The sequence below is a fragment of the Bubalus bubalis genome, chromosome 3 (assembly GCF_019923935.1).
Source record: "Bubalus bubalis isolate 160015118507 breed Murrah chromosome 3, NDDB_SH_1, whole genome shotgun sequence".
NCBI lineage: Eukaryota > Metazoa > Chordata > Mammalia > Artiodactyla > Bovidae > Bubalus > Bubalus bubalis.
Genome location: NC_059159.1, coordinates 144,817,205 through 145,048,584, shown reverse-complemented (window position 1 = coordinate 145,048,584; position 231,380 = coordinate 144,817,205). Strand labels below are relative to the sequence as shown.

At 39.7% G+C, this 231,380-nt stretch overlaps 2 protein-coding genes and 3 long non-coding RNA genes across 24 annotated transcripts; 2 read left to right on the top strand and 3 right to left on the bottom strand.

Annotated features, from left to right (window-relative positions):
- Positions 1-29,700: 29,700 nt before the first annotated feature.
- Positions 29,701-30,748, bottom strand: LOC123332920. Its single transcript, XR_006550089.1, has 2 exons — positions 30,610-30,748; positions 29,701-29,960 (listed from the first exon to the last, which is right to left on the bottom strand). It is a non-coding gene; the product is annotated as an uncharacterized LOC123332920 (long non-coding RNA).
- A 48-nt stretch (positions 30,749-30,796) lies between these two features.
- Positions 30,797-53,010, top strand: PRXL2C (peroxiredoxin like 2C). Of its 2 annotated transcripts, none has more exons than XM_044940274.2 (6): positions 30,797-31,079; positions 31,510-31,578; positions 32,455-32,508; positions 32,822-32,927; positions 38,131-38,262; positions 51,327-53,010. In XM_044940274.2, the coding sequence occupies exons 1-6, from the start codon at positions 30,882-30,884 to the stop codon at positions 51,497-51,499; spliced, it is 732 nt and encodes a 243-aa protein (XP_044796209.2). In that variant the 5' UTR covers positions 30,797-30,881; the 3' UTR covers positions 51,500-53,010. The 2 variants fall into 2 exon arrangements, with proteins under 2 accessions (XP_044796209.2, XP_006063151.3); XM_006063089.4 differs by lacking the exon at positions 51,327-53,010 and adding an exon at positions 46,491-48,570 and having other exon boundaries at positions 30,805-31,079.
- A 41,915-nt stretch (positions 53,011-94,925) lies between these two features.
- On the bottom strand, positions 94,926-98,361 carry LOC123332919. The gene is made up of 2 exons (XR_006550088.2): positions 98,019-98,361; positions 94,926-95,010 (listed from the first exon to the last, which is right to left on the bottom strand). It is a non-coding gene; the product is annotated as an uncharacterized LOC123332919 (long non-coding RNA).
- On the top strand, positions 97,428-230,904 carry CDC14B (cell division cycle 14B). 19 transcript variants are annotated; one of them, XM_025282032.3, is made up of 16 exons: positions 105,255-105,435; positions 106,460-106,486; positions 169,427-169,517; positions 170,063-170,138; positions 172,219-172,311; positions 186,724-186,800; positions 192,095-192,161; positions 194,727-194,789; positions 198,415-198,502; positions 198,788-199,018; positions 205,871-206,009; positions 206,470-206,629; positions 207,341-207,438; positions 216,928-217,044; positions 228,627-228,690; positions 229,759-230,903. In XM_025282032.3, exons 1-15 carry the CDS (start codon positions 105,270-105,272, stop codon positions 228,643-228,645), a joined length of 1,512 nt encoding a protein of 503 aa, XP_025137817.1. In that variant the 5' UTR covers positions 105,255-105,269; the 3' UTR covers positions 228,646-228,690; positions 229,759-230,903. The 19 variants fall into 19 exon arrangements, 18 of the variants coding, with proteins under 18 accessions (XP_044796203.1, XP_044796204.1, XP_025137828.1 ...); XR_006550086.2 differs by lacking the exons at positions 228,627-228,690; positions 229,759-230,903 and adding exons at positions 212,024-212,168; positions 221,804-221,918; XM_044940268.2 differs by lacking the exons at positions 105,255-105,435; positions 228,627-228,690; positions 229,759-230,903 and adding exons at positions 97,428-97,732; positions 221,444-221,887.
- On the bottom strand, positions 150,351-167,388 carry LOC123332918. The gene is made up of 3 exons (XR_006550087.2): positions 167,252-167,388; positions 158,160-158,309; positions 150,351-150,592 (listed from the first exon to the last, which is right to left on the bottom strand). It is a non-coding gene; the product is annotated as an uncharacterized LOC123332918 (long non-coding RNA).
- Positions 230,905-231,380: the final 476 nt, after the last annotated feature.

Sequence of the window (231,380 nt, the reverse complement as noted above, 5' to 3'; positions counted from 1 at the left end):
GAAGCTCCAATACTTTGGCCTCCTAATATAAAGAGCTGACTCACTGGAAAAGACCCTAATGCTGGGAAAGATTAAGGGCAGGAGGAGAAGAGGGTGACAGAGGATGAGATGGTTGGATGGCATCATCAACTCAGTGGACATGAGCTTGAGTGAACTCTGGGGGACAGTGAAGGACAGGGAAGTCTGGTGTGCTGCAGTTTATGGGATAGCAAAGAGTCGGACTTGACTTAGCAACTGAACAACAGCAAACCATTACCTATTTTACTACTACTATTAAAAACAGAGCTTAAAGCAAGATTGTAGCTGATAATAATAAAAAATACATTAGGCCTAAAGGAGATTCAGCCTTAATATAGGTGGGAGTTCCTCATATTCTTGAGGCATTACTTTTTATCTGATGATACAATTCCTGAAATTTTGGAAGCTTCAGACCTGTGCACTGGCCTGTGTACCTCAGCCAAAAATGTTTTCTAAGTGTCCAATTCCCAGGAAATTTCTTTTCCACAAAAGCAGGGAAATCACCACCTGTGACTATCTCTCCCCTTCCCCCCAGAGCTGCTCTCTGATAGAAGTCTGAACTAAACTGGAATATTGTCACTTGGGTTCTCTGTTACAAGTTCTTGCATCCAGGGTAGGAGTTACACAGCAGATGTATAACTATTCTAGACAGAAGTCACGCTTTAAGATAGTACCAGCAACACACACACACATATCCTCTAATGGTCACTATTGCCCTGAGTCCTGTTTCCTTGCTATACTGAAGGTGATTCCATTAATGCCTTTTAACACAGGAACTGCATCTTGAGTTCTCTTGTGTACAGGAGTCACTTCATGGTGACCTCTCTGACAAAAGATTTAGAGATCAGCAGGTGATTTGGCCCTAATCATGGGCAAAAGGCATGAAATTTTTCCTTCTTTACCAGAGCTTATGTCAGAACCTTAAAAAGACACCATTTCAAGTAGTAGATAGCCTCCTGCCAGGTTATAGAGTCTGGGGGGGCATGACTTGGGCCAGAGTTTGAGAACTCATCTTCAAGGTCAGTGGAGAATTTTGAGAAGGACCTTGAGATAAGATTGAGCTCGATGAGACAAATTTGGAGAGCAGAGTGACATATATACATGAACATGTATAAAACAGTTGGCTAGTGGGAACCTGCTGTATAGCACAGGAAACTCTTCTTGGTGCTCTGTGATGACGTCTCGAGAGGGATGGGATGGGGAGACGGGAGGGAGGTTCCCAAGGGAGGGAATGTATGTCACATGGGTTGACATACAAAGTTGATTCACTTTGTTGTACATTAGAAATTAACAACATTGTAAAGCAACATACTCCAATAAAAAAGAAATTTTAATAGGAAAAAAATATTTAACTCAACTCTCAGAGGCCCCTCCATATTCCTAAGGGAAACTTAGAGTCATCAGTGGTGAAGGCATGACTATACCTGTAAATTCTTCAGCAGTAGGTGAGATGAAATCAAATGGAGTGATGAGACAGAGTGGTTTTTTACTTGATAGTATAACATTTTCATGTCAGAATTATTGGAACAGTGCAGAAACAAACTGTACTCACAAGATAAAGGAAAATAAGTATAGAAAGTTGTAGTGAAAAGATGCAATCATGATTAAGCATGCAACAGAAGCCACTAAGTTGCCATCAATTGTGCAACTTTATTCCCTGAACTAATGCTTTATATCCACATATTTTAAATGCAAGTGAGGGTTTTGGGCCTTTATTTTTCAATTTACAGCATATGTTTTGGTGACTTATCCATGGAAAAAGCAAACCCAGTGTCTAATCTCTGCAGGAGGCTGAGCAATATCTTATCCTGAGTCTACAAGCCAAGTGTTTGTCCCATGGAAGCCCCTTTGTAGCTGGCAGCTCCTGGACATGAAGGTGACCTTTCTGGCACAGACAGCACAGATGCTGATGTCTCCAAACAGGCAAACCAGGTAGACTTCAGGGGCCTCCTGTAAAGCCCTACTAGTACCACACTGGAAACAAGCCAGGCTACAAGGTTTGAGCAACTTCCCAGATCAAAATCTGTAATGCCTGTTGAGGATCAGAAGCCTCTGGGATTTCTAATTCTGCCTGATTTCACAGAGAACAATCCAGGGTAGGTAACAATACGATGCTGAGGCAGGGGTGGTGGCACTGTCTTGCCACTGGTGCCAGGGGTTTTCAGGATGCTGGGGATCATGACAGGTGTTTTTGCTGGTCTGCTTGCTGTACACTTCAGGCTGTCAAGCAATGTTTCCTATACATGTGCCTTTTCTGTGTAATCTTTAAGAGCAAAGAGTAGCCTCTGTGCATGAAAGAGTGCACAACAGCCGCTGACACGTACAATACTTAGCTCTGAACAACATCTGGGGAAGGCAGTGGCAACCCACTCCAGTACTCTTGCCTGTGAAATTCCATGGGCAGAAGAGCCTGGTAGGGTCTTTTTGGGATACAATGAAAACACTGCATAAGGGGGAGTTTATAGCTCAATAATATGAAAAGATTGGAAAACTTCACTAAAGAGGCTAAGTCATGGGGTCTCAAAGAGTCTGACATGACTGAGCGACTTCACTTTCACTTTTCACTTTCATGCACTGGAGAAGGAAATGGCAACCCACTCCAGTATTCTTGCTTGGAGAATCCCAGGGATGGCGGAGCCTGGTGGGCTGCTGTCTATGGGGTCGCACAGAGTCGGACACGACTGATGCAACTTAGCAGCAGCAGCAGCTGAACAACATCTAAGTGTGGACTTCTTTAAGCTTGGGCACATTACACCTACTTATCAATAATAAAGGTTTATCAAAGGAAGGAGTACATGAATGATGTTTATAACCAACAATACACTGGTAATTTGTTTTTATATTATTAATATATTTTTCTTGGGAAAAGAATACAGTTTTTAAAATAAGTCTGGTTAGCCTCTTTAGTGAAGTTTTCCAATCTTTTTGTATTATTTAGCTATAAACTCCCCCTTAGCAGTGTTTTCATGTATCCCATGATTTTGGTATAACTATCCTATTGTGATTGTAGAAGAGATTTGGTATGATATCTATCTTTTTAAATCTGCTGAGGCTTAATTTGTGGCCTAATATATAATCTCTTCTGGAAAATATCCCATTGGGCTTTGGATACAATATTCTGTATATGTCAGATCTAGGTGGTTAATTGCATTGTTCAAGTTCTCTATTTCCTTATGTATCTTCTGCCTGGTTGTACTGTTCATTAGTGAGGTACTAAAGTCTCCCTGGGAGAAATATCAATAACCTCAGATATGCAGATGACACCACCCTTATGGCAGAAAGTGAAGAAGAACTAAAGAGCCTCTTGATGAAAGTGAAAGAGGAGAGTAAAAGTGTTGGCTTAAAGCTCAACATTTGGAAAACTAAGATCATGGTATCTGGTCCCATCACTTCATGGCAAATAGATGGGGAAACAGTAAACAGTGGCTGACTTTATTTTGGGGGGCTCCAAAATCACTGCAGATGGTGATTGCAGCCATGAAATTAAAAGACGCTTACCCCTTGGAAGGAAAGTTATGACCAACCTAGATAGCATATTAAAAAGCAGAGACATTACTTTGTCAACAAAGGTCCATTTAGTCAAGGCTATGGTTTTTCCGGTAGTCATGTATGGATGTGAGAGTTGGACTATAAAGAAAGCTGAGTGCAGAAGAATTGATGCTTTTGAACTGTGGTGTTGGAGAAGACTTTTGAGAGTCCCTTGGACTGCAAGGAGATCCAACCAGTCCATCCTAAAGGAGATCAGTCCTGAGTGTTCATTGGAAGGACTGATGTTGAAGCTGAAACTCCAGTACTTTGGCCACCTGATGTGAAGAGCTGACTCATTTGAAAAGACCCTGATGCTGGGAAAGATTGAAGGCAGGAGGAGAAGGGGATGACAAAGGATGAGATGGTTGGATGGCATCACCGACTCAATGGACATGAGTTTGGGTAAACTCCAGGAGTTGGTGATGGACAGGGAGGCCTAGCGTGCTGCAGTTCATGGGGTTGCAAAGAGTTGGACATGATTGAGCAACGGAACTGAACTGAACGTCTCCCTATTATTACAGAAATGTTTGTTTCCCCCTTCAGTTGTGTTTTTAAAGGCTACTTACCTCCCAGGATATTTATGACTTTCTTAATTCCCTTAACATATGGGATTGCTTTAGAATGCCCTACTTCTTAAATGTCTGGCTCCCAAAAATGAAAGAAAAATTAAGAGAGGAAAAGAAGTGCTGGACTTATACATCCTCTCGAAGTTGCTTCAGCCAGATAAAGAGGGGCTTGCAAGAATGGCAGCCTGCCTCTGTGTCCACACTTCTGTCATCAGAAGCAGTAGTCAGCAGTAAAAGAAGATTTCCAATATTTGGGGGTCATTCTCCTTATTGCTCACCCTGTTTCCACAAGCTACATAAAAACTGCTTCAGGAACATGTTCATGGTTGTCTGCACAAGGTTCAAAGTGTGTGAGATGAGTAACTGCTATGGTGCTAAAAGCTGAAATTGACTAAATTCAACTTCAATGTATAGGACCAGCCCTTCTCCAGGAATAGCAAATCTTCAATAGACTCCAAAATAGTTACATCAGACAGATTCTGCCAGCATAATTCTTGTCTGGGTAGGGAGACAGATTCCTGGTCCTTCCTAACCCCACCATCTTCCCTCTAGCTCTACCTCCTTTTCATATTATTTAAATGTACAATGGTTAATTATGTATTTAAGGGACAATGTTATGTTTTGTTTCTATAACAGCATTTTTCACCATATAAATTCTGTTGCTTATTTCTGAATGCTCTCCAGTTTGTGGCTTGGAAGTTCTCAGAGCTTAAGTCAATATCCTCAGTCACTGGAAAGCCAAGTATATTGTTTCTAGGAAGCTAAATGTTTTAGTCAGATTTGATGTATGATTTATGTTTTATTTTATCTACAAGATGATTCTTTAAATCCATGGGAAAGATTTTTAGTTTGGAGGGGGTAGTTTTCTGAGAGATAAATCTTCCCTATCCAATTATCTGGCAATCCTACTTTAATTAATTTCACTCTATCTGGTGAATCCTGTTAAGATTATTTGTAAAATTTAATTATGGGAGACCTAGCATCTTTTATTTCCCTAATCAGCCATGGCTTTCAAGTGGCTGCTGTGGAAGGACTGTTTAATACAAGTAAACCAAAGGCCCCCTGAATGCCTGTGGACCATTGAGCAGACAAGCTCTTCATGAAAAGTTAGTATCTTTTATTTTTTCACAAATCACCACAGCTAATTAGCATTGCCTCCTTTAAGTTTCTTATTGGCATGTGTTAATCAAAATTAACCCACCATATGAAATAAGCATGTTGTATTTTAAACTAAGAAAACAGAGAAATGTGAAGAGCAATATTACTAAGTAAAGTCACTCAAATTTGATATGCTTATTACAATGACATTGATCTTTGTGTCTTAGCTTCTGAATGTGTTTGGTGTAGTGGATAAATCTGGCAATTTGATGGTCCTTCTTGATGATGTTTTTACATGCATAAAGCATAATAGGATTACAATGAAAACCAAATGTACTGAAAGAAAGGAATGAGATATTTTTAAAAATAATTTGTGGTATAGAAGTAAATGTGATACTTTACTAATACATAAGATACCCAGATCTCTTGTGAGATATATAAACTGTCATAATTTCAAAGCAGAGATGAGCCAAGCAATATTTCTAAATACTTATAACTACTTGTATGTGATACATGAGAATATTTATGATTTCTATTTGTGACGGAGTGATAGGTACTCTGACACTTCGAATTTTTGTTGCCCATGTTCATAATTGAAGGAATAGATAAGTTTTAATAAGGGCTGGTTACATTTAAGATGTAATTTGGGGAGTTTCCTGGTGGCCTAGTGGATGGGTTCACTCCCATGGCCTGGATTCAATCCCTGGTTGGGGAACTGAGATCCCACAGGCCACACAATATGGCCAAAAAAAAAAAAGTTATTTTGAGTGACCTCAGCAAGATGGAAGAGTAGGTTGTCCCTGACCTCAGTTCTCCTTAGAGGAAGACTGACTAGCAACTATCCAGAGACAAGATACCTTTGTGAAAATTCCAGAACCCAGAGGTAACACTGAAGCACTCTCCTTGGACCGATGACAAAAAAAAAAAAAGGACCACATTAGAAAGGCAAGAGCAGCAGTTTCAGTTTGATCATATCACCTCTTCCCAAGGCTGATACAGCACTGCATCAAGAGAGATCTCTGGGCCTATAGTTTCTCTAGTGGGAATTAGCCCAAGGTGGGCATACAACTTCCTCAGCATTGCAGATGCTTCTCAGAAGGCCCACTTGGATCTCACCTCACAGGAATTTGTGGAGCTGGACCACCTGATATTAGACAGAGATAAAGAAGGCAGCAGAGTTTATAGTAGCCAGCACAAATGTCTTTGCAAATCACATTCCTGCTGCTGGTTGTGCCTGAGCAGAGATTGTAGCCAGTGGTCTCTGCTCATTTGCAGACCCAGACCACTGGCTTCATGTGCCCAGGGAGCTCAACTGGCAGTTATGTCAGGTTTGGGTCCCCAGCCAACCATCACTACTGGCTATAACATCCATTCTAGGGGCCACTCAGGGAAGTAAGACAGCAGCCCTTCCAACTGCTGAACATAATCTCTAGTCTCGCCCAACTGGAAAGCCTAGACAAAAAACATGGGCAGTTATGGAGTTCATCCTATAGCTGCATTGGGGTAGGAAGGTAAACCAGCTGCCCCTCTCAACTCAAGAGTATAGCCTCCAGCCCTTCATGAACACAGAACTAAATAGGGACTCCCAGGAAGCCTTAAAGCCCAACGTATAGAACTGCCTGGCTGCAGAGCACAGCCTGTGCCTTCATCTAGCCAGTGACCCAATCAAAGAGAATAGCCTGAGCATAATCCGTGGCCCTCTCCTGACAAGTAAGCCCAGACAGCAACCCTGTCCAACTGTGGAGCACAGTTTCCACCCCACCCAACCGTATAGTATAGTTGACAGCCCCACCAAATGAAGGAACCCAACGGAGCAACTTTTATCAACAGTGGCACACAGCCTGCAGCATCCAATCACAAAACCAGCCTGTGACCCTGACCAATTTAAGGGCACAGCCTGCAGCCCTACCTGGCAACAGACCACAGCCTGAAGTCCCATCCTATCATAAAGCCCTACCTGCAGCCCTGCCTGAACACAGACTTGAGCCAGTAGCACTATCCAGAGGGGAGCACAGTCTGAGGCCCCACCTGACTAGGTGGTATTGCAACGTGTGCCTGTAGCCCTACCCAGTCACAGAGTCCAATAAGCAGCAATGCTTTACAAAGGAACACAAACTGACCTGTCCAACCTGAGAGGAACATAGAACCCAACAAGTGGCACTACCTGACCATAGAGCACAGCCAACAGCCCCATCTAATCAGGGTGTCCAGTCAGTGCCTTCCCTCCCCATACTTCAGAGTAAGAGCAGTCAGAGCCTTCCCTCCCCCCACTTCAGAGTATGAGCAGTATAAGTATTAACTAGAGAACAAGCCTTACTTCCCCACAGGTGTTACCAGATAACCTGCCCAGGACACAAAGCTGAGATAACTGGTGAAGTTCTTCCCCTGACAAAGCAAACCTGTAAATCCTGGAAAAGAAAACTACTTCTTCAGTTGCACAGAAACCAAAACAAGGTACAAGGATCACAAAGAATCAGGTAAACATGACATCACCAAAGGAAACTAATAAAGTTCTAAGAATGGACCCTAAAGATCTATTAACTTTCTGAAAAAGAATTCGGAATAATCCTCTTAAAGAAGTTCATCAAACTATTAAGAACACACAGATAAATAACTAAGTGGAATTAGGAAAAAAATACATGAACAAAATGAGAAGTTAAAGAAATAGAAACCAACACACACTAAAATCCCATTGTATTCAGGATACAATGACTGAAGAACTCAACAGAGAGTTTCAATAGCTGACTTGACCAAACAGAAAAAAGAATCAGTGAACAAAGGTGCAGATAATTAGAAATTATCCAATCATAGAAGAAAGAGGAAAAGGAATTTAAAAGGATGAAGAAAACCTAAAGAACTTGTAGGACACCATCAAAGGAAATAATATATTCATAATAGGAATTCAAGAAAGAGAAAGAAACAGTCTATTTAAAGAAATAATGGCTGAAAACTTCCCAAACCTGGGGAGAGAACTGACTTTGGGTCATATTCAAGACCCAAAAGACACAAACTTGGGGAGAGAACATGACTTTGGGTCATATTCAAGACCCAAAAGTCTCCAGATATGTTGAACCCAAAAAGAGCTACACCAAGAGACATTGTAATTATTAGAAAAAGTCAAAGACAAAGAATTTTAAAAGTAACGTTTAAGAGAGCCTCCCTTCTAAAACTATCAGTGGGTTTCAAAGCAAAAATCACTCAGGCCAAGAGAGAGTGGGATGTTGTATTCAAAATACTGGGGAGAAAGAAAGACTGTCAACCAAGATTGTTATGCCTAGCAAAGCTGTCCTTCAGAAATGAGATAAAATCTTTTCCAAACAAACAAAAGCTAAACTACACCAGATCTGCCTTACAAAATTTGCTAAAGAGAGTTCTTCAAGCGAAAATGAAACAATGTTAGCAGTGTAAAAGCATATGAATATGTAAAATTCAGAAGTAAAAGTAAATACAGGGTCCCCAGTCTCCAGCCTCTGGATCAATACTTTTTGTCGGATTGCAGCAGCATTAGCACACAATAAATGTAATGTACTTGAATTATCCCAAAACCATCCCCCACCCCCTGGTCCATGGTGCCAAAAAGGTTGGGGACCTTTGGGTAAATATATAGTAAAAAATCAGGTTCTCTAATATTGTTATAATGGTGGTGCCTAAATAACTTTCAACCCAAGATTTAAAATGAAAAAACAAACATAATAAATATAACCATGACTATAGTGACTTTTTATTGGATTCACAATATTTTAAAAGCTGTAAACTGTAAAACATCAATAACCTAAAATATGAGGGAGAGGACTTCCCTGGTGATCCAGTGGTTAATTCTCCATGATTCCAATGCAGTGGGCACAGGTTTGATCCCTGATTAAGGAACTAAAGTCCCAAATGCTGCAGGGCATGGCCAATAAAAAAATAAAATGTGAAAGAGGAGGGAGAAGTATAGTTTCCATATTTTGCCAAAATTATCAATTTAAGATAGTATTTTAAAATAAGATATCTTATAACTGTAAACTTCATGGTAACCACAATGGAAAAATGTACAGTAATACACAAAAGATTAAGATGAAGGGAATCAAAGCACACCACCATATAAAAGTAACCAAACCACAAAGGCAGACAGCAAGAGAGGGAGAAAAGAAGAAAGGCACAACAAAACAGTCATAAAACAATTAACAAAATGGCAATAGTAAGTCTTTACCTATTAATAATTACTTTAAACATGAATAGGTTAAATTCTTCCATGAAAAGGCAGAATGGTTGAGTGAATAAGGGAGAAAAAAAAGATCCCACAATATTCTGCCTACAATAGGCTCATTTAAACTTTAAAAACATGGGCTGAAAATGAAGAAATAGGGAAAAGATATTCCAAGCAAAGTTATCAAAAGAGAGGAGGGATAGTTATACTTAAGTCAGACAAAATAAACATTAAACTAAAACTGGTCACAAGAGACAAAGAAGGTCATTATATAATGATAAAGTGGTCAATTCAACAAGATATAACATGTTTAATATTTACGTACCCTACATTGGAACAACTAAATATGTAAAGCTCATACTAATAGAACTAAAAGAAGAAACAAACAGCACTACAATAACAGCAGGAGCCTTAATATCCTGACTTGTAACAATGGATATAACGTTCTGCTACACTTGTGAGTTCAGTTCAGTTCAGGCACTGAGTCATGTCCTACTCTCTGTGACCCCATGGACTGCAGCACACCAGGCCTCCCTGTCCATCACCAACTCCAGGAGTTTACTCAAACTCATGTCCATTGAGTCAGTGATGCCATCCAACCATCTCATCCTCTGTCGTCCTCTTCTCCTCCCACCTTCAATCTTTCCCAGCATCAGGGTCTTTTCCAATGAATTGTTCTTTGCATCAGGTGGCCAGAGTATTAGAGTTTCAGCTTCAACATCAGTCCTTCCAATGAACACTCAGGACTGATCTCCTTTAGGATGGACTGGTTGGATCTCCTTGCAGTCCAAGGGACTCTCAAGAGACTTCTCCAACATCACAATTCAAAAGCATCAATTCTTTGGCACTCAGCTTTCCTTATAGTCCAACTCTCACATCCATACATGACTACTGGAAAAACCACATCTTTGACTAGATGGACCTTTGTTGACAAAGTAATGTCTCTGCTCTTTAATATGCTGTCTAGGTCGGTCAGAAGAGGAAATGGCAACCCACGCCAGTATTCTTGCCTGGAGTGTCCCATGGACAGAAGAGCCTGGTGGGCTCCAGTCCATGGGGTTGCACAGAGTTGGATACGACTGAAGCAACTTAACAGGCAGCAGGCAGGGTAGGCTGGTCATAATTTTCCTTCCAAAGAGTAAGCATCTTTTAATTTCATGACTGCAGTCACCATCTGCAGTGATTTTGGAGCCCAAAAAATAAAGTCTGCCACTGTTTCCACTGTTTCCCCATCTATTTGCCATGAAATTATGGGACCGGATGCCATGATCTTATTTTCTGAATGGTGAGCTTTAAGTCAACGTTTTCACTCTCCTCTTTCACTTTCATCAAGAGGCTCTTTAGTTCTTCTTCATTAGTGTTCATTGAGCAACACTATAGACCTAATAGAACATTACATCCTACAACTGAAGGAGATCAGTCCTGGGATTTCTTTGGAAGGAATGATGCTAAAGCTGAAACTCCAGTACTTTGGCCACCTCATGCGAAGAGTTGACTCATTGGAAAAGACTCTGATGCTGGGAGGGACTGGGGGCAAGAGGAGAAGGGGACGACAGAGGATGAGATGGCTGGATGGCATCACTGACTCGATGGACGTGAGTCTCAGTGAACTCAGGGAGTTGGTGATGGACAGGGAGGCCTGGCGTGCTGTGATTCATGGGGTCGCAAAGAGTTGGACATGACTGAGCAACTGACCTGATCTGATCTGAAAGGGCATGTAGAACATTCTCCAGGATAGATCATATGTTAAGGCAACAAAACAAGTCTCAAAAATTAAAGAAGATAGAAATCATATCAAGTATCTCTTCTGATCACAGTGGTATTAAACCATACCATACTGATGATTTCTGTGCTCTTCTTATTCATAACATTCACCCTACAAAGATGTATTAATTTGCCAGATATATAAACCTAATAAATAATCCATTGGTGTGTTCAGTGTAAATGGAAATGCAAGACTTATCCTTTATTTAGGCACTCTCTCTCCCCTGCCCTCATCAGGCAGAAGAGAGAGCTAAGTATCACCACATCAATCAAGCACACCTTTGCCTTGGTAAACTTTTCACAAACAAATATTAATGATGCTTTCTTTATTTTCCCAAAGCCTTTTTTTTGTTTATTCATTTTGGTAATACAGAGTGTATAATTTTTAATAATCTTTCAATATTATTTGTCAAGAAATTGTTGAAAAAACAAAGCTATTTAGGTAACAAATGGAAACTTCTTTATGCTGATTTTATTCTATTAATTCATTTTATGGCGATCTGCTGTGGATCCAGTTTTGTAGCATTCCATTTATGTCAGACATTTATAAACATGCTGAGCCATGATCTCCCTTCAAACTGTGTATGTGTGGATGACACTAGAATTATGCTCAACCATTAGGTTTGGTCAGGTTTACCCAGGTGTATGGATATTTCAGTTCAGTTCAGTTCAGTTCAGTAGCTCAGTCATGTCCGACTCTTTGCAACCCCATGAACCACAGCACACCAGGCCTCCCTGTCCATCACCAACTCCCGGAGTCCACCCAAACCCATGTCCGTTGAGTCGGTGATGCCATCCAACCATCTCATCCTCTGTCGTCCCCTTCTCCTCCTGCCCTCAATCTTTCCTAGCATCAGGGTCTTTTCAAATGAGTCAGCTCTTCGCATCAGGTAGCCAAGGTATTGGACTTTCAGCTTCAACATCAGTCCTACCAATGAACACCCAGGACTGATATCCTTTAAGATGGACTGGTTGGTTCTCCTTGCAGTCCAAGGGACTCTCAAGAGACTTCTCCAACACCACAGTTCAAAAGCATCAATTCTTTGGCACTCAGCTTTCTTCACAGTCCAACTCTCGCATCCATACATGACCACTGGAAAAACCATAGCCTTGACTAGATGGATCTTTGTTGACAAAATAATGTCTCTGCTTTTTAATATGCTGTCTAGGTTGGTCATAACTTTGACTATGCCAAACCCTTTGACTGTGTGGATCACAATAAACTGTGGAAAATTTTGAAAGAGATGGGAATACCAGACCACCTGACCTGTGTCTTAAGAAACCTGTATGCAGGTCAGGAAGCAACAGTTAGAACTGGACATGGAACAACAGGCTGGTTCCAAATAGGAAAAGGAGTACATCAAGGCTGTTTATTGTCACCCTGCTTATTTAACTTATATGCAGAGTACATCATGAGAAATGCTGGGCTAGAGGAAGCACAGGCTGGAATCAAGATTGCCAGAAGAAATATCAATAACCTCAGATATGCAGATGACACCACCCTTATGGCAGAAAGTGAAGAAGAACTAAAGAGCCTCTTAATGAAGGTGAAAGAGGAGAGTGAAAAAGTTGGCTTACAGCTCAATATTCAGAAAACTAAGATCATGGCATCTGGTCCTATCACTTCATGGCAAATAGATAGAGAAACAGTGGAAACAGTGGCTGACTATTTTTCTGGGCTCCAAAATCACTGCAGATGGGGACTGCAACCATGAAATTAAAAGATGCTTACTCCTTGGAAGGAAAGTTATGACCAACCTAGACAGCATATGGAAAAGCAGAGACATTACTTTATCAACAAGGTCTGTCTAGTCAAGGCTATGGTTTTTCTAGTGGTCATGTATGGATGTGAGAGTTGGACTATAAAGAAAGCTGAGTGCCAAAGAATTGATGATTTTGGACTGTGGTGTTGGAGAAGACTCTTGAGAGTCCCTTGGACTGCCAGGAGATCCAACCAGTCCATCCTAAAGGAGATCAGTCCTGAATATTCATTGGAAGGACTGATGTTGAAGCTGAAACTCCAATACTTTGGCCACCTGATGCAAAAAGCTGACTCATTTGAAAAGACCCTGATGCTGGGAAAGATTGAGGGCAGGAGGAGAAGGGGATGACAGAGGATGAGATGGTTGGATGGCATCACCGACTCAATGGACATGGGTTTGGGTAGACTCCGGCAGTTGGTGATGGACAGGGAGGCCTGGCGTGCTGCGGTTCATGGGGTCACAGAGTCGGAAATGACTGAGCGACTAAATTGAACTGACTGACTGATACCTACTATCACTATACTATTAGTATGGAATATTTAACATAATTCTAATTAAGTAATTGAATGCCCTGTGGTATCTTGCTGGATTCCTGTTAAATTTGTCTGAAACTATCTACTTACTAAAGTATCAAGCGGCTTTAGAAAAGGAAGTGTTAAATGATTTCTATCTAGAGCGTGATAAAGTTGAAATATTGCCATCTGTACAGTTAAACTCACATACAAAGAGAAACCACTGTTCACTCAGTTAATATTTCCATAACATGTGACATTTTAATTTACACTTGTACCTTACCACTTGAGGACAAAGGTGACAACTAAAATAGCAACACTGAAATATAAAATCAGAATAAAATCATGCCCTATCACAATAGTCTATCAAGGCAAAATTGTAGACTGTGGTTCTCTAAGAATAACTCAGATGCAAAATTCCTCCTCCTAATATTCTCCACCCACACTCCTCAACCCCCACCAAAACACACACTCACACATTCTCTTCAGGTTCTAACAAAATAAATTTAATTGTGAGCTTATCAATTATAAGGTAGAAGTTTAATATATCTTACCATTACAGAAACAGCAAAGATTTTTCATTAAAAGCTAGATTTAAAAACTTAATATAAAGTACCAGATTTATAATTTTAATTTGTTTTGTAATACTGGCACAATAAGATTGTTCTGTAAAATATATGGGAAAATGTTCCAAAGTAACCTATTTTTCTCCTTAATTATTTTCCCAATTCAATAAGTTAATAAAATATCAAAGGAGGTATGGTTTAATATAACTACATTTATTTTTGAAAATTCAAAAGGAATTTTATGATCTTTCTTCTGTATAATTAAATTATGATGCTAAAGATTTTAGCCCTAGGGAAGGTAAATACACTTTTTCCTGATTCTTCCATTACTCTGAAAATATAAATACCAGGTTCCAATGTTTAAACAAATGGGAGTCTGATTTGTTTCTGATATGGATTTAAACATATTATAACATATGCATTTAAAAATATTTTAATTACCTATTTAACTTTATTTTTTCACTACTTGGGAGTGGATAGTAATGTCATCACCTGTTCCAAAGAATGACTCTCATAGTCTTCTCTTTTTGTCCTCTGCACTTTTATCTTCTCAAGACCTGTTTACACAAGAAACAAACTGTCTTCTGTTGTACTGCAATCCAAATACACTGAGTTTTAGCATTAATTGATCTCTCCTTGACATAGAGAAAATTTGAAAAAGTTTTCTTTAAAGTCTGAATTAACTTTGATTTGATTTTGCAAAAACTGCATTAAATAAATGTCATATAAATTAAGAACTTTACCATCTCTGAGCAATTCCAGGATAAGAAGCTGTAGCTTTTCAACTGCAGACTGAAAAATCCCTATCATTTAACCTGTAAGTTTCTTTGTGTTCAGTTCAAAGCATCAGTGGCTCTTACAGCTATTTGATGGTCATCTGATACTCCATCCACTACCTTTATCCAATTAAGTCCCTGTTTCTGCTTAAGTTTTTCCTCCTGTAGTGGACATAAAAGAGCTTTAAAAGAAGAATCAAAAAGACAGAAAGAAGACAAGACCTATGAAGAAATAAGTCGACAAAACTGCCTTCTTAAGCAATTTGGACAGTTCTTCTGAAGAGGGAAAGCTGAGCAGTGCATACCTGGTGGTAAATTCCCACCCTTGTATCTTTGAGATGGAGGTAAATGGGGAAGATGAAAAAAAATGAAGTTTTCGTTAGAGCACTCATTAACATAATGAGATTAGTAAAAAGGTTAGTAATTGCCAAAGGTTAGAGAGGCAGGAGGGAAGGATGAATGGGGGAGCACAGAGAAATTTAGGGTAGTATATGATAATTTAGTATATGATACTATAATAGAGGATACATGTCATTATACATTTGTCAAAACCCATAGAATATACAACATCAAAAGTAGAATGGTAAAATAAACTGTGAACTTTGGGTGACAGTGATGTGTTAATGCAGGGTCATCACTTTAACAAATATACATTCTGGTGCACGATGTCAACATGGGAACTCACATACCTTCTGCTCAATTTTGCTGTGAACCTAAAATTTCTCTTTAAAAAAAGCCTATTTTTAAGTTGATATTTATTTCCCATTCGTAGAAAAGATAATAGAATTTTGTTGAGCTTATTTTACTATATAATTATATCCCTTTCACTTGACATACAGCTATGTTCACTTTATTTTTTTTCAATTTTTAGAATTATTTTTCCTTTGTGTTTTAATTATGAAAATATCTGCATGGTTACAAGTCAAAATTATTCTAAAAAAAGAACATTAATAGAAAATTTGCTTTCCTCCTCATCTCTGCAATTCTTTTCCTCTCTCTTTAGGCAGTTTTCTTAGTTTTGGTTTATCCTTTCATTGTTTCTTTTAAAAATACAAGCAAATGCATTTAAATATGGTCACACCCCCTTCTCTTTCTTACACAAAATTCAAATACTATAAAAGTGTTTTGCATCTTTCACTTTTTTTTGCTTAATAATATATGATGATGATCACTCCATATCTGTGGACAGAGATCTTCCTGCTCATTTTTACAGCTGCATAGTACTCCACCAGATGAATGCAACAGGTTTGGGGTTTTTTTTAAGTTTCCTGTAATAGAGTTTGGGGTTGTCATAACCTCTCTGTTATTAAAAACAATGCAGTGCTGCAATGAAAAACTTTGAAACATTTGACAATAAAAAAAATCAAAGTTAGTTGTATTAAATGCAATAATAAGCTTAGAGGAGAGTTCCAGCACCATGGTAATCATTCCTTGTTAGTAATTAGTAATAACTGACCCCCCACATTGGCTTCTTATTGAATATTGCTTTATTTGCCTAGATGTGAACCTCCCACTTTCACTCAGATACATGCTAGCTATCCAAGTGTTTACTATGGAGTTGTAATTCTCTTATAAGCCCCACATTCCTTGCCACAATGATAGGCCTATGCTTAGACACCTAATCCAAATTGGGTCCATCAAAGAACCTCAACTGGATGGCCGGGGTGTAGTAATTTGACTGAAACTGTGCCATTCAGAGCTCTACTCTGGCTTCTAAATTAGAGCTCTAGGAGGGGTATTTTCTGATCACCAATTCCAATGTGTGTGTTGTGGTGGAGGAGGGTGAGGGTTCTCTTCACACCTCCAAGCAATGCTCCAGATATCAGAATTCAACTCAATTCTGATATTATCTACTGAGAGATGGTATCAGATTCCACAGGCTATGGGTTCAGTTCTACAAGACTATCCCCACCTTACTGTGATGTCAGTCACGACTAGTAGGTTCCCAAGTTTTCCCCAACTTCTGTCCAACTTAGCTAAAAATCAAAGGTTCCCATGAGGACCCTCAGGTTTTTATTAACTTGCTAGTGTGTGCACAGTCACTCAATCATGTCTGACTCTTTGTGACCCTTTGGACTGTAGCCCGCCAGGCTCCTCTGTCCATGGGATTTTTCAGGCAAGAATACCAGAGTGGGTTGTCATTTCCTCCTCCCAGGGATCTTCTCAACCCAGGGATCAAAGCCCTGATTAACTTGATAGAGCAGTTCACAGAACTCAGAGAAACATTTTACTTAGTAGATCACTGGTTTATAACAAAAGAATATAACTCAGGAACAACCAAATGGGTGATAGGGCAACATAGGGGGAAAAGGCATGTACCTCTATGCTCTCTCTCTGCGTGTACCACCTGCCCCCAAACCTCTGCACATTCACCAGCCTGGAAGCTCTTGGAACTTCCTATTATTGGGATTTTTATGGAGGCTTCATCATGAAGGCACAATCAATCATTAACTCTGTTTTTAGGCTTTCTCTCTTCTCAAGAACATGGTAAGTGGGGCTGAAAATTCCAAGCTTCTAATCATATGGTTCAGCTTTTCTGGTGACCACCCACCATCCGGGAGCTATCCAGAGCTACTACATTAAACTAAAAGATGCCCCTGCTGCTGCTGCTAAGTCACTTCAGTCGTGTCCGACTCTGTGCGACCCCAGAGATGGCAGCCCACCAGGCTCCCCCATCCCTGGGATTCTCCAGGCAAGAACACTGGAGTGGGTTGTCATTTCCTTCTCCAATGCATGAAAGTGAAAAGTGAAAGTGAAGTCGCTCAGTTGTGTCCAACTCCTAGCGACCCCATGGACTGCAGCCTACCAGGCTCCTCCATCCATGGGATTTTCCAGGCAAGAGTACTGGAGTGGGGTGCCATTGCCTTCTCCAAAAGATGCTCCTATCACCCAGAAAATGACAAAGGTTTAGAAGCACCATCAGGAACCAGAGTCAAAGAACAAATATTAGAACAGAAATGCCTCAAGAGCTCTTATCACTTAGGAAATTACAAGGGTTTCAGGAGCTCTGTGCCAGGAACTGGGGGCAGAACCAAAATATATTTTCCATTACCTCACAAGGGGGAATATGTGAGGGGAATGTGTGAGACATGGTTCCAGGAGTAGCCATGTTCTCAGGCACTGTATAACGGGAGAAGCTGAGAAAAGCAACCCGACCATATAGAGATGCAGAACTAGAGAAGAAGGAAGAAGTTCCTGGTGGTGTTATCTTCTGAGACAAGCCATATCTCTGCCTTTCCTGCTATTTTGTTACATGGAACAGGAAATTTCTCTTTTATTCCAAAAAATAAAAAGGAAATTAGGCATTAAGATGTTACATTGACAAAAAGAATTGCCAACCAAAAAGCTCATACTAGAGTCAGAACCTATTTTAATTCTTAACTCTATCGTTTTCTCTTAGTCCATCTAGTTTTTCAAACAGAAGAGTTCACTGCTCCTGGGACACAGTTGGTGCTTGATAAGTGAATGTTGATTGAACAGATGAAAGAGTAAACAAAGGATGTGCTATTACTTCTTTTCAGTGATTATTTTCTCAACAATCTAAACATGTATTAATAGATTATAATTCAATCTGAAATTACGTTTCTTAAATCTTAGAGTTACTGAATTTCAAGTTGGTTCTCACACAACTGATAAAAGCACTATTTCATCATCTGTTTACTAAAGAAAGATTCAGTGTCCTGGATTGGCAAGTTTTAAAGAAAGACGGGAAATACTCTCTCTGATTGGTGTTTTTGTGTAGCTATAGAACATTTAAAATCTACCCACTGCAAATCAACATGAATTTTATCTTCATGTTACTAAACAATGGTTCGGTTCAGTTCAGTTCAGTTCAGTTGCTCAGTCGTGTCCGACTCTTTGCGACCCCATGATTCGCAGCACGCCAGGCCTCCCTGTCCATCACCAACTCCCGGAGTTCACTCAGACTCACGTCCATCGAGTCAGTGATGCCATCCAGCCATCTCATCCTCTGTCATCCCCTTCTCCTCCTGCCCCCAATCCCTCCCAGCATCAGAGTCTTTTCCAATGAGTCGACTCTTCGCATCAGGTGGCCAAAGTATTGGAGTTTCAGCTTCAGCATCATTCCCTCCAAAGAAATCCCAGGGCTGATCTCCTTCAGAGTGGACTGGTTGGATATCCTTGCAGTCCAAGGGACTCTCAAGAGTCTTCTCCAACACCACAGTTCAAAAGCATCAATTCTTTGGCGCTCAGCCTTCTTCACAGTCCAACTCTCACATCCATACATGACCACTGGAAAACCATAGCCTTGACTAGATGGACCTTTGTTGGCAAAGTAATGTCTCTGCTTTTGAATATGCTGTCTAGGTTGGTCATAACTTTCCTTCCAAGGAGTAAGTGTCTTTTAATTTCATGGCTGCAGTCACCATCTGCAGTGATTTTTGAGCCCAAAAAAATAAAGTCTGACACTGTTTCCACTGTTTCCCCATCTATTTCCCATGAAGTGATGGGACCAGGTGCCATGATCTTCGTTTTCTGAATGTTGAGCTTTAAGCCAACTTTTTCACTCTCCTCTTTCACTTTCATCAAGAGGCTTTTTAGTTCCTCTTCACTTTCTGCCATAAGGGTGGTGTCATCTGCATATCTGAGGTTATTGATATTTCTTCCCACAATCTTGATTCCAGCCTGTGCTTCCTCCAGCCCAGCGTTTCTCATGATGTACCCTGCATAAAAGTTAAATAAGCAGGGTGACAATATACAGCCTTGACATACTCCTTTTCCTATTTGGAACCAGTCTGTTGTTCCATGTCCAGTTCTGTTGCTTCCTGACCTGCATATAGGTTTCTCAATGGTAGATACCACAAATTTATTTTATGAAACTGCATTGCTTGTACAGCAAACTTGTTCCATTCATCAAGGGATGCTTGCTCTTACTCTTATTTACTAAAACTCAAAAAGAGGCATTCTGTTTGCATAGCCTAGATAAGTGACATATCTTGAGATCTTTCATCTCAAATACAAACTTACTGAATTACGGTCCAATGAAGAGCAATATATTAATTAAATGGAAAAAATAATATAAAGAACTATTAACTATATACAAGCAGTAACCAAAGATGAAAAGGTGACTCTAAAGAGTATCCTAGGTCTGAGAAAGAGTGCTCAAGGAAGGAGTAACTTGTGAGAGGCTCCCTCCCCGTGGCTGAGATTCACTTTCTTTCAAGATGTGGGTTTAGCCTATTGGATGATAGAGAAATTTTCTCAGTTGCCTAAGCCAAAGCTGGTATACCGTCCAGGCAAGCAGAAGATACTCCTTTAGGCTGCAGGTGGGTAGAGACTACCAAATAGGCATGCCGAGGGAGCTAGGCATCAGGAGCCCACTGTGTGATACTAAGCCTGGCATGTGTGGTGTCCACATTGGGAGAACAGTAGGAAAACCCTCCAGGGTGCAAGTGGACTGAGGCTGGCAGGTAGTGAGCAGAGGGAAAGCACCAGGGCATCAGGAACCCATCTCAGAGAAGTGTAGTGTGAGGCTCATAGTGTTCACATTGTGAGGACTGTGAAAAAGTGGGGGTGGGCCGGGGCTGAAAGCTCACCATGGGATCTCATACTCCTGTGGGCCCAGTGGAACAGAGCGTCACTAAAGTTCCACACATGCACTCCTAGTAATCGTGAATTTGGAGCAAGATAAGGCAAAATCAAAGCACATCAAAAAATACAAGAGAAGCCTTTGCTCCTGCAATATCCCTCTGGCACCCCATTTTTAAATCACAGGTTTATTATTCAGGTATGGTAAGGCCAAGTCATAGCAAACACCCTCTTCCAACAACACAAGAGAAGACTCTACACAGGGACATCAACAGATGGCCAACACTGAAATCAGATTGATTATATTCTTTGCTGCCAAAGATGGAGACGCTCTATACAGTCAGCAAAAACAAGACCAGGAGCTGACTGTGGCTCAGATCATGAACTCCTTATTGCCAAATTCAGAGTGAAATTGAAGAAAGTAGGGAAAACCACTAGACCATTCAGGTATGACCTAAATCAAATCCCTTACGATTATCCAGTGGAAGTGAGAAATAGATTGAAGGGACTAGATCTGATAGACAGAGTGCCTGATGAACTATGGACAGAGGTTCATGACATTTACAGGAGACAGGGATCAAGACCATCCCCAAGAAAAAGAAATGCAACAAAGCAAAATGGCTGTCTGAGGAGGCCTTACAAATAGCTGTGAAAAGAAGAAAAGCAAAAAGCAAAGGAGAAAAGGAAAAGATGTACTCATTTGAATGCAGAGTGCCAAAGAATAGCAAGGAGAGAAGAAAGCCTTCCTCAGCGATCAATGCAAAGAAATAGAGGAAAACAACAGAATGGGAAAGACTAGAGATCTCTTCAAGAAAATTAGAGATACCAAGGGAACATTTCATGCAAAGATGGGCTCGATAAAGGACAGAAATGGTATGGACCCAACAGAAGAAAATATTAAGAAGAGGTGGCAAGAATACACAGAAGAACTGTACAAAAAAGATCTTCATGACCCAGATAATCACAATGGTGTGATCACTCACCTAGAGCCAGACATCCTGGAATGTGAAGTCAAAGTGGGCCTTAAGAAACATCACTATGAACAAAGCTAGTGGAGGTGATGGAATTCCAGTTGAGCTATTTCAAATCCTGAAAGATGATGCTGTGAAAGTGCTGCACTCAATATGCCAGCAAATTTGGAAAACTCAGCAGTGGCCACAGGACTGGAAAAGGTCAGTTTTCATTCCAATCCCAAAGAAAGGCAATGCCAAGGAATGCTCAAACTACCACACAATCACACTCATCTCACACGCTAGTTAAGTAATGCTCAAAATTCTCCAAGCCAGGCTTCAGCAATACATGAACCGTGAAGTTCCAGATGTTCAAGCTGGTTTTAGAAAAGGCAGAGGAACCAGAGATCAAATTGCCAACATCCACTGGATCATGGAAAAAGCAAGAGAGTTCCATAAAAACATCTATTTCTGCTTTATTGACTATGCCAAAGCCTTTGACTGTGTGGATCACGATAAACTGTGGAAAATTCTGAACGAGATGGGAATAACAGACCACCTGACCTGCCTCTTGAGAAACCTATATGCAGGTCAGGAAGCAACAGTTAGAACTGGACATGGAACCACAGACTGGTTCCAAATAGGAAAAGGAATACATCAAGACTGTATATTGTCACCTTGCTTTATTTAACTTATATACAGAGTACATCATGAGAAATGCTGGGCTGGAAGAAGCACAGGCTGGAATCAAGATTGCTGGGAGAAATATCAATAACCTCAGATATGCAGATGATACCACCCTATGGCAGAAAGTGAAGAGGAACTAAAAAGCCTCTTGATGAAAGTGAAAGAGGAGAGTGAAAAAGTTGGCTTAAAGTTCAACATTCAGAAAACGAAGATCATGGCATCTGGTCCCATCACTTCATGGAAACAGATGGGGAAACAGTGGAAACAGTGTCAGACTTTATTTTGGGGGGCCCCAAACTCACTGCAGATGGTGATTGCAGCCATGAAATTAAAAGACACTTACTCCTTGGAAGGAAAGTTATGACCAACCTAGATAGCATATTAAAAAGCAGAGATATTACTTTGCCAACAAAGGTCCATCTAGTCAAGGCTATGGTTTTTCCAGTGGTCATGTATGGATGTGAGAGTTGGACTGTGAAGAAAGCTGAGCACCGAAGAACTGATGCTTTTGAACTGTGGTGTTGGAGAAGACTCTTGAGAGTCCCTTGGACTGCAAGGAGATCCAACCAGTCCATTCTGAAGGAGATTGGTCCTGTGTGTTCTTTGGGAGGAATGATGCTAAAGCTGAAACTCCAGTACTTTGGCCACCTCATGTGAAGAGTTGACTCATTGGAAAAGACTCTGATGCTGGGAGGGATTGGGGGCAGGAGGAGAAGGGGACGACAGAGGATGAGATGGCTGGATGGCATCACTGACTCGATGGACGAGCTTGGGTGAACTCAGGGAGTTGGTGATGGACAGGGAGGCCTGGCGTGCTGCAATTCATGGGGTTGTAAAGAGTCGGACAGGACTGAGCGGTTGAACTGAACTGAACTGAAGGCCAAGTCAGGAGACAATTGCCATTGAAAAGATAGTTTGTTACTCACAGTTCCCAAGAGGAGAAAGGAGGCCGTGCCACATAGGGCCATACAGGGATGCATCAGTCAGTCAGGAGGCAGAGGGAGTGAGAGGAAAACATGGGCAAGGGTCTTTATTGTGGTCTTCATGGGAAAGAATGAGAGAGGCAGGGTAAATAGGCCTAGGATTAAGCAGTTTAGATAATTTTAGTGAGCTCCAGGGGGTAGGGGCTGCCCCTGGTTGTCTTATAACTGGCCCTGGAATGATTAGTGAAAAGGAACAGTGGCCTAGTATGAGAGCCCAATAAAAGACTGGTTGAGGGGTATGGGCTCTGAATTCTTTAGTGTGCATCTTAAAGCTGTGCCTGCAAGCAAGCCCTTTGCTGTCTCTAGAAACTGGCTACCTGGCAGTCCCTCCAGGGCCAGCAAGGCCCCAGATGGAAAACTATCAGAAATACATGGTTAATACCACCCCCTACTGACAAGATGTGTTTACTGCAGAGGAGAAATGCTTTACTACCATAGATCAAGCAATGAAGGGGGGATTTGTAGGTGACATGCATTCATTACTAACCAGCACAACTACTCAGATTATTGATCATCCTGTTTAAAGATTTTCAACCAGTTGAGTTCAGCTCTGAGTGTTTATTTTTTTTATTTCATTTTTTTGATCAGTGATAACATCATCTTTGGAAAATTGATCACTCTGTGTTTTGTATTCTGTAATGGTCATTTTAGACTTCCCTGGTGGCTCAGATGGTAAAGCATCTGCCTACAATGTGGGAGACCCAGGTTCGATCCCTAGGTTGGGAAGATCCTCTGGAGAAGGAAATGGCAACCCACTCCAGTACTCTTGCCTGGAAAATCCCATGGACCGAGGAGTGTGGTAGGCTATAGTCCATGGGGTCGCAAAGAGTCAGACACGACTGAGCGACTTCACTTCACTTCAGTGATCATTTTGGCTTATTTTCCAGTGTCCATTTTATTCAAATCATCAATTTAAACCAATCATAGTCTTTTGCCAGAGATTGGTCCAGAGCAGCATACGTCTAAACTGTGTTGACCTGAAACAAATAGGCTGCCAGGCTTTTCTCCAGAAAAGATGGGTTTATATTCTGAAGCAACAGGGAATTGCAGCTGTAGGTCTGCAACCATGGTGAGCCACATGCAAGTTCACCCACCGCAAGGAAAGATGCACATTTTCATAGAGGGAAAAGGAAGTTGGGAGGCTGCAGTAAGCAGAGTCCATAGCTCCTCATTGGCCGAGTCCTTGCCAGGAAAGGAATCTTTCTTAAAACCTGTTGAGCTCGGCTATCACCGCAGGGTGAGAGAGCTCCCCCTTCTGGTTTCCCAACTCTATTTAACTCAGGTTTCTGTTCAATAAATTTTTTTATAGCAAATTTAGGTAAGCTAAACTAAAAGGTATGTAGCTGCCCCCTCTTCTGTCTAGAAAAGCTCTCACTCCCTACTTGTCAGAGGGCGAGTGAGTTGGCCTTTGGATAGACATTTACCACCCTCCCCGCCTCCTCAGTTGCTGGCATCTGAAATAAAGCAAACTTTCTTTTCCACCAACCCGGCCTGCTTATTGGCTTTTGACTGGTGAGCAGCCGGATCCACTACACACCATTTGGTAACAGTCCGACAAACTGAAGGTCTTTCTAGGAAGCTGGAACAGTGTGTACAGAGGTAAAGAGGTAGAAAACGCAAGATACGCTTGGGGAAGTACAAATAGTTTAGTTTGTATGAACAATTGTTTCAAAGGCATAACAAAAGGTGTAACTAAATAAGGAGCTATTAATAGATTTTTGTGACCTGGTAAGGAGTTTCAGGGAGAAGGCAATTGCTGGGAGCCAGCATATTGCATACTGAGTGCATATTTCAAATTGCATATTGAGTGCAGCACTTTCCACAGCATCATCTTTCAGGATTTGGAATAGCTCAACTGGAATTCTATCACTGCCGGGAGCCAGCGTGAGGAGCTCCACCCATGACAAAGGTCATGAGGAAGGAGGCTCGGCATACGCAAAGGCCGGATCGAGCCTCAGGAGTCCCCCTGGAAATTCTGGAGCATCTACCCCCAAAACCAGAGTCTGCCTACTTTCTGCTTTGTGCTTTCACCTACACCTCCGACTTTACAGAGTGTCCCCCACTACCTCTCTCTGAAAAAAAGAGTTAACTTACAGCTCCAGTTAATAAAGTTCCTGGGTGTGACAGCGTTTCAACCTACAAACTCCTTTGGAAGTCCTCTAGCCTGCCTGAATAGGTTTTTCCGGCCACATGTGATTGTTCAGAGCCTCCCAACTGTGAGAGGCAGGAGATGTTCTAAACTGTCTAAACACAGATTCCTTTGAGTAGTTAAAAGATTGATTAGAAATTGTACTGGTGAAGGGTTTTTCACTTATTGGGCCAATGTTTGCTGCTAAGTTTCCATATCCCTTACCTGCTGTGTCCCTGGCAGTGTATTGATTAATATAATTGGTGTAAGTAGTAGCTTTAATGTTTGTAACCTGGGACCCTTGAGTTAATTCTTTTTCTCATTGTAGCCCACCACACCTTTGTCCTATAGGAATGCAACTTTAATGCTTTTGGAGGGTGGCACCTGACTAATCACCTTTAGAGAAAAATAAGTTTTCTGAAGAAAGGGTCTTAAAATGTTAACAGGCCTCCGGGCCAGAAGATGATGCAAATCACCTAAACTTTTGCATATGATAAGTTTGCAGGAAGAAAGCCTGGCTTACTGCATGACTCTACCCCTTCCCCCATGCGTAACTTAAGGTATAAAAACTACTTTGGAAAATAAAGTGCGGGCCTTGTTCACCAAAACTTGGTCTCCCCATGTCGTTCTTTCTCTCACCTTCTGGCTGAATTATTCAGCCTCTTTTCTCCACTGAATTTCCTCACTGAGCTATCCTCATTCTATTACTCTTTATATCCTTAATTAACGTTTAATTAAGCAGTTGTTTCCGGATCCTCTCCTACGCCGTCCCCGCTTCGAACTCCCTGAATCAGCCGGGGCTGGACCCCGGCAGGCAATGGCAACCCACTCCAGTACTCTTGCCTGGAGAATCCCATGGATGGAGGAGCCTGGTGGGCTGCAGTCCATGGGGTCGTGAAGAGTTGGACACGACTGAGCGACTTCACTTTCCCTTTTCACTTTCATGCATTGGAGAAGGAAATGGCAACCCACTCCAGTGTTCTTGCCTGGAGAATCCCAGGGATGGGGGAGCCTGGTGGGCTGCCTTCTATGGGGTCGCACAGAGTCGGACACGACTGAGGCAACTTAGCAGCAGCAGCAGCAGCAAACTAAAAGGAAAAGTTTGCTAGAGCTTCTGGGGATGAAAATATTCTGTGTCTCTTCATCACATCTGAACTAGAAAATGCAGCTCTACTGCTACTGGGATCAGCTTTTCACTACATAGGAGGCTAGCTCGAGGGCAATGCCAGAACAAAGGAGGGTAGAACTAAGAGAAGAGCTGAGGAAGGAATACCACTCCTAGAGCCTACCTGGGGCTTCCCTGATCAGCTGGTAAAGAATCCACCTGCAATGCAGGAGACCCCATTTGATTCCTGGGTCGGGAAGATCCCCTGGAGGAGGGCATGGCAACCAACTCCAGTATTCTTGCTTGGAGAATTCCATGGACAGAGGAGGCTGGCAGGCTGCAGTCCATCAGGTCACAAAGAGTCAGACATGACTGAGCGACTAAGCACAGCACACAATCTGACTTATCTCTGGATTTCCTGTTATGGTAGATAATAAATATCCTTATGATGCAAAACCATTTGAGCCAAGGTTTTCTGTCACTTGAAACCAAGAGTACAATAACTGATTCAAGTTCTCACTATATTTTATTCATACTTCTGCTATATTATTTATTGCTCTTCATTACAACTATTTATTCTGAATTTATCTTCCTGACTATTGTCTCCTTGCCTTGAGCTTGTCTTAGTTAACTTAATCTTTCTAGATAGCAGATAAAAGCTATTATATATAAAATAAACAATAAAATCCTACTGTATAGCACAGGAAACTGTATTCAATATCCTATAATAAAACATAATAAAAAATAATGTGAAAAAGAATATATATACATGGGTGTATGTATATATAACTGCATAACTGAATCACTTTGCTGTACATCAGGAACTAGCACCACACTATAAATCAACTATACTTCAATAAAAAAAGAAATGGACAAAAAACCAGATAATCATAACTGTAACACATGCTTTAAAAAAAAAAAAAAAAAAAAGCACGCAGTGTACCAAATAACCAGAAATTAGGAGGTCAGGAAAACCTGATAAGTTGGAATATTTGATGAGCTAGAATATATGATGAACCAAGTGACATAGCCCCAAGTTCAACCAGGAAGTTTGGGGGAGTTTTGACCATCTATTGGGACACCAGTGTGAAGACTGTGGTTGGAGTTAGTTGTTACAGCATCTAGACCCAGGAAATCTGGGCATTCACTACCAGGTAAGGCTCATCTCTAAATAATCTGAATAAAATAGAGCTGGTTGGGAGTTAGGTTGGTGGGTTTCTGTGGACTGGCACACTTGCAGTTGGATATGGCCTCTGAGCTCTGCCTTGCTTGTTTCAAACAGTGGAAAATACCCGTTCTATAAAGCACTCTGCCTACTTTTCTCCCATTCATACTGGATCCATGCTAGCTGCTGAAAACTCTCTAGTGCCACCATTTCTTGCACATTCCGTGTATTGACCAATCGGACAATATTCATAGAGGCCTACAGTGTGCCAGACTTTGTGCCAGTCTGTGAAGATACTACAGTGCTGCAAGAGGCAAGGAGCCTACTGTCTGATTCAAAGATTTCCAGACTTGCTTGGTTCACACTAGTTTATTTGTTGGTGTCAGTAGTTTATTCACAGCACCCTTAGGCTGAAAGAAATTCCTATCAGTTCCTTTTACTTAGAAGTTAGATCCAAACAACTTCTGTCTGAACAACTTAGTAGCTATTTTAAGATACAACTATAAATTAAGGGGGCTTCCCAGGTGGCTCAGTGGTAAAGAATCTGCCTGCAATGCAAGAGATGCAGAAGACATGGATTCCATCCCTGGTCTGGAAGATCCCCTGGAGGAGGAAATGGCAACCTACTCCAGCATTCTTGCCTGGAAAAACCCACGGACAGAGGAGAGTGGCGGGCTACAGTCCAAAGGGTTGCAAAGAGTCAGATATGACTAACACATACACACTATAAGAAAAAGTAACATCTGTATTTCACCCAGGGCATGCCTACCTGTCGGACATTGCACCAACTTCTCCAATCTTGAATCAGATTGGACATATCCAACCTCATTCCCTAAACACAGTGATTTTTGTGAGGTTCTAGCTTTTTATCACAGTTGTTAGAAACCCAGCTTGGCAAAGATATGACATTATTCAAAATATAGTGAAAAGAAATGCAGTCTAATGGAAATCATGAACTACCTCCCCTCACAAGAAGGATGTCAAACAGATAACCTCTACTTCCCTCAAGTATTTAAAATATGCTGCAGTGCCCCTGAGAGTGCATCTGTGGTACCCCAGCACTGGCAGATCATGACTTAGAAATAGGTCTATGATCAGAACTGTCCAAATCCACAGCAGAGTTTCTCAAACTGTTGCTGCTGCTGCTAAGTCGCCTCAGTCGTGTCCGACTCTGTGCGACCCCATAGACAGCAGCCCACCAGGCTTCCCCGTCCCTGGGATTCTCCAGGCAAGAACACTGGAGTGGGTTGCCATTTCCCTCTCCAATACCTGAAAGTGAAAAGTGAAAGTGAAGTTGCTCAGTCGTGTCTGACTCTTAGCGACCCCATGGACTGCAGCCTACCAGGCTCCTCCGTCCATGGGATTCTCCAGGCAAGAGTACTGGAGTGGGGTGCCACTGAATGAGCATTTAAATGTGTGTTCAATAATGGATGTCTTTACACAACTGAAAGCCAGAGGATTCTGGATCAGTCTCTCCTGTACTTTGTGGCAGAGTGAATCCTCTGTGCTAGATAAGGGTGATCCTGAAGGTCTTCCACTAAACAAATACCATAAATTTTGTTGTTGTTTAGTCGCCAAGTTGTGTCCATCTCTTTGTGACCCCATAAACTGCAGCACACCAGGCTTCCCTGTCCCTCAGCACCTCCTGGAGTTTGCCCAAATTCATGTCCATTGAATCAGTGATGCCGTCCAACCATCTCATCCTCTGTCACCCTCTACTTCTTCTACCTTCAATTTTTCCCACCATCAGGGTCTTTTCCAATGATTTGGCTCTTTTCATCAGGTGGCCAAAGTATTGGAGCTTCAGCATCAGTCCTTCCAATGATTATTCAGGGTTGATTTCCTTCAAGATTGACTGGTTTAATCTCCTTTCAGTCCAAAGGACTCTACAGGATCATATTTTCTGAACCACAAATCCAAAAACAAAGGTGGGTGAACTTTTAAAGACAAAGAACCTGAATGTTGTCTTGTTCTGCCCTGGAAGGCTTGGACACATTGTCACCATCTATGAGAAACCCCAGTACAAGACCAACCTCCAAGTCCAGGACCAGCTGAGTCTCAAAGAGGCTGCAGAAATTCCTAAATTCCCATATGCATGCTTGCCTGCAGCCTGCACCAGAAGAAAGCAAGGTGGGATAGAAACATGCTTAAAAGACTACCTGGTATGCATGTACTGTAGGACATCTACAAAACTGATGCAAAGCCATTTAAATCCATTTTTCTCATCCTTCTCAATCCATCATTTACATACATACATACATACACACACAGAGTCATCTCACTTAAGGACCCTAGTAAATAGCTTTAGCAAAACAAAAGTTTGAAGAAAGAAAATTGACTCCTGAAACAACCTAGCACATTTATAAATAGGTTTATTATACTAGCTCTTAAAAAATATAATTGAGGGAATTTCCTCAATAGCAATGGTCCATATTTTTATGGAGTTGTGGCTCAGTGGTAAAGAATCTGCCTGTGATGCAGCAGGAGACACAGGAGACTTGGGTTGGATCCTGGGTCAGGAAGATCCCATGGAGGAGGGAATGGCTACCCATTCCAATATTCTTGCCTGAAAAATCCCATGGATAGAGGAGCCTGGCGAGTTACCATCCAGGGGGCTGCAAAAGAGGGACTGAGCATGAAACAGTAAGTGGATAACAGGGGTGAATAATCAGGCAAAACTCACCTAACTGTGGACAGATGCACTAATTTTAATAGAGTAAAATGTTAACCAACAGTAGAATCTAGGTGGTGGATATAGGAGTGTTCACTGTAAAATTCAACTTTCTGGGCAGGTTTTTAAATTTCCATGATAAAATTTTGACAAATGTTTAAATTTTAACTAAAAATAAAATTTAAATCCACACTTAAGATTTATATATTACAGTGTATGTTAACGATAGCTCAAAAAAAAAAAAAAAAAAGCACGAGAACTGAGGAGGGAGTGGATTTAAACCAGACTAAATCTAGCAGGGGGGGATGTGCTTGGTAGGCAACTGATTCTCTTGAAAAGGTAACTAAGAGCTAACTGCAGCCCAGATGGCTACGGAGGGCAGGGGCTTTCTTCATATTTAACTCCTTTCTCGCCTTTGTATCTCGCTCTCCTCTTTTCTCTCTTCTCTCTCTTCCCCCAGTCTCCCCGCTCCACGCCGTCTCTCTGTCTCCGTCTTTCTCTCTTCCCCGCACCCCGTCTCCTGTCTCTGTCTCTCCTTCTCTCTCCGCCCCCGCCCTCCCTGTCTCTCTCTGCGTCTCTGTCTCTCTTCCTACCATGAGCGGCTGGGTCAGAAAACTCGAGAGTGGTTCTGTACCCTTCTGCAGCTTCGGAACCATCAGAGCCACGTCAAAAGGAGACTCGAGGTCTTGCCTGAGAACCGCCGGGTGCACCGGGTTAGGCCCCGGAGCTCCGCAGCGAGCCTGGGCCCCGGGCAGCTCCGCCCCATGGAGAGCCCCGCCCCTTGCGCTCCGCTTGGCCGCCCTCCAACCCACCCAGCCTCGATCCCGCTCGGTCGTTCTCCGAGGGCCGTCGGACGTAGGGCGCGATGGCAGCCCCCTCCGAGGCCCCGGTCACGCGGCAGGTCAGCGCTCACGCCGCCCCAGCCCCAGTCCCAAGCGGCCCCGCGAGCTGGCAGTCCCTGGCCGCCGCCGTGGCCGAGCTGCCGGTGCTGGACGCCTCCGGGAGGCCTGTGCCGTTTGGTGAGCTGTTCCGAGAGCGCCGGGCTATCGTGGTCTTCGTGCGGGTGAGCACGGGCGACGGGACGATCCGGCGCAGGGACCTCACCTGCAGGCAGGGATGGAGGTTGTTTCCACGGCCTCCCCTGGGGGGAGTTACATCGGGCCTCTGGAAGGGTCCAGGACCAGAGAACGGAGCCCGCCGGGCCTGACCCTTCCTCTAGTGGTCGTCCACTAAAGGTTTCTGGAAGGCGTACTCCGCTCTCGCTTCCTTGAACGGAAAAGGAAAAGCAGCCCGCCAAGCCAAGGCCATTTTCTCAGCGAGCGAAGAGGCCTAACAGAGACTGCGTGGGGCCCAATTTCAGTGCACATTTGGGCACCCTTGACATCTCTAACCGTCTTGGCTGTTGCATTACGTCACGCATAAGTACTTGGTTATTTCTGACTTCCAGAGTGTTAGTTGCTAACTTGTCCTTTTTGCCTGTGTTGGGATTTCAGCATTTCCTGTGTTACATCTGCAAGGAATATGTAGAAGATCTGGCCAAAATCCCCAAGAGTTTCTTACAAGTAAGTTTCCCTAGAGTGAGCAGCAGCGTGCCCCGCTTCCGGGCGGCCTGGTGAAACTCACCTGCCGCTTATGAGGAGTGTGATGGCATGAGGGGCGGAACGCACCGCCTCTCCAGCGCAGACGCTCACAAATCCAGATTATCACCATCCCACACATCTCCCCAACACCTCCAAAAAGGGAAGAGACTCATTGGAAGTGTATTTCTGTCCTATTCATTACTGCCTGACTATAAAAGTACTAACCATAATAATAATTTTGATGTTACCTAATAACCTGCCTATTCTCAAATGTTGATTCATAATTACCAAAAACAGAAATGCTAGAAATATTTTCTTTTCTTTAGTTTTATAATACAGACACTCCAAATAGTTGTTCATTACAGGAAGTTACTAGTATAACTTTAAGGTGAAAAAGTTGTATCCTTAATGGAATTACAGCTCCACATTCTTGTGACAGCCACGTACAGGTGTATTTCTTCAAGCATATAGAGGTTTGTCCCCAGGTTAGCTTTTTAGTGAAAGCATTGGTAGCTTCTGTAAAATTAAGATCTGTTTTCAGCAGACCTTGTCAATTGAGATGTGAAAGAATAAAATTGTCTGATTAAATAACCCTACTTTAATAGTTTTTATTCTAGTTCAATGTATGCCTTTTGGGAAAATGTAGAGAATTACTGACTATTATTTTTAAATTCTTACTTAGCAAAAGAATCATCTGAATTAATTGAATATTTTAGCATAATTGCTTTGACTCATTCCATTCTTCTGGAAGCCTATAGGTGGCATTAAAATGGAAGAAAAGAATTGGATTAGGGGAAGTTATAATTAGGGGAAACATAATTTCTAATAATATGTATATGTCCTTTTTCTCTCCTAAAGGAAGCAAATGTCACTCTCATAGTGATTGGACAGTCATCCTACCATCATATTGAGGTAAATATATAGCCAGTTGGGACCCTAACAGGCTAAATATGTTTTAGACATAAAAATTATATAATTACTTAAATCACTGAAGTGTTAGTCACTCAGTCATGTCCAACTCTTTGCAACCCCATGGACTTATAGCCTGCCATACTCCCCTGTCCATGGAATTCTCCAGGCCAAGAGTGGTAGCCATTCCCTTCTTCAGGGGATCTTCTGACCCAGGGATTGAACCTGGGTCTAAATTTGCTAAAATTTAGTCAGATTATCACTATTTTTCTCTCATTTGTCTTGATAAAAATTCCAACTATACTTTTTTTTTCAGCCTTTCTGTAAACTAACTGGGTATTCTCATGAAATCTATGTTGATCCTGAGAGAGAAATTTATAAAAGATTGGGAATGAAAAGAGGTGAAGAAATTGCCTCCTCAGGTAAGACATGTCTCAAGTAGGAAATGCTAATAGTGTATTTCACATTTCACATAAGTATATATATGCATAGGGGAACAAATGGTAAATTCATAAATCAGCCTGCTCTTTATGATTCTAGTAAGTGGTCCAGATTCATGATACTCTAAAATTCATTTCCTGGATGTAATGACATGGAAGGCTGTTGGTGAAGTTCTAAATGAATGAAAAAATGCAAGTTCAAAGCAGTGTTTTCAGTGTGATTTCATTTTTGTGAAAATAAAAACCATTTTCATAAACATAAATATCTATACTATTATATATGTGTATGTGGTGAAAATTGTTTTAAAAGACATTGCAATGTTTACCCCAAGACATAGGAGTGAGAAAAGTGGCTTTTATATATATATATATATATATATATATTTTTTTTTTTTTTATGAGTATATTTTATTTTTGTATTTAAAAGAAAAATAATATTGCTTAAGTTAATACATTTTCATACCTCAACACCATGGCTTTGAACACTCTTATGTTCTTTAACTGATGAAATCTTAGTTTTCATCTAAAGCCCAACTCAAAGGGGCTCTAAATAGCTCTACCAGCAGAAACAATTGCTTCCCTCATTGTTTTTTAATAGCACCTTGTACTTTATTATATACTCTATGATTGAACTTAAGGTGATTAGTAGTATAGTTAGTTGAAAGGTTTGATGTTTTATTCATCTCTGTATGGTCTACATTCCCTACTCTTGCACAGTTCTTTATAATTAAAAGTGCAATAAGCTTTAGGTGAGCTATTGATATGGGTTTTAGAAAAAAGGAACTTGGCTTCTGAAATACCAAGCAAGAGAACTCAACTAGAACCCAGATCACTTATTCTCAACAAATGTTGAGAATGACACCCATGGCACCCACTGTGTTGGCTGTTCCCAGGACAACTGTGACAAAAGACGCAGCCCCTGCCCTCCCAGTGCTCATAATCTACCCTGGGAGAAAGAAGCAAACAGTTAATTACATTACAGCTTAAGGCTTGTAAAAGAGGAGAGCATGTACTGGCAATACCTATAATACAAAAATGCCTGTAATACCAGAAATGCACAGAGAGAGAAGAATCTGGGAGGGCTTCTTAGAAAGCTAACTCTTAAGCTCACTCTTTAAGGAGTTAGCTGGATGAAGTGAGGCTGGGAATGCTGCAGCTGACAAAAAGTAGCACATCAGTATGAAAAATTTTGACTCTTGGAGAACTGCAGTTCTCTCTGTCTGGCCAGAGCCTAGGAGCCAGTTGGGAATTGTGTGAGCCAAGGGACTGTGTCTGGGAACAAGCCAAGGAGTTTGGATTTGTTCTCAAGGCAGTGGGGGTGTCATAAAAGTGTTTGAGTGGAGAAGTCTTGTTGCCAGGTAGAGAAGCAATTGGAACGTGCCAAACAGGAGGTATCAATTGTCATTGGTATTCTTGACAAGTTTGTAGTAATAGGCTAGAAAGAAATGACAGGGCCTGAAGTAGAGACACAGAGGGACAGATCACAGAGCTGCTACTTATGAAGCGGAGTTGACATGATCCCTTCCTTTACTAATGTTTTTAAAGAAAGCGACCTGAACTTTATTAAAACTAATGATGAGGTACCATAGATAGAGAATTTTGTTCTTTGTTTTCTCCTCTCTTTTTAGTATAGGAAATTGCAACAGTACAGATTGTGAACCTTAATCTTTGGTAGACTATTTTCCTGTGCTGTATCAGAGCCTCAGCATATGTAAGGTCTGTTTATCATTTAGCTGCTTTTGATATAGACTGTGAGTTTTACTTTAGTAACACCTCATCATTCATTGCCTCAATAAAGAGAGAGAATTGCAAAGAAAACAGATGAATTTAAAGCAAAATACATGCTTATAATTATTAAGAAACTATATTCAAATCATTTAAACTCCTTTGATCTGTGTCAAACAACTCTTTTTCCAAACAGAAAACATTAGATTCTCATGAAATGATTTTTTAAAGTTCCCACCTGAAAAAGCACAAGTCTTAGAATCAGTCTAAGAATAATCCTACTTGAAAACCACATTGAAAATAAAATATAATAATTTAAAATTAATGGGACAGGTTATAAAGACAATGAATAAGAAAATAAAGCCACTAAATTCAAGGAAGTAATGGGTTTACCTGATATTTCATTTTGCCTTACTTGATAATAAGCCAGTTTATGGTATTAAATCTATAGTGATTGTTATAGACAGCAGATAAGTGCATGCAGGAAACATGCTTCTTACAATACTTAATCTAATATTTCAAATTCAAATTCTGGTCTTGAGTCCAAGAATCAAAGTAAAGAGGAAAAAATTTAAAAAAAAAACCCAGGAGTTTTACACATAACTAAATTCATAGTGGCAAAATTAGATTGTGCTTTACAGCCAAGATTGTGAAATACTAGGTTGTGGAATCTTCTTCTATTGAATTTTTAAAATTTCAGAAATATTAAATGACCCTTCTTTGGACATAAGGGGATAGTTTGGATTTATGAACATTTATTTTAGGTATAAAATCCTTAAAAACATAAACTTTAGTCTCTTTACCCATGTCTCTAAGTTAATGAGAATGTATTTGTTTCTTGGTAAGATGAATGAATGTCCATCCTCCTCTAAACATGAAAGAAACAGAAAAGTTGGAGAGATGAAGAAAATAATAGTTATCTGGATATATTAAGAAATCAGTTAGGTCAAAGGCAGCATAATCATTAAAGTAAAAAGCCCAAAGCACTAGTTGAAGCTGGACCCCAGGGCTGAGGGGTTAGCTCTGTGCTGTGACTCCCACAGGAGAAGATAAATGGGACTGGTAACTGGTGTACACTGGTTGACATGCACCTGGAGAGGCAGACTGCGGCAGGCAGGAAGACCTGAGCTGCAATGTCTCACTGCTCTGTCACTCTCTGGCCTTAGAATTGGTGGAGTCCAGATTTTTTTTTTTAATAAAAGGCAGGGGTAGGAAAAGGATAAGTTATAAGACAGGTAGTTTCTTTACTCAAAGGTAGTGAAAGTATCAGTCACTGTGAGAAAGGAAATAGAAAAACTGACAAGCAAAGATGGAGAGGTAGCTATAGTTAACTGTTGTTACAGCTAAACCTCAAAGTCTCAGTGGCATATAAAGAATGAGGTTAGTTCCTATTCATTCACATTTCAAGAAGGATATTTCTATTGGGTGCTTCTCCAAGCAGCAACTGAGGGACACAGTAGGAAAGACTCAGGCCTCTTCCATCATATGGCTCTGCCATTGTCAATCCAAACTTCAAAGGATGTATTTAGGTTGGTGCAAAAGTAATTGATGTTTTAGACCATGAATTTTAAATCATAACTAGACTCAAACACATCTTTATTAATCAAAGTAGGAATCGTTACAATCAACACATTTTTGCCAACAAGAAATAAGTGGGTTTATTCCTGTAGTGTAAAAATCCATTCTTTGGGATTCAACGAAGTCTTGGAAAGCATTTTCTGCCTCCTGCTGGTTGTGGAAGCATTTTCCCCACTGAAGAAGTGGTAGTCAGTCGGCAAGAGGTCAGGTGAATATGGCGAATGAGGCAAACCTATGTAGCCCAATTCATTCAACTTCTGAAACATTGGTTGTGCTATGTGCAGGTATTATCATGGAGAATAGCTGGGCCCTTTCTATTGACCAATGCCAGGAGTAGGCATTTCAGTTTTTGGTGCATCTCATCAATTTGCTGAGCATACTTCTCAGAGGTAATGGTTTCACCAGGATTCAGAAAGCTGTAGTGAATACAGTGACCACGACCTTTTTGTGGTGCAAGTTTGGCTTTGGGAAATGCTTTGGAGCCTCTTCTCTGTCCAGCTACTGAGCTGGTCATCACCAGTTGTCATATAAAATCCACTTTTCATTGCACATCACAATCCAATTGAGAAATGCTTCCTTGTTGTTGCATAGAATAAGAGAAGACAACACTTCAGAATGACATTTTTAAAAATTCCCGGTCAGCTCATGCGGCACCCACTCATTAAACTTTATCACCTTTCCAATTTGCTTCAAATGCCAAATGACTGTAGAATGGCCTATGTTGAGTACTTTGGCAACTTCTCATGTAGTTGTAAGAGGATCAGCTTTGATGATCTCACTTGGTCGTTGTCAGCTTCCGATGGCTGGTCACTACGTTCCTCATCTTCAAGGCTCTTGTCTCCTTTGCAGAACTTCTTGAACCACCGCTGCACTGTACATTCATCAACAGTTCCTGGACCAAATGCATTACTGAGTTGTTTCTACTGCTTTATGATTCATTCTAAACTCAAGTGAGAAAATTGCTCAGATTTGGTTGTCTAACATCATTTCCATAGTCCAAAATAAATATGAAATAAATAGCAATAAGTCATTAGCAAAAAAACATAAAATGAGAAATGTGCGTTAAAATGATATATAACATAACCACATTTATTAAGAATGTATTCCAAAATCAAATGGCAAATTTCAACAATGCAAAAACTGCAGCTATATTTGCACCAACCTAATAGAAAAAACATGGATAATCACCTCTGGAGAGGTTTTTAGGAGATGCTGTGGAAGTGGCACACGTTATTTTACTCATTGGTTTGATTGTAGTCATACAGCCCTACCAAACCCCAGGAAGACTGGGAAATGTTTAGTTGTGATCCCAGAAAGAGTAAACAAGTTTCGACCAGCATATAACAGTAGTCTGTGCCACAATGTCTTCTGAAGAGGAATGTAGTTATCTATTACTAGGTAAGAGACGAAAACAAATATAAATGGGGGATTAAAAAGGAAAGTGCTGCCAGTTTGAGAATTCTATAGCTGACATTTTTCGGTGGCAGAAAATTGTCTGGGTCTGTCATCACTTCTTCTTTTAAAGCAGTAGTTCTCAACTGGGGACAATTTTGACCCCTCCCCCCTGCCAGGGGATATTTGCCACTGTCTAGAGACATATTCAGTTCTCACAGCTTGGTGAATGGTGGTGGCTATGGCATGTAGTAAGTTCAGAGAGCACAGATGATGGTATTCACCCTACGTTACTCAGGACAAAGACTTATCTGGTCTAAAACATCGGTAGTGAAAGGCTGAGAAACTGTTCTTCGAAGGAAGAGAAAAAGGCAAGTCAAAAGTAAGATAACACATAAGAGAGAGACTGTTTTCTAAAAATACTAACATTATCTTAATATCAAGTCAAATATAAAATGATAACATCTAAAGACAATTCCTAATATTTCAGGACAGAGCCCCCATGTAAAATCAAATATACTCTCAGGAAGCATTCGGAGCCTGTGGAGAGCAGTAACTGGCCCTCTTTTTGATTTTCAAGGAGATCCAGCTCAGCAAGGTGGAACACTCATTTTAGGTCCAGGTAAGCATCAAAGCTCAGCTTCAGCAGTGTGCTTTTTATGCTTTCTGGAAGTCAAGAGGCCATCCACTTTCTTTATTAAGTAGCCACCATGTAAAAGTGGACATGGCGGCAGTCAGGATGCTGTGCTTTCACAGGGGACATCGTTTGTTTTCAAACACACCTGTATATTTTTGATGTCTGTTTACTGGATGTACTGTGGCCATCATTCCATGCCTGAGTGATTCCAGGTATTTGGGATAGGGAAAATCAGTGGTGCTTCAGTAATTTGTATGTGGTTATCATACTCTTTAAAAATTTCAGTGGAGGTGAGCAGACGACCCACAAAATGCAAAACAATTATACCAAAGAAATTCTGGCACTGTTAAGAAACTTCTAGGACCCACAACAGATTTCCTAACCTGGGGATCTGGCAAAGGGACTGAGAACCCCCAGAGAATTTAACTTTGGAGGCCGCTGAGATTTGATTACAGAAGTTACACAGGACTAGGGAAACAGACTCTTGGAGGGGACAAACAAGACCTTGTGTACACCAGGACCCAGGAGAAAAGAGCAGTGACCCCACAAGAGACTGACCCAGACTTGCCCGGGAGTGTCCAGAAGTCTCTGGTGGAGACGTGGGTTGGTGGTGGCCTGATGCAGGGTCGGGGGCACTGAGTGCGGCAGTGCATCCAGAGGACCTTTTGAAGGAGGTCGCCTTTATCTTCATTACCTCCACCATAGTTTGGTCTCAGGTCAAACAACAGGGAGGGAACACAGCCCTGCCCATCAACAGAAAATTGGATTAAAGATTTACTGAGCATGGCCCTGCCCCTCAGAACAAGATCCAGTTTCCCCCACAGTCAGCCTCTCCCATCAAGAAGATTCCATAAGCTTCTTATCCTTGTCCTTCATAGGGCAGACAGAATGAAAACCACAATCACAGAAAACCAATCAAACTGATCACACAGACCACAGCCTTGTCTAACTCAATGAAACTATAAGCCATGCTTTGTAGAGCCACCCAAGATGGATGGGTCATGGTGGAGAGTTCTGACAAAATGTGGTCCACTGGCAAAGAGAATGGCAAACCACTTCAGTATTCTTGCCTTGAGAACCCCATGACGGTATGAAAAGGCAAAAAGATATGACACTGAAAGATGAACTCCCCAGGTCAGTAGGTGCCCAATATGCTACTGGAAAAGAGTAGAGAAATAACTCCAGAAAGAATGGAGAGACAGAGTCAAAGTTGTGGATGAGCCCAGTTAGTGGATGTGACTGGTGATGGAAGTAAAGTCCGATGCTGTAAAGAGCAATATTGCTTAGGAACCTGGAATGTTAGGTCCATGAATCAAGGTAAATTAGAAGTGGTCAAGCAGAAGATGGCAAGAGTGAACATCTATATTTTAGGTGAACTAAAATGGACTGGAATGGGCGAATTTAATTCAGATGACCATTATATCTACTACTGTGGGCAAGAATCCCTTAGAGGAAATGGATTTTTTCAGCATTATGTTTCCCATGTAGCTATTACAAAATATTGAGTAGAGTTCCCTGTTTAATACAGTAGGTCCTTGTTGATTACCTATTATGTATATAGTAGTGTATATATGTTAATTTCAGACTCCTAATTTATTCCTCCCCCCATTTCTCCCCTTTGGCAACCATAAGTTGAAGTCTGTTTCTGTTTTGTGAATAAGTTCATTTGTATCATTTTTTTTTAGATTCCACATGTAAATGATGTCATATGATACTTATCTTTCTTTGATTAGTTCACTTAGTATGATAATCCCTAGGTTCATCCATGTGGCTGCAGATGGCATTATTTCATTCTTTTTTATGGCTAATATTCCACTGTGTATATGTGCCACATCTTCTGTATCCATTTCTCTGTTGATGGGCATTGGGTTGCTTCCATGTCCTGGCTATTGTAAATAGCACTGCAGTGAACATTGGAGTGCATGTATCTTTTTAAATTATGGTTTTCTCCAGATTCATACCCAGGAGTGGGATTGCTGGATCATATGGTAGTTCTTAGGGTTTTTTTAAATTTTTTATTTATTTACTTTTGGCTGTGCTAGGTCTTTGTTGCTATGCAGGCTTTTCTCTAGCTGTGGCAAGTGGCAGCTCCTCGCTAGTTGTGGTGCACGGGCTTCTCGTTCCAGGGGCTTTTCTTGTTGCCTGCGGAGCGCTGTAGCACTGAAGCCCTACTGTAGGGCTTCAGTAGTTGTGGCCTGTGGGCTCAGGAGTTGTGGCTTTGGGGCTCTAGAGCAGAGGCTCAATAGTTGTGGCATGTGGGCTTAGTTGCTGCTCAGCATGTGGAATCTTCCTGGATCAGGGGTTGAACCCATGTCTCCTGCATTGGCTGGCAGATTCTTTACCACTGAGCCACCAGCGAAGCCCTATATTTAGTTTTTTAAGGAACCTCCATACTGTTCTCCATAGTGGTTGTACCAGTTTACATTCCTACTGACCCTGTAAGACGGTTCCCTTTTCTCTACACCCTCTCCAACATTTATTGTTGGTAGACTTGTTGATAATGGCCATTCAAACCAGTGTGAGGAGATACCTTATTGTAGTTTTGATTTGCATTTCTCTAATAAGTAACAGTGTTAAATATCTTTTCGTGTACTTTTTGGCCATCTGTATGACATCTTTGGAGAAATGTCTCTTTAAATATTCTGCCTATTTTTGATTGGTTGTTTGTTTTTTGATTTGAGCTGCATGAGCTGTTTGTATATTTTGGAGATTAATCCCTTTTGGTTGCTTCATTTGTACATATTTTCTCCCATTCTGTGGGTTTTCTTTCCATTTTGTTTGTGGTTTCCTTTGCTGTGCAAAAGCTTTTAAGTTTAACTAGACCCCATTTGCTTATTTTTGTTTTGTTTTCATTACTCTAGTGGAGAAGGCAATGGCACCCCACTCCAGTACTCTTGCCTGGAAAATCCCATGAATGGAGGAGCCTAGTAGGCTGCAGTCCATGGGGTCGCTAAGAGTCGGACACGGCTGAGCGACTTCACTTTCTCTTTTCACTTTCATGCATTGGAGAAGGAAATGGCAACCCACTCCAGTGTTCTTGTCTGGAGAATCCCAGGGACGGGGGAGCCTGGTGGGCTGCCGTCTGTGGCGTCACACAGAGTCAGACACCACTGAAGTGACTTAGCAGTAGCAGCATTACTCTAGGAGGTAGATCCAAAAGATATTGCTATAATATATGTCAAAGTGTTCTGCCTCTGTTTTCCCCTAGGAGTTTTATAGTATGCAATCTTATCTTTAGGTCTTTCTTTAATCCATTTTGAGTTTACTTTTATATATTGTATCAGAGAATGTTTTAATTTCTTTTACATGTAGTTGTCCAGTTTTCCCAGCACCACTTATTGAAGAGACTGTCTTTTCTTCATTGTGTATTCTTGCCTTCTTTGTCATAGATTAATTGACCATAGGTGCTTAGGTTTATTTCTGGACTTTCTATCCTGTTCCATTGATCTATAAGTAGCTTCACTGATCAATTTGGACCACCTAAAATTCCTTTGGCTTCCCTCTGCTAAATGGCTGGGCATTGGAGCTCAACCATGTTCAAGTATTGAACACTCAAAAAGCCTAACTCACTGTCTCATAAACTAATTTTTCTTGGTTCTTCTTTGTCTTTAAAACTGTCCATATTAGTGGGTGTAGCTGCTCCAAGTTATAAAATTAACATTTACTTTAATAAATTCCAGATGTCTAAAAGGAAGTCTTTAGAAGGAAGATTTTGACCAAGTATTGTAACTTTTTGCTGCTGAAGCATTATAGCTAGCTAAAATCTTTCATTTTATTTAATCTCCCTTTTCTTCTCACAAATTTACACTGGTTAGACTAGCCAAAAAACAAGCCTTGTTTTATGAGAATGAATCCTATAAATTCTCCTAGAATGACATTGAGTCATATTTCTGAATGAATTATTTCCATCCTCAGACTTGTAAGGCATCATTTTTTGAGTCCCTCATCTTTAAGTTTTGACATCATTTGAGCATGCATTCTGTTGTTTAAGAATGAAGAGCACACAGAAAGCATCATTTGTGTGCCAAGATGGGAACAGACTTAATAAAGAGAAAATTTTGATACTACGCTTTGGAAAAATTATAGCTTCTTTAAGGAAAGAGCTGGGTTTACTTATTTATACAAATATCTTATCATGGTTAACCAAGTATTTTATTTTGGAATCCCTTAGAAGAAATGGAGTAGCCATCATAATTATCAAAAGAGTCTGAAATGCAGTACTAGGATGCCGTCTCAAAAATGACAGAATGATCTCTGTTTCCAAGGCAAACCATTCAGTATCACAGTAATCCAGGTCTATGACCCGACCAGTAACACCAGAAGAAGCTGAAGTTGAATGGTTCTATGAACACCTACAAGACCTTTTAGACTAATACCCCAAAAAGATGTCCTTTTCATTATAGGGGACTGGAATGCAAAAGTAGGAAGTCAAGAAACACCTGGAGTAACAGGCAAATTTGGGCTTGGAGTACAGAATGGAGCAGGGCAAAGGCTAATAGAGTTTTGCCAAGAGAATGCACTGGTCATAGCAAACACCCTCTTCCAGCAACACAAGAGAAGACTCTACACATGGACATCACCAGATGGTCAACACCAAAACCATATTGATTATATTCTTTGCAGCCAAAGATGGAGAAGGTCTATACAGTCGGGAAAAACAAGACTGGGAGCTGACTGTGGCTCAGATCATGAACTCCTTATTGCCAAATTCAGACTGAAATTGAAGAAAGTAGGGAAAACCACTAGACCATTCAGGTATGACCTAAATCAAATCCCTTATGATTATCCAGTGGAAGTGAGAAATAGATTGAAGGGACTAGATCTGATAGACAGAGTGCCTGATGAACTATGGACAGAGGTTCGGGACATTGTACAGGAGACAGGGATCAAGACCATCCCCATGGAAAAGAAATGCAACAAAGCAAAATGGCTGTCTGAGGTATTTACAAATAGCTGTGAAAAGAAGAGAAGCGAAAAGCAAAGGAGAAAAGGAAAGATATACCCATTTGAATGCAGAGTTCCAAAGAATAGCAAGGAGAGATAAGAATCAGCAATCAATGCAAAGAAATAGAGGAAAACAATAGAATGAGAAAGACTAGAGATCTCTTCAAGAAAATTAGAGATACCAAGGGAACATTTCATGCAAAGATGGGCTCGATAAAGGACAGAAATGGTATGGCCCTAACAGAAGCAGAAGATATTAAAAAGAGGTGGCAAGAATACACAGAAGAACTGTACAAAAACGATCTTCATGACCAAGATAATCATGATGGTATGATCACTCACCTAGAGCCAGACATCCTGGAATGTTAAGTCAAGTGGGCTTTAGGAAGCATCACTACGAACAAAGCTAGTGGAGGTGATGGAATTCCAGTTGAGCTCTTTCAAATCCTGAAAGATGATGCTGTGAAAGTGCTGCACTCAATACGCCAGCAAATTTGGAAAACTCAGCAGTGGCCGCAGGACTGGAAAAGGTCAGTTTTCATTCCAATCCCAAAGAAAGGCAATGCCAAAGAATGCTCAGACTACCACACTATTGCACTCATCTGACACGCTAGTAAAGTAATGCTCAAAATTCTCCAAACTAGGCTTCAGCACTACATGAACCATGAACTTCCAGATGGTCAAGCTGGTTTTAGAAGAGGCAGAGGAACCAGAGATCAAACATCTGCTGGATCATCGAGAAAGCAAGAGAGTTCCAGAAAAATATCTATTTCTGCTTTATTGACTATGCCAAAACCTTTGACTCTGTGGATTACAATAAACTGTGGAAAATTCTAAAAGAGATGGGAATACCAGACCACCTGACCTGCCTCTTGAGAAACCTGTATGCAGGTCAGGAAGCAACAGTTAGAACTGGACACAGAACAAAAGACTGGTTCCAAATAGGAAAAGGAGTACATCAAGGCTATATATATTGTCATCCTACTTATTTAACTCATATGCAGAGTACATCATGAGAAATGTTGGACTGGACAAAGCACAAGCTGAAATCAAGATTGGTGGGAGAGATATCAATAACCTCAGATATGCAGATGACAGCACCCTTATGGCAGAAAATGAAGAAGAACTAAAGAGCCTCTTGATGAAGGTGAAAGAGAAGAGTGAAAAAGTTGGCTTAAAGCTCAACTATCAGAAAACTAAGTCATGGCATCCAGTCCCATCACTTCATGGCAAATAGATGGGGAAACAGTGGCTGACTTATTGTTTTGGGCTTCAAAATCACTGCAGATGGTGACTGCAGACATGAAATTAAAAGACACTTACTCCTTGGAAGGAAAGCTATGACCAATCTAGACAGCATATTAAAAAACAGTGACGTTACTTTGCCAACAAAGGTCCATCTAGTCAAGGTTATGGTTTTTCCAGTAGTCATGTATGGATGTGAGAGTTGGACTATAAAGAAAGCTGAGTGCCAAATAATTGATGCTTTTGAACTGTGGTGTTGGAGAAGACTCTTGAGAGTCCCTTGGACTGCAAGGAGATCCAACCAGTCCATCCTAAAGGAGATCAGTCATGGGTGTTCATTGGAAGAACTGATGTTGATGCTGAAACTCCAATACTTTGGCTACCTGATACGAGGAGCTGAGTTATTTGAAAAGACCCTGATGCTGGGAAAGATTGAAGGCTGGAGGAGAAGGGCATGGCAGAGGATGAGATGGTTAGATGGCATCACCAACTTAATGGACATGAGTTTGAGTAAAGTCCAGGAGTTGGAGATGGACAGGGAGGCCTGGCATGCTGCAGTTCATAGGGTCGCAAAGAGTTGGACACGACTAAGCAACTGAACTGAACTTATTTGATAAAAAGCCTATAACTCAAGGTCTGCTTGTAAAGGTCACATGCTGAACTCCTACAAGTGGTAAAACAGAGTTGATGGGTTTATGATCCAATTTTCCAGTTTATTGTGATCCATACAGTCAAAGACTTTGGCATAGTCAATAAAGCAGAAATAGATGTTTTTCTGTCCATGTGTGACATTACAGATTCTCTCAATTTCAAATGAACCTTGGGACATGACCTGAAATATGGGAATGTCATATCCTCGTGCAATGCCTATCTTGTTGACCCTCCCCAGCCTTTGAGGAGTTATGGAACCATAAAGAGGCTTTGTACCACTGGTTGAATAGCATGCTGAGAGACATCAGTTATCAAAAATGTGATATCTGTAGGTTTATGATATTTAATCTACAATGGTTAGTGTGACTAGCATATAGGTACAATGCAGAAAACAGGCCTCTTATAATATTTAGTAATCTAATGTTTTATGTTAAAATTCTGGTCTTGATTCCAAGAATTAAAGTAAACAGGATCTAGACTATACTACTGTTTCATTTGAGCATGTAGAAGAAATGTATTATAACTGATTGTCTTAATGCTCTTATTTTTCAGCCTCTTTTAGTCTATGGTTATAATATATGTAGGCTATTAAATTGGTAATTAGGAGTAAATTTTTTAAGGAAGTGATTTATTCTGTTATCACATTTAAGAAACAGATGATTTTCTGGTTTGATATGTACACTAGTTCCATATTCTTCCTGTCTGTTTGACAAGCTGTTTTATTTAATTACATTTAATGAACTGTGGTGTTGGAGAAGACTCCTGAGAGTCCCTTGGACTGCAAGGAGATCCAACCAGTCCACTCTGAAGGAGATGAGCCCTGGGATTTCTTTGGAAGGACTGATGCTGAGGTTGTAACTCTGATACTTTGGCCACCTCATGCGAAGAGTTGACTCATTGGAAAAGACTCTGATGCTGGGAGGGATTGGGGGCAGGAGGAGAAGGGGACGACAGAGGATGAGATGGCTGGATGGCATCACTGACTTGATGGACGTGAGTCTGAGTGAACTCCGGGAGTTGGTGATGGACAGGGAGGCCTGGCGTGCTGCGATTCATGGGGTTGCAAAGAGTTGGACATGACTGAGGACTGAACTGAACTGAACTGAACAGAAGGTTATAATTTAAGAGTCTTTCCCTTTGGAGCTCATAAAGCATTAAGTACCAACCTTATTTAACCATAATTTTTGTCATGCTTTACTACCTTAATTAAAATTTATTGTCTCATTATATGGAGAATGCTATGTACTCCAGGTAAATAACTTTTTCATTTGGAGTAATTAGAAGTTAAAATACTGCTCTGATTCTAGAAAGCAGTACATCTAATGAATAACCCTATATGTTAACCTTTACCTTTTATTCTTATTCTCTTCTAGGTAACAACATCCATTTTATACACCATGATAGGAATAGGTTGGATCATAAACCCATCAACTCTGTTTTACAGCTTGTAGGAGTTCAGCATGTGGACTTTACAAGCAGACCTTCAGTTATCCATGTGTGACATTACAGATTCAATTTCAAATGGACCTTGGGACATGACCTGAAATATGGGAACGTCATATCCTTGTGCAATGCCTATCTTGTTGACCCTCCCCAGCCTTTGAGGAGTTATGGAACCATAAAGAGGCTTTGTACCACCGGTTGAATAGCATGCTGAGAGACATCAGTTGTCAAAAATGTGATATCTGTAATTTTATAGCTTTTAAGGTTTTATTTTATATAACAATTTTGGTAAAAAAAAACAAAACTAAATTTTACTTACACAAAGTAAGTACACTTACACAAACTTTAAAAGCTATAAAATTATAAATGCCATTCTTTATTTTGCCTTATGCTATCCATTCAATGAAGATATTTTTGGCCATTAATCATACATTTTTATAAAGAACATATAAGGAGAAAGGGAAGTAACCAAGAACATTTGATCCATTGAGAAAAACAGGAACTCAAACTCTGTAAACAGCATAATTGTATTTTTGTAGGTATACTTTTATATTTTTGTTTGCGTAAAAAGAAGGACAGGAAGTAAACACACCAGAGTATCACCAGTAGGTATCACTAGGTGGTAGGATTACAGGGGGGTTTTTTTCCTGTACTTTTTTATATTTTCCAACTATTCTGTTATGAACATGATTCATTTTTTGGCAAAGAAAAGGTCTTTAAAAATTATATGAAGAATATGGTCCTACATAGCAAGCTCCACAAAGGTGCAGTTATACAGGCTGCAGGCCATACGTTTCTAATTCTTTACTCAGAGGAAACACAGCAGACCAAACCTCCGTACAGCCTACGCGCACAGGCTTTGAGCACACACCCAGTATCTGTTCACTAGGATTTTGTTTAGGGGGACAGGGGTTACTAGTAAAAGGAGAAAAATATGTTTGCAATATTTGATACGTGTTTAAAATATAATCAATATGCTTTTTGAAAGGAAATTTTAAGAATTGTTTAAACTGAAAAAAATAAGAAATTTTGTAATTTAAATGTACACTATGATTTGGTTGTATACTCTCAAACAGCTTCTACTTCCCACCCCCAAGTTGCTTTTACTTAATGAACAATTGTCATCTTTTATTTTCTAGAGTCTTAATATCTTTAGTGGGAAGTGTCCTAGGAATTCTGATGAAAAGTACAGCAAGATTAAAATATTGCTAATTATTAGCAAGTATAATACTGCTTTGAACTTAAAATACTTTTATAACAAGCATATAAAGGTCATACACAAAATATACTTTAAAGTGTCCAAAAATCTGAATCTATTTTCATGTGTATATAGACAGAAATCATGTTTTTAATAATGGAAATGGGATAGCTCATAAAAATTAAAATTAAGGTGTTTTGTGCTATTTTATTAAGTAAGGAAACATTGGTGGCCCGCATCCCTTTATTGACTTTAGACTTAAAACTGCTGAATCATAGCTGACACAAAATTTATATGTTTACATTTATATTGTATTATAAAAATGTACATATAAAAATGCTATATTTTTTAAAGATACATAAATGCTTCAGCGAGGAACAGTTACATAAATACAGTGCAAGAGTAAATTGCCTACCCAAACAAACTGTGAGAGAAGCTGATGTTGAAAACAGTTTTTTAAAAAGCAAGCATGGCAGTTTATACTTTATTGTTATTGTCCACCATTAAGCAGACATTAGAAATGTTTGAAGTCTTGAATAACTGGTCTGTAAGTCAATCTCTGCTGTCCTCACAACAGTGATTTTTTTTTTAATGGGTCCTGTATGTTTTGATTTCTTCTATTTAGAAAGTTGGAAATCTTTAATGAATTTATTCAACAAATGATGTGGCAAAAAAAAAAAGACTATCACTTTTGAAGCTTTTAGCAAATTTATGATTGAAAACTAACCTTACATTGAAATTGTAAGACATTAAAGACATTGAAATTGTCCCCTAAGAAGAAAACTAAACAAAATAAATAATGAAAGCTCAAATGGGATAGAGATATAATTTTAAATTCTATAACTTTGCTTTATAGTTTCCAAACATGCTATGCTATGCTATGCTATGCTATGCTATGCTAAGTCACTTCAGTCGTGTCCGACTCTGTGTGACCCTGTAGACGGCAGCACACCAGACTCCCCCGTCCCTGGGATTCTCCAGGCAAGAACACTGGAGTGGGTTGCCATTTCCTTCTCCAGTGCATGCAAGTGAAAAGTGAAAGTGAACTTGCTCAGTCCTGTCTGACTCTTAGCGACCCCATGGACTGCAGCTTACCAGGCTCCTCCGTCCATGGGATTTTCCAGGCAAGAGTACTGGAGTGGGGTGCCATTGCCTTCTCCGTATGATATAGCTCCTACTTCTAATTGGGTAAAAGTGAATTCTGCATCAGAAAGAAATGAATTTTTGTTGTTGTTGTTTAGTCACTAATCTGTGTCCAACTCTTTTGCAACTCCATGGACTGTAGCCCACCAGACTGCACTATCTACGGGATTTCCCAGGCAAGAATACTGATTGTTGTTGTTCAGTGGCTAAGTTGTGTCTAACTCTCCATGGACTGCAACATGCCAGGCTTCCCTGTCCTTCATTATCTCCCAGAGTTTGCTCAAACTCATGTCCATTAAGTAAATAATGCCATCCAACCATCTTATTCTCTGTTGGCCCCTTCTCCTCCTGCCCTCAATCTTTCCCAGCATTGAGGTCTTTTCCAGTGAGTTAGCTCTTCCCATCAGGTGGCCAATGTATTGGAGCTTCAGCATCAATCCTTCCAATGAGTATTCAGGGTTGATTTCCTTTAGAGGGCTTCCCTGGTGGCTCAGATGGTAAAACATCTGCCTGCAATGTGGAAGACCTGAGTTCTATCCCTGGGTCGGAAAGATCCCCTGGAGAAGGAAATGGAAACCCACTCCAGTACTCTTGCCTGGAAAATTCCATGGACAGAGGACCCTGGTAGGCTACAGTCCATGGGGTCACAAAGAGCTTCAGACATGACTGAGAGACTTCACATTCTTTCTTTTCTTACCTTTAAGATTGACTGGTTTGATCTCCTTGCTATCCAAGGGACTCTCAAGAGTCTTCTCCAGCACCACGGTTCAAAAGCATCAATTCTTCAGCACTCAGCCTTTATGGTCCAACTCTCACATCTGTACATGACTACTGAAAAAAACATAGCTTTGACTAGACAGACTTTTGCTGCCAAAGTAATGTCTCTGCTTTTTAATATGCTGTCTAGGTTTGTCATAGCTTTTCTTCCAAGAAGCAAGCATCTTTTAATTTATGGCAGCTGTCACTGCAAGGATTTAGAGCCCATGAAAATAAAATCTGCCACTGTTTCCATTATTTCCTCTTGTATTTCTCATGAAGTAATGGGACCAGATGCCACAATTTTCATTTTTTGAATGTTGAGATTTAAGCCAGCTTTTTCATTCTCCTTTTCTCACCTTCATCAAGAAGCTCTTTAGTGCCTCTTATCTTTCTACCTTAAGAGTGGCATCATCTGCATATTTAAGGTTGTTGATATTTCTCCAGGCAATTTTTTTTTTTTTGCTTTTGTGTAGCAAAATTTTATTAAAATATGAAAAGGGACAGAGAAAACCTCTGACACACACATCAGAAGGTGGACAGAGAGTGCCCCCCCTCACTAGTGTTAGCAAGGGAGTTATATACTTTTTAATTAGTAATTACAATAAATCAAAAGATGTCTTGAGGTTGTAAAGATCTTACTAGACCCACTCCCATAATTTACATTTTAAGATAACAGAATTAGCCAGAAGGTTTTCAGGAAAGAGAAACTGTCCTCAAGCAGGATACATCGTTGTTATATAATCCTTCAGTTCAGTTTAATCGCTCAGTCCTGTCCAACTCTTTCCGACCCCATGAATCACAGCACACCAGGCCTCCCTGTCCATCACCAACTCCCGGAGTTCACTCAAACTCATGTCCATCGAGTTGGTGATGCCATCCAGCCATCTCATCCTCTGTCATCCCCTTCTCCTCCTGCCCCCAATCCCTCCCAGCATCAGGGTCTTTTCCATTGAGTCAACTCTTCGCATGAGGTGGCCAAAGTATCAGAGTTACAACCTCAGCATCAGTCCTTCCAATGAACACCCAGGACTGACCTCCTTTAGGATGGACTGGTTGGATCTCCTTGCAGTCCAAGGGACTCTCAAGAGTCCTCCCTAACACCACAGTTGAAAAGCATCAATTCTTCAGTGCTCAGCTTTCTTCACAGTCCAACTCTCACATCCATACATGACCACTGGAAAAACCATAGCCTTGACTAGACGGACCTTTGTTGGCAAAGTAATATATCTGCTTTTCAATATGCTATCTAGGTTGGTCATAACTTTCCTTTCAAGAAGTAAGTGTCTTTTAATTTCATGGCTGCAGTCACCATGTGCAGTGATTTTGGAGCCCAAAAAAATAAAGTCTGACACTGTTTCCACTGTTTCCCCTGTTTCCCCATCTATTTCCCATGAAGTGATGGGACCAGATGCCATGATCTAGTACAGAGTTTAAACTGAGTTGTTTGTTGTGTAATCATGAGTTTTGGGCTTAAAGAAAAAAAGGTCTATGTGACTAAGACTAAGGAATATAGAAGGGGGAAAAAGATGTTTGTCCTTTCCTCCTCCTTGAGAATTCCAGACCCCTATCTCCACTTCGAGAGCCCCAGACCCCTTCTCTTCAGGAACCCTGGACTTCTTATCAACCTGCCTAGGAACTAATTCTCTCATTCCCTCTTTTCTTTTAGGAGAATTATGTTGCCAAGGGAAAGGAGCGTCATTTTCATTCCATAACTACTTCCTGCTGTTGAGGGGCCTGGTCCCTAAACTGTTGAGGCAACATACTCTCCTAACCCTCATATTGAGGCTTTCTGATCCAGGGGTCCCAAGTAATTGTTGGAGGAGGTTGTGGCACTGGTAGGAGCCTGGACAACCATTTGTAACTTAAAAGCTTTCAAACGGTTAGATACAAACCCAGTTACACTTACAGATGCAGGGAGCAAACAGTAAAAATAGAACAATTAGAATTATTATGGTTATAAGACAGTTTTCCACCATGGGGAGCTAGTTACTGTTTCCCAAGGGAGGTGACTGAGGCTTTAGGAGAATCCATAGCCTGAATCATCTTGTTCACGTGTTTAGTAAAGAGAGTAACATTAGTACTCATATCCGGTATATATGTACAACATTGGGTATAAATAATGACACAAGTTCCTTCTGGTGCAGCCATTAGAATATCTTAAGGCCAATCTGTTTTGTAAAATCACCTTTCTAATTTAGTGTTTGTTCAGTATTAAGGGCTGAAAGTTAGAGCATCAACTGGTAGCATAACATATCATCTGTAGTTTCCAGAGAGGGAACAAATATTGTAGCCAGATAATTATACCAGTGAAATACAGATCTTACCCAACAAGTTTTAAGGTGTGGCAGATTAGGAGGCTTCTCTGGAGGTTCTGAAAATATGAAGCTATGAGGAAAAGTTAGACCTAGGGTGCATCTTCCTATCCATCCAGGGGGAAGCCACACCCATAGGTAAGAACCACATATCCAGTAGGTCCCATTTGGAGCAAACCAGCGTGACTGAGGGATCCAGTCCCAATCAGTTCCTGGCCAGGCAAAAGGAGGACCTAAACTGGGATTGGAAAACACAGGAATGTATTGTATATGTCATGAGGCAAAAATCCCACTTTTTTCCAATCATAATTAAGTTGTCAGCTAACTACTGGGGATGGCTCTATTTTTTCCCAGCATATAGGAGCATTAAATAGTAGGCACTCCTTTTTAGGAGTTAGCCGTATCACCTCATCCCATATTTGATAAACATCAGGTAGAAAAACACCAGATCTAGACCCATTTACCTTCTTATATGCAGCAAAATAGTAAACTAAGTTAAAACATAATCAAAAGTTACATTATGTCCATAGTTGCATCAGTCCATCTTAGGATTGTAAGATGTCATCAAGAAGAGGCATCACATATGATTGTTGTTGGTGAAAGTATTCTCAGAGTTGAAGAAAGTCCTTTCCTTGAAGTGGAGAAATCCACCATGAGAAGTCTTCAATTGATGAGGAGGGGAGTGCTCTGCAGACCCAGCAATTAGACCAATTGTGGAATGGGCAGGAAGGTGCTGTCCTGAGGGTCAAACGGCAGGCTCAGGACTTTTAGAGTCAGCAGAAGCAAGCCCACCCAGATTCTCAGGCCCATCTCAGTTCCTGGCTCAAACAGCAGCTTGTTTGACTCAAAGGCTGGATCAGGGGTTAATCTCCCAGTAATGTCTGTTGAAAAGCTAAAAGCTGAGTCACATAGTTAATTTTAAGGCTTCAGGATCTATGACAATTTCTATGCACAAAAACAGTCTGTCATAGAGACAGTCCCTTCTACTTAGGAGCAGTTTGAGCCCTCATTAAAGCTATGGATAAAACTTTAAACCAACTGCCTTGTGTTTCCTGAGTTAACTTATGCAGATGTCTCTTAATAATGTCATTACCTTTTTTCTACCTTTCCCGAAAGTTGGGGTCTCCAGGAAGAGTGGAAGTGATATTCTATTCCTAGAGCTTTCGACACCCCTTGAGTTACAGCAGCTTTAAAGGTGCAGCATTGTTGCTCTACCCCAAAGAAAGGCAATGCCAAAGAATGCTCAAACTACCGCACAATTGCACTCATCTCACACACTAGTAAAGTAATGCTCAAAATTCTCCAAGCCAGGCTTCAGCAATGCATGAACCGTGAACTTCCAGATGTTCAAACTGGATTTAGGAAAGACAGAGGAACCAGAGATCAAATTGCCAACATCTGCTGGATCATCGAAAAAGCAAGAGAGCTCCAAAAAAAAAAAAAACCCATCTATTTCTGCTTTACTGACTATACCAAAGCCTTTGACTGTGTGGATCACAACAAACTGTGGGAAATTCTGAAAGAGACAGGAATACCAGACCACCTGACCTGCCTCTTGAGAAATCTGTATGTAGGTCAGGAAGCAACAGTTAGAACTGGACATGGACTGGTTCCAAATAGGAAAAGGAGGACATTAAGGCTGTATATTGTCACCCTGCTTATTTAACTTATATGCAGCGTACATCATGAGAAACGCTGGGCTGGAGGAAGCACAAGCTGGAATCAAGATTGGTGGGAGAAATATCAATAATCTCAGATATGCAAATGAAACCACCCTTATGGCAGAAAGTAAAGAAACAAAGAGCCTCTTGATGAAAGTTCAGTTCAGTTCAGTTCAGTCCAGTCGCTCAGTTGTGTCCAACTCTTTGCAACCCCATGAACCACAGCACGCCAGGCCTCCCTTTCCATCACCAACTCCTGGAGTCCACCCAAACCCATGTCCATTGAGTCGGTGATGCCATCCAACCATCTCATCCTCTGTCGTCCCCTTCTCCTCCTGCCCTCAATCTTTCCTAGCATCAGGGTCTTTTCAAATGAGTCAGCTTTTCACATCAGGTGGCCAGAGTATTGGAGCTTCAGCTTCAACATCAGTCCTACCAATGAACACCCAGGACTGATCTCCTTTAGGATGGACTGGTTGGATCTCCTTGCAGTCCAAGGGACTCTCAAGAGCCTTCTCCAACACCACAGTTCAAAACCATCAATTTTTCGGCGCTTGGCTTTCTTTATAGTCCAACTCTCACATCCATACATGACCACTGGAAAAACCATAGCCTTGACCAGATGGACCTTTGTTGACAAAGTACTGTCTCTGCTTTTTAATATGCAGTCTAGGTTGGTCATAACTTTCCTTCTAAGGAGTAAGCATCTTTTAATTTCATAGCTGCAAAGTGAAAGAGGAGAGTGAAAAAGTTGCCTTAGAGCCCTCAGAAAACTAAGATCATGGCATCCGGTCCCATCACTTCATGGCAAACAGATGAGGAAACAGTGACAGACTTTATTTTGGGAGGCTCCAAAATCACTGCAGATGGTGACTGCAGACATGAAATTAAAAGATGTTTAACTCCTTGGAGTTGTGACCAAAAGTTATGACCAACCTAGACAGCATTTTAAAAAGCAGAGACATTCTTTTGCCAACAAAGCTCTGTCTAGTCAAGGCTATGGCTTTTCCAGTAATCATGTATGGATGTGAGAGTTGGACTATAAAGAAAGCTGAGCGCCAAAGAATGGATGCTTTTGAACTGTGGTGTTGGAGAAGACTCTTGAGAGTCCCTTGGATAGCAAGGAGATCCAACTAGTCCATCCTAAAGGAAATCAGTCCTGAATATTCATTGGAAGGACTGATGTTGATGCTGAAACTCCAGTACTTTGGCCACCTGATGCAAAGAACTGACTCATTTGAAAAGATCCTGATGCTGGGAAAGATTGAGGGCAGAAGGAGAAGGGGCCGACAGAGGATGAGATGGTTGGATGGCATCACCAACTCAATGGACATGAGTTTGAGTAAACTCTGGGAGTTGATGATGGACAGGGAGGCCTGGTGTGCTGCAGTCCATGAGATCGCAGAGAGTCGGACACATCTGAGCGACTGAACTGACTGTTGCTCTGAACTTTAGAGTTTAAGATCCCACTTACATCATGAGAAGTCAGTACAGTAAGATTTTGCCTGTTCATTAACCTCCAGCTTTAGTGGATACTGCTTTCGATGTGACAATAGGTGAGGGTCATTGAGCTTGATAAAGATAGAAACAGCATTTTGTGTTCAAACCACAGTTTTTCCATCAGTCCACACTAGTATTTAAAGTTGTTCCATTAAAAAGAGCTGGTTCCATATTCATGAAAACAGAGGCCTGGACCTTGTTCAGTTTATCCATCCCCAGAAGGGGTGAGGGAGACTCTGGCATGATTAGAAACTCGTGAGTAAACAGCACAAGAGTCCCAGTTGCCACTTAAAGGATGATTGACATAATGTTTGGCTCATCAGATAGTCCCATTACAGTAGTGGATCAGGAGGAAAGCAGGCCAGGGGCTTCAGTGAGCACAGAGAATGTTGCCCCAGTGTCCAAAAGAAATCAACTGATTGACCTCCCCCACAGTTATTAATACCCAGGGTTCCTCAGGTGTAATTAGGATGGGAGCTTGTGTGGGGAACCCCCGGCACCTTCAGTCCAGACTGTCTTGAGAGTCCGGCCCCTGGGGCCTACACCTTGGAGGGCAGTCTCTTTTCCAGTATGGTCCTTTGCAGACCGGACCTGGAGCTGGGGACAGCTTAGATGCCTGAGGGCAATCCCGCTTGAGATGCCCCTCCTTTCCACAGTAATAACAAGTCCATCCCTTTTCACCTGGGTTCCTCTGGGCATTTTTTTCCTCAGGCTGTTTCATAGCAGATCTAACCACCACGGTTGGAGCTTCAGTCTGTTGCCTGGTTCTTTTTTGCCTCTTATTTTCCTCCTTATATTCTCTACCATAATATATCATCTGAGCCAGCTGTAACAGTTTTTCTAAAGACTGATTTGGTCCAAATGCCTGTGTGTTTTTTTTTTTTTTTAATTAATAGCAGATATCTGGAGCTGAGTGAGTGAGAAATCTATCTTTTAAGATCATTCCTCCTTCTGCACTTTCAAGATTGATGTCAGTAAACTTGTGGAGAGCCTCCCATAGTCTATACTAGGAGTTTATCAGGAGTTTCCTTCTCTCCCTGTTCTATGTCAGCAAACTTAGCATAGTTTAAAGTCTTAGCACGTGCTTGCTTGAGTCCTTCAAAAATACATCTGACAAAGTGGCTCTGTTATAGGAACTGCTTGACTCCTAGTAGGAAGGAGGGCTATTTCATGTTCCCTCTTTCCCCTTGTCTCACGTTCAAGCCATTCATCTCCAAAAGTAGTAGCTTCCCCCAAAACTAGAGTCAGGAGTCAGCGTCTGTCCCAAGACATACATTACATCTCTCCAAGTAAGCTCATAAAGTAAAGTTAGTCCCGTAAAGGCTTCTATGTACTTTTTGGATCCTCTCAATAATCTCGACCGCAATTGGTACTGTTTGAATTTCTATTGAGACAGAGGCAACCCCTCCTGGAAGGGTGCCCTGACTCTCAACCTGTTCAGTTGGGAGTCCTGGATACAGAGGCAAGGTAAGAGAATGAGAGGCAGCTGAAGATTCCACACCAAATCTGCACCCTTAGGACACAAGCCTGGCATGTCTCACAGAGAGATAAAGAGCAACACATATGGGACTTCTACCCATTTCTCTTGTTTCCTACAGAACTGGTCTAGTTGTAAAACAGTAATAATTGAGATCCTTCAACAGCTCAGCATTTCCCGTCTTCCAAAGGATACTGTGGCCATTCAGTATCACAGAAGATCAGGCATGTCTTTTTAAATTCCGGGGATCAAACTTGTCCCAGCTTTTTTAAAAAATACATTTTAAAGGCATGGTTCTGGAATTGCTAGCTCCCATCTGTAAGAGAAAAAAAAGCAGCATCCACAGCCATGGCTTTTTTCCACCAGAAGCATCTTTCCTTGCTCTAGATGGGGTGTAGACAGGACTCTCCACTGAAGCTTTCCTTCCCTGGCTGGACTTAGTCTGTCCTTTACCAACACAGGTGTCTTACTTGTCCCTTCTGGTTCTACCACCGAGGTGGGGTGGAGATGCACCAGGGGTAGACCTGATGGCATCCCAGACATTTAGTTCCATACCACCAAGACCTTTGTTTGATTTGCCCTTTTCTCTGATACCACCCAGAGTGTAACAGAGTAGCTTTCCGGGAATGTTTCCAAAGCTAGTACTACTAGGGAAAGCATCCTTCTTACATGTGCCCATGCCCATTCCTGAGTACAGTTCTGACCTCAATAGAAGCAGTGAGTCATTGCCACTTCAGTATAGCAAAAGAGGTGGTGAAGGATTGGCTAGTGAGGGAAAAGTGATTTTTTTTGTCTTCGAGCTACTAGGACCAATCTTTCCAGTTCATTTCCACAGGTTCCACAAAAGAATACCTAAGGAGTTGAGACAAAAGCCACCAGAGAGCCTCCTATGGTCCACAAAGAGCTAGTACTACCAAAGGGAAAAAAGCCCACTGTACTTCCAATCTGAATAGATCCTGCAATTCCCAAACTGTGTCCTCAAAAACCTCATGGTCACCATCAGTGCTTCTATCAGTATAGATAGGGGGCACAGCCATGACGAAAGACTCACTTTCAGGTCACTGGCCCCTGAGGCAGGCAGCCAAGCTAGTAACCTCTGGCCTGAGAGACGTTCCTAGAGTTAGAGCTCCACCCCGTTCCATACATGCTCCTAGTACCTTTTTAGCAAGCCTTGCCTAGTCTAGCAAGGCTAAATGCTTCCATGAGTTCAGTTCAGTTCAGTTCCATCTCTCAGTCGTGTCCAACTCTTTGCAACCCCATGGACCACAGCATACCAGGCCTCCCTATCCATCTCCAACTCCCAGAGTTTACTCAAACTCATGGCCATTGAGTTGGTGATGCCATCAAATCATCTCATCCTCTGTCGTCCCCTTCTCCTCCTGCCTTCAATATTTCCCAGCATCAAGGTCTTTTCAAATGACTCAGTTCTTTGCATCAGGTGGCCAAAGTATTGGAGTTTCATCTTCAACATCAGTCCTTCCAATGATCACCCAGGACTGATCTCCATTAGGATGGACTACTTGGATCTCCTTGCACTCCAAGGGACTCTCAAGAGTCTTCTCCAACACTACAGCTCAAAAACATCAATTCTTTGGCACTCAGCTTTCTTTATAGTCCAACTCTCACATCCATACATGACTACTGGAAAAACTATAGCCTTGACTAGATGGACCTTTGTTGGCAAAGTAATGTCTCTGCTTTTTAATATGCTGTCAGGTTGGTCATAACTTTCCTTCCAAGGAGTAAGCATCCTTTAATTTCATGTCTGCAGTCACCATCTGCAGTGATTTTGGAGCCCAGAAAAATAAAGTCAGATTTTGTTTCCACTGCTTCCCCATATATTTGCCATGAAGTGATGGGACCAGATGCCATGATCTTAGTTTTCCGAATGTTGAGCTTTAAGCCAACTTTTTCACTCTCCTCTTTCACTTTCATCAAGAGGCTCTATAGTTCTTCTTCACTTTCTGCCATAAGGGTGGTGTCATCTGCATATCTGAGTTTATTGATATTTCTCCTGGCAATCTTGATTCCATCTTGTGCTTCATCCAGCCCAGTGTTTCTCATGATGTACTCTGCATATAAGTTAAATAAGCAGGGTGACAATATGTATCCTTGATGTACTCCTTTTCCTATTTGGAGCCAGTCTGTTGTTCCATGTCCAGTTCTAACTGTTGCTTCCTGACCTGCATACAGATTTCTCAGGAGGCAGGTCAGGTAGTCTAGTATTCCCATCTCTTTCAGAATTTTCCACAGTTTATTGTGATCCACACAGTCAAAGGCTTTGGCATAGTCAGTAAAGCAGAAATAGATGTTTTTCTGTAAATCTCTTGCTTTTTCGATGATCCAGCAGATGTTGGCAATTTGATCTCTGGTTCCTCTGCTTTTTCTAAAACCATCTTGAACATCTGGAAGTTCATGGTTCATGTGCTATTGAAGCCTGGCTTCGAGAATTTTGAGCATTACTTTGCTAGCATGTGAGATGAGTGCAATTGTGTGGTAATCTGAACATTCTTTGGCATTGCCTTTCTTTGGGATTGGAATGAAAACTGACCATTTCCAGTCCTGTGGCCACTGTTGAGTTTTCCAAATTTGCTGGCATATTGAGTGCAGCACTTACACAGCATCATCTTTTAGGATTTGAAAGAGCTCAACTGGAATTCCATCACCTCCACTAGCTTTGTTCATGGTGATGTTTCCTAAGGCCCACTTGACTTCACATTCCAGGATGCCTGGCTCTAGGTGAGTGATCACACCATCGTGGTTATCTGGGTCGTGAAGGTTTTTTTGTACAGTTCTGTGTACTGTTGCCACCTCTTCTTAATATCTTCTGCTTCTGTTAGGTCCATACCATTTCTGTCCTTTATTGAGCCCATCTTTGCATGAAATATTCCCTTAGTATCTCTAATTTTCTTGAAGAGATCTCTAGTCTTTCCCATTCTATTGTTTTCCTCTATTTCTTTTCATTGATCGCTGAGGGAGGAAGGCTTTCTTATCTCTCCTTGTTATTCTTTGGAACTCTGCATTCAAATGGGTACATCTTTTCTTTTCTCATTTGCTTTTCACTTCTCTTCTTTTCACAGCTATTTGAAAGGCCTCCTCAGACCGTCATTTTGCTTTGTTGCATTTCTTTTTCTTGGGGATGGTCTTGATTCCTGTCTCCTGTACAATATCACAAACCTCCATACATGGGGTCTAAGTAAAAATACACAATAACAGCCTGGATCACAAGTCCTTTGAAAGTCTATGATCTAACAGATTAGGTTAGTAGTTTTGACTCCCCACGCAATTATGAAGTGGTCAAAGAGACCAGGAAAAGCTGACTGAGAAAGGAAAGTTCGGTCCACATGCTTCGCCCATTTCTGGCTGCTCCCCTTGCAGGGATGTTGGGTGTCTCTTGACATTGACAGGTTGGTTAAAAACCCCAATAAGGCTCCCCTTTTGGAGGCTGCCTTCAGTCATTACTAGGCTCTGCGAAACCGCAGAGCAGGGCTCAATGCTCACTTCGCGCAGGGTGTGTCATTCATTCACACAAGCACACCATAGAGCTAGTAAAGTAAAGCAGAAAACCTGAGTACTGAGAAAGCAGAGAGGCTAGAGCTCTGAGTGTTCTTACCTTGTCTTGAAGATCCTGGACGAGCCCTCAAGATGATAGCTTACCATGAACGGTATCTGATTCTTCATCTCCGAAGAAGATTTAGCTTCGGGACCAGGGACCAGGCTTGATCACTCAAGAGCTTTTATGTAGCAGAGTTGTATTAAAGTGAAAAAGGGACAGAGAAAGCTTCTGACATAGACATCAGAAAGGGGACGGAGTGTACCCCTCCAAACAATCTTGATTCTAGCTTGTGATTCATCCAGCCAGGCATTTCTCATGGTTGTATATAATTTCTCTGCATATAATTAAATAAGCCTTGAAGTACTCCTTTCCCAATTTTGAACTAGTCTGTTGTTCCACGTCTGGTTCTAACTGTTGCTTCTTGATCTGCAGGTAAGTTGATCTGGTATCCCCGTCTCTTTTAAGAATTTTCCACGGTTTGTTGTGATCCACACAGCCAAGGCTTTAGTAAAATCAATTAAGCAGAAATAGATGTTTTTCTGAAATTCCCCTTTTTTATGATCCAACTGCCTTATCTAAATCCAGCTTGTACATCTATAAGTTCTTAGTTCACATACTGCTGAAGCCTAGCTTGAAGGATTTTGAGCATTATCTTGCTAGTATGTGAAATGAGCAAGATTGTATGGTAGTTTGAACATTCTTTGGCATTACTTTTATTTGGGATTGGAATTAAAACCGACAGTTTGTAGTCCTGTGTCCACTGCTGAGTTTTCCAAATTTGCTGACATATTGACTGCAACACTTTAACAGCATCATCTTTTAGAATTTGAAATATCTCAGCTAGAATTCCATCACTTTCACTAGCTTTGTTTGTAGTAATGTTTCCTAAGGCCCATTTGACTTCATACTCCAGGATGTCTGGCTCTAGGTGAGTGATCACACCATCTGTCTGGGTCATTAAGGCCTTTTTTGTACAGTTCTTCTGTGTATTCTTGCTACCTCTTCTTACTATCTTCTGCTTCCATCAGATCTATACCATTCTGTCCTTTTTTGTACCCATCTTTGCATGAAATGTTCCCCTGGTATCTCCAATTTTCTTGAAGAGATCTCTAGTTTTATTTCTTTGCATTGTTCAGTTAAGAAGGCTTTCTTATCTCTCCTTGCTATTCTCTGGAATTCTGCATTCAGTTGGGTATATATTTCTTTTTCTCCTTTGCCTTTCACTTCTCTTCTTTACTCAGATATATGTAATGCCTCCTCAGACAGCTACTTTAAAACTACAATCCCACAACTTCCAGAACAAAACCACAATCACAGAAAGTTAACCAAAATGATCATATTGATCACAGCCTCGTCTAACTCAGTGAAGCTATAAGCCATGCCATGTAGGGCCACCCAAGACAGATGGGTCATGATGAAGAGTTCTAACAAAATATGGCCCACTGGAGAAGGGAATGGCAAATCACTCAAATATTCTTGCCTGAGAACTCCATAAACAGTATGAAAAGGTAAAAAGGACACCAGAAAATGAGTGCTTCAGGTTGGTAGATGTCCAATTTGCTACTGGGGAAGAGCAGAGAAATAGTTCCAGAAAGCATGGACCAAAGCAGAAACGATGTTCAGGTGTGAATGAGTCTGGTGGTGAGAGTAAAGTCTGATGTTATAAAGAACAATATTGCATAGGAACCTGGAATGTCAGGCCCATTAATCAAGGTAAATTGGATATGGTCAAGCAGGAGATGGCAAGAGTGAACAGTGACATTTTAGGAATTAGTGAAGTATAATGGACGGGAATGGGTGAATTTAATTCAGATAATCATTGTCTACTACTGTAGGCAAGAATCCCTTAAAGAAATGGAGTAGCCCTCATTGTCAACAAGAGTCCAAAATGCAGTACCTGAGTGCAATCTCAAAAATGACAGAATGACCTTGTTTCATTTCCAAAGCAAACCATTCAACATCACAGTAATCTTAAGTCTAGGCCCCAACCACTAATGCTGAAGAAGCTGGAGTTGAATGGTTCTATGAAGACCTACAAGATCTTCTAGAACTAACACCAAAAAAAGATGTCCTCTTCATTATAGGGGATTGGCATGCAAAAGTAGGAAGTCAAGAGATACCCGGAGTAACAGGCAAGTTTGGCCTTAGAGTACAAAATGAAACAGGGCAAAGGCTAATAGAGTTTTGCCAAGAAAATACACTGGTCATAGCATATACCCTCTTCCAATAACATAAAAGACAACTCTGTACATGGACAACACCATATGGTCAATACTGAAATCAGATTGATTATATTCTTTGTGGCCAAAGATGGAGAAGCTCTATACAGTCAGCAAAAACAAGATCTAGAGCTGACTGTGGCTCAGATCATGAACTTCTTATTCCAAAATTCAAACTTAAATTGAAGAAAAGTAGGGAAAACCACTAGGCCCTTCAGGTATGACCCAAATCAAACCCTTTATGATTATACAATGGAGGTGATGAGTAGATTCAAGGGATTAGATCTGGTAGACTGAGTGCCTGAAGAACTATGGACAGAGGTTCATAACACTGTATGGAAGCAGTAACCAAAACCATCCCAAAGTGCTATATCAGATCAGATCAGATCAGATCAGTCACTCAGTCGTGTCCAACTCTTTGCGACCCCATGGACTGTATCCCACCAGGCTTCTCTGACCATGGGATTCTCCAGGTAAGAATACTAGTGTGGGTTACCTCTTCTTCCTCCAGGGGATCTTCCTCAGGGATCAAACCTGTGTCTTACATCTCCTGCATTGGCAGATGGGTTCTTTACTCCAGTGCCACTTGACAAGCCCCATTTTATGTATAGTATTGTGTATATGTCCATCTCAATCTCCCAATTTATCCCTGCCCCCAAAATATTTGTTTTTAATATGAAAAAATTGACTTGAAAATACCTTAATTCAGAAAAATTTGTCCTGAGCTTACCAGGTACCTCAGTACCTGTAAAGATAGAATATCCTCAGATTGGAATGTGGACTACAGAGACGAATCAGATGAAGAGGTCTACAATTCTAAGTCATTTCACTACAAAATTCAACTTTAGATAAGGTTTCAAGGAATTTTATGTAAGAATGAAAAATAATAAAACCATATTAAAAGTAGTTTACAGCAATATATCAATGACATGGTATTAGAGACAGATTCAGCTTACAAATGGACTAAAGTACATAAATATGGGCTAGGCATAATTATTCTACTTATTTCCCCCCGCCCCCTTTTTTTTTTTGGCCATGTGGCTAGTGAGATCTTAGCCTCCTGAACAGGGATTGAACCCAGGCAGGCCCTTGGTTGCAAAAGCACAGCATACTAATCACTGGACAACCAAGAAATTCCCTTTTTAAAGTTCTGTTAGTCAATATAAAAAGGTTTTAAATGTTTAGAAAAAAATTTAATAGTTTTTGAGTAGACTATTATAGGTCCCTTCACATTGAAACAATTGTCAATATTTCAAGAAATTATATAATCTTAATTATTTTTGTGGATTTTTTTCACTCTCAAATGTTTGAGTTTGCACTATAAGTTAGTTACATGGTCACTGTATTCATCATCGTTGATGGATGAAGCAATAAAATTAATAAAACGATAAGAATAAAGTATCACTTATTATTATAGCAGTAATGAAGAGTAAGAATAGTTGGCACTTCCCTGGCAATGCAGGGGTTAAGATGCCACAATTCCAATGCAGGGGGTGAGGATTTAGTCCCTGGTCTGGGAACGAGGGTCCCACATGCAACACAGTGCAGCCAAAATTTTTTTTTAAAAAGAATAAAGAATAGTTGAACAATAGACATAATAAGCTTGATTTAATTAACAGATAAGAATTAAAAACACCCATCTAGATGTCCATTAACAGAAGAATGGATAAAGAAGTTGTGGAATATTACTCAACCACAGATAGGAATGAATTTTAGTCAGTTCTAGTGAGATGGATGAGCCTAGAGCCTGTTATACAGAGTGACATAAGTCAGAAAGAGAAAAACAAATACTGTACAATAACTTGTGTGTGTGGAATCTATAAAAATGGTACTGATGAACCTATTTGCAGGGCAGCAATGGATTCATAGACATAGAGAGCAGACTTATGGACATGGGGTAGGTAGGCAGGAGAAGGTGGGATGAAAGGAGAGAGTAACATGGAAATATATACACTAACATATGTAAAATAGATATCCAGTGGGAATTTGCTGTATGACTCAGGGAAATCAAACCAGATCTCTGTGACAATCTAGAGGTATGGGATGGGGTGGGAGAAAGGCTCAAGAAGAAGGGGACATATGTATACTTATGGCTGATTCATGTTATTGTATGGCAGAAATCAACACATTATAAAGCAATTATCCTCCAATCAAAATAACAAAACACCATCATTCTCAAGAACACATAAAACATTGACGATATATTATCCCTTAAAGTAAATCTCAATAAATTTAAAAGACTCAGTTTCATATTGACCATGCTTTGTTACCACACTGCAACTAAGTTAGAAATCAACGACGACGACAACAACAAATCCTCCATAGACGTTTTTTAAGTTTAAAAAACACTGATTTGTGGAACAAAATAGAAATTGTGAAGGATGTTAAGAGTAATAACAATACTCTGAATAATAACAATATTCTATTCAGTCTCAATTATTTTTTTTAGTTTTAACTATATATTCAACACAGAACCAGTTTCTAGGTAGAAACAATATTCTAAATAATAACAATACTCACAGAATTCTTCAAAAATACTCTATTGTAAATTTATACCCATATTATACTCATATCAGGAAAGATAAAAGGGCTGAAAATGAATGGACTAAGGGTTCAACTTTAAGTTACAAAAGTGGCAAATTAGGGTATTCCCTGGTGGTCCAGTGGCTAGGACTACATGCTTTCACTGCCAAGGGTGCAAGTACAATCCTCGACTGGGAACTAAGAGCCGATAAGCTGCATGGCGAGGCCAAAAACCAAAAAACAAAGCAATCATAAAAAGGCAGCAAACTAAACCCAAATAATAAAAGAAAGGACATAAGAAAAGTTAGATTGGCCTTTGATTATGTAAATAGAGACAAAGAAATAATAGGGAGATACAACAGGCTAAAATCTGGTATTAGGTAGACAAATCTGTGGCAAAACTGAAAAAAGAGTAAGTACAAATATTAGTTAGCAAAAAAAGGGTCCTAACTACACACATAGCAGAGATTAAAATATAAAAACACTCTGAATAACTTTATGCCAATAAATTGGAAAAGTTTAAAGAAATGAATATATTTTACCTAAAAAGTAGCTTTTCAAAAGTCTTAGAAGAAATAGAACACCTGTGTAGCCTTATAACCATTTAAAAATTGAACTAACAGTTTCCTCTTACAAGTAAAACACCAGATCAAGAAGTAAATTCTACCAAATTTTCGAGAAAAAGATACTTCATATCTTCTTTTTATTGAAGCATAGTTGAAGCACAATCTTGTGATGTTGTGTTAATTACTTCTGTACAACAAAGCGACTCAGTTACAGATATTTCCAATCTTATAGAAACTTTCTGAGAATAGAAAAATGTGACTAATTTTACCTTGGCTCCTAGGTGGCACAGTAGTAAAGAATCTGCCTGCCAGTACAGGTTCAATCCCTGGGTTGCAAAGAGCCCCTGGAGTAAGAAATGGCAACCCATTCCAGTATTCCTGCTTGGAGAATTCCATGAACAGAGGAGTGTGGCAGGCTACAGTCCATGGGGTCGCAAAGAGTCAGACAAGACTGAGCAACTGAGCATGCATGCATTTCAATCAGACTAGGACAATAAAAGATAGGAAAATTATAGTTTGGACTCTTCCATGAACAATTGCAAAATTCCTAAAATGAATATTGGCAAGCAGAATCAAGCAATATATAAAATATTTAATTACTACAATAGAGTTTATTCCAGAAATGCAAATTTGGTTTCACAGTAGCAATTAATAACTCCATCACATTATCACGTTTAAAGAAGAAAAAATATATATATAGCTATTTCAAAGAAAAAAAAAAAGCACATGATAAAATTTAGCATCTGTTCATATTAGAAAAGAAAACCTTAAGAAATCTAGGAATAAAAGGGAATTTCCTTAATTTTATAAAATCTGTTTGTCAAAAACCTATGACAAATAAAGCCATAACTCTTCCCCTTAAACAAAGGAATATGATGACACTGCTCATTTTTACTGCTGACATCTGACATTATACCAAATTTCCAGCTACTTCAAAACCATAACGAAACTAGCAAAATGTACAAGAATTAGAAAAGAAGAAAAACTCTCACTTGTCACATGTGCCGTAATTGTCTACATAGAAAACCAGAAAGACCCTAGAGACAAATTCTTAGAAATGGTAAGATACGTTGCTGAATAGACGTCAATGTTCCAAATTTAGATGCATTTCTACATACCCTTAATAAGAAGAAACCTAATTTTATAATCATTTATGGGAATTCCCTTACAGTCCAGTGGTTAGGACACTGTGGTTTTGCTGCCAAGGGCCTGGGTTCAAATACTGGTCAGAGAACTAAGATCCTGCAAGCTGTGCAGTGCAGCCAAAAAAATAAATGTATAAATAAACATATAAAAATAATTTATAAGGGCAATAAAACTTAAAAGGGACCCAGGAATAAATCCAACATGTTAAACCTGAGAAAACTATATTACTTTATTAAAGAAATATTTTAAGGACCTGATAAGTATAAAGATATAACATATTCACAAAGAAGAATTTTTATCCTAAAAATGTTCAGTTCAGTTCAGTCACTCAGTCGTGTCCGACTCTTTGCAACCCCATGAATCGCAGCACACGAGGCCTCCCTGTCCAACACCAACTCCCGGAGTTCACTCAGACTCGTGTCCATCAAGTCAGTGATGCCATCCAGCCATCTCATCCTCTGTCGTCCCCTTCTCCTCCTGCCCCCAATGCCTCCCAGCATCAGAGTCTTTTCCAATGAGTCAACTCTTCGCATGAGGTGGCCAAAGTACTGGAGTTTCAGCTTTAGCATCATTCCTTCCAAAGAAATCCCAGGACTGATCTCCTTCAGAGTGGACTGGTTGGATCTCCTTGCAGTCCAAGGGACTCTCAAGAGTCTTCTCCAACACCACAGTTCACAAGCATCAATTCTTCGGGGCTCAGCTTTCTTCACAGTCCAACTCTCACATCCATACATGACCACAGGGAAAACCATAGCCTTGACTAGATGGACCTTTGTTGGCAAAGTAATGTCTCTGCTTAAATGTTGCTGCTGCTGCTAAGTCACTTCAGTCGTGTCCGACTCTGTAAGACCCCATAGATGGCAGCTCACCAGGCTCCCCCATCCCTGGGATTCTCCAGGCAAGAACACTGGAGTGGGTTGCCATTTCCTTCTCCAATGCATGAAAGTGAAAGTGAAGTCGCTCAGTCGTGTCCGACTCTTAGCGACCCCATGGACTGCAGCCCACCAGGCTCCTCCGTCCATGCTTAAATGTCTACCAATCCTTGCAGAGTTTTTCATGGAACTTGATATGCTGGTTCCAAAATTTACATAGAGAGCAAAAAGAAAAGCTAAGTCATTTCTGAAGAACAAACAGGCAAGAACTGTGTTATTCTAGAAGATATAAAAATTCAGAATATAGCCATAACAGTTTAAGATGGTGTGAAATTGGCAAGATGCATATACACATATGGAATAGATTAGAAAACTTATGTATGTTCACAGACGCTTGACACATGACCAAGTCTTGCTGCTAATAACTGGAGAAAGGATAGAGAATTAATAAATAAATGGTGCTGGGATATTTGATTCCACAGGATAAGATTAATACATTAGCACCATATTTTTGTGTGTGCTTAGTCACCCAGTCGTGTCCAACTCTTTGTGACCCTATGGACTCCAGGCTCCTCTGTCGATGGGGTTTTCCAGGAAAGAATATTGGAGTGGGTTGCGATTTCCGCCTCCAGGGGATATTCCCGACCCAGGGCTCAAACCTGTATCTCCTGCATTGCAGGTAGATTCTTTATACACTGAGTCATCAGGGATTGATTTTTCAAATCACTATTATTTTCAACCAAATCTAATTCTCTTTAATGGATTCCTAACTCACACCAAACACACAAGCTTCACAGGAATTAAAGACTTAAATGAGAAAACCAAAATATTTTTACTTCCTATAGAGGAATGTCTTTTTGAAATTAAAGAAGGAAATTCTTAAATAAGATTTTAAAGAAAACAAAAATCATAAATGAAAAATTGAGACATCAATCAAATCAACATCTAGTCAATGAGTAGCAAAGAAGGAAAAAATAAATTGGGAAAAGATATACACAATGCATGTAGCAACAAAAAATGATTAATATCAAGAATACATTAAGGGACTTCCCTTGTGGTCCAGTGGCTAAGACCCCACACTCCCAATACAGGGGGCCCGGATTTAATCCCTGGTCAGGGAACTAGATCCTACATGCCTCAACAGAGAGTACACAGGCTGCAACTGAAAAAGATCTCACATGCAACAACTAAAAAAGGTCCTGTGTGCCACAATTAAGATCTGGTGCAGCCAAATAAATTTTTAAAATATATAACAGAACTTCTACAAATCAGTTTTTTTTTTAAGTTAAACCATATAATAGGATAAATGGGCAAAAGAAATCAATCACTTCAAAGTTAGAAGGCATAGTGCACAAGATTACTCTCCCTTCTGACACCAGCTGCCATTTCAAGGGGGTCCCAAAACCATATATTCAGGTTGGATAATTTGTTAAAAGACTCACTGTGGGGTTGGGGGTGGGAGTGGGAGAGAGGCTCAAGAAAGAGGGGATATATGTATACATATAGCTGATTCATGTGTTGTACAGCAGAAGTTAACACATTATAAAGCAATTATCAGAGAAGGCAATGGCACCCCACTCCAGTACTCTTGCCTGGCAAATCCCAGGGACGGAGGAGCCTGGTAGGCTGCAGTCTATGGGGTCGCGAAGAGTCGGACACGACTGAGCGACTTCACTTTCACTCTTCACTTTCATGCATTGGAGAAGGAAATGGCAACCCACTCCAGTGTTCTTGCCTGGAGAATCCCATGGACAGGGGAGCCTGGTGGGCTGCAGTCTATGGGGTTGCACAGACTCAGACACGACTGAAGCGACTTAGCAGCAAAGCAATTATACTCACAATTAAAGATAAAAAGGACTCACAGAATTCACTGAAAGTTGTTATACTCACAATTACAGTTTATCACAGGGAAAGGACTAAAATCATTAGACCTTAAACATCTTTAAAAGATTTAAATGAGCCAAGGGAAAAAAGCACATAGGGCCAAGTCCAGGAAAGTACCAAATGTAGAGCTTCTAGTTGCCCTCTCCCCATTGGCACTGTTTCTTTCCAGACATCGATGGTGATCAAAGGCATAGGGTACTGCCAATCAGGGAAGCTCATCCAAGCCAGTATCCAGAGTGTTTACTGGAGCTTCATGGTTAACACCCCAGAAAGCTGACCTCGGTCTCCAGAAGTTAAGCTGATACCACATGACTAAAAACTTCTACCATAAATTGTATTTTTAAAATTGAACAAATATTCCTTATAACACTGTTTAAAGCTGTGCAATGTGTTACTTTTATACATATATATAATATGATTGCAGTTGTAATGAAATCTATCACATTCCATTATTATAGTACAACATGTGTGTGCTTTGTTGCTCAGTTGTGTCTGACTCTTATATCAAGAATGCATTAAGAATATCAAGAATACATTAAGGGACTTCCCTTGTGGTCCAGTGGCTAAGACTCCACATTCCCAATACAGAGGGCCTGGATTTAATCCCTGGTCAGGGGGGTTGTAGTCCAGCAGACTCCCCTGTCCATGGGCATTCTCCAGACAAGAATACTGGAGTAGGTTGCCATGCCCTCCTCCAGGGGATCTTCCCAACACAGGAATCAAACCCAGGCAGATTCCTTACTGTCTGAGTCACCAGGGAAGCCCATGAATACTGGAGTGGGTAGCCTGTCCCTTCTCCAGGGGATCTGCCCAACCTGAAATCGAACTGGAGTCTCCTGCATTGCAGGTGGATTCTTTACCAGTTGAGTCACTGCAACACTGTTATTTATATTCATATACTAGGTATTATAGTATATGAATTATTTACTATGGCTTCTTTACTACTTGCTGGCAGTTTGTACATTTAAACATTAATCTTATCCCCTCACCTCTCATGCCCTGGTAACTACCATTTTGCTGTATGTTTATTTTTTAATGAGTTTGACTATTTTCAGTTCAGTGGCTCAGTCGTGTCCGACTCTTCGCGACCTCATGGACTGCTGCACACCAGGCCTCCCTGTCCATCATCAACTCCCAGAGTTTACTCAAACTCATGTGCATTGAGTTGGTAATGCCATCCTAACATCTCATCCTCTGTCCTCCCTTTCTCCTCCCACCTTCAATTTTTCCCAGCATCAGAGTCTTTTCCAGTGAGTCAGGTCTTCCATCAGGTGGCTAAAGCACTGGAGTTTCAGCCTCAACATCAGTCCTTCCGATGAATATTCAGGACTGATCTCCTTTAGGATGGACTGGTTGGATCTCCTTGCAGTCCAAAGGACTCTTAAGAGTCTTCTCCAACACCACAGTTCAAAAGCATGAATTCTTCAGTGCTCAGCTTTCTTTTTATTCCAACCCTCACATCCATACATGACTACTGGAAAAACCATAGCCTTGACTAGATGGAACTTTGTTGGCAAAGTAATGTCTCTGCTTTTGAATATGCTATCTAGGTTGGTCATAATTTTTCTCCCAAGGAGTAAATGTCTTTTAATTTCATGGCTGCAGTCACCATCTGCAGTGACTTTGGAGCCCAAAAAAGTAAAGTCTCGCACTGTTTCCACTGTTTCTCCATCTATTTGCCATGAAGTGATAGGACCAGATGCCATGATCTTAGTTTTCTGAATGTTGAGCTTTAAGCCAACTTTTTCACTCTCCTCTTCCACTTTCATCAAGAGGCTTTTTAGTTCTTCTTCACTTTCTGCCACAAGGGTGGTGTCATCTGCATATCTGAGATTATTGATATTTCCCCTGGAAATCTTGACTCCAGCTTGTGCTTCATCCAGTCCAGTGTTTCTCATGATGTACTCTGCATATAAGTTAAATAAGCAGGGTGACAATATACAACCTTGACATACTCCTTTCCCAATTTGGAACCAGTCTGTTGTTCCATGTCCAGTTCTAACTGTTGTTTCCAGACCTGTATACAGATTTCTCAGGAGGCAGGTCAGGTGGTCTGGTATTCCCATCTCCTTCAAAATTTTCCAGTTTATTGTGATCCACAGTCAAAGGCTTTGACATAGTCAATAAAGCAGAAATAGATGTTTTTCTGGAACTCTCTTGCTTTTTTGATGATCCAGCAGATGTTGGCAATTTGATCTCTGGTTCCTCTGTCTTTTCTAAAATCAGCTTGAACATCTGGAATTTTATGGTTCACGTACTGTTGAAGCCTGGCTTGGAGAATTTGAGCATTACTTTGCTAGCGTGTGAGATTAGTGCAATTGTGCAGTTGTTTGAGCATTCTTGAGCATTGCCTTTCTTTGGGATTGGAATGAAAACTCACCTTTTCCAGTCCTGTGGCCACTGCTGAGTTTTCCAAATTTGCTGGCATATTGAGTGCAGCACTTTCACGGTGCTTTTAGGATTTGAAATAGCTCAAGTGGAATTCCGTTACCTCCAGTAGCTTTGTTTGTTGTGATGCCTTCTAAGGCCCACTTGACTTTACATTCCAGGATGTCTGGGTCTAGGTGAGTGATCACACCATCGTGGTTATCTGGGTCATGAAGATCTTTTTAGTACAGTTCTTCTGTGTATTCTTGCCACCTCTTCTTAATATCCTCTGCTTCTGTTAGGTCCATACCATTTCTGTCCTTTATTGAACCCATCTTTGCATGAAACATTCCCTTAGTATCTCTAATTTTCTTGAAGAGATCTCTAGTCTTTACCATTCTATTGTTTTCCTCTATTTCTTTGCACTGATCACTTAGGAAGGCTTTCTTATCTCTCCTTGTTATTCTTTGGCACTCTGCATTCAAATGGGTACATCTTTCCTCTTCTCCTTTGCTTTTTGCTTCTCTTCTTTTCACAGCTATTTGTAAGGCCTCCTCAGACAGCCATTTTGCTTTGTTGCATTTCTTTTTCCTGGGGATGGTCTTGATTCCTGTCTCCTGTACAATGTCACAAACTTCTGTCCATAGTTCATCAGGCACTCTGTCTATCAGATCTAGTCCCTTCAATCTATTTCTCACTTCCACTGGATAATCATAAGGGATTTGATTTAGGTCATACCTGAATGGTCTAGTGGTTTTCCCTACTTTCTTCAATTTCAGTCTGAATTTGGCAATAAGGAGTTCATGATCTGAGCCACAGTCAGCTCCTGGTCTTGTTTTTGCTGACTGTATAGAGCTTTTCCATCTTTGGCTGCAAAGAATATAATCAATCTGATTTCAGTATTGACCATCTGTTGATGTCCATGTGTAGAGTCTTCTCTTGTGTTGCTGGAAGAGGGTGTTTGCTATGACCAGTGCATTCTCTTGGCAAAACTCTATTAGACTTTGCCCTGCTTCATTCTGTACTCCAAGGCCAAATTTGCCTGTTACTCCAGGTGTTTCTTGACTTCCTACTTTTGCATGCCAGTCCCGTATGATTAAAAAGCAAGACAGTTCCAGAAAAACATCTATTTCTGATTTATTGACTATGCCAAAGCCTTTGACTATGTAGATCACAATAAACTGTGGAAAATTCTGAAAGAGATGGGAATACAAGACCACCTGATCTGCCTCTTGAGAAATTTGTATGCAGGTCAGGAAGCAACAGTTAGAACTGGACATGGAACAACAGACGGGTTCCAAATAGGAAAAGGAGTTCGTCAAGGCTGTATATTGTCACCCTGCTTATTTAACTTATATGCAGAGTACATCATGAGAAACACTGGACTGGAAGAAACACAAGCTGGAATGAAGATTGCCGGGAGAAATATCAATAACCTCAGATATGCAGATGACACCACCCTTATGGCAGAAAGTGAAGAGGAACTCAAAAACCTCTTGATGAAAGTGAAAGAGGAGAGTGAAAAAGTTGGCTTAAAGCTCAACATTCAGAAAACTAAGATCATGGCATCCGGTTCCACCACTTCATGGGAAATAGATGGGGAAACAGTGGAAACAGTGTCAGACTTTATTTTTCTGGGCTCCAAAATCACTACAGATAGTGACTGCAGCCATGAAATTGAAAGACACTTACTCCTTGGAAGGAAAGTTATGACCAACCTAGATAGCATATTCAAAAGCAGAGACATTACTTTGCCAACAAAGGTTCGTCTAGTCAAGGCTATGGTTTTTCCAGTGGTCATGTATGGATGTGAGAGTTGGATTGTGAAGAAGGCTGAGCGCCAAAGAATTGATGCTTTTGAACTGTGGTGTTGGAGAAGACTCTTGAGAGTCCCTTGGACTGCAAGGAGATCCAACCAGTCCATTCTGAAGGAGATCAGCCCTGGGATTTCTTTGGAAGGAATGACGCTAAAGCTGAAACTCCAGTACTTTGGCCACCTCATGTGAAGAGTTGACTCATTGGAAAAGACTCTGATGCTGGGAGGCATTGGGGGCAGGAGAAGAAGGGGACGACAGAGGATGAGATGGCTGGATGGCATCACTGACTTGATGGACGTGAGTCTGAGTGAACTCCGGGAGTTGGTGATGGACAGGGAGGCCTGGCGTGCTGCGATTCATGGGGTTGCAAAGAGTCGGACACGACTGAGTGACTGATCTGATCTGATGATGAAAAGGACAACTTTTGGGGGTGTTAGTTCTAGAAGGTCTTGTGGGTCTTCATAGAACCATTCAACTTCAGCTTCTTCAGCATTACTGTTTGGGGCATAGACGGATTACTGTGATATTGAAGGTTTGCCTGGAAACAAACAGAGATCATTCTGTCATTTTTGAGATGCATCCAAGTACTGCATTTCAGACTCTTCTGCCCCACAGAACAAGACCCAGTTTCCCCCTCAGTCAGTCTATTTTAGATTCCACCTATAAGTGATATCATACAGTACTTTTTCTTGTCTGTCTGACTTATCTCACTTAACACAATATACTTAAGGTTCATTAACGTTGTCACAGATGGCAGGACAAGCCCCCTTCTTGTAGCTCAGTAATATTCCATTGTGTGTATATGCCTGTGTGTGTATTTCACATTTTTTTATCTATTCATCTGTTTTGGGGCACTTAAGTTGCTTTCTTATCTTGGCTATTGTGAATAATGCTGCATATATGTCTTCAAAATCCTGATTTCAGTTTCTTTGAGTATATACCCAGAAATGGAATTTCTGGATTGCATGGTAGATCTAGTCTCAATTTTTTGTTTTCCATAGTAATTGGACAATTGTTAATCATATCATTAGTCTATCTGGTATGACCTAAGCCCTGACAAACAAAAACACTCCTGTCAGACATTCCAAGGGCTTAGAGATTATCTCTAAGAAACTGGGAGCAAAGGCCAGACCTCTTTCGGGGAAAGACCAGGTTCTTTACTATGTAACCACAAATTCATAGGAGAAAAAAATCTCATAAAAGGCTAATAAACATGTGAAAGTATGTTGAACCTCACTAGTAACTAAAGACTTGCAGATTAAAAATACAATGATATACTGTTTTATACTCTGGAATTTGGTAAAAAATAAAAAGTATGACAATACAGGTGTTGGGAATATAGGTTCATGAGTACTCTCATACACTGACAGTAAAAGCATACATTGGAGAAACAATTTGTAGGACAATTTGGCAATACCTAGTCATAAAATATATGTATATATATAAACAGCTCTAGAGTCAGTCTTATATAAACTAGATGAAATGCACAAGAATGTCTACAGCAACATTCTTTGTTCATAGCTATAAGCTGGAGCTTCCTTGGTGGCTCAGTCAGTAAAGAATCTGCCTGCAATTCAGGAGACCCAGGTTCAATCCCTAGGTTGGTAAGATCCCCTGGGAAAGGAAATGGCAACCCACTCCAGTACTCTTGCCTGGAAAATCCCATAGATAGAGTAGCCTGGTAGGCTACAGTCCATGGAGTCACAAAGAGTCTGACACAACTGAGTGACTTCACTTTCACAAGCTGGGGACATCCTAATGTCCATCACCAGGAAAACAGATGAATTGTATAGGGCTTCCCTGGTGGCTCAGATGGTAAAGAATCCACCTGCAATGCAGAAGACCCAGGTTCAGTCCCTGGGTCAGAAAGACACCCTGGAGAAGGGAATGGCTACCCACTCCAGTATTCTTGCCTGGAGAATTCCATGGACACAGGAGCCTGGTGGGCTACCGTCCATGGGGTCTCTAAGTGTCAGACACAACTGAGCAACTAACACACACACACACAGGTTTTAAATAGTATATATTACCTAAGAATGCCAAATGTATTCCAGTTTTAAAGAAATGTAAAACAATGATAAATAGTAAGAATAATGAAAATATTTTAGGAGATGAAGGTGGAGGTGATTAGAGTGGCTATGAGGGGCTATGGCTGAGTTGGAAACATTTCATTCTTAAGTGGTGTAGTAGGTACATGGGTATCTGTCATGTCATTCTTAATACCTTTTGTATTCTTAAATGGTGTGTAGTACTTTTGAAAATTAAATGTATAGGTGTACACACAGATACATATATATATCATTGTTGTTGTTCAGCTGAAAAGTCGGGTCCGACTCTTTTCAGCCCTCATGGACTGCAACACACCAGGCTTCCCTGTCCTTCACAATCTCCCAGAGTTTGCTCAAACTCATGTCTCTTGAGTCAGTGACGCCATCCAACCGTCTCATCCTCTGTTGCCCCCTTTTCCTCCTGTCCTCAATCTTTCCCAGCACCAGGGGCTTTTCCAATGAGTTGGCTCTTTGCCAACTTTAGGTGGCTAAAGTATTGGAGTTTCAGCTTCAGCATCAGTCCTTCCAATGAATATTAAGGATTGATTTCCTTTAGGATTGACTGGTATGATCTCCTTGCAGGCCAAGGGACTCTCAAGAGTCTTCCCCAGGACCACAATTCAAAAGCATCAATTCTTTGGCGCTCAGGGGTCTCCTGCATTGCAGGCAGATTCTTTACCATCTGAGCCACCAGGGAAGCCCAGCCTTATATATATATATATATGAATATACATATTCATATATATATATATACACCATAGCCTATTATGTAGATGTATTCATTGCTTTGTGCCTTACATTATTACCCAATAACTGCCTTTACACTTTATGCATTGAAAGAGATGTCAGTCATCAATTTTATATTTATACATGGAAAGTAGAAAAATAATTTGTACACCTTTAGAACATATAGCTCTACTTTCAGTTCTTACTTATAACACAGAGGTGTCTTTCTTATTTGGGATCTATGCTGCATTTCTGCCTTGTCAGTGATGTAGACTGATAATCAAGGAAAAGATGTTTTTGAGTTCTTATTATGTGTTAGGTATTATGAGAGACTTAAGGGACAGATAAAGCAGAATTTCTGCCTTTAAGCATTCAGAATATATCTAGGTAGAGCAGGGAGAATATCAAGGTAACCCAAAAAAATAGGATAATTTGAGGTAGTCGTGTCCAACTCTTTGTGACCCTGTGGACTGTAGCCCACCAGGCTCCTGTGTCTATGGGGTTTCCCAGGCAAGAATATTGGAGTGGGTTGCCATTCTCTTCTCCAGGAGTCCTCCTGACCCAGGGATCAAACCCTGGTCTTTGGCATTGCAAGCATATTCTTTACCATCTGAGCTACAAGGGAAGCCAGAGGAGTACTAAAATAAATAGTTACTGTGCAGGGGCAGTAAACCATTTAGCATTTTGAAGAGGGTTTTGCAGTGGAATGCAGGAGATTAAAGTGCTTGAAGAAGGTTTGCACATGAATTTTTAAAAACAGCTCACAAGGACCGTATAAGTGTAATTAGTCTTATTCATCATGAAGTGTTTGATCAAAGCTCTTTTGGAAGTAAAGCTTGTTTCTAGAAAATTATTTCAAATATTATGCCACTCTTCTTATAATGCCATTTTTAAAAATAGGTTGCACTCAGAATATTTTAAAGATTTCTTTAGAAATAATTCCAGCTCTGTTATTTAACTTCACTCCGAGAGCAGCCTGTAATCACTGACATTTCCAGACTTTGACTCCCAAGGACTTAAAATGCCATATGTGAATGTATTTACTGATTTGATGTAAACAAAAAATAGCTTATATTTCCAAGCAACGTGCCTACCTCTTTTATAACATTCATCTTTCTTGCTGCCTAAACCTGTGTGCTTTCCTCTCCATTTTATAAAACTGAAGCTCAATTTTGATGTACTGTGTTACTTATTTCTATATTGGCAAGGATAAGGGCCTCCTGTGAATTAATTGTTTGCCAAACAAGAGGAAAGGGGACTAATAAAAAAATACTTTAAAAAATGCAGTAGAGACTTCCCTGGTGGCCCAGTGGTTAAGACTCCATGCTCCCAGGGCAGAAGGGCCCAAGTTTGATCCATGATGGGAGAACTAGATCCTGCATGTTGCAACTAAAAATCCCACATGCTATGATGAAGATCCTGCACCCGACAGTGAAGATCCTGCATGCTGCAACTAACACTGGGGCAGCAAAAAAAAAAAAAAAAAAATTGGAGGGAATTCCCTGCTGGTCCAGTGGTTAGAACTCTGCACTTTCACTGCTGAGGGCACAGGTTCAATCCCTGGTGGGGGAAGTAGGATCCTGCAAGCTGCATGCATCGGCCAAGAAACCCAAACAAACAACAACAAAAAATGACAAACATGAAAACCAGAACAAAACAAAAAATGTATCAGAGGTATTTTTCCAAGAAAACATACAGATAAGTACATGAAAAGATGGTCAACATCATTAATCATCAGGGAAAAGCAAACCAAAACTACAGTGAAATATCACCTCACACCTGTTAGAATAGCTAATAATAAAAAGACAAGAAAGAACAAATGTTGGTGAGGATGTGGAAAAAAGAGAATCCTTGTGCACTGGTAGAGGGAAGGTAAATTGGTACAACCACTGTGAACAACACTATACTGATTCCTCAAAAAATTAAAAATAGAACTACCATAAAATCCAGAAAAATGAATGAATTCAAAAAGTACAAATTCCCAGTTACAAATAAAAAATCATGGGGGTGTAATGTGCAAAGTGGTGACTACAGTTAATAGTAACTGTATTGCATATTGGACATGGTCAAGCAAGAGTAAATTGGAGGTGGTAAGAATAAACATTGACATCTTCAGTTCAGTTCAGTCGCTCAGTCGTATCTGACTCTTTGCAACCCCATGAATTGCAGCACCCCAGGCTTCCCTGTGCATCAACAACTCCCGGAGTTCACTCAGACTCACGTCCATCAAGTCAGTGATGCCATCCAGTCATCTCATCCTCTGTCATCCCCTTCTCCTCCTGCCCCCAATGCCTCCCAGCATCAGAGTCTTTTCCAATGAGTCAACTCTTCGCATGAGGTGGACAAAGTACTGGAGTTTCAGCTTTAGCATCATTCCTTCCAAAGAAATCCCAGGGCTGATCTCCTTCAGAATGGACTGGTTGGATCTCCTTGCAGTCCAAGGGACTCTCAAGAGTCTTCTCCAACACCACAGTTCAAAAGCATCAATTCTTCAGCGTTCAGCCTTCTTCACAGTCCAACTCTCACATCCATACATGATCACTGGAAAAACCATAGCCTTGACTAGATGGACCTTTGTTGGCAAAGTAATGTCTTAGGAAACAGTGAACTAAAATGGACAGGAATAGGCAGATTTAATCCAGATGACCATCATATCTACTACTGTGGGCAAGAATCCCATACAAGAGTCTGAAATGCAATACTTCGTTGCAATCTCAAAAACGACGGAATGATCTCGGTTCATTTCAAAGGCAGACCATTCAACATCACAGTTGCGCCTACCACCAATGCTGAAGAAGCTGAAGCTGATCAGTTTTATGAAGACCTCCTAGAACTAATACCAAAAACAATATATTGTCTTCATATAGGGGATGGGAATGCAAAAGTAAGAAGTCAAGAGATACCTGGAATAACAAGCAAGTTTGGCCTTGGAGAACAAAATGAAGCAGGGAAAAGGCTAACAGAATTCTGCCAAGAGAATGCACTGGTCATAGCAGACACCCTTTTCATCAACACAAGAGACAACTTTACACATGGACATCACCAAATTGTCAATACCAAAATCAAATTGATTACATTCTTTGTAGCCAAAGATGGAGAAGCTGTATACAGTCAGCAAAAACAAGACCTGGAGCCAAGTGTGGCTCAGATCATCAGCTTCTCATGGCAAAATTCAGACTTAAACTAAAGAAAGTGGGGGAAACCACTAGGTCAGCCAGGTATGATTTAAATCAAATCTCCTATGAATATGCAGTGGAGGTGAGGAATAGATTTAAGCAATTGATATAGTAAACAGTGTGCCTGAAGAACTATGGATGGAGGTCCATAATATTGTACAGGAGGCAGCGAACAAAACCATCCCAAAGAAAAAGAAAAGGAAGGAGGCAAAGTGCTTATCTGAAGAGGCTTTAAAAATAGCTGAAGAAAGAAGAGAAGTGAAAAGCAAAGGAGAAAGGGAAAGGTACACCCAATTAAACACAGAGTTCCAAAGACTAGCAAGGAGAGACAAGAAGAAGGCCCTCTCCAATGAACAATGCATAAAAACAGAGGAAAAAAACAGAAGGGGAAAGACTAGAGATCTCTTCAGGAAAATTGAAAATATCAAGGGAACATTTTGCCCCAAAATGGGCACAATAAAGGACAGAAACAGTAGAGATCTAGTAGAAGCAGAAGAAATCAAGAAGAGGTGGAACGAATACACAGAAGAACTATACAAAAAAGATCCTAATGAACCAGATAACCACAATGGTGTGATCAGTCATCGAGATCCAGACATTCTGGAGCATGAAGTCTAGACCTTAGGAAACCCTGCTGCCAATAAAGCTAGCGGATGTAATGGAATTCCAGCAGAGCTATTCAAAACCCTAAAAGATGATGCTATTAAAGTGTTGCACTCAATATGTCAGCAAATCTGGAAGATCCAGCAGTGGCTACAGGACTGGAAAAAGTCAATCCTCATCCCAGTTGCAAAGAAGGGCAATACTAAAGAGTGTTCAAAAACCATCGGACAATTGCACTCATTTTCCATGCTAGTAAGGGCATGCTTAAAATCTTGCATGCTAGGCTTCAGCATGACGCAAACCAAGAGCTTCCAGATGTCCAAGCTGGGTTTAGAAAAGGCAGAGGAACCAGAGATCAAATTGCCAACATTTGCTGGATCATAGAAAAAGCAAGGGAATTCCAGAAAAACATCTACCTCTGTTTCATCAACTATACTAAAGCCTTCCACAGTCAAAGCTCTTAAAAAGATAGGAATACCAGACCATCTTACCTATCTCCTGAGAAACCTGTATGTGGGTCAAGAAACAACAGTTAGAACTCTATATGGAATGACTGATTGGTTCAGGATTGAGAAAGGAGTATGACAGGGTTGTCTGTTGTCACCTGGTTATTTAACTTATATGCTAAGCACATCATGAGAAAGCCCAGGCTGGAATTAAGATAGGCAGGAGAAACATCAATAACCTCAGATATGCGGATGATATCACTGCAATGGCAGAAAGCAAAGAGGAACTAAAGAGCCTCTTGATGAGAGTGAAGGAGGAGAGTGAAAGAGCCGGCTTGAAACTAAATATGAAAAAAAACTAAGATCATGGTATATGGCCCCATTACTTCATGGCAAATAGAAAGTGAAAAGATGGAAGCAGTGACAGATTTCTTCTTCTTGGGCTCTACAATCACTATGGATGGTGACTGTAGCCATGAAATCAGAAGACAATTGCTTCTTGGTAGGAAAGCTATGACAAACCTATGGCAGTGTGTTGAGAAGCAAAGATATCACTGCCGACAAAGGTCCATATAGCCAAGGGTATGGTCTTCCCAGTGGACATGTACGGTTGTGAGAGTTGGACCGTAAAGAAGGCAGAGCACCCACAGAATTGATGCCCTCAAACTGTGGTGCTGGAGAAGACTCCTGAGAGTCCCTTGGACAGTAAGGAGATCAAACCAGTCAGTCTTAAAGGAAATCATCCCTAGATGCTCGTTGGAAAGACTGATTCTGAAGCTGAAGCTCCAGTATTTTGGTCACCTGATGTGAATAGCCCACTCGCTGGAGAAGTCCCTGATGCTGGGAAAGATTGAAGGCAGAAGGAGAAGAAGGTATCAGAGGATAAGATGATTGGATGGCATCACCAATGCAATGGACATGAACTTGGAAAAACTTCAGGAGTTGGTGAGGGACAGGGAAGCTTGGGGTGCCGCAGCCCATGGGGTCGAAAAGAGTTGGACATGACCGGGTGACTGAATAACAACAACATTGCATATTTGAATATAGTTTTTCAAATATGAATCTTGAAAGTTCTCATCAAAGGAAAAAACTTTGAAACTATGTATTGTTACACAGTTTAGTTCAGTCGCTCAGTCATGTCTGACTCTTTGCGACCCTATGGACTGCAGCACACCAGGCTTCCCTGTACATCACCAGCTCCTCGAGCTTGGTCAAACTCGTGTCCATCAAGTTGGTGATGCCATCCAATGATCTCATCCTCTGTCAGCCCCTTCTTCTCCTGCCTTCAATCTTTCCCAGCATCAGGGTCTTTTCAAATGAGTCAGCTCTTCACATCAGGTGGCCAAAGTATTGGAGTTTCAGCTTCAGCATCAGTCCTTCCAATGAATATTCAGGACTGATTTCCTTTAGGATGGACTGGTTGGATCTCCTTGCAGTCCAAGGGACTCTCAAACATCTTCTCCAACACCACAGTTCAAAAGCATCAATTCTTCGGCACTCAGCTTTCTTTATAGTCCAACTCTCACATCCATACATAACTATTGGAAAAACCATAGCCTTGACTAGATGGACCTTTGTTGACAAAGTAATGTCTCTGCTTTTTAATATGCTGTCTAGGTTGGTCATAACTTTTCTTCCAAGGAGCAAGTGTCTTTTAATTTCATGGCTGCAGTCACCATCTGCAGTGATTTTGGAGCCCCAAAAAATAAAGTCTGTCACTGTTTCAATTGTTTCCCCATCTATTTGTCATGAAGTGATGGGACCAAATGCCATGATCTTAGTTTTCTGAATATTGAGTTTTAAGCCAACTTTTTGCCACAAGAGAAGCGCAATGCAGAAGACCCTGGTTTAATTCCTGGGTTAGCCCATTGTTGAAAACAAGTAATAGTCCACGATCCATCCAGCTATCCACCTACATGCATACATACATATGTTCATACATCCATAAAAGGGAGAGAAAAGAAAACTTTGTTTTTCTATAAAATGCTGATTTTTTAAAATTTATTGAAGTATAGTTGATTTACAATGTGTTAATTTCTGCTGTACTCAGTTATAAGTGCTTAGTTATACACATATATATATGTGTATATATATATATTCTTTTTCATATTCTTTTCCATTCTGCTTTATTACAGGATACTGAATATAGTTCCCTGTGCTATATTTGTTGTCATTTAACATTCTATATATACTAGTTTGCATCTGCTAATCCCAGCTCCCATCCTTCCCTCCTCCCCACCCCCACTTGGAAACCACAAGTCTGTTCTCTGTATCTGTCTTTCTGTTTCATAGATATGTTCATTTGTGTTATATTTTAGATTCCACATGTAAGTGATATCATACAGTGTTTTTCTTTTTCTTTCTGTCTTAGTATGATAAGACATACTAATACTAATACATTCTGTCTTTCTGTCACTTAGTATGATAATCTCTAGGTCCATCCATGTCGCTACAAATGACATTATTTCATTCTTTTTTGTGGCTGAGTAGCATTCCATTGTATGTGTATACCATATCTTCTTTATCCATTCATCTGTTGATGGACATTTTGGTTGTTTCCATATCTTGGCTATTGTAAGTAATGCTGCAATAAACATTGGGGTGTGGGACTTCCCTGGTGGTCCAGTGGTTAAGACAGCAACTCTACTGCAAGGGGCACAAGTCTGATCCCTGGTTGGGGAAATAGGATCCTGTATGCCACATCGTATGGCCAGAAAAACCCCAAACAAACAAAAGAAACACTAGGGTACGTGAATCTTTTCAAATTATAATTTTGCCTGGGTATATGCCCATAGGATTGCTCGATCACATGACAATTCAAGTTGTAGTTTTTTGAGGAACCTCCACACTGAGTTCCATAAAATGGCTGCACTAATTTACATTCCCACCAAAAGTGTAGGAGGGTTCCCTTTTCTCCACACCCTGTCCAACATGTATTATTTGTAGAGATTAAAAAAAAATTCTTTTGGCCACACTATGTGGCATGTGGGGTCTTGGTTCCCTGGTCAGGGATGAAACCCATCTTTCCTGCAGTGGGAGCAGGGAGTCTTAACCACTGGACCACTAGGGAAATCCCAAATTATTTGTAGATTTTTTAATGATGGCCATTCTGACTGGTGTGAGATGGTACCTCACTGCAGCTTTGATTTGCATTTCTCTAATAATTAGCAATGATGAGTATCTTTTCATGTGCTGATTGGCCATCTGTATGTCTTCTTTGGAGAAACATCTAGAATTTGGAGAAATTTCTGTAATTTGGAGAAAGGTCTAGAATGTCAATTTATGAATGTAGAAGACAATTAGAAAATCACCAGTCTGCACTGTATAGTATAGTACAGTATAGTAGCAACTCATTTGGAGTCTTCACTCTGTACTGAATCACTGGGTGGAAGTTTATAAAGTATCTCTTCACAAATCATTTATTAGATACAAACAGAAAAATGACATCTTTACAGTGGAAAATCTGACAGACAACTGCTTAATGAATGAACGTTTTCATGGATTACCTGGAATGGGGGAGGCCTTCCCTGGTGGCGCAGTGACTAAGAATCCACCTGCCAATGCAGAAGATACAGGAGACGCAGGTTTGATCCTTGGGTAAGATCCCCTGGAGAGGGAAGTGGCAACCCACTCCAGTATTCTTGCTGGGAAATCCCATGGACAGAGGACCCTGGCAGGCTACAGGCCATGGAGTGACAAAGAGCTGGAGATGACTGAACAACTGAGCATTCACGGAATGGGGGAAATGAACATTCTGGATTTCCTAATCTGATATATCAAGGATGTACCATCACATCAGAGAACTCCTGCAAAAATGTGCATCATGAAGTTAATCTTTAGGAAAAGGATTTTTTCCTGGGTCGGGGGGGAAAATGCTATAAAAGACAGTATTAGGACAATTGCTGAAGTTTGACGAAGGACTAAATTTTTGATAATATTTGATAATATGTTTGTGTAAGAAAATGTCCCTGTTCTTGGGAGATACAATCATGATGTCTGTAACTTATTCTCAGATAGTTCAGATATCATTGTCCCTAAACTAACTTTTCCATAGGTTTAAAACTTTCGAAACAAACAAAAAATTTTTAAAAACCCAAATCCTTATATTGTACACCTTAAACTTATACTGTGCTATATGTCAATTATATCTAAATAAAGCTTGAAGAAAAAAGACAAAAATTAAAGATGACTATCATGGAAATGTACAGAACAGTTCAGAAAATAAACTCAGGAAGGCTTTCCCTACATTGGGCTACGAGCTGTTAGAATATTTTTACTGATAGTAAATTATGATTAGATTTGCCATTTTAAAAGTTTACTAGGAGAAGGCAATGGCACCCCACTCCAATACTTTTGCCTGGAAAATCCCATGGATGGAGGAGTTTGGTGGGCTGCCGTCTATGGGGTTGCACAGAGTCGGACACGACTGAAGTGACTTAGCAGCAGCAGGGGAACAGGGTGCAACATAGTCCAGGACATGTCTGATCCCCAAACTCATCACTTGGAATCTATAAATACATTTTAGTGTTATTTTTGCAGTTATATTTCAGTCAGAAGCATTAGTTTAAATATAATTTTTAGTAATACATAAACTGAAAGAATTAATATATTAAATGTGAAAACATAATTGCTTTTCTTTCAATAAATATTGTTAAATGAAAATACACCTTAGCAAACAATTTCTAGAAACTGCCTTTATTTGGATATGGATCATTTCAGGCTTCTGTTTTTGTCTTTGGCATAGCCCCTACCTTTGGATAAAATGATTCACTACTCACTTGAATATCTTTAAATGGAAAGGAAATTAATGGAGAATCCAACTTAATCTGCCCATTTATTTGTGCTCTGGTATCACTGAGGAAGAAAAAAATCATGAGTAGTGAAAACCTTCCACCATGTAAAAATTTAAAACTCTAGATCTGTGCAATTTACTCTTTCCTGCCTTTCCTACTCCTCTAGGAAATAGTAGGTGCAAGTGGAGAACCAAGATTGAGCTAGGATTTCCTCATAGATGGGAAAATTTGTAACAAAAAGACAGAAAATCCAGTGTATTGGAATTGGTAGCTAGTTTTCTTTGAAAACTGAAAAAATCTTTGTAGGGAATTTCCTCTTAGCCACAACATGAGATAAAGAATAATTTGCTTTTATCCTCCTACAACTAAAGAAGTGACTTGAAATTGATGCCTTTAATTTACTTCTAACTGTGTGGATAAGGGCAGAGTCAGACAAGGATGCCTTTCTTATCCTGCAACAATTGGAAAGAAAAATATTTGTTGTAAGGTGAAGGAAGCTATTAGCTACTTCAGATTACCTGATTATCTCTCCTGATTACTAACCACACAAGCTCTGTCCTACCACCACCAAGCCTCAGTGGGAGGAAGCCTGGTGGGCTTGGCCCAGCAGCTGGGGCCAAAGGCAGGGACAACTTGGCTCTGCAGCAAATTTTGCAGAGTCCAGCAGAGAACAGCCAAGTCCTACAGTGAGGAAAAGTACCAAAACTCCAGGAAGCAGAGACCATCCAGCTCAGTCAGGGTGAGAGAACAGGAGGAAAGTTTCAGAAACTGAGGCATGGCACCAAGAGTGTCAGAGACGATGGAGAGCAGCAAGCAGGGACAATGGAAGAGTGGGGGATGAATTGGAATGGCAAGGGGATGGTCAAGATAAAGGCCTGACACCAGGTACAATGCTCGTCTTTGCATGAATGGTATTTTTAAAGGGCCCATGATTCTGTATCTTGTTTTGGGTGATTGTTATGACCTAAGGTGACCTCAGCCTGCAGTGGCTTGAAGGCGGCTTTTGTTCCTTGTCAGAGATTGAGGTCAGGTCACGGCAGTGAGAGCACCAAATCCTAGCCACTAGACAGTGGTCAATGACAAGGCCCTGGCTTGTTGGTTTTCCAGAAAAAGTATTCCCACAAAAGATGGAAAGTAGTAAAACAAGTAAAGGATTTATTAGGAGGAAAAAGAGATACATGTAGTGGATAGACACACCGGTGGGCTCAGAGAGAGTGGCGCCCTCGTGGTAGCTTAAATTACTTTTATGGGGTGTTTCTTCTGGGTTTCCTTTGGCCAGTCATTTTGACTTGCCTGGTTCAGAGTCCATATTTGGTATATCTCAGCATCCTCCCATGTGTGCACACACATCTCTTAGCCAAGACGAATTCTACCTAAGAGGCATATGGGCAGAGCATCTCTTGACATCACTCTCCTTTGACCTCCAGGTAGCTGCAGTCCATGGGGTCACAAAGTCGGACACGACTGAGTGACTAAGCATAGCACAGCCTTTCTGCACATGTGTGGTCGAGGAGGTCTCCTGACTTCAAGAATGAGAAATATGTGGTCTTATATCTTCTACCTGGGCAAGGCTCAGCCTCCTCCCTCAATTGTCCTGGCTATTTTCCTCTTGGAGTATCTACACTGGACAAGGGTGAGATCAGGGGTACTACCTCTTGCCTCAGTTACACAGGTGTATATAATTTTAAAACTGACTGAACTAATACCTAAAATCTTTGCTTTTATTGTATGTTGATATTGAAGCTGAAACTCCAATACTTTGGCCACCTCATGCAAAGAGTTGACTCATTGGAAAAGACCCTAATGCTGGGAAGGATTGGGGCAGGAGGACAAGGGAACGACAGAGGATGAGATGGCTGGATGGCATCACCGACTCGATGGACATGGTTTTGGGTGAACTCCGGGAGTTGGTGATGGACAGGGAGGCCTGGCGTGCTGCGATTCACTGGGTCGCAAAGAGTCGGACACAACTGAGCGACTGAACTGAATTACACCTTGATTTTTTATTTTTAAAGCCTGCTGCTGCTGCTAAGTCACTTGTTGTGTCCGACTCTGTGCGACCCCATAGAGGGCAGCCCACCAGGCTCCGTTGTCCCTGGGATTCTCCAGGCAAGAACACTGGAGTGGGTTGCCATTTCCTTCTCCAATGCATGAAAGTGAAAAGTGAAAGTGAAGTCGCTCAGTCGTGTCCAATTCTTTGCAACTCCATGGACTGCAGCTTACGAGGCTCCTCTGTCCATGGGATTTTCCAGGCAAGAATACTGGAGTGGGGGTGCCATTGCCTTCTCCTTTTAAAAGCCTATCTGAAATAAATACAGCAGGAAATTTCTGTAGCTGAAATCACAATTTTACCGACCATACCCCCAGAGTTTACTCTCAACATAAGATTAATAAATCCTCAGAAAGCCTCCTTTACAATTACAAAAATGAGATGATGAGAGACTGCATTGCCCAAAGATGGGGCTAAAATAGAGTTGTTTGGCCTTGGTATAAACAAGAGTCTCCCAGATATAGTTGGTTTTCCTTTTTGGTCAGATTGTAATAGGTGTAATTTCTTTTGCACCAGTAGACCTCTGGGCCTTGTGAGAAGCCAGGAGAAGGAACTAAAATTAGTCTGGAAAATAATTTAAAATGCTGTCTCCCTGGTGAACAAAAGAAGCTTGAGATGTATATATTTAATGAGAAAAAATTTGTATTTCTTAGTATAAATATAGGCTATACCTTTTAGTACCAATCATAGGATAAAAGAACAATGTGCTGTGTGCTAAGTCACTTCAGTTGTGTCCAACTGTTTGTGACACTATGGACTGTAGCTTGCCAGGCTCCTCTGTCCATGGGATTCTCCAGGGAAGCATACTGAAATGGGTTGTCATGCCCTCCTCCACGGAATCTTCCCAACCCAGGAATCAAAACCTCATCTCTTATGTCTTCTGCATTGGTAGGTGGGTTCTTTACCATTAGTGCCACCTGGGAAGCCCACAAGACCAATACATAAAGTCAGTAAGCTTCCCTATCCATCAGCAAAGACCAAGCAGAAATTATGTAAAAGTAAAAAAGGCCCTTTCACAATTGCAGCAAAATCATGCAATGCCTCCTAGTAAACCTATGATGGTTTACTTACTGAAGGGCATAAAAAGACATAAATAAATTGAAAATTATACCTTTACCATTAATTAAAGAAATTCAATGCTGTGAATATATACATTTTCCTCAAACTAGTCTAGCAACTGAATGCTATTCCAGGAAAAATCATAGTAAGAATTAAAAAGTATATAGGAATATAAAGAAAAATTGACTTTGATTATAAAAATTTCAAACAGAAAAAAGTAGAAAGACAATGAAAAAACAAGTAACCATTACCTGGATTTAACAATTTTTATTACTTTGCCATAGTTGCTGCATAGATAGAAGGACAGGCAGATAGAAGGTGATATGCTATGCTATGCTAAGTCACTTCAGTTGTGTCTGACTCTGTGCGACCCCAGAGATGGCAGCCCACCAGGCTCCCTGGTCCATGGGATTCTCCAGGCAAGAACACTGGAGTGGGTTGCCCTTTCCTCCTCCAATGCATGAAAGTGAAAAGTGAAAGTGAAGTCACTCAGTCGTGTCCAACTCTTCGCGACCCCATGGACTGCAGCCTACCAGGCTCCTCCGTCCATGGGATTCTCTAGGCAAGAGTACTGGAGTGGGGTGCCACTGCCTTCTCCCAGAAGGTGATATAGGGTACACAATTACAGAACCATTTAAATGGTTACACTCTGACACTTTATCCATAAGTTCTTCAGTATGTATCTTACTGGATGTATTAGCTGGCTTGGACTGCTATAACAAAAATACCACAGTCTGAGTGGTTTATACAACAGACAATTATTTCTATTATTTCCAGAACCTGAGAAGTCCAAGATCAAGGTGAGGCAGGAGATAGATAGACCCCAGGCTGAGCAGCTGGAATCTGTCCCTTGTGGACAGATACTCAAGGCAAAGAATGGCAGGAGCAAGGAGGAGCTGAATCCTGCATGGACAAAAGATAAAGAGACCACATATTTCTCAGTCTTGAGGACAAGGAGATCTCCCTGACTACATATATGCAGAAAAACTCCTTGGGGGAGTTTTCAGAGATGCGGAGGGTGCCTCCCCATAATAGGTGACATCAACCTCCCCAAGGCTTCTCTACTGGAATCCATGTTGGCAAAAAGATGCACATGCATGTTGGGGAGAACCCTAGGACAGGTCAGATATGGAAAAGAAATGAGATAATTGACCAAAGGTAAACAAAGATCAGGAAGAATTGCCCTGTATAAGTCACTTGGATCACCTCTCTGGTGTACTCCTCCTCATTAGGGAGGACTCCCACAAACTTTCTTCTCGGAGTGTCTGTCTCCACTCCCTTCTGTCTTAAATAAATAGTTTCTCTAGGTGCTATCCACTTATTGTGCTGTGTCTCTAGTAATAAACTTTGTACCTGTTTGTACAGGTTTTGCCTCCTTGATAAATTCAGTTTTCAATGAGGGCAAGAGTGAGGACAACTTATCTTCTAGCCTCTAGCCCCTGGAGGGCTAGAGGCTAGGATTCCTGGTTTTCACCCAGGCTACTAAGGTTCTGATGCAAAGAACTGACTTATGGATGGGATTCACCTGATGCAAAGAACCGACTCATTGGAAAAGAGCCTGATGCTGGGAAAGATTGAAGGCAGGAGAAGGGAATGACAGAGGTGGGATGCCATCACCGACTTGATGGACATGAGTTTGAGCAAGCTTCAGGAGTTGGTGATGGACAGGAAAGCCTAGCGTGCTGTAGTCCATGAGGTTGCAGAGTCGGACACAACTGAGTGACTGAACTGAACTCAGGTTCAATTCTTGGGCAGGGAACTAAGATCTTGCTTCAAGCCACAGCTCACTGCTACCTCCTGGAGGTCCAAGGTGCTGCTGGAGTCGATTGCTGACGATGACTCCCTTCCTGGTTTGTTGACAACTATCTTCTAGATGTGTCCTCACTCTTTTCCTCTTCTTATTAGAGTGCTAATCACAACATGCAGGCCATACCCTCTTGACTTCATCTAAATATAATAACCTCCCAAAGGCCGCATCTCCTAATACCATCACGTTGTTCAAAATACGAATTTTTGGGAGATACAATTCAGTCTGTACCACCAGAATAAGATCATTATCCTACATAGCCATATTATTATCATATCCCAAACATATAACAGTATTTCCCTAATATCACATACTGCCCAGTCCATATACAAATATCTCCAGTTGTCCTAAACATGTCATTTCTTGCTGGAGAGTATGTTGGTGTTGTTGTTCAGTCACTTAGCCATGTCTGCAACCACATGGACTGCAGCATGCCAGGCTTCCATGTCCTTCACCAACTCCCGGAGCTTGCTCAAACTCGTGTCCAAGTTGGTGATGCCATCCAACCATCTCGTTCTCTGTGGTGCCCTTCTCCTTCTGCCCTCAATCTTTCCCAGCATCAGGGTCTTTTCCAATGAGTCAGGTCTTTGCATCAGGTGGCCAAGGTATTGGAGTTTCTGCTTCAGCATCCCTCTCCTTCAGGGGGTCTTCCTGACCCAGGGATGGAACCTGTGTCTCTTTTGTATCAACAGTGCAGGCGCATTCTTTACCCACTGAGCCACCTGGGAAGTTCAGGTCATATGCAATAAAACAAAAGAAAAAGAATTCCTTACTAAAAATTCTTGGAAGTGACAAGCCACTATCACAAAATAAAACCTAGATTTAAAAAGCTAATAATGAGCATGTACTTTCATTCACCCTTGGTAGAAGCATTTAGCCAAGGAGCTCATGAATGTACTGATCTTTAAGAATAATTTTCCATTTTTTTTCAAATTACTAACTTCTACTCTATTGACATATTGAATATCTGAGAGTACGTGAAAGGCATTTAAGCATGTTTTACAAGGTAAAGGTAATGTGAAAGAGTTTGGCATTTCTCACTCAGTTCCTTAAGCACAAGCCTCTTTGGCTTTGGGGTGAAAGCATCCTTAGTCACACTTGATCATATGCCTCAACCAGAATTCTCTTCTCTATCCCACCTTCACTCCAACATTCCATTATCCCATTATTATTACTATTATTACTGTTTGGTGGGAAGAAATGAACATAACCAAAATACCCAAGTTACCTTCGGGATTATTGTTTTTAAAATCTACAACACTAGGGTCTGATCTGAGGTCCAAAAAAATCAATCAAAATTTACATTTACACAACTATAGTGCTTCCCTGGTGGCTCAGATGGTAAAGAATCCCCCTGCAATGCGGGAGACCTGGGTTTGATCCCTGGGTTGGGAAGATCCCCTGGAGAAGGGAATGGCAACCCACTCCAGTATTCTTGCCTGGAGAATTCCCCATGGAAAGAAAAGTCTGGCAGGCTACAGTCCATGGGGTTGCAGAGTTGGACATGACTGAGCGACTAAGCACACACAGAGGTTATTCAATTTCAGAAACCCACCTACAAGGAAAGATTTCTTCAGACTCTGTTCTCAACCTGTGATGAATTGTGCTGGCCCCAAGAAAGAGACATGCGTTTTCAAACCAAATTCATTGCAGAAGGTGGGTGAGGTAACTGCCTTGACCTGTCCAAATGAGGAAGTGCTCATCTAGAAAACAAGAACCATAGCATCAAACAGGGCATTTGTGTGAAGCCCTTAGTACTGTGTCCAGCATGTGATGGTAGCTAAAAAAACAAAAACTCTCTCTCTCTCTCTCTCTCTCTCTCTATATATATATATATATATATATATATATATATATATACACACACACACACACACACACAAATATCATATATATAATTATATATCTTTTTCTTCTTTCTAGGAATTCTAAGAGAATTTCAGTCTCAGGGTCAAGAACATGGGGGATTTCAGATTAACACTGAGATTATCAGAAGAACCAATGAATAAAACCAATTCTCCTTAAATATGCTAGCGAAGATTTGAACTAGTGAAGATTTGAGCTAGTGAAGATTTCCTAATATATTTAGGAAATTCAAAACTATCTAAACCCTATCTAAACCCTCTAAGTCTTTATGACAATTTGATCTTAAATTATCTTCACATAGTTAAAGCTGTAATTCACTGATTCTGAAATCTATATTATCATCTGAGACTTTAGCATTACATATATACCCACTAGTTTTTATTAATTTTAGGGTAAGATTTTTAAATTTTCATAATTTGAGTCACCTAAAATATATAAGAAAATGTTCCATATTTGTTTTCCTTTCAGTGTCAATTTGCCTAGTAGAAAGGACTATTTTAGAGAACCCCTCCATTCCCTTTTTAACTTTATACTGTGCTACCCATGATGTTGAGATCACAACCAGATGCACTTGCACTTGTTCTCTAAGCTCTGCCAGTTCAAGGGAAGACAATCAGAACCCTGGGAAATGTCTGGATTCTGGCCCCAAGCGCTGCCACTGCAACTTATGTGGGTCCCTATGTCCTCACTGTGAAAGGACAGCCTTGCACCAAATCTTGTCTAAGGTGCTTTCAGGCTCTAAAATTCTATGATCAATGGTCAATCTGAAAAACAAATTAGCCAACCAAAAAAGCAAGCTAAACTACATTTCCTGTGGCCAAATTCTCAAGAGCCCAGAGTTCAGCTTATTGAACAGTGGAAACAGTTAATTTGTTCAAGAGATGTGTTACACTCAAAACAAGTATCAATGAGTAATAGCACTTTTCTGCAACTGTCTAAACACAACCTAAAAACAAAATATAACTTTTGATGTGTATACTTCACATGCTATGGTGTGCTTATTCAGTTGTGTCGAACGCTTTGTGACCCTATGGACCGCAGCCCGTCAGGCTCCTCTGTCCATAGGCATTCTCCAGGCAAGAACAGTGGAGTGGGTTTCCATGCCCTCCCCGTCCAGGGGATCTTCCCAACCCAGGGATCAAACCCAGGTCTCCGGCATTACAGGCAGCTTCTTTACCAACTGAGCCACCAGGGAAGCCCAAGAATACTGGAGGGGGTAGCCTATCCTTTCTCCAGAGAATCTTCCGGACCCAGGAATTGAACTGGGGTCTCCAGCATTGTAGGAGGATTCTTTACCAGCCGAGCTATCAGGGAAGACTATGCTTCACATATGGACTACCTATTCCCCAAAATGGAAGATATTTCTACATAATTTCAAAGTGTCATCATATAACTGTTATACTTAACAAAACCATATAATTTTAATGTTTGTAAAATGTGAAAATGCTAACAGTATAGTTATTGATATTTTTAACTTTTTCTTTTACTGAAATCATATGTATCTTATTAGAGTTTCTAGCCTGAACATTGCATTTGAAGGTGAGAGAAAACAAATTGATATAAGTGAACTTCTTGACATCTTAACCTTAGCCTGACATTTAGATAAGTCGCTCTCAAATAAACAGAATGTCAAAGAGTACTTGAATTTCTTTAATCTAAGGAGCCAACTGGACAACTCCCATGTATCCTCTATTCAAAATAAGACCTACTCAATGTTAACCAGATTTACTGTGATATTTTGCTCAAATTACTATTTGTACAACTGAAACTAATATAATGTTATATGTCAATTATACCTCAATACTGTTGCCAAAATCTTGGCTCTCTGTGCACCAGTGCCAAAGGGAAATACGGAGACAGAGTTACGGAGGAGAAAGAATGGCTTTATTACTTTGCCAGGCAAAGGGGGAACACAGTAGGCTAGCACAAGAACTGTGCCCCGCTCCCTGGTGAGCAGAGAAAGGTTATATAGTCAGAAGGAGTATTCGATAAAGATCAAGGCAGTAACAGTCTTGTATTCTTTCTTCTGAAAAGTTTCAAGAGGGTGTGGCTGCTGACAAGATTACCATGTGTTCAGGGTCTTAGGTGGTCCAGTTTCCTGATCTTGATAAGCCTCAGTTCAGTTCAGTCACTCAGTCGTGTCCGACTCTTTGTGACCCCATGGACTGCAGCACGCCAGGCCTCTCTGTCCATCAACAACTTCCAGAGTTTACTCAAACTCATGTCCATTGAGTCAGTGATGCCATCCAACCATCTCATCCTCTGTCGGCCCCTTCTCCTCCTGCCTTCAATCTTTCCCAGCACAAGGGTCTTTTCCAATGAGTCAGTTCTTTGCATCAGGTGGCCAAAGTACTGGAGTTTCAGCTTCAGCATCAGTCCTTCCAATGAACACCCAGGACTGATCTGCTTTAGGATGGACTGGTTGGATCTCCTGCTGTCCAAGGAACTCTCAAGAGTCTTCTCCCAACACCACAGTTCAAAAGCATCAATTCTTCAGCACTCAGCTTTCTTTATAGTCCAACTCTCACATCCATACATGACCACAGGAAAAACCATAGCCTTGACTAGATGGACCTTTGTTGGCAAAGTAATGTCTCTGCTTTTTAATATGCTGTCTAGGTTGGTCATAACTTTTCTTCCAAGGAGTAAGCGTCTTTCTAATTTCATGGCTGCAGTCACCATCTGCAGTGATTTTGGAACCTCCTAAAATAAAGTCTGTCACTGTTTCCAGTGTTTCCCCATTGATTTGCCATGAAATGATAAGCCTCTCTGGTTCTTTAATCTTGCTTCAGGTGGTTTCCTTGCTGTTCCTCTTTTCTTTAGCAACTGTTCTGCCATTTGGAACTGAGAGAAAGTCATGGAGGCTGGAGTCTTGCCTATAAGAAATGGGGTACAAAAAGGCCTTCATGCCCAGGAGTCCCACAGGGCTCTGCTCGGCATCAAGACAATAAAACAAAAACCAAGACCTACTCTTGTAAAATGACAGGTAGTCTGAAAAACGGCAGCCTTTCTATCACTGAGCCTGAGTTCAGTGTGAAAGGCCTTCTCTTCTCAGTCAAAACAGAGGAAGTGGGATTGTTAGGGGAAGCACACTGATTGAAACTGCCCACCCTGGCCAGGCACCATAGTAACCATTTGCATGAGTTGTCTTATGACAGGAGATCCTGAAAAGGAATATGGAACTAATAAGCCACCACCAATAAGCCACCACCAACCAGAAGAGTTTGGGAAAGGTCGAAAGGAGACACCGCGTGTCCGTTCACTTCCCAGAATCCCTCTCGCTAGCATCCATCTTGGCTGAGTGATGCCGTGCGCCACCAGGAAAGACTCTGAATTAGAATAATTGGCCAAAGACCACCCGGAAACTAATCCCATTACCATAAAACCGGAGACTGCGACCCACGAGGCAGAGCAGTTCTCCTAGGATCCCTTACCCTACTGCTCTCCACCCGGGTGCCCTTTCCCAATAAAATCTCTTGTTTTGTCAGCACATGTGTCTCCTTGGACAATTCATTTCTGAGTGTTAGACAAGAGCCCAGTTTCGGGCCCTGGAAGGGGTCCGCCTTCTTGCAACAGGAGGGTAAGTTTCTGCTTGTATAGGCTCTGTTTGCACCAGTACTTCACAGCCTCCCAACTCTCTTGCTTCTTTGCTACCCTTACAGACAACATGTAGCCCATTTTAAATTTAAGGCCTTCCCTGACTGATTTCCTTATGGGGAAAGGGGAGAATGAACATGATTACTAAGTTTCAGGTCTAAGTGGCAGACCTCTAGTTCCAGACTGTTCAAAAGCCACAGTCACACAGACACAGCTTTCCCCAATCCCCATTTCTCCTTAATTAGTAGTGCTTTCTGCAAAGGCCTTCAACTGTAGAAGTCAATGCCCCTCTGGGAGGTACTTCCTGGAAATTTGCATTTCTGAGAGGCTTCCTGGGGAACTGACTCAAATTCATCTTTTTTCTTCTAGAGGCTGCCAGCAATTGCAGTGTAAAACGTTAAAATACTGGTGAAAATTTAGGAATACCTTTCAAGATGTAGAATTTGGGGATATGAAATCTAAATACTGCCCTCCAGTCTTGTCAACCTTTTCCATGCCATCATGGAAATTTAAAGCCCTTCCAAAATGACAGTTTTGGTTAAGTTCTAGAAAGACCAGGCATTATTTTAACCCAGTAGAAAAAAAAAAGGAATATAACTTTACAGTTTGCCTGATAAAAGGTAATGGATTAAATTCGTCATTTGCTTCAATACTTCAATACTGATTTTACTTCAACATTCAATATAGTATTTTACCTAAGGACCTGTTGATACCTTAGGTTAAAAAAACAAAAACAAAACTTAGCACCTGGCATGCAATTTGGATGCAGGATTCCGAGATGAAGGACTTCGAGGTGCAAACCATTATGGCAAATCGTTGTTTCCACGGTAGATTTTTTTGGCCTCTTAAGTAGCCCTTTGCCTGGTCTATTTGAATTGTGGGCATAGGTCAGAATGAAATAAAGAGCGTAGCTGATTTAATAGTTACTAAGTTCTGAAATCAACTCTACCTTAAGTCTATAATAACAGCAGACCGTTTAAGAAGTTCATACTCTTCCAAGCCAGTAGCCATGGCAAGAGCCCCTTTCACTCGGCAAAATTGCAGGGAAAACGAAGAAATACTTAAAATATATATACATGCCAAAGAGCTGGAGTTAAGTTGTTAACCTGTGTAAAGCTTCGGTGACTCTCTAAAGGAAGTTAGGAACTGGGGTCTAGGCACTCCGGTGATACATAAAAAGCAGAAAAGTAGGGGAGGTTGCCAAGGGTCACGAGCACACTTTTATCTTTGATTGGCGGAACCACTCAGACTTTTCTTTATGGCGTCACCAACTACCTGCCGGTAGAAAAGCCCCGTCTACGTGACGTCACGCCCCGCTGACCAATGAAAGGCCTCAGTCTGCGGGCCCCGAGGAGGTTTGTGGGCCCTTTTTTGTGAATGAAGCTCCACGGAACAGCCCTCCTGGGGTCCCCAGGAGCCGCGGCCCGCTGTGCTCCGGCGCCTCTGCTGCAGCGTCAGTGGCTGCGGTGGGCGCGCGCGGTTATCCCGGGCAGCTCCAGCCGCTGGCGGCAGCACCTTCGGCTCGGCCGCGCCAGCGGGCTGCGGGCACCTGGGGGCGGGCTGGGGGGCGCCGGCAGCGGCAGGAGGCGCTGTAGCGAGGGCTACTGCGCGGGTCCCGCGGCGGCCGCAGGAGGGAGCGGGGCAGGCGCGGTGGGCCAGGCCCCTCCTCCGGCTCTCGCGCGGCCACCTCCCGCCGGGCTCCGCCAGCGCCTGCCGTCGCCGCAGCGCCGCTCCGCGCCCGCCGCCCCGAGCGCCCGCGCGCGGGGTTGGCGGGGGCTTCGGCGGGCTAGTGGGCGCGCGAGGCCATGGTCGTGGTCCCCTGACGGGCCGCGGCCGCCTCCATGAAGCGGAAGAGCGAGCGGCGGCCGAACTGGGCCGCCGCGCCCCCCTGCTCGCGGCGGTGCTCGTTGTCCTCTCCGGGAGTGAAGAAGAGCCGCAGCTCCACGTCGCAGGAACTGCACCACCTGGACCAGCAGGACGATCTGTACCTGGATATCACCGGTGAGCCGGCAAGAGAGAGCATGGCGGGGCGCCTGGAACACGCGGCACCCGGCTCGGGGCGGGGGTCCCAGCCCACCCACCCAGGGCAGCAGAGGCGTCTCCCAGGGCCGACTGACACGCCTCCACGCCACCCCCTAAAAGCCCCCTTCAGGGGGTGGCCACACCCCCTTCAGGAGCCTGGCTCTGGGAGCGCCCCCCTACCCCGAGTTTCCATCTGCGTTTGTTGAGAGCTGTAACTTCATCTGTTTTGCATCCTCCTACCCCAGCAGGATGGCCCGAGGGTCACCTTTCTAAATTGCTGGCGTCTGTTCGGCGCCTCGGGATTTTCCTAAATTCGAGTTGATAACCGCCTCTTGGGTTGCAAGCTCGGTTGGCCCTTAAGGAGTCTGAACCTCCGAATCACTCCAAAGGATTCCCCGAGCGCGCTGAACGCTCCGGCGCCGGAGCTGCAGTGTTTATTTGGCGTTTGCCAAACCTCCGCTGATCTGTGGGAAATCCCGTCTGGGGCGGCGTTCCTTGGCCGGGCGCGGAAGCCAGATCCTCGCCCTGGCCCTCATTGCACTCGTCCTGTCCCCAGCGCGCGCACTAGCACACCCCAGACCTCGGGATAATTCCCCTGTCTTGCTTCTGGAAGGAATGTCACGTTGATGGCCCTTGAACCGTTCAGTGTGATGAATGCCCAGAGTTGTCACTTCTGAGAAATTGCAGGTAGAAAAGCAGCCGTTTGATAGCTGCTTTATTATTAGTGCCTCTTCTACAAGTCTTGAAGACTTTATAAATCCAATTCGGGAGCCGTAGGGTTTGCCAGGATTGACCCTGAAGCTTGTGGAAGGCGTTAAATGTGATGATGTATGTGGAAACGCTTTGTTAACAGCCCAGCTTAGTCTACATTTTGAGGGAATTTTCAGTCTGTTATTTGTGGCGTGGAGTTTGTAAACCTCGGTGTGTAGGGCTTTTATTGATGTAAACTGTTTCCCGCTCATAGCCTTTGATAAACCAGGTGAGCTGGAGTGGTCAGAACATTAATTTAGAAAATGTTCAAACACAGAAATTTATTAGAAATGTTTTTTTAGATTGATGGGCAGTTGGAAACTAAGGTGCATTTCGCAGAAAGTAGAGTGTAGAGCAGAAGGTTTCTACAGTGAATGAGAGGCCCCTGGGGACTGGAGGAGGCGGGAAGAGGAAGGGGTTGCGGTAAGTCCGTGTCTTCACTGGCACCTGCCCAGCTCCACCTTAGCGCCTGGCGCTGTAGGAGGTGAAGCCCTCTTGCTTAGGCTGCGCCCAGGTCCCACTGGTGTGCACTGCCGAGAAGATGGCCCAGGTGAAGGACACACGCAGTCCTTATGTCTTGTTATGTACACCTCTTCGAAGGACCTTGTTGAATAGCATTTGATTTTAGGACAAGTAACACTTACTTGGTACAGAATTCTTAATTCCAAAGGTAAACAGGAGTACTATATATAGAGAAAAGTTGGTTTCAGCAACCGGGTGTCGAAACCTGGAGGCAGCTTACACTGCTAGTCTTTCGTGAATCCTTCTAGAAATAGACTGGCATGTTTACATGTATACATTCTCTACCTTACCCAAGCACCGCAGCATTGTTTTGGACATTGTTTTCAGTGTTTCTTAGCAAAAAGATTGTTTTGTATTAGTACGTGTAGAACTGCCTCATTTGGTTTTAATTACTGCTTAGACCAAAATAGATATGAAATATAATACCATAAAGTAGGATATGTGGATTTAAATGTATACATATATACTTTTAAATGTCTATGTTTAAAAGGAAGTTTCTGTCAGCAAAGTCATTGGAGTAAATTTTCCTTCTTTATGGAGAAAAAAATGCAGTGTGGCTTGCTCTACTGAGGTAGTGATCAATGAATTAATGTCAGAAAATATCACCAAGCAGAATATTGAGGCAAGAATTGGTGCACCATATATAATCACAATACTCTTATTTATATTACAAGCCCAGATAACGGAAGGGTCTAATCTCAGTAAGATTAACCCAGGGGGTTAAGGAAATATACTTCACCTAGAATTGCTCTGTGTGTCCCTTAGTGACAGTCTTGTCTTCCTGGGAAAAATGATACTAAATCAGTTTGTTTGGGTGTGATAAGTAAAGTAACTTAGGATGCAAAGTGGGGATTTCTTTTTATTGGGCTTGTAGGGAAGGCTTGAGACCTCATCCTCAGCAAATGGCAACCTGGTACCATCCTTCTCAATTTGTTTTTCCCTCAGTTTTTCTGAAAATAGTGTATGCACATTTTTAAAGTCAAAACAGATATATAAATATAATTAGTCTCCCTTTCTGGTAACATCTTATTTCCCTTCAGTTTTCTACTCATATTTAAGTTTCTGCAAATTGTGCTATACCAGCAAGAGTGGTTCTCCCTCTCTCTCTTTTCTTTGCTTTTTTTTTTTTTTTTTTTTGCGCTCCCCTCCCCACAAGAGTGGTCTCTTTAATGGTTGCATATTGTTCCATTGTAGGGCTTCCCTGGTGGCTCAGTAGTAAAGAATCCACCTACTAATGCAGGAGGAGATTTTAGTTTGACCCTTGGGTTGGGAAGATCTCCTGGAGAAGGAAATGGCAATCCACTCCAGTATTCTTGCTTGGGAAATCCCATGGACAGAGGAGCCTGGTGGGCTATAGTTCACGGGATCATAGAAGAGTTAGACACGACTCGGCGGCTAAACAACAAATTGTTGCATTGTATGGCTTAATTGTCATTTATTTAATGCTAATAAATAAATGGCTATTTGGAGGTTTTCCAGTCCTTACTGCACACAGATAGCATCAGTGTGCTTATCTACCTACATGTGTGACTGTGTCTGTAAACATGAAGTGGCCAGGCCAGATTTATACAGTTTTATCCATTTGTGAGTGAACTTTTAGGGCAATTATGAATAATGCTGCTATGAACATTCACGTTTAAGTTTCTGTGTGGACATTTGTTTTGAATTCCTTTGGATATATACCTAGGAGTAGAATTTCTGGATCACATGGTAACTCCATGAACTGCCAGACTTTTTTCCAAAGCAGCTGTACCACCAGCATTCTCACTAGCAATTATCAATTATTCCACATCTTCACCAATACTTGTTATAGGATTGTGAAGATTCTTTCCCAGTGGGGTTGGTTTGTAAACATTAATATACATTATTCTGCCCACTCTGCCTTTAAATACATTACTTTTAATTTTTTTAAAACTTTGGTCCCTTTACATTTCTGTTACAATCTATTTTATCTGTAAGTTGAATTCCCATAGATCCCAGGGTATTTCATGTGTGTACATTTAACATGGAATGTTTAATTCTTATTTTTGCTCCTCTGTCCTTTGTTGCTGCTGCTGCTGCTAAGTCGCTTCAGTCATGTCCAACTCTGTGCGACCCCATAGACGGCAGCCCACCAGGCTCCCCCGTCCCTGGGATTCTCCAGGCAAGAATACTGGAGTGGGTTGCCATTTCCTTCTCCAATGCATGAAAGTGAAAAGTGAAAGCGAAGTTGCTCAGTCGTGTCAGACTCTTAGCGACCCCATGGACTGCAGCCCACCAGGCTCCTCCGTCCATGGGATTTTCCAGGCAAGAGTACTGGAGTGGGGTGCCATTGCCTTCTCCGCTGTCCTTTGTTATGTGGTCACTATTTGTCTGGCCCACCTCCTTGATAAACTGGGCACTACTCTTAGGAGGAGCAGATTGACCCAGGTTTTATTCCTAAGCAGACCCCATCAACCTCTCATTAGCCATTCACTCAGTTCTTGCCTTATGCAGTGGCTTGAATTTTACCTGTTTTCCTGCTGCAGTTTCAGTGAATCATGTGAAAGAAACGATATGCATTAATGCTAAAGAGAAACCGAAGTAAAGATAAGATCCTAATGAGTTATCAGATAGGAAGCAGGAGGAAGAAGGGAAGTGAGAAGGGCTTTTAGTTGAATTTGGAGCTAGGTATCTAGATGAGAGAAATACCCAGGGAAAAAGTGCTGGACACAGTCAGGCTCTTTTTTTTTTTTTTGGCCACAAGGCTTGTGGGATCTTAGTTCCCCTACTTGAATTTCCTGGATCACCAGGAAATTCCCCACAGTCAGGTTTTTTATTTTCCTGTGAACCTCCTTGAGGCCAGAAATCTGAATCTTTTTGATTGCTATATATTCTTGTCCCTTAAATAGAGCCCTCCATAAATGACATAGCACATTTCCTTTCCTCTTTATTAATATAGAAACAAAATTTAAAGACTATACATTACTGCATAATCTGTTTGATAATTTATAGGATTTAATAGTTGGTACACATCTTCAATTTATTTTACTTTAAAAATTTTTTCCAGACTAGTAGAGAAAATTGACAGTAATTACTGCCTTAAAAGATATTCTTGGTGGTTTGTCTTAAATTGAAGAAAAACTCTTTTTCAGTGTCTGCCATTATATTCTACTGTTTAAAGAGTATATTGTAACAGTAAATAATTTTATTGGAGAAGCTCTAATTGAGGTCAGAGTTATTATTTAAAAGCATTAATTCATGGTGTATTGGATATTCATCAAATAAAAATGAACAGATACAGCATTGCTCCTCCCCCCTTCTTTTTAGGATTTTAAAAATCATGCTAGATATCATTAGACAGGGAAAATTTATTCATTAGTTCAAGAATTTATTGAATGCTTACTGTGTAAAATAATCATGCATATTCATTGTTTGCAGTGATAGAAGCATAGTTTTCTTAATAGAAAAGGAATGCTGTTAACCTGGGGCACTGATTAAAGAGGAAATTATTTTTCTTCAAGAGTTTCATGTACTAGGCTACTGAGTTTTAGTAACTGAAACTCATCAAAGTCTGTAATGTTCATTTTTCTTCTTATTCATAACATGTGTATACTTACTCTGTGTATAGTGTGAATTTATTTTCTTGATTTGTGTACTTGCTTATTTCTTCAGCATCTTTATTTCTGATGGTATCGTGTTAGTCGTCTGCTTTGAGTCTAATTCTTAGGCAACAATTAAAAGGCGGACACTTAACACAGTTTCAGTGTTGCTGCCACACAGAGTGTTTGGGCACAAAGATGAAGGGAAAGTAGAATAACTGGGTACAGAGATGGTATTAATGCTAGGAGTCGACAGTCGACACAGATTGACTGCTCTGTGCCTTAGAATGAGAATGGATTTCCCCAGATTTCTTTAGGGTTGGAGAGAGCTAGAAGGAAACCACTTTGTGGATTTTTAGGATGGAAGGAAGGCACTGGTGCATACCAGTGACATTTCTTGGACATTTCTGACATAGTCTCAGGGGAACTCTGAATTGACTGGACTGGTGTTTTCTGGAAGATTTTTAAGAGATTATCTAGAAATTTCACAGTTGTCCATTTTTCCCTCTGAGGAATTCAAGATGTAATTTTGGCAAAATTGATGCAACTTCTTTTTGGGAAAGTCTTGATTACCTGCTTTTTATTCTTTCTGACAGATAAAGCTGCTTCACAGTTATATATAAATGATTTATTGAACATCTAGTTATTCCTCTGCTACTTTGTAGACGATGCAAGACAAATAGTATTTATAAAGTTGAATTTAGATGAATAATTATCTAGTAAACTTGGAAAAATAAGCAAACTAAGTACACAATTCAGGTCCTTCTGAGCTCATGCTATTAGGTTGGTACGAAAGTAATTGTGATTTTACACTGTTGAACTTTCCTGCTTGATATTGGGATATATTCTTACATGTGGTTATGTTATACATCGTTTTAATGTGTATTTCTTGCTTTTTTTTTGGCTAATGACATTACTTGCTGTTTATTTTATACTATGGAAATCAAAAAGCAAATTTAAGTGATTTTCTTATTTGAGTTCAAAATGGATCATAAAGCAGTGGAAACAACTCACAACATGAACAACGCCTTTGGCCCAGGAACTGCTAATGAACGTACAGTGCACGGGTGGTTCAAGAAGTTTTGCCAAGGAGACAAAGCCTTGAAGATGAGACGCGTGGTGGCTGGCCATTGGAAGTTGACAACGACCTACTGAGAGGATCATCAAAATTGATCCTTTTACAACTACATGAGAAGTTGCCGAAGAACTCAAGCCATTCTGTGGTCTTTGGGCATTTGAAGCAAATTGGAAAGGTGATAAAGCTCAATAAGTGGGTGCCTCACGAGCTGACTGGAAATCAAAAAAATTGTCATTTTGAAGTGTTGTCTTCTCCTATTTTATGCAACAACAGCAAACCATTTCTTGATTGGCTTGTGACGTGTGACAAAAAGTGGATTTCATAGACAACTGGCAACAACCAGCTTAGTAGTTGGACCAAGAAGAAGCTCCAAAGCACTTCCCAAAGCCAGACTTGCACTGAGAAAGGTCATGGACACCGTTTGGTGGTTTGCTGCCTGTCTGATCCACTGTAGCTGTCTGAAACCATTACATCTGAGAAGTGTGCTCAGCAAATTGTTGAGATGTGCTGGATAAAAACTGCGACACCCGCGGCCGACGTTGGTCACAAGAAAGGGTCCAATTTTCCACAACAGCGCCTGACCACGCACTGTACAACCCGCGCTTCAAAAGTTGAACAAATTGGACTATGAAGTTTTGCCTCATCTGCCCTACTCAGCCTCTTGCCAATCAACTGCCACATCTTCAAGCATCCTGACAACTTTTTGCAGGGAAAATACTTCCACAACCAGCAGGAGGCAGAATATGCTTTCCGAGAGTTCGTCAAATCCCGAAGCACGGATTGTTTACGCTACAGGAATGAACCAACGTATTTCTCGTTGGCAAAAACGTATTGATTGTCACGGTTCCTATTTTGTTTAACAAAGATGTGTTTGAGCCTATTTGTAGTGATTTAAAATTCACGGTCTGAAACTACAATTACTTTTTCACCAACCTAATACTTTGCAAGTTTGCCATCATTATAGCCCTAATTTTCCAGATATTTCATTCCTTCAACATGTAATGAATACCTACTCTGGCAGGCTTCCCTCATCCCTACCCGCCCCCTGCCCACCCCCTCTTAAGTGCTTAAAATAAGTTACTGCTAGAGATAGTCCCTGCTCTCATGGAGGTGATGTTTTCTGCCTTATTTGAAAAAATAGAACTTGGAGGGTTTGAATGAGAACTAGCCTGTAGGGGAACCATAGTATGGTTGAAATCTTTGGGGAAGAAAAACTGATGGTAGAGTTTTTAAAGAGTTATTCTAGTAGTTAGGCTCAAGGACACCAGGGAAAGCTGGTGTCTCCCCACTCAAGGACTGAACACAGCTAGATTGTCAATAACCTTTTGGAGCCTGGATTCTCTCCTCTGTTTAAAAAGTCTGCAGAGTTGTTGGGAGAATGAAATGAAAGGGACGCATGTTAAGTGCCTGGCCTGGTGCCTCCATGACAACCAGGGCTCCTAAAATGGTCTCTGGTATACCAAGTGTGCTAACAGTGGGCAAGGCAGGGGGTACAGCGGGCATGCTGAGGCAGTCAGTCATGGTTGGGAGGGTTTCAGGCTCAGAATCAAACATTTCCCTCATATGTGTGCTTGCACAAAAGGTTCGGTGACTCACAACAGTGAAAATGCAGTCTGTCCCTCCCCCTGCTTCTGAATGTGATCTTCAGGGCAGAAACGCTCCAGATGAGGCTGGCTCAGTATTTGTCAGAGCCGCGGAGGAGGTTTGGCGCCGAGCTGATAATCTTCTCTGCCTTGGGAAAAACATTAACGGTTTCTCGTCAAAGATTTCTTGTAAGAGGAAGAATAAAACAAAACTCTTCTGAGGCTATTGTTATGTATTTTTATTATACTAAAGAGTTCATATATTGCTTACTATTAAATCGCAACCAAGTTTACGGGGGGTGGGGGTGGGGGAGTTCTTCATAAAAAATGCAAAGACCTCATGGGAGAGCCTCAAGTAGAAGGTTATTTAAAGTTAATTATTTACTGATGAAGTACAAATTTTTCACAGTGGCTAACTTAAATCTTGACTGTGCTCTAGTACCTTCATTTTAAAGAGTATTTCACAGATCCAAAAGCGTTGATACTGGTGGTGCTCTTGGCAGACAGGGTGTTTGTTTTGGGTAAAACAAATTACCTTTCAAGAGGCCTTTCTAATGTTTAATGTGTGGCACAGAAACCAAATTTATTTGGAAGGGGTGGGAGTCAGAAAATAATATAAATAAGATAGGAAATGATAGCTTTAAATCTACTTTTTTTTTTTTTACTACACTGGGAAAAAATAATTTTAGTAGCCAGTATTTTGTTTTTCTTCCCATGCTAGCTACAGAATATTTTTGATCTTAGTAAGTCCTTTAAGGCCTTCACATTAAAATTACTTTTATAATTGTCTTTAAATAGAAAGGAAAACTTGGGTAGATTGGTTTATCTCTATGTCAGAGCTGGTCCTCACTTAGGTCAGACACCCTTATGAGTGAGGTAAGTAGGTGCAGGGGTTGCTGAGGGTGAAAAGTGGAGAGATTTTACTGAAGACAAAGAAAGTGGTGCAGCAGGAGATAACCAATTTTCAAATACTATTTCTTTACATTTTTTGATTTTTAGCTTCCAAGGTTGTTTAGTCTAATTTATTTAATTTCTCGAAGTGCTGACCATATTAGCCAGGGATTAACTTAGAAAACAGTTTCCAAAGTGAAGTTGATTTTAACTTCTGAAATACAAGGTTATTTAACTGGAATGTGTACATCTCATCTCGATTCTCAAGTTTATTTGAAAGTTTTAAGCCCTTCTCTCTCTCTCTCTCTCTTTTTTTCTATAGCTTTTCATGGATTCTGCTCCAACAAAGGTATTCAGATCATTGACTATACTTTGCAGTTCTTTGATGATTTTAAAACTGTAGATTTAACCTGTTAGTTGTGACTCTTGGTTCCGTCCCTTCCTGTTTGCTTGTTTTAATTTTAGTCTTAGGTAGCAGTTTTAGTTTTTTTTTTAACTGTAAAGTATCTTTTGTATGTTTACAACTTAAGTTGAAATCTGTCTTTATATGAAAAGTTCTGTTGGTTTCTGTTACAGGTAATGCTGGAAGTAGTCTCTGTGATATTTTGTTGGGTTAATTATGAATGCTGTGTTTTAGATGGTAGATGTTTTTGGTAATACTAAATTTTTGTTTAAAATGAATCTCACTTTTGTAGGCATTTGCTGAAAGGATACTTAGAATGAGCTATTGTAACAGCTGTTCTTGATCCCCACCCCGCCCCACCGCAGGTTAGTTATTTCTTGGCATTTCTTTGCTTAGAGGCCAGGCATATATCTTACAGTGTTTGATAAGAGGGAAATCTCATGAAATGCCAACTTGAACTTTGGGAACAGGGGAGTTCTTTTATATCCTATTTTTTAAAAATATTCTGATTCTTTTTGATTTTCAACTACAGTTATTTACTAAAAGAACAAATCTGAATGGCCCATAAAGTTAAACATTTTCTGACTTTATTCTCTTCATCTTTTATTCAGCTCCTTTCTTAGTATCATTCATATTCTAGAGGAGCAGTTCTGTTAGAGTTCTTTATTCACCAGTCAGTTCAAAAATTTGGTCCAATTGTCTTTCAGTCTGAAACGCTGAACAAGTTAGGCAGGGTAAATTTGTTCTAATTGCATAGTATCACATATTTATTTCATTTCTCAGATAGTTTACTTTTATACCATTAAAATTTGGTTGACAATGTACTTTGCACAAAAGAAAAACATCTTGTTCCTGATGCTGATGATATTTGTTGTTCCTTCAAGTTCTAATTTGAAACTAAAAGTACTTTCTTGGCACTGCTATGCAATTTATGATATTGATCTTTTTATATCCAATCCATAATGCTATAATATCATTACAGATTATGAGTTCTGCAAAGTCCTTTATTTTAGGACCATCTCAGCTGAATCATTCTCTGCATTTTGCTCATTTATCCTCATTTGTATTCGTATAAGTTGTGCTATGGAATTTATTCAACCAATATTTATTGAGCAACTGCTTTGAACAAGGCACTGGGCCAAGTATTACTGAGGAAGGGAGGAGGGGATGTGAAGGTTTATTAACAACATGCTTGTTAGCACTAAAAGATTGAGAAAGGAATATACTCAAGTCATTATCTCAATGAAGACAGGCAGTGAAGGAATAAGTCATCATTAAGTAATTTTGCTCTTTAGATTTAAACAGCATGAGTTTTATAGAAACTTGTGATGGAAATGTCACTTGATAATTCCTACACACAAAGTGAATTATTTTTTTCAATATGTGGTGAAAATGATCTGTCTTATGGTGTCTTTCTCATGCGTGTTTTTAACCTTTAAAAGAAACGAGAAAAAGCTTCATTTTGGTATATAACTAGTCATTATATTTATATATATAATATGAATATATGCATGTGGTTAACAATATACTGAAAACTATATCTACTAAAACTAAAGTGAAAGTTCTAGATTCCAATTAATTATGTATCTCTAATTTGAATGTCAAAGTGTCACATAGGACATAATTTAAAATGAGATACTTTGTTTTATTTTTAAGAATATCTTATTTATTGGTAAAGGAGGTAATTACAGAGCACCTTTTAAGTTGAGTATTACTTCTTAAATTAGAGGCACTAAAGATGAAGATGGCTAAATATTTTAAGAACTAGATTTGGTGTGTGACTTAAACTGAAAAGCATTCTGATTTTCACGTTCTTTTATAGGTGCTGGGGAAGAATTGCTTTGATTCAAATGTGTAACAGAATTAACATTATGATTTTACATTTTGGGAGCTGTTCTCAACTGCTCTTAGAATTTATATTGTACTATTGTCATTAGCTTTTTGGAAGCACCAAGTGAAACAAACATCTTAACATGCATTTATTTCCTTTTTGACAATAAACTCAAAAAAGCTTAGAATTTAGCTAGCAAACACAACTGAGGTTGGGATGTTATTATATTCTAATTTGAAACTACTGGGTTTTTTTTTCTCTGTTGTATTTTTCTTATCTTTCTATTTTATTTTTTAAATTATGATAATAAGATAACACATTTACAGGCAACTTGGAAACTTGGAAAATACAGAACAAAGTTACATATAGTTCCACTGTACATTATAATTATTTGTTTTAGTAGATAAATTAAGATTTTTAATTGGAGTTTCAATATCAAACTCTGAGAAATGAATAGAATGAATGTACAAGAGAAGTAGAAGAATATAGTAGACCTGAAAGGCATTATGAACTAATTCGACTTAATTAAGATTTATACAATTTTCACACAATAGTAGGATGCAAATTCAATTCAAATTCCCATATAAGCTAGGAGACACTGGAACATATCCAAAGACATAAAACCAGGTGCAGAAATTTCATGCTCTAAAGGTATTGAAATTATACAGTGTTTTCTTATTACTGTGGAATTATGTTAGAGATCAATATCAAAAGATGAATCAAAAAATATGAAAATGACCCTCATATTTTCAAGTGCAGTGTGACATTTACCAGAAGAGATCTATGGCTTAGCCATTGAAAGTCTCAATAAAGTTAGAAGACTGCAAAAACACAGAAAGTGATTGCAGAGAAGAGAGCATTTAAATGAGAAATTAGTATCAAAAATGAAAAGTTAATATCAAAGATATTTTTAAAACTCCCATGTATTTGGAAATTAAATGTCTGATTTTAAAATGAGGGGTATATCTAAGAAGCTGTAACAAGGAAAATTGGAAAATGTTTGTAATAGAATAAAAATGAAAAGAGAATTTACCAGAATTTGTTGCATGCAGCTGAAGCTGATCAATGTAATTAAATACAATGTGGAGTCTTGAGTAATGTATGAAAACAAATAATGTACACTGGCATAAAATTTTGTGAGATTTGAGCAAAATCTGTACTTTAGTTAATAATGCTGTATTACATATTAATTTTCTGTTTGTTTTTTTTTTTTACAGCATAATATTTCTTTATATTCTCAGAATTGGATTAGAAGTTTCAAGGGTCATTTAATTTTTTTTTTAATCACTAAGACAGAAAACTTGCTAGACTTTTAGCAGCAATAGTAGATGCTAAAATACATGGAAGTATATAAAAATTTTGAGTGAATATAAATTTTAAATATAGCATTCTATTTACACTGAGTCAAATAAGTGGAATCAAAATATAATAAACTTTTTAGCTAGCAAGAATTCATACGTTTTAAAAAATATATACATATTTTATATATTTACATACATAAAGAACACTAAAAAAAAGAGAAACAGACAGATTGGAAAACGTAAACTAAATGAAATGGGAGTACTGAATATGAAGTAGAAAAAATGAAACTAACTAGATAAAAGATCATCCTATAGTCCGGGTGTTTTTAAACATGGCTGCTTCTTAGAAACACATCTGGAGCTTTGAAGAAAAACAGTACCGGGGCATTTGTATTTTTCAAAAAGTTCCAAGATAAGTCTGATTTGCATCTGGATTTTAAAAAGTAATTACAGGTTTTTCTATTAAATGATAGTTTTTGTGATACAGAATTCTATTATTTTTCTATTGACCAATCATGATAGTTATTGCATTAAGCAAAAATCACAATAGTAGAAGACATTTATCAGTTTTCACAATCAATAGCTTCACAAAAAATAAAATCATTATAGTTGCAATAATGATCTTATAAGATCATTATAATTGCAAGCCATAATGGAAACATGATTAACCTAGTAGTATAAAATAATCACATACAGTTTGGAGGATTAAGTAGAGTGATGTGGTAAGTGGAAGTGCATACATGCAGGTATTTTCATCTGCCCACCCAGTCTATGTCTTATAAGGTAATTATCAGTCTGTATTATCCTATTACCATTTTTTTAAATTGTTTTGGACTTATTTTGTGTAGGTCTTTTCCTTGTCTTGTATTTCCTGCCTAGAGAAGTTCCTTTAGTATTTGTTGTAAAGCTGGGTTTGCGGTGCTGAATTCAGTTAACTTTTGCTTGTCTGTAAAGCTTTTGATTTCTCCATCAGATCTGAACAAGAGTCTTGCTGAGTAGAATATTCTTGGTTGTAAGTTCTTCTCTTTCATCACTTTAAATATATCATGTCATTCCCTTCTAGTTTGTAGAGTTTCTGTTGAGGTATCAGTCGATAACCTTATGGGAGTTCCCTTGTATGTTATTTGTCGTTTTTCCCTTGTTGTTTTTAATATTTTATCTGCCTTTAATTTTTGTCCATTTGATTTGTCAGTTTGTCTTGGGGTGTTCCTCCTTGGGTTTATCCTGCCTGGAACTCTCTGTGCTTCCTGGACTTGATTATTTCCTTTCCCATGTTCGGGAAGTTTTCAGCTGCTATCTTTTCAATATCTTCTCAGGTCCTTTTTCTTTCTCTTCTCCTTCTTAGGCCCCTGTAATGTGAATGTTGGTATATTTAATGTTGTCCCAGATGTCTCTTAGGCTGTCTTCATTTTTTTCATTCTTTTTTCTATATTCTGTTCTGCAGCAGTGATTTTGACCATTCTGTCCTCCAGGTCATTTATTTGTGCTTCTGCCTCAATTATTCTGCTGTTGATTTCTTCTAGTGTATTATTCATCTGTTTGTTTGTTCTTTAGTTCTTCTAGGTCTTTGGTAAACATTTCTTGCACCTTCTCCATTGTTTTCCCAAGGTCCTGAATCATCTTCACTATCATTATTCTAAGTTCTTTTTCTGGAAGGTTACCTATCTCCACTACATTTAGTTGTTTTTCTGGGGTTTTATTGTGTCCCTTCATCTGACACATAACTTTTTGCTTTTTCATCCTGCTTAAGTTTCTGTAATGTGGTTTTTGTTCTAGCTGTGGGATTGTGGTTCTTCTTGCTTCTTCTGTCTGCCCTCTGATGGAGGAGGCTAAGAGGGTTGTATCAGCTCCCTGATGGGAGGGACTGGCAGATGGAAAAACTGGGTCTTGCTCTGGTAAAACTTTAATCCAGTTGTCTGCTGATGGGTGGGGTTGTGCTCCCTCTCTGTTAGTTGTTTGGCCTGAGGCAACCCAGCCCTGGGGTAGGGCTCTATGGTAGGGTTAGTAGGCACCTCCAAGAGGACTTATGCCAAGGGGCCCCTTCCAGGACTGCTGCTGCCAGTGAGCCTATTCCCACGGTGAGCCACTGCTGACTGATGCCTCCACAGGAGACCCTCCAGCACTAACTAGCAGGTAGGTCTGGTTCAGTCTCCTGTGGGGTCACTGCTCCACTCCCCTGGGTCTTGGTGCATGTAAGATTTTGTTTGTGCCTTCCGAGAGTGGAATCTCTGTTTCCCCTAGTCCTGTGGAAGTCCTGTAATCGAATCCTGCTAGCCTTCAGATTCCCTGGGGATCCCCCTTCCCTTTGTTGTCCCCAGGCTGAGAAGCCAGATGTGGGGCTTAGAATGTTCACAGCAGTGGGAGAACTTCTTTGGCATTATTGTTCTCTAGTTTGTGGGTTACCCACCCAGCAGATATGGGATTTGATTTTATCATGATTATGCCCCTCCTAATTGTCTTGTTGCAGCTTCTAATTTATCTTTGGATGTATCTCTTTTTGGTGGGTTCCAGTGTCCTCCTGTCAATGGTTGTTCAACAGCTAGTTGCAAATTTGGTGCTTTTGCAGCAGGAGATGAGCACACATCCTTCTACTCTGCCATCTTGAGCTGGAAATCTAACACAAAGTCTAATTTTAAACTATTGTGACTAAAAAGGCTTGAAGTAAAAATCCACTCAGGATATGTTTGAGTGCATTTTATAGTTTCTTCCTTGCAATGGGTCCTGCAAGAGCTGTGATAGAGATTTCATAGTTGACCCCGGATCTCTGGGAAGTGACATTAGTACACAGAACTTGGTGATATCTATATCTATATATGAGTATCTCTCTATATCATCTGTATTGCATGGAGGACTTATCTGTGAATGTCATGGGCACTTAAAGACAGATGCCTCTGAAATAGTAGGATACTTGGAAAAGAGGTGTGAGCTGTGTTATAAAAGATTCTCTAATATTCCCATGCTGAACCCACAGGAATTGTTCTTGATCATAGTAACACACAGAAGTCTGCTTTCTCCTTTCTCCTGAGAGTACTATTGCCACTACTCTGGTGACGTTTGTGTATATATAGGATGATTGCTGGGACTGGAGATAGTTTCTATTCCGGCATGGGGAAAATATCCTCTTCTTCCCTCCCCCTTGTGTCCTGCTCTTATTTTCCAATAGTAACAAATGTCAAGACACTGCAGTTAATTTGAGTGAAAACAACTTTGCTCCAAAATGGAAAAATACTGTATTTAATGAAATCTGTCTTACTCAAGAGGGCAGGAAAAGGGAGATAAACCTTAAAGCATATTTAATAGGACCTACTCAGATTATTTTGAACAGATACTTTTTTAGAGGCTAAATTAATAGATTCAAAAAACAACCATTTCCAGGCTCAGTGCTAAAGGATTTTTTTAAAAATACTTTTGGGAATTTCTAAAATAAAAATGTTAAATATTCCAAAGGCTAAGCAATAAACTTGGATTTAAAAAAAATCCATGCTTTGGATTAAGGATTGTATTTTAAAATTATTTCAAAAAACAAGTATTATTCTAACATAAAGATTTATGAATAGGATTAATAAATTTAGTTGTTTTATGCCACAAAGTGAAAGTGAAAGTTGCTCAGTTGTGTCTGACTCTTTGCAACCCCATGGACTCTACAGTCCGTGGAATTCTCCAGGCCAGGATACTAGAGTGGGTAGCCTTTCCCGTCTCCAAGGCATCTTCCCAACCCAGGGATTGAACCCAGGTCTCCCTCATTGCAGGTGGATTCTTACCAGCTGAGCCACAAGGGAAGCCCAAGAATACTGGAGTGCGTAGCCAATCCCTTCTCCAGCAGATCTTCCTGAACCAGGAATTGAACGGCAGGCAGATTCTTTACCAACTGAGCTATCAGGGAAGCCCTTTTTGCCTCAAAAGCAATTTTTAAATAATGCCAAATTATGGTGTACCTTTTACACAACCCATTTAACTTAGCCATATGTAGTACTGCTTTGTTGTTGTCATCAAAACATTTTACTAGTTATAAATAGGCATGCATGAAACTGCAGTCAGTGTCTTGTTTCTTCTACCTGTACCCTGCAAACAGACTGAGTTAAGGATTCCAAGGCAAGTACTTTCTTTAGGAGATGGTCCCAGGCAGTTGTCAAAGTAGAGTGAATAGGTAAGTGAGAGGATCAGGAGGTGCAGGCCATAGACAGTTCATTGTCAAGCAAGTTTCTATTGTGGTAGCTGAAGTTTGAGCCCACGGGAAATCTGGGAGCCACTATAGAACAAGTGAGGGTGGAGGGAGCTGAGGGATATTTGTACATGAGTAGCTCAGAGGGTGAGTGATAATTTTGAAGTGCTGTGAGAGCAGTCCAGATGGGCTCTGCAGGTGGGAGAAGGTCCTGAAAGAATGTTGGTATCATTAGATTATGTGCTGAGAAGAGGAGAATAGGCGGGTGACCCCTGCAGTTGCTTATGGTATAGTTAAATTTTTTTCTGCGTGTGCTTAGTGCTACTAGTGTGTCCTTAGCTACTTAGCCCTCAACCATTATCTGAGTTGAATGTGTTATTGTCACTGTGCTTTGTCCTGGTGGGGCAATTTTGATTGCAAATGTTGAGAAAAGGCAAGCATTATCACAGTGCTATGACAGAGCGCGTTAGAAAGACCCAGTAGGAGAGTACTAAGCTGTAAGACGCAAGCTTAAAGAGGCCTTTGCAAGGAATTGTTTAAGGAAACAAGGTGTAAAGATTTGTGTGTAATTAAGGATAGTTGGAAGTTCTTTGAATTAATGAAAAGCTTAATAAAGAGCACTGGACCTTGGAGGTTTAACTCCCAGTTGTGCAGTTAGCATCTAGAAAAATCAGGACCAGAGACAGTCCTGACTTCACTGACTGTGATGAGGTCGGAAGGAGCTGAGCCATTGTCAGTGTAGAAAGCCGGATCTGATCTCCTTGGATGCTGCGGATTCCGTGCAAGTGCCGTTTCCAGGAACTCCTCATCCTCGGCTAAATGGAGTTTGTGGCTATGAAGTCAGCTACCATATGTCCTTTATTTCTAGTAAAGCCAGGTAGCGAGTGTTAGGTACTCTTGTGAATGGTTCAAGATAAATAAACCTATTGATTTATTAATGATTGCTCAAGAGTTTAACATCACTGTATAAAGTGTATACAAAGTGTTACACAGATACAAAATGGGGGAAATTACAGTTTACCTTATGTAGTGTAAATAAGAGTTCTTTTCCTACTTTTGGATGCTTTTCACATATAAATAAAGCTTTGCATAGCTCATTTTCATTTTCTTTGGAAACAGTAATTCAGTCTGTTGAAGGAGGGGCAGTGCGGGGATGGGAATCTTGTTAAGAGGTGGAATTTAACAATGCTGAAGCTTTCACAGAGGATCAAGATTCATTATTAAAAGCCTTAACTTTGGAGACATTAGAGATAATTTTTCATCATTTTCCTGAATATGAGTGGGCAGCTTTTAGAACCTATTAGAAAAACTAGTGCTGCGGATCTTTCCTGCCCTACGTAATCCTGTTCCTTGTACTTGAGGTGCATTCCTGATCCTAGGTTCCTGACATGTTTATCATTGGTCCATGCAAGCCCCTTTGTTAGGCTTTCTGGTTTTGAAATATGGCCCACTAAACGGCACTCAGTATACTCTTCACCTAGAGTTGCCTGTTTTTCCTTTTTTTATTTTTTGAATAGATAATACATGCACATGGTTCACAATTTAAAAGCTACAAAAGGATAAACAGCAGAGAGTAAGATTCCCACTCTCATCTGTCACCTAACGGCTTATTTCCCCTCTTCAGGATCAGTTGGCAAAGCTTGACCTCCTCTACGACTTACCAGAGGTTTTCTATGTATTTATAAATATATGTATGTTTGTGTGTGCAGATGTATGTATGTTTGTATCCTCGCATGCAAATTATGGTCCATTATTCCCACTGATCTGTACCTTGCCTTTTTTTTTTTTTTCTTTACTGCTCTTAGGTTGCTCAGTGAGCACAGAATTGGAACAAAGCAAGCTGGAAGATCCTAGTTGGTCATGCTTTCAAGCTGCTCTAAATTAAGATGTGATGATAAAAGCCTCTGAGTTAAGTCAGTGTCTGCTTCATGCTAAGGCCCATGCTAAAACCCGTGTCTGTCCTCCACCTCCAAATAAAGTCTCTTAAGATATAGGTGCTCCTTTTTAAAAAGACATCACATAAAAGAAAAAGATCAGTGATTTTACTAGCATGAGTGGTCTCTATCAGTTAGTTTAGGCTTGGTTATACTGTAGTAAGGGAGAAGGCAATGGCACCCCACTCCAGTACTATTGCCCGGAAAATCCCATGGATGGAGGAGCCTGGTAGGCTGCAGTCCATGGGGTCGCTAAGAGTCAGACACGACTGAGTGACTTCACTTTCACTTTCCACTTTCATGCATTGGAGAAGGAAATGGCAACCCACTCCAGTGTTCTTGCCTGGAGAATCCCATGGACGGAGAAGCCTGGTAAGCTGCAGTCCATGGGGTTGCACAGAGTCGGACACAACTGAAGCGATTGCACAGAGTCGGACACAACTGAAGCGACTTAGCAGCATACTGTAGTAATAAGCTCCTCCTCAATCTCAGCTGTTTAAAGTGACAGTGAAAGTCACTCAGTCATGTTGGGTTCTTTGTGACCCTGTGGACTGTGTAGTCCATCGAATTCTCCAGGCCAGAATACTGGAATACTGGAGTGGGTAGCCGTTCCCTTCTCCAGAGGATCTTCCTAACCCTGGAATTGAACCCAGGTCTCCTGCAAGATCCCCTGGAGAAGGAAATGGCAACCCACTCCAGTACTCTTGCCTGGAGAATCCCATGGAGGGAGGAGCCTGGTAGGCTACAGTCCATGGGGTCGCAAAGAGTCCGACAGGACTGAGTGACTTCACTTTCACTTTCACTTTCTCCTGCATTGTAGGCAGAGTCTTTACCAGCTGAGCCAGGACCGAAGCCCTTAGTTTAAAAGAAAGATTTAATTCTTCTTTCTGTTTCACAGCCATGGTGGATTGGCAAGGGTTTCTGCTTATTGTAATTGTTTGGGAACCGAGGCTTATAAGCAGAACAGTCTCTAATACAGCTGGTCTCTGTGCCAGAGGGGACAAGAATGCTGCGGAGTGTCTTGATCAACAATTAAATACCCATTTTCATTATAGTTCATTGGCTAGAATTATCACTTGGTCCCACCCAACCACAGAGAGACAGGAATGTGCCTTTTAGGTGAACAACATTAATGACTACCACAGTTAGCCTATTAGATTGTTCAGTGTATATTTGTATCTCTGTAAAGAGATATATTTTTATATGAATAAGATAAACATGAAATAATTTTATCATTACTTTTTTTCCACTTATGTTACAGCAGAATCTTTCATTGTCCTAAAAATAAGTATGTGTCTAAATATGTCTTCCCTGATAGCTCAGTTGGTAAAGAATCCACCTGCAATGCAGGAGATCCCTGTTGGATTCCTGGGTTGGGAAGATACCCTGGAGAAGGGAAAGGCTACCCACTCCAGTATTCTGGCCTGGAGAATTCCATGGATTGTACAGCCCATGGGGTTGCAAAGTGTCAGATAAGACTGACTTTCACTTTTGCTTTCAAATATGTCTTAGAGGACGCATATTATCTCAGTATATGGATATATAGTAATATATTTCTTTGTGGCTCCTCTACTGAGGAAAATGTACATTAATTTTCATAAAATTGGTAGAAATATTTATAGGTTGTAAGCCATGGATTCCTATCATGGTTTCTAGGTTGTAAATATAAGCTCTATTTAGAATAACCCCTCTTCATCCCCTTTGTCCCTTCATAAAGTACCTTTTCATAGTTTTTAAAACTTGGTTTATTTGGTTTGTTTTGTATTATTTTTGGCCCAGCCGCACATCTTGTGGGATTCCAGTTCTCTGACCAGGGATTGAATCTGGATCCTAGGCAGGGAAAGCATGGAGTCCTAACCAGTATTGGTTAGGACTCGATATTATGGATAGGTAAATACTGTTGTCCCTCAGTATCCACTGGGGATTGGTTCCAGGAACCCCATGTATATTACTAGGAAATTATTATCTATGATGATTTACAAATGTGTTTTCTGTTTGTCATTTGCCTTTTGATTATCTTAGAGTTGTGATTCTGATGTGTTTTGCCACACAAAATCTGTCAGGGAATCGGCTACTTGTTCCTCTTATGGCTTCTGGATTTTAAGTCATAACTTTTTCTCAACAAAGTGATTAAGTAATTGTTAGGTGTTTAATTTCTCCCACCCTGGCCTGTATGCTGTTGTTCTTAAGCATTTTACTTACATGTATATTATAAACCCCGTGATACATAGTTTTTACTTTTGTTAAAACAATCAGCTTTTAAAGAGATATAATTGAGAAAAATCTTATGTGTTTACCATGTGGTTTCCATTGCTAGTGCTCTTCATTCCTTTGTGTAGAGCCAGAATTCCAAAAGGTATCATTTTCCTTCTGCCTGAAGGATTTTTTTTTTTTAACATTTCTTATAGTTCAGATCTCTTTTATCTTTTGAGTGTTTAAAAATGCCTTTACTTTTGAAAGGTTTTTGCTTAGTATGGGATTCAAAGCTGGCCTTTCTCTATTTTCTTTCTGCACTTTTAAAGACCTTGTTCTGTTGTCTTGTCACTTACATTGGTTCCTACAAGGAATCTGATATCCTTATCTTTGTTTCTCTGATATAATACATACTTTTTCCTCTGGCTGCTTTTAAGATTTTCTCTTTATCACTGGTTTTGAGAATTTGATTATGGCATATTTTCCTTCACTTTGTGCTTAAGACTCTTTGAATTTCTTGTATCTGTCAGTTTAAAGAGTTTATCAATTTAGGAAACTTTCAACTATTATTTCTTTAAATATTTTTTTCTGCCTGCTCCCCTTCCTTAATATACAATTACTTATATATTAGGCCTTTAAAAATATATATATTAGGCCATTTTAAGCTGCCCAAGAGCTCACTGATGGTTCAATTTTTTTGCATTTTTTCCCCCCTCTCACTTTCATTTGGATAGGTTTACTGCTATACCTTAAAATTCACTAATATTTTCCTATTTTTTTATCAGCCATTAATCAAATCCAGTGTAATTTTTATCTCATAGATTGCAGTTTTCATTTTTAGAAAAGCTCAATTTAAACCTTTTTTTGTAGCCTCTGTGTCTTTTTTTTTTTGCTCTATTTAAAAAATAAAAGCCCTTTGAGATATAATTCACATACCATATAATCCAGTCATTTAAAGTGTACGTTTCAGTGGTGTATTTTTTGTAATACATTTTATGTAGTATTTAAATGCTAAATATTTTAGAAAAATATTATTTGGGGGGATAAATAGGATATTTACAGAGTTGTATGACTATTCTCATAATCTAATTTTAGTACATTTTTGTTACTCAAGAAAGAAACCTTGTACCTAATAGCAATGACTTCCCATTCCTGAACTTCTTCATTCCAGCCCTGGGTAACCACTAATCTACTTTCCGTCATTGTAGATTTTGGGTATTTCATAGAAACAGGATTATGCTATTAGTGATATGACTAGTTTCTTTTACTTAGCATGATGTTTGTGAGGTTCATCCATCTTGTAGCATATACCATACTTCATTTCTTTTTATGGCTGAAAAATATTCCATTGTATAACTAGATCACATTAAACATATGTGTACATGTGTGTGTGTAAGCTTATGTGGACATATATTTTCATCTACTTACTGAACATACGAACGCTGTTATGATAACTTTTAATTTTTTTTCTGCTAATTCTAACTTGTCCCTCAGTTCTAGGTCAATTTTGATTGATTAGTTCTTCATAATGGGTCATATTTTTCTGGTTCCTTGCATGCCTGGCAGTCTTTGATTAGATGCTAAATTTTGCTTTAGTGGCTGCTGAATATTTTTGTATTTTTATAAATCTTACTGAGTTTTGTTCAGGAGTACAGTTAAGTTACTAATTTCATACTTTCAGTTCTTGCTTTTATGATTTATTAAGTGGGGCTGGATCAGTGCTCAGTTGATAACGAATTATTCATTATTGAGGCAGGACCTTCCTGAGTCTTACCCAGTGGCCTGTGCAACTTAGGAATTTTCGCAGAATGGCCTGGGAGGACAAGTACTCTCATAGCTTGTATGAACGCCAGACGCTGTTTGCTGTAATCCTTTCAGATGGACTTCAGTAGTGTCCTAACGTGTGTTCTGTACTCTCAAGTATTGGAGTTTTTACAGATCTCTGAGATTCCCTCAGACTTCCCAGGTAGCTCAGTAGTAAAGCTTGGGTTCGATCCCTGGGTTGGGAAGATCCCCTGGAATAGGAAATGGCAACCCGCTCCAGTATTCCTGCTTGGAAAATTCCATGAACAGAGGAGCCTGGTGGGCTACAGTCCATGGGGTTGCAAAGAGTCAGACGTGACTGGGCACACACGCACAGGTTCCCTCTCTTTGCAGCCTCCTTCTCTTTGGTACTCTGTACTGTGAACTTTTGCTGCTTGGTTCCTTGGATTCAGTTTCATCACAGCTCGGTGTCTGATGGGTTCTGCCTTGGTTTATCCTTTCTGTGCAGTAGCCATAAACTGGGGGTAATTGTATGGCTGATTTTTTTATTTTAATTTACTGTGTCTTGGGGATTGCTGCCTTCCATTGCCTGATATCCAGAGTCCTGAAAACCATTATTTAATGTATTTTGTCTGATTAAAACAATTTTTTAAAGGAGGAATGGTAAATCAGGTCTCTGTTATTCTATCTTGGCTAGCAGTGGAAATCCTGTTTTCTTATATATTTTCTGTTTTCATTTCATTTAAATATTGTCTCCATTTGAAATTTATTCTGCTTTGAGGTCATGGAATTGCTTTTATTTATTTTTTCAGGTGGCTACCTAATACTGTTTATTTATTCAACATCCGATTGGATTTTTCATCTTTGTCATGTGTTGAGTTCCTGTATGTGGCTGGTCTATTTCAGAACTTTTGTTCTGTTGTATATATATCTATTGGGTACTAGGAATAGTCTGTATTAGTAATGGAGTAATATCTGATAATGCTAACTTCTTCTTAGAACTCATTTTTTAAAAAACCAACTTTTTCTCCAGCTATTCCTGTTTGTTCTTGCATATCTTTCCATATGAATTTTAGGATCAACTTGCCTATTCCATAAATAAACAAAAAATCTTGCTGGTTGCTTACATGAATTAACTTGGACAAAAAAATCTTCAGGATGATGGCTCTCCTGTCCGCAAACGTGGTATATCTTATTGTTTGCTCAAGTCTCAATAGCTCATTAATGTGTTAAAATTTCATACTGTACAATGTCTTACACTTTTAACAAGTTTTAACCCTTTTTCTTAGGTACTTTAATCTTTGTTGTTACTGTTATAAATGGGATTTTTTCCTCTTCTGTTTATTTCACCTATAATAGTTTTCTGAGCAATTAGCTGAACTGTTTATGAAGAATATTTTAATTTTACTTAGGCTCCACAGTTTCTACCAAAGGGTTTGGAAGGTAGAAGTGGCTAATCAATGTTTAGATGTTAGAATAAAGACCGAGGAGTTAGTATAACTACATTAATACAACATTTACAATGTAGATGATTATCTCATGGCTTTGTTTGTAATTATTAAAGTTTAGAGATTTATCATTCTGATCTTGTTGGTATTTTATCTTAATTTAGCCCTTGTAAATAAGACTCTATTAATACCCTTGTTTAGCTACCTGTTTTTGAAGTATGTAGATTAAGTTAGTATGGCTCATAGTGATTGTATTCAATGAACAGATTTCTTTATTTCATAGGTGAGTTAGGAATTTGCTTCTGAAGCAGAATTGCCTTTTAAAAACTTAGAGTTGTACATGGCTGTAAGAAATTAAAGCAAAGACACAAATAAATGGAAAGACTTTCCCTGTATGTAAATCGGAAAACTTAATATTATTAAAATGTCCATACTGCCAAAAGCAATCCCTGTCAAAGTGCCAATGGCATATTTGTAGAAATTGAAAAAGCATCCTAAAATTCATATAGAAAGACAAAGCTTAGGCTTTACACTTTTGATTTCAAAACATATTGCAAAGCTATAGTAATCAAAATAATATGGTACTCAGCAATAAAAAAGGCAAATATTTTAAAAACTCACTGTACCAAGTGTTGAGGAGGATGTGGAGCATTTAGAACTCTCATATACTGTCCTGAGGAGTGTGAAATGATACAACCATGATGGAAACCAGTTGGTCAGCTGCTTAAAAAGCTAAACATACATGTCCCAGTGATCCCACTCTTAGGTATTTACCAAAGAGAAAAGATAACACCTGTCCACACTAAGACTTCTACATAAATGTTCAAGGCAGCTTTCTTTGTAATAGGCAAAAATTAAAAACCAAGAAGTATCCATTACCAGGCAAATGGATTATCAAGTTGTTATATATTCATACAATGGAATAATACTATTCAGCAATATAAAGGAAAGAACTGTTGATAAGTGCAGCACACCGTATGGACCTTGAAGTCATTAGGTGGAGTGAAACAATACTGATAAAAAGAAGCATATACTTTTAAGATTCCATTTATATAAAATTCTAAAAATTCTCAAATTGTTTTAAGTGACAGAATATAAATAAGTGGTTGCCTATGGATGGATGTCGAAGGGGGGATGGATTACAGAGGCACAAGAAGAAACTTTAGATGGTAATGAAAATATCTATCTTTATTCATTGTGTATATGGATATCAAAGTTGATTTTAAATATGTGTAGTTTATTGTGCATAAAGTATATCTAAATAAAGATATTTTAAACAGTAAAAGCAAAAGATAAAAAACAACAAACCAGTATTATACTGGCATAAAGACAGATATAGAAACAATGGAACAGAATAGAGCCCCAGAATAAACCATCATGTATATGGTCAAATACTTTTAAACAAAGGTGCCAAGATTGCACCATAGGGAAAGGATAATCTCTCAACAATGGTGATGGGAAAACTGGGTATTAACATGCAGAAGAATAAAGCTGGACTCTAACCTTACATCATATACAAAAATGAGCTCAGAATTTTGGTAAGACCAAAAACTGTAAAACTCCTATGAGAGAACATAAGGGACTGAAGTTGGCAGTGATTTCTTGGATATGCACCAAAGCACAGGCAACAAAGGCAAAAACAGGCAAATAGGACTATGTCAAACTTCTGCTTATTAAAGGACAGAATCAATACAGGGAAAGACAACCTATGGAATGGGAAAAATACTTGCAAACCATGTATCTGGTAAATGAGTTAATATTAGGTGTTAAATATCCAGAATATATAATTACTCCCACAACTCAGTTGACTTCCCTGGTGGCTTAGACAGTAAAGCGTCTGTCTACAACATGGGAGACCCGGGTTTGATCCCTGGGTTGGGAAGATCCCCTGGAGAAGGAAATGGCAATCCACTCCAGGACTATAGCCTAGAAAATCCCATGGACAGAGGAGCCTGGTAGGCTACAGCCCATGGGGTGTGTAGCTACAATTCAACAGAAAATAAACAATCCAATTAAAAAATGGGCAAAAGTTGAATAGACGTTTCTCCAAAGAAGATATACAAATAGCCAATAGATTGTACTGAGCAAAGATTTCAGAGTCTTTCTTCCTGTACAATCTCCTTTACTCTCACACTGAACACTTCACTTCTGACATTTCTGGTTTTCCTGGCGCCAAGCAATTCTGTGACACCAGCTGGGTGCTCCACAATTTAATTCTGACAGTATCTATCTGTTGCTAGTGTCAGAGCTCACAGGTTAAGTACTCAGTCCCACAAGACTGCGCACCCCCTGCCAATCAGAAATCCATGTTGTTACCTGTGCTTTGACCAATCAGCTGGGTTAATAGAAGGCTTTCAGTGAACATCCCACTTTCTTTCTTCAGTTCAGTCGCTCAGTCATGTCCGACTTTTTGCAACCCCATGAACCTCAGCACGCCGGGCCGCCCTGTCCATCACCAACTCCTGGAGTTCACTCAGACTCACGTCCATTGAGTCAGTGATTTCATCCAGCCATTTCATCCTCTGTCGTCCCCTTCTCCTCCTGCCCCCAACCCCTACCAGCATTAGGGTCTTTTCCAATGAGTCAACTCTTGGCATGAAGTGGCCAGAGTATTGGAGTTTCAGCTCTAGCATCAGTCCTTCCAATGAACACCCAGGACTGGTCTCCTTTAGGATGAACTGGTTGGATCTCCTTGCACTTTCTTTCATAAGTTTCTGCAAAGGTTTGCAGCTTCCAGCTCTCCTCCTGGATCCCTCAGGGTGTTTCTTCTGTGATGTCATAGCTCCCCAAGGAAGCAAAGTTTTGAAAGGACTTGAGCCTGGAAAACTGCAAGTAAAGCATCTTCTTTGTATGATAACTTTTTTGGTGTTTTTTTTGCGCCTCTTTCTTTTGCAGAAAAAAAGCTAAAATACTAATCTTGACAGATATATAAAGTAAGCAGTTTTTGGAAGTCACTTACTTGAACCATTTAATTATTTTTCCATAGGCTTACTTGAGGCCACATTTTTAGGGCAGTTATTGTTATGTATGCAATGATTTGGGATACATTTGTTGAAAGTTTTGTTTTACCCTGTTGTCACAAGTAACCTTGGGTAAGTTACTTTTCTTCCTTGGCACTGCCTCCAGTCTAAAATGCGAGTGATAATACCTATATCATATGACTGTGGTGAAAAGTGAGATAATGTGTGTAGTGCCTAGATTAGGATGTACTCATAGATGAGAATTTCCTTTTCTTTGAACCTTGTCTGTCCTTCCATTTGTTAAATTTGTTTGTTAAACAGGCATTTTCTGAGTGCCTGTTGTGTCCTAGGCACTGTGCTAGGTAGGGTGTGTTTCTGACTACAGGTGCTCTCATTCTTTTCAGGCAGATGGGAAGATCAGAGTTGTGCTGTGAGCCTGGGGACCAAAGGCCCTAAAAGCAGGAGCAAAGTCATAGCTCCCTTGCTTTTGTGCTGCTGACAGTGGAGTCCTTTGTCTCTTACTATCCACTTGTCAGAAGGTGTAGATTAGAAACCTTAAAACCAGATAGGATTTAATTCTTTGGTGTTCTTCATAGTAACCATTAACCACATGTTAGCAGATATTGAACATTTCCATCACTGCAGAAAGTTTCATTGGGCTTTGATGTGCTTGGTAGTGTGAGTGAGTTGGATTATTAGTTTTTAGACTAGAGATATAAGAACTCCAGAATATTCTGCTATGTTTATTTTACTTAAAGCAAGTCTTAGTTAGAGGCTTATGATGTGATATTAAGTCATTTTTCTCCTTATTCTCAAGCCAGAGTACTTTTAAAATAATCTGGCTGATAGAATATAAGAAATGGCAGATAATCTTTCTATTAAAAGATAGGCTTTAGTTCTATGAATTTTCCTTCATGATTTTAGGAACACTTTGTAGGCTTTTTCTTTTTATAAACGGAGGAAGAATAAAAATATTTAATATTTTAAAACTCCTTGCAAGAATAGCTATACTATTTCTTCTTGTATGTTTTTAGTTTTGGTTTCTTTAAGTTGCAGTATAATTTACTATTCATGCATGGTCTGTAGTATATACTTAATAGATCAACAGATTTTAATTATATTCTATACAAAATACTTTATTCTGTAGTGTTTTCATGGATTTGTACTGGTCAAGATTCTTTTTGGCTACCTCAGCCCCTGTTTCCTCTGCTTTTAAAAAGCAAATTTCAGTTCTTTTTTAGTAAAATGCACAGATTTATGTATACAGTTTGAAGTTTTATTAGTTTATGCTCCTGTGAACCACTATTCCTTCTGGGCTCCTTTCCACTCAACTCCCTTTTATCCCAACTAATCACTGTTCTGATTTCTATCAGGATAGACTACTATTAACTGTTCTTGAATTTTATATATCTGTAATCGCACAGCATGACCCCTTGTGTCTGTTTTTTGCTTTGCATAGGCGTCTTAAAGATGCATCCATTTTATTTTGTATATCAAGACTTCATTTGTTTGTTTTTGCTGAGTAATTTTCCGTTGTATGAATGTACCACAATCTGTTTATCTATTCTCCTGTTGATTGACATTCATGTTGTGTCCAGCTTTTGGTTATTATAAAACTGCTACATATATTTGTGTATAAGTCTTTTTGTAGATACATGTTTTACTTTTTGTTGGATATATTCTTAGGAATAGGATGACAGGGTAATAGGGAAAGTATGTGTAACTTCAAAGAAAGTAGGGAAAACCACTAGACCATTCAGGTATGACCTAAATCAAATCCCCTATGAATTATACAGTGAAGGTGATGAATAGATTCAAGGGATTAGATCTGGTAGACAGAGTGCCTGAAGAACTATGGACAGTGGTTCATAACATTGTACAGGAGGCTGTGACCAAAACCATCCCAAAGAAAAAGAAACGCAAGAAGGCATAGGGGTTGTCTGAAAAGGCTTTACAATAGCTGAGGAAAGAAAAGAAGCGAAAAGCAAGGGAGAAAGGGAAAGATAAACCCAACTGAATGCAGAGTTCTAGAGAATAGCTAGGAGAGATAAAAAGGCTGTCTTCAATGAATAATACAAAAAAGTAGAGGAAAACAATAGAAGGGGAAAGACTAGAGACCTAAAGAAAATTGGAGATTTCAAGGGAGCATTTCATGCAAGGATGGGCACAATAAAGGACAGAAACACTAAGAACCTAACAGAAGCAGAAGAGATTAAGAAGAAATGGCAAAAATACATGGAAGAACTATACAAAAAAGGTCTTAATTACCCAGATAACTGTGATAGTATGGTCACTCACCTAGAGCCAGGCATCCTGGAGTGTGAAGTCAAGTGGGCCTTAGGATACAATGAACAAAACTAGTGGAGGCGATGGAATTCCAGCTGAGCTATTTCAAATCCTAAAAGATGATGCTGTTAAAATGCTGCACTCGATATGTCAGCAAAACTGGAAAACTAGGCAGTAGCCACAGGACTGGAAAAGGTCAGTTTTCATTCCAATCCCAAAGAAGAATAATGCCAAAGAATGATCAAACTACCGAACAGCTGTGCTCGTTTCACATGCTAGTAAGGTTATGCTCAAAATCCTTCAAGATAGGCTTCAGCAGTTATGTGAACTGAAAACTTCCAGATGTACAAACTGGGTTTAGAAAAGGCAAAAGAACCAGAGATCGAATTGCCAACACTCGTTGGATCTTAGAGAAAGCAAGGGAATTTCAGAAAAACATCTACTTCTGTTTCATTGACTACCCTAAAGCATTTGACTGTGTGGATCACAACATACTGTGGAAATTCTTAAAGAGATGGAAACCACCTTACCTGTCTCCTGAGGAAAATTTATGCAGGTAAAGAAGCAACAGTTAGAACCTTACGTACACCAGCTGACTGGTTCAGAATTGGGTAAGGAGTATGACAAGCCTGTATATTGTCACCCTGTTTATTTAACATATGCTGAGTGCATTGTGCGAAATGCTGGGCTGGAGCACTCACAAGCTAGAATCAAGTTTGCTGGGAAAAATATCAACAACCTCAGAAGTGCAGATGATATCACCCTAATGGCAGAAAGTGAAGAGTAACTAATGGGCCTCTTGATGAAGGTGAAAGAGGAGAGTGAAAAAGCTGGCTTAAAACTCAACATTCAAAAAACTAAGATCATGGCATCCAGTCCCATCACTTCATGGTGAATAGAAGGGGAAAAAGTCAAAGCAATGACAGATTTTCTTTTCTTTGGCTTCAAAGTCATTGCGGCCGGTGACTGCAGCCATGAAATTAAAAGACGCTTGCTCCTTGAAAGGAAAGCTATGACAAACTTAGCGTGTTGAAAAGCAAAGCTGTCCGTTTACCAGTAAAGGTCCATATAGTCAAAGCTATGATTTTTCCGGTAGTCATGTATGGATGTGAAAGTTGGACCATAAAGAAGGCTGAGTGTCGAAGAACTGACGCTTTCAAATTGTGGTGCAGGAGAAAACTCTTGAGAGTGCCTTGGATGGCAAGGAGATCAAACCAATCAATCCAAAGGAAATCAACCATGAATATTCAGTGGAAGAACTGATGCTGAAGCTGAAGCTCCAATACTTTGGCCACCTGACATGAAGAGTTGACTCATTGGAAGAGACCTGATGCTGGGAAAAAATTGAGGGCAAGAGGAGAAGGGGGTGACACAGGATGAGATGACTGGATGGCATCACTGACTCAGTGGACATGAGTTTGAACAAACTCTGGTAGATAGTGAAGGACAGGGAAGCCATGTTTGCTGCAATCCATGAGGTCACAAAGAGTCAGACACGACTTAGGAACTGAAAAACAACAAATATAACATCATTTTATATTCCCATTAGCAGTATTTAAGTTCGAATTGTTTCACGTCTTCAAAAATTGGTACTGTCGTTCTAAGTTTAGCCATTCTAGTGTGTGTGAAGTGGTACTTCATTGTGGTTTTAATTTGCATTGCCCTGAATGCCTTTTTTTTTCATAAGATTATAGGCTATCCCTTTCTTGGTGGCTCACATGGTAAAGAATCCACCTGCAATGCAGGAGACCTGGCTCAATCTCTGGGTCAGGAAGATCCCCTGGAGAAGGAAATGGCTACCCACTCCATTGTTCTTGCCTGGAGAATTCCATGGACAGAGGAGCCTTGAGGGCTACAGTCCTTGGGGTTGCAAAGAGTCGGACATGACTGATCGACTAACACTTGGCAGCACTTGTAGGCTACTCCTGTAACTTCTTTCAAAAGTGTTTTTAAATCTTTTGTCTTGGTTTCTATTTTTAAAAACTTAATATCTACCTTTAGTCCTCTCTACACCATTTTCTTAAAAACTGCAGCAAAATTGGCATGGTAATTTAGAAAAAATCTCCTTGAGGAGTTTCTTTAGAGAGAAGATTACTTATTGATAGGACTGCTGCTGCTGCTGCTGCTGTGTTGCTTCAGTCGTGTCCGACTCTGTGTGACCCCATAGATGGCAGCCCACCAGGCTCCCCCATCCCTGGGATTCTCCAGGCAAGAACACTGGAGAGGGTTGCCATGTCCTTCTCCAATGCATGAAAGTGAAAAGTGAAAGGGAAGTCGCTCAGTCGTGTCCGACTCTTAGCGACCCCATGGACTGTGGCCCACCAGGCTCCTCCGTCCATGGGATTTTCCAGGCAAGAGTGCTGGAGTGGGGTTTGGTATGTCCTAAATATTGTTAGAAGGGCCTTGAAATACCACTGGAGATAAGGAATGAATATTGTGATTAAGAATTTGCTTCTGATAAAGGCAATTATATATTAAAAATATTCATTAATTTTTGTTTTTCATTCATTGCCATGAAATTTGAAATGAGATCTACCGTTTATTTATCTCTCCTTGCCCTCTTTGAAGTGCTTTAAAAGGGTAGATCAATTAGAATTTATCTCATCAAACTTCTTGGCTTTGAATCCTAGAAAAACATCTGTCTGCTGAAATTGACTCTACTTCTATGTGACTCTCTTTCTAGCTCACATGTCTGATTTCCCTGACTATGATCCAAATGTTTTAGGACGTGTTCATGATGCCAGATCTCAACTCTTTGTATCATACTGATGGACACTGACCTGACACCAGTTTGGTCATTCACAACTCTTAGGACTTTTTGATAGGTAATAGTAACCTCAGAAAAACTTGAGGCAGATGGGTACCAAGTTGCTACCAAGTTATAATGAGAACTAAATATTCTTCCACACAGCGAAGTCATTAAATATTCTTACTTAGCAAACGGGCATAAAACATGATGTACCCTCTCTTATAAGCTTGGTTGCTGTGTTTTTAGGTATTCAGATCACTCCTTTTATGAAATGTTCACTTGAAGCAGACAACAATAATATTCTTGTTAGAGGATTCTGTTAGGCACCAGTTAATTATATCTCACAATCAGTAGCTGGACAGAGAACAGTTTAGGCATCTAGACTTGAGTATCATACACTGTCCCTGAATAAGGGTATCATTAGATTCTTGTAATCTGTGTTTAAGATATTTTAGGCAGTCTACATATATGAACAGCCATTAATTTTAGCAGTGAGAACCCACTTCTAGCAACCATTGTTCTGATTAACAAGCTATTAGTTTCACCAATGAAAAAACATTTTTGGCATTTGATGTTTTAATTATAAGTTCTCCAGATGTATGAATAACAGAAAATTTGCAGTATCACCCCTGAATACGAGTTTCCTTCTTTAGTAATAGCTGTCCATCTATGGAGAGTAAATTTCAAATTAAAGCAACTGCATTTAGATCAACAGATTGGCCTCATGGGGTAGCTTAAACCAGCTTAAATCATGTGAATTTCAACCTTTTGAAAGTAAATTAGGTCCCATTTGTTTAGTTTTGCTTTTATTTCCAATATTCTGGGAGGTGGGTCATAGAGGATCCTGCTGTGATTTACGTCGGAGAGTGTTTTGCCTATGTTCTCCTCTAAGAGTTTTATAGTTTCTGGTCTTATATTTAGATCTTTAATCCATTTTGAGTTTATTTTTGTGTATGGTGTTAGAAAGTGCTCTAGTTTCATTCTTCTACAAGTGGTTGACCAGTTTTCCCAGCACCACTTGTTAAAGAGATTGTCTTTTCTCCAATGTATATTCTTGCCTCCTTTGTCAAAGATAAGGTGTCCATAGGTGCGTGGGTTTATCTCTGGGCTTCCTATTTTGTTCCATTGATCTATATTTCTGTCTTTGTGCCAGTACCATACTGTCTTGATGACTGTGGCTTGGTAGTAGAGCCTGAAGTCAGGCAGGTTGATTCCTCCAGTTCCATTCTTCTTTCTCAAGATTGCTTTGGCTATTCAAGGTTTTTTATATTTCCATACAAATTGTGAAATTATTTGTTCTAGCTCTGTGAAAAATACTGTTGGTAGCTTGATAGGGATTGCATTGAATCTATAGATTGCTTTGGGTAGTATACTCATTTTCACTGTATTGATTCTTCCGATCCATGAACATGGTATATTTCTCCATCTGTTAGTGTCCTCTTTGATTTCTTTCATTAGTGTTTTATAGTTTTCTATATATAGGTCTTTAGTTTCTCCCAGAATATTGGAAATAAAAGCAAAACTAAACAAATGGGACCTAACTAAAATTAAAAGCTTCTGCAGAACAAAAGAAACTATAAGTAAGGTGAAAAGACAGCCTTCAGAATGGGAGAAAATAATAGCAAATGAAGCAACTGACAAACAACTAATCTCAAAAATATACAAGCAACTCCTATAGCTCAATTCCAGAAAAATAAACGACCCAATCAAAAAATGGGCCAAAGAACTAAATAGACATTTCTCCAAAGAAGACATACAGATGGCTAACAAACACATGAAAAGATGCTCAACATCACTCATTATCAGAGAAATGCAAATCAAAACCACAATGAGGTACCATTTCACGCCAGGCAGAATGGCTGCAATCCAAAAGTCTACAAGCAATAAATGCTGGAGAGGGTGTGGAGGAAAGGGAACCCTGTTACACCGTTGGTGGGAATGCAAACTAGTACAGCCACTATGGAGAACAGTGTGGAGATTCCTTAAAAAACTGGAAATAGAACTGCCTTATGACCCAGCAATCCCACTGCTGGGCATACACACTGAGGAAACCAGAATTGAAAGAGAAACGTGTACCCCAAAGTTCATTGCAGCACTGTTTATAATAGCCAGGACATGGAAGCAACCTAGATGGCCATCAGCAGATGAATGGATAAGAAAGCAGTGGTACATATACACAATGGAGTATTACTCAGCCATTAAAAAGAGTACATTTGAATCAGTTCTAATAAGGTGGATGAAACTGGAGCCGATTATACACAGTGATCAGATCAGATCAGTCACTCAGTCATGTCCGACTCTTTGCGACCCCATGAATCGCAGCACGCCAGGCCTCCCTGTCAATCAACAACTCCCGGAGTTCACTCAGACTCAGGTCCATCAAGTCAGTGATGCCATCCAGCCATCTCATCCTCCGTTCTCCCCTTCTCCTCCTGCCCCCAATCCCTCCCAGCATCAGAGTCTTTTCCAATGAGTCAACTCTTCGCGTGAGGTGGCCAAAGTACTGGAGTTTCAGCTTTAGCATCATTCCTTCCAAAGAAATCCCAGGGCTGATCTCCTTCAGAATGGACTGGTTGGATCTCCTTGCAGTCCAAGGGACTCTCAAGAGTCTTCTCCAACACCACAGTTCAAAAGCATCAATTCTTCGGCGCTCAGCCTTCTTCACAGTCCAACTCTCACATCCATACATGACCACAGGAAAAACCATAGCCTTGACTAGACGAACCTTTGTTGGCAAAGTAATGTCTGTGCTTTTGAATATGCTATCTAGGTTGGTCATAACTTTCCTTCCAAGGAGTAAGCGTCTTTTAATTTCATGGCTGCAGTCACCACCTGTAGTGATTTTGGAGCCCAGAAAAATAAAGTCTGACACTGTTTCCACTGTTTGCCCATCTATTTCCTATGAAGTGGTGGGACCCGATGCCATGATCTTCGTCTTCTGAATGTTGAGCTTTAAGCCAACTTTTTCACTCTCCTCTTTCACTTTCATCAAGAGGCTCTTTAGTTCCTCTTCACTTTCTGCCATAAGGGTGGTGTCATCCGCATATCTGAGGTTATTGATATTTCTCCTGGCAATCTTGATTCCAGTTTGTGTTTCTTCCAGTCCAGCGTTTCTCATGATGTACTCTGCATAGAAGTTAAATAAACAGGGTGACAATATACAGCCTTGATGAACTCCTTTTCCTATTTGGAACCAGTCTGTTGTTCCATGTCCAGTTCTAACTGTTGCTTCCTGACCTGCATACAAATTTCTCAAGAGGCAGATCAGGTGGTCTGGTATTCCCATCTCTTTCAGAATTTTCCACAGTTTATTGTGATCCACACAGTCAAAGGCTTTGGCATAGTCAATAAAGCAGAAATAGATGTTTTTCTGGAACACTCTTGCTTTTTCCATGATCCAGCGGATGTTGGCAATTTGATCTCTGGTTCCTCTGCCTTTTCTAAATCCAGCTTGAACATCAGGAAGTTCATGGTTCACATATTGCTGAAGCCTGGCTTGGAGAATTTTGAGCATTACTTTACTAGCGTGTGAGATGAGTGCAATTGTGCAGTCGTTTGAGCATTCTTGGGCATTGCCTTTCTTTGGGATTGGAATGAAAACTGACCTTTTCCAGTCCTGTGGCCACTGCTGAGTTTTCCAAATTTGCTGGCATATTGAGTGCAGCACTTTCACAGCATCATCTTTCAGGATTTGGAATAGCTCAACTGGAATTCCATCACCTCCACTAGCTTTGTGCGTAGTGATGCTTTCTAAGGCCCACTTGACTTCACATTCCAGGATGTCTGGCTCTAGGCCAGTGATCACACCATCGTGATTATCTGGGTCGTGAAGATCTTTTTTGTACAGTTCTTCTGTGTATTCTTGCCATCTCTTCTTAATATCTTCTGCTTCTGTTAGGTCCATACCATTTCTGTCCTTTATTGAGCCCATCTTTGCATGAAATGTTCCTTTGGTATCTCTGATTTTCTTGAAGAGGTCCTTAGTCTTTCCCTTTCTGTTGTTTTCCTCTATTTCTTTGCATTGATCACTGAAGAAAGCTTTCTTATCTCTTCTTGCTATTCTTTGGAACTCTGCATTCAGATGTTTATATCTTTCCTTTTCTCCTTTGCTTTTCGCTTCTTTTCTTTTCACAGCTATTTGTAAGGCCTCCCCAGACAGCCATTTTGCTTTTTTGCATTTCTTTTCTATGGGAATGGTCTTGATCCCTGTCTCCTGTACAGTGTCACAAACCTCATTGCATAGTTCATCAGGCACTCTATCTATCTGATCTAGGCCCTTAAATCTATTTCTCACTTCCACTGTATAATCAGAAGGGATTTGATTTAGGTCATACCTGAATGGTCTAGTGGTTTTCCCTACTTTCTTCAATTTAAGTATGAATTTGGCAATAAGGAGTTCATGGTCTGAGCCACAGTCAGCTCCTGGTCTTGTTTTTGCTGACTGTATAGAGCTTCTCCATCTTTGGCTGCAAAGAATATAATCAGTCTGATTTCGGTGTTGACCATCTGGTGATGTCCATGTATAGAGTCTTCTCTTGTGTTGTTGGAAGAGGGTGTTTGTTAGGACCAGTGCATTTTCTTGGCAAAACTCTATTAGTCTTTGCCCTGCTTCATTCTGTATTCCAAGGCCAAATTTGCCTGTTACTCCAGGTGTTTCTTGACTTCCTACTTTTGCATTCCAGTCCCCTATAATGAAAAGGACATCTTTTTTGGGTGTTAGTTCTAAAAGGACTTGTATGTCTTCATAGAACCGTTCAACTTCAGCTTCTTCAGCGTTACTGGTTGGGGCATAGACTTGGATTACTGTGATATTGAGTGGTTTGCCTTGGAAACGAACAGAGATCATTCTTTCGTTTTTAAGATTGCATCCACATACTGCATTTCGGACTCTTTTGTTGACCATAATGGCCACTCCATTTCTTCTGAGGGATTCCTGCCTGCAGTAGTAGATATAATGGTCATCTGAGTTAATTTCACCCATTCCAGACCCTTTCAGTTCACTGATTCCTAGAATGTCGACGTTCACTCTTGCCATCTCTTGTTTGACCACTTCCAATTTGCCTTGATTCATGGACCTGACCTTCCAGGTTCCTATGCAATATTGCTCTTTACAGCATCGGACCTTGCTTCTATCACCAGTCACATCCACAGCTGGGTATTGTTTTTGCTTTGGCTCCATCCCTTCATTCTTTCTGGAGTTATTTCTCCACTGATCTCCAGTAGCATATTGGGCACCTACTGACCTGGGGAGTTTCTCTTTCAGTATCCTATCATTTTGCCTTTTCATACTGTTCATGGGGTTCTCAAGGCAAGAATACTGAAGTGGTTTGCCATTCTCTTCTCCAGTGGACCACATTCCGTCAAATCTCTCCACCATGACCCGCCCGTCTTGGGTTGCCCACGGGCATGGCTTAGTTTCATTGAGTTAGACAAGGCTGTGGTCCTAGTGTGATTAATTGACTAGTTTTCTGTGAGTATGGTTTCAGTGTGTTTGCCCTCTCATGCCCTCTTGCAACACCTACTGTCTTACTTGGGTTTCTCTTACCTTGGGCATGGGGTATCTCTTCACGACTGCTCCAGCAAAGCGCAGCCATTGCTCCTTACCTTGGACGAGGGGTATCTCCTCCCTGCCGCCCTTCCTGACCTTCAATGTGGGATAGCTCCTCTAGGCCCTCCTGCGCCCATGCAGCCATGGCTCCTTGGACGTGATGTAAGCCAGAAAGAAAAACACCAATACAGTATACTAATGCATATATATGGAATTTAGAAAGATGGTAACAATAACCTTGTATGTGAGACAGCAAAAAAGACACAGATTTATAGAACAGTCTTTTGGACTCTGTGGGAGAGGGAGAGGGTGAGATGATTTGGGGAAATGGCATTAAAACATGTATAATATCATATAAGAAATGAATCATCTGTCCAGGTTCAATGCAGGATACAGGATGCTTGGGGCTGGTTCACTGGGATGACCCAGAGGGATGTTATGGGGAGGGAGGTGGGAGGGGGGTTCAGGATTGGGAACACGTGTACACCCATGGCGGATTCATGTTGATGTATGGCAAAACCAATACAATATTGTAAAGTAAAAAAAAAGTTTTCAAAATAGTATTAATAATAAAAAAAAAGAAAAAAAAAGAAAGTAAAATAGCATGCCATTTGAAAGTAAACTAACAACTCAGTTTTCATTATATAAAACAAGAAGAGAAGAATTCATCTGATTAATGTACTCTACCTCCTAATAAATTTAGTTAGTAAATACATTAAAAATCTTAAATAAAAGTAATTAACTGACAATTACATAATATTTAGTGACAAAGGAAACTAGGATCTGAAACTCGAATTTTTGTTTTTTTGTCACATAACCAGAGGGCTTGTGAAACAAAGGGGCTGGAGAGATTTTTCCCCCAGTGATTTAAGTTTCAGGGCCTCTTGTTTTTAAAGAGAATGGCCCAAGAGCTGACACAGCCCTCTTACCATTGCCACGCCTCAGTTATTACTCTTTGAGTGAGTACTTAGTGTATTGAGAGTCAAGCACCATTGAATCTGGCAGCTTACTGGATTTGTGGTCTCTGATGGAGAAGGTTTAACTCTGGGACCAAAGACAATCTCAGTCACTCAGAGCTTTGTGCAGATTTTATTTAAAGTGAAAGTGACAGAAAAAGCTTCTGACATAGACAACAGAAGGGGGCAGGAGAGTACCCACCTCACTAGTTTAAGCTAAGCCTTATATACCTCTCAACTAACAGCTGAGAATAGATAAAAAAAATACTTCAAGGCTGTGAGAATTTCACCCAAACCCTTTCCCATAACATGCATCCTGGGATGACATCAGCACGAGATTAGCTAGGAGGAACAGGTTAACCCAGAGCTCAAGGCTGTGGAAGTTTTACCCAGGCCTTTTCCCATAGCATTCATCCAAAGCTCAAGAAAAAAAGACATGTCCTTGAACAAGAGATACTGCTGCCTAAGATGCTTACTACTCTAAGGCAAAAGAATATGAAAAAGAAAGAATGTTTACCTCCTCCTTAAAGGGGCCTTAGGCTTGAACTCCTTATCAACCTGCCTAAGTTAACTCTGGCAGAGGAACCAGAAATCAAATTGTCAACATCCCTTGGATCATCAAAAAAGCAAGAGAGTTCCAGAAAAACACCTACTTCTGCTTTATTGACTATGCCAAAGCCTTTGACTGTGTGGATCACAACAAACTGTAGGAAATTCTTAAAGAGATGAGAATACCAGACCACCTGCCCTGCCTCTTGAGAAATCTGTATGCAGATCAGGAAGCAACAGTTAGAACTGGACATGGAACAGACTGATTCCAAATAGGGAAAGGAGTACGTGAAATCTGTATATTGTCACCCTGCTTACTTAACTAATATGCAGAGTCTATCATGAGAAATACTGGGCTGGATGAAGCACAAGCTGGAAACAAGACTGCTGGGAGAAATATCAATAACCTCAGATATGCAGATAACACCACCGTTATGGCAGAAAGTGAAGAAGAACTAAAGAACCTCTTGATGAAAGTGAAAAGGAAGAGTGAAAAAGTTGGCTTAAAACTCGGCATTCAGAAAACTAAGATCATGGCATCCGGTCCCATCACTTCAGGGCAAATAGATGGGGAAACAGTGGAAACAGTGTCAGACTTTATTTTCTTGGGCTCCAAAATCACTGCAGATAGTGACTGCAGCCATGAAATTTAAAAGACGCTTGCTCCTTGGAAGAAAAGCTATGACCAGCTTAGACAGCATATTAAGAAGCAGAGACATAACTTTGCCAACAAAGATCCATCTAGTCAAGGCTATGGTTTTTCCAGTGGTCATGTATGGATGTGAGAGTTGGACCATAAAGAAGGCTGAGCGCCGAAGAATTGATGCTTTTAAACTGTGGTGTTGGAGAAGACTCTTGAGAGTCCCTTGGACTGCAAGGAGATCCAACCAGTCTATCCTAAAGGAAATCAGTCCTGAATATTCACAGGAAGGACTGATGCTGAAACTGAAGCTCCAATACTTTGGCCACCTGATGCGAAGACCTGACTCATTTGAAAAGACCCTGATGCTGGGAAAGATTGAAGGCAGAAGGAGAAGGGGACGACAGAGCATGAGATGGTTGGCTGGCATCACCAACGCAATAGACATGAGTTTGAGTAAACTCTGGGAGTTGGTGATGGACAGCAAAGCCTTGCGTGTTGTGGTCCATGGGGTTGCAAAGAGTGAGACACGACTGAGCGACTGAATGGAACGGAACTGAAGTTAACTCTCTCATTTCCCCCTTTTTCTTTTAGGCGAATATTGTTGCTGAGGGGAAAGGGGCAGAGAAATCTGTCAGTAACTGCTTCCTGTGGGTGAGGGGCACCCACCTTAAGTTGTTGAAGCTGTATATTCTCCTTACCCTTTTATTTAGGGTTTCTGATCCAAGAGCCTCAAGTCATAGCTAGAGGAGGCAGAAGCTGTAGAAGCATGAACAATCATTTGTAACTTAAAAAACCTCAAGCCCCTTAGATACAAAATTCGTTATACAATTACAGATAGAAGGAGCAAACAGCAAGAATAAGATGATTACAATTATTACAGTCAAGATATTTTTTCTGCCACGGAGAGCTTGTAAACCGTTATTGTATCTGTGACCAGGGTGGAACATCTAGGGAGTCCATTTTGAAGGGTGACCAAAATCTTTGCATCACAATTACTTTGTCTTTGAAGTCATTGTATCCTTTAGAAAGAACAAACTAGACAAGTAGTTTAAAAGGCAGAGACCAAAAATCAGTAAAAGAATTATTGTAATCAGTGATCCAAGCAAGAGTAAGAATCAGGTTATATTTGGTAGTAACTTTGGTCCTGGTCTAGACAGAATCAACACTTTGGCTGCCCTGTTTGTAAGAATAGAGCCATTTGGCGTGTTCATATACATCTTGAATGTGGGTGTAACAAACCCAGTTAGAAGTAGTTGAAAGAGTGACAGCCTAAACCTTAACATACAAAATAAGTCTTACCATTGCTTTTTAGAAGAATGAGGCTGAACCCCTATGTAGACAGTTGTTTTAGGGAGACTTAGAGCCAGGTAGCCGCTTGTCTAAGTTTGTCCAAGTAGGCTTTAACCCCTTAATGTGGTAGTTATATATAAACCAAAGTAGTTGTCACCATTAACAATTTTAGCGTTTTTCTAGGTATGAGAAGATGCAAGAATTTGGGCTCAAAGAAATCTTTACCTGAAAATATCTAACTATCCGAAGGCCTGTTTTGTCCATTTTTTCAGAGCACAGAGTGAGTGTTTAATTTCTGATTTTTGCCCTGAACTCCTTTCAGGGGATGTTGAAGGTCAGTAGCTATAGTGTCCATGAGTTAATCTTTGTAGAGGCAGACAGCAAGTGCCATGCAGGGCCCCTTTATGGCCATGAGTTTGACCATGATTTGGGGCATTTCATGACCATCTTGTCCCATGGTGCTCTGAAGGCTCATTCCCAGGTCTGTTGAAGATTTCACTGATAGGCCCACTCAGTGTGCTGTTACTGGCCTAGGCCCTGTGAGCAGCAAGTCTGTGGACCGCACCTGTCTCACTAGTCTCTTGGTTCAGGAAAATATTCCCTTTTGTTGCTTCTTCACACCGTTATAATTATGGATTTTATATGGAACTGTATACCCTCATTATATCAGTGGCTCAGTCACACACTTGATAATGTAAGGAACAACACTTCTTGAAACAGGCAATATAGAAAACAATATAGTTAGCAGTAATAGTAAAATCATAAGAAAGAACCTAAGAACTTCCATAAGGTATAGCCCAGTGACATCTCCAGGTCATCTGACTTAGCTTGTTAAATGATTATAGCTTGCTGTTAATCTCTTGGTTGTAGACCCTGAAACATGTGATCTTTATTTAAAGACTGGTTACTGAGATAAACTTTAGAAACAAACTCAGAGTGTCCTTTTTAATAACCTAATTAAACCTCTTAGCAATGTAATATAACCACAAGGAACTACTTCAGAAGTGAGCCTTAGTAAATACAGACCTTAATTAGCAAAACTGAAACTTAATATTCAGTGAAACATAATAGATGCCATAGGCCTGACATCAGTTGGGTGGATTTTTCTTTTATAGCTCTCCAGTATACTTTGAGATTTCTGTATATGTCGAGAGACGGTCTTTTTTACCTTGATGAGGCTGTACAGAACCCACGTCTCCAAGTTCTGGAGGCATAAGGTAAAGAGAAAAGAAAAATGTTTTAATTTTACCCACAAGTATAAATCACTAAATTGTTTTCAGTCATCAGTAACTTGAGGAGAAGAGCCTCTTTGTATCTGAAAACAAAGATTAGAAGCCAGTAATATGTCAGACAAAAAGTCATGAAAATTGTAATCATATTTAGCAGTCTGTTTAATCTCATGCAACTAATCCCTTTGTTCTGCCATCCCTGCCCAACAACTGAGGATGCCAGTGAAAGCGATAGTCTCCAAGAAGCTCGTGAAGTTCTTTGCCAATGTCTGTAAGACCTGCCCAGCAAAGTGGGTGCCCCTATCACTGGAGATTGTAGAACATACATTTTAACCATTTTTTTTTTCTCCATTGTGAGATATTAACCCTGAAGCCAGAAAAGTCTTTATCTTATCAAATAAAAGTGAACTTGGTCAGGGAGCCAGGAAAAGCCAAGTTTCTGTCTTAGAACTCCCATAGCTCTGACTGTTTGGTTTACAAGCATTGTTTACCCATTTTAAATTCCCAGATGAGGGGTTAATTTTTGTAGAAGCAGAATGAGCTTTGTCCATGTGCGCCACAGTCTGCCATCAAAAACCACATTCCAAGAAAACTTTGTTCTTTAACAGGGAGAGAAAACCAAATTTCATTTCGGTGCCAACTTATATTCACTGTGAAACAATAGTTATTCACTTAGTCAAAGTACCAATAAAATATTTCAAAGGCAGTTTAATGTCTTACGAAACTTGTATCATGCACAAAACTCTTTTACTTGTCACAAACCTTTTTACACTTTTTGTATTTATCACCTCATTTGTGCATTTAGAGAACAGCCACCTATAAGTTTAGACTTACTTTATTTTTCCTTAATAGAATGTAATTCCATTCCTTACACCTTTTTATTGAAAATATAAATCCTGCTTTTCTTCAGCAACCATGAACAATACTTTATATAATCATTTTGTAGATTGGGGCTTCCCTTATGGCTCAGCTGGTAAAGAATCTACCTGCATTGTGAGAGTCCTGGGTTCGGAAGACCCCTTAGAGAAGGGAAAGGCTACCCACTCCAGTATTCTGGCCTGGAGAATTCCATGAACTGTATAGTCCATGGGGTCACAAAGAGTCAGACACAATTGAGCAACTTTCACTTTCAAAAATAAATCACCCCAAGCTATGCCATTTGTAAAAGTATCTTCACAACATCTATGTTGATTAGATCAATAAACAAACATTAATACCAGGTATCAATTCAATAGTGAGTATTTCCCAGTTCACACAAGCCTGAAATTCATTTTAGTTTAATTTTCTTGAATTTAGAATTGTTTGATATGTAAGCACTGACTTCTCTTTAAGCCAATTAAATAGAGCTCATTGACTAATTAGCCTTCAGCAATGTTGTCCAAGGACAGAGACACACTGAGACACAAATAAATCTGGACAGACAGAGACCTCACAGTTTTCCACTTGAAATTTAAAATGTCTCTTTGTCCTTTTTTTCCCCTTTTGGCTTTAAGTTCTACCAGTTTGCTTATGGCTGGAGTCCCAGACAGAGTGGGCTGTGTATCTCAAGAACATGATAAGAGTTAACTTCAGGTTTTTTCCCAGGCATGTTTCTGTTTCTCAGGCAGGGTTGGAGCTCCAAAAAAAAGTATTTTAAAAAGCCAGCTTTTTTTTATTGCACGTGCAAAAAAAACTAGTTTTGCAATTTCAAAAAGATTTCATTTTAAGCGTTTCTCCAAAGTCTGAAGAATTTCGTGGTCATTCAGTGTCAAAAAATGTCTTCTGTCCTTTTTGTAGTCATAGTTTAAATGACTATGACTTTTAAATTTTAACCAAATTTAAACCAAAGAGTGTTCAAATTGCCTCTGATGACAGAGGCAGACTGTCTGATAAGATGTTCTCCCAGTAGGGATTGTGTCTCCAGGCAGGTGAGGTCTTCTCTTCAAGCAAAGAAAGCCTGTATATAAGGGACTTTTTAGGCTCTGGGGATCAAACTTATCCCCGGTTTTCCAAGATACAATTCAAAGGGGGTGGCTCTGGAAATACTAGGTCCCATCTGTAAGAGAGAAAAAAGCGATGCCCAGGGCCGTAGCTGTTTTCTACTGGCAGCGTCCCTCCTTGCTCTAGCTGGGGGTGGAGACAGATCTTCCCCCTAAGCTTCCTTCCCTGGCCAAAGTTAACCTGTCTCTTACTGACACGGGTGTCTCACTGTCATCCCTCCCTGTTCTACCACCGAGGCATGGTGGAGATGCACCAGGGGTAGACCTCATGGCATCCCAGACTGATGTACAGTTCCTCACCATTAAAACCTTTGCCTGATTTCTGCTTCTCCTCTGATGCCACCCGGAGTGGTATATGATAGCAAAAGAGGTGGTGAAGGGCTGGCCAGCAAGGAAAAAGTGATTTTTGTCCTTGAGCCATTAGGGCCAATCTTTCCAGTTCATTTCCACAGATTCTACAGAAAGAATGTCTAAGGAGTTGAGACAAAAGCCACCAGAGTGCCTCCTCTGGTCTGCTAACAGCCAGCATTACCAAAGGAAGAAAAGCCCACTGCACTTCCAATCTGACCAGATCCTAGGATTCCCGATCTGTGTCCTCAGAAGTCTCATAGTCACCAGCTGTGCCTCCATTCATATAGACCGGAGGAACAGGTGTGACAAGGACTCACTTTCAGGTTATGGGCCCCTGAGGCAGGCAGCTAAGAGAGCAACCTCTAGCCTGAGAGGTGTTCCTGGAGACAGAGCTCCTCCCAGCTCCCAAATGTGCTCCTGTCTGCAGTGCATGAAAAGACAATGCAGGTGTAAATTTTGGCTTCTAGCAAGACTAGGTGTTTTGCGACTGTCAATCCAAATTTGAGGTCTAAGTAATAGTACACAGTAACAGAATGGATTGCAAGTCCCTTGAAAGTCTGTGATTCCACAGATTAGGTTACTAGTTTCAATTCCCCAGGCAGTTACGAAATGGTCAAAGAGACCAGGAAAAGGTGACGGAGAAAGGAAGTTTGGTTCATATGCTTCTGAGTTAGTAGAGACTTTACAGTAAAAGAGCAAAAGAGTCCCAACTCTGAGTATTCTTACCTGTCTTGAAGATCCTGGCCGAGCCCCCAAGATGATAGCTTACGGTGAACAGTGCCACCGGATTCGTGGTCTCCGAAGGAGAAGATTTAACTCCGGGACCAAAGACAGTCACTCAGAGCTTTGTGTTGATTTTATTTAAAGTGAAAGTGACAGAAAAAACTTCTGACATAGACATCAGAAGCAGGCAGGAGAGTACCCACCTCACTAGTTTAAGTGGGGCCTTATAATACTTCTCAACTATCTGTTCAGTTCAGTTCAGTGATTTAGCTGTGTCTGACTGTTTTTGACTCCAAGGACTGCAGCACCCCAGGCTTCCCTGTCCATCACCATCTCCTGGAGCTTGCTCAAACACATGTCCATCGAGTCAGTGATGCCATCCAACCATGTCATCCTCTGTCCTCCTATTCTCCTCCAGCCTTCAGTCTTTCCCAGCATCAGGGTCTTTTCCAATGAGTCAGGTCTTCGCATCAGGTGGCCAAAGTATTGGAGCTTCAGAATCAATCCTTCCAATGAATATTCAGGATTGATTTCCTTTAGGATTGACTGATTTGATCTCCTTGCAGTCCAAGGGACTCTCAAGAGTCTTCAACACCACAGTTCAAAAGCATCAATTCTCTGGTGCTCAGCCTTCTTTATGGTCCAACTCTCACATCCGTACATGACTACTGGAAAAACCATAGCTTTGACTAGTTGGACCTTTGTTGGCAAAGTAATGTCTCTGCTTTTTAATATGCTGTCTAGGTTGGTCATAGCTTTTCTTCCAAAGAGCAAGTGTCTTTCAATTTAATGGCTGCAGTCACCATCTGCAGTGATTTTGGAGCCCAAGAAAATAAAGTCTGTCAGTGTTTCCACTATTTCCCCATCTATTTGCCATGAAGTGATGGGACCGGATGCCATAATCTTAGTTTTCTGAATGTTGAGTTTTAAGCCAACTTTTTCACTATCTTTCGCTTTCTTCAAGAGACTCTAGTTCCTCTTCTCTTTCTGCCATAGGGTGGTGTTATCTGCATATCTGAGGTTATTGATATTTTTCCGGGCAATTTTGATTCCAGCATGTGCTTCATCTAGCCCAGCATTTCTCATGATGTACTCTGTGTATAAGTTAAATAAGTAAGGTGACGATAACAGCCTTGGAGTACTCCTTTCCTGATTTGGAACCAGTCTGTAGTTTCATGTCCAGTTCTAACTGTTGCTTCTTGATCTGCATACAGATTTCTCAGGAGGCAGGTAAGGTGGTCTGGTATTCCCATTTCTTGAAGAATTTCCCACAGTTTGTTGTGATCCACACAGTCAAAGGCTTTGGCATAGTCAATAAAGCAGAAGTAGGTGTTTTTCTGGAACTCTTTTGCTTTTTCTATGATCTAACAGATGTTGGCAATTTGATCTCTGGTTCTTTTGCCTTTTCTAAATCTGGCTTGAACATCTTGAAGTTCTCAGTTCACGTACTGTTGAAGCCTGGCTTGGTGAATTTTAAGCATTACTTTGCTAGTGTGTGAGATGAGTGCAATTGCTCAGTAGTTTGAGCATTCTTTGGCATTGCCTTTCTTTGGGATTGGAATGAAAACTGACTTTTTCCAGTCCTGTGGCCACTGCTGAATTTTCCAAATTTTTTGGCATATTGAGTGTAGCACTTTCATAGTATCATCTATTAGGATTTGAAATAGCTCAACTGGAATTCCCTGATATCTCAGTTGGTAAAGAATCCACTTGCAATGCAGGAGACCCTGAGTCGATCTGTGAATCCAGAACATCTCCTTGGAGAAGGGATAGGCTACACGCTTCAGGATTCTTGTGCTTCCCTTGTGGCTCAGCTGGTAAAGAATCCGCCTGCAATGCAGGAGATCTGGGTTCGGTCCCTGGGTTGGGAAGATGCCTGGAGAAGGGAAAGGCTACCCACTCCAATATTCTGGCCTGGAGAATTCCATGGACTGTATAGTCCATGGGGTCACAAAGAATTGAATGTGAGTGAGCGACTTTTACTTTTCAACTGGAATTCCATCAGCTCCACTAGCTTTGTTCATAGTGATGCTTCTTAAGACACTCTTGACTTCCCATTCCAGGATTCTGGCTCAAGGTTAGTAATCACACCATTGTGGTTATCTGGGTCAGTAAGATCTTTTTTGTATAGTTCTTCTGTGTATTCTTGCCACCTCTTCTTAATATCTTCTGCTTCTGTTAGGTCCATACCGTTTCTGTCCTTTATTGTGCCCATCTTTGCATGAAATGTTCCTTTGGTATCTCTAATTTTCTTGAGATCTCTAGTCTTTTTATCTGGAATAGATACAAAATGCCTCAAGGCTGTGAGAATTTTGCCTAGACCCTTTCCCATAACATGCATCCTGGGATGACATCAGCAGGAGATTAGCTAGAACAGGTTAACCCAGAGCTCAAGGCTATGAAAGTTTTACCCAGGCCTTCTCCCATAGCATTCACCCAAAGCTCAAAAAAAAGACATGTCCTTGAACAAGAGAAACTGCTGCCTGTGAGGCCTACTAATCTAAGTAAGGCAAGAGAATGTGAAAAAGAAAGAATATTTACCTTCTCCTTAAAGGGGCCTTAGGCCTGGACACCTTGTCAACCTGCCTAAGTTAACTCTCTCAAATCTCTTGTCCAGGGATGAAGGATAGACCAAGATAAGGAAGGATGGTGAAAGGTTATTAACAGGTTATTAACTCATTTTTCCATTTAAGAGTACTGCTGCTAATGCAGAGAAGGTGATGGCACCCCACTCCAGTCCTCTTGCCTGGAGAATCCCATGGATGTAGGAGCCTGGTGAGCTGCAGTCCATGGGGTTGCTAAGAGTCGGATATGACTGAGTGACTTCACTATCACTTTTCACTTTCATGCATTGGAGAAGGAAATGGCAACCCACTCCAGTGTTCTTGCCTGGAGAATCCCAGGGACAGAGGAGCCTGTTGGGCTGTGCTGTCTATGAGGTCGCACAGAGTTGGACACAACTGAAGCGACTTAGCAGCAGCAGCAGCAGCTGCTAATGCTTTATTTAAACTGTCTGCTGTTGTGATAGATCTCCTCCTGGCTGGAAATAGCTGTTGTTCCACCATACTTTGTATCAGGAAAGTAGGGAGGCTTGCAACTTATTTATTTGATTGCACCTGGTCTTAGTTGGGGCATGTGGGATCTAGTTCCCTGGAACCATGGATTTAACCCAGCCCCTTGCAGTGGGAATGCAGAGGCTTAGCTACTGGACCACCAGGGAAGTCCCTGACAGGGAGATAGTGTTGGAAGATGAAAGACTTCCTTTCCTTAATCCGAGAAAAGTACATTTTCAATTATAAACGAACACCAAGATGTTCTAAAAACCTAAGTAAATCCTGATAAAGTAAAAATTTCCTTCACCATCTACTAATTCCAGTTCCATCTCCATAAGCAGTTTGGTAGGGGCATTCTTTCAGTTGCTTTTCTGTTTATTTTCATGCAAATAAATTTGCCTATGATTAGTTTTGCTTTATCATTTTTACATGTGTCTATTTGATCAAGTTTTTTTTTAATAATTTGTGGAAAAATTACTGTGGAAATATTTCATACTGATCTGCCTTACTAAGTCATTGTATGACTACCATAGTTTTAGATAATTATTCCCTTGTTGCTAACAATTATTATTATTTTTTGTCATTTCTATTTTTCTGACTTGCCTTTTCTATACTCAGTATTCTGTGGGATGGTTTGCAATTTTAAGCTATTTAATAGGAATTAAAAATATTTCTATAATGCATATTTCTGTTACATAAATTATAAATATTTTCTCCCAGTTACTTTTTAAAAATAACTTTATTTTTTTAATTTTTATTTTCATACTGTAGTTGATTTACAATGCTGTGTTAGTTCCAGATATACAGCAAAGTGATTCAGATAGACATATACACATATCCATTCTTTTTCAGATTCTTTTCCCATATAGGTTACTACAAAAGCCATATAGGTTATTAAAATAGATTGAGTAGAGTTGTCTGTTCAGTACAGTAGGTCCTTATTGATTATATATTTTATATATAGTAGTGTGAAGGACAGGGAAGCCTGGTCTACTGTAGTTCATGGGGTCAGACATGACTCAGCAACTGAACAACAACACTTCACTTAGTATGATAATCTCTAGGTCCCTCCATGTCGTTACAAATGGCATCATTTCATCCTTTTTTATGGCTCATATGCCATCGTATTGCGCATGCTAAGTTGCTTCAGTTGTGTTTGACTCTGCTACCCTATGGACTGTAGTCTTCCTCTATGAGATTCTCCAGGCAAGGATACTGGAGTGGGTTGTTGTGTCCTCCTCCTGTGATTGAACCTGCATCTCTTATGTCTCCTGCATTGGCAAGTGGGTTCTTTATCACTAGTGCCACCTGGGAAGCCCATGTATTAGGTTGGTGTAATTAGGTTGTATTCAGTTCAGTTCAGTTTAGTTGCTCAGTCATGTCTGACTCTTTGCAACCCCATGAATCGCAGCACACCAGGCCTCCCTGTCCATCACCAACTCCCAGAGTTCACTCAGACTCATGTCCATCGAGTCTGTGATGCCATCCAGCCATCCTCTGTCGTCCCCTTCTCCTGCCCCCAATCCCTCCCAGCATCAGGGTCTTTTCCAATGAGTCAACTCTTTGCATGAGGTGGCCAAAGTATTGGAGTTTCAGCTTCAGCATCAGTCCTTCCAATGAACACCCAGGACTGATCTCCTTTAGGGTGGACTGTTGGATCTCCTTGCAGTCCAAGGGACTCTCAAGAGTCTTCTCCAACACCACAGTTCAAAAGCATCAATTCTTCGGCACTCTGCTTTCTTCACAGTTGTATTAGGCAAATATAATTAGATTGTAATTAGTCTATGTATTAGGTTGGTGCAAATGTAATTGCAGTTTTTGTGTTGTTGAAATTTGCTATTTGATATTGAATACATTCTTAAATAAATGTGGTTATGGTATATCATTTTAATGTGCATTTCTTGCTTCATGTGTTTTTGCTAATGACTTATTACATGCTATTTATTTTAGACTATGGAAATGATTTTAGACAAAAAGCATATTCAAGCAATTTTCTTTTTTGACTTCAAAATGGGTTGTAAAGGAATGGAGACAGACAACTCACAACGTTTGGCCCAGGAACTGCTAATGAATATAGTGCAGCAATGGTTCAAGAAGTTTTGCCAAGGAGATGAGAGTTTTAAAGATGAGGAGTACAATTAAATAAATGTATATTTTAAAAAATTAAAAAAAAAAAATGAGTACAGTGGCTGGCCATTGAAAGTTGACAGTGACCAATTGAGAGCCATCATTAAGCTGATCCTCTTAAAACTACACGGGTAGTTTCCAAAGAACTCAACATTGGTGATTCTATGGTCTTTGGGCATTTGTGGCAAATTGGAAAGGTGAAAGGCTTAATAAGTGAGTGCCTCAGAAGCTGACTAGAAATCAAAAAAAAATTCTCGTTTTGAAGTGTTGTCTTCTCTTCTTATACGCAACAACAATGAACCATTTCTCGATTGTAATGTGTGACGAAAAGTGGATTTTATACAACTGTTGACGACCAACTCAGTGGTTGGACCAAGAAGAAGCTTCAAAGCTCTTTTCAAAGCCAAACTTGCACTAAAAAAGGTCTTGGGCACTGTTTGATGGTGTCTGATCCATGACAGCTTTCTGAATCCTGGAGAAACCATTGCATCTGAGAAATATGCTCAATAAATTGATGAGGTATACCAAAAACTGTAACACCTGCAGTTGATATTGGTCAACAGAAAGGGCCCAGTTCTTTTCCACAACAACACCTGACTGTATGTTGCACAACCAGTGCTTTACAAGTTGACCAAATTGGGCTATAAAATTTTGTCTCATCTGCCATATTCACTTGCCCTCTTGCCAACTGATTACCATTTCTTCAAGCATCTCAACAATTTTTTGCAGGGAAAATGCTTCCACAACCAGCAGGAGGCAGAAAATGCTTTCCAAGAGCATTTCCAAAATGATTTCCAAGTTGAATCCCGAAGAACAGATTTTTATGCTATAGGAATAAACCAACTTATTTCTCATTGGCAAAAATGTGTTGATTGTAATGATTCCTGTTTTGATTAATAAAGATGTGTTTGAGCTTAGTTGTAATGATTTTAAATTCACCATCTGAAACCACAGTTATTTTTGCACCAACCTAATATATATGCGCCACATCTTCTTTATCCCTTTTTTCTGTCGATGGACATTTAGGTTGTTTCCATGTCTTGGCTATTGTAAATAGTGCTGCGGTGAACCCTGGGGTGCATGTATCTTTTCAAATTATGGTTTTCTCAGGGTATACGATTAGGAGTGGAATTGCTGGATCATATGGTAGTTCTATACTTAGTTTTTTAAGGAACCTCTATACTGTTCTCCATAGTAGTTGTACCAATTAACATTCCCATCAACACTATAGGAGGGTTTCCTTTCTCCACACCCTCTCCAGCATTTATTATTTGTAGATTTTTTAATGATGGCCATTTTGACCAGTGTGAGGTGATACTGCATTGTGGTTTTGATTTGCATTTCTTTACTAATTCGTGATTTTGAGCATCTTTTCATGTGTCTCCTGGTCAGCTGTATGTTGTCTTTGGAAAAATGTCTATTTAGAGCTTCTGCCCATTTTTCTATTAGTTTGTTTGTTTTTATATTGAGCTGCATGAGCTGTTTGTACACTTTGGAGATTAATCCCTTGAAGTTGCTTTGTCTGCAAATATTTTCCTAAATTCTGTGGATTGTCTGTTTGCTTTGGTTTCCTTTGTTAAACAAGACCTTTTAAGTTTGATTAGGTCCCATTTGTTTTTATTTATTTTCATTACTCTAAGAGGTGGGTCCAAAAAGATAATTGCTGCAATTTATGTCAGAGTCTTCTTTGTATATTTTCCTCTAAAAGTTTTCCGCCTTAACACTTATGTTTTTAATCCATTTTGAGTTAATTTTTGTATATGGTGTTAGAGAATATTCTAATTTCTTTCTTTTACATGTAGCTCTCCCATCTTCCCACACCACTTACTGAAGAGATGGTCTTTTCTCCATTGTATGTTCTTGCCTCATTTGTCATAGATTAGTTGATTATAAGTGCATGGATTTATCTCTGGGCTTTCTATCCTGTTCCAGTGATCTACATTTTTGTTTTGGTGCTTGTATCATACTGTTTTGATGACTGTAGCTTTATAGTATAGTCTAAAGTCAGGGAGCCTGATTCCTCTAGCTCCATTTTTCTTTCTTAGGACTGCTTTGGTTATTAGGGTTTTTGTGTTTTGATATAAGTTTTAAAAAAATTTCCAGTTCTGTGAAAAATACTCTTGGTAATTTGATAGACATTGCATTGAATATATATATTGCCTTGAGTATTATAGTCATTTGGACAACAGTGATTCCTCCAATCCAAGAGCATGGTATATCTTTCTATCTGTTTGTGTAGTCTTCTTTTTCTTTCATCAGGGTCTTATAATTTTTCAGAGTACACATTTTTGCCTCCTTAGATAGGTTTATTCTTAAGTATTTTAGTCTCTTTGATAGGATGGTAAAAGGGATTGTTTCCTTAGTATTTCTTTCTGATCTTTCATTGTTAGCATATAGAAATGCAAGAGATTGTGTATTAATGTTATACCCTTTAACCTTAGCCAGTTCATTGATGAAGTCTAGTAGCTTTCTGGTAGCATCTTCAGGATTTTTTATTAATTTGTATAGTATCATGTCATCTGCAAATAGTGGCAGTTTTACGTCTTTTCCACTTTGAATTCTTTTCCAGTAAATTCCCTACATATGAACTACAAGAGCATGTTTATAAGTCCAGTTTGTTGATAAGCCCAACAAAGTTAGCCTACATACCCAACTAATACAACTGGCTATATAGTACTGTACTGTAATAGGTTTATAATACTTTTCACACAAATAATATATAAAAAACAAAAAATAAAGAAAACATTTTTATTCTCACAGTAAAGAACCTTGAAAAATACAGTAGTACAGTACAACAGTTAGCACACAGGGGCTGGCATTGAGTGAACAGGCAAGAAGAGTTACTGACTGGAGGGGGGAAGCAGAGTGGGAGATGGCAGAACTGAAGAATCAGCAGCAACAGGAGATGCAGTTTCACTCACGCTTGACATTAGTAGCACAGGTTCTGGTTCCTTGCTGGATTCAATTCTGTCTGCCCTTTTGAAAAAAACAAATCCAATGATGTCTGAGTGGTAGCTCTTTTTTTTTTCTCATCACAGATGACACTGTTGCACTGGATTGTATTTTGAGTGGCTGCTGCGTCTTTCATGTACCATTCTACATTTGTGTCCTGAGCCTCAAAAACTGACAGTACCTCCTCAAATAAAGAAAATCCCCTTGCATCATGAATCTCTTTGGTTCTTCAGGTACTACTTCTTCCTCTTGTCTCTCCATCCTTTCTCTGGGTCTCCAGTTCTACCAGGTCTTCATCAGTAAGCTCCTTGTGTTGTACAGCAAGGAGTTCAGTGTTACAAGAACAAGCAACATCTACCATCTTTTCACCTTGCTCCACTCTCTCAATTATTTTCACTTTTGTTTCCATCGTTATCGCTTGGCACTTCTTACAGTACCAGTTACATCACTGCTGCTTTTATGCTTGCTCCCAGATGTCCTGGGCCTGAAGCAAAGATACTGCACTGCTGTGCTGTATACAGTACTGCACAGTATAAAGTACACAAACGCACATCCACTTGTAGAGAATGCATGCAAGTGACAATGCATGCCCGACATGAACAAACTTACATGATTTGACATGTGAATACATTTGCATCTTTGAAAGCTCACAGCTTTGAAGGTTTGTATGTAGCAGACTTAATGTATTTTTTTTTCCCCTCTGTTGGCCATGGCTGGTAGGTAGTTCTAGAACTATGTTGAATAATGTGGCAAGAGTGGACATCCTTATCTTTTTCCTGCTCTTAGAGGAAATACATTCAGATTTTCACCATTGGGTATGATGTTAGCTGTGGGTTTGTTGTAAATGGCCTTTATTATCATTGAGGTAGATCCCTCTATGCCCACTTTATGGAGAGTGGGCATTTATCATAATTTATCATAAATTTATCATAATTTATCATAAATTAGGGTGTTGAATTTTTAGTAGAAGCCTTTTCTGTATCTGTTGAGATGATCATAACGGTTTTTATACTTCAAGTTGTTAATATGGTGTATTACACTGACTAATTTGCGGATATTGAAAAATCCTTGCATCCCTGGGATAAATCCCATTGGATCATGGTGTATGAACCTTTTATTCTATTGTTTGATTTGGTTTGTTAGTGTTTTGTTGAGAATTTTTGCACTTGTATACAGCAGTGATATTGGGCTGTAATTTTCTCTTTTTTGTGTGGTGTCTTTGACTTGTTTTGGTCTCAGGGTAATGGTTTCAGGCCTCCTAAAATGAGTTTTGGAGTGTTCCTTCTTCAGCAATTTTTGAAAAGTTTCAGAAGGATAGGTGTTAACTTTTCTCTAATGTTTGATACAATTTGCTTGTGGAGCCATCTGGTCCTGGACTTTTGTTTGTTGTAAGTTTTTTAGCCACAGTTTCAATTTCAGCACTTGTGATTGAGCTGTTTGTATTTTCTATTTCTTTCTGGTTCAGTCTTGGAAGATTGTACCTTTCTAAGAATGTGTCCATTTCCTTCTAGGTTAAATAACATTTAGATTTATAGAAACATTACAAAGATAGTACAGAGTATTCCTGTATACTCTTCACCCAGTTTTAGTTTCCTTGAATATTATCACTTGAATTAATTTGCTCGGGTTGCCATAATAAGAAATATGCACTCACTGGCTTAAACAACAGAAATTTATTTTCTCACAGATCTAGAGGTTGGAATTCCAAGAGCAAGGTGCCAGCAAGATTCATTTCTGGTGCCTTCTTGCTGTGACCTCATGTGGCCTTATCTCTGTGCTTACATTCCTGGTGTCTTTTCCTCTTCTTATAAGGGCACCAGTCCTATTGGATGAGGGCCCCACGCTTACAATCTCATTTAACCATAATTACCTCTTTAAAAGGGCTTTCCTGGTGGCTCAGATGGTAAAGAATCTGAATGCAGTGCCAGTGACCTGGGTTTGATCCCAAGGTTGGGACAATTCCCTGGAGAAGGGCATGGCAACCCACTCCAGTATTGTTGCCTAGAGAATTCCATGGACAGAGGAGCCCACTGAGATCCAGTGCATGGGGTTGCAAAGAGTCAAACAGGATTGAGTGACTAACACCTCTTAAAAAGCCCTGTCTCTAAAGACAGGCATATTGAGGACTAGGACTTCAACACATGAATTTGAGGCAGGGAACACAATTCAGTCCATAACGTCATGCTGTATTACTGTGGGACATTAAGAAACCAATACTGGTTGATATGTTATTGATATACTATTACATATAGTCTAGGCTTTATTCACATTTCCCTAATTTTCCCATTAATGCCCTTTTTCTATTCCAGGATTTAATCTAGGATGCCACATTGCATTTAGTTGTCATCTCCTTAGCCACCCCTAAGGTCCATGACAATTTCTCAGTTGTGTTTTACATGACATTGACAGTTTTGATGAGTACTGGGCAGGTATTTTATAGAATGCCCCTCAAATTTTCTGTGATATAGATAGCATATGGGGAATGATGTCAGATTCATGGTCTCCAAAGAAGAAGATTTAGCTTTGGGACCAGGGACCAGGCTTGATCACTCAAGAGCTTTTGTGTAGCAGAGTTGTATTAACGTGAAAAAGGGACAGAGAAAGCTTCTGACTAGACATCAGAAGGGGTACTGAGAGTGCCCCCATTTCACTAGTCTTATCAAGGCCTCATATACTTTTACCAGACCTGCTCCCACAACATACATCTTAAATTAACAAGATTAGAACTAACAATAGAAAGGTCTTACCAGACCCACTCCCACAATATGTATATATCTCTTAAGATAACAAGATTAGTCAGAAAACATTCTTGTTAAGGAGAAAATGTTCTGGAGCAAGATACATTGTTATAATGACTAAAACAAAGCAATGTAGAAAAAAGTTTGTCTTTTTCTCCTTGAGAGCCCCAGACCTCTTTCTCCTTCTTGAGGGCTCCAGACCCCTTTCTCCTCCTCAGGGACCCTGGACTTCTTATCAGCTTACCTAGGAACTGACTCTCTCAATATTTTCTAATGACTAGACTGGATTTTTGGAATAAAATACTGCAGAGGAAAGGTGCCCTTCTCATTATATCATATCAGGGGGACATGACATCCACATGATATCTTTGGTGAATTATGAACGCTTGGTTAAAGTAGTGTTGACAGGTTCCTCTGTGAAGTTGCTAATGTTCCCTTTCCATGCTATATTGTTTGGAAGCCAGTCACTAAGTCCAACCCATACTCAAAAAGATGGGGGGAGTTAAGCTCTAACTCTTAGAAGGAAGTATCTACGTATATTATTTGGAATACTTATGTAAGGAAGGGAGAAGGCAATGGCACCCCACTCCAGTACTCTTGCCTGGAAAATCCCGTGGACGGAGGACCCTGGTAGGCTGCAGTCCATGGGGTCGCTAAGAGTTGGACACGACTGAGCGACTACCCTTTCACTTTCACACACTGGAGAAGGAAATGGCAACCCACTCCAGTGTTTTTGCCTGGACGGGGGAGCCTGGTGCGCTGCTGTCTGTGGGGTCGCACAGAGTCGGACACGACTGAAGCGACTTAGCAGCAGCAGCAGCATGTAAGGAAGATTTGTCTCTCTTTCATTTTATTCAATAACTTTTATATCAGCTTGTATTCATGTGTATTTATTTTTTACTTTGGGTTATAATCCATATTCAAAAGCAGAGACATTACTTTGACAACAAAGGTTCGTCTAGTCAAGGCTATGGTTTTTCCTGTGGTCATGTATGGATGTGAGAGTTGGACTGTGAAGAAGGCTGAGCGCCGAAGAATTGATGCTTTTGAACTGTGGTGTTGGAGAAGACTCTTGAGAGGCCCTTGGACTGCAAGGAGATCCAACCAGTCCATTCTGAAGGAGATCAGCCCTGGGATTTCTTTGGAAGGAATGATGCTAAAGCTGAAACTCCAGTACTTTGGCCACCTCATGCGAAGAGTTGACTCATTGGAAAAGACTCTGATGCTGGGAGGGATTGGGGGCAGGAGAAGGGGACAACAGAGGATGAGATGGCTGGATGGCATCACTGACTCGATGGATGTGAATCTGGGTGAACTCCGGGAGTTAGTGATGGACAGGGAGGCCTGGCGTGCTGTGATTCATGGGGTTGCAAAGAGTCGGACATGACTGAGTGACTGAACTGAACTGATAATCCAGTATTATGTACTTCATTGCTCAAATTTTTCAGCTTTGGCTGTTAGGAGTTTTTTCAGGTTGGATCCTGTATCCCACTCTCCTCCCACCCCCTTCTAAAAATGTTTTAATGGTTTCTTTTATAAATTTATCAAATCATTTTTCTTATAGCTTTTGCATATTATGTCTTCGTTTAAGGCTTAAAGATATATGTCATTAGGATAAGGCTAGGTTATGTTATGATGACAACCCCAACATCTTAATGTCATGTAAGGAGTAAAGGTTTATTTTTTGTTCATGATGCATATCTGTCATTGGTTAAGTAAGACCTGTTATAAATCTTCTTACTTTATGACCCAGGCTGTTAGAGCACAGCTACGACACATAAAACTTTTTATTGAGTATAACATGAAAGTGAAAGTGAAGTCGCTCAGTCTTGTCCAACTTTTTGCGACCCCACGGGACTATAGCCCACCAGGCTCCTCTGTCCACGGGATTCTCCAGGCAAGAGTACTGGAGTGGGTTGCCATTTCCTTTTCCAGAGGATCTTTCTGACCCAGAGATTGAACCCAGTCTCCTGCATTGTAGGCAGACGCTTTATGGTCTGAGCCACTAGGGAAGAATATCATAATGAAGTCTAATTTATTTTATGAAAGTGAAAGTGTTAGTCACTCAGTTCTGTCCAACTCTTCTGACCTCATGGACTGTAGTCCACCAGGCTCTTCTATTCATGGAATTCTCCAGGTAAGAATACTGGAGTAGATAGCCATTCCTTTTTCCAGGGGATCTTCCTGACCCTGACCCAGAGATTGAACTCTGGTCTCCTGCATTGCAGGCAGATTCTTTACCATTTGAAAGTGAACTCACTCAGTTGTGTCTAACTCTTTGTGACTCCATGGACTGTAGCCCACCAGGCTTCTCCATCCATGGGGTTTTCCAGGCAAGAATACTGGAGTGGGTTGCCATTTCCTTCTCCAGGGGATCTTCCCCACCCAGGGATCGAACCCAGGTCTCCTGCATTGAAGACAGACGCTTTACTCTCTGAGCCACCAGAGAAGTCCTACTGTTTTACCATTTGAGCCACCTTATAATATATACATATATCTATAATGGAGTAGGGCAAAGCAACGCACTCCAGTATTCTTGCTTGAGAATCCCATGGACAGAGGAGCCTGGCAGGCTGTGGTCCATAGGGTCGCAAAGAGTTGGAACCGACTTAGAAATGACTTAGCATGCATGCCTGCATATCTATAATATGTGTAGTAATAATTCATACACAGAAATTTGTACAAAGTGAACAACTTGGTAGACAGGTTTGTACATCATGGATAAATAACTAGCACATAGATTGAGAAAGAGAACATCATACCCCAGAATCTACCCCTTTGAGCTCTTTCCTAGTCACTCCCCTTCCAAGGATAAACACATTTTTAATTGCCAAAGATTTGTCTGGCTTTGAAATCTATATGAATGTAATCATACTTTATGTACTCTTGTTTGGCTTTTTTCACTGACCAGTATATTGGTGAGAATCATCCATGATATTGTGCACAGTTCATCCATTCATTCTTTTTGTTATATAATATTCCACTGTAAGAAAGTACCGCAGTGTTTCTGTCCACAGTTTCTGGACATTTAGTTTGTGTTCAGTTTTGGCTATTACAAGTAATGATTCTGTGAACCACTGTTTGCCCCTTTCTTGGTGAGCATGTGTATACATTTTTGCTGTATCTATCCTTAGAAGTGGAATTTTGCCCCCCCTGCCCCAAGTCAGAAGGTGTGTGATGTTCACTCCTTATAAATACCAGTTTTCTAAAGTGGATGTATTCTGATATTATCTTGATAGCTGCTGGTCAGAGGGAGAGGTCTATAGAGGTTTTTGTACCATCAATTAAGTGAACTGACCCAGAAGTGATGAATTTCACCTCTGCTCATTTAATCTCAAAGGAGTAAGGACAAGCCTACCATGGCCTAGAATACAGGGAACCAGAACTATTATGTTCAGCTTTTTAATCCAGGTAGGTGTGTGTGTGTGTGTGTGTGTGTGTGTGTGTGTGTGAATGTTTTAACAGAGGGAGGCTTTTTTTAGGCAGATGAATTTCTTTAGATTTTTATTTAAGCAAATACCACAGATTTTAATATGAATTCTTACTGAGATTGTTACATAATTTGTGTTGAATTGTCTTTTAATTTCCCTTTGTTGCAAGTTATGTAGAAACAGGTTTTAAATATTTTCAGGTTGATAGATTTTTGCTTGTTTTATGGTATTTTCATCAATAAACTTCAAATTTTCTTGTACTGCATTAATTGTATGATCTGTAAGTATGATCTTTGCTTTTCTGAATTTGTTGTGATTTCCTTGTAACCTAGTATGCAATGACTTCAGTGAATACCCTATTTTTTGAAAATTTTGTGCTCTCTGTTGAAAGTGATTCTCTTTATTTACTAGATCAAGCTTCTAATTCCTTATTTTATGTTTTGGAGGGGTGTTAGCCTATTATTATGACTTTACTAATTTTTCCTGTTTTCACTAGTTTTGTGTTATAGATTTAAAATGTTTAAGATGTGTGATTGTTGTAATCTCTTGGTAGATTATGTAATTGTGAAGCATCTTTGTCTTTATTGCTTTTTGCTGTAAATTCTATGTCATCCATTGTTGATATTGCTATACCTGCTCTTTTTCCTAGCAACTGTGTAATGTATCATTTTCTATCCTTAAAACACTTTCTGTATGGTTCTGTTTTAATTGTCTCTGTAAATATATAGGCTGAATTTGTATTTGTTTATTTATTTAGCGGAGCCAGGTATTAGTTGTGGCATGCGGGATCTTTCGTTGCAGCACGTAGGTTCTCTAGTTGTGGTACAGGCCCAGTAGTTGAGTTGCAGTGTGCTTTTACTTGTTGTATGGCATGTAGGATCTTAGTTCCCCAACCAGGGATCCAACCCGTGTCCCCTGCATTGCAAGGTGGATTCTTAACCACTGGACCACCAGGGAAGTCTCTATGTTGAATTTTTTAAATTCAACTTGAAAAAAATTTAATAGGTGAATTTAAATATTTTGCATGTTTTATTCTTACTGATATGTTTGGAATTATTTTGTTTTCTGATTGCCATGTTTCTTCTTAGTGTTTGATGCCTTGATCATGTTTTCTTAGTTTTATTTTTTCACTTACTCCAGTGATTTGAAAGGTATGAAAACTTTATAATTCTTCTTTCTAAAAATTTATTTATAAAATATTTTAGAAATACAGGTGAATATGGAGACTGACATATTATTGGGGGAGGATGTCTGGAGCATCTTTAGACAAGATTACTCTTCCCCATTTTGTTCTGGAGTTGACTGAGGAACATAGGAGTTAAACAGATAAAAAATTAAATGTAAACTTTATTACTGATAACATTATGGAGCTTGGTTTATACCTATGTACATTTATATCTGTAAGCTAGTGGAATTACTTACACAAGCAGCCACTGGCATATTGGGCAGCCCCAGGGATAAATTCCAGATGATGCATCTGCAAATTGGTGGAACCTCCATCATCTTGAATCCTTGGGTTACTGTGCAGAATAGAGCCTCCTCCACTGCAGCATCTGGGCTGGACATGCAGCACTGGGAAGAAATGGCCTCTTTTGTAAATTAAATCATAAAGATTTAAGAGTTGTTTTTTGCCATACATTATTCTGACTAATAAAGTCAACTTATAGGGCATAGAGCAGACCAAAACCATACTCACTCTAGGTAGGTAAGAAAAAGAGGAGCAAGGTAGGACAATGAGGTTTCTTCTTTTGTGAATTTCTTAGTCCCAACCTCTGCCCATTTGTTTTTTGGGAGTGTTAGCTTTTTATCTTTGATTTATAGTTCTTTGTAAATTCTAAATACTAATCTTTTGTTGCTTTCGTGCATTGTACCTGTCTTCCTGGACTGTGAGTTACCTTTTTAAATTTTGTTTTTGGGGTCTTAAAAGCAGAAGCATTAAATCTTCATATAATCAAATTTCTCAATCTTTTGCTTTATATTTTAGACTTGTTTTTTTGTTTTTATTTTTTTTAAATCCATCTCTACCCCACTGTTTGAGTTACTTTTCTATATTTTCTTCTAGGACTTGTAAAACTTTTCTTCTTATAGTTAGGCTTTTACAAAAATTTTTTTACTTAGTATTTATTTGGCTGCTGTGGGTCATAGTTGTGGTATGAGAACTCTTGTGGCATGTGGAATATAGTTCCCACACCAGGGATCTAACCTGAGCCCTCTGCATTGGGAGCACAGAGTCTTAGCCACTGGACCACCAGGAAAGTCCCTAGCTAGGCTTTTTTTTTTTTTTTTTTTTTTTTCTTTTTCTTCTTTGGTGTGTGGTGGCCTGTGGTGTGATAAAGATAGAATTTCCTCCCTCCTTCCACCCTAGACAATGTTACTCTTGTTGTTCAGTCCCTAGTCCAGTCAGTCTCTTTGCAACCCCATGGACTGCAGCACGCCAGGCTACCCTGTCCTTCACTATATCCTGGAGTTTGCTCAAACTCATGTCCATTGAGTCAGTGATGGCATCCAACCATCTCATCCTCTGTTGGCCCCTTCTTCTCCTGCCCTCAATCTTTCCCAACATCAGGGTTTTTTCCAATGAGTCAGCTCTTCTCATCAGGTGGCCAAAGTATTGGAACTTTGGCTTCAGCATTAGTCCTTCCAATGAATTTTCAGGGTTGATCCTTTAGGATTGACTGGTTTGATCTTACAGTCCAAGGGACTCTCAAAAGTCTTCTCAAGTTCTTTGATAATCAGCTTTCTTTATGATTCAACTCTCACATCTGCACATGACTACTGGAAAAAATCATAGTTTTGACTGTGGACCTTTGTCAGTAAAGTAATATCCCTGCTTTTTAATATGCTGTCTAGGATTGTCATAGCTTTTCTTCCAAGGAACAAGCATCTTTTAATTTTGTGGCTGCAGTCACAGTCTGCAGTGATTTTGAAGCCCAAGAAAATAAAACCTGTCATATTTCCATTTTTTCCCCATCTGTTTGCCATGATGTGATGGGACCGGAGGCCATGATCTTCATTTTTTGAATGTTGAGTTTTAAGCCAGCTTTTTCACTCTCCTCTTTCACTTTCATCAAGAGGCTCTTTAGTTCCTCTTCACTTTCTGGCTTTAGGGTAGTATCATCTGCATATGTAAGGTTATTGATATTTCTCCTAGCATCCTGATTCCAGCTTGTGATTCATCCAGCATGATGTACTCTGCATTTTGTTGTTGTTCAGTCGCTCAGTCGTGTCTGACACTTTGTGACCCAATGAACTGCAGCATGCCTGGCTTCCCTGTCCTTCAGTATCTCTCAGAGTTGGCTCAAACTCATGTCCATTGAGTTGGTGAGGCCATCCAACCATCTCATCCTCTGTTGCCCACTTCTCCTCCTCCCCTCAGTCTTTCTCAGCATTAGGGTCTTTTCCAATGAATCAGGTCTTCAAATCAGGTGGCCAAAGTTTTGGAGCTTCAGCTTCAGCACCAGTCCTTCCAATGAGCATTCAGGGCTGAATTCCTTTAGATTGACTGATTTGATCTCCTTGCAGTCCAAGAGACTCTCAAGAGCTTTTTCCAGCACCATAATTCAAAACCATCAGTTCTTCAGCCATCAGCCTTAGTTATGGTCCAACTCTCACATCCATACATGACTACTGGAAAAACCATAGCTTTGACTATACAGATCTTTGTCAGCAAAGTGATGTCTTTGCTTTTTAATACGTTGTTTAGGTTTGTCATAGATATTCCAAGGAGCAAGCATCTTTTAATTTCATGGCTGTATTGATTTTGATATCAATCTTCTGCATTGATTTTGGAGCCCAAGAAAATGAAATCTGACACTGTTTCCACATTTTCCTCATCTTTTACCAAGAAGTGTTAGGACTGGATACCATAACCTTAGTGTTTTGAATGTTGAGTTTTAAGCTAGCTTTTTCCACTCTCTTCTTTCACTTTCAAGAGGCTTTTTAGTTCCTCTTCACTTTCTGTCATTAAAGTGGTATCTGCATATCTGAAGTTGTTGATATTTCTTCCAGTAATTTTGATTCCAACTTCTGATTCATCCAGCCTGGCATTTTGCATGATGTTCTCTGCATATAAGTTAAATAAGCAGGGTGACAATATACAGCCTTGACGTACTCCTTTCCCAATTTGGAACCAGTCCATTGTTCCATGTCCAGTTCTAACTGTTGCTTCTTGTCCTGCATACAGGTTTCTCAGGAGGCAGGTAAGGTGGTCTAGTATTTCCATCTCATTAAGAATATTCCACAGTTTGTTGTGATTCACACAGTCAAAGGCTTTAGCATAGTCAATGAAGCAGAAGTAGATGTTTCTTTGGAACTCTCTTGCTTTTTCAGTGATCCAGTGGATGTTGGCTATTTGATCTCTGATTCCTCTGCCTTTTCTAAATGCAGCTTGTACATATGGGTGTTCTCGGTTCACGTGCTGCTGAAGCCTAGCTTGCAGGATTTTGAGCATAATCTTGATGGCATGAGTGCAATTGTACAGTAATTTGAACATTCTTTGGCATTGCTTTTCTTTGGGATTGGAATGAAAACTGACCTTTTCCAGTCCTTTGGCCACTGCTGAGTTTTCTGAATTTTCTGGTATAATGCGTGCGACACTTTAACAGCATCATCTTTTAGGATTTGACATATCTCAGCTAGAATTCCATCACGTTCAATAGCTTTGTTCATAGTAATGCTTCCTAAGTCCCACTTGACTTCACACTCCAGGATATCTTGCTATAGGCGAATGACCACACCACTGTGGTTATCTGGGTCATTAAGAGCTTTTTTGTAGAGTTCTGTGTATTCTTGCCACCTTTTCTTAATCTCTTCTGCTTCTATGAGGAGCTTGCCATATTTGTCCTTTATTGTGCCTATCTTTGCATGAACTGTTCCTTGGTATCTCCAGTTTCCTTGAGGAGATCTCTAGTCTTTCCCATTCTATTGTTTTCCTCTATTTCTTTGCATTATTCACTTCAGAAGGCTTTCTTATCTCTCCTTGCTATTCTCTGGAACTCTGCATTCAGTTGGGAATATCTTTCCCTTTCTCCTTTGCCTTTTGCTTCTCTTCTTTTCTCAGCTATTTGTAAGCCCTCCTCAGACAACCACTTGGCCTTTTTGCATTTCTTTTTCTTGGGTATAGTTTTGGTCACTACCCCCTGTACAATGTTACGAACCTCCATCCATAGTTTCAGGCACTCTGTCTACCAGATCTAATCCCTTGAATCTGTTCCATCACCTCCACTGTATAATCATAAGGGATTTTATTTAGGTCATACCTAAATGGCCTAGTGGTTTTCCTTTTTTCAGTTTGAGCCTGAATTTTGCTGATGAGCTGAGCCACAGTCAGCTCCAGGTATTGTTTTTGCTGACTGTATAAAGCTTCTCCATCTTCAGCTGCAAAGACTGTAATCTATCTGATTTTGGTACTATCTGGTGATGTCCATAAGTAGAGTCTTTGCTGGTGTTATTGGAAGGGAATGTTTGCTATGACCAGTGTGTTCTCTTGGCAAAACTTTGTTAGAATTTGCCCTACTTCATTCTGTACTCCAAGACGAAACTTGCCTGTTATTCCGGGTATCTCTTGACTTACTAGTTTTGCATTCCAGTCCCCCATGATGAAAAGGACATCTTTTCTTAGTGTTAGTTCTATGAGGTCTTGTAGGTCTTCATAGAATTGTTCAGCTTCAGCTTCTTCAGCATTAGTGGTTGGGGCATAAACTCAGATTACTGTGATGTTGAATGGTTTGCCTTAGAAATGAAATGAGATCATTCTGTCATTTTTGAGATTGCAACCAAGTACTGCATTTTGGACTTTTTTTATTGACTATGAGAGCTACTCTATTTCTTCTAAGGGATTATAGCCCAGAGTAGTACATATAATGGTCATCTGAATTAAATTTGCCTATCCTTATCCATTTTAGTTCACTGATTCCTAAAATCTCAATGTTCACTCTTGCCATCTCCTGTATGACCAGTTTACCTTGATTCATGAATCTAACAGTACATACAACCAATTGTCACTACAGCATGTGTTGAGCATTCTTACTTTTACCATGGCTTCTCAGGTGGTACAGTGCTAAAGAATCTGCCTGCCAATGCAAGATACTTGGATTTGATCCCTGGGGTGGGAAGATCTGCTGGAGTAGGAAATGGTAACCCACTGTAGTATTCTTGCCTGGAAAACTCCATGGACAGAGGAGACAGGCCACAGTCCGTGGGGTCCCAAAGAGTCAGACATGACTCAGTGACTGAGTGTACACACACTGTTACTATTGATCTTCAAAGCTACATGTGTCATAAGTGAAGTTTCTATGTTTATGGGGTCTGTTACTGAGCTCTTATGTATAATAGATAGAGATCTAGCATATGTGTCAATTCTACATGCCTAAATTATTGCAAGTTTTAATATTTGGTAGGGCGAAGGCCCCTTTATGTTTGTTTTCGAATTGGTCTCAGTTCTTCTTGGCTCTATGGTCTTGTAGATTAATTTTAGGATCAGCTTGTTAAGTCTTGTGAAAAGTTCTGTTGAGATTTTGATAAGAATGCATTTAGTTTGAATGAAATTACCATCTTTGTGACAGTGAATCTTCCCAATAAAAACCTGCTTTTATCCTTCCTATATTCATAAGTGACTATGCACTTATATTTTTTATTAGTTATTACAAGTAGTACACAGAAAAAATTCTTCTAAAAACTCCTAATCATGTAAATCCAGAAAGCTTGCAAACATTTATTTATTTATTCTAATAGTTCATCTACAGATTCTTTTGTATTTTCTAGGCAGACAGTCGTGTATAAATAAGTACCATTTTGTTTCTTTCTAAGTCTTCCCTCATTTCTTTTTATCTTGGCATTCGTGAGCACTTCCAGTTATTACATTATTAAACAGAAGTCATGGTAGTAGAAATTTTCATCTTGGTTTTCATTTTAGGGAGATACTTATGAAGTTAACACATGAACTGCAGTATTTCCCCAAGGTATCTGGAAGATAACTTTGATCAGTTTAAAAATATTTTCTTTTAGTCCCATTGTATAAAGTATTAATTTGGCATGAGTTGATTTTAATTACTTCTTCTGTGGGTTTCTTCCATAATCTATTCATGATGTGTTGGACTTTTTAATGTTGAGCCACTGGTAAGATTAAATTTAATATGCTATTGGCTATTTGTATTTCTTTTCTTAATTGTTTGTAGCCTTTATAGAATTTTATTTTCTATTGGGTTTTTATATTGTTTTACAGATTTTATCATTGTGATGATGATTATATATTTTCTTCAAGTTTCTGTTTTTTTTCTTTATACCTTGAGTTTTGTGTCATGCTTAAAAGTCCCATTTAAATTATAAAATTAGTTGGTATAATTTTTATAGTTATCTGACAGCTTTTAAAAACTTACTTCATTTGGTCTTTGTTTTATATGTCAGATTGGTACCTTGTTTTCTTTTCATACTTATAGACATTTGTCCATTACTGAGTAAGGCCTTCTTTGTGACTGATTTTTCTCATATACTAGGTTTTCATATTTGCCTGGGTTCACGTTTCTATGTTCCTGTGCTAAAATCTTACTGTTTTAATTATTCTTGCTTTATATTAAGGCAAGTCTCTGAGGCAGGAGTTTAAAATTTTCAGGCTTCAGGCAAAAAGCCTGTGTTAAGATCTTGATTCTGTTACTTTACAAGTTTGTGACTTTGCTCAGGTTAGTTATTTTGCTTCTTTAGGTTAGGTTTCCTTTCCTGAAAAATACTGATAGTAGTAGTAGCATTTGCTTTATATTAATGAGCTTATTAATGTAATACCTGGCACTAAACTCTCAGTAATTGTTACTTGCCATTGTTTTATGAACATTTCTTCCTATGCTCCTCTTGGTTACTCCTCATCTCGAGGAACAAGGGACTAATCATAGATGTGAGTGATGGCTATTAGCCCTCTCTGAGGGACAATCACTGTTCAGGTGGAGCCTGTTCTTTGGCCTGGTCTTTCTTATTCCCAGGAGATGTGAATTCTCCCTTCTGCTTGTCTGACAGTGAGCTCACTGAGGGCAGACTTCACTACCCCATAGGGAAGACTTGCACTCTCCAGTCCCTCTGCCAGGACTTGTGAAGTCAGTCCTGTTCCAGGGAGAAAACAGAATGGGTGGGAAGCTTATTGTATTTAGAGTTCTTTTCATCATTTCTACTAAAAAGTAGATACTGTGTTATCATTGCCACCTGACTACTACATATATTTCTCAATTGGTTTAGAATATAACTCTCTCTATTTTATGATTAACTGGGCTTCCCTGGTAGCTCAGACAGTAAAGAATCTGCCTGCAATGCAGGAGACCTGGGTTTGATCCCTGTATTGGGAAGATCTCCTGAAGAAGGGCATGGCTACCCAGTCCAGTATTCTTGCCTGGAGAATTCCACGGACTGAGGAGACTGGTGGGCTACAGTCCACGAGGTCGCAAAGAGTCAGACATGACTGAGCGACTAACACTTTTCATCCCAATAGCTAGTTGTTATGTAGGAAAATATTAACTTAACAAATACTTATTAAAGGAAGAGGTAGTAAACTAGAGACCCATAAGCCATATCAAAACTATAGACAAATTTGGCACAAGGATGGATTTTGAATGTTTTTGTCAATATTTAAAAACCATGAGATTTAATATACTTCTACTGTATCTTTTCTGTCAAAGAAGCAGGAGTGGTAACTATGTGACAGAGTGTAAGGCAAGACAGTTTACCACTTCAGTACTTCAGTTTTGTTTTTTGACTACAAACACTTTAAAGGGAGGACACATGGGTTTACAATAGGATAGTAAGTTTAATCATGAACTTTTAATCAAAATGTTTTAAAGAGACCTATTTTCCAGCTCCAGTTTTCTAATAAATAGCTCTCATCCCAGCACTCTGGCCTCTATTGTAGTTTATCACAATATGACTCTAGAATAACAATTTGAGAATATCTTGTGCACAGGTAATTGGACATAAGAAAATCAGTGATTCTTCCTCACCCTGTAATATATAAAATATTTCCTTTGGGAACTGAATTTCAGGTTTGGACTTGGAGGGAAAATCTCTCCCCATTTCTATGTAGCTCCTTCCGGTTTTATTTGGGTTTGTTAAAAGAAACTGGATTTCAAGATATGGTAGCACTAACCAGTTCTGTTGTTTAGAAGTGTGCAAAGGACATTTTCTAGATTGTCTTATACTGGAGAAGGAAATCGCAACCCACTCCAGTACTCTTGCCTGGAAAATCCCATGGACAGAGGAGCCTGGTAGGCTGCAGTCCATGGGGTTGCTAAGAGTCGGATACAACTGAGCGACTTCACTTTCACTTTTCACTTTCATGCACTGGAGAAGGAAATGGCAACCCACTCCAGTATTCTTGCCTGGAGAATCCCAGGGATGGCGGAGCCTTGTGGGCTACCCTCTATGGGGTCGCACAGAGTCGGACACGACTGAAGCGACTTAGCAACAGCAGCAGCAGCATACTGTGTTTACTGAATGCTTTGTGCCTTAATGAAGTCAGCTTTGGAAGAACACTTTCAGCCAGCAAGTTTACTTTTCAAAAGCTTCATAATTTTGAATAGGTAATATATGCTACAAAATTCAAAAGTTACAAAAACGAATAAATCTTTCTTACCATAACTTCCCTAATTACAGATAGTTTCCCCCTATAAAGGCAAACACCAGGTTTTTTTGTCTTTCCTTCCAGAGATATGCAAGATTTCATATACAGTCATATACATATGTGTTTTAAATGTGTACCTATGAATCATCCAGCCTGTAAACACCTGTAAAGATGTCCATCTTGGCAGTCTTGCCAGTGTTCAGTTTTCAGCCTTGGAAATTTCTGCCAAATTGCCTTTTGTTGCCCTTCATGGAGGTTGTCACAGTTTGCATTCTTACCCACAGACTATGAGGGCCTGTTTCCCCACCTCACCAACACAGTGCTTATCAAATTCCTTCCATTTTTGCCAGTCTGAAGGAAAAGTAGTACCGTATAGTTTAAATTTTATTTTTATTATTTTGCCCTAAGATAAAATTGAAGTTGGGTGTGTTCTTGAGATGGATTTAGAATATTATTCCAGTTTATGTCGTGAATTTGTATTTATTGCCATGAAGACTATTTTTAAAATGTTTATCAGTTTAACAGATTTGCGTAGCTTATATTTTCATTTAGAAAGATATTCTTCATTAAAAAATAATTCAGTGTTTTGTTTTTTACACTTAAAAACATCTGGTCTGTCTGGAAGTTTAGAATAAGGTTAGGAGATAATGCAGGTTTACTTTTAAGGCAGAAATGTATATATTGTGAAATATAACGTGTCTATTCTATTGAGATGACAAAAGTGTAATTCTTGGGAAAGAGTAGTTACTGTATTGCTTGTTCGTTTTAAGGGAGAGTCATTGCAAACATTTTTCACGGATTATTAAAGTAACTCTTTTCTGTAGGAATCCTAGAATACAGAAGGAAATAAAAATCCCCCATAATCCCACTACCATATTATATATAACAAAATTAGGACCGTATTCATACTGCAACTTACTTTGGTTTTCACTGGAGACTAACATAGGTTTAGAAAATTCTTAAATTGTCACTTAGCATCGCGTCAGAATTCCTGTTTTTCAACCATCCAAATACTTTTCTGAGGAGAAATCTAAGGCCTTTAAAGGAAGGAATGATAACCTCTGCTTCAGGCGTACCTTTAAATTTTGAACAGTTTTGAAAAGGCCCCTTTAAAAGGAGACACCAGCACTCAGGCGAGCCACTCAGCGAGTCTCCACCCCAGAGTGGAGGGAGCTCCAAGCCCGCGGGGTTGTCGAGGCGCCGACCTCTCCTGCGGCCTGCTGTAGCGTCCCCTGGTGGCGGCGGCGAAGACAGCCGAGCACAAGGCTGGGGGTCAGATGCACTGGCAAGCCCTTCTCTTCCGAGAAATCCTTCTAATCGGTTTGGGAGCCGCTTTCTTAACCAGGCCGGCGTTTGCCTCTGTGACCTTCTGCTGCACCTCCCGACTTTGAGTAGAGACTTGCGGCGCTGGAGGGGCCTAGTGCTGCAGATGACCGACCCCCGAGTGGCCCCGAGGCGGGGCGAAACTCAGCCCGGGCGGCTGGGGCTGGTTTCCGCACCCGTCCCTCACCACCCCGTCTGGGGCGTTTGTGAAGTTTTGAACTTCCGGGGTTGGTTCTCCTGAGCTTGTGGCTGGGTGGCCGGCCGAGGGGTGTCGCTGTGCCGAGTGTTTGGGCGCGGCCCTTTAAACTTTTTTGCTTTTTAAACTTCGGGGGTGTGGTCGCGGCCCTCCTCTCCCCCGCCGCCCGGTACTTCCCCTCTGCCCCGCCTTCCAGATGCTGTGGAGTCATGAGCCGGGAGGGTGCAGGGACCCCTTTGGTGGCCGAGGTGATCAGAGGTGAGTGCGGAGGGTGCGCCTCTGGGACACTCCCTATTTAGAGGGCATCGGGCAGTGCCCAGGGGTCGAGGAGCCCCCATTGCTGCTCAAGACGCGCCTTTAAACTTTGGGACCAGGGCCGAGGCTGTCTCATGGGCGTGGGTGGCCTCCCGGGACTTCTAGTACTCAGACGTGGTCCTGCTTTGGGGGTGAATCCGCACTGACGTGTGCACTTGGGACCTTTGTGTCTTACACCATGGCTCGTAGGCTCTCCACCTCGGAGCAAACTCCCTGGTCGCTGTGCATGGGGATCAAGGGTCATTTGTGGTTGAAAGGAGTAAGCTCCGTCATCTGTTTGAGTGTTTGTGGTTGCAAGACGTTTTAGTTGACGCATTCACAGGAAAAATATAGCAATTGTGTGCACTGAATTGTAGGCAAAAATTGCTTAAATTACTATTTGGGGAAAGGATGCCAGCTGGCATCTGTTGTTTCTTACTATTTTAAGGGTTGTACTTGATTTTGCCATAATTTGAATGTAAGTACTCGACTAGCACTACTATTAGTATTACTACTACTAGTTACTGCGGCATACTGCTTCCCCGAGGATTTTTGGGCAACTCTTTTTGGGGTGGGGTGGGAAAGGAAGGGTGGAGCCTCCTAGCATTCTTGCTAAACCTCACAACAGCCTAACTTCATTTATGCAATGCAGGTTCATCTCATACTCATCATATAGAAAACTTTCATTGCCTCTGTTATAATGGTAATTTGTCTGATTGTAAAAATCACTACAGAAGTAGTGGTTCCGGATCAAAAAAAGTAACCCCCAAGAACTGGATAAACAGGATTTGTTTTGTGTTCTGTAGCCGTAAACATTAATTTTGAAGCAATTTTGAGAGTGTTGTCTTTCTGCTTAAAATATAGCTTCTTATTGAAATAACTTTTTAGGATGTCTTGAAAATATAGCGAAACATAGGGAGAATCATCAAGGCTGGTGGTCTAGCCGTGAAATGCCTGCTGCCTTGCTGAAATTTTTTAATCTAGAGTAGCTAATGTTTTGCAATGAGAGGTTCATCCAAAAATTGAGTCGTATCACTATGTGAAAAGTCGCTTGCAGCTCTTGAAACTAATATTGAAGGCAACTTCTCCTTTTTAAAAATTGCTTATTTATTATTACCCACCTAAATAGAACATTTTGAAGTTACTCATTGATACCCTTACCATAGGTAAAACATGCATGGAAAAGGAATTTTTTTACTTCATCTGAAAAGAGTTGCATCATGATATATGAAACGTTTTTAATAATGTGAAGGAAGGAACATTACAATTTTTCCATTTCAGATCGCCTTTGTTTTGCCATTCTCTTCAGCAGACCAAAGAGTTCATCAAATGTACATTATTTCAGCATAGATAATGAACTTGAATATGAAAAGTAAGTATTGCTTTTTAAAAGATTGTTAGTAACTTTTTTTTTATTGTGAAAAATCTAAAGGTATGTTTATAAAATTGGAACATTGCAAATCTGTTGATTGTTAGTTGCAGGATGCTGATTTTAATCCTTGGAATAAAATAGATCCTTAGGAGGGGAAAAATCAAAAAGTGAAAGAATTCTCCTAAGTTTAACAATTTACATTTGAAATTCTAATAGTTTACAGTGAGATATAAACTAGTGTACTAAGTAAGATAATTTTGCCAGTGGAAAAATGTGTGGAAAAATAGCCTTTTTTATTCAGAAAGTATTTTCATGTATTATTTGAGGTTAGATTTAAAGGTGTTGTAGCACTTACCATGTTATTTAATAGTCATCTTTCACCAGAGTATTTCTTCTATTAGTAAGGAAATAATGTTTAAGTTATATGACCTATAATAATTTGGTGTGTACTTTCTTGCTTTATTTTGATCTCATAGCTACAAAAAGGCAGTTATATTCAGAGCGTCTGGAACACACATACACATTTTTGTGTTTCATTTTTGCAGCTTCTACGCAGATTTTGGACCACTCAATCTAGCAATGGTTTACAGATACTGCTGCAAGATAAATAAGAAATTAAAGGTAAAGTACTTTTTACTGAGGTTTCACTTAAGTAATCATGATTAGCCTGATCTTGTGGGAAGGAGGGGGAATCTATTTTTTAAAAGGCAATGTCATGTTTTTTCACTACAGTGGTGTTTGGGGACATACATGTGGTTTATTGTTTTATGAAGTCAGAGTATATCTGTTTTTCTAGAGTTTTGATGGAATGGTTTAAGTTTGGGTCATTTGATTCTGATTTGGATTGGTGATGTTTAGATATTTGAAAAGCCAAAGTGGAAGTTGTTAATAAAGTGAATCTCTTATTGTCTGAGTTAATAGAACTGAAACCTAACAAGAGAAGCTTTCCTTCCTTTGGTCATTGTTCTTTCTCCCTTCACTGTGATAGGGAATGTTAGGAGACTAAGAGAAATCAGTTCATCTTACTTTATTATACCTTGAATCTCTCATATTTTACTACTTGTGACTCTTTACTTGACCCCTTACACATATGATTAAGGAGTAGGGAAACAGGGGCAAACAGCATATATTTAAGAGTATCACTAAATTATAAGAGTGTATTGTTGGTTTGAACTTAGACCTTATTCATTTATTTTTTAGAAAAACTTTGAATTATTAGTTATATAAAATAAAAAGTTTATATACTGCTAGCAATTCCAAGAGTCACTATAAATTCTCAAGTAGAAATACTGGATTTGGGGGCGGGTACTCTTTAAAAACAAGTTTATTCAGTTGATTATTTATTAGACTATTACACAGAAATAGAACTCATTGTCAACTAAAAATTATATTACATTGAAAATTAATTAGTGAGTAAGGCAGATATTTTCTCCTTTGAACATCAGACTTAAAATTACACATCAGAAATATTTGGCCATCTAAGGGATTGGGGACAGGAGGAAAAGGGGACGACAGAGGATGAGATGGCTGGATGGCATCACCGACTCGATGGACTTGAGTTTGAGTGAACTCCGGGAGTTGGTGATGGACAGGGAGGCCTGGAGTGCTGTGATTCATGGGGTCGCAAAGAGTTGGACACAACTGAGCGGCTGAACTGAACTGAAGGACTTTTATCCTTTGGGTCAATGAAGATTATATTCATCCTTTTTTCAAAATTAAAAAATCATTAATATTTACTAGAACAACTTGCAGAGTATTGACCATCCAACCTGATTGAAACTTTGATTCCTGTTCAATTAATAGTGATAAAAAATGTGTTGAATTTATAGTAAGAGTGTCTTATGCTGCTTGAGGGCGGGTTGGGTTATTGTTGTTTTTTTAAATCAACTTGTGTCTCTTACTCTGTGTAAACAACTAAAGGAAAATTCATCATGTACACATTCATCATTGAAATACCCAAAACACTGGCTCACAGAAGTGAAGGAATACTGTGCTTATTCAGCTGAATATGTCCTATTTCTTACCCTTAACTGAAACATTTCAACTCAAGTTAGTGAAGTACATGTAAAGAAGTACTAACAAATCATGTTGTTCCTTTGGTTTTACTTTCTATATCCTTTTTATTTTTAACTTAATCAAGAACAGAACATCCTAGCAACACCCCAGGAACAGCCCGTTTTCTCTCTCCTGGTTATCTCTGTACCACCGTCCTCACTCCACTCCTCCCTACCCCATTCACTATCCTGATTTCTAACAGAATGAATTATTTTACCTATTTTTGTACCCTTTTCTTTTAATTTAAAGGTTTCAGGAATAGATTTTTTTAAAAAATCAGACAATAGGGAAAGGAAAAACGATCTCTTTTACTGCCTTTTCCAGCTTTTATGTATTCTTTCAGAGGTAGTCTATACTTTCAAAGTGTATCTGTTTGTATCTCCTCCTTTTAAAAAAATTGAAGTGTGGTTGATTTATGATATATTAATTTCAAGTGTCTCCTCTCCCACTCTTCAATTGTACATTTGTTCTATTCCAAGAGTATGTCTTTTATGGGAATGTACATGGTATTTTTGAGTATCAATTTAAAAAGTCTTTCTGAATGCTTCAACATTGTGAGATCCAGAATTTATTTTAATCACAAAATAAAGTTTTTGAAAACTTGAAATTAGAAAGGAAATACTAGCAACTGTTTATCTTTATGCAGTCCATTACAATGATGAGGAAGAAAATTATACATTTTACTGGCCCTGATCAGAGAAAACAAGCAAATGCTGCTTTCCTTGTTGGATGTTATATGGTAAGTATTTAACTACTTTTCTAATAAATTAGTGAAATCATGTACAACAGTGGTATTTGTAGTTGGCGTTTTGATATTACTTTTTTCTAAGACATCTTGATTTCTTGCCAGAAAGAACATCTTTTGCTTTATAAAAATTGACCAAGTGGGAAAGTCTATGGAGAGGGTAAGGGGTATATGGGAGATGTCTGTAACTTCTACTCAGTTTTGCTGTTCTGAACCTGAAACTGCTTTTTTAAAAAGTCTATTTTTAAAAAAAGATCAACTACCGTGAATACCTTTTTAAGTGTTATGGCACTTAAGTTTAGAAAATAATGACCCAAAGCTGTGTTTCTATTAAGTCATGATACATGTAGTAAAGTTATGAAAGTAGAGTCAGGATTTTGATTGATTTATAAAAACAAAACCAAAATACATAAAAAGTGTATCACATGTGGTTAGAGTTCTTTATAATTTGAGTACAGGCAATATTTCCCCAAATGAGGTATGATTCTGAACATGTCAAAGCATATAGTAGAAGGACATGGCATGTCAATATTGTAGGAAAATGGGTAACATACTGTGTAGATTATACACAACATTGAGTGGGTGGTCTGTTTAGGTCATTGGAAGACTATTTTGGCATAGCCAGTATTTCATGACTTATGAATTTCATTTATTTGTAAATGTCATGGAAAGTATTTGGTTATTTAGAGTCAGGTTTTGTTTAGTACTTTCATTCATCTCTAGGAGTACCTAAGTGACAGATTTTCCTAAATAAGCCAAGAGGTCCTTCTGGAGTGGTGGCCTTCATGTTTTTGGCGGTGTGGAACCTAGCTGCTCTACCAAGTGGGGGAAAATATCGAGTAGTTATTCTAGATAAAAAAAGGGTTGGTGCTGGAGTTCTTGAGGTAAGTTGTTTCTTCCCCCAGGTTGCTTCTGTCATGCTTTCACTTAAAACTATTTTTCTGATGTGTAGTTTGAAAATTTGGAATTTACAGTGATTAGACCAAAAAGTTCATGGTACTTGGTGAAATTGCACCTCAAAATAGTTGGGTAGTTTTCTTTTCTATGTTTATGGTGTATCATTAACAACAATGATTAAGGCCTTTTGGGGGTTTGTGTTTGTTTATGTTCACAAAAGTAATCGAGAGAAGTGATTCTGAGATAACTAAGTTTTATTATCATCTCTGAATGTATGAAACACAGATTTTAGATTATGTTTCTTAAAATTTGTTTTTTTTTTAAGCTTACCCAGATAAGGACTTATACTTTTTGGCTTTTGTCATCTTCCCTGATGTTTGTTGTACTTAGCAGCAAAACTTGAGGGGGCAGTGCTGATAGGAGGCTATGCAGGATCCCAAGAGAAAGAGAATGAAGAAGGTAGCTGCTTTAAGTGGGATATTTGGTCCCATTACTTGGCTAGTCACTGGGGAAAGGAACACCACAGATTAAACTGTGATAACTTTCCAGGAAAAAGGACACAGCCAGAATTCTTGGTGTTCATAAAGTATTAAAGGGAACCCTGAAGAAATGGCTTTTGATGTAACAGTAAAAATCTTTCTTGCCCAGGAGAAAAATCTGGAATGGCTGAAGTTGTTTCATTTAAGAGAATGTTCTCCTGAGCAGAACACACAGCACTCTCCTGAACTACTTTGGGGTCAGTCCATTGTCTCTCTCTGGTCAGATGAGAGGATCTCTAAAATGGTGGGATCTTGAGTAGCCAGATATGGTGACTTCAGTGTGAAAGAATCCCTTAGAGGGTAGCTGCGGGTATGGTGGGAACCAAGGGTTGTCTTAGAAATAAAACACTTCATAATTTTATAAATAAGAAATCTCTCTTCTTAATTTTTTTTTTTTTAAGTAGTGGAAAAACTAGCTATAGATCAATACCCATTGGCATATTGATTGAAAATGTGTTGGCATACTGGTTCCCAGTTTGGTGTTAGCCTTTTGACTTTGTTTATGGTTGTATTTTGGCATGTAAAAATGTATTTTTCTACAGCTAATATGTTTTAGATTTAGAAATCCTTCCAGGGTTTTACACTCCCAGGTTAGCACTGATTTGACTGGTTAGGAAAGTGCCAGGTAGACAATTGCACTTGAGTTCATTCCTCTGTTCAGTTAGAAGCCAGCTTGGCAGGAGGTTTATGGCTCTTGGCTGTAGCAAATGGCTTTGTAGCCATGACTGGCTGGTTCAAGTAGGAGATTGGGGCTATAATGATGCTAGGTGGGGAAACAGGAGAAAAACTTCTAAGAAAAGGAGATTTATTAATAGTAGCAAAGGAGTGTCAATACATAAGTGTGGATACCCCAAGTAAGTAAGTAAGTGGTATAGGTTTGATCTGATTGAAGACTATGGAGTTCTCCGATTAAAGATTTATAGAGATGCATGAGAATTCCTTAAAAATTGACCTTCAGGTCTGATGACCTTTTCTGAAGTTGTTTGAGGAATTTTGGAGATAATAAAGCTTTTTAATGACTGACTTAGAGGGTGGTGTAGTAACATTAAAACAAAAGCAAAAAGTCTGGAGGAAGTACAGTCAGGAAGAAGTATTCCAAATGGACTGATTCTATTTAAAAGGACTGACTGTCTTTTTATTAAACTCTGGGCCTCTGAAAGGAACCATTCTCCCTTCATCCTTGTATACGCAAAAGGACCTAATAGAGGGTGTGGAGAGAGTGAAAGGATAAAGTTAGTAATTCTGTTTATTTTTTTACCCTAACAACAGAAGCTGTTAGGCCTTACAAATACTTAAAATACTCAAATACTTAAAATAGGATTGACATGTCTGTATATTTAGTCCTTTTGTCAGATGGTCAGGCACCATGTGTGGTGTAAGAAATAAGAGCAGCTTGACTTTTCAATGTGTTTCTAACTATTAAGTTTATGTGGCCTGGTAAACGGATTTGCCAGTTATCTGAAATATTAGATTCTTGGATAACAAATTAGGGTAAAACTAAAAATCTTTTTGTGTCACTCACAATAAAAGAGTTGAGGGACATAAAAGATAACTGAGTTTTGTGTGTGTGTGTGTGTGTGTGTGTTTTGAGAAAAGGATAATTTAATCCTAGCATTTTACAAAATGGTAAGTTTGCTGCCCTGTTGGACAAGTCAGTGGCTGTTTCCTAGCCCGATTTTGGGGTGATGGTACTTTAACTTGTCATTTCAAGTAAGGATGAAATTCTAAGTGGAAAAGTAAATGCTTTTCAAAACAAATTCACTTTTGTGAGAGCATTTCGAAAATAAAAGTTTGAAACTTTGTCATTTTGTTATAAAAAATGTGTACAAAACCTATGTTTGGACCCTTGAGAAACTTAGAAAAATTTCTTTTTTTTTTTTTTTTAATTTTATTTTATTTTTAAACTTTACATAATTGTATTAGTTTTGCCAAATATCAAAATGAATCCGCCACAGATATACATGTGTTCCCCATCCTGAACCCTCCTCCCTCCAGGGAAGATTTGGGAGAATGGCATTGAAACATGTAAAATATCATGTATGAAACGAGTTGCCAGTCCAGGTTCGATGCACGATACTGGATGCTTGGGGCTGGTGCACTGGGACGACCCAGAAAAATTTCTTTTAAAAGATACTTTTATCTTTATAGAAGCAGTGTATGTTCACCAGTATAATTTTATCACACGACTTTTCTTAGTCAGTGATCTGTTCTTTCATTTCAGTACATGTTCCATCATCTGTATACCCAGATTATATTTGTATTTCTCAATTAATCCAAAATGTCTACACCAATATCTAATTCAGGACCATATATTGCATATAGTTGTTGTGTACTTAAATCTCTCTCACACATGGTCCTTTTTAGCTAACGTTGATTTTTTTTTTTTTTTTTTAAGAAACCAGACCTAGTTTCTTGTAGAAAGTTCCACCTTTTGAATTTCTCTGGTTTCTTCTTTGTGGTTTTTTGTTGTTGTTATTGTTGTTGTTTTTTTTTGCTTTGTGGTATTTTTTAAACTTGTTTCTCCATTATTTGTATTTCTTGCGAACTGAAAGTTGTATCAACAGGTTTGCATTAGTAGTATATGTTGTAGCAATCAGAAAACATAGAATACCTACATTACCATTAGTGATGCTAAAAATAGCCGCTGGATTAAATGCTAACCATCAAATCTCTTCAATACATTGTTTCGTCCTTATGATTTAAGCATTCTGTGTGGGGTGATTTTGGAATTGTTTGTATATTCAGTTTCCTATCAACCATGCGTCTTGCTGTTTTAAACAATCAAATATGCTTGATTGAATCAGTCATTTTACTAGGGTATCAGTATAACATTTTTTAAATTATTCATTCTTCTTTCACTTATTAGCTGGCTTACTTTTATGGGAATTAAGCTTTCCCTCATTCAGTTGGGACTCTTTGGTTACCCTGAAACCAATTTTCTTACCGAGAAGGCAGAATGAATAGCCAGTTCCCTTTAATAACCAGTTTTTGAAGTAAAGTATTACATTAATACTTACAAATAGCTGTGAAAAGAAGAGAAGCGAAAAGCAAAGGAGAAAAGGAAAGATATAAACATCTGAATGCAGAGTTCCAAAGAATAGCAAGAAGAGATAAGAAAGCCTTCAGCGATCAATGTAAAGAAATAGAGGAAAACAACAGAATGGGAAAGACTAGGGATCTCTTCAAGAAAATCAGAGATACCAAAGGAACATTTCATGCAAAGATGGGCTCGATAAAGGACAGAAATGGTATGGACCTAACAGAAGCAGAAGATATTAAGAAGAGATGGCAAGAATACACAGAAGAACTGTACAAAAAAGATCTTCACAACCCAGATAATCATGATGGTGTGATGACTGACCTAGAGCCAGACATCCTGGAATGTGAAGTCAAGTGGGCCTTAGAAAGCATCACTACAAACAAAGCTAGTGGAGGTGATGGAATTCCAGTTGAGCTATTCCAAATCCTGAAAGATGATGCTGTGAAAGTGCTGCACTCAATATGCCAGCAAATTTGGAAAACTCAGCAGTGGCCACAGGACTGGAAAAGGTCAGTTTTCATTCCAATCCCAAAGAAAGGCAATGCCAAAGAATGCTCAAACGACTGCACAATTGCACTCATCTCACATACTAGTAAAGTAATGCTCAAAATTCTCCAAGCCAGGCTTCAGCAATATGTGAACCGTGAACTTCCTGATGTTCAAGCTGGTTTTAGAAAAGGCAGAGGAACCAGAGATCAAATTGCCAACATCCGCTGGATCATGGAAAAAGCAAGAGAGTTCCAGAAAAACATCTATTTCTGCTTTATTGACTATGCCAAAGCCTTTGACTGTGTGGATCACAATAAACTGTGGAAAATACTGAAAGAGATGGGAATACCAGACCACCTGATCTGCCTCTTGAGAAATTTGTATGCAGGTCAGGAAGCAACAGTTAGAACTGGACATGGAACAACAGACTGGTTCCAAATAGGAAAAGGAGTTCGTCAAGGCTGTATATTGTCACCCTGTTTATTTAACTTCTATGCAGAGTACATCATGAGAAACGCTGGGCTGGAAGAAACACAAGCTGGAATCAAGATTGCCGGGAGAAATATCAATAACCTCCGATATGCAGATGACACCACCCTTATGGCAGAAAGTGAAGAGGAACTCAAAAGCCTCTTGATGAAGGTGAAAGTGGAGAGTGAATAAGTTGGCTTAAAGCTCAACATTCAGAAAACAAAGATCATGGCATCCGGTCCCATCACTTCATGGGAGATAGATGGGGAAACAATGGAAACAGTGTCAGACTTTATTTTTCTGGGCTCCAAAATCACTACAGATGGTGACTGCAGCCATGAAATTAAAACACGCTTACTCCTTGGAAGGGAAGTTATGACCAACCTAGATAGCATATTCAAAAGCAGAGACATTACTTTGCCAACAAAGGTCCGTCTAGTCAAGGCTATGGTTTTTCCAGTGGTCATGTATGGATGTGAGAGTTGGACTGTGAAGAAGGCTGAGCGCCGAAGAATTGATGCTTTTGAACTGTGGTGTTGGAGAAGACTCTTGAGAGTCCCTTGGACTGCAAGGAGATCCAACCAGTCCATTCTGAAGGAGATCAGCCCTGGGATTTCTTTGGAAGGAATGATGCTAAAGCTGAAACTCCAGTACTTTGGCCACCTCATGCGAAGAGTTGACTCATTGGAAAAGACTCTGATGCTGGGAGGGATTGGGGGTAGGAGGAGAAGGGGACGACAGAGGATGAGATGGCTGGATGGCATCACTGACTCGATGGACGTGAGTCTGGGTGAACTCCGGGAGTTGGTGATGGGCAGGGAGGCCTGGTGTGCTGCGATTCATGGGGTTGCAAAGAGTTGGACATGACTGAGCGACTGATCTGATCTGATCTTATTACATTAGTAGCCACAAAACAAATTTTAAAACCAGCTTTAACAATATTTCAGTGGGCTTTTAACTCATTTGCTAAATATTTGAAAAATGTGCAGCACTGTTGGGAGAAGACAATGGCACCCCACTCCAGTACTTTGCCTGGAGAATCCCATGGACGGAGGAGCCTGGTAGGCTGCAGTCCATGGGGTCGCTAAGAGTCGGACACGACTGAGTGACTTCACTTTCACTTTTCACTTTCATGCATTGGAGAAGGAAATGGCAACCCACTCCAGTATTCTTGCCTGGAGAATCCCAGGGATGGGGGAGCCTGGTGGGCTGCCGTCTGTGGGGTCGCACAGGGTCGGACACAACTGAAGCAATTTAGCAGCAGCAGCATTCTAGCATCTGTCAATTAGCATTTAGGAAATTGGAAATTTACTAACCAAATGTACGTCATTGCTGAACAGGATTAAAAAACGAGTGTAATCATTCCTGCTCTTGCATTTACATATCATGGTAAATGATATATAATGCTATATTAAAGGGATTTGATTGTTGTTGTTCAGTCACTAAATTGTGTCCAACTCTGTCACCCCATGGACTACAGCTCTCCAGGCTTCCCTGTTCTTCACCAACTCTGAGTCTGCTCAAACTCATCTCTGTTGAGTTGGTGATGCCATCTAACTCACCCTCTGTCTCCCCCTTCTCCTCCTGCCCTCAATCTTTCCCAGCATCAGAGTCTCTTCCAGTGAGTCGGCTCTTCGCATCAGGTGGCCAAAGGATTGGAGCTTCAGCTTCAGTACCAGTCCTCCGGTGAATATTCAGGGTTGATTTCCTTTAGGATTGACTGGTTTGATCTCTTTGCTGTCCAAGGGAGTCTCAAGAGTCTTCTCCAGCACAGCAGTTCGAAAGCATCAATTCTTTAGTGCTTGGCCCTCTTATGGTCCAACTGTCACATCTGTCTGTACATGACTACTGAAAAAAAACCATAGGTTTGACTATACGGACGTTTGTCGGCAAAGTGGATACGCTAAGTTTGTCATAGCTTTTCTTCCAAGGAGCAAGTGTCTATTAATATCATGGCTGCAGTCAGCGTCTGCAGTGATTTTGGAACCCAGGAAAACAAAGTTTGTCACTGTTTCCATTTTTTCCCCATTTTGGATGCCATGATCTTACTTTTTTGAATGTTGAATTTTAAGCCAGCTTTTTCATTCTCCTCTTTCACCTACATCAAGGGGCTCTTTAGGGATTTGATGGTTAGCACCTAATCCAGTGGCCATTTTTAGCACCAATAGTGGTAATTTAGGTAGTCTCTTTTCTGATGTGATACAACATATACTAATGCACAAGCCTGTTGATACAACTTCCAGTTCACAAGAAATACAAAGAATGGAGAAACGAATTTTAAAGACTATCTTTCAGTTACCACAGCGATTAAAATCAAGAACTGAAATAGCTGAACTTGCACCTAGGCTTTTAAATCAAGATTTTAAAAAATTGAAGTATATCGATCACATTAAAATTTATTAATATTTTAGTGAACACAATTTTTAACGTAATTACAATATATAATGATTCATTTTAGAAATGTCACCTTTTCTATTTAGTTTCTTATGTGTATACCTTATAGTGCTATATTATTACACTGGAAGGAATAGACGTTAATTTCTAGTTGCAAACAGCCGTTTGGAAGAGGCCATTGTAAACGGTTTAGGGATTTCATTTCAGAAGTTGAAGGATTTAGGTTCAAATTGAGCTAGCTTTTAATTTCAGTCTGGTAGACTATCTGGCACAAAGTAAGCATTTTCTAAATGTAATTTTCTTTCTTTTTTTGGTTCTGCCTACCATTATTATACCTTAAATCTGCTTTTTATATTAAAAAACAAAAATTATACCATTGTATTTTACTGGTTATCAGCTTTGGTTATATCTTACTGTCTCAACATTTATATTTTCCTGCACATATACAGTACTTAGCTCTTCCATAGGTTAAATGTACTTTTGAGAACTTGCCTGGGAAATTAACCATTGTTTCTAACATTTTCTGTGGTTAAAGCATCCTGAGTGTAAAATAAATGACACAAGCAAACTGTTGGTATATAATTTGCAAGTTTGCCCTCTTGTAATGTTTAATAGATTACTTTGTAGAGCTAATTATGATAACATACGGATTTCCTATTCAAAATGTCACTCTCTATTATTATATTTTTGTTTTCAGCAATTTTTAAGCCTTCAGAATGGTTTACTTGTAAACATTTATACCAAAAATTGTGATACTGATAAAATTCTAGGAATATATTAATTCAGCCATCTGTGAGTAGAATCCTAAATTTCATTGAATTTGAGATTGCTTCAACATTTGTAATAAGAGCTCAGGGGCTTAATTTGTTATTTAATGATGACCTTTTGAACCTGTCATCCATTTTTTCTTAATGATTTAATTATTTTGGACACAGAAACTCTATGCTGGGTTAAGGTGGCTGCAAGGTGAAGGGATTAGACGAGAATTTAAAATAAGGCGAGCTGAGAGGAAAGTCTCTGGAAGCAGTGTGTGTGAATCCAGCTCAACAAACAGCAGTCTAGACAGGGTAACAGAGACTGGGAGACAGAACCAGCTGGGTCTGCTGAAGTGTTTGTAAACACCTATCTCTGGGCAAACACCCTTCCTGGGTATCTGTGAAAGACAGGGCAAACAGCAGCCAGGCAGAGTTAGTGTGAGGCGCAACAGAGCCACAGAAGGGGGCCGGCGTGGCACTGTGGTGGAGGAAGCTGGCTGTTGTCACCATCATTCATCACAACTTTACTTCCCTTTTCACCTTGCTGAGCCTAGCTAATATTTCCGCTCTCTGTGAGACTTGCTAGGGGCTAGCATAGAGTCGGACACGACTGAAGTGACTTAGCATCAGCAGCATTTATGATGTTTGCAAATCTGTGAGACTTCTGTGGAATTTTGGACCCCCATTCTTGTTTTAGTACTTGTTTTACACAGTTTCTTATCTATAAATAAGGATTAAGAGTATGACCCAGGGTAAGCAGTTAACACCAGAAGTTAAAAAGTAATAGCTTGCCAGCTTTAGGTAACCCACAGAGTATTTATAATTAGTAGTTTGTTTTTGCTGATGTTTAAAAATTAGGTGTTTTTATTTTAAAAATTCAGGATTTTTGCTTTGTCTCAAAAAAAAGTCCCTGCTACTCCCATAGAATATATCCATTTACCCTTATAGCCAAGGCAAATTCCTACACATTCATTAGTTGTCTGGCCATGGTAGAGATGTGTTTGCTACGTCAAAGTTCCAGTTTCCTTTTATCTAAATTGAACATCATTATACCAACCTACTGTACATAGAAATAAAAGTAATTTGAGAGGTTAAAACCATTGAAATATAAGGCCATCTGATTTTTTTTTTTTTTAGGGTGATTTGGGATTTTCTTTTTTTTAACTAGTATTTGTGCAGGAACTGTAACAGTGATTTTCTCTTATTTACTTTTTTAAAATCACATAAATTGCTTATTGCAGATAATCTTTTCCTTGTTCAACTTTTTTATTCAGCAGTTGAATCTTTTAACCTGTTTCCAGTTTGCATTGATATATGAAAATTGTATGTTAATCCGGATAGTGATTTTTTAAAAAAAGATCAATCAAGTTCTTGGCATTGAAATGACTGTGTCATCTGGCTGATGTGGAAATAATTAAATACAAGAAACGTTGTGACATTTCTCCATGAGGAGTAATTGAAAATAGTTTACTGGTTTATTGGGCTGCCACATTTGTTGTTGGAATTTAAATACCCTTTGTTATGATTAACTCAGATGACTTGGTTTTTTAAACTCTGCCAAAGGCTTCTCTAAGTATATAGATTAAACTTCAAAATGTTCTGTAGAAGAATAGAAATGAGAAGCACCTGTCTAAACAACTGCACTTTATTGTTTGAGACCTGAACTGTCAGAATTAAAAATATAAATGATCAAGTTGTGATCTTTTTGTTTCAGTCCACTAATTTATCCATTGCTACTTGAGCCTCTTCCAGTATTGAAACATAGATCAGCAATCCAAAATCAGAAGTTTTCACAGAGGCTGGTTTAGGTAGATGGTGATTTTTTAAATGGGGGCAGTGGAAGTCCTAGAAATGGCTGCAGTATTGTTCAGCAAAAAATAAAACAACCCAAAAAAACCCCACAGTATACAAAACCATGCTTTTCATGATACATGAAAAGCACTACTGACTTCCTAAGTATTTTCTACCCCAATATTTTATTTTTCTGGTGAGATTGCCTTTAGCTCCTTCAGAGATATTGCTTACCCTGGAGAGAGAGAGCAGGTTCTCTCTACTTATGTTTCCTAAGCCATGGGGCTTCCTTACCATTACATTTCTGTACTTGCCACATTAAAAAAAAAATTTTAGCCACTTTCAACAAACTGAAATGATCAGTTGGTAATAGTTTATTGCATTACTTACTGTATTATTTCTTGGTACCGTACAGACTATGCCATCACTTAGTGACTTAAAACAACAATTGATATTCTCTCTAACGGTTCCTGTGGGGAATGTATTTGAAAGTGGCTAACTTGGGTGTGTCTGCTTCTGGATTCAGCTGGGCCACAGTTATCTGAAGGCATGACTGGAGTTAGAGGATCCAGTGCTTAGATGACCCAGTTTACATGCCCGGCAACTAGCACTGGTTGTTGGCGAAGGTCCTCAGTTCCTTGCCATGTGGGCTGCCCTCACAAATAACAGCTTGATTTACTTCGAATGAGGAGTCCTAAAGAAAGCACGGTAAAAGCCACAACATTTTTATGATCTAGCCTCAGAAGTCACATTCTACCATTAAATCCATCTGAGCCACCACGGAAGCCGGCCACTGTTTACAGAGTGGTGACCTGTTCATTAAGGGTGAAAATATCAGGAGATGAATATTGTTGGTGCTGTCTTGGAAGTTAGCTATTACAGTTGTTTAATATCTCGATGTTTTCTATTTTGGGATAGCAACGTGCAGTTAGAGTGACCATTCTGTATATATAGCTTTTCATGAAAATACACCAAAAGAATTTGATAAATGTATAACTTCCAAATTGCTGGGAATACAGTGATGTATCATAAAATTGGATTGATTTAGAGTTTACTAATTTGAGAATTTAGGTTAATATAGGAGCCATTTTAAGGATTCTTCTCAAGAACAAATTAATGATAATTTTATTTGGAAAGGGCTTTTGACTAGGGAAGTGGGTATAGAATTAAGAATTATAGATTGTTAGAAAACATTTCTTTGATTGTTACATGTTTAGTCCTCTGGGGCTGCTATAACAAAATGCCAGAGGCTGGGGAGGCTTGTAAATAACAGAAGTTTCTTTCTTACAGTTTTGGAGGCTGAGAATCCAAGATGGGGCTGACAGCATAGTCCAGTGGGGGCTCTCACATGGTGGAAAGGCCTGGGGGTCTCTCTGAGGTCCGTTTTATAAGACACTAATCCCATTCTTGAGGGCTTCACTCATGGTTGTCTCAAAGGCCACGTCTGCTATGAATACTACTATCACTTTTGGGAAGTTAGGTTTTAAACATGAATTTTAGAAAGGACACAAACATTCAGATGATAGCATTGTATAACAAACTTACTCTGAATCTGTAAATTTCCTTCAGCTTATCTCGTTGTACCTAAAGTCTGTGTTTAAAAATTTCATCACTAGGAATTTACGTTTTTTATTTCCATAGGAAAAAATGTTACATTGTTTTTGGGTTCTTTGAACTGAATTTGTATTCACAATTGTTTAATGTATTAGAGGCTGTTTTTGTTTTGAAAGTTAGAAGGAAATAATACCATTGCAATTTTAGTAACTAAAGAAACCAAAGAACTACAGTCTTTAGTTGGAGGAATTATCTTTAACCAGTGCTTAAAGAAAATTTTATATAATTTGAGAGAATGTTGTATTAGAAATGTATATGTATACAAATACATAAGTGAATCAAATCTTATTCTTACCCTCACTGACCCCCCAAAAAAGATTTAAAAGACTTTTTTCTTAAAGTAATATATTAGATAAATATAATATTGACTGTGATTATAGATGATTTTGATTAATTAATTCATGGTAGTTTACAACCTTCTGTGAATCAGTATTGCTGTTCTTGAAGATTTGTCTGAATCTCGATAAGAAAGCATTCCTTTGTTTTTGGGATTGATTGTTCTTTGTGGCTTTATATGCTGCTATAGATAAATACGTGTTAGAAGAGTCTGTATAGTTGATCATAGTTCTGTATTATTTTTAGAGTAAATGGGGTAAAATCATTTTTAGAAACAGGGTAGACATTTCCATTTATGAGTCTTAAAACAAAATTGATAAAATACCATCTGGAACCTGACTAGTTTTAAGATATATCCTTCTCTAAGTTTCAGAGATTCTTGCTGGATTTTTTATTTTTATAATTTTTCTTAATCCAGTGATGTTTTTATATTTATACCAATGTATTTTATCAATTATTTTAAAGTTTCCTAACTATTATAAGTAGATTTAAGTTCAGCAAATTAAGCATCAAATCAGAGTCCATACATGATTTATGCATGTGGAGTTATGGTGTAACATAAGACTTGGATTCTCACTTCAGAATGTTCACAATTTGAAAGAAGAAACAGCTCATTTATATAAATCTAAGTAATGGTGATTTTAAAAATTCATAGTTAAATTCTTTTGTGATTTATTTTTACTAGTCAAAATTCAAAGTGTATTATATCCCAGAGTAAGCTTTAGAATTGAATTGAATTTGGGTGATAATATAGGTATGCCACATCTGATGCTTGTGGCCTCTCTCACCCCTTGTCTCTATATATGGGTGGAAAATGCCCTGCTGGAAGACTCTGAGTTGGAAAAAGACGTGCCTTTGGATAGAATGAGGGTCAGAAGTCCTAGGCAAGTTTAACTGGGGCTGTGGTGTGTCTTATTTAAAGGGATACCAGTGGAGCAGGTGAGGAAGAGGAGGAGATAATGAGACTAGTAAAATACTTCTGCAACACTGGAAAGGAGAAAAGCATGGAACAATAGCTATAAACTGAGAGAAAAGGACTGCAGACCTGAAATCATATATATGGTCCATAAATGTCAGGGCAGAAAACAAGATACTTTAGAAATGCAAAGAGGTCCATCGACTGCGGACCTCAAATGCTAAAAAATCTACTTGAAGTATTCTACCAGTTGAAAATTGAAGCATGATGTAGTTCTGAAGATAAAAGAAGCAAATGACAATAGTAAACAAATGAAGTTTTATAGGAAACCTGTACAATATCGTAAATTGTTAAATCTAAATGGATGGAGTTAATCAGCATCTTTGTTCCTCTCATCCGCCTCGCAGTCCCAGTCCCAATCCATCCTCTACTGCCATCTCCCACATACTTCTTTACTATCATTTCAGTATTTTAGAAGGGAGGTGAGGTAAAAGCGTGTGCTTAGTCTAACATTTTGATTTATACAATCTGTTCTTAAAATGCTAATTCTGGGCTTCCCTGATGGCTCAGTGGTAAAGAATCCACTTGGCAATGCAGGAGACATGGGTTCAACCCATGATCCAGGAAGATCCCAGATGCCACAGGAGAAAATAAATCTGTGTGCCACAACTATTGAGCCTGTGCTCTAGGGCCCGGGAGCCACAAATACTGAGTCCACATGCTGCAAATACTGAAGCCCACACACCCTGGAGCCTGTGCGCCACAACAAGAGAGGTCACCGCAATAAGAAGCCCGCACACTGCAACTAGAGAGTAGCCCTCAGTCTTCACAACTAGAAAAAAGCCTGAGCATAGCAGTGAAGACCCAGCACAGCCAAAAAAAATTTTTTTTTAATTTTTTAATGTTATACTTCTCACCACAAAAGGTTGTAAATAGTTGTTGGTCAGGGCTCTTATTGCAAGCAACAGAAACCAGCTATGCCAGCAGATGTAAATAAAAGAGAAATTCACTGAGAGGATACTGAGTGACTCGTAGGATCCTTGGGAAAGCTAGAGAACCAGGCTCAGCTGATTGGCTAAAAATTGTACAAAACTTAGTTCTCAGTGACCGTACTATATTTTTATTTAGAAGTAAATTGCCTTTTTCTTCTCTCTTCAAATGTAGGTTATATATTTGGGGAAAACACCAGAAGACGCATATAGAATATTAATGTTTGGAGATGCAACCTATATTCCTTTCAGGTAAATATAAGAACATTATGGTAGATTCATTTAATCAGGCCCTTGCCAGAAATACTGTGATATGGTTGTTTCTGACGAAAGAAAACCTGATAATCATTTTGGGGTGGGTGCAAGTAACACTGTAGATCTAGGTTACTCAACAGTGACGCTGTTGACGTTTTGTTGGGGTGGGGGGATTGTTGTATGTACTGTAGGACGTTTAACAGCATCACTGTTAAACCACTAGATGTCAGCAATGCCTTCACCCCCAGAAAGTCAATTATGAAAACCAAAAATGTCTCCAGACATTGCCAGATGTCTGTGGTGGTGGTGGTAAATTGCTTCTACATGAGAAATCAGAACCACTCCCACTGCTGAAAATTTGTGCTTTGTAATCAGATGAGAATCTTGGAGGTACAGTCTTCAAAACTACCATTTTCCAGTACTGAGACGTTTTGGCCTTGAGTTAAGAAATAAATTTTCTCAATAATTAGAAGTTACTTCTGGGGCAGAAATGAACCCCCTTTTTCTTGGGACACAGCAAGCAGAAATAGGGTAAGGTTGCTGATATAGCACCACTACTTAAAAAAACCAAAACACCTGTGTCATAAAGGTAATAGATAAGTAATGTTTTTACATAAGTTAATGACATATCCTCATTCTTATCTCAAAGTTACCAGATGATTGTGTTGAAGATATTTTGAGGAAAAAAAGAGGAAAAAACTTCTGTTTTTACCTTTAAATCAAAGGAAGTTCCAAAAGTTTTTCTACTTGTTTATCAAAATGCTTGACTTAGCTCTATAATTAAATACTTGTGCTTAATGTATAATAAATGCATGAAATAATTTTATTCTTTGCATATTGTATTGAGAATTTCAAATATTGCATCATTCTTCCACCTGCAAATTAGTTAATATTTTCAGGATTGCTGCATATACCTCAAATGCCTAATTTTGAAGGTGTGGGCTTGCCTTTAAAGGGTAAGATTATGAACCTGACTTAATTGTGGACAAGTTTGGGAATGAGTGTCCCAAACCTTAGGCAGAATCTGTCTCCTTAAATAACTCTGTAGGACTGTCCATGGATTTATTCCATGAATTAGAGATTTTTGTTAGGATAGTCTGCAGAGTTCAGTTGTGTATTGCTCTAAAGGCTATATGTATGTTACTGAGTTAGCCAATAGAAGAATCGCTTTGGACCAAGTATCACTGCCTTTCTTCTTAGCTTGTGCGTCATCTTAAGTATTCTTTGAGATGAGTAGGAAGGGATGAAGGTTATTTTCTAAACTGAAGAGTGCTCATATTTCTTCTCAACTTATCCTCCTTCAGAAGAAGTGATTATGGTTCCTGAATCATAGATACATTTGATTCAGTGATAATTTTGTGTACAGAACTTTTCTTTATAATAGTAATCCTTTATGTGCCATTCTTAAAGTTTATAAGACAAGATCCTAAAACAGGAATAAGCTTACACATTTCACATAATTTAAGTAAGGATCTATGAAACATTATTGATGTAAGGGAAGTTTTACATTAATTTAAATAAAAGGGTCAAAATAGAATAAATGTTGTTTACTGCTGTACCTGTGTTTAAAATTATTAAAGTTTGGCATTAAGAAATGTAGTTAGTTGCTTCTGGTTCCAGGAACAAAGATCAGTAATTCTTTAAAACACAGGACTTCACCAAAATCAGTTCAGGTTTGTGAAATTTTAATCTCTTCATTCATAGACATCATACATTGGATTTATCTAAAGCATTGTGTCTCCAGATGTGGACTGTGAACTTTTTGTTACCAGCTTGTGATGAGTACAGGGATAAAGAGTAAGATTTTACAGACTTTTTAATGATTTAACAGAGTATGTCTATGTCTGTGGAATCTAATAATAGGAGAATTTAGACTTGTATTTATATGTTTTTTCCTTTCGTTTTTCTAATAATTTAGTTTTATTTACAAAAATAAGATTATTGCATAATCGTTGGTATGTAATACCAGTATTGGTATGTATTACTGTATTTCACAAAAGTATCAGCCTTTGACAGATTTAAAAATCTGTGCCTCACCACATTTTGTTCTAAAGAACTTACTAATTGAAAGTAAGCAAATCAGAGTGAATAAAACTGGATATTTTGACAGAAATTATAGTATAGTGTTTTATCTTTGTCATTGCAAGAGCACAGAACAACTACAACTGTTAACAAAGTGTTGCTAACAAGGAACTGTGTGAGAAGAGCATCCATTTATAGTTACTTCTTTTATGCTCCATAGCAATATTTAACTAGATTTAACTTAATGTACACATAATTCTTCAACCACTGAATTTTAAAATGTATGTATACATATATATATATAATCTCTTAATGAATTATATTAGACATTCTTCTGCCTGTCTAAATTTAAAAAAGTATAAAATATAGTTCAACATTTTTTTTAAAACCTTTGATCATAGTTATGAAGAGCATGTGCATCTCCTGTTTGGTACTACCTATAATACTCCTTGCTTCTTAATTGAGGGTTTTTTTTTTTTTTTTGTCTCCTTTATTTTCTCAAGAGGTAATATTGCAGAGTTGCTAATAGCTTGGCTATTGACCTCAGACAGATGAGAGTTTGACTCTAAGTTCTGCAACTAATATCTCTGTGGTTCTTTACAAATACAAGGCTTGGTTTCTTAGTCTATAAATGGGAATGATAGTAATATCATCCTAATGAAGTATGAGGGTTAAGTAACATCCTGCATATGAAACACTTGGTGCCTGAGCCCTAGCTAACATTTGTTAAACATTCATGTTTTTTCCTTTTTAAATCCATGCATAACTTAGACACAATGAAAAACTCCATGACTCTTATATGTACAGCACAGTAAACGTCTATATTCGTGTATGTAGGTACCATCCTTTCAAGATACAGAACATTGTCAGTCCCCATAAAGATTCCCTTTTATCCCCTTTCCAAAAGTGTTTCTTATTTTTGAACTTTGTGTAAATGAAATCATAGAGTATACATTTTTGGAGAACTGGGATCTAGTTTTTAAAATATATATTGTCTGTGAGGTTTATCCTTGTGGTGGCAGGTGTTCGTGGTTTGTCCTATTTTTACTGCTTTTGTAGCCTTCCATTCTATGAATATACCACATTTTATTTGTCCATTTTCTTTTTGATGGATACTTCGATTATTTGCAGTTTTTGGCTATTATGAGTATAATCTGCTATGAAAATTGTTATTTTTTTAAACTAGTATTTGACATTGTTTTGCTGTTTCCTAGCAGTATTCCTTTATTGATTCTCATCTGCTTTTCCAAGTTTGTTAAATTATCTATGACAAGCTTTCACTCCACAAAGGCTTATATCCAGATTGATAGCTGCTATTATACCATTTTGAAGAAGTCTAATTGCTTGGGTGGGAGGAAGGAAATGTGGGTGTGTTTAAAGTTGGAAGTGTTAATGAAATAAACATGAGTGAATAAAGAAAGAGCCTTGTCTATTCTGATAATATAGCAGAACTTTATCCAAGCTCAGATCAAAGCTCAATTAGAGCAGGACTTGGCCCACAGGAGGTTATTCACAATTATGCGTTGAATAAATGCTCAAATTGTCACAAAAAGTGAATCACCATGCCTTTAACTTGATTGGAAAAGAATTATCAGTAAGTTAGCAATCATAGCTAACTGAGAAGAAATGGTGAAAAACATTGGGATGTGATTTGAGAGTTCATTGTCTTTCTACTGATAATTTTGATTTTGATTTAGACTAAACCTCACTTTCCTACCTTAGCTTCTCTATCTTAAAAACATTCCTTATTCCATAGAACAGTTATTTGTACAGAACATTATGTGTAATCATGTAAGTCAGTGGTTCTTAAACTCCTGGAGGACCCAGCCTCACCCCTAGAACTCTGACTCACAGGTCTGGTGTAGAGGTTGAGAATTAAATTTCTAACAAGTGAGGTTGATGTTGCTGCTGCTTGCCCAGGGAGCATGCCCTGAGAACTAAAGCTGCAGGTCATTCTGTTTTTCTCCTTCCTGAATATTACCAGTAAAGATCATTTTCTTGGTCACAGTGAAGCCTTTTCTAGCTTCTGGAAGATCAGCTTTTAAACTCAGAAGCTTATAGAACACAAATGGCGTGTTGTAAGGCCTTGTGTCCAGTCCTCAAGAAGGCTAACATATACTGCAATAATTCTGATGAATTCAGACAGTAATATCTAAAGCTGTCTTAGCTAAAAAGGATACCCTTTTCTTTAATGTTAATATAGTAGTCTATATTCTTAAAAGTTTGTACAAAAATTAAACATTTTAAATGTACAGTTTGATTTTTCAGGTAAGTAAAGTACTGTGTGAAAACCCAACCAAGGCAGGCAATTAATTATAGCTCCAGTAACAACCTGGTTCCACATAAGGACCAAATAAGTACCATTCTGATTAGGCATAATTGTTTGGCATGCCTAGAATGGTCATAATTAATTTTTATCTTGCTTAATTCTTAAAATTTTCACTTTGTAATGAAATGACTCAAGGGAGACAAAAGGGAGAAGCAGGTGGGAATGGAGGAGTACCTTATTTTTCTGGACCAAGTCTTAACTGATACTGAGACTTGTGTCACTAATCTTGTAGTAAGATTACTGATAGGTATTGATACAGTATTGCGTGGGGCTAACTAACTAGCCGTTAAAGCACTTTTCCCAAGTGTAGAGCGACTCTAGTAACAGCAGTTGACTCATTCGTTTCTGTGGTTTTATTGGTACTCTTGTCCTTGGAACCAGAAAAAAATTATTCAGTTAAATTGTTAAAAGTCATAAAAGCATAATGAGAGAAGCAAAATACTCTTTAGCTTGCACCTGTTATTTCAAATACTATCTTGATCTCCAAATTTTTTTGCTACGTGGGTGTAGATATGCACACACACAACATGTATGTACAGAATCAAAAAGCAGTCTTTCCTGCTAACAATTTGACATGGTATTTGAAGAACAAATTCAAATGTCTTTTTGAGAGGAGGAGTACATACTATTGAGAAGTTGAACTCAAAAAGGAACTTTTGAAGCTGAACTATTAAAGCCAAAACAATGTAGAGAGATCATTTGACATTTAGAATGTGGTCATTATTGATCCACATCTATAAAACAATATCCACTGGAATAGGTGGGAGGTACAGTGAAATGTATAACAGTGACTTATCCTTTATTTAAAAACCAAAAGGCAAGAATTCTTTTTTTTTTCTTTTGAAACCGAATATGTGTTTGATTTTCAATCAACTTTGTCTTGAGATAAGTGTACAGAAAATTAACTGAGCTATGTACTTCAATACTTTTGGAATTTCAGAGATGCTGCCTATGGAAGTTGCAATTTCTTCATTACACTTCTTGACTGTTTTTATGCAGTAAAGAAGGTAAGTGACTGATAGGATGAGCCTGTTGTTGTGCTGGAGAACTTAAATGCAAAGTTAAATGCAAAAACAAAAGTGCAAGGAAGACAGGCCTTCTCCAAAGACCTCCTAAGATGTGTATGATGTCAGAGGTGTCCCATTTCCCTGCCAACTTTAGAATGACAACTAAACTAGAAAACAGATTATTCTGAATCTGAGTGCATCTCTGTGTGAGTTGGGGGAAAAGCCACTTGAACACAGGAGACGTGAAGAAACAGTTATGTAATTAGGTTCTAAATTCAGAATTGGTTTTGAATGCGTTGTGATGTCAAAGAAAAACAAAAAGTAAATAGATTACTGGTTTCTGAATTCTTTTTGATTTATGTATTTTATGAGTCTGATTGCCAGCAATTCTGTTTACAACAGATATTTCTGTAACACACTGTTAAACACTTTGTTTTTGTATCTTCAATAATTCAATTTCTAGTTCAAAAGAAGTATTTGAATAGCCCATTAGTTTGTTACTAGCTTTTATATAAAGAACTAAGTAGGTCATTACTGCTTTCTCAAAGCTGTTTAAAAATAACTCCTGTGTTTTATAACGAGGGCTACTTGCTGTCTTTGACTTCAGGGGATAGCTTCCTATCACATTCTAAATGAATAGGGTCCCCTGGAGTCAGGTGATACAGCAGACCCTGGTTATAACACTCACTCCCTCCAGTGTTATTTTTGAATATCAGGACAGTGCAGGAAACTAGAGTTGTTAATCAGTAGCCCTTGGATCAAATAACCTTTCAACAACATCTAAAGTTTTGTATGACTTGTATTTTCAGAGGGAGAAGGAACCCAAGTTTACTGTCTTGTATGATGAAACATGGTGGCTTTCTGAGAATTTTGACAGAAATTTTATGGGTTAAGCTGAGAGACGTAGTTAGTGCATAGATTCAGAGGTTAATTAGTATACCTTTTGTCCTGTAATAAGGCAGTGAGGATGGACCTTAATTTTGGGGATTTGAGTCCAGTGACTCTGTGCTATAAGGAGCTGATGGAGGTTGCCACACACTGAGATAGTTCCACGAGGCCTCAATTTAGGCACTTAATGGGCAGAGGATTCCATCAGGAGGTGGAGGGACAATAGGTATAAATGACCCCTCCCAGTTACAGTTACAGTCCTTGCCAGTTGGACCCTAGGAAGTTGCCAATGCAGGCAGGCATACTTGTCCTTGATCCTAGGATCCTAGGACTCCCTTCTCTCCAGTTCCGCAACCATATATATTTGAAAAAAAAAAAAAAAAGAGGAAACACTTAGGAGGGCTTTGGCGATGATCTGTTATAACATTGACTTCGTGCTTTTTTAAATCAGATATTATATACAAAGTTTAATCAGCTGTAACTATAGATCAAAGATTTCTTTTTTCATACTGCATTTTAATTTTTTTGAGACAACAGCTTCTGATTTTTCCACTTAAAGATTTTTATTTGTGACTGATTTTGAATATTATTGTTTGAAATATTTATAAATATAATAATTATATCTTGATTTTAGTGCTACTTTTAAAAAAAATACTACTCTAATAAGATCTCCTTATGAAATTCAAAGACTAGAAATCCCCTGCAGACTGATGACTTTTTATTGTATCATTCTGTTAGGAACAGCTCTAATCTAAATATGATATATATTGTTTCAAATTCAAAAGAAAATTCATCTTAGATTTGGTCTTGGAATTAGGATTTAAACAACTATATTTTATAAAATACAATTTTTGTTGTTGTTTGGTATTGTAGCCTTATTTCTCATTCATATTTCAATAGTTTATATTTTGCAGACTGGTTTTGCAGAATCACCCCTTTTCAACCAAGAATAACTTCTTGAGCAAGAATTGTTACTTACATACTGTCTGTCTTAGTAAGCAGGGAGAACGATTGTCAGAAGCCACCAGATTGTCCTTGTCTCAGAAAATAGTTACTCTGCTTACTTTGCTTAGCGTACTCTTCTTACTGCAACTCAGAGTGAGGCTACAGAAAGGAAAATTCATGCATTTTTTCCTTATTGAAAAAAGTTTTTTCCCTCAAAAAATTTGAATTTTAGTGTTGGTCTCAGGGCTGTCTTTAGTATAGGAAATACTAATCTTTTAATTCAAGACTGTTCAGAAGAATTTGCAAGTGAAGATATGTATAAAGTGTGAGATTTGTTTGATATAAACTAACCCATGGTTTCTTCCCTTTGTTATTATTTGTTTAGCAACCATTGGGTTATGCATTATATTTGAAGCCTGAATGGTGTTCATCTAATAAACTAGTAGGATTACTTTGAAGGCTTGATAATTTAGATCCTGCATGGATAGGATGATTAATGAAGAAAAATGAAAAAGAAAATCTCATTAAAATATATATTGTTGTAACTGATGTTTCTGATGATAGAAGCATTTAAAAGACATAGTTCACCTCCTTTGAAAGCTATTCCAGGGAACATAATCTAAATACAGTGCTTTTCAAGGGTGCCTTCGGATACTTACTGTTAAGAATTTGTATTGAAAATTGTTTCCTTATTTGCATCTTTATTCTTAAAAGCTTTCCTTTGGATTTTAGGCAATGCAGTATGGCTTCTTTAATTTCAACTCATTTAACCTGGATGAATATGAATACTATGAAGTAAGTTTTCAAGGATATTGTTTTTAACTCTCTTTTATATATGTTTTACTTCCAGAAGTAATATTCTTTTTTTTTTAATTGAACAATTTAGATGTATATAAAGTCATCTTTCTCTTACTCCTGTTTCTGCAGTCCTAGTTCTTATTGATTTTTTGCACTTGTTACATCCTTTTGGAGTGAGTGAGTGTGCTCCTAGGCATTTTTCTTTAATTTTTAGTTAAAAAAATTTTTTAAGTATTGATGACTTCTATAGAGTGAATTAAATGAGATAATGTTTATGAAATCCTTAGCATAGGATCTGATGAAATGAATAGCCAGTATATATCTAATTACCTCTGGAAAACACGTATTTTTGTCAGAACCTTTTGTTTATATGAAGTCAAGACATTTTTGGATGCAGATTACAAAAAGTAAACACAAATGGCTTAAATAAAATGGGGAAATTTATTGGTTTACATAAGCAAAATGTCCAGGAGCAAGGGTAACTTCATGTTACCCAGATTCAGGTATTCAAACACTTACCAGAAATTGAGCTGAAACCAGTTTTGTTCCAAGGCCAGTTCTCCCCAGTTCTTACTTACAAGCAGCAACTATATAAGAATTTTCCTGGGTAAAATAACCGAATTACTTAGGTATAGTTTGAATAGCAGCAGCAGTCAGCTCTATTTTCCAAAGGCTGACTATTGTAGCCACCCCCCCCCCCAAAAAAAAGCTATTAAATGACAGTTATTAGGACCAAAAGTTAACTAACAATAATGTCCATTGGATAAAGATGGCTGCCAACAGCTTTGATTTACCCTTTTGATTTACTTAGCTTACTGGAAAAGAATGTTCATAGCTCCAGCAGGAGACTCACCGGTTCCTCTCATTGGCTTGGCTTAGATCATGTCTCTGCCCCCGAACCAAGCTGTGGTTTTGGTGAGGGTAGTGGATGAGCGGGTGCAGAATACTTTGGTCATCCCAGGAGCTGAAATTGGGTCAGCCCTATCAAATCATACAGACCAAAAAGAAGGGTGGTACACAGAGAGGAGAGAGACAGGCAAAACCACAGATGTCCTTTATGTTTTTTTAAGGTAGTGTATTTTTTTTAAAGAAAGAGTAATTTGCTTCTCCCATTCTACCCTCCAAGTAGATAATGAGTAAGATGTTATGTTAAATGTCTTTTTCAGCCAAGAATACTTGTGGAATCTTGGTTTGTTTTTGTTTTTTTTCCTATCCTGCTATAGATATCTTGAGCAGACAGTCTCACTAATAATAGAGTGATTCCACAGACAGCACTCTATTCAGCAGCACCTTAAATCCTCAGATAACTATTCTTTCACAATTTCTAAAGTAGCTATTATTTTAAACCCCTAGGTATAATTGAACTATTTTCTTGATGAATTGGGTTAATGGGTACTGCTGATCATTATCAGAGAAGGCAATGGCAACCCACTCCAGTACTCTTGCCTGGAAAATCCCATGGACGGAGGAGCCTGGTGGGCTGCAGTTCATGGGGTCTCGAAGAGTCGGACACGACTGAGCAACTTCACTTTCACTTTTCACTTTCATGCATTGGAGAAGGAAATGGCAACCCACTCCAGTATTCTTGCCTGGAGAATCCCAGGGACGGGGGAGCCTGGTGGGCTGCCGTCTAGGGGGTCACACAGAGTCGGACACAACTGAAGTGACTTAGCAGCAGCAGCAGCTGATCATTATTGTGATGTACCAAAGATGTAAAAGCATATTGTGTGATTCATTAGGCCAACTCTGCATTTACGTCTCTAATAGCTATATGTTTATAAAGTACAATATACATTTACCATCTTAATTACTGAATATAGTTGAATTATTAACACCATTTTTTGTACTTCCCCTTATGAAAATTGAGCAACTTTCACTTTATCAAAATTAAACATTTAAAATAAAATATACTTTCTCTTTTTAGATAAGCAAAACTAATAAAAACACCAGTTAGTGTTCCCTCAGTGTTAGTTGTTTTTTACTAAGGAGTAATTATAAGTGCTGATTAGCTTCCTTCTCACCAATGCAGCAATTGCAGCATTGCTGTGGAGTAGTAGGGTCACCAACAAATGTCATTTACTTAGAAATTGCATTGAGACACAGGGAACTGTTAAGTAGCTACAGACCCTTGTGGTAGCTTTGTTTAGTTTCTGTGAAAGTGAAAGTCGCTCAGTCATGTCCGACTCTGTGAGTCCATGGAGTTCTCCAGGCCACTGGAGTGGGTAACCATTCCCTTCTTCAGAAGGGGATCTTCCCAACCCAGGGATCGAACCCAGGTCTCCTGCATTGCAGGCTGATTCTTTACCAGCTGAGCCACCAGGGAAGCCCTTAATCTCTATATTTAGAAATTTTGGATTGGTGGTTTTCATTGAGTCCATGATGCCCATTTTTTCCTGTTTTAACTTTTCTGAATTCAGGATGCATCTTACAGTATATGATACCTGTGATTCAACGAAATCTAATCACAAATTTCTCATTTTAAAACTCAGATTTTACTTCAAAGTCAGAACATCTGGCAATGCTTGTCCTCATTTGTACTTACATCTTTTAGCCTGAAATGAACATGGGCTCATCAGTTCCCTTGACTTATAACTAAGTCAAGTAAATCAGTTTTGGGTTACTTGCTTGACCTATAGATCTTAAGGCAACTCTTGATTTTTTTTTCTTGCCTATTCTTAGGTGGACGAAAACATACTCCAATTGTAAAGCTGATGGAACTTGTGTCTATGTTCTCTCCTTCCCCACTATCAGCTGTCTCCTACTTTCTGCTTAAGTCTTTTTGTAGCCATCTCTATTGTTATTAAATTTGAACTTTATCTTAGAATAATTGTATAATTCAATCCAAAAGACTTAATAACAGGAAGTAAAGTGTTTTAAATTTCAGTTTAGATGTGATCTCCGTATTCTTTTGATTTTAAGTTTTCTGGTGAATTTTAGTAAAAAATGTTCAGTGATTTCTCTAATTAAATAGGCAGCAAAATGATAGAAAAGTGCCTCTATAGAAATAAAAAGTAAATATTGAGAAACCAGGACCCTAGATTGATTTTTTCTTCTTCTTTATTTAAGAAGTCACGATTTGCTCACATTGGAAGCCAATTAGTAATTCAGGAAAACAGGAAAGTTTCCATATCCCTCATGATAGAAAATTTGGTTTTCTTACTGATTAGCAGCAACTACATAAGATTTTACTTGGATACAATAAAGTATTTAGGCATAGTCTGGATAGCAGCAGCAGTCAGCTGTGTTTTCCAGAGGCTGACTATTGTAGGAAAAAAAATGCTGTTTAACTGAAAGTTATTAGGACCAGAAGTTAACTAACTATAGTCTCTTGGTATCCATGGGGGATTGGTCCCAGGACCCACTGTTGATATCAGAATCCACAGGTGTTCAAATCTCATAGTCAGCCTTCCAAATCCACAGATGCAAAACCCACAGATATTGAGGGCTGACTATTCCCTGAGAGTATTCATAACAGGATAAATTTTAGTTTCCTGTCTCATGGTCATTTGTAAACAGCTTTTGTGCTAAAGGAAATGGATTTGAAGTCCTTAAGATACTCACTATTGAAAGGGACCTGGAGAGGAGACTAATATAAGAATGAATTGTGATCTTCCCTTTGCAGAAAGCAGAAAATGGAGATTTAAATTGGATAATACCAGACCGATTTCTTGCCTTCTGTGGACCTCATTCAAGAACCAGACTTGAAAGTGGTATGCAAAAATATGAGACCAGTATAGTTTTGTTATTAAAAGTATCCATCCGGTATTTTCTTTTAAAAGAGGCCAAAGCTCTGCTCTCTTAATTAAGTGTACTCTTAAACAGTTTATCTCATCATTCTGCCTGGATTTTAATTTTTAAATTTCTTTTTTCATAGTTATAATCAAATTGGTATTCAATCCCCAGTCCAGATACTGTTTCCATGCAGTTACAAGTGATACTGTTATCCATTGTTTCCTTTCTGCATTTTACAACATCTGGTGAATTTCTTTATGTAGGTTACCATCAGCATTCTCCTGAGGCTTATATTCCATATTTTAAGAATCACAACGTTACTACAGTTATTCGTCTGAATAAAAGGATGTATGATGCCAAACGCTTTACAAATGCTGGTTTCGATCACTATGATCTTTTCTTTGCGGATGGCAGCACCCCTACTGATGCCATCGTTAAAGAATTTCTGGATATTTGTGAAAATGCAGAGGGTGCCATTGCAGTACACTGTAAAGGTATGTTTCTAATGTTGGTTAAAGAGTGGTGGACATGTATATATGTGTGTATAGAAACACACCATACTCATTTAGATTATATGCAAGGACACATGAAGATGGCTTTGTTTTAAAGAGTGTTTTTTTTTCCTTTTGTGGTTTGCTTTTTTTCTTAAAACTACTTTATTGAGGTATTGGCATAAAAAAGCTGTACATATAAAGAATGCCTTTATTTATTTCTTTTTGCTGCTTTAGGTCTGTTGCAGTGTGCAGGCTTCTCTCTAGTTGTGGAGTGTGGGTTCTCTAGTTATGTGTGGGCTCTCTAGTTGTGTTGTGCAGGCTATGGAGCTCACAGGCCCAGTAGTTGTGGCTTGTGGACTTGGTTGCCCTGTGACATGTGGGATCTTAGTTCTCCAACCAGGAATCAAACCCACATACCTTGCATTGGAAAGTGGATTCTTAACTACTGGATGACCAGGGAAGTCCCAAAGAATGCTTTTAAATCCCCAATTTCATATGGAAAGTATAATAAATTAAGTTGTATTCATCGGTAACCCTACAAAGGCTTATCACATTCATTTATTCATTAAATGTCTATTCAGCGCCTACTTTGGTAGGTTCTGGCATATGTCAGTGAGCAGAGCAAACTCCAAGAGCTTATCTTTTGAACTTTGTTTTCTAACAAGTAGCTAGATTTTCAGTAACTAGAACAGTGCCTGGTACTTAATAAGTATTTATTGAATGAGTGTGTGGATATACTAGGATTTATTAAACTTTTCTTTTTTGGTTATTCAACTAAGAAGACAAGGAATATATTTTTGTTAAGAAAAATCCAACATTGGGGAAAAGAAAAACTAAACAGCAAACCGTGGAGCATATAAGAAATCTAATTACTGGAGTTCCCACATTATCAGATTCAAATTTTCAGTTTTCACTGAAAATTCAGTTTTCACCAAAATATCTCAAGGACTGCCAAGAAACATGAAAGGATAGCTCATTCCAAGGAAAAAATGAATCAATGGAAACTGTCCCAAAGAAAGATCAGAGGGTGAACTTATTAGACAAAGGTGTTAAAACAACTGTATTTTTTTGTTGTTGTTGCCACATGGCATGGGAGTATCCCTGATCAGGTATTGAACCTATGCCCCCTGCAGTGGAAGCATGGAGTCTTAACCAGTGGACTGCCAGAGAACTCCTAAAACAACTGTCTTAAAGGTGCTCAAAGAGGTAAAAGAAAATGTGCACAAAGTCAAGAAAACAATGTATGAATCAAATTAAAATATCAACAGGAGAGACAAAGCATTAAAAGGAAAAAGGAAATTCTGGAACTGAAGTGAAAAATTTACTGATGAGATTCACAAGCAGTCATAAGCGGGCAGAAGGAAGAATCAGCAAACTTAAAGACAGAATAATTGAAATGATCAGGTCTGAGAAAAGTAAAAGTGAAGTCACTCAGTTGTGTCTGACTCTTTGCAACCCCATGGACTGTAGCCTATCAGTGTCCTCTGTCCATGGGATTCTCCAGGCAAGAATACTGGAGTGGGTTGCCATTTCCTATCCAGGGGATCTTCCCAACCCAGGGATCGAACCCAGGTCTACCGCATTGCGGGCGGACGCTTTACCATCTGAGCCACCAGGGAAGCCCCTAGGTCTGAGGAACAACAACAACAAAAAAGACTGAAATGGGACCCAAGCCTAAGGGAACTCTGAGACACCATGAAGTAAGCCAGGCTATGGATTTTGGGAATCCCAAAGGGACAAGAGAAAGAAGCAGGGAGATTATTTGAAGAATTAATGGCTGAGAACTTCCCAAATGTGATTAAAGACATGAATGTAAACATCAGAAAGCCCAACAAACTCCAAGCATGAAAAACTCAGACCTATATCAAGATGCAGTCAGTCAGTCAATGTAAAGCCAGAGACAAAGAGAACCCTGAAAGTAACATAAGAGAATCAACTTATGACATACAAGGATCCCAGTAAGATTATCAGTATATTTCTCATCAGAGACTTTGGAGGCCAGAGGGCAGTAGGTTGCTATGTTTAAAGTGCTGAAGGAAAAAGAATGTCAACCATAAATCCTATGTCTGGCACAACTGTCCTTCAAAAATGATGGAGAATTTAAGATATCCCTAGATCACTAAAAGCTGAGGGAATATGCTGCCACTAGGCTTGCCTTGCAGGAAATGGTAAAGGTCAAATGAAAGAACTCTAGACAGTCACTCAGTGCTGTATAAAGAAATTAAAATCTCTGTGAAAGTACGTACATGAATGGTTATAAAGCCTATTACTATTGTCACTTTGGTTGTAAACGCTGCAATCAAAAGACAGAAATTGGAAGAATGGCTTAAAAAAATAATCTAGCTATATGCTACCTAAAAGATACTAAGTTTAGATCCAAAGACACAAAGAGGTTGAACATGAAAGGATGAAGAATTTCGTGTAGATTGTAACCAAAAGAGAGAGGTGATTTTCAGACAAAATAGACTTTAAATCAAGAAGAATACAAGAGACAAGAACATTATATATTAACAAAGGTTTCAATAGAGCAAGAATATATATATATATATATATATAAAACAATTATAAACTTTTTACATGCCTAATAACAGATGTTCAAAATATAAGAGGGAAAAATTGACAGACTTGAAAGAGAAAACAGTTGTACTGCAATAGTTGGAAATTTAAATATCCCACCTTCAGCAATGGTTGGGACAGTCAGACAGAAGATAAGGAAATAGAGGACTTGAATGGCACAACAAACCGTCTATATCTAACAGACTTATACAGAACTCTTTGCCCACCAACCAACAGAATATAATTTGTCTCAAGTATACTTGGGACATAGTAGTAGTGAATGCACAGCAATGTTAATTTGTCAATGATGCTGTCTCTGCATTTTAAAATGATCACCAGAAACTGACCCCAAAGAGACATAGATCTTTGAATTTAAAAATTTTAAATGATTGTCTTAAAAATGCTCCATGAGCTTTTTTGCTTAGGTCTGTGGCGCCGGCAGGATGGCCAAGTGTTGCAGTCTTCATACTGCTGGGAAGCTCCATGGCCAGCACAGGTAGCACGACAGACAGTCCAAGAAAGCCTATTAGGACCGAAGGCTAGTCCTTTTGGAGGCACTTCTCATGCAAAGGGAATTGTGGCAGAAGAAGTAGGTGTTGAAGCCAGACAGCCAGATTCTGCCATCAGAGAGTGTATAAGGTTTAGCAAATCAAGAATGACAAAATAATCACAGCCTTTTTTGTTTAAATGTTTCTGAGGAAAATGATGAAGTTCTGGTTGCTGGATTTGGTTGCAAAGGTCACGCTGTTGGTGACATTCCTGGAATCTGCTGTAAGGTTGTCAAAGTAGCCAATGTCTCTCTTTTGGTGTTATACAAAAGGCTAAAAGGATCATAAGTTTTGATGGTGAAATCATGATAGTAATAAATTTTCGTATCACCTACCCCAAAAGAAACCTCAGTGAACTAAACAGAATCATAGAGAAGTAATTGAAATCAGGAAAATGATTCATAAACAAAAATCCATTCAAATGATAAAGTTTATATTAGGCATATTTTGCCGAATCTAAAAAATAAAACAAAATCCAACTTTGGTTATTTCATTTTTTTCCAACTATAATAAGCAGTTGAGGTGATTTTCAGCTGAAATGCACAGGATAGCCACCACAATAAAGAATTATCTCACTCCAAATGTCAATAGTGCTGAGGTTGGGAAACTCTGAAGTTCACTGCTGACCAGTTAAAAATCTGAAGAGGATTTGATATGATAAGATCTTTGGTGAAGAAAACTGATGATGGTGTGAAGGTTGGATTATCAAGGGAAAAGGAAGATTCATTGGCAGTGTATTGATTTGCTCTAAGTACTATAATAGAATACTAAACAACAAAAAATTTATTTTCTTATAATTGAGAGTTGCCTGACTAGCTCAGTCAGTAGAGCATAAGACTTACTTTCTCACAATTTTAGAGGCCAGAAGTTGAAGATGAAGGTGCTGATTTCTGGTGAGGCCTTTTTTCCTGGCTTATAGCCAGCTGCCTTTTCTTTGTCCTCTTTATATAGTCAGTCCTGCTATCTCTTCCTCTCTTATAAGAAAGGACACAAGTCTTATTGGATTAGGTGCCCCCCTCACTCCATAACCTAATTTAACTTTAATTTCCTCTGCAAAGGCCCTTTTTCCAGAAACAGTCTTATTGGGAGGTAAGGACTTCAACATCTGGATTTGGGGAGGCACAGTTCAGTCCATAACATTCTGTTCTCTGGGCACCCAGTATCCATTTGAGGTAAAATGCATTCACTCTTTCCCACAGTCCCCAAAGTCTTAACCCATTACAGTATCAATTCCACGTGTAAAGTCTCATCTAAATATCTCCTGAATCATGGTTGACACTTCAGGTATGATTTATCCTGAGGCAAATTCCTCTCTGTCTGTGAACTTCTGAAACCAGACAAGTTATATACTTATAAAGTAAAATAATGTAATAAGCATAGGATAGATATTCCTGTTCCAAATGAGAGAAATCAGAAAGTAGTGACAGGTCCCAGGCAAGTTCAGATCCTAGCAAAGCAAATGCCATTGGATCTTGAGGCTCTTTAGCTCCTTTCTCTGTTCAACAGGTCCACTGGGATGGCAGTACCATCCCCTTGGGCCCAAGGTGGCGGCCCTGCCCCTGTGGCTATGGGCAGGGGCAGCCTGGCCTACTGAAACTATGCAGGAGGCCCAGCCCTATGAGACACTAGGAGTAGACAGCCTTGACCTCTGGGCCTGTGGTTGTATTGGCAACCAGGCTGACCTCTGCATCACCCTTAGAGTCATACTAACCTTCTCTTGAAGGATGGGCCTTATTTGCAACCATTTCCGTTGTCCAGTCCTATGGAATCCCTGAAACCTAAAAAAAAAAGCCTTCCTTTATTTCATCCTATTTAGCCCTGTTTCATCCTCCCCTTTAGTCCAAACTGTCAGTGTGTCTTCTACTGTAATCATATCAATGTTTTTGGTTTTTGCTGAGATGGCTTTTAATTACCCATGATTAAATCCATGGGTAGTATCGTTATGGAATTTATTTTTTAATCTTACTCTTGGTATCCAGAATACACTTTCTCTCTTTTTTCAGATTGACTAGGCCTAGAGTTTTCTAAATGTTTAGTTTGTCATTCCTTTTTGCTTAACTATTACTTCTACGATTCATCTCTCTCTCTCTCTCTCTCTCTCTCTCTCATGTCAGTCAGGAGAAACCAGGCTGGACCTTCAGCACTTTGCTTATGAATTTAAATCTACTGTGTTAAATGTCCAAGGCTGTCACTCAGAAGTTCTCTCTCCCACAAAGCACTAGAGCACAATTCAGCTAGGTGGTTTCTGGGTGTTTTTTGCCACTTTCTAATAAGAATTGCTTTCCTTTCGGTTTCCACGTGAGTCTGCACTGAAATCTCCATTAATGTCCATATTCCTCCTACCAATAGTCTCTTCAAGGCAGTCTGGGTTTTTTCTATTATGTGCCTTAAAACTCTCCTGGTCTTTACAGTCCCAATGCCAAAGTCCTTCCACATTTTTACATAGTGTTTGAGTAGTATGCCACTTCATAGTACCAAAATCTGTGTTAGTTTGAGTTTCTCAGAGAAATAGAACTAGTAGGATATGTACATGTAGAGAAGGAGATTTATTATAAGGAACTGGCTTATGGGAATATATAGGCTGGTGAGTATAAAAGCTGCAGTGTGGACTGGCAGACTGGAGACCCAAAGAGAGCCAGTGGTGCAGTTGAAGTCCAAAGCCTGTCTGGTAGAAAATTCCCTCTAACTTTGTTACTCAGTTGCTCAGTCATGTTCGACTCTTTGCAACCCCATGGACTACAGCATGCCAGGCCTCCCTGTCCTTCACCATCTCCCAGAGCTTGCTCTAACTCATGTCCATTGAATCAGCGATGCCATTTAACCATCTTGTCCTCTGTTGCCCTCTTCTTCTCCTGCCTTCAATCTTTGCCAGCATCAGGGTCTTATTCTAATGAGTCGGCTCTTCACATCAAGTGGCTTCAGCTTTAGCATCAGTCCTTCCAATGAATATTCAGGATTGATTTCCTTTAGGATTACTGGTTTGATCTCCTTGCAGTCCAAGGGACTCTCAAGAGTCTTCTCCAACACTACAGTTCAAAAGCATCAGTTCTTTGGCACTCAGCCTTTTTTATAGTCCAGCTCTCACATCCATACATGACTACTGGAAAAACCATAGCTTTGACTATACAGACCTTTGTTGGCAATGTCTCTGCTTTGGGAGGTGGATATTTTGTTCTTTTCAGACTTTCAACTGATTGGATGAGGCCTACCCACAGTATGGAGGGCAGTCAGCTTACTCAGAATCTACCAATCTCATCCAACTACACCTGCCAGATTGACACTTAGAATTAATCATCACAGGAGGTAATGATACTAGTCTAGATGAGAGTAAAGAAGGACAACAGGAATAGATTGGGGAGAAAAGTCCATGTGCAAATATGTATAAAAGTAGAGTAGAAAAAAATGTTGGGTGAGGGAGAAAGTACAAGATTTTAAGCTTACATTTTTAGAAAGATGATGGTATTATTAACTGAAAACCCAGAGTATAAAACACTGTTACTGAGAATTATCTCTTAGAAAGTGGATTTGGTTAAACATAGAATCATGTGGGAGATTTTAGGAATCTCTGTTTCTAGGCTGCATCACATACCAATTAAAGCTCTCTAGTTGGTTGTACTTTATATCAAAACATGAGAAGCATTGTTGAGGGGAGCAGAATCCTGGGAAGCTTTTAAAAAAAAATTCTACCTGCCCAACAAAATTCTGAAGCAGATGAGACCAGGTCTCACTGGTTTGTTTCTTTTCTAAGCTGGCCTTGGACGAACAGGCACTTTGATAGCCTGCTACATCATGAAGCATTACAGGATGACAGCAACCGAGACCATTGCTTGGGTCAGAATCTGCAGACCTGGCTCGGTGATTGGACCACAGCAACAATTTTTGATGATGTAAGTGGATGGAAGTGAAAGTGAGTCACTCAGTTGTGTCTGACTCTTTGTGACCATATGGACTGTATAGTCCATGGAATTCTCCAGGCCAGAATACTGGAGTGGGTAGCCTTTCCGTTCTCCAGGGGATCTTCCCAACCCAGGGATTGAATTCAGGTCTTCTGCATTGCAGGCAGATTCTTTACCAGCTGAGCCACAAAAGAAACCCATGAATTCTAGAGTGGGTAGCCTGTCCCATCTCCAGTGGATCTTCCCAACCCAGGAATCGAACTGGGGTCTCCTGCATTGCAGATGAATTCTTTACAAACTGCGCTATCAGTAATTCCTCAGGAATTCATGGGTCTGGAAGGTGATGGGAATTAGAATTTTTCTTAGTCCCTGGTAGCAGCAGTAGGAGAAAGTTGTTGGTATGTTTCTTTCTGGAAGGCTGTATTTTGATATTGTTACTTAAATGCTGTAGGAAACAGGCAAGCCTCTGGATAGAAGGTGACTATTTCCGTCAAAAGTTGAGGGGTCAGGAGAATGGAAAACACAGAGCGGCTGTCTCAAAACTCCTTTTGGCTGTGGATGACATTTCAATCAATGGGGTCGAGAATCAAGACAAGCAAGAACCTGAACTGGTAATCGAACCACCCCCATCACGCTGTTGTCATTGCTTTAAGTGCTGTTGAGAAGGTTTTAGGGCGTGGAGAAAACTGTAGATAAATAAAGCACATTCTGAGGGATTATTGTCACATATTTTTTATACTTACTGCCCTGTCTAGGAACTTTTTAGTCAAAATAGTTCAAACAAAGTTATGTGTCCCTAAAACTAAAGTTTATGTTTTGTTTACTCACAAGACACTGGGATAAAAAGAGGTATGTAAAGTAAACTCTTTATATAGACCTAGTGATACCCCGTCTCCCCTATGTTTTCCCATTTCGTGATAGCTGATTTAGGAGACCACTTGTTTGCAAATGGGGAACCTTAAAGAACCAAGAGTTTAGGGGGTAGCAATACTAAATATGTTTTGTAGTGGTAAGTAGATTGCAAAATTTAAAGAAAGTGTTTTCAATATTGAAAACCCATTATGCCTCTTCACTGTCAAAATGTTTTATAATAAGAGTGCTATTGGGTTCTTTGTGAAAGTCAGCTTTCAGGTGTCCTGAAATGTGTCCTATAGCTTTATTTTGAAAGCAGCAAGATATTTTAGAGTTCATCAGAAAGTTGAAGTATGAATATATTTGTATGTGTCTGTGTATGATCTGTATGGATAAATATAGCTGCTGTGCTTCACTGCATTAATAAGTACAGCTTAAGTCATTAGCTCAGTGTTTCTCTACTTATACAGTACAGTGATGATGACGAAATCAGTGGAGTGACACAAGGTGATAGACTTCGGGCCCTGAAAAGCAGAAGACAGTCAAAAACAAACGCTATTCCTCTCACGTGAGTCTGATTTCCTTCATGTGGTTGTTGTTATTTAATTTGTGTATAAGGTCCTTCCTTCATGAGCATTTTTTTCAATACATTTTCTCCATGGTTGCATAACCATTATGCCACCTTGAAACGAGTATCTACTTTATTTACAATCTAAAGGTGTTGCCTAAGAAACTCTTAGGTATCTTTTATTTATCTCTGTCCTCTGTTGTAACCTGTCTAGCTTGTATAGATAGGAAAGCACTACACGGAAAACTATTTCTCTATGGATAATAAGTGTCAACTAAAAATTTTTAGGACTTTGAAACCTAGGAGGCAGAATTTCAAGTAACCCTGAGAGAACTGCTCTGAGGAGGTGATGGGGGTGTGCAGGGAGGCACCAGGATGTATAGGAGTTTGCAGCAAAGGGCAGGTAGTCTAAGTGTCAAAAGATCACCATTAATAAAAGAAAGCTAGATATCTAAAGTGAAGGAATTGATGGGAAGATGTATGGGAAGATACAGAAGTCTGGGCCCACTGAAATCATTCCTTTGATCAGCACCTCAGCTGTTCGGGCCCAGTATTCTGTGTTTTCATATCCCAGTCTCCTCAAGGCTCACCATGGGGAGTGGCTGCAGTCTGATGGCTGCTAGATGGCAGGTATTCTTCTCCTTTCTGAGTTCCTTCAGAGCATACCAGCTCACCTTTGGCTGATGGCTGCAATAGCTGATTTCTTTGTTTACTAATATGGTATGCAGTATTCATTTCTCATAACCATTTTACATCCTCAAGAGAGTGACAGAAGATGTAAACTATAGAATGACTGTAGATTTGTCTGTAGTTGTTAAAATTGCAGACTTGTTTAAATTTACTACCATATTGTACATAATTTGTTTTGATATGGTGGAATTTAATTAGTGGTGACATGGTGGCTTAATGTCATGTTATTTTAAGTCAACAATGAATTGATTAAACTATATTTTTATATGAACTTTTTGTTGGAGGAATTCTTTTCAAGTCACAGAAGGAGATTTAAAGTGGAGATAGCAAGTTTTATAGTTATTAGGTTGTCTGTGTGTGTCCTTTTATAGTTCCTCATGTAAGTGTTAGTTGAGATTCAATCTCTAGGAATATCCAGGATTGTTAGAAAGATGGTAAAGTAAAAAACTTGGCCATTGTACTTTTTTCCCAAGATATTCTTTAGGAGATGCTCCCACCTGTGCCATTGGATTCCTTCCTTCTAGTACCTTTCATTGTGGGGTGGGTACCAAATTCTGCAGCACCCCCCGCCCTGCCTTTCTGGTGATGGAGACAGGTTATCTTATTATTCAGTAAGCATCTTGTAATATGGTAAGAAACTATGACACAGTAGTAGGAGTTAGGAGTAGTGTTAGTTGCTCAGTCGTGTCCGACTCTTTGTGACCCCACGGATTGTAGCCCGCCAGGCTCCCCTGTCCATAGGATTCTCCAGACAAGAATTCTGGAGTGGATTGCCATTCCCTTCTCCAGAGGATCTTCCTGACCCAGGGATTGAACCCAGGTCTCCTGCATTGCAGGCAGATTCTTTACTGTCTGAGCCAGAGGAGAAAAAAATTTATTTCGAATTGGAGGATAATTGCTTTACAATGTTGTGTTGGTTTCTGCCATATAACAACATGAATCAGCCATAAGTATACATATATCCCTTCCCTCTTCTCCCACCAGCTGCCCCCTCCATCCTACCCTTCTAGGTCATCACAGAGCACCGGGTTGAGCTCCCTGTGTTATACAGCAAATTCCATTAGCCATCTATTTTACACAGGGTAATGTATATGTTTCAATGTACTCTTCTCAATTTTTCCCACTCTCTCCTTCCTTCACTGTGTCCCTAAGTCTGAAGAACAGGCCTCTTTAATTAAAAGTGGTCCTTCATATCTTAGTCCTTAGTATCTTCTCATAATCTTAAATTCCAAAGTTCAGTTCCACCTAAAGGATGTATCATCGTGGGCCACTGCCTTGGGAGATTCTTAAAAGACCCGAAGGGAAGGAATGAGTTTTCCATAATAAAGTGCCATGTGAATGAAAGGCATCAGTGTTGATTATAGGCATTAATTAAGCATTCTCTTTGTTGTTGTGCATGCAGTCAACTAGAATGCTGTAAGAATGGTGCATTTTAAATAATTTTTTAAATTCCAAAAGCCATTTTGTTTTTAATTTCAAGTCTTCATTTAAGGTCTTAATGGTTCCTTTTATTTAAAAATAGTATAGTCCCTCCAAATAATCATTCTGAAGCCAGTTTTCTACAGGAGGAAATAGCTAGTGCCCTAGAGCAGTGCTGTTCAAACCTCAGTGTGCTGTTCAAACCTCAGTGTGCGTTTGAGTCTCCTGGGCAGCTTGTTAAAATGCAGATAATGGTCACTGGGTCTGGGATGCTATCTGATTCTGCATTTCTTTCCTGGCAAGCTCCCAGGTGTCAAAGATGCTGCTGGTCCAGGGGCCACAATCACAAGCCCTATAAAATGGATGATTTTGTGGGGTTACTTTTAGTTATGTCCAGGTTTTTTGTTCTGTTTTAAAAAATCTGCAGCATCAGTTTATTTCTCAATAGCTTGTTGCCTTCTGTTCAGAAGTCAAGCTGCGAGTCAGGGGATGGGAATTCTGCTTAGGCAAAGGTTCTTGAGTTTGATAATGCTTAAAGGAAATTTCCTTTAGTAACTCTGCTACCTTGTGAATATGTTTTATAAGAATACAAATCATTCGATGCTGCCTTCTAAAAAAATGAAACTATGAAAGTCTCTTCCATAGATCAAAGGTTTGTGTTAACATAAAAGAAAGCAACGAATGTAGACTAAAATTAGAAATATTGTTGGAAACCAGAAGGTGACACGAGATGCTGTGATATTTATCTTGGTATGTGCAGTTCCCTGAGATGGAACTTGATGGGTGGCTGAATGATAGTAACTAGCAAAAACCCATGGAGAAAATTCCAGCCTTTATGCTATCCATTTGCTTAGTTACACCCCACTTTATCCCAAAAGGTGTAAAAGGCACTGGCCCCTTGTGAAGCACTCTTGGCATATGTTAAACAATCTTTTTTTTTTTTTTTTTTTTGGCCATGCTTCATGGCTTGTGGGATCTTAATTCCCTGACCAGTGATGGAACCCCAGCCCTCAGCTTTCACTGCTGATTCCCTTTAATTGTATTTATAATCCCTTAAACAATAGAATAATCCCCAAACTGTCCTCTCCCCATGCACACAATTAATACGCTTTTAAGTCACACTTTTAAAGGAAAAAGCAAAATGCTGAAATTCTAAGCTCTTAATAATATGTAAAGGCCCTGGAGAATTTAAGATTAGTCACAGTAGATTTTCCATCCTTCTCCTTCCTTATTCTCTCTGCTTTTTCCGACCCTCTTGACTGTTGCAGTCATCTCTTCTTTGCTCTTCTTTGTAGTTCCTTTGGCCCCAGAAAAGGTCAACTGGAGATTTTTTTCCTTCCAAAGTCTTTGTGTTGTTTTAGAAGTTAAAAGTCCCCTTTTAGAAGTGAAAGTCTCCTGAGCAGAAGCTTGGGTTAAAAATCTGAAATGTTTCTCCCATGTGTCAATGTGGACATGTTATTTTGCTTCACTGTTGGTACTTAGCCAAATGAAAATACTTGTAAGAGGGAAAGTGAGTGAAAAAATAGATAAGTACTGATGATTCTTAGAAGAAAGTTGTATAGTACATCCAGTCATTGATTTCTGTTTCACAAACAGTCAATATTTGGGGAGAATTGAAGTATTAGAAATTATGAAATTAGTGATTTTGTCAGAGAGCTTCTCTGATCCCGACTACCATGAAGACAGGCAATGATGTAGCATGATGATCTTCAAGTGATACCCAAAACGTAATGGCAAGTCTTATTGTCTCTGCTAAAATTGATTCAGTAGATTTTATAACTTCATCCATGCTACCTCTTTCTGCACCATGCTGATGATTTCTGCTAGGTTTGCTAGGGGTAAAGGAAAATGATGCAGGAAGAATGGAAGTGCATCCTATGGGAGCAGGTAAAAATACAGATATAGTTATCTTTGAATAATCCCATAGAACCCACTTAACAGTGTAGGTAGATATGCTTCATCATTGGAAAATAATTATCTTGCCATGAGCTTTACTAGAGGAACAAATGAAAATCTAGAATGCAGACACGTGCTGCGTTGTGTCCACTTATATTTAATTGTGCCTCCTATGAGATTGTTGTTAATTATCAGTTCAGGGGTTTGGGTGTTTTTTTTTTTTTTTTTTTGGTTGGTTTTGCCTCATTTTTGTCTGTGATTTGGTTTTCTGTGTGGTTATTGTGCTTTTTAAAGAATTTCAATCACATAGCTGTGACTCTTAATTTCTGTATCATACAAATTAAATTAACATGGGGTAGTTATCCAACTAGAGATTGGGTTTAATCTTTTGTTACCAAATAACAAATTTGTTTAAAACTGAAGACAGCTTTTCCCCCCCCAGCATAAAACAGCAAAGTTTGATCCCTGTTTCCTGCCCCTTTGCATCGCCAGGGTATCTGAAATTCACACGTGGCTTTATTTATTTATTTATTGGCTTCTCAGTTTGAACATCTGTTCTTTCCCCTTTGCCCCTTTCCAGATGTTCCCTAGCTGTGCTGACCTCTGCATTGTGTAGTATTGTCATCTGGTGGATTGTTTGTGACTACATTCTCCCCATCCTGCTGTTCTGTCTCGATGGTCTAAGAGCACAGTAGCCATCAGGACCTTTGACAGATAGCTGCTGTGTAAGTGTCCCATTCCATTTCTCTACTAGTGCTCACCTCTGGTGTCCAGTGTTTTTCTCATGATGCATGTTTTTCTCACTATCAGCTCTTCTAGCTTTGTTTGATTTGCCTTTTTTTTCCAAGGTTCTTATTCTGAATCTTTGCTCTTCCTGGGTTGGTGGTAGGGAAGGAAGTCTTCACTGTTAGTTTCGTACAAGGGACGTTAAAAATAACACACTTTGTTTTTAAAATGCACTTACTCTTAACAGATTTTTTTTGAAACAGCAATTTATGATGACAGTGAAGTAGTTTCTTTTTCCTGTCAAAAATATATAGTTAGTTTGGGATCATTGGGATGGCTTTTCTTTCAATCAGTTGTCTGTACAACTTTCCTCTGGTTTTCTTGAGTAGATATCTTTAATATAGTCTTTCTAATCTAGCAAAAAGAATTTTCCCACTGGTTTTCTGCTGTTAGCAAAGGTGATTTTGTAGCCGTGAGGTCTCATGAGCATTGCATCCTTTTTCACCTCTGATTCTGCCATTGTACACAGTGCTCTCTCAGCAAGCCCAGTCTTCTATCTTAAGGAAGCAAAATTTTCTCCTCTGCCTTGTTTCACTTCCTCCTCTTTAGGGCATACAGTTAAGTATGGTTTTCAGCACTTGGTGCTGAAGAAAAGTGGGAAAGCACAGAAGACTGGAGTCTCTTGTCTGTGTGTTTCCATATGACAATTACTGTGCTCCTTGCGCTCCCACTGTCCTCCGTTCCCACAAGTAATCAGAATGTTCTTACTAGACTAGTTGAGGCACAATCTGTCTTCTCCTAATACTCTTTGTTATTAAATGAATACCTTAACAGTGGAGAGACTCCTTTTCTGTAGAAGAATGTGGCAAGAAGCTTACTTGAGAACATCATGTAGTTAAGAGCAAGAGCACAGAGGAGGAGGATGTGTCTTGTGAAACTGTGGTTCCCCGCTACCCTCTTACATCCAGGCTACATTCTTTTTTCTCTGAATTTTTTCTTTAGCTCAAATTTTAAGAATTTCTTGTCCTGTTCTGACTTGGACTTGGGAGTTATAAAGGAATACAAAAGTGACTTCTAGGATCTCCTCCAAAGTATAATTCCATTGCAACCAACTCCAGTTCTTTGTGCTTTCACTGAATGTCTTCAAATGGCTAGAAAAGATTTAAAAATCTAGCAGATGCTTTTCTTTTCAAATTTAAGGAAAATCTGCTTAACATGTTCCTATTTATGATATTTTAAAAATATCTTATTGGTATAGACTTACTATTTGCTTGCTTGCTATGTCTTTTCAGTTGTGTCTGACTCTTTGCAACCCTGTAGACTATAGCCTGCCAGGCTCCTCTGTCCATGGGACTTGGGGTTGCAATTTCCTCCTCCAGGGGATCTTCCCAACCCAGGGATTGAACCCACTTCTCTTACATCTCCTGCATTGGCAGGCAGGTTCTTTACCACTAGCACCACCTGGGAAGCCCAAGCTTATTATTACATATGCAGTATTTCTGATAAAAATTATCCCTTTACAATGTTTTGTTTTGTTCCTTTACTTCTCTTATTGATCTTAGATTTAACACATTCTGACTCAGGAACATCATGCACTGCATAGATTTATTCTTCTCAAACTATTCTGAGTGGCCGTTAGAACAGGTGGAGTCATTGCTAATAATATTTAGGCATGTCATGCTTATATTATTTTTTGCAAGATATGTTTAAAAATGGTCTCTGTCAGGCTCTTTTTGGTATTCTGTGCCAGGACATAACATTTTTTGTTATTACTGACATTTGCCACTGTGTTTCTAGACCCAAATCAGAGTATTTACTTTAGCCTGCTCTGATTAATTTTCAATTTATGGAAACCAAAAGGTTTCAACAGTAACAGCGATGTAAACACGTATAATCCGTGTAATTGTCTTTTGAGGTAACGACTCCAGGACACTGCTGTCGACGTTCGCTGCTGTTGGCTGATGGTGTAGCATTCATTGCCTGATAGGTTGTTGCCTGGCATGCCTGGAGAGCGCGCCTATAATGGCGCTTCACGTGCTGCAAAGGACCTCGTAGACAGTGGGAAGGGGACCTCTGCATGTTTCAGGGCCTCAGGCGCATCATTTTGAAGGCTCTTTTTGTATCGCTGGTGGCCAGCCAGTGTAAACAGTGCATGGTTGCATGATGGAGCCTCTTCTTGGAATGAACATTTATTTCAGAGCACTTTATGACTTGATTGATTAGAGACCTGGCTTTTCAAATTTTTTTGCTTTGCCTCAAGTTGCAGATATTTTTGTATCCAAAATCTGAAAATACTGGCCCTCAAAAGATATTGCAGAGAAGAAAAGGAATTCTAGTATGGGCAGGAGATAGAAAGTAGGACTGAGGGTTCTGTCAGGAAAAGATGGAAAGGAGAAATGACACGTGCTGAATGTTGTCCTGCAAAGCTGTGCGGTTGGCTTGGTGTGCAAGGTGGGAGGTACTGAGTTCCCGCATCCCCATGGCAGAGTAAACACTGCACCCTTGTTGGCTAGCTTAACCCACCGTAGGGTGTTATTTGTAAGATAAGTAATATCTAAGTTTAGTTGCTGTGTTTTCTTCCCACTTTATTGATATATAACCTATAGATGAAATAACTAGTCTGTTTTTAATGCAAATAACTGGTGACCTGAATCTTATTGATGAGATTACTGCATTCCAAATTTCTGTCATGCTCTTATTTTCAAAATTGCACATAAATTATCAGCTACTAATATTACTTCACATGAATTGTTCTCACTAATTTTAAGTGAGAAGTAAATAATTTTAAAAAGATGTTTCCTATCAGCTTAAAATATGAGTTAGCAGTAATTTCTTGTTTGAATAATATTTAAATATAATAGTTAATTTTAGAAATCAGGAGGTAAATTTCCTTAGCAGGCAGTGTATTGGCTCTTGTTTTTTTTCCCTGATTTTACAGTGTAATAGTTGATACTTTTGACCATAAGTAGCCTCACATTATTTGAAAAGTAGATGTAGTATTTCAGAAAAGCCAACAAGAGTCTCATTTTCTCCATTTATAAAAAATGGAGATAAAAACCATGAGCCCTGTTAAGTGGGCGAGAGGCTTCAGAACAGCAGTGGCAGCATGAAGCACTGGGCCTGGGCTTCAGTAATAGCAATGGAATTGTTGTTTTGTTTTTCTCTATGAAAAATTCTAGATTCACAGCCTTAGCAGAGACCACTAAATATCTTCTCCTCACTTTATAAAATGAAAAAGAATTTAAAAATAACTCCTTGTTTTCAATGATAGAATTTATATGCCAGAGCGGTTGGTGCCCTTTTTGATCATGTAACTATGTCAGCATATACATTTTCTGTTTTGTTAAAACAGTCAACATATAGGATGATAAAAGTCTATTAGAAACCCTGAATCAAGTGTTGACTCGCTTACCCGGGATCAGTTTCCTTCAGTGATATTGAAGGCCTCATTCATAAGGCTTTCAGAAATGCTTCTCATTTAAAGAGAAACAGCTTGGCTAGCAGTCCCCCACTCGCAGCTCTCCCTTCCTCTCCCCCAAATGGCTTGAAAACCACTGACCTCCAGACTTCTGCTCTAGTGCAATACAACCCCATTGTTTTTTCAGTGATGAGAAGTTAGCATTTTACTAAATGCTAATTGTTCTATGGTTTGAGTAATACTAAAATTATAAGAATTTACTACATTTTAAGGACCTGGCTTTGGTTATTAACTATTGTGGTGTTAACACAGGCATAGGAGGTAGGACCGGCTAGTTAGTTGTAAAGTTTTCTTGTTACACAGGAGCTGGGTTCTCAGAAGTTGTTGTTGGCTATCTCACCTGTATGTTTGGATATGAGAGGATAAAACTTTTTATAGTGTTTTCTCTCACAGATAAATAAAAGTTGACTATGTATACATGTGTATGTATGAAGTTCTGTGTTTTAGTCATTATCTCTTGAAGAAAACAATTGCTTGTAAAATTTTTTGGTGTTTTCTGCTGTTGTCCCTATGACAGTTCCATGGGGAAATTTAAAACACCCTGTACTTTTGAGCAGGTATTCTATGTGGGCTTTATCTGAGGGGTTCTTTCTGATTTGTTCATTTGCCTCCTGGGCAGTCTACTCCCATAGGTATCAGTTCCTTGAGATGTCTAGAGTCTAATTAAATAAAGTTTCACAAAATTAAAACAATTTCATTTTAATGGTAGTTGATGACTTTGTAGGTAGTTGTAATCCAGATTTTTAAAAATTGCTTTGAACATCTTTTTAAAATTTGAAATGTTATAAAAAACATGAGTTTGACTTGAGTTTGATTCAAGTTGACTTGAGTTCTGTTGCTTGTTCTTCCATCTTTGAAGAGTGAATACTGTGTATATATTTATGTTCATAGTCTTTAGAATTAGGGTTTTAAAATGATTTCTTGTTTCATGACTAGAATTCTGAGAATCTGATTTTACTTTGGGGCACAGAAATTTGTCTTTCTGATTGATTTATTTGGTGTGGGAATTGCTTGACATGCCGGGTGATTAATTTTCCAAAAGCAAAGTTTTCTGGTTATCTTCGTGTAAACCTTCATAGGGAAATGAGATGCTTTATTTCAAAAGACCTTGATGTAAGAGTGTGTTTCAGATTTTTTTTTTTTTGACAAATGTGTTTATGGAAAATTCTATCAGTCCTCAAGAAAGTAATTTGCACTAAAGTGCAAAAATGCCCTCCTCTGTCAAGTATTTGCAAATTGTTTCAGTGAATATAATGTTATTTTTTTCCAACTATTTTCAGAGTAATTCTTCAGTCCAGTGTTCAGAGCTGTAAAACATCTGAACCTAACATTTCTGGCAGTGCAGGCATTACTAAAAGAACCACCAGATCTGCTTCAAGAAAAAGCAGTTTTAAAAGGTGAGAAAAGAACCCTACTCTTCTGAAGTGTTTCATATATTGGCTTTCCAGTTTAATCTTCTGGAAATAGAAATGAAAACAGGAGAAAGCAAAGTCCCAGTGATGGGAAATTAATCAAAAATGTTTGACTTGTTCATCATCTGAGAAAATCTGGACCATTTTAATTTAGGGTTATGTTTTGTTTTTCAGAGGTCATTCTTAACATTGGAAATGTGGTCTCTGGGTCATAATACGGGAAAGTTGAGAATGTTGTGTGTACTTCTGAGTTCTTAAATTGAGAACTTCCAAAGCTCTCTCTGTCAGGACTTGGAGGAAATCTTTCTGTCTGTATATCAGATTCATCATAATTGTTGGAGAATTAGTTGCACATAAGTGGTGGAAAAATGAGAACTCTTGAGAGTTTGGGAACCTTCTTTACCTAGTAACTGTCCTCTTGGTCACGGTCTACCCCCAGAGGGGCAGCTCTTTCCCTTTCTGGCCTCGCATCTTGCACTTCCTTCATTTGTATACACTCTGACAAGAAAATGGACATGTTTTGTGACCAAATCCATCACTCACCATTGTTTTTGTATGTTTATCATGATCTGAGACATTTCATTTTTAACATATTCCAAAATCAGATCCCCTTTTAGGAGAGAGCCGATTGCCCATTTGCCATCATCTCAGGATGGATAGGCAGGCACCTTTTTTGTGTTTATGTATCTGCCCATGAGGCACGACAGTGTTGTCTTACAGAGATCCCAAGTGACCTAAGAAAATCTGCACCAGACTAGAATGTTCTTCACGGTTTTCCTTGCTATTTTTTAACTTCTCTGCTCTCAGACCTTTGAGGCTTTGGGCCTGCCGCAACCTTCAGCGCTGAGGTGGTTTCTGGTGCAGGCCCGCGGCAGCCCGTGTCCTAAGGGACTTGCTAACAATCGAAGAGCTCGGTGTGTTTTGCTGTTTTAAGGAATTGTTCAGTTCTGCCACTGTTTCTCTTTGCAGATTCTTTTGTACAGTTTTTACTACAAACTTTTATTTAGCTAAGAATGTGATAGTACCTCCAAACAAGTATTAATTGGGCATTGATTCATGATTGTAGGGTTTAAAACTTTTCATTAGGGAAGGTATCAAATACTCTTTAATTCCACTGAGAAGAATATTAGAGAAATGCTGACAAAAAAGTCAAGAGTTTAGGTACATTATAACATAATACTAGAATTTTTTTATAACAGTAAGAAATAGGAAATGATTGATGAATTCTGCCAAATGAATTGAGAGTCATGTTTTCAAAGAAAAGTTAATGACCTGGGTTAACTGCTTATGGAGCAGTAAGTGAAAAGGGCTACACATAAAACTTATGAAATACTGCTTTAATTTTACAAATGTAAAATGTGTTTTATATATGTGTAAAAGTGTATAGGTATATAAATATCAGCATAAATATTTGTGTGTGTGTGTGTGTGTGTGTGTGTTAGTCATTCACTTGTGTCCGACTCTTTGGGACCCCGTAGACTGTAGCCCACCAAGTTCCTTTGTCCATGGAATTCTCCAGACAAGAATACTGGAGTGGGTAGCTATTTTCTTCTCCAAGATAAAAGGAAAATATGCTTATAATACCAGTTCTTCTGGTTGGTAGAACAGTTGGGGTCTTTTTTTCTTATCATTTTCTTTTTTTCTAACTTTGCTACAATAAATGAGGAGAAATGGGAGTTTTTTAACTTTGACACTTTTATGTAAATTATTAAAAATTTAAGTAAAAGGCCTGCTGCTGTTGATAGTTAGACATATTTTGAATGGACATATTCTTTTCAGACTTCCATCACAGCCAGGTGTGTTTTGCACATTTAATTCTGCTTTCTACTTTCCCGGATGGTGCTCTCCAGGTTTCGGATGAGATGACTAGAGTCCCGAAGCCGGGGCTGCACATGCCGGGCCACACCACACTCCTCTTAGGGTGTGGCCGGATGGCAGTTTTTCCATCTAGGTCTTGTCTAGTGATCTAAACTTGTGCTTTTCAGCAGAGGTGGTTCCTGATTGCGGGGAGCATCTGCCTGAGGTCCCTGGACTTGTTGCATTGAGGACTCTAAAGTAGAGCTCAGACTGAATAGTTTTAGTATTAAAATGGCCCAAGCAGTTTTCAGGCAATTGGGATAGTGCCGAAAACCAAAGACTTCTTTTAAATTCTGAAATGGACTTTGAGCAATTTGGAGGGGCATAGAAGTAAAACAGCAGGAGTCAGCTGGGTTTCATAGTGCTTTTAACCATGCCCTCCCTCCATGCCAGATCTCCTTTGCCTCTGTCCTGGCTTTGGCCTGTTTTGACATCACCTTAACTGTGACCACTTGCAGCTCACAAGAGAAAGGCAAATGCGTTATATACAGTCCCACTCCTGCTTCTAGGAAATAATGGGCGTCAGGCACCCAAGCTGTAGCCTGGATTTTTATCCTATAGGATAGTACTCATTTTTGGTCGGAGGATAACTGATTCAGGACAAAATAATACGAGCTATTAATTAACTAATTTTAAAGTATGGAATAGAAATCTTTTCTTGGAACAGCAGTACACACATATATACACGTATAAAATAGTGCCCCATCTCCGTGTGCATTAATCAACACTTGGAGGCACAGGCTGACAGTCTGCTGTCACCCGTCTGCGAGGTCGTCTCTCTTGCAGGTTGATGATGTGTCTGTGTCTCCTCATCTCTATTGGGCCACAGAACTTGACCTTTCATCTCTGTGTTCTGTTCTACTCTTAGAGGCTTCCAGGATGAACACGTCACCCAAAGTCACTTTCTGTTGATTTGGCTCTTTTGATTTTTGGCAGTGTATTGAGAGGCTGTACCTCTTTGAAGAACTTTTGCACAAACACGCTAAAAAAGTAGTCATTTGAAGACTGAAAAAATCATTATGAATGTTGTCATAAATATTTGTTGTTGGGAAGAATTGCCACCATGTGTCTCTCATGGCAGGTGATTGTTCTCCCATGTACCCATTGAACACTAGCCACATCTAACCTTAAATCATGAGTGTTAAGCTCTGCTCTGGCACAACCATGACAGTTCAGGCATGGAAACACTGGAGTGTCTGGTGGCAGATGGGATGCTGAAGGGAGTCTGTGTGGCACTTTCCTCATCCCCTTTCTTAAGTCCAGAGAAGTAATTAATGGACTTCTATACACCCCACTTCCTGTTAGAGCTAGAAACCAATTTTAATGTCTCTCTTTTAATAATTGCTAAATCCACTGAAGAACCAGTTAAATAGAATTGGCCTGCTTTTCAGTGTTCTCGTATGGACTGTCTGAAAAGTTCTTTTAGAATGAGTCTCAAACATTTCATCATCAAGCCTCTGATTGAGAACCTTTAGCCAGCTCATTTGATGTCATTCAGTTTGGTTCATGTCTTTACACAGCTCACCCCTTGAGTGCATGTTTCTGTAAGCTTATGTTGTTTCTTTGGTCTATCTTTTGTTCATTTCCTTTTTAAAAGAGATCATAGCTTCATTTGTTTTCTAAGAAAATTGTCATGTACAAGTGCCTTTTTTATTCTAAGTTGCATCATTGGGAACCATCACTTTCTGCTTATTTTTTGTGCCTAATGATATTTTGGAGGAAGATAAATACTCAGACTCTTTCCTCAGCCCCTGAAACCATGAGTCTCTTCACAGGCCTTTCAGTTGGGAGTAGCTGCATTTCAGACTTCGGCTTTTTAAGTCTTCTCATTTGTGAAGTTTACCATCATCGTACCTTTCAATGCTTCTTGTCCTTAGAGTCTCAGATCTCGGTGTCTATTCCATCACCTCTGGGCTTTAATTTTTTGTTACTGCCATTATCTTTAAAAACTGTATCACTGTAGGAGCCCCAGAATGTTGTATCTAAATATTCTTTCCTGCTGGTTACCTCTGTTCTTTTAAATTATTAATCTTCCTTTGAAATTTCAGATGTCTTCCCACTTGGCTTCCCAAACTGACCTGGACCTTTATACTCAGTACTCTCTTGGGGTCTCGGAAAACTAAGTGATTGATTCAGATGAGCTGCTCTGATAGAACCTCATCATCATCTAAGTGAGGGTCACCTCCAGATGGGAATTGGTTTCTCTCTCTTCTTTTGCTTCAGTTGTCCTCTGAAAGTCGCTGTTTAGTTGAAAGTTACAGTGATATCTTGGGGAAGGAAAGAAGGGAGGTAGATGGAAGATCAACGTAGATCAGTTGACCCACATACAGAAAAGGGTCGGCGGCTGTCCCCTTGCAGCTGTGCGGCAGTGTGGAGCAAGGCGGGAGCAGGTGCGGGGTGCCGGCTGCACTCTGCTAAACTGGAAACGGCTTGCAGTGCCCCGGCTTTTTCTGTAACCACATTCTGCCTTTGGAAATAATCAAGTAACGCTTCTTTATCTTTTCGTTCTTTCCCACTTTTCCCACAGCCTGATTCCTCAGAGAGAAAGAAGGAAAAGGAATGCTTTGCAACAAATGCCCTTAATGGCATTATGGTACTCTCATTGCTCGGCTGCTTTTGCTCTCCCTTCTTTTTTTATTGTTGTTTATTGTTTTTTAATTTTTTGCAGAACTGAAACTTTTTCTGCTCTGCCTTTTCTCTCCTGTTTGTCTTTACTTTATGGTTGATATTGTACTGTCTTTTCCAAAGTATGTCATTAAAGAATTATACAAGTGTATACTTTTTAGCATGTCAATATTTTTATTATGTTGCCTTCCTTGTCTTTGATAACTACGTATGGGACACTTAAAAGCCTTCATGGTAAAATCCTTTTTTTTTTCCCCTGTAGTCCCTCCATTTCAAGGACTAAAACAGTCTTGCGTTAAGTAAAAACCTGTGACCAGAACTGAAGGAAGACTCTAGGAACAGAAAACTACAACAGGACTTTAGCACAATTTATTTGGGAAAAAAAAAAAAATTGCAAAAGCCTTAGCTGCTTTCCACCTAACAAGTTTATTCAATGAAGAAAATGTCCACTGGAATTTAAATAACTACATGAGCTTGGGTGCAAGTGAATGACTTGAAGAGGGCCCAACTCTCCTATAAAAATGTCTTGAACACAAAAAGCTGTTGTAAATTAGTCTCAGGTGTAAATATCAAAGCCCTCTGTTATCAGGAGAGCTGACTAGTCTGTGTGGTGCACGTATGTCCCTGTGATGGCAATCATTTTAGCTGCTGGCCTTCAGAAGAATTGAAGATCTGATGGAGGTTTTTTACTTATTTATTTGCTGTTCACCCTGTGTCAAAATTTATAAAGATAAAACAAGCATTACTGAAATGGTACTTTCTGTGATTTGATACTATTTGGTTTAATCATCTTCACTTTAATATTTGTAATACTGTTGTAATGTTAACTCTGTTAAGTACCCAAGCTGCTTGTCTTCCACCAAAGAGTGCTTTATTAACAAGAATCTGTGAAAACCACATTTAAAGACTGTTGCATGTTGTAATACAAAGTGGTACTTTGGTAACCTAAACCTATCAAGAGAATGTTAGTAGTAGCTTTAGAAGACTCAGGAAGAGAGACTAGCTTCAGAGTTGGAAAATTGTAAGTCGTTCTTTTCTGTGTCACTTTGAGTCTGAAGAATGTCAAGGCTGCCCACTATTTGGTTACCCAGTCGTACAAATTAAAATCATACTTCCACGCAGGAAAAACCCCCGCACTGTTGGTGTTTCCCCTGGAAACAGTGATCCCAAATAATGACGACTTTTTTAAAAAGTTATTTTGTTAGGGTTTTTCTCTGTAGCATTGTGAATTTTTGTTGTTGTTATGTTAATGGCCTCAGGCCTTTTGGTTTCACTCATGGTTATTTGCATCTAGATTTCCTTATTTGTAAATAAGAAACTCACTGTTGCCTTCGGTTAGGGAATACAACTAATAATAACTCTTTGCAGAGTGCCTTCTCCCCTCAATCCCACAGAAACACAACAGTCTGTAATGTAAAGCAATCACAAAACAATTTATTTGCTGCTAAAAAGAAACAGGGCCCAAATAAAAGAATATTTATAATCACCTTGGTTACTTCCATAAGTGAATGATTTAGTTATTGTTAACCAGTGTTTGGCTATCCTAGTTTCGAGAATGACGAGATATATTGAAAGGCAAAATGCCTTCACATTCTTTACCAGATGAATGCATCAGGTCAGTAGGCAATTCCATTTTTAAAAAGCTGCCTTTTTAATATAGTTACAAAGAATAATGAGTGGTTGGAATAAGCAGATTAAAGTCTGTTTAATGTAAAAAGTAATTAGAAGACTGTGGATCTCTTATGGTATCTACTGTCTTGGAGTAAATTAGAAGTTTGCCTAGTTTTGAGGGGAGATGGAAGATGCCATTGTTTTGATCAAACAAGCAGCTCCTCCTCATTGGGCACCATGTGGTAGGCTGTGCCAGGTTCTAAACATCAGGACCAGACCTCAGAAAAATGGTGGTGTTCTATCCCTGAAAGTTCATAAATACAAAGACCCACTTAGCTGAGGAAAGACAGCTCTTGATGAAGCTTTGAGTGGGAAAAGAAACCTTCTGTTGGCTGTGTTGTTCTGGGAGATACTAAATAATCAAGCTGTGCCCAGGTATAAAACACTGAATTCTCAGGGCAACCCTTCTTCCCTTTATACCTTTAAAGGCCATTTCCTACATAACTGATCCCAGCAGTTATGAAAAGCAAACTTCCATCTGAACCGTTCTTGCTGATCGGAACAAGTAAATGCTGTCTCCCTCACAGTGGATAAGCCATCTTATGTTTTGGCCAAGAGTGAAAAATTTGGGCTTCAATGTACTTTTTGTTTTACAAATTGCCTTTTTGTGTGGCTGCTCAAGTTTTCCAGCTAGAGTTGCTATCACTGTGGTTCTTTCTAAAAATCCTTGTTTTTGACAGGCTCACTGAAAGTAGTCGTAGCAAACTAGTGATTTGTTAAGAAACATTCCTTGGAACACACAACTTGGGATAGTGCTTCAGATGGATGGTATAGCACGTTGTTAAGGGGGATATTGAGAATCTTGGAAGTCTCTGGGTCTGACTGATGGAAAGTTCTTCCTGCTGTGAATAAAAGACTCTTCCTCCTGTCCCCAGCTGAAACTTCAGCACACCCAAGAATCTTCTCAGAATCTCATTTTTAATTTGTTGTATAAGATCTTGGTATGGAATATGAAATATGGCATGTCAGATATGGAGAGATTTCTTTAACTTGAAAGCCTTAAACAGCTTTGAAAATACACCAAGAGAGTTTCCATTGGGATAAAAATTAGAAATGAGTATTTTTAGGTGCCCTTGAAGCTTTCTGGGGACTCAAATCATCAACAGTCAGGGACAGCCCAAAAGATGAGTGTCTGCCAAACTGGATACCTAGATGTGTGAACAGACTTCCATTTTGTAATCCTAAAGAAAAACTAGAAATCCCTCTAACCTGTGAATGAAGAGGGATAGATCCTGAGCAGTGCCTCAATAAAACAAGTAGCCTTACTTGTCAAAATGTAGCTGCATCTTGTGGCACACTGCTCTTCTGGTCTCCAGAATTTTTCTGTTCTAAACTTGATTCTCTTAGCCTGTCCCCCACCCGCTTGCTTCCCTACCCTCTTCCACCTCTCACAGGGGTGATTTCTACCTCTTGGGCCCAGACAAGATCTAAAAGAGTTCCCAGGTGTTCTCATGAGGTGATGTGTCTGCCCTTGGAGTGTGAGATGCTTCGGTGAGCTGTTCGGACCATCAGGCGTTCTGGGCCGCGTTATGCAAAGAGCTCCGGGAGCCTTTCCTTTGCTTGACAAATGAGCGCTGCGCTCCTTGGATGTCTGTCAGAAAGTAGCATAGTTGCTTCTCTTCATACATTTTTTAAACTAGTAATTGCATTTTGGAAAGCAAAAGCAACCTTAAAAGTCTGTTTTAATTCTGCAATAGTTTTCTCCCCTCGAAACTGTTCTGTGAGTCTAGCTGCTGCTCTTTCTTTTCTCCTAAATCTGAGTATTCTCCATGTCCCTATGCGGAAATACTACAGATGTGTTTAATCAACTGGACAGTCCACCTGTACTGTGTAGGAAATTACCTCCTTAGTTGCCCAGTAGAATTAACTGTCAGCACATATGTTCATCTGATTATATTACTGCATTTTTATATCAATGATTTGCAGATTTTTATCTAACCTGCACTCATGTATAGATTATTAAAAGTTTTAAAATGTAACTGATTAATCAATATTTGATCAATCATTGTCTTGATTTTTTTAAGTAAAATGTATATTTCTAATCATATTTTATAAAGCTGAGAGAACTGGTTGAATGAATGTTTATTTTCCTGAAGGTATTTTTAAGATAAAGCTTCATAATGGCCTGTAAACTTTGCATATCTATGTAGTTTGATACATATTGTCATATTTGTGTATTGTAACCGGTTTTATACAAAATGTTGAATAATGGAAGTTGTATAATTATAATCGTATCATTAAAAGTATTAACCAAAGAGCCTTTTGAATTTTTTACTCACTTATCATTCTGAATCATGGTAAGCTGTGGTTAAAGTGTAAAGTGGATATAACCCTCTGCAGTATTAGTTTGCTAGGATGTGGTCTGGGCAGCTTAACAGAAATTTACTTTGTTACAGTTCTAGAGGTTAGAAATCCCAGGGTCAGGGTGTTGTTAGCTGGGTGGTTTCTCTTCCTCTCTTCTGATGCCTCTCTCGGTGTCCTCTAATCCCTGGTGCCCCTCTGTCTGTCCCCCATTTCTTATCATATGAATCAGGTTGGATTAGGGTCTGTCTTAATGGCCTCATTTTAACTTCATTACCTCTCTAAAGGCACTGTCCCCAGATACAGTTCCATTCTGAGGTATTGGTGGAAGGACTTCAACTTAAGAATTTGGGGGGTATACTGTTTAGTCTGTAATATCTTCCTCAGGATAGGACAGTAAGCAAGTGAGGGGGCTCCTGATATGAACTCACTCTACAGATACCCACTAACCAGCTCAGGCATGTAAAGGTTTGACCCTTGTGAAAATTGCTAAGGAAAAGACACTTGTAAGTCAGACCCTTGGAGCCTCATGGGTCACACACTGTAGCCCCTTCATTTTACCTGCCAAGGTCCAGATTAAAGTGCTAAGTAAAGGCAGGACCAGTGCTGGAGCACTTCATATCCCAGTGTATAACCAACGACGCCATCCACAGCTAATTACCTGCCTTCCCTCTTGGTCTCTTGCAGGGCAGAATCCTAAAAAACCTAATTGCCTGCATCATCATGCAGGGGTTATGTCTAGGATGTAGGAACCTGTCCTGTTAAGCGGTGCTGTCCAGTTCCCCAAGAACTTAGCTTTGATTTGTTCTAGGATATGAGTTTTCAAAGTACAAAGTCAAGGGACTGGTCTTCTCATCCAAACTCCTGCACACCACTGCCCTCAAAGAGCAGTTTGTAGGCTTTGCCGCGCCTGCCTGCTTCTCCATGGTTTACCCTGAGTTGCGTGCCCTCCTGCTGACCCACTGGAGCTCAGGTGGCATTGGCCAAGCAGCTCAAGATATGTGAGCGTGAAGGGGGCAGGCTTGGCAGTCGGGCTCTGAGGCTTGGCCCTGGATGGAACTAGAGGACGTGCCTGCTTCTCTTGGGAGCAGCTGTGTCTTCCAGGGCTATGCAGTGTGAGCACCCAGCCTCTGAGACCCTAGCCCTGTAGATTCTTGCTTGCTTTCTCTGTTGTTGACCACTGTCCAGTTTTCATTTACCACATGGACAATTCACTAAACACCTCTACTTCTGTTCCATAAATAAAACGGGAATAAGAGAATTTTCACTTTAACAATTATAATGAGAATTAAGTGGGATAATACATGGGACATGCTTCAAATGGCATTTGGCACCTAGCTTTCAATAACTTCCCTGATGGCTCAAACAGTAAAGCGTCTGCCTGCAATGCGGCAGACCCGGGTTCAATCCCTTGGTTGGGAAGATCCTCTGGAGAGGGAAATGGCAGCCCACTCCAGTATTCTTGCCTGGAAAATTCCATGGACTAAGGAGCCTGGTAGGCTACGGTCCATGGGGTCGCTAAGACTCAGACATGACTGAGCGACTTCACTTCACTTTCACTTTCAATAACTTAATTTTTATTGTGAGTCAGCTCTTCACATCAGGTGGCCAAAGTCTTGGACCTTCAGCTTCAGCATCAGTCCTTCCAATGAATATTCAGGATTGCTTTCCTTTAGGATTCAATAAATTAATTTTTATACATTTAAGATAATTTTCTCTTAATTAGGTAAAGACCAGTTTTTGATAGCAGATGATCGTCTCTCAGTTTCTGCTATTTTTGGTCCCTGCAGCATAATTCCATACAAGTATAAAAAAAGTTTTTTAAGAGGCCAGACAATTTGACTTCTGAAGGGAGAAATTCACGCACTGAACTCTCTTGAGAGTGATCAAGGCAGAGTGCTGAAATGATTTAGTAGAGAAGGCCCCCTCATTGAAATAGCACGTTGGTACGGAGAGGGCAGTCAGCAATGTGCATTCTGAAATAAGCTGTACCATTTATTCTGTGGATCCTTTATCTGCCTCCTGGCTCTCACTTCGTTCATCCATAAAACTGGACTAGTAAGTGCATGGTGTTTGGATTAAAAAAGACCAAATTACGTGATTGTGCCTTAGTATGGGGCCTGGTGCCAGTGTGGAGCATAATATCCACCATTGCTTTCTTTTCCTCCACTTTTGGGTCTTAAACGCAGCTGGGGGTACATTGAGAGGCGGTGTAGTGGGAGGAATTCTCCACAAACTTCTCTGTAGAATGCCACGACTTAAGTAACCATTCTCCCCATTGTTGCGCATGTAGGTAGTTTCCAGCTTTTTACTGGTTTACCGCTGCATGAATATTCTCATATGTAAATTCTTCCTGGGTGGTGCTGCTGATTTCCTTAGGTTAAATTCTTTTAAAAGGCATTTCTAGGTCAGGGACATGCAAAATCTTAAAGCTTTTGATGTACACTGCATCAAAAAGCGGCTTGGTTAATAGGAGTTCAGAGCATGGACTCTGGACCCAGACTGGGTGTAAACCTTTGCTCTGCCGCTTACTAGCTGTGTGATTTGGGCCAGAATGACAATATCTAATACAGTTGTTTGAGGATTTAATATTTGTTAATTACTTAGAACAAGCACCTGGTACATACTAAGAGCCATATATATTGTGTTTAATTAAAAAATTAGAATCTTGCCTTAATGCTTTTCAAAAGAACGGTCCCACATACAGTCCTCTGCACTCCCTGAGCACCACACTGGCAGCTGCGTGTCACTGCTGAGCTGGCCAACTGGACAGCCCTGACCCCATGGGGCTGTGCCGTGGCTTGCAGTCGCCATCCCTCCCTGCTATACTTAGTCCAGTCTTTGAGCTGCCCCGTTATTGAGATTTGGGGCATTTTGTCTTCTAAGTGGTTAGCATAATATACTCCTTTATTATATATAGTCTCACCATCTTCTCGCTTACTGGAGGAGCATATGGACTCTGGGAAACCCTTTCAGATTCCTCTCAGTAGATCACCCCAGCTCCCTCGATGGGGAACCTGGCCCTGTCCACGTGGAACGGAAATCCCTCCACCCTGCCCCTGAAGCACATCTGGTCTCTGCCTTTTCTCAACTGTGTCTCATTTCTTTGCTAGCAAGTCTGCATGGCTTTGACATGCTTCTGGATGACAGGTGTTCTATCCACACTGAGATGCCCAGGTAAGGAGGCCTCCTGCAGGGCGGGACCCTGGCTACGGCCCCTCTGATTCTTATATCATCAGTTTAAATGAGGAGAGGCTTTGGGTGGGAATAGGAAGAAAGGGGAAGGCAGTAGGGTTGTGCATTTTTTTACTTTGAGAAAGGCAGTGGTACTCATGGTGGGTTTGCTTCTCCATGTAAAACAAGATGACTTTTCAGGCAGACAATTCTTCCTTGTATAGAACTCCAGAGAATGCAGCCAGTCTGGCATTCCTTGCAAACCTCCCCCACCTGCCCCTCCTACTAAATGCCAGTAGTGTTCCCACCCACTGGGTAAGCCAACCCCCCGCCCCTCCCAATAGGCATTTTCAGCCACTTTCAGGAGGCTGTGCCGCCCCCAGTTGGGAACTGCTGATTAGGTTCAAACACAGCTTCACTGGGTGATGTCACGGAAACAGCAGTAGACTGTGAAGTGAATATTGTGCTCTCACCTTGTTTTACTCTGGTCCAAGCCCCAGCTGGCAGAGGAAGGGCACGAAGGAAAGCTTTCATTAATATAGGAGGCAGCGGGGGCTAACCCTGAGAATAAGGCTCATTCTCATGAAAGTGGGGGACTCAGACTTTAGGCCGGCCTTCCTGCCTGGCCCTGGCTTATCAGTGTAGCAGCCACAGGGAGGTTGCCCATCCTGTGTTCTCCGTCCCTAAGCGTGAGGGGTCTGTTGTGACAGAGCTAGAGAGGATCCCCAAGGATCCTGGAGTACACTGGAGTAGCCTAGGCAGACCAGTGATTGGCATATCCTCGAATAGCAGTTGAGTATTCATTCAGCTTTGGCAGACAGGAGTGGGGACCGGGACATGATGACTGGTGGCCACCCAAGCTCACTCCTGCCTTTTAGAGTGTTTCTGTCTGGCCAACCCCATATTTGTCCACTTTTTTTTTTTTTTTTTTGGGTCCACTTTTAAATAGCATGAAACTTGGGGTCTTTTCTCCAGCCAGCAAATTAAACCAGTCCCTGTAGTATCCAGTAACCCCCTAAGACAGGTTCTGGTTTGTAAATACAACTCCGTCTGTCTCCCCCCCTTTTCTAGTGATGGTTGGATGTCCCGGGCTGTGACCTTCCTAGACCGACTTTTAATCTGGCTCGGGATCCGCAGGGACTAGATCTCCAGAGGTCTCCCCTGGACAGCACAGCGCTTACCATCGGAAATTTTCTCAAGATGCAATTTAAACCCGTTTCCTCAGGCCCATGCCTCAGCCTCGTAGCATAGGAGTTTCTGCCTCATTCTTCCCCTGGGTATTGAGATCTCAGCCCAAAGCCAGAGCTGGGACTTCTGTAGGCTGCTTGGATGACTGGGTTGGGAGCAGGTCCAGGCTGGCACCCCCTCTGTGGTAGTGGTACAATTCCAAGTAGATAGCATTCTTTGAGCTTTCTTACATTAGACTCCTTGTGACTATCTGATGGGAGTGGATTCCTCTGTCTCCTTCAAACACAAGATTTTGAAGACTTCGTAGACAATCCCTCCATAGCATCACTGGCTGAGTGTCATCCAACCCCAGGGGTGCCAGTCACACAGGTGCACTGGAGGGTGCCCCCAGATGTGTGCCCTGAAGAAGCCTGTTCTCCAGTCATTCTGAGCCCTGTTCTGAGCCTTGGGGATCCTCGGTGAAAATCCCTGAAGGAGGTCTTTCTAACCTAGTCACAGGACCCTGGGTCTGCACTTTCTTTGCTGGGCCACCTGGCCTCTGCATTTCTCCAGCTTCCTTTCTCCCAAGCATGCTACCCCTCTCACTGAATGTTTCTTTGGCTCCCCCTCTCACTTACACTCTCACTTTCCCTTCTCACCAGAACACTCTCCTGATCATTTTGCACTGCCAAGAATGTAGGACTTACCTCAGGCATATTGTTTTCCTCTCTGTTGCTCTGATGCTGCTCTCCTATCTGAGGGGGTGGGTGAAGTGCAGACCAGAGCCACCGACACATCTATGCAGGTCGTTCATCAAGGTGAGTGAGGTCCCTTGGGGCTGGGTTGTGTACACCCCGACTGGAGGTATCCTTGGTGCCTCTGGCAGGGTGGCTATTCTGGAGAAAATACTCTTCCTCTTTTTTAAGAACTCTCAGAAACCCCTGAGGGACTTATGTGTAAGTTCAGTTCAGTCGCTCAGTCATGTCTGACTCTTTGTGACCCCATGGACAGCAGCACACCAGGCCTCCCTGTCCTTCACCATTTCCGGGAGCCTGCTCAAACTCGTGTCCATCAAGTCAGTGATGCCATCCAACCATCTCATCCTCTGTCGTCCCCTTCTCCTTTTGCCTTCTATCTTTCCTACCATCAGAGTCTTTTCCAATGAGTTAGTTCTTATATCAGGTGGCCAAAGTATTGGAACTTCAGATTCAGCACCAGTCCCTCCAATGAATATTCAAGACTGATTTCCTTTAGGATGGACTGATTTGATCTCCTTGCTGTCCAAGGGATTCTCAAGAGTCTTCTCCAACACCATAGTTCAAAAGCATCAATTCTTTGACATTCAGCCTTCTTTATGGTCCAACTCTCATATGCATTACATAACTTCTGGAAAAAACCATAGCTTTGACCATACGGAGCTTTGTCGGCAAAGTAATGTCTCTGCTTTTTAATATGCTAAGTTTGTCATAGCTTTTCTTCCAAGGAGTCTTTTATTTTTGTGGCTGCAGTCACCATCTGCAGTGACT

What these genes read in the sequence shown, in the direction of transcription:
- CDC14B (XM_044940267.2), top strand. Translation starts at nt 105,270, where the DNA reads ATGCAGTCTGTCCCTCCCCCTGCTTCTGAATGTGATCTTCAGGGCAGA. An exon ending in TCCTTGTTGGATGTTATATG is followed by an intron (nt 172,312 to 186,723) that starts GTAAGTATTTAA and finishes CTTCAAATGTAG; the next exon opens with GTTATATATTTGGGGAAAAC. An exon ending in CAGCAACAATTTTTGATGAT is followed by an intron (nt 206,010 to 206,469) that starts GTAAGTGGATGG and finishes TAAATGCTGTAG; the next exon opens with GAAACAGGCAAGCCTCTGGA.
- PRXL2C (XM_044940274.2), top strand. Translation starts at nt 30,882, where the DNA reads ATGGCAGCCCCCTCCGAGGCCCCGGTCACGCGGCAGGTCAGCGCTCAC. An exon ending in TCCCCAAGAGTTTCTTACAA is followed by an intron (nt 31,579 to 32,454) that starts GTAAGTTTCCCT and finishes TCTCTCCTAAAG; the next exon opens with GAAGCAAATGTCACTCTCAT. An exon ending in TGAAGAAATTGCCTCCTCAG is followed by an intron (nt 32,928 to 38,130) that starts GTAAGACATGTC and finishes CTAATATTTCAG; the next exon opens with GACAGAGCCCCCATGTAAAA.